Genomic DNA, 277,445 nt, shown 5'->3' with positions numbered 1-277,445 from the left:
ACATTTATATACACTGTCAAAACAGCAGAAGTCATAGTCTCACAGTTTAATAGATTACTGCCATAACTATGGCTTTTCTCCATTTTGCAAAGGCCAAAAACATGCCCCTGTAGCTGGCTTAGCCACTGTTATTGTTACAAATGCGACGCAGTTCTGGAGATTCATTCAACGGGAACATAGACATGGTAGGTATCAATAAACTTAAACAAGAGTAGTTTCAACGTTTCATATGCAAGTAGCTTTTTGTTTATATGTTCTTTTTTGGTTCGCAATAACTCAAGTCCATCATGTCAAAACTTATTAGATCACATCAAAGATCCAAGCAGCAATTTACTATCTTCAAAAAAAAGAAGAAGAATCAACTGATGATTGATGTTGACCTAGAAAGAACAGGCTCACTAGAGAAGAAAACCATTTAAACTTTTGTAAACGTAAATAATAACTCTCCGAATATATTGAATGTTGACAATTACTAAGGTGGCTATTGAGATTTTAAAATGTTTAGGGGAATACTTTTAATTTTGATAAAACTCGTTGAGCTATCATTACTTTTCCCTACAATGGTCTTGCATGAATTCAGTTTTCGCTCCATGCCCGAAAGGAATCTTTTTTTTTCTCAACAATGTATTTGTCATTTAATCAAATGGCAAAATTCAGACAAGGGAAAATAATTCAAAACGTCCCGCACATTTTGTAAAATGACTTTTTTCATCCTTTACTTTTAAAAGTATAATTTTATGTCCCTTACAAATTTACATTGGTCAAATTTGGTCCCTACCTAGGTTTTCGACTAGTTTTTAGCCAGAATCCACCACGTGCCTTGCACATGATCATTTTTTAAAGGTAAATTTGTCAAATCAAATTTCACATAATTTGATTTTTTCGTCCCCCACATTTTAAAAAATGAATTTTTTCGTCCCTCACATTTCAAAAAATGATTTTTTTCCATCCCTCATATTTCACAAAATGAATTTTTTCATCTCTCATTGATCATGTGTACAAATAATTTCATTTTTTTTAAATCCATGTATATATCTATTTAATTTCACCTGAACAATATGAATATCATGTAATATATCTGTATTTGATTTAATCTACAATTACAATTAGCTTATTCAGGTGAAATCAAATAGAGACATATTATATGCTATTTGTATTGTTCAGGTGAAATCAAATAGACATATATATGAGTTTTCAAAAATAAGAAAAGACTATCGCACACATGATTAATGAGGGATGAAAATTTTTATTTTGCAAAATGTAAAGGATAAAAAAATTTGTTTTGTGAAATGTGAGGGACTGTGGATCAGATTATGTGAAATGTGTTTGACAATTTTACCCCTAAAAAATGGTCATGTGCAAGACATGTGGTAGATTCCAGTCAAAATCTAATAAAAAATCTAGATAGGGACAAAAATTGATCAATGTGAATTTGTAAAGAACGTAAAATTATACCTTTAAAAGAAAGGGACGAAAAAAGTTATTTTACAAAATGTGAGAGACATTTTGAACCATTTTCCCTTCAGACAATCTAGTTCCAACTTTTGTGTACAATTTCGATGATTACTGGAATACATTGTGCTTGATTTTGATATATGAAATATATATGGAAAATATTAATGGTAGGGGTGGCAATTTCCGACATGACCCGAAAACACGACACGAACCTAACACGAAATTAATGGGTTTGGGTTGAGGTTTCGAGAGTTCGGATCAGAATCGGGTCGAACCCGATGAACCCGAAAAGAAAACATGTCGCTTTCGGGTCAATCCGTGGTGACCTGATATGACCCGTTTACGAATTAAAAATAATTTAATAAACATAAAAATTATTTTATCTAACTAAACTAAGTTATTCTTTTTTTTCAAAGGCATTAATTACTTAATCCTAAATGAATTTATTTAACTTGTGTGAAGTTGAAATTATTATATTTGGACAAATAATATATTATATTATTTTTTACTTATATACTGTTTTAATTTATTTTATATTTGGTTTGGGATAAAACACTTTTATGGTGTTTAATTTATTTTAGATATTATGTAATTAATTTTGTGAAAAATTGATTTTATTAGAAATTACAGTGATAAATTAATAAATTAAAATTAAGACCCGCCAACCCGAAATTTTCGGGTTAGTGTCAGGTATCCTGACCCGTTTCGGGTTGGCAGGTCAAGTTCGAATCAGCGGGTTTTCTGTTATATCCGGGTCTCAACCCGACCCGCCAACCCGAACTCGACCCAATTGCCACCCTTTAATGGCACTCCTGATGCTTTGATCATATAAATCATACCCCTATCTTCCGTTGAATTTACAACCATTCGTTTTATGAAATTGTAATTTGTGTGAACAATCGAGGCATTTGTTAAAATCTATATTTGTTAAAATTAAGATGTAGTGGAGAGAGAATAATAATGTAATGGTGAGAAGTTCTCTCTGATTCTCCGGTTTCAATGGAGAGGAGCAGAAGCCTACTCCGTTCTTTTGGCTGTTGCCATAATGCGATTAGCTTTGACCATCTCATTTTTCCCTTTCCTGAATTCCACACCATCCCACCATTAGCTTGGCAACCATGGAAAATTGATCCTCAAGTCTGCAGACTGCAAAAAGATCAGCACAACCATGGGGACAACCTTTTGGAACTTGGGAGTGCTGATCATTGTCATTGTTGCATCAATCCTAATGAAACCAGTAATTTCGGACCCACAAATCAATTTGCTAAACAGAGGATGCAGTCAGTACAATGCAACAAATTTTAGGGACTTCCACAACAATCGAAATGCCACCTTTAATGATCTCAGGAACCAGTTATCCCTGCAAAACAAGCACTTTGCTACGGCACAGCAGTCCAGGTCACCTGACCCCGTTTATGCAATGGTTCAGTGCAGAAACTACCTCTCCACAGCTGATTGTGTTTCCTGTTTTGATGCTGCAGTGGCCAAGGCTGTGAAATGCAAAGATGCAAATGGTGGTCGTGTTGTGTATGATGGCTGCTTCCTCAGGTAGTCCTGTTTAATCTTTTTAAAAGGGCAGAAGATGGAAGAAAAGAACTAGAGAGATTGTATTTGTACATGAGGATAGGACAAACAGAAACAGACTCAATTTGGTTGGTGATTTTGTTATATGTTTTTTGGAGGCAATGGAGGCTTTCACTGTCAGATCACAATGTGCATCAGCTGAATATTTGGAAACTTTCTTGTTTTGCAAGGTACGAGAGCAACACCTTCTATGATCAGAGTACACTTCCAGGAAATGTGGAGATATGCAGCACTCAGACTGGATCTCGAGAAAATGAATTTGGAGCACAGGCACAAGCCCTGTTGAAGGATCTTCAACTTGCAACGCCTAGGATTACTGGTTACTTTGCAGCATCTAAGAGGGAAGTGAGTCCAGGTGGTAGCACGGTTTATGGGGTGGCACAATGTGCTGAAACAATCAGCCAAAGTGGTTGTGAAGATTGCTTGACTGTGGCCTTTAACAATATACAGGGCTGTTTACCCAATGCAGATGGAAGGGCTGTTGATGTCGCCTGCTTTCTTCGGTATTCAGAGACTTCATTTTTCCCTGATAACCAGACAATCGATATCACGCCCTTTCTACGAGGACGTAAGATATCTTATCTCCCTAACATACGTCCTTGAGGATACATTGATACAGCTAATTACCTTTGCATTGTATTATCTTTTGGTGTACTGAAGAATATGCCATTTACTTGCAAATTCTTGATCGAACTTTCTCTGCTCTTAGCGTCTTCACAAACAACCTTTTGATGAAAACAGAGACTTGTATGTCCTCTTCTTACTAGTTATTGAAATGCTAATTCCATTGTTTAATCATACTCATCTGCTTACTTCAGACAGTGAAACATTCTGACATAAATAGGCTTTCGGTTCATTCCTTACACGTATTCCTCCCGGAGATGCTTTAGTACAGCTTTTATCTCACCTTAAAAAACTCCCTGTAATTGGTGACATGTAAATTTGCATTCTTGCAGGAGGTTTAAGCAAGAAGAAAGTTATTATCATTGGAGTGGCTGCCGCAGGTGGTGGCCTTCTTATTATTATTGCACTTGCTTTGATTCTATGGTGTCGGTTGCACAGAAAGCCAGAGGCACCTCAAAAAGGTATTTTGGTTCTATTTGCAAGATAGCCAATGTAGGCGTGATCTTTATGTCGTAGATTTCGTTTGAACTGACTGAACCACCAGGTCTAGAACAGCATTCTTCCCTCTGTTCCTTAATGAATTACTCGTTTTCAAATCAGTCCTTGCACTGCTTTAGATAAGAAGTTGCTAACAAGATTTTTGGCATTTCAACATCATTTTTTTCCCTTATTCTTGTGTTAACCGTAAGGTAATAATTTGATATATTACCTTATCCACCAGGTAACATATTCGGTGCAACTGAACTGCAGGGTCCTGTAACTTATGATTTTAAAGTTCTGAAAACTGCAACAAGAGATTTTAGCAAGGAATGCAAGCTTGGAGGAGGAGGTTTTGGAGAGGTTTTCAAGGTATAGTAATATATGCAGCTTCTTTTTAACTGGTAATAAAGAATTCAATAGACCATTATCAATTATGATGATCTTCTTCAGAAGAGATTGTTTTTACCACCATGGTCGCTTCCCTTGACTTGTTCCATATTTCAAGCTTCATTACTTCATCTTCTTAGCAATTTTTATAAAATTTAATTGCTTGCTTCACTGCCAGTGGTTTAATGTAGATATTTTCCTATTTTTGTCTTCATTACACTTCAGGGTACTCTGAATAATGGAAATATAGTTGCTGTCAAGAAGCTAAAAGCAACTGCTAGTAGACCAAAGGAAGAGGTTGAAAGTGAAATCAGAGTTATTGGTAATGTTCATCACCGAAATCTCATTCGCTTACTTGGATGCTCTACCAAAGGAGCAGAGCTACTCCTTGTGTACGAATACATGGCAAATGGAAGCCTGGATAAATTCTTATATGGTAAATCTTAACTCTGCATTTTTAAAGATGATAACACGATTGATTGATATGAGCTCGAACAAATACTTTTCTGTGACACTATCAGAAGATTCGGAAGGAGCTAGTAGATATCAGTACAGAGAGCTTGATCGAAAGCAAGCTCAGTTCAAAGAATGATGAGCAGAAGTTATCACATAAAGTTCATATATCTACCTTAAGAACCCAGTTTTGCCCTGCTAAATCAGAATGCGATCTTAGAAAACAGAGAGACAAATAAAGCAACTAGCAAGGAAGTTTTAATAATCAAGAGAATCGCTTCATCATACTTCCTATCAGGGTTTTAATCTACCATTACAATTCCTTTAGCATTTTGCTTCTTTATCTAAATCTTGTTTGGGTTTCATCATTTGCATACGTGCTTGAGTGAAGTATAATGCAATATAAGGGTTAGTTTTCCTGATATATCTCTGAATGTGACAATGAATACGTGTATTGAACTTTCTTCTTCTTCTTCTTTCTTTTTTTCACTGTTCACAGGTGATAAAAGAGGGTATCTTAATTGGAAGCAACGGTCCGACATTGTATTTGGAACAGCTAGGTGTCTTGCCTATCTGCATGAACAATACCATTTTTCTCTCATTCATCGAGATGTTAAGTCCAGCAACATTCTACTGGATAATTATTTTCAGCCAAAAATTTCTGATTTTGGATTGGCAGCACTTATGCCCGAAGATCGGAGCCATCTGAGTAGTTTTTCTGGTAACTTGTATGTCAAACTTCACTCCTGCTTTTCATTTCATAAAAATAACAGCTCACCAGAGACATGGTTGATTAAGATGAAGCCTTTTTATGTATCTTTTGCAGTGGTTGTTTATACATCCTACAATTTATATCGCTAAACCAAATGAAACCGATAGTGATGTCCAGGAACTCTGCATTTCTTGGCCTCGAATTTGTCTCTCAGTTTCATTTATTTTAGATGTCCAGTCTTCTAATCGAAACATGATCTGGTACCAACTGAAATCGCGTAGATAGTCATTTGCGTAGATACTGTTCCATTAAGAGTATAAATGCGGGTTTGAAAAATAAACGAATTATGTCGTTGTCTTTCTGAGATGAGGAATTTAATGCAACAGGGGCTACATAGCACCAGAATATGCAATTCATGGACATCTTTCTGAGAAAGTTGATGTTTACAGCTTTGGTGTTGTCGTTCTTGAAACAATCAGTGGCAGAAGTAGCAACTACAAAACAGTTGAGCCAGGCCGTGACAATCTTCTTGAACAGGTAACTTTCATTTGGCAACGTTAAACAGCTAACTGTCAGTTCACTTTGTTTCTTCAACCAGATACACATCTCATTCAGAAATTCTTTTGCGTGGACCTTTCCATGGGTTACTTTTGTTGCAGGCATGGAAGCAGTATGAGAATGACATGCATTTGGCATTCGTGGATGAGACTTTGGACCCTAACGATTGCAAGACAGACGATGTAAAGAAACTCCTGGAAATTGCTTTGCTATGCACTCAATCACAACCTTCTCGAAGGCCCACCATGTCTGAGGTAGTTGTCATGCTTTCAAGCGATCGTTCATGGGCGCAGCAACGCCCCTTAAGGACTACAGTTATCTGATCAGATGGGAGATTTTCGGTGAATCTACAGAAATTGCATCATCAAACTCCACTGCCACAGCCTCTATTACATGGTTGCCAGGCCATTTTGCTCGTATTCAAAATGCAGCATTTTCACTTATTTTCTTGTATTTCACGCATATAAACATCTGAAATCCAAGAAATCTCATGAAATGCTAGAATTATGTGTACAGAAGAGCTAGAACAAGGAATCTAATAATAGCTTCAGACGACGTACCTATATCTGAACTGGTTTAAGACCATCAAGATCTATGGATTTCTTTACTGCATTCTGCACCAGCTGAGATTGTTCTACTAGTTTCCAGCCATTTGGAAATGTTTTTGTTCTTTGGTAATCTCACCAATTCTTGAACTATCAATTACTCATGGAAATGAAGGAGCCACTTGAGCTTCCTGAGGTTTCACCTTCCATCCAACTTGGAGAGCCTGAAACTTGACACCGGATGCGAAGCTAAGTGCAGCAGTATTCTCTTCAAAAGGGATTACGAAGTCTTTGACATGAAGAGTTGCTTGGTTGCAGTACAGATAAACCCACTTTTTTCTCCGAAAGCAAGGAACGGTGAAATGTACCCGCAATATAATATCCAGCTGAATTTAAGGCAATTGCAAAGTAGAGAACTTAAATTCTTTTGGCAGTTTTAGTCAACAATATACCACCGTCAATGCAGTCCCAACCTGTATCTCCCAATGCACCAAGTCCATTTAAGTTGCTTTTTCCTCCTACTGACATCTTCAAGAAATCCTAGAGCTTGTATAATGAGCTATGGACATTGAAACCTAAGAAATGCAAATGAAGAATGCTAAAGGGAATAGAAATCAACTTTGAGAAATAGCAACAACAAAATTCAGTGTTATTAATTGCTATTTACTCATGATAACTTTATCTGCAATTAAAAGAAAAACAGAAAGCTTGTACTATGAACTGCAAAGTTTAATAAATCATGTTCTTAAGTCTATCCAACTGCCAGTTTATTAGACACAACCACTTAAAAAGCAGAGAAATATTAGTGCTCTTGCAAAGAGGGAATGATCACTAGGCAGACAGAAATTCACTGTGCCTGCAAGTAAGCTGAAATGAAAAGCAACTAGGGAACTTAAACCAGCACCAGGTAGTATCATAGTTCTTTCCTCCCATTCAAATTTCAAGGCGAGGCTGTCAATATGCATTAGTGTTAGCAAAGGAAGAAAGAGCAATTACAAAAATCTTCTACCTATAGACAATAGCAATTGACGAGCTCTAGACAAATTCACATTCAAAGGCAAGTCCCTTCTATATATTCAGGCTGAAATATAATTCCAATACTCAGGATTGAGAAACAACAGAAAGCAAATAAAAGGAATTTCTTATGCAATACTAGTAACTGGGAAATTTTCTGCTAACAAGATAAAAAGCACCCAAACTTGGAGAAAGGAAAGATCAGATCAACATATTACAAGATTCTATTCTACACGCAAGTAATAACTCCTCACTCAGGGAGACAATTCACTCCATCATGCCATCATCATCAACTTCCACGTCACTTAATTCAAGATCAGCAAGCAACTCTTCTAATGGAACAGATGGGACTTCCTCCCCATCAGTCACTGATGCCATTTCTGATGGCTGGTATTCCTTATTCCGGTACAATGATACGTTAAACCTCAACTCAGGGTTTTCCTCCAGGTCCCTCAGGAACTGCTCATACTCTGAGTTCACCTTCTCTTCATGATCTCTGCCTTTAGCTGTGTTATCAACTTCCATATCAAGAGATTTAAGTTTCCATGCACGAGGCTTCCCACGCTTCTTCTGGCGCTTCTCCTCATAGCTCTTTTTAATCAATACAACTTCAGGGAGGACAAGGCCTTTGTATTTGTCTAGTTCAATATCATTGCTATTGGCCGCATACAAGTCATAGCCAAGAGCATTGTCCCCAGGGCTCAAAAGGTGGCCTAGATGAGTTCTTACTGAGAAAATTGTGTCATTTTTCCCAAAATCTGATACTCGAGCTACTTGTGCATCAGCTAAAACATACCTTGAGCCACCAACCACAACTTCAGAAGAAACAGGCTCCACATCTAATACTATATACTCTACAAGCTGCCTGCTGGAAAGCAGAGACTTGAAAGATGCCCTCCAATACTGATCAGCGTCCAAGAAACAGTGCCTCAGAGTGAAGGGGTCCATTAAAGCAATGCTGTTACTAATTTTAGTGCAAATGACGAGTGGACCAAGATTACCCAAACTAACAGCAACCTTTGGAGGGAGACAGATCAGATCTTCACGGCAAATCGGGCATATTTCAACAGAGAAGGTATACTTGTAATTGTAATTATTGCTTTTGGGATCATGGGAAACCAGTTGTTTATCATTACGATACCTAACTGGTGCAACTTTACCCAAAAATTCCACAAACTTCACAGCATGACTCCGGTTGGAAAAGAAGAAATCTATCCCCTGATCCATCTGCTTAATTCTTATGCAACGTGCAGCAGCATCATGCTTAAGAATTAGCTGCTCCAGGTAGAAAAAAGTCCTTCTGTGAGAAACATGCTGGCGTAGCTGCACTGCAGCCACCCACTGATCAGGGTTGGCCTGAACCCTCGTACAAGATTCACACATTTGTTCATGTACAACATACTCCACAACGTAAGACTGCTCAAGTATCGCTCGGTTTAGAACCTCTTTCTGAACCGTCAGCTTAACTTTGATCCTTTTGGAATGAGGCTCGGTCCAGATGAACTCAGCATGTACTAACCGGACCTTGTTCAGATTCTTCAACCTCTTTACACAAAACGTAAGCAGCTCTTTTGATTCCAACTGAGCCTTGATCCAAGTTCTAGGAGGCTGCAGGTAGTTATCACATTCGGGGCAATGAACAATAACCACATGCTTCTGTAGACCTTCAGTGATATCCACCTCAGAGCGCAAGCATTTCGTACACATATTAGCTGGATTGGGCTGCATCAAGATTCCACATTTGCAGCACAAAACGCTACCAATAGTTTGATTTACAGTAAACATACCGGCTTCTTGCGCCATATCTACAAACAACAACCACTGTATAAGCAACAGAACTGCTGAAACCCAACAAACTATTGACATTACCAACGTTTAACCCCTTTTAGACCAACAACTGAGTATTCAAAATTTAGCTATCAATTCCCATAGCCAATAAAAACAATTTGTTCAAACACCAGCTAGAAAGATGAAAATTATTACAAAAAACCAACCACATAATTCCACAAAAGCTGGAATTTTTAATTTTTTTTTTTTTAAACTGGCTGGAATTTTTATGACCAATCAATTAAATTCGTCTCCTTCTCTTCTTAAAGTAAACCGAGTTAATACAAACCTAAGCATACAAATTTGCAACCACTAATAGCTAAATGCCACCATTGGTTTTGTAAGTACACAACAAAATATCAGAAATTATCCAAAAAAAATGTAGGAAATAACATATAAGCGTCAAAGAAACAAGGGCCGAATCAGTATCTAGCAAACCTGATGTTCGAAGGCTCGGATTTAGAAGAATCTTAGCGGCAGAGCAAGACTGAAATGGAGAAGAGGGCCAGGGATTGATATTTATGCAGACGCAGAACTGACAGAAGGATGATGAAATAGTTGGAGGCCCTCTTGTTTCTTCCTGAGGCGGCTTCTTCAGCGTTCGAGGTATAACTCTATGATACAAGGGGTGAGGTCACGCACAAAAAGCGTTCCAGCCGCAGCGTTTTGCCGACCTAAAACGTGACTGTGAGCGGAATAATGACTTTCTCCTTTTCTCTTTTCTTTTTTTTTCTTTTTTTTTTTGGATATTTAGAATAGGCAAATGGCCGTCAATAACCTACTTAATTTTTTTTCTTTTGGTCATTTACATAGTCAAAATAGTCATTTAACTAATTAAAATACATATTTTGTGATTAAAAAATTTATGTTTTCATTAGTTGAATAATAATCAAAGCATAAGTTCTATTAGTTGAGTGACAAAAATATAGTATTTTCTTAATTAAATGATCATTTTAACTAAATAAAAGTTTAGTGCCCAAAATAGGAAATTCTAGTAATAGTTTAAACTATTTTTGCCATTTGTTGTAATATTATGTGCTATAATCTTGTATTTTGTTTCTCATTCAGTTACCAATTTCCTAAATTGTCAGTCACATAATCATGTGATTGACTAACTGACCTAAAAAAAAATCATGTGATAAACCAAAAGAAAATAGAAATTGTCCTCCATGAGGTAGTATTGACATTAGTCAAATAGTATTAAAATCTACATTGAATCCAAGAAATCCTATACATAATTAATTGATTGTTCAAAAAGTTTGTAGAAAATATTTTTCTTCTTTTGAAGAGACACTTTCTAGCTATTTCCTTAAGAAATTAGATTGGCTTGCCTTTTAAAGAAATCAGAATGGTTCTTTTTTTTTTCAAAAAAAAAAATAGTTTGGTTCCGTTCAATCCAACCTCACACTAGGCTGGTTAGATATTATCACTCATAACAAGTTGCAATTTCTGACTGAGTGTACCCTCCAAAAAAATTTTTTTTTTGTGACCAACTATCGGGCCTATTGGCCAATCTGTTATAAGAATACGGCCTGTTACATTGGATGTATGATCAATTACTGAACAACAATGGCCCAATAGGCCTCGACTAAATAGTTGTTCACACGTCTTACTAAAGTGTCTTAACCCAATCACTCCAAACGGTGGAAGCTTATTAGGCCTTTGCTTAGAACGAAAAGTCCTTTGCTTAGAACGAAAAGTCTGTTGCAGCTTCACTATTTGACGGACTCGATTGTAAGTAAAAGGATTTGAATTCAAAATCTCTCACTAATTAAAAAATTATAAAATTAAGAGTAACTGCAAAACGTATACTTTTTAAGAAATACATAAATTGGGAAATCCGTGTATATAAATCTGCATGCAAATGCTAAAAGTAAATAGAATCTATGGAACTAGCCATGATTTTCAAAATTAAGATAAATAAATTGTGTTCTAAATTTTCATTCTAGTATATGGAATATACTCATTGTCTTGCAATGGCTTACTTGATAAGAAATTTTTGGAGATGATAGTGTATAATTAATTTTGATAGGTTGTACTAATTTATGATTCAATACATTACTAATTTGCAAAATAAAAGCACTATCTGAAAACTATAAGATAAAAAAAAGAAGTCATTACGTGTAATATGCATCAAAGTACAATATAGTTTATAAATTTGAGTACTTGTCATTAGGTCTATATACTATATGTGACATTTCAGTTTTTACTAGCTAGGGAAAATGTAAGGCCTTTTTTGAGAATGCAGTTCAACACTTAAATTTAATAAAATCAGATCTTAACATATTCAGACCGTTTGATAACCAAAAATTGAACATCTGAATTAATTAAATGGCACTAAATTTTTTAGATAAAACTTATTTCCAAAATTAAGTGATAAGCTATTCACTTATCACTGAAATGTGATATGCACTCAAATGTATTAAATTTAATACTTAACAATTCAATAAATTAATGGATTCAGACTTCAAACTTTAGTTTTATCAAACGCACTCTAAATGTCAACCATTTGTTATAGTTAAATCATATCAAGGAAAAAGCGCAATGGCAAAAAAAAAGAAAAAGAAAAAGAAAAAGGATATCCCACTCAAGAAAATGTAAACAACACCTTCACTAATTTATTGGGTTTCTCGAATGGAAAATTGTTGGCCGGCCGCCAGCCCATTGTTGTCCAACAACCATTTGGGCTCTACAGAAGGCAGCAAAGTAGCATTCATTGGGCTCCCTGTCTGTAAACCATAAAATCTTTGACGTATTAAATCAGGATGGAACTAAAAAGAGCTAAAAAGAAGCTGGATTATCACTTGTTGCTAGAAAATTGCTGAAGCTAGCTGATGCTCTTTTCATTAATGAAGCAAATAAAAAAAAGAAATGAAATGAAAAAATAATAATAATAAAAGAAGAAAAAGCTAATGCTCCTTTGAGGAATAAAATAAATAAGTAGAAGGGGTCATTTCACCTCAAATATGATATCCAATGCCAAAGGATGTTGTAGTATTCCATATTTTTGCAAACATCCCCCTACAAAGTGACATGAAGAACGAGGTGACAGAGACCCCACAGCGGATGTTATATCAAAACCCCAATTTGATTAAAAAAAAAAAAATTGGGTCCACTTTTAATAAGAACCCTACAAAAGAAAAAGGAATGAAAATGAGTAAAATTGCAGGTACAACCGTGACAATGCATGGCCAATTTGACATCAACATTTAGTTTTTTTTTTCTTTTTTTTTTTTTTGGGAAAAATCAAGATTTAGTTATTTACTTGAGTACCACAACACCACAAAGGCGCGCTTTAAATGCGGGTAGACAAATAGGGTCAGCGACTTTGTGTGTAGGACAATGTCAGCCCCCTACCTTTCTGTATCTCTCTCTCTCACCCAAACAAAGATGTGAAAGCTCATGCATATACCCCATACATCCACAGTCCCCTCTCTGTCTAATCTCCATCTCTATATCCGTAAGCCATATATGAGGTCATTTATGTTGCCAAATAGCAAACTTTTATTTTGCATATGAACGAATTTTGAATCTGTAAAAAGTTTGATATTTTCTTAACTAATATTGTACGGATTAATCTTAATTTAATGCACTGTTGGCGTGGAGATTTTTTTTTAAAAAACATCTGCAGATGTAAATGCATGTCACGTGTCCAAAAAATGAATTTTAAATTTGAATAAAAATTATGTACCATGCATCTAATACGATTAATAATAAAGTTTTATACTACATAGTGAATTAAAGAAATTATTCTTTTGTCGCGTTACACTCAATATTTTACTCACCGGCGAAAGTAAAGAGGAGAGGGAAAGGAATAGAAGGCGGGGATGGACAGCCCTACCTCAAGATTTTACAATTTCTTATATGTTTTCTTCAAAAATTACATATTTTCGCTTAGAACCTCGTAGAAATTGGACTTTGCCCCCTTAAGATTTTAGAACTGATTTTACATCATCTTACAATATTAATTGTTTTCATTGAAAGATTAGCCTTAACCTCCCAAGCTTTTGATAAAAATGCAAGATTACGCCTCTTAAGTATACAACTTTACCAGTTTTGTTCCCCCAAATCTCAATTCTTGTTTCCACCAGTAATTTTATTCTTATATTGGTCATTTAAATTTGCTTCCACAACCAAAAATTCTTTTAGCATGATCCCACCAAAAATCACTAAAGAATATCGGGCAAAAAGTTCTAAAGACAGTTACTGGTAACGATTTACAATGCTCTCCGGCAAAGAAGTCAAGAAATGAAAACGAAAAAGGAAATTCCTTTCCAATCTATGCATGCATGCATGGAATTAATAATGCAATGCATGGTATAGCTCCCTCTCATGCCTGTCTGTATCACCTAGGGCAGTGCATTGTCAATAAATACAGCTGCAGAGAAACCACAATTCTATTCTCTCATCATAGTGCCATCATAACCTTGTGATAGAACCCCCTCTCTTGGCTTTTGTGTATCCAGAAAAAAGGTAAAGGTGGTAGAGAAAGCCTTTAGAAAAGGACTTTATTTCTTTCTTCATTGTGTGTTGTGTGTTGTGTGTGTGTCTGTTTTTTCTTTCTTTTTTTTTTGGGGGGAGAGGAGGGAGGGGGGTTTGTAAGAACGAGAGAGAGAGAGAGAGACAGAGAACTTTTTTATTAGTGATATTTCACACACACACACATCTCTCTCATCCTTCAATCATAAAGCAATCGATTACAAAATGATTTACTCTCTTCTCTCACGTCCATCTTTTCTGTTCTGCCAAAAAAGTCCTGAATCCTTCTGCCCCCTTTCATTTATTACTCTCTTTTCGAGGAATGGGCCATCTAGGGTTAGACACCTTCTTTCTTTTTCTACTAACCCTTTCTCTCACTCTCTCTCTCTCTCTTTCTCTTGTCAACTTCTTCGTTGGTACAACTTTGTTCCAAGTGTCAACGTATTATATGTGAATGTCGCAATAGACTTTTCTTTACCATTTGCCATTTGGTTGATTTGTTCACCGTTTTACCAGCCTGGGAAAGCTACATTTCTTGCATTCAAAATGCATACAGTTTCAGCAAAGCACAAAATCAGTGGTAAGTAGCAATACAGTAGCAGTACTCAAAGGAAAGCCCCCCCCTCCATCGGCTCTGCTGCTACAGAATTTGTAGCCTTATAGGATCATGCCATTGCATGATCTTCAAACGCTAGTCTTAGTAGTCTAGCTATAATAAACTAATAAAGTACTACAATGTAAGTAAGTATTTGACTAGCTCAAACCCTCTAGCTAGTTGAGTTCACTACAATGGGATTGGGAAAGGGAAAGTGTGTTGGACTAGACCAAATTTTTTTGCCTCTGTCATTTCCTGTAAATTGTCTCTCTTTTTGTGGTCCATCCGTGAATCACTACGTGAATGTAAGTTCATATTCCTTTGTTTTTCTGATCATGGATTATGTTCCGAAAGTATGTTGTCTACCACTTTAATTTTGTTTTTTTTTTTTTTTGCAGCTTTGCAGGAAAAAGAAAAGAATTGGTCATCTTAGTCCCTATATATTATTGTACAGCTCCTACCAACGAATTCAGCGTCTTTTGTGTTTCTTCTAAATTGACTTTTTGATATATAGTAGCTTTATTAAGTTGTTCATCCTCCTGGTCAAAGGGGTGTGGTAAAAAGGTGGATTCTAGTCAACAATTTCTTTTGTACCACAGGCAAAAGAATGTATAGGTTGTTGGCCATTAATTATATATGCTTTTACCTGCACATGTATAGCTCTACTCTTTTTGTCAAGAAGTGGTGGTCTTCTACTCCAACTTAATTTACACTTAGATTTGAAAGCATTAATCATGTTAGATTATCTCGTAAAAAAAAAAGAAACACATGCGAGTGAGGAGGCATTAGCAAAGCAAATACTACTACTAATTTTCATGAGTTGGTATAAAATATTTCACACAATTCCATTTGCCAATTAATGTATATATCCCAATAATTAATTTGAATTTCTTCTTCAACTGATCGAGCTATATATGAATGTTGCCCAAATTTGGCATTAATGTGGACTAAAAATAAATGAACAACAGCCTTCTAGAAAGGTGAATCCAGATGTACTGCGTGACAGATCGATTATATATATCGATCCCTGATGCATGCTTAAATAGTAAAAGGTTTGCATGGACAAATCTTCCATAGATTAGGTGGTAGACCACTAAAACCATTAGAAGGGGTTAATTACTGCGCGCATTCTTGTCTCTTTTGCAGTCAAACGAGAGCATTAATTAATTAGAAAGAACCACTGTCCCCATTCTGAAGAAATTTGTAAGCACTGCCCACAACTTTAATTACCTTGTTTAATTCCATCTCCTTCACTGTTCATTATACCCTAATTAAAAGGAATAGACAAAACCCTAAAGCTAAATTCATCTGATGATGGATAGATCCTTGAGAAATCATAATTAATGTGGTGATTCATTCATCAATTACAAACAGTATATTAAAAAAATCAATCTTTGACTGACATTTTTTGTTAGAAGCTTATTATGCATGCACAACAGCTTAATTTATATATGATATGATGATTGTATTCATCAAAACGTCACCCACAGAATAAGGCAAAAACAAAGCTGCCCACAAGAAGAAGCCATTACATAGTATAAAGTCAAATTGAAATGATATAACGACTCAAAGTTTCTATAGTGGCTTCCAAACAAAGGACATTCTGTGCTGCACAGGTCATACCCCTTCGTCTTATGTAGTCATATTGTAACTTCACATGATGTATATTCTTTCTAATTTGTGTGGGACTTCTTCAAGTAGAGTTGTACTGCCAACTAGTTTCGATACGCCGGGATGTTGACTTATAACCACCACAAATTCCTTCTTTTGGAGCAGAAGCCACAATCCTAAGCAACAAAAGACTTATCTTTTATATACATATATATAACCTTAGTTTATAAGTTCTAACAGATAACGGTAGTTTATACTAAGAAGGGGTTCGCTTAAAAAAATTAACACTTTAATTAACTCATTAGACAAACCTTTATACAGCATTCCATGTTTGTTTTCAATGTTTCTTTTTTTTCAAAGTTAATCTATCACAATAAGGAAGCACTATCTATTTGACATCCTTAACACTGCCTCTCTAAGGGTGCTTTTGACAAATTTAAAACCCGAATCTATTAAACTGTTGAATTATTAAGTATTAAAATCTTAACAACTACTAAAATTTATTAAATTTAAGTGCTAAATTGACTTATCAAACAGAACTTAAGTTCCAATTCTATTAATGATAGTTGATAAATCAACCTTAAAATTATTCTCGATCTCTCCCTCTAGTGTTTGTATAAATGCTTTACTAGGAATAAGCGAGATTAATTTTTGAACGATTTTATCAATCAACCTATTAATTTGTTAGTTCTAGATTTATATAACCTTTCTTTAAACTTTTGTAGTATCAATTTACTTCTTGAATCTCTCCAAATATCCAATTTGTACCAATTACATTGTAAATGACATCCATCTTTACTATTACTTCATTACACGAGAAAAAGACAGATATATATATAAAAAAATATATATATATTCCTCCATGAAAAGAAAGAAAGAGAGGGGAACATATAAGGAGATGAATATAACTTTGCAGAAAGTGATTACCTTTGCTTTTACAAGCAATTGTGGCCACCTTTGATGAAAATGAAAGCATACACGTAATGTGTCATGAGCAAGGCAGCATATAACAGGGACCTTCCAAAAAGTCCCCCTCGTATTTCGGGTATCACGAAAGCTGATTTGCTCATTACAAATTGTACAAGGCTAAGGAAGAAAGAATTACCACCACCACCAATATTCATATCGTACTTCACTTCGTCTATGTCACTGCACATGCGACACAATCTTTTTTCGAATGAAATCAAACAACTCATTGATCAAAGGACAAGCAAAAGCAGTAATTCTACAGGAATTTGTTCTCACAATATATAAGTTACCTGAAGATAATTACATCTTTACGTCCCTTCGAATTGGAAAGAACACACACATATAGATTTATTATTCAAGGAAAAATCCAAAGAACCTAAATAAGAGTCATCGAGGGGACAACGAAGTATAGTTATAAGCTGTTAAGACGTGTGTCATTAAGGAAATAAATGAAAATTACTTTTTTTGGATGATAAGTACATAATTAGATGGATGAAAGATTTCCTTCCCAAAAAGAAAAAAAAAATGAAAATATGGGAATATAGAACTGCAAGTGTACATACGTTTCCCTGTGGAACTAGGGAAGGGGATACGAGGTGGGGTCAAAGCAATGAAGCATAAAGATAAATCTATTGAGGATTAATGGATTGAGGGGAACAGCTGGTTGTGACCGTAAATGTTGGGGCTGGCCCCATTGAGAATGTTGCAGATATATATATATATAGAGAGAGAGAGAGTGTGTGTGTGTGTGTGAATAGTGAATACTTGATACTCAAGAGAGATGAGATGGGCAGAATCATCGGAGACTTTCAATCTCCAATATATTCTCTGAGTTTGTATACACTAAAACCCCATCAAGCCAAAGGTATAAAAACATCTTCCTTTCCAAATTGTCCATGCAACATATATCAAAATGTACCCACAACACAGCACATACGAAGTCTACGCCCCTTTTGGTTGTTTAGTTTATATGCTGTCTTAATTAAGAAAGATCATAGTCCCAAAAGAGTTAAATAGGTCATGTGATGACATCTTTCTCTCACATGACTTCCCGGGAATCTAGCTATCTATTTTTCCTATTCTTTTCTTACCAATCTTGACATCAGATCAGATCAGCCTCTCGGCATCTGTCTGTCTTTGGGAGCCATTCCATTTCAACCATCATATATTTATCCTCACATTCCTTTTTCTCCATCAAATCCTCCATCAACTCATCACAACCCACTTTTCCCCTCAATATGTGTGAAATCATGAGCTCAAATAATTGCGTGTAAAGTTCAAATCGATTAAGTAATCTCAAGTAATCAACAAATTATGTTTTCAACTTTTTTGACATTGGCCACCATCATTACTTCAATAATTGAACTAAAGCTTTCAGACATGTGGGAATAGAGGGCTGCCTAGTCCGTACTATGATGTTTTGACTGTCACATAACATTCAACCGCCCTTTTGCTGGCTTTTATATACTACTATTCCCCCCTTTTTTTTTTAGACTACTTTATAGTAATTAGGTAGTGAAATTCTTGGTAAACATATATTTTCCTTTTTCGTTTTCTTTTATGGAAGTTGCTTTTCGGCCAATTTCTTGTTCCTACATCTAGCATGTATCTCGCATCAGGGAAATAGAGAAGTATTAGGGTATAGCATATTCTTAGCCGTTGAAAATGGTGCCATCAACATGTACTGACTGATGTTGAAAGTAAATGAATATTCAAAGATGTAAAAATTAATGAAATCTATATACTTTTAAAAGTGACGAGTGATGATTAGTTTTCTGCATTATAGAAATTTACACTAAGTAAAACTCGTACCATACATACATAGTTTTGGAGGTCATGCAACACAAAAAGAGATGAATGCTTTGTCTCGACTCCCAACAATGGTTTTCACATTCACAAACATCAAATCCCAGCTCCTATTCCCAATCCAGTCATCTGATCTGACGTACGTTGGATGATTATCATGCATGCTAAAAATTTGCTAATCTAGTATTGTAATTCCCTGCGGTACAACATATGGTCTACGACGCTAGATTAGCACATTCCAGCCTTAGGAAAAGTTCTCTGCTTGTCCTCTCTTTTTAAGTTAATAATTGTAGCTTATCTTTGCCATTCGAACATGATGTGACAAAATTGATACCTGATTAACCTCCGTGCTCATATTATCCTCCACCAAGGGCGACTATTCAGATCATTGATTTGTAAAGCTCAATGTACATAATGTATGTATATGCGCATGAATTTATACCAGATGTAGTTTTCAAGAAAACTGCATGATCCCAATTCGAGTTTGATGATCTATTCATGCTGCTGATTAACGTCGGCCCTGTCATACATATTTGTTCCATATAATTGGATTTTGTCCACGAGTCCTTTGACATCTCCATGATCTCTCTCCATCGGTAGACAGCACTGGGCATATTGATGGCATATTTGCATTGTAAACTGGAGAATTGAACAGTAAGAATGGGACCCTTGACACTCTTGGCCAACCAACACAGATCCAATATAATAATTCGACTAGACCTCGCTACCACAGAATGAAATTGATATATCCTCTCTAATTCTTGAGATTGATAAAAACATTTCCTTTGACGTAATCTGTACCAATAAATTTGGCGTAATTAAACGGGAACACGAAAGTTCTTTTAAGACAACCATGGTTCCCGAAAGCTAAAGGTCATGGTTGAACTAAACGTCCTACATGCCCTTGTTGATAGTGGCATATGAGGTATCTTGTGGTATTGGGAAATTTGGGATAGGTCACTCTCAATACAGTTTCGTGCATTCTCCATGATTATTGATGCTAAATAAAGATGGATTAACCAACATTATATATTACGTAATGAGGGAATACTGACAATATTATGCAACGAAATATCATCTCTCGTCTAAGATCTTGGATCCTCACCTATAATCTTATTCAATTTTATCTTCAGAATCAGCCAAAAAAAAAAGTTTTTTAGTATAATATTTTGATCTAAAATCCAAGCTAAGTGCGTTTACAAACATATTCTACAAACAAAAAGGAGCAAAAGAAAAGAAAATAGAATAGCTTAGAAGCCATACATGCAAGTTTCTACATTGTCTCGTGCTATTTTTTGAACTAAGAATTGCTGAGGTTCCAAATCCCCTATTTGTGTATACCTAGAGTTAGAACCCACTAGAGTACTACGAGCATTTCAAATAAATTTAAACTCTGATCACAAAGTTGGCAAAACAAGGGCAAAAAAAAAAAAAAATATATATATATATATATATTGCCATTCGACCTCCGATGGGCTGGAGAGAATTTAAGCCCAACAGAAATTTCCTAAAGACAATTCTTTACTGTCTGTGGCTGTCAGGTTGAAAAATGTCAAAACTTGTTGACCAGAAAAGATTAAAGTAACCCTACCGGAGTACTGAGAAAAACAAGTGGAGTTAGCCAACGATTACCATATGGCTGATAGCAACATTTCTCAATAAGAAGGTGAGTCATCCATCCAAAGGTTAGGTTATTTTAGATGATTCTAGTAGCAGTAGTACTATAATTGAATACTTCCAACTGATCCACATGATTGAGAAACCAAATGATTAGAAGTCGAATAATAAAGAATTTATCCTGTTTTTCTTTTAGGGGCCAAAAGAGTCAATTTGTCTTAGAGTACCCTAAATTTTTGAGTTATAGAACAAAATTTGTCTTGATCATTAAAGAAAAAGAAAAGTTTTGTTTTCTTTCCAACAATAGAATTAACCCATTCACAATCTCAACCTTTATCGTTACTGACATTCTGAGCTTAATATTTTTGCCGTATTGGCTAGGAAAAGTAACAAGAAAATGTTTCACAAATAGAGAAAATTTTTTCTACTTTGTGGTTCAATTCCAAGTCTCTCAAACTCTTCCAACTACTTCTTACAATCAGCTTTTTACACAGGCAATGTCTCATCACTTCACCAAAAGGAATGCTTTTCTAAGCAGAAATGCATAGATAGGTTGATCGAGAAAGTTGGAAGAAGTGATGAAAAGAGTGAAAGAACATTAAATACTCGAAAGAAAAGGGGGACATTTCACGGGATGAATTTTTCTTGAAAAAGGAATATTATTTCGTGGAAATCAAGTTGATTTGGTTCTATAGAATGAGCTTTAGAAAAGCATGGTTTTGTTAGAGGTTTGGTGGACTTTTTACATCACATAAATGAGAAACATAACGATCAGATGACCATGCAATGCTTCAAGAATCTTTACTCGTATTTATGTTTCGAGTAGGAAATAAATAGTAGAACAAGTCACTTGGAAAACGAGCCATTTCTTGTTTCTTTTCATTTTGAGTTGTCAACTTACAAGACATAAGAATTTATAGATCGAACATGACCTTATGCATTCGCCTTCAATATTTCTGCTGTACCTATGTACATCAAAATAATTTCAGCACTATCGTTTCATTGTCTTGGAGAGCTACAATAAATTAACTAACGAGATCTAATGGCTAAGATTGAAATTCCAAAATGTAGAAATTCTGGGTTCTAATCCCTGTACGTAACATAATATATTGATATTTGTTGAAAGTCATCATCTCTCCTTTGGACTGAACTCATAATTTCTCAACTTCAAAGGTGGTTAAATGGTCGACAGACTTGCTACTAATTTGGTGCATCTGATATGATTAGTCCCTCCTCTATCGGGCATCCAAGAATCAAACTTGTCTCTTCTGGAAAAGAATTTTTTTTTTTTTAAAAAAATATCTCTTAACAATAAAGTTTGGATCATTATCATATGGATTACAACTCTAAATTTCCATAAGATTTTTTTTAAGGCCAACTCGCGTTGATTTTTGAACTAATTAAATGTCAGTTTTTTCTTTTTCTGTAAGTTAATTCCATTGGCAAATAGATTTTGTACCGCTCTCTGTCTACCCTAATAGTATTTTTCAGTTAAATTATGATACTTTGGGGAGTTGCAGCTCTCGGAAGTCATAGGTGCTATTTTATCCAACTGAGTTTTTACGTGAGATTGCAGGAAAATACCAGACCAGAATGGGATATTCGAAGAAATTATGTGGTACGTACAATAACTTCGTGCCAACTAAAAACTGTAGACTCGGCTGGTTATTTAATATTTCGAACCAATTGAGTTTATATATGACATATCAGTAACTATAGGAGAATGCTAATTAAGCTTAACAAAAGCATAACAAATAATATAAATAACAAAGTAGTGATCTTAGCACTGACTTTTTATGTGTACATAATTATCTTTTCTCACCTCCTTCATTTATAGTACATGTTTCAGAAAAAGAGAGTGAAAATTAGAATTGCTGTTTATCGAGAGAAATATCAAATTAAATACTTTATCCCTTTTCTTCAGTTCTCCAAACAACGAGGAGCAAAAAATGCTTTCCTTTTTGATCAACACCTTAGTAAATTTAGAACATTATTATGTCCCCGGCCGTTATATAGACTTTTACTGTGTCGTTCCAACATGTTATTTTTTTATTTTATTATTATTATTTTTTTGTCGACACAGGGGTGTCCGGGTCAATTCTTAGGGAGCCAACTAATCCCCTGCGGCTCGAGCCCGGTGCCCCAACCCGGCCCGAACACGTTAAGTGCGCGGAGGAATCTAGCGGAGCTGCGGAGCTGGATTTGTTCCAACATGTTATTACTATTAACTATTTGTATATTGTCAAGTGAAGCTCTTGGAGAAAAATAGTTAGTTTTTTCACAGAGTGAATATATTCTAGAAGTTTAGTTACAAATTATAGCTACAAGTGAATTTTCAACAAACAATTATGAAAGTAATGATGTATTGAAAAAATAATAATAAGCCGATCCGGATCCAGACAGACATAGTTGGCAGAATAGTCCAAAAAGAGCAGTTTTATTCTCCCAAATGGTAGTTCCATAATTTAACTCAACTTCATAAATTGTGTCTGAAAATATGCTCCAAATCTATCGACCCCATGCAGAACAACCGCATCAATTTAGTCCATCAATCATCTAATTCGGTACAGCGGAAAACTTCCACCTCATTGTGCTCTTACGTTTTTAGTAGTTATTCTTTTTCTGATTTTAAGTAATTTTGCGTTCGGTTTGTAGTTGTTAATCTACCAAAATTTTTCTACCTAATTTGGCCGAAAAAGCTAAAAAAAAAAAAATAAACACCATTGCATGCCAGCTCCATAAAAGCTAATTTCTGACGCAATCAAGTCATTGCATGCAACACTTCTTGCCTTTGGCCTAGAAATGCATATAGCATTGTGGATTGGAAGGAAAATACTTCATAAAGTTTAGTTGTAGATCATACGGTATTGTATTAGTACATGATCATTATGTAATAAGAAAATAAGAATGTTAAAAACGATGTAATTAAAAGTTACATACCATTCTTAACCATTAAAATTTTCAAGCAGTGATGCAAATCAAATCAAATCAAATCGTGGTGAACGATTTTCAGCAATTTGTTGATGAAATTTGCTTTTGTCAAAATAAAATCTCAAATCCATCCTTATCTTATCTCCTTATCCTTATATTCTAAATATTTAAGTCACATACTACTCTTGATCACTAAAATTCTCAAGTCTATCCTCATTCTATCTCCTTGTTACTATATTTTAGGTATTTTCACTCTTAATTATTGGATACTTTTAACAAATATTTAACATCCTAATTGAGTGTTTTATACAAGTACCGAGAGAGAGAGAGGGGGAGAGTTTTAAACATGACTAAAGCTTTCAAAATTATAATTTTTGTGATACCAATTGAGAGAGAGTTTTATATGGCTGTAACTTTCAAACTTACTTTATTTGTATAATGCTACTAGATTCTTATGTAATATCCATCATCATTTTCTTACATCATTATATATTTCTACACCAACCTTTTTTTGGGTTTTCCTCGCACGCCTCCTTACTTACGTCCTATCCCTAAATGTCAAACGAAGAATTTAAATTCTAAATTTGACAGTTGAGATGACTCTATATTGACTACCGCTTCTTCACGCTCGTCTTACTTTCAATTATTAGATTTTTTTTTTCTTCATCTTTTCCACACTCTTCGTATCCCTAACTATTCTAGAGGATTCAAACATTGAATCTAACAGTGTAAAAGATTTTATACCCACCATTGGATATATCATATAATTGACAAATGGCCCTCTATACCGTATTACTGGAACGATTTTCCTTGGGGAAGGAAAGCTAAAATGCGGAACATTATGCATATTTCAGACAAACCGTCCAATTACTGGACCCCACACAGAATAAATATCACAGCAAAGTCCAGCCTTAGTATGATCTTAGTCATTAAATAGCTTTACTTTTTGGTTAAAATGCTCTCATGCTGTTCTTTCTGGTTGTCGGGAGAAATCATGCACATACATAAAACAATATTTTTATGAATCAAATTGCTCGTGCCGTTGCATTAATTAATAATATAGGGTAAATTACATTTTACCCCCCTATGGTGTAGTATTTTTGTACATAACCCTCATATGATTTTAAAAACAATACATAATTCCATCATATTTTGGATTAAAGTGTCAAAGTAACGAAAATGATCATTCATAACGGAACCTTTGAAAATGTCAAAATTACCCTTATTTAAAATTTAAAATGGCTGAAATGATCGAAATATATAAATATAATATACATGATGCACTAACCCAGTATTACTTTATATTTTACCATACAACCCCCTTATGGTTTAATATTTTACCATATAACCTCTTTATGGTTTTTAAAATATACACATAACTCTCCTGTGGTTAATAAATAATTTTCAACTTTACATAGGGGTATTTTTGATATTTTAACTGACTCCATTATGGATTGCAAATTCCGTTATTTTGACACTTTAATCTAAATCATGAGGAAATTATGTATAGTTTTTTAAACCATAGGGGCGTTATGTATAAAAACACTAAACCATAAGGGGATAAAGTGTAATTTGCCCAATAATATAATAAAATAAAAGACAGAAAAGTATCACGAATTTCTTTTTGTTTTTAATTGAAATGGACCACAATTACATGACAATTGGTTATGTATCTCGCAAATAATACATGAAATATGCACCTAAACTCGTGCTGTAGGTGTACACCTGGCATTGCTTTTATAGTGTACTTGAATGAATTAAGTACATATGTACTAAAAGTTAATTTTATATATACTACCAGTGTATATATTATTACGGTTGGATACGTGATATATATGTAAAATTTGATTGAATTTTAAATTTTATTAAGATTAATGTCATACATCTAATGGTGATAGTGTATACATTGATAATGTATAAAAGATTAATCCATCTACTAATACTCTTTACTCTTTATATTCAACATATAGCTAACATTAAAAAAGGTCTTAGGTAAAAAGTACCTGTATTGTGTGCACTAAACTTTTTAATTTATCTGACCATAAAAGGGTGCAAAGATTTAATTTTATAGTGTACGTAAATTATGATCTATCTTTAGTTTAGTAGCTAAAGTTTAGATCTCAAAATTAAAAATCTTGAATTCAAATCTCCATCTTCCTTTCCCACTCTTAATTCACACAGTTACCCTACAAAAAAACAAATATATATATATATATATACGAAAATTTCTGCAAGAACTATGTGATTGGACGCTTTTATGCTTTTCTATTCAAAGTTTATTGCTAGGGACCCACTGCAAAATGGTTCATTTGATGGGAATGGTATAGAATGGAGAACAGTACCAGTGTGGTTGGTAGTAAGCTATTCCACATCCTCTTTCGTATATTGATACATTCTTTTCAGACTGGCAAGAATTAATTGGGACCATGTGGCATGGGAAAATCTCAAGCTCACATGAAGTCAAGAAGATAACAACAGTTCATGAACTCAAGAGGATAACAATAGTAGATGCTAAGGTACGGTTATACAATGAATAAGAAAGATTAAAATCCAATAATTTTCTTTTTCAAAATTCACAGAAGTGGTGTATTAACTAAGATGCCAACCTCAATGCTATTATTCATGCACGGCCTTGTTTGGAAAGCTAGTTTTCATCAAAAAATTTCTACGTTTTTCGTGAACACATTTTTCAATCACTTTTTTACCTCACATGTATCAAATCGTTACAGTACATTTCTTTTATAAAAACTCTAGAAAATTGCAATCCAAACAAGAAGTCTTCATTTGAATGGACACTAATCAACATGAACCTCGAGTGTTTAATTTTTTTTTCAAAAAAGCAAAGTTAGATTTAGGAAGGAATATTTAAAAGTAAGAGTATGTGTGAATATGTGTGTCTGAATGGTAAAGTTCTTATAATTTTCATAGTATAACATCTATAATGCTACTAAAATTTTCATAAATAAATGTTAACGTTGCTTATGTTGTTACGCCTCGCAACAAAAAAGACAAAAAAAGCCAAAATTTTGTTGGTCTTTTATATAATCATCTTTACTTTATGGTAAGCCAAGACAAGTCGTTGGATAATATTAACAAAACAGGTCCAGTCTCCAATTGATTTTGCAATCTACAAATCTTTTTTGGCAAATTAGCCCTGGTGTATACATTCTCAAGCCTCAAGCCAATAAAGCTAACATGCTTCCATCTTTCACCCCTATGAATTCCATCCCTTTTCCCTTTTTTTTTTGGTCTATTATATTAAGGTTATTGCAACAGCGGGGAACCAGAGAGGGAAAAACGAGTTTGTAACTAAGTTCATTTGATATTATAGATCTCTAAATATATATTTATATAACATACATTTATTCCATTTCATGCTAAATCATGGGTCAAATCATCCAAAGCCTCAATGGGTAATTGCCAATTCCAACCAAAAAATTAGCATAACATGACTCCCAGCTACAAATGCATGTACTCACAAAGCATAGTCGAATTATCAATGTTTGCACATTTTAAATTTCATTTCACTGTGTTCATGTGAGTAGATTCTAATAATCACAATCACATCTAAATGTGCTAAGATCACACTATAATGAGAATGTGGTGCTAAGATCACACTGTAATAAGAATGTGGTGGTATTGTCCTACCCTCCCAATGTTGTGTCAACTCACAAATTGGGTCCAAAGGTTTGAAAAAGAAGTCGAAATTTTCATGCATGATTTATCCAGTGCCTTTTCCACGGTGGTAGTACAATCCATTTACGTGGGGTGGACAATGTCTTATTCACTAGGAGTCTAGGATAGCGATATACTAATTAAATTACAACATGAGAATTGGAGTTTTCTTCAAGAACTGTGATTTTCGTTGCTCTAATTCTTTGATTCTCTCAACGACCCCGTATAGTCCTTTTCCTTGTATATATTTTTTTTCCTTCTCTTTTTCTTTATGCACGGATCAATTTGGCATTGATCAATTTCTTCAATTATAGCTTCAAAAGTCTATTAAATTCACTGTTTCAAGAGTCAAAGACTTTTTCTTTTTATTTGTGTGCTAAGTAGATAGATGTAGCTTGTCATAAGACAGATTGCTCAAAGCTTTACTGCACTTGCAGCAGGAGTAACAACGTATGAGTCGACTTGAATGTACTCCATGGACTTAAAATTAAAATTATACCAAACTTCAAGTCCAAAATTTAATTATACAGGTTAATGTATGAGTCGACTTTTTAATCAGCGTTATACAAGTATAATTACTTATGAGTAAATCTAAGTACCATAGAAGTTTTTAATTTTTGATTTCCTTATTCAGGTTTATATATATATACTCCATGTTTTCTTTATCATCTAACTAAAGCCAATTTCTAGAGATTCAAATTTCATATTTCAGTAGATCATGATAAAGGCTTTAGAAATGAGAATATGTCAACTTTTATTCCTTTTAACATTATGCGATTATTAGTCCATCAAACTAATTAACCACATTACTTTTAATAATTCAGCAATACCTTCGAGCAAAATGTTCAACATTCAATTGTCTATGCAAAAAGGCCGTCACATTGAGTGAACATTATAATTCTTTTATACAACAAATATTTTATCGAAATTATACAGATCGGTTTTGCAAGATCAAACATCGGTTACCAAGCATATGATAGAAGTTCAGATAGGACTGAGTACCATCACATGTTGGTCTGATGAGGCCTTAAATGGAAAGAGATGCCAGATTATTCGTTCGAAATTGGAAACAAATACGATATTGGATTTTTTGTCGGATGTGTTTGAATACGTTATTATTATTTGAAAACTTTTTTACTCGCATCACAGACACATTTTTCAATTTCTTTTTTATCTTTTCGACCACATCTTGATCTCACACACATCGCATCACGAAAAAAATGTTACAATAATTATTCTAATTTTAAAAAAAAATAATCTTCTTTCAAAAAATAAAAAATTTATTTTTGCAAACAAATGTAAATCCATAAGCAACATGTGCACAATTACATGTAGTATGAGGTTTGAAGCCAGAGACTTTAGTTAGCCTTCTTGTGGAGTGTTACGCTACAGCAGAAAAGGTACTTGCGTGGACATGCATCAAGCTTGACACGGTAAATTACGTATGTTATAAGCATCAAGAACAATTGATGGAAGGAATTTTCCAAGTCTTTTGATTTTTCGGATGTTGTACACACATTTACATTACAGAGGGTGTCTTTTCCACAGTTCCGAACAAATTGAGAGTAATGAAGCAATGTTTTTTTTTAAAAAAAAAAAAGAAAAAAAGACCGTACTTCGCTTTTTTTTAAAAAAATAATAATAATTTTTTTTTTCTGTGTCTAAATGAACAGTATAGGATAAGTTACTCTCTTCCAGAATTGGTGCTTCCAACACTTTTGTGATATAGAGTAACATCGAAGCAAGTGGGAGTAAAGACATATTCCGGTTTAAAAATTCAATGAAGCAAAGATGTTTGCAATGTCTAGTGAAGTTGCAGAGAAATAATTGCTTCCCAATATGTGGAGTTACAGAATGCCGACAATAAAGAAATCCGGTTTCACCCATTGATTCAGCCTAGGGTTTTGGAAACCTTAACAAAATTAGGGGGAGAGGGCAGAGGGGATGGTGGTGGAGTCAATGAGGGGTTTAAATGCACGGTCATGTGAGGAAGACTTAATAAAAACCCCCATGATGCCAGACAAAGTTGTTGAAAGATTAGGAGGGAATATTTGGGAGTATGAAAGGGAATTAGAAGGTGTATTTGTGGGTTTTTCTATGGATTTATGCACATGTTAATCCTATCAATACAAATACAATCTTTTTGTTATGTGGGCTCTCATCACTGAAGTCAATGGGACGACGGTCTATCCTATATACTACAAATGTACTTTATCTCCACATATATATATATATATATACACCATGAGATTAAAATATAATTACATATATATATATATCTGAACTAGAACTAATGTACAAAAAATTGGAAAAAAAAAAAAAAGTTGCATGATCTAATGAGTCAAAAAGATAAAATTGATAAAAAAAAAAAAAAATAGAGATCGAAGATCTCATGATCGAGTTCTCAGGACTAGTCGATCGTTTATATATATATTACTAACATAATATATAGTATGTATTTAGGCTGCAACTCTGACCTGCCTTTTATAGCACAAAAGTAGAGTTCTTAATGTACTTTACCCACTGAAACGAACAATAGTAAAATGCAACATGTGTCCGTGTGTGAGAAATGAGAGAGAAGGAAGCGAAGACGGTGGGGGAAAAGGAATCAGCCTCTTTCCCTTTCACAAAAATTTAACCCGTCGACTACGGGGAAGGAAAGGAATAGTAGCTTGGGAAATCAACAAAAAGTGACAATGTAACTTTTTTTATTTTTTTAAAAACTAATTTTCTAATTTTTTATATTAGCAGTATTTTGTTTTCTTGTTCTGTTTGTGATTGTGTTTTTTGTTTTCTTGTTTGCTATGCCTTGCTTTTCTGCTTGGTTTGACTAGAGAATAGAGATAGAGAGGAGACCTCCTTGTTCTTCTAGTGTCATTTTCCGAGATATACTCTCGAGGGAAGGAACCACCAATAGGTCCAATACCCCCCAGCCCCCCTTCTTTCTCTCCCTTTACATTCATGCCTTTCTGGAATTCCTTCTTTCTCTTGTGTCTTTCCTTCATTCCATTCCCTCAAACCACAGCTTAGTTAAGACTTCAGACAAGACACGCCCAAAGATAAACTCCCCATCTCTCTCTCTATCTCTCCCAAAGAGGATACAAAAAACTTGTTAAAACTCAGAAAGAGTCGCTAGCTTCCACTTTTTTGTAGTAGTTGTAGTTCTCTTCTCTTTTCTTCTTGTAGCTTTGAAAGCAAATAGAGCAAGATCTTCTTTTATGGCTTTACAATCTCCAAGGGAATTTGCTGCCTGCCTGGTATAAATCCCCCAAGAAGCAAAGTTAACAAGTGGTTCTTGTTTAACTTTCTTTTCTTTCTTTTATGTCTTTATGAACTTTTTCTTGTGTGTGCTATAGCACTAATGCTCTACTACTCTTGTTTCCTCGTATAAATTTTGGGTTTTGGATTCTCCAATAAAGAAAAGAAAAGCAACCATTTCTTGGCAGAGGAGTAAGAGGTACTATAGCCAGGAGAAATTAGAACCAAGAAAAAAAAAAAAAACAAGTATGCCTTTTGAACAATCTTCAAAACCAGGACCTGATCTTTCTCTCCACATTAGTCCTCCTTGTAGTTCCTCTTCACAAATTTGCAACAGTATCGATGAAATAAATCCCCTCAGCAGCTGTTTCGATCTCGATAGTACCAGAAGAGAAGTACAAGTACAAAAATCCAACACCACGGTTCAAGCATACACCGAGCTTTCCTTGGCGCATCCAGCAGCAAATTCACTCACTGATGAGAGCCACCAAAACCACCACCACCGGCATAGAAGCTTTGCAGGTGGAGGAACTCATCATCTTCACCATGAAGACCAACCTCAAAACCCTTACAACCAAACGGCACCAAACATAAGTATTTATCAGCAACCAAATAGCCAGCAGCAGATGAATCACATCAATCATGGGGTTTCATTGCTAGATGTTTCAGATGGATTAAGGCCAATAAAGGGTATCCCGGTTTATAACCACAACCGTTCATTTCCTTTCTTGCCTTTAGACCATCATACAAGAGAGGTTAAGGATCCAAAGATGGGCTTCTATTCAATGGCCAATTATCCCTCTTGGTCATCCTCACTGTCACAATCATCATCAGCTTCTGTGGTTAATCAGTCGTCTTCACCTTATTTCAATGGTGGTTTGGATCATTTATCGATCTTGAACGCTGCCGGGGGACCTAATGCAGCAGCTTCCTCGGCTTATCATCGACTACATCAACCTAGTGGGGCTTCTTCAAGGTTTAATGGGCTCGGGCTCTCATCATCCTATCAGCTGCACCATCATCATAATCAGTATGGATTAGGGGCTTCAGATGCTTCCCATGGGATGATGAGATCAAGATTTCTACCCAAACTTCCGGCAAAAAGGAGCATGAGAGCACCAAGAATGAGATGGACAAGTACACTTCATGCCCGGTTTGTTCATGCTGTTGAGCTTCTTGGTGGCCATGAAAGTATATTTTCGTCCAATTTCCAAACTTTTACATTATCAACTCTTTCCTTTCTTCTTAAAATAGTTTAGCTTTCTCCTATCAATTTTTTCAGCCCAGAAGTCTTGATTATTTTTAAGGATGCATAAAAATTTGATCTTTGATTGATTCTGATAATATTCAGGGGCTACTCCAAAGTCAGTTCTCGAGCTAATGGATGTGAAAGATCTTACTCTAGCTCATGTCAAGAGCCATTTGCAGGTACAACAAAATGAAAATTATTTTTAGATAAACAAAAAGGATAAAAAAAAAAATCTCAGGCTCACTTCAAAATCACTCTTTTTCTTTGTGTCTCTCTTTCTCTCTCGTGGATGTTTCTCTCTCTGGGGTTTATGATGTCTGTTTTGGTCTCCGTCTGTCCCTCCGGCACAATAGCCGATGAATGCAGTAATGAATGACTAAATGAATGAATTAAAGCAGGAAAAGGAGAGAGAAGTTTTAGTCTTCTGAGTTCTGACCTTCTTTCTGAGGACCAGACACAACCACAAAACAACCACGAAAGAAAGAGAGAGAAGTATTATAGTAGTTCTGCATAGAATAGAATGATAACAGACAAAAGTAAGTCATCATTTTTCAATTATACACAGCTCATTACTACCTTATCAAACATCAACCTCGTGATTAATGATGAAACCAAGACATGACCAGAAAGAATTCCCAGAACAACCGGAAACCAACCCCCCCCCCCCACCCACCCACCCAAAACAAAAAAAAAAAGTAGCACCTGTTGAATGAGCGTAGTTAGAGCATTCAAGAAAAAAACAAAAAAGAAGAGAGATTGTAAAAAAGAAAAGTTTAATTGTTTTTATACTTGGTCTTAAATTTGTCTTAATCCATCACTGTTTTCCAATGCAGATGTATCGAACTGTTAAAACCACTGACAAACCTGCAGCTTCCTCAGGTAATTCGTATTGCTTGGCTTAGCATTTCTCTTTTTTTTATCATAGCAGCATTTATTCTTCTGATTATTTATGGTACTGGATAGATTTACGCCATCTGCTGTACAAGTTGTACATTAAGGCTAGACAATATTGATTTCAAAGATGCATGTATCTATGTCCATCCAATATTTAAAATCCGCCCATGTATGCAAATTTTTGTCCTTGTTTTCGTTATCTGCATGCACTGTATAAAGCATTAATATTCATTGACGTTTTCAACATTTTCTTGCAGGTCAGTCAGACGGATCAGGTGATGAAGATCTCTCTACAATCGGCAGTGGCGCCGGTGGTGATCGTTCCAGTTTACGCCGTTTCATTGATCAAAGAGGACCATCTGATGGATCAATATTACAACAAGAATCCGAATATCCTTCTACTACAACTACTTTATGGAGTAACTCCTCAAGGTATTTATATAGCATCACCAATAAATTAAATTATTTTGATGATTTGGTGAAGTTTTGGGATTATATGGAAATGTTTATACTTTTTTATGAGAAAATCTCTGTTAAATGCCAAAGTAGAGCTTTAAAATAATGAATGGCAGTATATATGAACTGATGGCATTTGTTTCCTTTTTCTTTTGCATGGTACCTGAAACTTAGAAATGCAAACCCACGTCCGCCATTTTTGAAGAATAAAAGGATTCCTGTGGCAGCTTTTGCTTTTTTGTTCTGTTTTGTTTTTTCTTTCCCTTCTTTTATTTTTTAATTATATACTGATGGGGTTAAGTCTGTCTGTGTTTCCGTTCTTTATGATCTCGGTGTTTGAGAGATTTTCACCTGAGATTACATATGTAGCTTTTTCATAGAGGCATTTGGAAAAGGTAGAAAGATAATCAAAGGTGTTAAACAAGATAAGGAAAGCAACTACTGCTTCCCTATCTCTTCTTTTTCTCCTTGGAATTATTTGTTCACACTGTTATGACTATTTTAATTTTTTAAACCCTTTTCTTTAATTCTCTTCACGAGGACATTGCATATAGGAACAAGAAAGGACCAGTGTCTTGACTTAAGTGCTCTCCTTTTCTCAAAGTATTATTTAACTAATCTTGGAGGGTGTCTGGTGCATTTCTTCTGAATCTTTGTACTACATAACAGGCATTGCCATGTATATAGCAGCTTCTACTGAGAGAGCTGCTACTGATGAAGTCCTTGGCCTTACTTTGACTCCATTTTCTCTTCTGCCAAAACTTTTTTTTTTTTTTTTTTTTTGGTGTTATCATGATTAGTCAGTTCATTGTACTCGTTTGCTTGCACTCAGATGGTTTATTTCATCATATGACCCTCCACATTACGTGCTAATTGATTTGGAAATTTCGATGTTCAATATGCCTTCAACAATTACTTTTTAAAGACACTTTTTTATTTTTTGGGTAGAAAACCACCAGAAGTTGTTTGTGATGTGCATGGACTTTTACTTTTTATATCATGTTGTCTTATTGCCATTATGATTAGTATGACGACTATTAGTATGATTGTTGTTACTATAAAATTGTCATTGATATCTTACTTAAACCAAGCTTTTCGTGGAATTTTTGTTGGAATTGAAGAACTGATGATCTCTCAATCTCGCTGCTGTATGCATTTGTCAAGTGCCCTTCTTCTTTGTTTTTACTTGAATTCATAATGTGAATACCTTCTTAGGTTCACCAATTTCTGTCCCTTATTGTCAAGGAGTTCACTTTTTCTTTCCGTAAAACTTTGTAGACTTAGCTTATTTTTGGTAGAGGTTGATAAAAGTTAATGCTAAAGAATGTTCAAAAAGATGAGACAATTAGTTGGTTGATTAAACATGTGGTCTTGACTGTACGAAGAGTTTGGATCCACCTTCTTTTGGGAGCTTAGAAGTTAGAACACAAGTGCCTCAAATTAACTTCAGGTCTCAATAAGGTTTCTTCCAAGCACAAGTACAATACAATAAAGCAGTTCATGTAAATTCACGTCTGCCAAAGACTAGGGTTGCTTTAAAACCCAAAGATAAATAAAAGGCACGTTTATGGCCTTCATTTCAGACCTGTGGATGGATGGTTTAGCCTGGGTATAGCTATTCTTTTTATTATTCTCTTTGTCTTGTTTGTGGATGGTTTCTTGTATCATGCTCACAAAAAATGAAATAGATTAAAAAAATTTCGAATAGAGTTTCCATCTGAATATATAAATAGTTATGAAGTTTACAACTATTGGAGCCCTAAGTAAGAGTCAAGAATAAGACGAAGAAAATGACTTCTGCTGTACTGATTTTGTGATTGCTGCTTTGATATGGCCTATGGAGGACTCCCTTGATTTCGATGTTTCATCAAGAGCCAACTAATTGTATATTTTCAAAAAAAAAAAAAAAAAATGAAATTCGAAGGAATATAATAGCAAAATTTCTTTCTCCACAGGTCATTTCTCTCTTAATAGACTTCACTTAAATCCGAATAAAACCTCTTGCTTATCAAAAAGGAAAAATGAATACCACTTCTTGTAGTTTGTTATTGGATTCTAATCTAATTTGTCCATCCATGTAACATGAAAAGTCCTGCATGCCTGCGTGGTTCCTGCATTATGTTTTCCTCAAGACAAATAGTTCCTGCATTTATTTTTAACTCATTGAACGAATATGAAGTCTTAAAATTTGCAAGTCTTTCACTCATGAAATGGCTGAATTATTTATTGGCAGACAGTCCAAACTGTACGATCCTTTATTTGCTTTATAGTCCAAACTGCCCAGAGCACTGTCTCTTCTACTTATGAAATAAAAGGCCTCAAAATGGCCTAAACTATTGTGCCAAGATATAGATCCTTATCGATTTTATGTACTTGTAGAACACATTATTACCTTTGAATGACTTTAACATCTTCATATGTGTGAACTCCAAAATAAAGCAGTAACTATTGGTGTCTTTTCATGCAAACTCACATTTGAATGTTGACTAGGTTCTATATAGCTTTTTCAGGTGGTTCAGGATCACCAAAGTATAGAAATTGTTGCATAGAAAAAAAAAATTCATCAAACAAGTATATATGTATATCTTAGTTATGTAATCTTGTATTAGGATCATGGGAATTCTCAGTTGCTAGCCTCTCGATTGAATTCCTAAACAGTAGGTCCAATAAAGCTGCCTAGCTGGGGTCGATTGCTTGAGCTTCTATTCTAAAGAGCTGGAAAATTTATGATGATCTCAAACATCAAAACCTATCTTTTTAAAGCTTTTCCATTGTTAATTTCCTTTTCGGCTTAGAAGAGCGGGGTGAAAGGTTGAACTATAGTAACTCAAACTTTAAGCACTTCCAGTTTCTTGTCGGTCAATGACAACAAGATTATAGGTTTTCCTGCCAACTGACATAGAAATTTAAGTATCATTCTACATTTGTTAGTACTTTTCTGAATACGATAGAATTTAAGTGGCTAATTCACTTGTCTAAGCATTCTATTTTTTTTGTTGTAATTTAGCATGTACGTCTAAGCTACCAAATTCAAACACAAATAAGGGTTCGGCAGCCCTTATCCCGAGTATACATGCCTACTTGTTCTGCAATTTGACTCGATACATATTCTTTTGAAATTTCAGCAGCAGAGAGGGGTGGATGCAAAGTACCACTGGTGATCTAAATGGGGTCAGACATTCCTCATCCATGCCATTGGAACAAAGATCAGGGCACCATATAGAGGTATGTGACTCTTCCTAAATTTAATTCATAAAGAATGATCGGTTACAAAATAAACGTCTCAAAACTCATGCAGAATCTTGATAGTATTATGGAAAATGATGCAGGAATGTGATTCTTCTCGGCCGAATAGCTATCTTGAACGTAAAAATCCGAGCTTGGAGTTCACTTTAGGCAGACCAGATTGGGTTGAAAAAGAGCTCGCATGATCGTATAATTAGGATATCCCCATGATGATTCTGCTATCTTTTTTGCTGGATTTTCTTTTTGTGAATCAAATGAAGGCGTAATATATAAAGACATACTCCTGAGAGAAAGAATTAAATTAGCCCTTCTCCTTTTTTCTTTTTTCTTTTTTCTTTTTTCTTTTTTGTGCTTTTGGGTAATGTGTAAATTGGCCCTTCCTACTTCTGCATGCATGCTATCTTTTTCAAAATTGACGTGGCCATCATTTTTTTCCCTTTTTCCTGTCTTAATTATGACTAGTTCCTTTTTTTCCTTTCTCCTTCACCCCAGTTGATTATTAAGCCAGTCATGGCTCTTTTTTTTTTTTTTTTTTTTTCAATGTTCAGACGATACTGATTATCCTGAAGTATAAGCATTTCCCTACTTATAATGCATTGAACGTCAAAGATTCAAAAAAAAATGAGTGTCATATTTCACACGAGCAAAAGTGCTGAATTGTAGAGGAAGATAAGGGGGGAAAGTTGACGGTTAGAGTGTAAATTCTTATTTTGTTATCTAAAACTCGCCAATTCTCCAAAAAAAAAAAAAAAATGCTGAATTTGTTGAGTGCAACCAAGGTCTAAATTCCACTCAAGAAATGCAAAAAAATGAATTAGTTGACCAAGATTGAAAATTCATTTCTTCTGAAATTTTCAGCTGGTCCTAATTGATTTTCATTCATTAAGGATTAATTGCATCAGCTTATGCAAACCAAAAACTATAAATTCTTAATTACGTGAACCACAAGAAAATGAGTGTTTGTTTGTGTGGTAAAAGGGAACGAAAGAGAGATATTTCCTTCAGTAAGAGTTATGAATGAATATCTAATGTAATCAATATGAGAAATTATTGCCTATCAACAGGGAGTAGTGATTGTATATGGTAAACTTTTCCTTTGAATAAGAGAGATGGAAGATTTGTGACAATTATCTTGTTCAGTAATGTTACTCTATAGAAAACAAAATAAGTGCATCACTAAGAACAGCCAAGAGTCATTTTCAGGCAAACTATCTATCTAAGATCCTGCCCAAGTCCTGATTAAACCAAATTATTATGCCTATGCATTGTTAGGTATTTGCCGTAATAAAAGATGTAAGCAACTATACCTAAAGAAAATGACACCTTGTGAATACAATAATGTAAACATGAATTTTTCAAGTAAAAAGTCCAAGGTAACGACTTGCAATTTTGGGTTTCAATTTTTTTTTTTGTTCAATATATTCGTTTTATTTGCTTTCTTGGAACTTGATGATGCTTCTTGAAACAAATTTAACTTGGTTCTAAGCTTACTTTCTCTTCTAATCTTTTTATTTTACATGTAAGTAAACATGTAGCAGATTGTGATCTTGCTTATAGAACTAGTTACTTATAAATTATTTTAAATTTTTGAAAAAAAAAATCTTGTTACACATCCAAACGTAACTAGTTTTTTTAATTTCCCAAGAGCTGTTCGTTATATAATCAAAATTTCATACAATTAATTATGAGAAAAATTAGAATCAAATTCAATTATTAGAAAACGGTGTGGGGATGGGGATGGGTAGTGGAGGGAAGCTTAGAATGAATGAGGTTTAGCCTATGAAAAAAAAAAATCAAAACCCTAAACCTCAGTTTCAAAAAAATTAGGTTTAGCCTATGGAAAAAAAAAATCGAATTTAATACTTCAATTTCAAATTCCTGTCAAAGACTCAAAGCCAAGCTACTTATGCATGGTCAAAAACCGTTCCCAGATGAGTGGCTAAAGGTCAGTGGAGAAGGGGCAAACAAAGGAAACCCAATAGCTCAAGAGACCATTGCGGAGTTTGGTCCAACGTTAGAGCAGAGCTCGTTTTCTTTTACTAAGCACTTATTATTTCTGGGATCTAATAGGTACTTCGTGGGCTGGCCCAATCAACAATGACTATGGATTTTGGATTGTTTCGCATCCTCTTCTTGCTTCGTCCAGTAACCATACTGATGAGAGTCGGAGACTGGACTCGACAAAGTACAGCCTCCATGGGCCTTAATCACCCCAATCAGAAACAAAACCCAACAGTTTTCGTCCTTTAAACTCCACAATGAAAGCTCTGATGAAAAGAACTCCTTTCACGTCCGTCTCAGACCGACAGCACTCTTCGTCAAGAAATAAGAATACCAGACAAGAAGAAATTTTACAAGCAAAAAAAACCATTTCTACCGCATCATTCTCCAGCATACTATCAAAATATGCACAAAAGAGAGTGTACTCGTACAAAGTACCACGCAGAGATGCGAGATATTTTTCCCATTTCTTCCTTTTTACACAAAAAGCAAAAATCCTCCAAGCAACAATCTCATACTTTCCACAAACCTACATGATCAAACATGTATTATCTACTACAGCATGCAACAGTGTAGACAACACGAGCTAATATCTCGACCCCAGCCCATCAATCTGCTAACTTGTTGGATTGTGAGTCATGCTGGCGTGCAACTCTAGCAGAAGAATATGCTGAGACCACGGACCCTGTCACATTCAAGGATTGCTTTGCTAGACCTACTCCCTTCTGTGTTGCCACCCATATGGTCCAAAAGAATCCGATCCAACCTGATGAGAAAAGAAAAAATGAAAGCTCAAAGAACCATAAATAAATATTAAGTTTCACTTAGGCGAACTGCAGAATCCCTAGTTGCCTATTTCATTCATGGATCTCCGAGCCAAACCAGATGAGTGGTTATTTTAAGTACAAAACCAGTTTACGTAAATGACACGAGCAGAAAACCATACTGTCAAGCTGTTAGTCATTGGACAATAGAACAGGAAGAGCCTTTGAGGACTTAAAGAAGATATCAGAGCGGATGTGACGCATGGTCTTTCCTGATAATGTTAATAGATCAGCCAACCCGGTCAAAAACTACCATGCAACTTAACAGAAGACCTTGTCATGGAAGGACATCTGGGCACTTGTATGTACGCATATAACCACAATGCAGTAGGACACTTAAGTACAGGCAAAGAGATTAATGCCAATAAGAAGTACTATTAAACGAGGATAAGCACAAGCAGCTCAAACTGAGAGAAGCTCTAAAAACTGAAATGAATACATGAGCACCAAAAACATAAGTTAAGCACCAGTTACCCTGTTGGATCTAAGCTTATAAAAGAAAAAAAGTAAGCTCAGTGAATGTCTCCATTTGAGAGCCAAAGTGGGAGGAGAAAGAAGGGAGAATGAGACTTGAATTAAAAGGTCTACCTGCGGTAATAAGAACAGCAATAATTGCAGATATAGTTGTAGCAGAAATAGCAAACACGGCAACGGACAATGCACCAATGTAGATGGCTGTAAGAGAAGCAAAGAAGATAGCCAAGAATCCTCCAGCTGCTGCTAATGACATGAGAAGAGATATCACAACTGCATTTAGAGTTGCAGCAACAAAGAACAACATGAAAACTAGAAGTCCTGTCAGAGCCAGAAGAGCAATTGTTCCAACCTGGAGCAATCACAAGCAGCAAAAGAGATATCAATAATGGCGTGCTGGAATTTCCAACTCAATAATATACTGCTTCAAGCGTCAAGTCAACAGCTATGAAGATCAACTCTTTTTCCATAAATAAGGTGCAGACACAATTTTAGGTGTTTACAAATTGACCAACCATGACTTCAAGTCTCCATCACCCCATCAGTTCAATAAAAAGCACAGTTTTACAAATCATTGTTCTTCCTGAACAGAACACATCCCCAAAGGTGAAACAGTAAAGCAAACTCAGAGTATTAATCTCATCCTGTAACTTCAAGCATCCGAAATTGGTATTGTGATGCAAACCAAATGCTTTTTGTCTTACTTCGATCACGCTTTGTAAACTAGCAATATACTGCGGGAAAAAAGGGGAAAAAGAACTGGCTATGTATTCAGTATGTTCATATAAGTACAAAATCATCTTAGTTGGATACACTAGAACTTGGTTGGTCAAATTAGTACCGCAACTCTGTAAGATCCCCAATAATTACACCTTTAAAGTAGTTTAAGTTGATACGAAAAATCATGACCCACTCAAGCATACGACTTTGCCTTACGTGGGCTTTGACAGACAGAAATTAAGAACAAAGATCAACTTCTGGAAGATTCTAATCAAGCATGCAAAATTTCTACTTTGAAATAAGTAATGGTTAAAAACTATCCTTAATTTTTGGATAATAGGAAAACTTCACCCAAAAAAGTACAAAAGAAAAACGAGAATAAAAGTAAATTTATTCAGTATATTCATGTTTGAAATCATTTCTCGTGCCAAATTTATATTCCTCAGCTACACTAGAAGCAAAGAATCAAGCAAAAAAGAGAAAAATTAAAACCAAGTAAAATTAATACTATAATACCCAGAAAACAAAAGAGACAAAGAAGAAGAAGAAGAAAAGTCGATCTGGGGTGGAGTAATTTCTTACGGAAACAACGAGAAGGGCTCGGAGAGGGGAGCCACGGCGAGTCCAGAGGAGGACATGACGAGCTGTATTCTTAGTAGCAAGGCGAAGCAGAGGAACATTTTCGGAGAGAGCAGCTTTGGACCGGCGAAGCAGAGGAGCAGATGCTGAGCTTGGAAAGAACATCGCAGCAATCAAACGGTTGAAAACTATGTAAAGAGGGATCTCTTCTTCTTGTTGAGAAGTCCGCTTGGCATAGAAATCTTTCTTGTCTTCACTGTCTCCAACAACCTCGACATTGACGCCGTTAGAATTCTCCGCCGCTCCCTCCATCTCTGGTCACACGATTCACAATTTTGTTTTCTAGTGTTTTCTAGTGTGTGTGTGTGTGTGTGTGTTGAGCGTGCAAATTTGAGTGTTAAGGAGGAGTGTAGTACTGGCCAGAGTTATTAAACCGAGCCGGGGAGGAACTCGCCCAAAGGATGGGTCAACGGATTATCTTCTTATTCAATCAATAGATGGCTGGTTGAATCAGTAGATCATTCAATATATTTAAAAATATTATTATATTTCATAATTTTGAATGTAAGATGTGTTGTATAAACATTAATAAACTCTGTCCCAGCACATGCTCATTTAAGTTAATTCGTTATAGAATAATTAATTCTTCTGAGAATCAGTAAAATCTAAATTTAATTAGTAATCCACATACCTTAAAACGTAAAATTTTATCTATATTTGATATAATTATCTAGTTTGTTTAGAAGTTTTAAATGCAAAAGGTTATTAGGAACAATATTTGTATTCGAAATGAATTAAGTAATATGTTATTTTTAAAATCTATTTCGTTATCTATTGAGTCTGGGAAGTAATTAGTTTTATTAAAATATTCCAAATACATTTGTTTTATAGAAGTTTTAAAAAATAAAGAAAGGGTTGACAGAAAAGTTCATATAAAGTGAAAATGATCATCAACTGACATGAGCTGATGGCCTTGTAGTAAGTGTACTCTATATACAAGCACAAGGTCCCAAGTTCGAACCATTTACAAAACCGATTGGGCTCTTGGTTCAATTTGATTGAATTATTAGTTCTCTGATAAGCCAATACATCTTCTTTGATAAAATTAAAGGCCCAACTAATTGATCGGTTTATCGGGTTAATTGGTTGACCGTCAAAATCAGGCCGGTTTAATAACTATGGTACTAGTTAGTATCAACTCTGGGTGGCCAGGTGGGCTTTTTTCTTCTGCTATCCCTAATCCCTACATCCAGTGTGTGGGTGTGTGTGGATATGCGGGTGTTGGCAAAGCCAGGTTGAATTGAGGTCAAAAAATAAGATGATATTAGCGGTTGTGGAACTCAAAGAGTGGTGCGGTGTTTGGATGATAAAGATCGCAGCTATTTTGGCAGCTATTTTGGAATCCTCTGTGCCATTACTCCCACTTATCACGTGAGAATAGAAAAAACTTTAACAAACAGCACATAACAAGTTAGATAAGTAGGACATTTGACATACATATATAAATGACACTGAGTTGTCACTGAAAAAATGATATTGAAGATGTCATGTAAAATATCAGTTCTTTAATACTTTGAGACGTAATCTATTCTGCTCTTTCTTTCTTTTATTTTTTTTTTCTTTGGATGGAATCGACATTGTAATTTAATGTGACTTACCTATTAATTTGGTTGATAAATCACATTATTTGAGCAATATTCGCAATTAATCTAGCACTAGTACCAGCTGGTAGGAGCGGTAGTTTCTCGTTCAAAGATTCAAGGCTTTCATTTTCTGGTGAAATGGCCGAGTTTCAGGTAGTCTTGCCGGCAAGTCCAGGAGGAGGTTGTTGGGAGTTGGATGGTATTGACACAAGGGCTATTTCTCTGCACTTCCACGGTTACGCAGGCGTTTCTGATTTTCATTTGTTCAATTCTGGGCAGTAGTACCAACCCGAAGATTACATACATCAAAGCTTTCTTCTTCAAAGAGATAAAGGCAAGCCAGACAGTGACTATTCTGCCGACATTGTTGACATACACTCACAAGATAACTGGGGAATACCTTCGGGAATGCAGCAGTTATAGATTACATTTTTTCGTGCGACAATTCATGTCCTCCTGGATTATTTTTTTTCCTAGAGAAGAGTTTGGGAGGGCATGTCCTGGATAATCGTCATTGATCTCGTCTAACTATGGCAAGTTAGCTCCTGCCAAGACGCTCGCACCAAACCTTCTAGCCAGTCAGGAAACTGCATAATCACGGAGCAACCTGTCAGTCATCAGAAAGAATCAGGGGTGATTATAACACCGTTTACCTTAGCATATTGCCCTCGATTTAGTTCCTAGAAATCTAATTAACTACTACTTTTCATGACTAGATGTGGTCTAGCAGGTTCAGAAAATCCCACTAGAACAAAGAGTGGCAAGTTAGCACCCAGAACACAATATGACCTGTACAAGAAAAGTGACCAGTTCGCCCGCACCATCACAAGGATGTGCCTAAACTGATAATGATACCCCCACCATGCATTAGAAAGTGATCCATAATATGTTTTAACACAGCGAACAATGGCCAAAGGAAAAGCCATTCAATCAACTCACTACCATAGTCAGCATAGATCACATCCTATCTTATATACCAAATAGCTGCTTGTGTAGGAAAATTTTCTCTGTTTGACATTATAATAGCATGGTAACAAACTTTTTAAGTTTTCAATCAAACTAATGAATTCAATTCACCAATAACAAATCACTCCACACGGTCAGTCATGCCCTTAAATCATCACTTCTTAAAAGCAAAGATTATGTGGTTTGGCCAAACTGACATGGGTCAATAAAACATAGAACTATAACACCATAATTATGAAAAAAAATTAAGCACAAAATCACAAAAAGAAGTACATAAATGAATCGAAATCCAAAGCTGGTTAAACAAGCTTATCCAATTAAATAAGCGTACATGACTGTACACCAGATGCTTTGGATCATCTTTAAAATTTATATAGCATGAATTAAGGCATTAAATTGCAGCACGATTCCATGAGTTTATTGGAGTCTTAAAATGCAATTAATATGTCGATTAATATGCACTTACAGTACAAGTATTTTGGTTCAAAGCGAAAATTATCGACTAATTTTTGTTATGAAACTGTTAAGCTGTTAGTCATTGGACAATAGAACAGGAAGAGCCTTTGAGGACTTGAAGAAAATATCAGAGCGGATGTGATGCATGGTCTTTCCTGATAATGTTAATAGCTCAGCCAACCTGGTCAAAAACTACCATGCAACTTAACAGAAGACCTTGTTAAGGAAAGACATCTGGGCACTTGTACATACGCACATAACCACAATGCAGTAGGACACTTAAGTACAGGCAAAGAGATTAATGCCAATAAAAAGTACTATTAAACGAGGATAAGCACAAGCAGCTCAAACTGAGAGAAGCTCTAAAAACTGAAATGAATACATGAGCACCAAAAACACAAGTTAAGCACCAGTTACCCTGTTGGATCTGAGCTTATAAAAGAAAAAAAGTAAGCTCAGTGAATGTGTCCATTTAAGAGCCAAAGTGGGAGAAGAAAGAACGGAGGATGAGACTTGAATTAAAAGGTCTACCTGCGGTAATAAGAGGAGCAATAATTGCAGAAATAGTTGTAGCAGAAATAACAAACACAGCAACGGACAATGCACCAATATAGATGGCTGTAACAAAAGCAAAGAAGATAGCCAACAATCCACCAGCTGCTGCTAATGACATGAGAGAAGATATCACAATTGCATTTACATTTGCAGCAAGATAGAAGAACATAAAAACTAGAAGTCCTGTCAGAGCCATAAGAGCAATTGTTCCAACCTGCAACAATCACCAGCAGCAAAAGAGATATCAATAATGGCGTGCTGGAATTTCCAACTCAATAACATACAGCTTGAAGCATCAATTCAACAGTGATGAAGATCAACTCTTTTTTCATAAAAATGCTGCAGACACAATTTTTCGTGTTTACAAATTGACCAACCATGACTTCAAGTCTCCACTGCCCCTTCAGTTCAATCAAAAGGACAGTTTTACAAATGATTGTTCTTCCTGAACAGAACACATCCCCAAAGATGAAACAGTAAGGTAAACTCAGAGTATTAATCTCATCCTGTAACTTCAAGCATCTGAAATTGGTATTGTGATGAAAACCAAATGCTTTTTGTCTTACTTCGATCACGCTTTGTAAACTAGCAATATGCTACGGAAAAAAAGGGGGAAAAGAACTGGCTATGTATTCAGCATTTTAATATACGCACAAAATCATCTTAGTTGGATACACTAGAACTTGGTTGGTCAAATTAGTACCGCAACTCTGTAAGATCCCCGATAATTACACCTTTAAAGTAGTTTAAGTTGATACGAAAAATCATGACCCACTCAAGCATACGACATTGCCTTACGTGGGCTTTGACAGACAGAAATTAAGAACAAGGATCAACTTCTGGAAGATTCTAATCAAGCATGCAAAACTTCTACTTTAAAATAAGTAATGGTTAAAAACTATCCTTAAGCTTTGGATAATAGGAAAACTTCGCCAAAAAAAGTACAAAAGAAAAACAAGAATAAAAGTAAATTTATTCAGTATATTCATGTTTGAAATCATTTCTCGTGCCAAATTTATATTCCTCAGCTACACTAGAAGCAAAGAATCAAGCAAAAGAGAAAAATTAAAACCAAGTAAAATTAATACTATAATACCCAGAAAACAAAAGAGACAAAGAAGAAGAAGAAGAAAAGTCGATCTGGGGTGGAGTAATTTCTTACGGAAACAACGAGAAGGGCTCGGAGAGGGGAGCCACGGCGAGTCCAGAGGAGGACATGACGAGCTGTATTCTTAGTAGCAAGGCGAAGCAGAGGAACATTTTCGGCGAGAGCAGCTTTGGACCGGCGAAGCAGAGGAGCAGATGCTGAGCTTGGAAAGAACATCGCAGCAATCAAACGGTTGAAAACTGTGTAAAGAGTGGTCTCTTCTTCTTGTCGAGAAGTCCGCTTGGTAAAGAAATCTTTCTTGTCTTCACCGTCTCCGGAAACCTCCGCATGGACACCGTTAGAACTCTCCGCCGCTCCCTCCATCTCTAATCACAATTCACAATCTCTGTTTTCTGGTGTTTCTGCGGGTGCTTTCTAGTGCGTGTGTTGAGCGTGCAAATTTGAGTGTTAAGGAGGAGTGGAGTGCTGGCCAGAGTTATTAAACCGGGCACAGGGAGGAACTCGACTAAAGGGGTGGATCAACATATTACTGATGGGTGGTTGAACCGGTAGGTTATTAAATATATTTCATAATTTTTTATATAGGATGTATGGTATAAATATTAATAAATTATGCCATAGCAAAGGCTCATTTAAGTTAATTTGTTATAGAATAATTAATTCTTCTACGAGTCAATAAAATCTAAATTTAATCAGTAATCCACCTACCTTCAAATGTAAAATTTTGTCTATTTGGTATAATTATCTAGTTTATTTACAAACTTTAAATGTAAAAGGTTATTAAGAACAATGTTTGTATTTAAAATGAATTTTGTAGTATGTTATTTTTATAATTCATTTCGTAATCTACTGAGTCCAAGAAGTAATAAGTTTTATTAAAAGATTTCAAATAAATTTATTTTACAGAAATTTTAAAAATAAAGAAAGGATTGGCTAAAAAGTTCATATAAAGTGAAAATGACCATCAATTGACATGGGTTGGTGGCCTTATGGTAAGTGTACTCTCTATACATGCATAAGGGATCCAAGTTCAAACCATAACAACACTTTACTAAAATTTTTATGACCTACCCGATTCTTAATAAAATTGGGCGGATTCTCAATTCAATTCAGGAAACTAATGCTACCCAATTCTTTACAAAATTGATAGGGTTCTTGGTTCAATTCGATTGAACTATCGGTTGTTAATAAGTCAATAGGTCTTATTCAATAAGATTAGAGACCCAACTAATTGACCGATTCACTGAGTTAATTGGTTGACTGTCAAACTGGACCGGTTTAAATAACTATGGCAGTAGTTAGTAGCAACTCTGGGTGCCCAGGTGGGCTTTTTTTATTCGGCTTGGGAATAGGGAAGTCGAAGAGTTGGATTGTTCAACTCTACCGTTGATTGATGGGAAGACCAAGAATTGCGTGGGTGTGTGTGTGAGTTGGGATTTGGGAAATGGGGGTAAAAAGATGAAATGATGGTACCGGTTGCGGAGCTAAGACTAAGACTGGTGGGATGTTTGCCATGTTTGGATGATAAAGACCGCAGTAACTTTGAATAAAGTAGTGAAAATGTCAGTCGTCTCAGTGCTTAGTGTCAATTTCAATGTAAATCCCACTATCACGTAAGAATAGAAGAAATTTCAATAAATAATACATGATAAATTAAATAAATGGGATATTTAATATAAATATATCAAATTTAATGTAAATCTCACTTATCACGCAAGGATAGAAGAAATTTAAATAAATAACATATGACAAATTAAATAAACAGGAAATTTAGTATAAATATAAAAATAGCATAAAAAAAGTGACACTAAAAATTTCATGTAAAATATAATTTTTTTAATACTTTCAAACGCAATCTATTCTTCTCTTTCTTTCTTTTATTTTTTTTCCTTTGGATGGAACGAATATTGTAATTTAATGTGACTTACCTATTAATTTGGTTGATAAATAGTAGCATTATTTGATCAATATTCACAATTTATCCAACACTTGTACTGGTTGGTAGGGGTGTAGTTTCTTAGTCAAAGACACTACTTGTTGTGTTTGGATTGCATTTTCCGTCATTTTTCATGGAAAAATTACTGTAGCGATTTGATATATGTGAGGGAAAAAGGTGATACAGAAATGTGATCACGGAAAATGACAATATTTTTCGACGGAAACAAGCAATCCAAACAAGGCAGGCTTTCCTTTTCTGCTCAAATGGCTGAGTTTAAGGTAGTCTTGCCAACAAACAAGTCCAGGAGAGGCAGGCTTTCCTTTTCTGCTCAAATGGCTGAGCTTAAGGTAGTCTTGCCAACAAACAAGTCCAGGAGCTTGTTGGGCTTTGGATGGTATTGACACAAGGGTTATTTCTCTGCACCTCACAGTTAGGCAGGCGTTTCTATTTTCATTTGTTCAATTTTGGGTAGTACCAACTCTAAGATTACATTTTTTTTCTTATTCGATACAATAGTTTCTATTTTATATCTACTCCTCCTTTATACCATACTTTATACCAAGATAAGGGGTGAATCCAAATGACCCAATAGAAAATTTAAAAGAGACTTAATCATTATTAGATCAAACGAGTGTCTCTGCACCCACGTAAAACTTTCAAAAAATTCTGAAAAAAAATGTAAGTCAAGGGAAGGGATGGATCAAATCCCTGGACTCGCAAGGCTCTCCCAACTACTCAAGATTACATACATCAAAGCTTTCTTCTTCAAGGAGAAAAAGGAGAGATATTTTAGTTTCAATTAAATCTGTCTTATCACTTCCCACGCACCTCGAAGTAGTCTATGTCGGAGCAAAGAGACAGCTTAATGAGTTTCATCTTGCACAGATGAAATCATGAAAGGGCCAAAACAAGAGAGAACCTGGAACTCTGGCAGGATTGCACAAATCAGAAATATTTAATATCAATCTGGGCATTTGAACAGTAGACGTTGCCCATGTCGATGTTACAGATAAAGGGAAGCCAGACAGTGACTATTCTGCCGACATTGTTGACATACACTCACAAGATAACTGGGGAATGCCTTCGGAAATGCAGCAGTTATAGATTACATTTTTTCGTGCGACAATTCATGTCCTCCTGGATTATTTTTTTTCCTAGAGAAAAGTTTGGGAGGACATGTCCTGGATAATCGTCATTGATCTTGTCTAACTATGGCAAGTTAGCTCCAGCCAAGACGCTCGCACCAAACCTTCTAGCCAGTCAGGAAACTGCATAATCACGGAATAACACGAAGCAACCTGTCAGTCATCAGAGAGAATCAGGGGTGATTATAACACCGTTTACCTTAGCATATTGCCCTCGATTTAGTTCCCAGAAAACTAATTAACTACTACTTTTCAGGACTAGATGTGGTCTAGAAGGTTCAGAAAATCCCACTAGCACGAAGTTTAGCACAAAGGGTGACAATTTATCACCCAGAACACAATATGACTTGTACAAGAAAAGTGACCAGTTCGCCCGCACCATCGCAACAACGTGCCTAAACTGATAATGATACCCCCACCATGCATTAGAAGGCGATCCATAATATGTTTTAACACAGCGAACAATGGCCAAAGGAAAAGCCATTCAATCAACTCACTACCATAGTCTGCATAGATCACATCCTATCTTATACCAAATAGCTGCTTGTGCAGGAAAAATTTCTCTGTTTGACACTATAATAGCATGGTAACAAACTTTTTAAGTTTTCAATCAAACTAATGAATTCAATTCACCAATAACAATTCACTCCACATGGTCGGTCATGCCCTTAAATCATCACTTTCATGCCCTTAAATCTTCACTTTCATGCCCTTTAATCTTCACTTTGGTACTACAGTATAGGATGTTTTACACTAATTAAACTGGGAATAATTAGCAAAAATGCGAGTTAAGAAAGTTTCAGAGAATACAAACCAACAGTATGCTTGTGTTGTAGAAATTTATCTGCACTTTCTTCTAAATAAGATTTGATCCAGCTGAAATTAACAGCATACCAATAACACTTGCAGGCTTGAATATGCTTTCAATGACCATATACAGCATAAAGCAAGCATTACACCCTTAACCATAAATACGTAAAAGATAGCTCCAGAAAGGATATATATATATATATATATATATATATATATATATGGCCATGACCAAAATATACCTAATGCCAACACACTTTTCCAGAAGCAATCTTGTGAATTTAAAGGTTCCATCGACATTTGCAGATCAAAATGCTGAAGAAAATTCGGGATGTAGCAAGTGTAATTTATTCAACAGAAAATACAAGGGATGTCTTTATTCTGTATAGTTCCAGGTTCTTCTGATGATCCCACATTATATCAAATGGATTGCCAATTGTTCTTTTGTTGAAAGAAACAAAGTCAATACATTACAAGAATAATGAAGGACATGAAGTCAAAAGAATTCATAAGAACCCACAAAATGTTTTTTAAAAAAATTCATGACACAAGCATGAACATTTTGATATGTGGCATCCAATTGACAACATGCATTCATCCTCTAAATTTACATCACATGCTTTCAACGTATCAGGCAAACAAAGAAACATGAACAAAAGGGATAAAAGCAGACGACATTAAAAATAAGCAATCACCAGAAATGCCAGAGCATCACTTCAGTCACATTTGGAAGTACTGCAGAATTCCTCGATCTGTTACTTTTTGAGGATTTATTCCTCAATTTCCACTAAATTCTATCCAGTTTCCTGAAGTCATAGATCACAGCATTTCATTTGTTCCAGGATGATTTTGCCATGATTTCCAAAGCCACTAGAGACTCTATTTAGCTGAAAAGGCTTCTACTTCTTAAATTTTCCTTCTGATTACCTACATCTGAATCGTCTATCTTAACCAAGAGCTTATGAGGACAAAACCATGTCAAGTGCTAACAACAAAAATTCCATTATTAGTGCTTATCTATAAATTCTACCAGATGGAACTGCGGGCATAAAACTACACCTCAGATTTGGTTCAATCTGGATAGGAGTAATACATCGCATTTTTATTCAGTTCAGACATTTTTTCAGGCCTCCAACTTGTAACAGTCTACAAAGCGCTCGCCAGATAAAAAAGGTCAAAACTTTCCCACAGAATTATGAAGCCAAAGAAATAACATTATGCCACACAACTAACATTACTACCACACAACAAAATCCTGAAGCATCAATGAAACTACTTTCCAGTATTGAACCACTCCGCTTCTTAAACTTTAGTCTTATACTTAGTTGATACTACTTCAGACAAGAAGAAAAAAACCAAACCTTTTGTTCTCTTATAAGTTCTTCATTCTTTTTGTCCTGTGCATGTACACAAAAACAGAATTAGCAATGTTGTTTCTCTAAACCTCCACAAGTACTACAAGGTGCATAGAGAGCTACATTCATCACACAAAACTCAGCCCACACCGCGATGCTACGAATTCAGTGACAATAAGCTAATAGCAAATGCAATTATGCGATTGAACATTAACGAACCAAACTTTCTTCTTGATTCAATGTGGAGAAATCAGGACAACTCAGCGGACAACAAACAACAACCACTAACTTCAAATTTTCAACATCACAAAATCCTAATAATCAAACCAACAGCGGTTCTGTTCTATATCTACATATCACAGCTACCCCATAATTTGCCCACCTTTCTATCATGGTCAATGCTCGGCCTCAAAACTACAAAGCAAAACCCTTCAAATACTCAGGGTCCCGCTTCGCCCGCTCCTGAAACTTCTTAAACCACCGGTCCAAAATATCCATGGGCACTACCAGCTTACTCCCATCAACCCCACAAAAAGACTGCATAAAATTGAACAAATTCTCTCCAACTTTCATGGCCAACCGTTCGATTTTCTTTTCAGCAGCAACATCAAGGGAGGGGAGGGACGAAATGTCCTCCACCGAAACCCCAATTTTCGCAGATAATGGAGCTGAATCCGGCGCTGTGAGTTGTAACTGTCCACCGGGCTCCGGCCACGGCAGAGATAGAACTGCAGAAGGGCGCGTGATAGTCACCGCGCCGCAGTACAGAAAAGGGGAACCGGGGGATTGAATGTAGACGGCCAGGGCTTTTTCTGGAGGGAGTGTGAAGTTGTTGAGAAGGAATATGCAGATTTCTCGAATTGAATCGTAAGCTTCACCTGCGAATCATTGAACAGTAGTCGAATACTAGTTAAAATTTGGACACTAGCTAAATAAAACAACATAAATTACTACAAAAGATCGGATTTTGAGACAAACCCACGAAAGTATTCATGTCGAGGATCCAATGGAAGGTGTCGATTTGAGTGAACGTGGAGATGTCCATAGGGAAGCTGCGGTTTGGGAACACTACTCCGAACATTGTCTTCTTCTTCTTTTTTGTATTTTTTTTCTTTCGAGGGATTAAAAAAATTGGGTGAACAAAGAAATGGGAGAAGTAGTTTTTGAGTACTGGGGTTGAAAGAATGAAGGAAGGATCTTTGATCTTTCTTTTCGAGTCTAGAGAAGAGATGAAGAAGAAGGTTCTGAGGACTGAAGAGGTTTAGCAGAAGAAGTGGTGGGCAGCTGAGAAAAGAAGAGTCCAGAAAGATCCGGGACAGATTCAGTGTCTAGAGCCAGTTTTGGAAATGAATAAAACACCAAAAAGCTTAATCCTTGCAAAAAAAATACTAGGGAAATTTGCCAAATTGGTCCCTAACATTTACCAAAAACACTTTTTTAGTCCTTTACATATAAAATCAGCCAAAATGGTCCTTCACATTTAAATTGTGAGCCAATGTGGTCATATTGCTCGTTTTTGCTCATTTCTCCGGCTAAAAATAGCACGCCTCTCTCACGTGGTCATATTTTTAGGGGCAAAACCGGAAACACATTTCATTACCTGTTAAAAGTAAAAGGTGTGGACAACCACCAAAATACACATTTCACCTTTGGCCTCAAAGTTTCAAGAAACCTGAATTGCATCCCCGAATGGTGGCGAAAATTATTTTGTAATTCTCCTGTATAAGTGATGTGCTTGATGAATCCATAGATCTGGTTCTTGTTTACTTATATCCGAAAGTCCTAACCTTTCCATTCTAAGTGAGAGTCTAACAAGTCCAGGACATTTGTGCAACATCGATCCCACGAATCCAATTTGGGCCTTAGCTGGAACCCTAAGCCTCAGCTCCTCCGCCGCCCGCCAAAGCCGCTTACTCGTGTCCCTCCATCCTTTGCAAACCCTGGCCGCCGACAACAGTGTTGGAGGCGGGAGCCTCCTCAACACCTCCCACAGACAACTCATCGGCAGCTTCCCGGACCCGGCAAGATCCGATTCGGGGCTCCAGCTCGAGAAGCTCCTCCTCGTCCTCCTGGTGCTCTTCCTCATCCTCTCCCTCGTCTTGCGAGTCCCTCGCATCAATATCATCGTCGAAGGAGAGAGCTTGCCGGAGGTTGGAGAAATGCTGGCGATGAGGAGGGGGAGGGGGAGGACGGACAGTGGAGAGAGGAGAAGGGATAGCGAGGGAGGAGGCGGCTGAGTCAGTTGAGGGCGTGGCGGTGGGATGCAATTTAGGGTTTCTTGAAACTTTGAGGGCCAAAGGTGAAATGTGTATTTTGGTGGTTGTCCACACCTTTTACTTTTAACAGGTAATGAAATGTGTTTCCGGTTTTGCCCCTAAAAATATGACCACGTGAGAGAGGCGTGCTATTTTTAGCCGGAGAAATGAGCAAAAACGAGCAATAGGACCACATTGGCTCACAATTTAAATGTGAAGGACCATTTTGGCTGATTTTATATGTAAAGGACTAAAAAAGTGTTTTTGGTAAATGTTAGGGACCAATTTGACAAATTTCCCAAAATACTAATAATAAAAATATTTTTGGTAAAATATTTAAAAAAGAAACAACAAATTTATTCCTGAAAAATGGTTTTTTGGACACTTCAAAAGTTCAAAGAATATACTAATAGAGTCGATTTCCAGAAAAGAAAAGGCAAAAAGTGTTGAGACAGTACTAGAAAAATAAATGATATAAGTTTCAACTCTACCTATAATTGTAGAAAAAAATTGACAATTATAAATTGTAATTGACTTAAAAGAGTTCATTTTGAGAAAAGAAAAAATGAAAAATAATTTTAGATGATAGGATACTTTTTAAAACAAAAAGAAGTTTCAAAAGCAAAAAATGACAGAATCTAGGAGTGTTTGGATAGCACAAATATCTCAAATAATATTTCACTTGCATCATATATATATTTTTCAATTTACTTTTTTATATTCTCAATTATCTTTTTATCTCATATATATCATATCACAAAAAATGTTACAGTAATTATTTTAAATAATACTCTATCCAAACAAAATATATGACAAAACAAAAGTCAAACATAAGACGTTAACATTTCTCTTCCTAGTTGTTTCTAGGATAATTTGCCATTGAAATTGATAAATTGAAGAACAATGATAGAGTGTGATTTGATTAGAGTAAAAATTATAATCAACGAACGTGTTTAGATAGGGAATTATTTGAAATAATATCAGATGGGAGATTATTTTGAATATTTTGAAAAAAAATCATAACACTTCTTATGATATGATATATGTGAAATAAAAAATAATTAAAATTTTAAAAAAAATTATTTATGATATAATTAATTTTTTTAACAAATAAAACACTATTCAAACATTTTTGCTGAGATATAACCTAATCAAATAAAAGTTTCTGACTTTCTGGTAACATAAAAGAGAAAGAAAAGAAATAATTACAATTTCCCTCTCATGTTTTCCTAAAATACGAAATTAAACCCTCCAATTGTCTAAATTGACCTTCATTTCGTTTCATATGGATAATCGCTAAAACCTCCCCACCCAGCAAAGCTATTCTTGGCTTCTGGATCGCAGCCACGCCCCCCAACCGGCAACCCCTGCCTTGCTTTCCTCTTTTACGGTTGTAGCTCCTCTTATTCTCTTCCCCTTCCGCCCCTCCTTTACTTCTTGTCCTTCAGTAAATTCTTCTTCATTGATCAATTTTTAGACATAAATACGAAAAACCCACAATTCAAATTCCCGGAGAAGACAACTACTTCACACATCTCATCTGATTAAACACGACTCCCAAGGTTAAAGGTTCTACATTTTTTCCATTTTCAGGTTGGTTTTTTTCTCTAACATTAAACTTCTTCTTCTTTTTTTTCCAGAAGTTATAGCTTATAAAGTGTGTGATTGATTATTTATGTGAATCTCTTGTTGTTTCAGATGCGAACTACTTGTTGACAAGTAGCACTTTAATCTAGTGGAACATGTCTCTATCAAGACTTTCTGGAAGAACCATTTTCTTCCCTGTCCTTGCATCTTTTTCCAGGTAGCTTATCTACTAGTTCTATGTTTCTTTTCCAACTGTCCTTTACCAAATTGTGCTCAATTCTTGCAGTCATGATGTTTCTTTTTCGTTTTTTTTTTTGTCTTCATTTGCGTGTATTTGTTGGAAATATTTTTTCCCCCTGAGAGTATGGTTGTGTTTTTTACTGTCCAGGAATTGCACAGGAGCTATTGGGGAAAGTTATAATTTTGTAGGTATTAGTCATGCTAGTTATAGGCAGAGTTTTGGAATTAATAATGTTAGTTGTAGGCTGAGTTTGAATTGTTTGCTGCCAAGATATGAAGTTAGAAGGTTGTTGTTTAGCAAGTGTGGTGGCGTGTCTCCCTTTGGGAATCAGAATATTGGGAGGCCTTACTCTGTACTTAATTCTCGGCCCTATGCAACTCATGCTACGACTGAGCGGAAATCACAGAAGACGCTCATGTACTTGACAGGATTGGTTTTTGCCATGGTTGGACTGAGTTATGCTGCTGTTCCTCTTTATAGGAGATTTTGTCAAGCCACAGGATATGGGGGTACAGTTCAACGCCGTGAGGTTAGTTAGCATCTGGTGATTATAGGTCATGAAATAAGCTGCAAAAATAGCCTTTTAAAGTGTGGCATTTTGTGAACTTGCAGACAGTTGAAGAGAAAATTGCCCGCCATGCTAAAGATGGAACGGTCACTACCAGGTTTAGTTTTATCTTAAAATTATCCAGCATTTTGTTCTCTGATTATTAGTTGCATCATGGTTGAGACAAGTTTAACTCTTGACCTTATGCCTTTTGAGTGTCAAGTGCAAGTTAGTGTTAGCAGTTTTTGCTGTGTTTGTAATTCAGTGAACACACAAACAAAGATCTCAATCACAAATTGTAAAGTGGCAATAGTGGAAGACTCACAGGAGTACGGCAAGATTTTTGCTTGACTAGCTCCCATTTCAACATGATAGCACTTTGTTCATTTCGTCAGTCCATTGCTCATTGTGTCAGGCTTAGGAGTGATGATCTGTTCCATGACAATGGCCAAGTCCAGTCCCTTGTTTGTGTGCTATATAATGTCTATTCAGTTTAATAAAATTTGGGAAGATCAGTAGATTTGTCCTTGTTCACAAGGTTACTGGTGGAAATTCAATTGAACATCTGAATGAATTATTTGGTTATGCAAGCAGAGAGATCGTTGTCCAATTCAATGCTGATGTGGCTGATGGAATGCCTTGGAAATTTGTTCCAACACAAAGAGAGGTGCCCTGTACCTTTTTGTCTAGCATGGCTTGTTGATGCCCATTTGACTCAAAGATTATTCTGAAATAAATGGTATGCAGTTGGCTGTACTGTTAACGTCTTCAGTATATTTACAGGTAAGAGTCAAGCCAGGGGAGAGTGCCCTTGCTTTTTACACTGCTGAAAATCGAAGTTCGACTCCAATAACTGGTGTATCTACCTATAATGTGACTCCCATGAAGGTGCATTTCGTTGCTTCTGTTATAAGCTGCCAAAATCGTGCCTTAACTTTGTCTGCTAGTGGTGGTGTATGAACCACTTTAATTGACTCTTAAATCCATTTGGGGTCATTGCTGTGATCTGCTGATTACTTTGGGCTTGATCGTAGAAGTTTTGGATCCATATGAACTCTTCTTTTCCTCTCATCTGCATTTGAAAACCACCCCTCGCTCAATATCATATTTCTTATATGTGTTGTGTAATGTCTGCATAACTCGTCATAAGCATTGAGCTTTTGGTTATTATACGACAGCCTGTCCATTATTTTTGTCCTAGTTGTATAAAGTGTAACAAAAATAACAACAGAATTACTAAATTTGTTGTTGAAAATATGTTAATCTTGAGATTTGCATATATAGAAGTAATGGTCTGCTGGCATGATGCCTGTTCAGTTGTCGGTCTGATTAACTATCCATTGGTGCTTCAATAACAACAGTTAAATGTGAGAACTGATCTTTTTTTTTTTGGCCTTCTTTTCTGTTTGGGACCGTAAATGCAGGGTACTGTTCTTACTCTCTGTTTGTTTATTTTCTAAAAATGTGACTGGATTTTAACCCATGGCTTAGTAGGGTGATAAGTTTGATTTTCTGAAACTTTACTTAGACCTGAATAAAAGAATGCAATAATGACAGTACTTGTAAGGACATCCTTTTGTTTTTGGCTGCAATTTTTTTGTTTCAATTGATATTCTACTACAGTATTGTGGGAGCAGTGTATTTTTTATTTTTTTAACATTGAGGTCAATTCCTTGTGTGATTGCCTTTTATTATCGTCTGTTTGTTCCATTTGAGCTATATAAATCAAATGCAAGGCAAACTTTGTCAAAAATGCTTCTTGTAGTGTGATTACCAATATATATGCGATAGTTTCTTTCTTCTCCCATCTTTTTTGGTTTGTTTGATGGGTGCTCAGTAACCCTGGTACCATATAATCATGCATAAGATAAATTGCAGATCAGCTAACTTTTTATCTAACCATCATGTGCTTACATGAAGCATCCCCTTCTTTTCCTCTTTTTTTTTTTTGGAAGAAGGAAGGGAGGGGGGGGAGGGGACGATATTAATTTCATTTTGAACCCCTTTCACAAATTAGAAATGTTATTCAGGTTCATTGAATTTGTTGTGCCTCTTTGGTGATGTTAGTACGAAACTTAAAATTTCTTTCGAGTTTTATTCTCAGCCAGACTAATTGTATGGTATATCTGGTGTGAACATCTTCACTTGGGAGCGTGAGTCTATAAAGATATTTTTGGTCCAACCAAACCTTGTCTCATTTATTCAGAGTGATGATTGATGATTTCCTTGCAATATAAATTATTTATTCGTGGTTGTTGCCACCTGTTGCTGCTTCCAGGCTGCAGTTTATTTCAACAAAATACAGTGTTTTTGCTTTGAGGAACAGCGGCTCCTTCCTGGGGAACAGATTGACATGCCAGTAAGTAATGTTGTATTTTCGAGCACCAGAACTGGCTGCCTTCAGTTACTCTTTCTTTCCATTTAATTTTCATTGTTATGACCTGTATGTGTAGGTGTTCTTTTACATTGACCCTGAGTTTGAAACAGATCCTAGAATGGATGGCATCAACAACTTGATACTTTCATACACATTTTTTAAGGTTCCGGACGAGTAACTGTGGATTACTTACCCCGAGTTTCTTGGTCAGCATGACTTCCTTTTTCTTCGTTAACGTGGTGATTTTAGCTGCAGTTTTCGTTCCAACCGTGCAAGTTCTGACATTGAAAGTGCTTCAATCTTTTAATTAGTTGGAACTGACATGTTGATGGGCACCTTTGATCTCTTCCCCTAAAAAGTGTGGCCATTTTCTTCTCTTCTTTTGTTGAGTAGAAAATTCAAATTTTGAATGAATAAGCAAACCATTGCACCCAGTAGCTACAATGTACCATTTCTGTTTGAGCCAAAGTTGCAGGGTCATGATTTCTTCCTGTAAGACTTGGGTTAAATTGATCTGCAGAACTTGAGCTTGTTGGTTGCAGTGGGTTGCTTTGCTCCTTCTTGCATGCTGTGCAAGGAAGGATAAGGGTTGTTTGAAGGTCTATTTGAACCATAAATGACCGACTTGTACCCCTTGAATTTAAGGTCACTACAGCTGTGAGGATCGCTATCTTCTGAAATATCATTGTGAAATGTAATGCTGCCATTATGGTATGGGAAATGGCAACACCTCTTGCTGGTCCATTACAAGTTAATTAATACTTCATTTTATGATATGTATTGATAAATAAACTACTCCCCAAGCTGCTCGGCCAGACTCATTACATAAAGAAAAAGGAAAAAAAAACGCGGATCAGAGGTTTGGGGGTCCTCAAGGGATGCCCCCATTGATATCTTGTGCTCTGAACGATACTATTCAAAATGGGTCTTCGCCACGAATCCTTTGTACCAGCGTGTACTTAAGTCTAATATGTTAAATGAGTCATGGGCACAAATTTCTGCTTCTGCTTCTGTTTTTTGAGGAAAGTCTACACAAGTTATATCATATGCGTCCACATTTTACAATGTGAAACACTACTGTATAAACTTAATTTGGTTTTAACAAAAAAATTTGTGATGTATGATATAGAGGCAATTTTAGAACAATTAGCTTAGATATTCATCAGGGAGGGGCTTTTGAATGTAGGTAAGAGGTTCAAAATCCTTTTGCATGTGATTTCTTACGATTTCTCAATAGTTTAGTTGGTTCATCTCCATTTCCCTCCCATCTCCCGCTAATATAGGATCAATTGTAAAAATGTTGTACTGGAAAAGAAATGAAAAGAAATTCAGGACAATTGTGAACGGTAATGATGAACCTGACAATGAACCTAACGCTATCCTCAGAGTTTTGGAATGCAGAAAAACAGCTGGATTCGCGACTTTATATGCAGCTTTAGCCCCCGGGGCTGAATGTCATGTTGACCATCATTTTCCCACACATTGCCTAGTGATTTTTAGATCCATACACTTCCTATAAGAAGAATGCTACTAGTTTCTTCGGTTTGTACCCTTTGTTTTATCCTCGACATTTGTTACCATTATCATCAGCTAGTTCACCATGCACCAAACTGCTGTGCAGTCGGATGAACTATAAGCACACCCAAGTAACGCATATGATACGTTTTGCTACACCTATATGACCCTACTTTGAAGAGAACATATTAATATTCACAAATTTGAGGGTATAGTGCAGCCTTTTTACATAAGGGTTTAATCAAACCCTTTCCCGCCTTACTCTAAATTCTTCGTCCGCAAGTACAAAAAATTATCTTTTTGAAGTTAATCATATTTGAAGTTACCTTTTTGCTCTATTACTCAGTATCAAATTTGGCACTGCTGAAAACCCTTCAGCACTTATCACATAGGCGATGACAACTTTGTCCCTGTGAATACTTTTTTTTTTTTTTTTGTCGGACACAATAGACTTTAATTTACAACTATTTCGACTCTATACCATACTAGGAAAGGAGAATTTAAGGAAAGAATCAGAAAGGTACTGAACCATCACCGGCCCAAACTGCACTCGAAATTTTTCCAGACGGTCCTTGTGAACACTTATTTCTTGACTTTTGATGATGCTACTAAGCCAAGACTGAAAACATACTTTGGCCACAGACGTGTATTGATCGAGCGAATTAACAGAGAGTCAAATTGCGACAGAACCAAAAATGTACTCTTACTGTCTACTTCTGCTGAATTCGTGGTTATAGGGTGACAGGCTCGCTCCACTGGTTTTGTCAGTCAATTATAGTGTGTTGGCCAATTTAGGTATAAATGTTGGGTCTGTTTTTCGTAACATTGTCTTCAATAGTAGTGATTAAAATCGCAGCAGACTGCCGAAGCATTTTTTTTTTAAATATTTTGACATGTTGTTGCCATATTTATGATTGATCAAGGAATCGCTTTACAGCGTGGACGGTGTCGTATTAATGAATACCACTTTTTGCAGTCAAAAGTTACTTCCAGAAATTTAAGTGTGGTACGATTGCATGGTTGTGCGTGTAAAGATACTACCGTGTGTTGGCTCTGTTCCGCGTTTCAGTCATTCGGATTTCGACCCGGATCCGATCCTTATGGATTACCCCCGTAAGTAAATGGGTTTGGTTACATTTGATTTTTAACACATAGTACTTGATATATTTGTTTTGCAACCGGGTTTTCACTGATCAATTTGGTCTAATTGGCGTAGGAACAGAGCCAGGATTTGGTTAGGGTAGGAGGTGAAAAGGACTTCTGTAAGGATAAAAGGTGGTATGGTAAAAAACGAAAAAGATCAAGGGAAGCCACCGCAAAAGCCTAGAATAAGGATTAGATATGAAGGGTAGAAGAATTTGTGGTCGTAATTCAAATGACTGAGACTGATACAGTTGGACCCGGTCAACTATGACCCAAGCTAATGCATGGAATGGAACTGAAGTGAACAAATGAAAATAGAGTGGGAGGGAGGGAATTACTGGTCGGCAAAAGACATTCATTCTCTTGAAGATATCATGCTGCTGCATGGCATCATGACTCATGGGAAGTAGAGAGAAGAGAATCTACCTCGGCTATCCTTGCCCGTCCTTTCAACACAAGAAACAAACTTGAATCTGCTCCCCTTTTCTTTGTTATCATTATTTATTAAATTTCACAAGCAAACAAATTTCTCCTCCCCATGTTTTCCTGATTCAAGACACCAGCAATAATTATTGGTATCGAGTACTGTTCATCACTGTGGGGTGTAAGGCCTTGTATTATTCAAATTTGCTTTCGAGTATTGTTTTTGGCTGTTTATGGCTTGGATCCAGCTTCAATCATTACATAATTTAGATGCAAATTAACCAAATGACACTCTACTACTACTACTACTGCTTCTATTTTGACACTCTCCCTGAGCTTATATATTCACGGATTCACCTAATCTATATAGCAATTCTCTTGTGCTGTTCTATTATCATGTGCCCTGTTCTATAATCGATATCGTCCTAGATATTTGGAGGGTGAATAATTTCCAGTTTGGGGAGTTTAACCGTTCCAGAAATCTTGAAACCATATATCAACAGCACCTTATATCAAGTGGACCCTGCACTTGAAATGGCGAGCAGTTAAAACTTTCATGTTTGGTTCTCCAGTACTAGTGGTAGATTATTAGTTTTTCACTGTTCACTGGTGTGTGAATTGCAAATGCAGCGGGCTTGAGAGTTAAGTACTACTACATTCAGAACAAGAAGAAAATCAAGCTAATCACCCGGATTTGGAAGCAAATAAAGGGGGATGGGTCCATGTATATTTACGCCAAGCAGCTACGGTACAAAACCTATACTTATAGTCCGTTCTACTCTATAAATTCTTTGATATTTCATATTTCATGATACAATGGTGTAGAAGGAATATCACAGTAGTGTACTGCTAAAAGTCTACTGCCCTTTCCTCTTTCCTCCCCGAGTCCCCACCCCTTTCTTTGTGCTGTATCATCTCCAGTACCCTAGCTAGCCAGTAGCCATGAACAAGCCAGAAATATATGCAGTACAACCACAGAAAGATTAAAACAACCTTTGATCGAGTGTCCCTTCGCTTGTGTTTACATATTACTGTTGATTTAGATAACATCAAAAAGCTTAATAGTATTCATATTTCTCATGCTGGCGTGCCAGTCATTTTCTCTTCCTTCTTCTGAGATTTTTGCTTGCCCAAATGATGGGCTCCTCACGAAAAAGAAGAGAAGGCCTGCAGGAACACCAGGTTAGTCGGACAGTTTAATTTGACGCATAAATTCATACTCTTGGTCTTGGTCTAGCTGATTTATATTATAATACTCAATTTTCATGATGGGGTTTCGTAGATCCTGATGCAGAAGTTGTTTATCTTTCACCTGAGATGTTAATGGAATCGGATCGCTACGTTTGCGAAATCTGTAACCAATGCTTCCAGAGAGAGCAAAATCTCCAGATGCATCGGAGACGCCATAAGGTTCCTTGGAAGCTACTAAAGAAAGATAAACAAGAAGTGAAAAAACGAGTATATGTGTGTCCCGAGCCAACTTGCCTTCACCATGACCCGTGCCACGCACTAGGTGACCTTGTGGGCATAAAGAAGCATTTCAGAAGGAAACATAGCAATAATAAACAGTGGGTTTGTGAGAAATGCTCAAAAGGTTATGCTGTTCAGTCTGATTACAAGGCTCATGTCAAGATATGTGGTACTAGAGGTCACTCTTGTGACTGCGGCCGTGTTTTCTCCAGGTTCTACAATTTGATTCTTATTTACCTTAATTAGTAGTACAGGAAGAAAGCTAGTATTGTTCGTATATGGCTAGGCTGGTTTTTGCCTTTATCTAGCGTATCCTTTCAGCATGATCTCGAATCTAAGAAAGTTCTTTAGATTGATCATCAAAAAGCCAATATTTTGATCATTAAACTACTGGTACATAATGTATTCCCTGGTCTAAAATAGTGTAGCTTTTCGTCAGTGATCACAGGTATCTGATCTAGGGATTATACTATTTTCAAAAAGACACTGACGGAAAGGGAAAGCCTGTTACTTTTTTCTACGTTGAAATCTCAGCAGAAGAAATCCGGCAAGATATTATAGTAATGATTATTCGATAAACAGGAGCTACTGTCAAATGTATATCAATACCTCCCAAACTTCCTACTGTTTTAATCAGTGTCAAAGTTTTACCTAATGAACCTTAACCATATTGATCTTCTTTCAAGGCTATGTTCCAAGCAATCTTGTTTTACCTTTCTCGTTTCTTTCCAGAGTTGAAGCTTTTATCGAGCATCAAGATACATGCAAAGCTCGCATGACAGACTATATGTGTCAGGGAATACCAGCTGCTGATCCATTTCACCATTCTACTTTGAGCCCAGATTTTTTAGGAGACAGAAGTTTCCATAACAACCTTTCTGAAATGCCAAGGCAGAAAGTCTTGGATTCAGCTTTTGATGGGCAAAACAACAATGGTACTGTCACTGGTTTTTGCCACAATCTTGAGCTTGAACTGTTTTCTTCCAGTAATTCTTCCCTAAGTGGGGTGAACTTCTCCAATACTGGTAGTGTTGCCTCTGAACAAAATCATCATACCAGTCAATCAAATATTGGTAGTTTTATTCCAGAACCGGAAACTGAAGGAGACTACTCAAATTCAGTATGGTACAACTATGATGCATGGAACCACAGTTATTACAGAGAAAGTATGGATGCCAAAGTGATGCCGCCAGAAGCCGTTAGATTGAGAGATGAGGCCCGTGAACTATCACGGGTAGCCAAGGAAGAGAAGGCATTGGCCGAAGAGAAGAGACATCAAGCGAAATGTTTGATTGAAATGGCTAAACAAGAGATGACAAGAGCAAGAACAATCAGAGAACAAGCCTTCTACGAGTTTAATGCAGCTGAGTTGATGAAAGATTGTGCAACAAGGCATATAAGCTCTAATTTTGTGCAGATAACTTGTAATGCTTGTAGGAGAGATTTTATACAGGAGAAGCCTTCTCAGCTGAGAGTTCCATCTCATCTTCCATTCTAGAATGTCAAAAAATGGGTAAAGATCCTCGTGCTTTAGTCTAGTGAAATTGATGCCCTCAGTATTTGCCTAGCTGAATGTGTCATGCATTGTTTTCAAATGCGTGCTGCTGATTATGTAATCAAATTTTATTGAGTTGTGAATCTGTTTTTACTATTTCGTGAGTTCTACTGTATACTTATACTGAACAAACTTGATTAAATTACTAATTAAAAGATAACAAGCATGGGTTGGATAATACAAATTTTATATTAATTAGACTGCACAAGAGAACGGAGAATCTATGTCTAGCATGTCATCTTGTAAGAAAATTTTGTCTTGTTTGTTTATGGTGAAGTGAGCATACTATTTCTATACAGTAACTACATCGGCACTAATAGGGAAACTAGTTTATAGTTGTCAACAATTACTTTTTACAGTCATTATGGTAAAGCAGCTACTTGACTGCTAAAGCTGGTATGCTGCTTTTGGATGATATTTATGTCATTCATTGAAATCCAAATGCATGTACCTTTAAAACTGTTTTTGTGGTTGAAACGAGTAAGATGAGCTAAAGTGAAGCCACTGAATACCCTTCCTAGCAAGTTTGTACCTAATTTCTTCTTTCCCCTCTTGCTGAAGGAGTTGGGAGACTTGAAGCACAAAAAATTAAAATTTTCTTTCTCTTGAATGCAAAGAACTTAGAAAATACAAGAAATATAGGTAAAGAGAGAGAGAGAATTATAACATTCGTAATTCTACTCTTCTTCCTTAATTGCTTTTGTTTTAAGTAGGAGAAGGATGACGAAGAGAAGGATGAATAGCAGGAAAATGGAGGATGAAATAATAAAAACGAGTACTGGTCAGTAGTCCAGAGTTTGCATTATTACATTACTTTAGAAAAAATAAGTTAATGCCAAAATCATAAGTATCCCAGAATTAAAAGGCATGACTAGAATAATATATTGTTCAGTAGTCTAGAGCAGGTTTCTCCCGTTAGTATGAGTTGAGCATGGACATATTTGGGGAGCTCTGAAGTTTCATAACCACAAAAGTGTCCAAGTTTTACGGGTACATTTTGTTTCAGAATCATTTGCCCTTCAATTTAAACAGTACTTTTGTCCTCTAAACGCCTCTTTTGTTGTCCCTCCTCTCAGAAGATGAATATGTCAGATGAATAAATTTAAGCTGGACAAAGGATTCCCGCCCTTCCCTAGGGTAAAAAGTACTAGTATGTTTTTTAGTTATCTTTTGTTCTTCTTGACTTCCTTGTTGTATTGGCCAAAATTAGATCCTTAGATCTTTCGAAAACATCAAAGAGGAAGAAAGCAAAACAAAGACCCCATTTGATCTATCAATATATTTATTTGAAAATAAATTTTTTTTTTTATAATCAATCTCTTATGTACATGGAGCTAGCTCTAGCTGGGGAGATGGTGGAGATGGTAGAGAAGTCCAGTTGATCTTCATGTGAAGAATAGGCATGCAGGCAGGTGCTCCTCCACAGACTGATGAGTGCTGAGCCTAGGAGGAGGAGGAGGAGGAGGAGTGGTCCACAGAAAAAGCCAAAAAGAAAAAGCTGAAATGGGATTAAGGCTATGTTTTTCCATGTTGCTCTAGTGTCTCTTTCACAAGTACTGTTCGAATTTTAAATGCCCAATAAAAAACGCCATGTTTTTCAGTGCCACAATTTGAAAGTTTCTGCAGCTTCTCTTGTCCCTCTCAAACCCCAGACAAGACACACAGTCCTCTGCCCCACTCTTTTTTATCACCTCTGCAAACCCTTATCGCAACTGAGACAGAGGAAAAAGAGCAACCATTGAAGAAGATCCATTCATCTGTGTGAGTCGTCATTACACAGGAGAAGAGAAAGTTTTACTAGTATACATACAAATTGTGGTCTTTGACAACAATGTCTTGTGACTACGTACCCACTATTATTCTTTCACAATTCAAGGGATGCGCTCAATGGCCTTCCTTCCTCCCTCCAGTGGCAGTGCTCAGTGGAAGAGAATGGACCATTTTTCCTAATGATGTCTCTCCTTCTCTGACTTCATCTGAACCTTTCATCTCATGGTGTCTGGAAAAAAAAAAATTTTCTTTCGTTTTTTTTGCTGGTTGTGTTTTTGTTTGTGTTTGCTTTTCTTTTCTTGGTACGCAATTGATATACTATAATCTATTTGATTTGACCATGGCCTTGACGTGTTCGAGCCAATTATTGTACGTAGCATATTTGATTACGGGTAATTTTTTTAGGGACAAAAAAGGTTTAGGTGATTTTAACTTCAATAACCGCCGTAGTAGGGCAAGTTTTCAAAATCATAAATCAATAATTTAAAATTAAAAAGATAGGTGCTTGAGATCAAAGACTACATGTAGGCATGGCCATGGTTCCATTTGGAACCGGAACCGGACCAGAACCGGAATCAAAACCATGGAACCAGAACCGTGGTAGAACCTTGGATAAAGGTTCCGGTTCTGGTTCTCTAAAAAATAGAACCAGAATCAGAACCGTCAGTTCCAGAACCGTTAAAAATAATTAAAAATAATTAATATAAGTAGTGAGATAATTCAAAAAAAATTAGTTGTGTTTAATAGGTTTTAAGAAAGTTTAAATTTTATGGACTTTCCATATATTTTATTAATTATTTAATTCTTCTATTAATCTAATATCTATCATTATAATTTGTAAGTATTAAATTATTACTTACAATTTTTTTTTTGGCTTATTTGCTATCAAATGACAAGTTTTGACGGTAGTAGCTCATCTTCAAAATCAAGCAAGCAAAAAAATATTTTTTGCAATATTTCTTCGAATGGAATCTTCAACATTGATGATTGTCCAACTCAAGAAAGTCAACACATGGCAACCATTTGATAGTGTAATGTATTTTTTAATTTGATAATGTAATGTACTTTTCATAAAATTTATATTATCTATTTATTACTTCTTACTTTGTAGAATAATAATAAAATTAAAATATGATCTTTATTTTGTATTTATTTTTTTACATTTTATTTGAAATTTTAAATATTTGTTATATTCGTATTAAAATTGGTAAGGATAAGGAATTAAATAAAATTGTAGACAATCATACGAAACCGAAAACTAGAACCAGAACCAAAACCATAAGAAACCAAAATCAGAACTATGTGGTTCTGAACCGTTGGTTCTGGAACCGTGGCCATGCCTAACTACATGTAATGTAACTTCCTACGTATTATCAATCAACGTAGCTCTCAAATCGATTATGAAATTTGAATATACAATATTTTAGATGTTAATCCGAATTAAGAATTATTGGTATTTATAAATAATTTGATAAGTTACATTTTTACAATCCCTTCTCTCTTTTCCTTCCGCTAACTCGTATCTAAACTCCAACAAAACATACACTTCTTGTGATGGTTGATGTTTACCAACAAAAATCTTGATTATTAGAATAAAATTTGCTCATATGCTTCTTAATCTACAATAAATTCCAATCCACGACCTCCATGTGAGAAATTCTATGGAGCATGCTTGCTATCTCTAACAATTCCAATAAGTACCGGGATGTAAGGAAGCCATGTTCATTTGGTAAATCTTCCAGTTTAGGACCATCCACTCAGCCTTATCCTTTGGAGATTGCATAATTTTGCCAGAGAACAAGCAACATGTGGTCTGTTTGAACAGTAATAATTGCTGAAAATGGAAGCAGCGAAAGCTTTTTTTGCTTGTTGAGAAAGCAGAGCCTAATTAGTTATGAAGTCAAGTACGAATACTTGCACAGATTTGGGCTTGATCTAAAGCCATTTAAAGATTGAGAATTATCTAAGAAAAATTTCAGCCTTTATTCGACTAATTTTAGCTTGGACACGGAGAAAAAATATATGTTGATTGGCCTAATTTGCTTCACCCGATTTATTCATACATCTCTTAAGTCAACATCTTGCAGATTCGTTTATTATGCCAGTATTTATCGCACCCAGGATGGCTTGATTGTAACCTCGAGGAGTTGTTACGTTAATCTTATTTGTCATTTTTAACAAATTAGCTGTTGTGTTAATTTCACAATTCCTTATTTTTCTCCAAAAAAAAAAAAAACCCATAAAGACAGCAGAATTTGAACATTCGAATAAACTAGTCGTGCCTGAATTTGCTCGGATCGATTTAGTTTATTCATGCTGAATAACTTGAAATATAAGCAAATTGAACTACAGTTTGATTTTGAGATATTGACCTAACTGGTATATGACAGGCCTATGGTTTATTATCACGACTGATAAGAAGCCAATAACCGACCAGAAACCAAAGTGTTACCTTCCACCTTGGTTACACAACATAACAGATTAAACAACGAATACTTGATAATGAACTGTTCCCCCTGCTTATTAACAGGTCGTTAAAAATCTTAATCCCTCAATTTGCTATTGAAGGAAAGCGATGTTAAAAGACCAATTTCTGGAGCATCTTTCCATAATCTTCTTCTGATTTACGTAATTGAACTGTGTTGTGTGTGGTCTTACAATTTTTAATGACCTCTAGATTTACTCCCTCCGGCTGTAATGGCGGTTCGGCATCGGCTAACAAAGCTTGATTCTCACATTCCTTGGTGGTTAAATTGAGCTTAGTTGCTTAATTGTCATAATCCTTGTCATCATTCCCCATTCCTTGATGCATTATCAAATCAATTGAGTGCACTTAAGGGGTGTATCCATGTAATTATTCAATGCTAGTGACCAGGAAGCTAGTATATGGACTCGAGGGATGATGATGATATCAGTCGAATTCAGGAACAAGGAAGCTGATTTTGCCTAGTTTAATTAAGAGAATTTTCGTACTTAAATAGTAATAGCCAGGATTAACCAAGATGCTGCAGGCAGGCCTATGGGAGAATCATTTTGAGGATGCTTCACAAAGGGTATTATAAGTTTGTGAGAATGTGAAGAGACCCTCTAGGTGTTTACAATCTATGACAAAACAATACTACTAATTAACGTGCATTACTTCTATCTATGTCATAATTTAACATTCTTGTACGTGTTTATTTGATTTTGGTGCTCTAATTAATCAAGGAAGATGTTTGATCCTTATTATCAAACATATATAGAGCTCGTTCAGCTCTTGCATTAAAGATTTCTAAGGATCAAACAATTTCCTTTGAGTTAAATTACCGATGAAGGATAAACAAAATCCTTGATCATTGTAGAAGGACTATATATCTCCATCTATTCCATGTCGACAGATAAAATCAAGCAACGAAAGCTAAATTTTGAAATGGAAATATCTATGTTAAAATCTTCGTACTTCATTAAGCTACAAATCCAAGCTGTTATCCTGGGGACCTTGTCTGCATTCTTTCGTTCCCACACAGTTGGATTTTGGAGCTAATTCATTTTAGTTGAATTTATACGCTTAATAAGCACACATGCCAAATCCCAATTAATTAAGAAGCTCATTTGGATTCCAATTAGCTGGAAAATGCATTAAGCCCAGAACTGCACTAGCTTCAGCAAAATGAAGCTCGAAGAAACATGCAAGCAATTGAGTGACTTGTCACCCAATCTGAAAGGCCTTTGATTTTATTTGTCCCTGACTAACTTAAATCTTAAGCCTATGCATGGAGCGCTGAAAAGAGTTGAAGCCAATGGTTCTTCAAGCTTTACGTGGTAGTTATGATCATCCTATTATAAAATGAATCCAAAATGTGGAGGTTGAAGACACAATTACAAACAAAAAAGTGTGTGATGTCAAATTTGAGAGGGAGGTTTAATCAGAAAGTTTGGTACAATAGATCATGCATTTTACTGATGGATCAACAGCAAGCAATTGTTGCAGAAAGATACAAATCTCCAAACTCCACTCCTGATGATCATCATGGTTGTGCTTTATATAAACCGAGTTTGCTGATTCAGTCGATCATAGCAACTCAAAATGGATAGCCCCAACAGCAAAAATGCGCAAAAGGTAGATTCTTTAATTATGACTACTACTTTTTGCTGTTCTCTTTTGGTAGAACGTTTTTCTAACTAGCTATTTTGTTTTGTCATGTGTCTAATTCCTTTTTTTTTCCCCTCAAATTGTTTAAGTTCGTGAAAAGCAGATCACAGTCTCCTGTTTCATCTACTGGCAAAGGAGTGGTGAGACACATATCACCCTTGCAGGCCCTGAGGAACAATTCTGGGGTGGGACTTCAAGGATTTTGCAAGCTGCTATTGCCTGTTCTCTAGTCGAATTTATTTGCACAGTAAATAGTCACTTTTGCTAACGAAAACTTTGCTCAACCCACAAAGAAAATAAAAAAAAAAAGTTTAACTTTGGCTTTTTAGTGGTTTTTGTTCAATTTATGAAACAACTTTTCTAGGAGTAGCATTCATTTGCTGATGAGTACCTTTTATACCTGGAATAAAAAAAATCAAGAATCCTAACTTCTATTTAATTTTCTCCACTTTATAGTTACCGGATGGCAAAAGAGAGTAGCTCCTGCATGTCCTAGCGGCAAAATAGCTTAAACAATAGTAGTAGAATAAATTGTCAATTTCTACCCAAAAAAGAAAAAGGAAGGAAGAAATTGTCAATAGAGCTATTTTAAACACTGCAAAGCAAATGTTCTTCAAGAAAAAGACTACAATACATTAGTAAAATTGGACAGAAGTGAAGTTATCGACAAAAATTGAGCATTCACAAAATGGAGATAGATGGATGGCGAAGCAATCATTGTTGACATCATTCCACCTAATTCACCAACTTTTGTTGGTAATATTTCAATGACCCCACTTGATTTCTATCATTGCCTAATTAGACACAATCTTCATGTCAATGATTTCAGCCAAGAGATGAGCTCAAAGAGCGCCAAGTTGACAAGAATAAGGTACACATATACATGTTTACATTTCTTAAGATACAAATGTACATCTCATTCTTGGAAATTATTGTTTGGAAGGAAGGAAGGAAGGAAGGAATAGAACATGAACGATTGATTCAAGAACTAACATGTGGTCTCTGCAGGTTACAAAAGAAAACACTACGCCACAGGATTTCAAACTCCACACCAAGGAAAGAGCTGTGAAACGTGCATTATTCAACTACTCGGTGAGATGCAAGATAATTATATTTTTCAATTTCTCTTGCTTTTTTCCGTTTTTAGGGTGACATATCTTTCCATTTGAATCCCTCTTCATGAATGGAAATAAATGCAGGTTGCGACCAAGATATACATAGAAGAGCGACAGAAGAGACAACTAGAGAAGTTGCAGAAGGTAATTAATCATCTCCTCGGATAACCAATGGTGATTTGGGTTTTGTTAAATTGAATGATTATGGAGAACTAATACAAACGGTGAGTATTGAGACAGATGATCGAGGAGGAAGAGGTGAAGTTGCTTAGAAAAGAGATGATTCCTAGAGCTCAGTTGATGCCTTACTTTGATAGGCCTTTCTTCCCACAAAGGTGTGTGTGTGTGTATCTATATATATGTGTATATAGTACTTGTTACAGGAAGATTGTTCTCCTTTTCTTTCAATTTAATGTCTTATCTGGAACTATAAATACTCACCACTGAGATTAACTGAACATTTGACTATGATTGTAAGGATGGATACCTTAAAACTATTCTTCCAGACAATGCATGAAGATAACCTCACAGCCTTTTTTTTTTTGACATTTCTGCACTATTGGAAAATGTTCAGATCAACAAGGCCATTGACAATTCCAAAGGAGCCAAGGCTGAAGCTAGTGAGTGGCTAGTGTTCCGCTACGAGCTGCATCTCTTGCAGAATGAACTTCCCAATTTTTAACACAATAAGTAACTGAGATCAGCTCCTGCAACAACTTAAGCTACTGAATTTGGGTGGTTTTGATTCGCTTCAGTAACTTTTTGTAGGCTGTTTATATAGACTCTTATTTCGCGGATTGATGTACAAAACATAGTTCACAGAAATTGTGGGATTTGCAGAGTTTGTTGAATAATGGAACAACATTGCACTAGAGCCAGAGGACTTTATTTACATCAATTAGAAATTTAAACACTTTCTTTCACACAATTCTATCTATCTTTACGTTGTGAAAATGATCAGAAGTGGTCGTGTAATTGGTGTTTGAAACCAAGAAATAAAACAAAAATGTAAAATTAAGAAAAAAAAAATCTTGTATGATTACTACCCAAACAACCAGATCATGAAATTAAAGAATTTTGAAAGTTGGACTGATTTCCATGGTTGGCAATTTCTTGCTTCCAAAGCAGAATGACAGAAATATGATGAATGTAATTTATCAAACTCATAAAAAAAAAAAAAACTCGAATGTTGCAATTCAAAGAACATGGGGACAAAGTGGGACACATAGGGAGTTTAGTCGTGTATTGTAGATCATACCATCTTTCCTTTTGGGGCTAAATGTAAAAAAAATCTCGACTCCAGGCCAAACACGCTTTCGAGAAAGCACGTGGACGGGCACGCTTTTAGTGCAACTTACAAATAAAAGTAAAAGGCCCTGAATTAAACGCCATCAAGGCTATGCCCTAAAAAGGGTAAGCAATTATCGCTCGGAGTCGGAGCCCCAAAATCTCACTCCCACCGCCACCACCACCGCCACCGCCGCTCCTTCAGCCTCCTCCCACCGTGCCGTGGTAGGCTATTAGCAACTTTTCATTTAATATCGTTGAATAATGCGTAATAAAACCCTTGATTTCTTGAGCAATTTCATTCTTCGTCTCCCTATCTTTTAGGAGGTATGCGTTTTTCACCTATAATTTTAGGGTTTCTTTATTTAGCTGTTTGAGGAATTTTAGGACGAATTTTTGGGTTATGAATTGGATCTTTAATGAAAAGGATTGATTTTTAAGTCTGGGTCTTCGGGGGAACCGTGTTATATGCTTGAATTTGCTTTTCAATTAAATTTATCATATCTTCTGTAAATTTTTTTTCTCGAGCTTCCATATTGTTTGAAGTAGCTGGAAATTGTGCTGTCGGGGTTGGAATTTGAGCTGTGCAGATGGAAGTTTTCGGATTAGCTCGACTTCTGGGATCAATCTTCAGCTTTTTGTTTTCGTCATTTGAAGTTTAGTCTGTTTTAGTCCCTTTGCCAAACGTAATATTACAGGGCGTCTATGGGAGGGGATATTTGTTTTTCTTCTGTGGTATTTTGAACAACTTTGGAAAATTTTCTTGTCTTTGAATCTAAATTTGAGAGCTCTGGCAGAGGTGTGATTTTGGAGCTGTTCTTTAGTTGCATTTATGGGTTCTTTTGGACTTGAGTCGATAGTCTAGGTCCAAATTGGATCTTGGAGTTGGTGAAGGACAGAAGAAGAGGAAAAGAGAATATGAAAGAAATCATCTTCATATATTTCTCCTATTAATGTGATGTTTAAAACTAAAAGGTTCTGCGTAATAGTCTAATTTGTGATACTTTGTGTGTAATAAATCCTCACTCACTTCTTATTTTGAATTATTTTAATTAAACTTCTTGTCTTCTCCTTTGCTATCTCAAAGTTCATGAAGTAGCTTAATGGTTTCACTATTTCATTAGTGTTTTGTTTCTTTTGCTTTAGCAATGAGCCTTTCTTTGCTCATTATGCGGACATTTATGTATGATTGCCTGCTGAGTAACAAATTTTCAATTAATTTATTCATAGGCTGGAATTGATAAAATTATATATATATGGCGGAGATACAGACCTCTGGCAGGCCAATTGATCAATTGTTGGAGAAAGTCCTTTGCATGAATATTCTTTCTTCTGATTACTTCAGAGACCTTTTGAGATTAAAAACTTACCATGAAGTGATAGATGAGATCTACAATCAAGTTGATCATGTGGAGCCATGGATGACTGGCAATTGTCGTGGTCCTTCTACAGCATTCTGCCTTCTATATAAATTTTTTACTATGAAGCTCACTGTCAAGCAAATGCACGGTCTCTTGAAGCACCCAGACTCTCCTTATATCAGAGCTGTAAGTATTGGTTCTCAACCTGTATTGATTGCTCTTGTTGCTGTGCATTACTTTGGTTGAGAAGATGTTGTTTTTAAGTGAACTAATTTTTTGCCACTACCTTAGGGGAACTGTATGTGTTGAACATGGAAGTTTTGGAGTTGGTTAACATCTATCCTATTGACAAGTATATTTTCATAGTATATCATGTGGTGCTAATGGTGGATTTGCTAGCTCTCATAGTAACTAATATTGCCTAGGTCATTTAAGGAATAGCTTGGGGGAAATTGTTGGCTAAGTAAGTATACTTCTTTCATAATGATGGAATCTTTTTGTTGAAAAGTTGTCTGTTCAATGTTTTCTCTTTCTTTGTAATTTTCCATGATATTTTGGCATTTTGTGAATGATGTTGAAATACAGAAGCATGGAAGCAGCATCTTGTCTTTTTCTGTTTCCCTCTGTAATACTCAGCTCAATTAGATGGCATCACAGAATTGATCAATTGGAAATTGACCTAATTTTCATGTAATGTTGGTGTTTTTGCTACATCAGTGTGAGACAGCCAGGTTCTTTTTGGGTCTCTCCAATGCTTGATGATGCTTGGCAGCAAATATGAGAATAGAAAGTGGTAATAGTTCCAGCATGAAATAGCTTGAAGACATGATTGCTTTTGGCTCTTTGCTACCAAATCCACCTTCACATTTTTTATTTTTTCTGATTTTTTTCTCCTATCTCTTCAGTTGTTTCTTATTTCAGTAGATATACAGAGTATTATACTCAGAAAATTTGTTTCGCTTTCAATGGTAACAAATATTTTGTGATGAAGTACAAATTAGCTAAGGGCTGGAGGGTAGCAATTTATTTTGCTGCATTAACTGGAGGGTGCAGATTAGATCACAAAATGGTTTTCCTAGCTTTCTTACATTATGAAAATCGCATATCATGTTGACATGTATTTTAATTTTGTTTTGAGTTATCACTGATATTTGAGATATATTTGCATTCCTATCTATGATATTAGTCAGGTAAACTAATGCAAGTTATTGCTTTTGCAGGTTGGGTTCCTTTACCTAAGATATTATGCTGATCCAAAGACTCTATGGAACTGGTATGAACCATTTATCAAGGATGATGAGGTATGCACCAGGTGCATTTCTGACTTCTGACACTTTGGCTTGACTTTGGTTACATGATTTGAAGTCCCAATTGACTTGTTTCCCTCTTGGGGGAATTTAACATCTCTAATTTTTGCAGTAGATGCAATTTTTGAACTTCTGTAGCTTATGATTTGTGAACGTTAGTTAGAAATGTTCTGAAATTTTTTTTTGGAAGAAGAAAACCAATGATAGCTAGTCATCAAGGGCCTTGCTTATTTGTTTTGGAGTGAGGTTCATCTTTCACCACCCCTTTCGCCATTCTTCTTTCCCCTCTTCTCTCTTGAAGACACATAATGGAATCAAAGGGACTAATCCTTTAAATTCAGTCAAATACCTTTTTCATGTGTTTTTGACTTGTGAATATTTTGAACTTGTAATTGGTTAATGCATCTTGCACTCTCCCTATGGTGTCCCCTCATTTTCGTGCTCAATGTGATGTGCAAGGTCTTCTTGCAGAGCGCGCGCATGTTTCTTGTTCATGTGTTGGTTGTTGTCCACATCTTCAATGTGCTATTACAGATTTTGCTGGGTGCAAGTGTAACTCTTTCTTTGCTGCTTAGGTGGTCTTCTTTTATTAGGTGGTCATGCAGCTGTTGATTTTTATCTTTTGGGCTTCTTTTTTGGGATAAGTTGATTTTACCTTTTGCAACTTGAATAAATATGTGGTTTAATAATTTAAGATTCTTCTAAAACTTACAGTAGATATCTTGTGAAACGAATCTCAAATGTCTTATACAAGCTTTTAATGCTGTATGATGTAATTGTTCTTTTGGTAGATATCTAGTGCTTATATGTCTACTACCTCCTTTCGTGTTGAGGTTTTTTGGGTGTTTTATGTTCGTGTTGTTTTATAGTTTGTTTCCTTTTTCAGGAATTTGCTCCTGGATCCAATGGTCGCATGACTACAATGGGTGTTTATATTAGGGACTTGCTTCTTGGACAGGTCAGGTGCCATACCATTCTTTTCTGATGTCCTTGGATTGCAACTGTGATTATCTTACCGTCTAAATGCTTTTATGCTTAGCCTCTTCAGGTAGATTGGGAGAGTTGTCTAAAGTTCATTTTTTCTGAGCTAGAGGCCATGAATGTTAGTGTGACGCATTGCTATTACCCTACTTTCTTCTTTAATTTGTTGCAATGTTTGTAACATTCAAAATTCTGAAAGAAGATTTAACTATGATTAATGTAAATACTGTAGTTAGGCAGGTCTGGAGGACTTGAAAATGAGGCTGATGAGCATACTCATGTACTTGATTTTGGAGGTTCAAGCAATATACTTCTGTTTATTTGAGCTTGATTCTGACCAGAGGAATTCTTAACCCTTTCACTTCCTAGATAATTATGCTACAGGTTGCTTGCACAAATCCCTTCTTGGACTAAATGTTTGTGAGAATCACTGCTACAGTAGTGCTGAATTGTTTGAGTTGAAAGCATAATATAGTGTTGCATTTGTTGAATTTGACTTTAAATGCAAGTACTTAATCGGACAACTTTTAATTGCAGTACTATTTTGATACTCTTTTTCCTCGCATCCCTGTTCCTGTGCTGCGCTCTGTTGTATCCAATCTCGAAAAACTGAAGCTTCCAACCAAGCATTGTGGTACCACTGGGGAATCAACACGTGGATCTGATGAAACTGCCCGTCGGCCACCATCTGTTAAGGCTGCTCTCTCCGTCTCTTTTGGTCAGCGTGCTCCACATCGTGCATCAACTAGAGATTCATCTCCTGTCCGACGCACCATACCAACACCATCATATGATAGAGACGATGATTCAAGACGTTCCCCCAGTGGTCGCCAAAGCCAAAGCCGTGAGTTGTCTGACCGGGATTATATAGATAGGGATCGTGGCAGGGACAGGGACAGGAACCGAGACAGAGAGAGGGACCGGGACAGGGAACAATATCGGGATAGGGAGCGGGACAGAGACAGAGATAGAGAACGAAGGTATGACTATGATCGACGGTCCCGGGAAAGTGGAAGGGATTATGAGAGGAGGAGCCATGATGGCAGCCGACATTATAGTGAAGGTAGTTCCCGTAGGAGCAGGAGCAGGAGCAGAAGCAGAAGTCAAAGCATGTACGAGCATAGTATGCATGGTGATCATCGTAGTTCACCTCGAGATGGGAACAGGGAGAAGACTACTGCATCCAGCAATCTGGCGAAACTTAAAGATATATATGGCGATTTGGGCAGTCAAAAGGAGGACACGGGCAAGGACAGGGGGCCTAATAGGGATAGTGGCACTGAGGAGGTTATTAGACTTGGTGGTTCTACTTGGAGGTAGTGCGAGCACTGTTTTCTTTGCCAGCGTATTAGCTTCATGGATCGACTTGTACCAGATTGGCTCTCTTCCTTTGATGAAGCTTCTATCTCTTTCCTCTAGTTTTTCTCACCCTTCTTGATGACATTCAATCTGATATTTCCAGACTAGACTACACAATATCAGTTATGCCATTGCCTTTCATGAATATGCAGTGGGGAAGGACTGCATGTATATTAGAATTGTTGAATGGTTTATTCTGTTCCAGCGAAGTTTCATTGCTCAATTTATTTCAAAGAACTGAAGACTGATCAGAGTGATCAATCGTCAAGCCCTTTGACGACTATATTTTTTTTTTCGTTTTTCTTCGTGTGTGGTTTGCATGTTTATCGGTCTTGTGATGAGAAGAAACAACCAAATGGTTGATTCACCTTTGTTAGGTGATTTATAATCTCAGGTTAGTTGCCTGCTACAATCTGGAATTAACTGACTAGGACTTGCTGTCATGCTTCTTTGCAAGGGTAGAAAGTCTATTGGGCCTAAATGCAAGTTGAAAATTGAGGATACTGAAATCTGAAGTAAGAGAACTGAAGTTTAATGGGTAAATGAAAAGGCCCTAAAAGTAATAGCAAAAATCTGAAGTTTCCCCTGATTTATGGTAGTAGCCAGGATGCGGCTTTGATGCGTCCATTACAGTTTTGGTCAATGGAGCAAAAGCACTTGCGAATGCTAATTGCTAAATGCTCCTTAACTTTGGTAAGAGACAACTTTCGCCTCTATGTTAACACTTTCCAACAAAAACTATTATAACTTTAATAGATAAAAGATTATGCAGATTTAGGGGCTCTTTCCAAGTTTGAATCGCACACAACTTATCAAATTATCTTTTCCCTAAATTTTCCTAAGCATTTTTACTTTGAACCTCAGGTATTCTTTATCTTTCTTTTCTTTAACAAGACAAAAAAAAATGAGAAAAAGATTTCATGTTCTTTCATCTGAAATTATTGAAGTATAAAACCCCGAAATTCACATGACAAGTGTTCTCTCATATACTAATTCAGAAAGGGACTTATATGAATCGTTAAAGAGCAAGTGAAAAGATGAACAAGATCGTACATCTCATTAAATAAAAAAAAAAAAAGGTATCCATGATTGAAACATTTTAATTTTGAACCTTAGGAACTCTTTTTCATCCTGCCCTTTGACAAAAGAAAAAAGAAAGTTTCATATTCTCTCGTCTAAAATAATTTAAGTACGACATCCTTAACCTAACAGACAAAGTTTTTCTGGTATAATAAAGCAGAAAGGGACTTTATAAATCATTGAAAAGCAAGTCATAAGATGAACAATATTGTACACCTCATAAAAAATTATCCATCTAGCATATAGAGTAAATACTACTTTTCTTTTCTTTAATTTTCTCCAGTCACTTTGCTCCTTCGAGTGCTAGTGATTAAATTGAGTTTCTAATTTTGATGAACACGATATACCTCTACGCTTATGCTAAATGTATTGTCAAGCACAAAAGTAATTGAGAACATTTTTGGTGCAGTTAAATGGTGAATTAAATTTAATTGAAGTCTATCTTACATGCACTACTGGTTAACATGTTAATATGGAAACCATTTAAGATTTTATGACATCTACTAACAAATGCGGCATAAATCTAAGAATTAATGTTATGTACAATGTATATAATATCATGATTGGATGTATGACACATATGTAAAATTTAGATTTCAAATTCAAATTAGTTGTCATGTATTCAACGGTGAATTTACACACCGTCAGTGTGTAAAAGAATTATTATTGCTACAGTGTACACAGTTGCTAAGATTTGCAAAAATATATAATAAAAATTTAAAATAAAATCACCATGCCAATATGATTTATTTGATAAATTTTCAAGATCAAACTAAATCACATTTTCTCTTAATTTGCACCATATGTACAAAAAAAAAAAAAAAAAACATAGCTAGTGTTCAAGCAATCTTTTTTTTTTTTTTGTGTCAATTATTGACTACTCTTTAGAGTAACTAAATCTTCAGCCGGTATTATATTAATGCTTAAAATTGGATTATCATGTGCACTGCACAAGATTTTCATGTTAAATCTTGATTTCCAAATACGAATTGTATCCATTGAATATTTTTTTCCTTTTTTGGGTTCACGTCATATGTTCCTTTTATCAGTTTATGAATCAGAACATACTTTTGTATCCAGCGGTCTATCTTTGGATTTATTGAAATTCTAGAAAAAAAAAAAACAATTTGAAGTTTTAAAGGGTATCAATGAAAAAGATTGAAACAAACAATAGCATTATGGCCATGTGTATTTAGAATATAAAGCCAAATAACCGCCGCCAAACTAAAGAACTGCGCAACATCAGAATTTCATGGGACGGGACATCAGAAGTTGGAGTCAATACGAGGATTGTGTTCATCAGATATTAGAGGTTTCAATCGCACTGCCGATCTGATGCAAGGACTGCGTTCATCGGATTGCACGAGTGATTGCACGGTGGATTGATGGACGATTCCTTGTAAGTTATTTGTGAACGTAGTCCTATCCGCCGTGATAATTGATAATCGGGGTTAAACCCACTCCCACACACACTTTTTTGTATTTGGGAAAAAAAAAAAAAAAAAAAAAAAGGAGGTCACAGGGCATTTGCCTTTGACTACAGCCCAACAAAGTTGAATATAGATATCCATATCTAATAACGGTTAGGCAAATATCGGATACTGTTACAGCACACTCACTTGATATTATAACGTACTACTCCCTTCTATCTATTATCATTGACAACAACTAAAAATGGATTTGATCTTTCAACCCACAAGAGGCAGGTCATTCTCCATTGAAATAGGTTATTTTGATACCGTGCTTGAGATCAAAGAGAAGATCCAAAAGCACCAAGGAATCCCCATTTCTAAACAATCCTTAATCTTCAATGGCGACGTTCTCAATGATGAACTCAATGTCCACTCCTCAGAAATCCTTGATCGCTCTTGCATTCAACTTGTCGTGGCTTCTGATCCCGAAAAACTTAATACTAATAATACTTGTGCTACTAACAATGTTGTTAAATTGGAACACGAGTTTTCATTGTCGCCCTCCTCCAAGAAAATCCAGCTTCTCGTCAAGATGCCAGCGTCCAAACTTGGTGTTGCGGTGGAGATGGACGTCAATGACAGTATCAGAAGGCTGAAAGAGAAGATTCATGAGATGGAAGGCATTCCGGTTGGCAGGTTAATCATTCATGCAGGAGCAGGCGGTGTTGAATTGCAAGATCATCGAAGTCTAGTTGAATGTGAGCTTTTTGATCACTCAGAAATTGATGTTAGTATTAGGCCATCATCGTCTACGACTTCATCAGGATCGTCGGTGGGGAATTCCAGTGGATCGAAGAAGATGAAGATTATGGTCTTGACAAAGTGCGGAACGAGGAAGATCCCTGTGGAAGTGAGCCCTTCTGATAATGTTGGACAACTCAGAAACGAGCTTCAAAAGTTAAACCACAACCTGGATTTGAATCTTCCACAAGAAGGATATTTCTTCATTTACAAACAAAATGTGATGGATGATGATCGATCATTTAGATGGCACCATGTCGTTCAAGGAGATACCATTGAGATCTTCAATGGGAGCATTTCAGGTGGATTGTGAGTTCTCTTTTTCCATTCATTCTGTTTGTTCTTTTTGAGCTGCATATAAAATTACAGGGGTCTAGTTTTTGATACTTTTTGTAATTATGTTTTTCGATATTTGCTTATTACTTCGGATCATATATTCATTTCCCCGCTACTACATTGAATTTAAGCTTGGGACGTTATTTGTCTTCAAACAATTAAAATAATTATTCATAACAAAGACTTTGTCTCTTAAAAATCAAATGTTAGTTGACTTCAGAATAGCAAAAAATTCCAATGTGACCCAAAAAAATAAAACGAACAATAATAAGGACTTCATCACTTTTATCAGCTTCTTTCCTTGATGCAAGTTCAAGTTATCAATGGCGCGTACGTTTATTTGAGGATAATTGTATGCTTTTCAGACAACTTGCTTGCGCCATTAACCAGAGTCTCGTCTCGTCAAACAAATGGTTCTTCCATTCATTAGCTAAATAACAAGACCCCCAAGACCGAATTCCTAATTAACTTTCCGGCTTCAGTAAAACCGGGTCACCAACCCCACCATATATATATATCTATATAGTGTGTGTGTGTGGCATAAACAAGGTGTCTTTAATTTGAGGGCCGCTTAGAACTCCTGATTTGCTTTGTTACTAAAGTTAGAAGAGTTGATAATCACAGAAGAAGCAGGAAACATGAATCCGGAGATTTTGTGTCAAAAGGCAGTAAGAGTGAAAACGAAGGTAAGAAAGTAGCGAGCTATGTATGGACGCACGACGTACAGAATCAGCGAAAGCAATGCCCTTTTCTGGTGGGGGTTCAAAAGAATTGAACAACTCTTAGATGCAAAATTGAGGCGGCATGCAATTTTCATTGTTTCACACACTACAGTTTCTATTGGTACATAAAATTCAATAAAAAAAGAAAAGGAGACCCAAAAAAAAAACCTAATTTATACTTTAGACACCAATTATTTAGTTGTCAACAAAATAACCTGAGTCTGCTTCCGCATAACCCTGGCTGCTGCCTCTCGACTCAGTCTGGCTTTCTCCTAAAATATTTCTCCTATTTCAATGGTAAACCAAATTGTATCTAATCCAGCTGGAAAATCATGCAATGTGTGACCACTCAGCTGCACTCAACAGTTTGCCTTTGACAAAGACCTGAGAGGACATGGCATCGCATTCCCGCTTCTACTCGTCAGAGTCTTCCAACAACATATTCTCACATTTTACAGAAACCCAACAAATTTTCTACAGAGGAAAACATACCTAGTGAATATGGACGATTGATCACCCAACATCTTATTCACACTTGATCGAGCGATATATGTGGCGGACAAAGAACAATGCCGCACGGAAACCAACGGTCCCCAGCATGAGAAAGAAGGCATAGCAAACGCAAGCCATGTAACCAAAGAAAAATGACGTTTGCATGAAGCCAGACATGTCTGATCGCGCATAATAGTAATAGAGGCAGTATCCATAGATGAACAACCCAGTTGATCCACCGCAAAGAAAAGATCTGAAGGCAACAGAATCCAAATAGCTTGGGATGAGAACACGAAACCACGAAAGTAAAAGTTACTCATTACTTAGCCTTAATTGATGTTAGACAGAACCTTCACAGATATGCTTCCACAAGCCAATAAGCAAAAGTCTAACTGCAATTTCACATATCTTTTACCAATTCACCGAACATTACTATAATATGATGGTATTAAAGTTTGTCGTTCTCTCTCTCTTTTTCTCTAGGACCAGACACCTTAATCATAGTCATCACTCATTGTCAATACCAATTAAAATGATTAAACTGTGTCTTTATGCACACTAAAATTTTCTATCCCTTCTACAGCACAAAACAACTTCATATATAGAGAAATCAATTGATTACTTTGGTCCGCTTTGATCAATCTATGAATCATTTTTCTAGCAAGCCTCGAAGCTTTATAACTTACTTTAATAATCTAATAGATCATCATGAAATGCATTACCAATTTCAAAATGAACTTAATTAGATATTATATTATAAGTCAAATTCAAATTTGAGATATCCAAAAAAGTGAAATCAAGAAAAATTGGCATCCTCCTGGCTAGGCTACCATATGTTGGACTTGCCGGAAACTATTATTCATATCAAATAGAACTATCAGAAAACATCATGCGGTACTTCACACATGATTTAGACAATCAACCATATACTTTAAACTATCTGGTGTGACAAGGAGCCCTTGATTTAGACATCCATTGCCAGAAAACATCATGAGAAACAAACTTTAATCAACTAAAAACAAGTATTGCAAATTTAGTCAATAAAGATTTAAGTCGGAAAACATACCTCCACCACCATTCATGGTCTTCAGCAGCAAGTTGAAAATATGTAAGAGCCACAGTGATGAATGCAGTGACAATCAGGAGAATAATGAAGACTATGAATAAGATGCTGTAGATGGTGTAAATCCTGTGACCCCAAACACTAGCAAATATGTAGTAGAGCTCAATGTATATGGCACTGAAAGGCAAGAAACCTGCCATTGCCATCTGAGGTAGAGTTCCACGGTACCAAGGCAATGGTGGGATCTCTCTTGGGTATTTTGTCGTACGACATGGAGCTTGAAACTCTGCCTTGCTATTCTTTCCCGCAATCCCACCTAAGACTAGCAAAGGTGATGTGACAAGGGCCCATATGAGAAATATGACCACAATAGTACCAAATGGAAGTGCTGCAGTGGCACTGTAAGCAATAGCAACAGTGTTGAGGAAGCAAAATGTTAAAAACAGCGGTCCACAAAACAGGCCTCCAGTCAACAACAAGTTTCTAACCTGTAGAAGGGGGAAAAGAAAATGAGAATAATTAGTCATAGCTTCTATGAGTGATGCAAATTCTTACCACCACATTGATTGTGTGCAACAGCTTGGAAGAATAAGGAGAAATAACTGATGGAGATGTTTTGTCCGTTATATCATGCGATCCAGTTATTTAGTGTGAAAATAATGACACTTTCAAAAACACAAAGATGCAATTGCAGCATAGTTCTCATCTTCTTCAAAAGTCAGAAATTTATGGATCCAAGCACAAAAACAGAGGAAACACTTCCATATGTACCCTAACATTTTAAAGCTCCATCCCCGAGAGAATTCTTATGGACCATTTACTGAAAAGTAATAAGTTTCCAAATTGAAGGACTGCAAAATTGGATGTGCAAAAATGTTCGCAAGTTCCAAACCAGGGAAGAGCTACATCATGCTTCCAAGACATACAACACACAAGTCTCCCCAAATAGACATGCACACCCAAAAACCCAAAAAAAGAGGAACAAGAAGAAGAAGAAGATGATGATGATGAAATTACAGTGATACAATTCTAAACTAAAAAGATCACAAAACAATTCTTATACTAGCCAAAAGTATGAGTTACATACCCAATTGGTTCCCTCAAGCTGGCAATAGAAAGAGGCTGCAGTATAGCCAGCAATTCCAGAAGTAAGTGCATATATGACCACCAATGCAGTGAAGAGAGCTCCTCGGTTATAAGGGTAAAATACACCAACAAGAGCAAGAATAAATATAAAGATTGTTCTGAAATGGAAAAGTGCACAATTAACTTCACCACCTTCTGGCACCACGGAGTTAAAAGAAACTTGCTTGAGTTGCATAATACTATGAGACAAAACTCCAAAGACTAACTTACAGGGTAAATAGCTGAGAACCAGATCCAAGGGAAGCAGCAAGCAAGGATTTGTATTTAGGGAATCTGAAGACATCACCATGAATATACTTCCACCCAGTTTCTTCTTGGTCATCAGCCGTCTCCTCATCGTGCTCGTATCTTTCAATAAACACCAAATATTATTACAGAGCATTTATCAATCAGGACAAACAGTAAAAGACAGTCAAGCAGCACGAATGAATTTGTATAACATGAATGGGTCACAAATAATAAGATGTACTTACTTAACAAAATCATTCTTAAGGACTCGCATCAAAATTGTGGCCAGAAAACCAGTTAAGAGGAGAACTGTGACACATGAATTGATAATTGAGAACCAATGAATTTCCAAGTGATGTGGTAAGGAAGATGAATGAGAATATTTCTCCATCCTCTTTTCAAAAGGGGTAGTGGTTTCCTTCCATTTGACGGAGTACATGAATTCCACATCCACTTCCTTATCATCAGTTATATCCACTATAGAACCAGGGTCAGTTCGTGCATTGATCTCAATAACACGATCCTTTTTGTATAAGATTTCAAAATGGATATTCTTAAATAAGTAATACTTGTACTCGCTTGGATCAGTTTTGCCAGTCTTTTCAACCTTCCCCAAGAAACCCCACAAAGGCAAGTCATCATAGTACATCTCGAAGTAGTAGTCTTTTGAGACAGCATTTCGAAATTGAGCAACTTCTTCCTTTGACAACTTCTTTTTGCAAACAACTTCAGAATCTTTATCGTGCAAAAATTCCAGATTATATGGAGCAACAACTAAACGATCACCATTCAAAACTTCACCAAGTGCTTCCCTTTTCTCTTTCACCTGAGCTGCAAGCATTATACATCAAGAATCAAGCCTTGACTAAGGAAAAAAGATAAACAACTAATGGAAGAAGAATAAAAGCGATCATCTTGATACCTGGTAAACAGAATGGAAGATCGAAATACCGGTAGGTTTCACTACAACATACAGGGGGGGAAAGAGTTTAAAGTCAGTAATGAAACTTAAGTAAAATAAACAGAATATATACACATAATTTCATACTGAATTTTGCAAGCTCATAAATTGAGAGAAGGGTGTCACTAGAGAAGTCTTTTATAGATGGAAGATGTTGACTGAAAGTCTTCTCAAAGTCGCAACTTAGCTATTCAACAGGGATTCTCATAGATAATATTATCAAGAACTACTTTACTTTCAATTGACTACTTACTTTCAATTGACAAGAACAGGTTGCAAATAGGCCCTTTACTTAGCAGCTCCACAATATCAATTACCAACATAACCCTCCATTCCAAAATCATTCGCTATATAGGACTTGTAGCTAACAGAAGCCTTGCAAGCACAATGGAAGTTTTGGGCTATCCACAAGTCCAAAAGGTGGCATCAAATACATCTTAAACAATTATTAAAAGAGCCATTTTATGTCAACACATTGCCAGCTTGCAATTTTAAAACCAAAAAAGATTACTTGGATACCCCACTAACAACCAATTTTATTAACAGAAACCAACTCCATCTCTTGCAAGTATACGATCATTGATCAAGACAGAGACCAAAAGAGCATCTTCTTCTTGTTAACTGACCAAATCCCCAAGGAGCAATATGCAAATCACTATTCTTTTTGACAGTCCTATACACTCAGTTGCAAGTGTTATAATGCGTCTGTCACATTTAAGTATCAGGATAATTGCATTGGACAAAGTTTCTTTTCATGATCTAGTAAGTTAATTCCTCTCAACTTATTTCTTGGGGAAGCATACGTTCTGCTTCCATGGCTGACAAACATATTTACCAACTGCAAAGAAACACTGATACAGATGCAATAAATTCTCACATAATTCCTGATAACTAGCTAAAGTGCAGGGAATACTCGTATCAAGTGCCAGATCATACGTGTATTGTACTTCTCACCATATTTCTTTTAGCCACAACTTGATACTTTTCGTACTCTTCACAACTTAAGATGATTCATTTATTATTATATCGAATACTTGTCACTTTTCCCTCATTCTTGCAGAGCTTCCAATCAACGTTTAAAAACAGAAACAAAAAGGAGCTAATTTTCTTCCCGAATCTCCCCTTTCACACCATCAAAATGCAAACTTTTCTTTAGTTCAGCAGTATAGGCAACAAAACTAATTCAAACACCAGCAACAATTAACATTCTCACAATCTCCAAGCTATTACTTCAGCTTAAAAAAAAATAGCGCAATTAGCAAACAAAAATCTCCCACACAACTGCCAATACTGTAATTAGACAAACAAGATGCAGCTTTTAACTCTAGATCCAACCAACTGGAATCCCACTGACATAAAACTTGAAACACGCGATCCACCGACACATCCATGCAGCATTTCTAAGCATCAAAAACTCCAAAATCTCAGAAAGGACGGAGAATACTCAATCCAAACAAAATTTAAACTCTAAAATACTATAGTTGGAACAATTAGCCATAATTTTACGGCAGCCATTCAACAAATAACATCAAACGTTTAACTTACAAGAGCAGAAAAAATCACTAAAAGTGGAAAAGACCTGAAGAAGATTACCTAGGATTATGGAAAGGTCCGACCTTGTTAGCGTAAAGAGGAACCTGATCTGAGACTTTGTATTTGTGATCTGACGCATCTGACCTCACTTCCGTAGCGCTAAGAAGTATAACCGCTAAAATTAGAACGGAGTAAAGATTCCGGCAACTCCTCCCCATCGTCGGCGTCAATTCGGTCGTTGGAATAAGAGGGGAGAGAGAGAGAGAGAGAAAAGCAGATCTCAATAAGCCCCGAGAGGAGGAGAGAGAGAGAGAGTTTAGAGAGCAGATTTCCAGACTGCTCTTCTTAATACTGGTCTGCTGGAGTGGTGTAGGAAGGTACGAAACAATTGAAAATTTTTCACCCACGCGCAAATCTACGAATTTGACAAACCAACAGACGATGAATGAGTGAAAACGACATCGTGTCTTCTTATGTTTATGGTTATTTCTATTTTTTCCTTTTTCTTTTTTACGTTTGGTCAATTCTTCCTTTTTTTTTTTAAAAAAAAAAAAAATCATCACAAGGGACTAAGACAGAAGATCTAACACGTGCAGCTAATGGTTTGGTTATCGCAATCTAGTGAAGAAATTCAAAGTTCAGAACATCTACCTTTTCTTTTAGAACTTCTACTTTTGGTTGTTAAAGAAAAAGGAAATAGAAATGAAAAAGGAAATAGTTTCAAAGATATTTTAGACCAAAACAAAATAAAATTTTAAAAGCAAAAAGTCTAAATTAAAAAAATTTGCTAGCTAATAATGGTGGATAGCAAAGGATGTAGATAAATTAAATCTAATTAAGATCAACCACTTCGGAGGATTTTAAAGAGTAATTAACACCTTAAAAAATTTCGTGCACAATTAAAATTAAGGAAGTCAAGATATTTTTTAGAGAAATATGTTTTAATTCATGGTGTAATTTAAGTTGTATTGAAAACTAAAATAATCTCTTCATATGTGTTAAATTTTCAAGGTGTAAATTTTGCTTTTGTTCCAATACAACTAAAATAAATAGTTTACGTTAAAAACTTTATACCTTATAAAAATTTAACTTTATGTTATTTTTTATTGTTGTTATAAATTCCATAAGTAGGATAATATAAGGGTAGTATTGGAACAAAAGTTTTATCTTTCTTGCATTTCCTTCAAAGGAGTTAAAATGTTACAAGAAATGTTATTCCAAGGGAGGTAGTGAGATTTTAAAAATCTCAAAGGAGCTGAGTAATATTGTGAAAAATTTCGGGGGAGGTTTCTAAAATTATCCCTGTAATATAAGATAACAATTATTAGCGTGTGAATTTATATGATAGTTTATGTGTGATCTAGCCTTTTCAATTGTTACGAATGATTATTTTGAGGATGCACTTGTGAATGATTTTATGTTACTTTCTCACGAGATCCCAAATCCAAGTATGGTCGATCAACCTTCAGGTAAATCGAATTCTTCTTGGCATTTCGAAACAACAAAGAAAGGAAACAAATGGGAGTTGCAACTTACAACATCTCAATTCTTAGAAGAACAAAGGAAATCGGTACCAAAGACCAATGGACCGCGTCTCGAAACTGTCGCACAACAATGGGAGTTCAACATCTCAAAGTTAAAGAGAGTACGAAAGACTGCAAAACTTGCGAATAAAGAAAAAATTTGGGCTGTCAAAATGTTACGATCAGATCATATCTAGGATTCTCTTTTAAACATTCTTTGCACGAGACAAGATTGCGAGGTCCAAAAGGAGATCGATAATTGCAAAACAGGCATAGATTTACAAAGGAAATGGCAAACAAGGAATGAGTTTTCAGAAGAAACTTTTCATGGCTAAGCCCAGCAGAGGGAGTCTGAATTTTATTACTAGAAACTTTAGCACTTGGTAGTACATCAAATGGGAAGGAGATAGTTGTGTTCCCACAGTTATTTTTACCTGTCTAGAGCCTATAGTGTGGGTGTGTTAAATAAAAGCGTCATTGTCACATAATGACTATGCTAAACAACCTGATATAGGTGAGTTAGCAGTTAGATCGTTCATATGAAAAGGTGTGGGAGAAGTCAAGTCAGGTAGAAGCATTTGCAAGTTGACATGACCGGTTGATCCAACGTTATTGCTTTGCATATGTTTATACTCGAACAAACAACCGCTAAATGCCACGCAGTCATCGCAATTGTAAGAGGAAGATGGTCATTTCCTATTTCCTAACAGACTAATGTCACCCAGTACCCAGCAACACGGCTTCGGTCGCACGCTTGGCGTAGGTTATAAGACTTCGTAGTTAGTTCAGTACTTGAGTTCTTGTCAAACGGATGGGATTCCCTATTCTTTTGTGGTTGCTTTCGAACACTTAGAACAAGAGTGGCTCTGATTCTGTTGATGTTGTGCCACCCCCCCCCCCCCCCCCAAAAAAAACAACAAAAAACAAAAACAGTATCAGGAACCAACACTGAAAAAATGCCGTACTTTTACCACAAAGAACATGAACAAAAGCATAGCTTTGATATCTTCAAAGATGGAAGGAATGACATGAACTGCAAAACTAGCACATTGATATTACTTGTTGAACCGTAAATGCAAAATGTGACCATGGTTTCTACATCACTTCTGTAAGATAATACAGGCTCTGCTTCACTACTCTTGTCCTACACATTCTTTTCTCGATCCATGACTGCTGATATTAATCAAGAATTAGAGCAAAGAAGCCACCTTTGTCCAGTCACTTGCTACTCGCACTTGATTGAGCGGTATATATGACGGACAAAGAACAGTGCTGCACGGAAGCCTACGGTCCCGAGCATAAGAAAGAAACCATAGCATACGCAAGCCATGTAACCGAAGAAGAATGAAGTCTGCATGAAGCCTGACATATCAGAACGAGCATAATAGTAATACAAGCAGTACCCATAGATGAATAATCCAGTTGATCCACCACAGAGGAAAGACCTAGAGGAAGCAAGCAAACAAGCATATATTAGTGCTTTAGAACTAGGCCATCACTTTTCCTTATACTAGCCCTAAAAAAAACCTACTTGTTTTCGTCGTCATTTATGTGTAACAAGCATAACTTGTACATTGTGTTCCAAAAATTCCAAGAAAGAGTCAAAAAAGTTTTAAAATTTCTTTATAAGGCAGCCAGTTAATAAGAGCAACATGGAATCCAGAATAATGATTACATACCTCCACCACCATTCATGGTCTTCAGCGGCAAGCTGAAAGTATGTCAATGCCACAGTGATGAAAGCAGTGACAATTAGAAGAATAATGAAGACAATAAATAGGATGCTGTAGATAGTATAAATCCTGTGACCCCACACACTTGCAAATATATAGTAAAGCTCAATGTAAATTGCACTGAAAGGCAAAAACCCTGCCATTGCCATCTGAGGTAGTGTACTGCGGTACCATGGCAATGGGGGAATCTCTCTGGGGTACTTTGTGGTACGACAAGGAGCTTGGAATTCTGCCTTGCTATTCTTTCCGGCAATCCCACCCAAGACTAACAAAGGTGATGTCACAAGGGCCCAGATAAGAAAGATGACAACAATTGTACCAAATGGCAATGCAGCAGTAGCCCTGTATGCAATAGCAACAGTGTTAAGAAAGCAGAAATTCAGGAACAATGGTCCGCAAAACAGGGCCCCTGTCAATAGTAGATTTCTCACCTGTCAAAAGAAGAAATAGAACATCAGAACAGCCAGAAGTAGATTACATTAGCACATTTACAGTGTAAAACAATAAAAATTACAGAGATCAAGAAAATAAGAGACAACTCCAAAGTAGGATTTTTTCTTCTCCATAAATTTTCTTCACCAAATGATTATCCAAGAGTAAAACTTTTAAAGAAACATATAAGTTTGGAGAACTTAGAAAGCCACGTTTGAAATAGAAGGGAAGAGGGAATTTCACTTCTGAGTTTTATTTCAGTTCAACAACCAGGAGGAGTACCAGTAAACCAAAAAGGATTGCCAAAGAAATTCATGCCAGTAGATCCATGAAATAAAACAAATAAGTTTTCTGCAAAGCATACCCAATTTTTCCCTTCTAGTTGGCCATAGAAAGAAGCTGCTGTGTAGCCAGCAATTCCAGAAGTAAGAGCATATATGACAACAAGTGCAGTGAAGAGTGCTCCACGGTTGTATGGATAAAATACACCAACAATAGCAAGAATAAAGATAAAGACCACCCTGTTTAAAAGGAAGAATGACCAAAGCTGTATTAACAATCTGGAGAAAAATGAAAGATACCAATCCTGCTAGTTCAAGACAAAGTACAATAAGCCCAGGTCAGGAGCACACTCACAGGATGAATAACTGGCTGCCACAACCAAGGGCTGCAGCAAACAAAGATTTGTACTTTGGATACCTAAAAACATCACCATGGATATATTTCCACCCAGTCTCTTCTTGGTCGTCAGCTGTGTCCTCATCATTAGCATACCTTTAAAACATAGAACCACACATTGAACGTTACAAGGAGGACCAAATCACCAAAAAAGAAGGGAGACAGGGTGCAAATACAGAGAATGGCTAATAAGAGATGTGACTCACTTGACAAAGTCATTCTTAAGCACTCGCATTAAAATAGTGGCAAGAAAACCCGTAAGAAGGAGTACTGTCACACAGGAGTTAATAATGGAGAACCAATGAATTTCCAAATGATGTGGTAATGATGAAGAATGTGAATATTTATCCATCCTCTTTTCAAAAGGAATATCTGTGTCTCTCCATTTCACTGAATATGTGAAGTCTACATCAACTCCTTTATCTTCAGTGATATCTACTTGAGCATTTGGATCATTTCGCTCAGTTCGTGCACCGATCTCAATCACGTGGTCCTTATTGTAGGAAATATCAAAATGCAGGTGCTTAAAAAGGTAATACTTGTGCTCGCCGGGATCAGATTTTCCATCTTTCTCAACTCTTCCCAAGAAGCCCCAGACAGGCAAGTCATCATAGTACATTTCAAAGTAGTAATCTTTTGCAACTGCCTTTCGAAATTGTGCAACTTCATCCATAGTCAACTGCTTTTTACAAACCAATTCTGAGTCTTTGTCAACTAAAAATTCGAGTTTATAAGGAGCACTGACTAAACGATCTCCATTCAACACTTCACCAAGAGCTTCCTTTTTCTCTTTTACATGAGCTGCCAGCCACATTTCACCAGTAACTTCAAATTAAAATCTGACCAGACAAATAATTTGGAATGGAAGAATAAAGCAGTAAAATCTCAACCTGGTAAACAGAATGGGAGATCAAAAAAGCGGTATGTTTCACTGGAATCAGGAACAAAAAAAAAACGTCAATGTTAGCAGCATTATTGTGCATGCACAGACAATAAAATTGTAACCCAATTTGACCAAAACTCAAAATAGCACCACAAAGCCAAAACAAACAGAATTCTTAAATCCATTTATCCAGCTAGAAACTCAAGCATTCTTTAAAAACTCTCTCTCTTTAAAACTTGACCACATTCAAATTGCTTAAACCGTTGACTCTTCCAATTTAACAAGCACCGAGGTCAACGAGTACTCCAAGAAAATACTCAGCGAAGCTAATCTGCATTATTTTCTAATTTCCTAACAGCTATCAGGCATATCTAGCTACAGCATATTGTGTTTGTAATGCTCCCGTAATGGAAATCCTTAATTTTATCTTAAAATCCTTACTTTCCCGTTCACTGGTCTCCTTATCACATAAATCTCAATCACCCACACTACCTTACCCTCCCCGTAACCCCACCCTCAAAGATTGAATACGAAGGAAAAGGGCTCAACTGAATTGACCAAAACTACTCAAAATTGTATAACGATTCAATCAAAGAAGCACAATTCACACCAGCTCCAGTGAGAACACATAAACGAAAATTATCAACCAAAAGAAATAAATACCAAAAAAATCAACCTTTTTACGGCGAATGTTGCTAAATTTACAGAAAACAAAGCAATGGGCTATCAATTGTCCAACAATCCAAGTGATAGATAATGAATTGAAGTGTTTGATGAAACGTCAACCTGGGGTTTTGAAAAGGGCCAACTTTATTGGCGTAAAGAGGGACTTGATCTTTAGGTTTGTATGTGTGATCCGATGCATCCGATTTCACCACTGTTGCCACCGTTGACAGCAGCAACCCCAAAACGACGAGGTCCCATCTCCTCAACACCATTCCTCCAATTCTTTCCACCTCACCGGACTCGGACTTAGCCAGAAAAAAGCTTTTGTGTGTGGATTTGGTGTGTGTTTTGTGAATAAATATGGAGGGCGGAGACGGGGAAAGAGGGGAAAGGGGAAGAGCACAGATCTCGATTAAGGTGGAGGGTAATTTTGGGAACGAGGAGAAAAAAAGGACTACAAAATTTCCCAACAAATTAATTATTCTTAATCCTAGTTTTAATACATTATTTGACGTTTTAATTGAGGGTTAAGTAGTCGGTGATCCACGCTCTTTCATTGAAAGTTGGACAAATTGGGGTCTGATGTGACATGGACTTCTTAGCGAACTAGTTGAAGTCTTTTCTTAGCAATAAAAAGAAGTTCGGATGGATTCGAATTAAATAGTTTGGATGGATTCGAACTAAATATGCAACAATATTCGATAATATCTAGAATCATAACTTGATTACAAATTATACTGATCACATCGACAGTAAATTTGAATACACATTACTAAAAGTTAGAGTCGGAAATGGAATCTACATGCTAGGTGATTCTCGCCATTCTCAATTTCTTTTTTCCCCCCTTTTTTTACAATTTAACTTTCTTAATTCTCATGTTTTGTGTGATTTTATATTTGGATTTTTCTAATATGTACCCTTAAAGCACTCGTTAACACATTTAATATTCACCTAATCTATCATATATACACACATACTAATAACTATTATTCTCCGTTGTATTTATATATTTTCCTTATTTAATCTTGTCTACTTTTCCTTGTATTTATTTACTTTTCATAAATAATCTTATATTTTCAAAAATATAACACCTGAAATATATTTTAATGAGTGACCCGTGAACACCTACTAGACAAACCATTGTGAATATTGTGATTGTTTTACTATCTTGACATTGAAAATTAGAAACATTAATAACATTCAAAAACGGATCTTGGATTCCCTTTCCAATAGCTAACATGAAAGAAATTATTTTCAAATTATGAGTCCCAAGAATCATGATTTGGAAATTTTTGTTGGTAAAGAAGGTTTCTTGATCTTTTCCTTCCTTTTATGCACTTAAAATTTTAGAAAATTGATTTTCACACTTTTACATTTAGCATCTTGCACCCTAATTTACTCATTAAAAATATAGGCTACAAGAAGTGCTAGAGGCTAGCCGAGAAGCGTAAATATTTCCCAAATTAATATCATCGTTTTTGTACTCGTTACAAGTAGCATATCGCAGCGACTTTCTATGGCCCAAAACTAGGATGCTAGGCATTGGAGAATTGGTTAAGCCTAGCTAGCGATGCACCTGCTGAGCAAGAGAAAAAAGAAATTTTCTTGTGGTCACTCTGAGAGTCCAGCTTATTAATTACTTACCAAACTTGATCGAGCAATTTCTTCTGACTCTTTTTTAAATTCAATAAATGTTGGTTAATCGTATATTTCATTGTTTTGATCATATTAACATGAGACTTTGTCCCTACTTGGGATTGCATTTACAAAAAAAACAAAAAAAAAAATTTTAAGTACTAAAAATACTTCTAAAGTATTTGGTAACTAATTTCCCGTAAATTAAGGAGCCTGACTATTTTGTAACTTAATAGCACTTTTGTTAAACGTAAGTGTGTCAGAAATACATTTTTATGAGTCACCGTAATCTCAAATGAGGCCCTTACACGCACTTGATACACTTATTCCTTACTAGTTCAAATAAAAGGTGGGGGGCACAAAAAAAAAAAAAGGAAGAGCTGATTCAAAATTTCAAACAATGCATTATATCAATTACTACGATGTCAAAGGTAGCTACTTATCAAGAGAACATATAATAATTGCGCAGACCTTTTGAGAGCCTCCAAAAACAGATCTTGATGACAATTTCTTCTCTACTATGCGTAAAAAAATTATGTGGCACATAATAAATAGTCATCGGCTTTTCTTTTCGTTATTCAGTATTATTCCCCTTAACTCACGCCATGAATTAGCATCATCCTCATTGATTCCTTGGGCCAAGTTGACCACAAAACGGTAAGTGAAATTGACAAAATATTTACTTTGAAAAGTATAGTCCATGTTACTGATTGAATCCCGCGTTTTCGAACACAATCTTTAAAATCACACAATAATGGTTTGACTGAATAAAATTACTGCATGATGAATAAAAAGAAGTAGAGCTTTTAAATAGTTTTTTTTAACATATGAAAAGGGTTCAAGTCAAGTGAATGCATTATGTGTTTTTAGTTGGAATGGATAAACAACCTACAAGAACAATCATGCCCTATTAAGGTATTGCTTCAAAGCTAATATATTTGAGTAGCTCAACTTTGCTAGCAAACGTAATTAATTCTAAAAAATTTTCGTGTGACAAATGTATCATGACAAGTAACAAAACACGGTGTATATAATGCAAGGAAATTTGTTCTTACAGTTTTACTATCTTTCTTCCTCAAAAGGCAACATACTTTCGTATGATAATCATAATTGAGCCCCTTACAGAAAACAAATTGAAGTTGAAGAAACAAATTTGCCATAATAAGAAGATCATCATTTACGTGATTTGCACGATTTCATATCTAATGCACCTCCTCAATTGTTTTGCTCGTTTTGATGCATTCTACGAAAGCGTGATATTTGAATGCTGTCTTTAGCGTAGTCCAAGGGCACTCTCAAGGCCCATGAAATATTAGCCCAAACTTACTTATGATAAGATCAGTAAAGAAAGGCCGTTTCGGAGCCCAATTTTTTAAAATCGAGTTTGATAGAAATAGGTACTTTGGAGTTTTTTTTTTTTTTTTTTTTATTAATCCCTCTCCGCCTCCCCAATTCCCTCCCACCCCAACTGCTTGGCCAAGGGATCGATCCCCTGACCAAGCAATGGGGAAGGGTTGGCCACCTGCCCAACGTTCGAGGGAGATTATAAAATTAGAAAATGTTATTTGCATTTTATTTTTTATGATTTGTACTTGCATTATTTGTTTTATTATATAGTTTAATAAATGAAAATTATATGATTAAAATAATAATAAAAGTGTGAATAACATAAACAGGAATGTAAATACCATTTCCCATAAAACCTTACAAGGAGAAAGGGGGAGGGGCTGGGAAAGCTGGCCCGCTTGTGTTTGGATTGCATTTTTCGTCATTTTTCATGGAAAAATTACTGTAGCGATTTGATATATGTGAGGGAAAAAGGTGATAGGGAAATGTGATAACGGAAAACGATAATATTTTCCGACGGAAACAAGCAATCCAAACAAGGCCTTTTAAATAAAATGTTCCTTCCAATCACCTTAGGTGTTAGGGAGCTTTAAATCTGCATTTTAAATAACTCAAATTCGACATCTAGCCACTAATGTTTTGTTTCACATTTTTAATGGGCAATATAAGTCTATAACGTAACCAGCAACTCGTTGATTACAGGCTTGTTATAGTTGATTAACTAGCTTTGAATGTGGAAATTTTCAAATTTAGCTGCAAAACTCATCATCATTCTGGAATGGGAAGCAAACCATTCTGTGAATTTGTATAGAACAATTTAATGATTTACGTCTGTTGCCGCGTGTAAACGTCTTTTTCACACTTTTGTCTCTATATTTCATGTTTGTATCGTTGCGAGGACCCAATATACTCAGGAAAAAACGGATATTTTTGTACGATTTTAAAATATTTTAGTGCGTTATCCTCTACAACGTTATTTTGGTATTTCATTAGTCTTGATGCTATGATTAGTCTTAATTACCACTAGCCCATGCTTACTTTTTTTCATTAACGTTTCTGGTACAGCTGGACCAACGCTGAACCGTCCCCGGTATATTTAGCTTTATGCTAAGTCCCGGATGCAATGGAGTTGTATTGCTTTACTACTGCAAAGAATGAATAGGAACATGGGATAGTCTCCTCCTTTAATAAAGTAGGAATAATAAAGTGAGAAAAGCCAATTATGCATCTGGTGATCGATAAAATTGCCAACATAAATTTGACTCCTAGTAAGCGTGAATCTTTTTTTTTTTAACAAAATATCGTGCGTTCGAATTTCTTTTTCATTGTAAGAATTATATGTCAGTGAACGATACGTAAATACTCTTATAAATGATTTATGGTTTTGAAGGTTTGCCTGATTCATGGTAGTAACCGGAGCAAGAACCCTCCAAACCACATTTTTGTACCAAAAAAGTAAAAAAGGATCTAGTGATAAGTTTGTTTCACTTAAACCCCTCAAAATACAAGAATATGTCAATTGATCTATGGAGGAATTAAGATTATTATGTTTCTGGCCTTCCAAATTTTGATAGGAAGTCAATTGAGCACATCAGGAGACAGCATGTTCACATTCTCTTTTTCAATGTTAAGTCCCTTACCAATTATGTAATTATCTATGAGAGATACTAATACCTTGCCGTGTAGTCAGTCAATTGAAAATACTATTTAAACTTAACGTCAACAGTACGTTTATCCATATCTTACCAATAGATTCTCCAGTGGCTCATGTCATGTGGCAAAAGGTCCAAACTTTGAAGGACCAAAAGTGAAAAACAATGGCGGATTAGAGGGGCTTGATTGAAATGACACCTTTATATATACTCCAACACCTACCGCCAAGTTCTCTCAAGAACATTCTCCTTCCTTTAAATTCAACACAATTCCAACAGCCCCTTTTGAAATGTACAGTTGTACTGCCCACCGTATTTGATATTTCACCATTCCACCATTACGTCTGATAAGTACCCCGCTTACCATATTAAACCTCCTTGCTTCATACTTCTGTTTCAGATAGAAAAGAGAGCAAACTAAGGAATTGAAAGATGGGAAAGGCACGCACAGTGGGAGTTGGGATGGACTACTCTCAGACCAGCAAATTAGCTCTCAAATGGGCTGCTGATAATTTGGTCGAAGGAGGGGATAGTCTCATCATCATCCAAGTGGTTTCACCCAAAGTCGAGACTACCAATAAGCAGCTCTTTCAAGACACCGGATCACGTAGAAGAATCAATCAATAACTTTCTTTACGCATGTTTATATTTGTTGTTAGCTTGATTCTGAGTTACTTTTGTTGCTAATTGGCTTTCTCAGCATTGATACCTCTTGCGGAATTTAGAGAAATCAACGTGTCTAAGCATTATGGACTTAATCCTGATCCTGAGGTTCTTGACTTGCTTGACATGGTAGCCAAGACCAAAGGGGTATAGTACACACACACTCTCTCTCTCTCTCTGATAACGCGTACAAAGTTGTACTGTACTGAGATTTATGTGGATGGTTGTTTGGTTTGTGAAAATTTGCAGGTGAAGGTGGTGGCCAAGGTGTATTGGGGGGATCCAAGGGAGAAGCTGTGCGAGGGTGTGGATCATCTTAAACTTGATTCCCTGGTTGTTGGAAGTCGAGGTTTAGGAGCCATCAAGAGGTAATTAATCAACCAGTGATGATCATGATTCTCACTTGTTTGGTGAGATTATGAATTTTACTTGCTCTGATTATAGATATCCGAACATCATCATCATTTTTTAAACGCTGCAATTAGATATCCAAACTGGCTCTCCTCCGTTTTTATGATCTTCTCTTACCTACCTTTCTTTTTTCTTTTGTGTTTGTGATCTTACGTAAAACCTTGGACTACTTCTTAGGAATCCTGAAGAGGTTATCAATTCAGCAGCGATGATCATGGCTTTCACTTGTTTTATGAGATTATGAATTTTTTTGTAAACTCTTTAGCCGACCATAATCATCATTTCCCAAATGCTTCAAATTAGACTAAGTACAGCCGCCGTGTAATTATTTGAGAAGGTACCCCTTTTTCTAATATTTTTCTTAACATCATATCTAACCCTTAAGCTGATAGTATTTGGCAAACTGTTATAAATCCCAGTCCAAGTAACGCCATTCAAGGCCTCCTCTTTTGTTTTAGTAGTGTTCATTAATATGCTTACCTGATTTGTAATCTTCTAATTAATGAAAGAATTGATACGTGCAGGGTGTTGCTTGGAAGTGTTAGCAACTACGTGGTGCAAAATGCACTGTGTCCAGTCACTGTCGTGAAGGGGCCACCCAAGTAAGGAGGTTTTTGTCTTCTCACTTGCTGGTAATTTTTGTGTCTGTGAGATACAAAAGCCGAAAGAAGGCAAAATTTAAGAAATTAAGGAAGCGGTGTGATGTGGTACTTATTAGGTTGTTGGATAATATTCAATGAGACACTTGTACTGTCTTTTGGGCTGTTTATCACCTTATCGTAGTATGTATGTTTTGGTTGTTGATGGATTCCACTGGACGCGACATGATAAGATGTGTTCTCATATGACTTTTTGTCTCTGTATTGTTTTCGGCCTAACCCCTTGTCATGTATCTGCTCATGGCACCAAGAACTTATAGCAGATTAGCAGTACTTGGGTAGATATTTCCTCGAATTATGTCAGTACGCGTAAAGCGATTCAATTAGAACGAAAACTGCCAAGACTCACACTTGTTTGTCTACGTCCGATTTTTTAAAATTCAATGGCCGGAATTGTGATTTTTTAAAATTCAATGGCCGGAATTGTGCCACATCATCATATCAAGTAATGTGACTCAATTTGGATTATTATTGGGTCTTTCAAGATCCAATGGGGGCGGGGGCCCGCGGGGGGCTTTCGGGGCGGGGGTGGGGCGGGGGCGGGGGGAATTTTTTCCCCCCGCTTAGAAACGGGGCGGGGGCGGGGGAGTATACCCCCGCCCCATCCCCCGCCCCGCCCCCCGCAAAAAAAAAAAAATATATATATATATATATATAATTATATATAACATGTAAGTTAATTAGTTATAAACTTATGATAATGATATTATTAGTTAGATGTATTATATAATGTATATTAGTTTATGTAATATAATTGATATTATCAATTATATGAATAATTCTACATGTCTACTAATAGAATTTATTAATTAGTTATACTAAATTTACTAATACATTTATACTAAATTTCTAATTACACTTAATAGAATAACACTTTTTTCTCAAAAAAAAGCACAAACACAATAATGAATTAGTGATTGCATTTGTACTAAAAGTGAAAACTTGACTATTTTAGTTATATTTATTTCATCATATTGGATTGTATTCAAATAACTTATGTTTGATTGTTTTTATGAGTTTCAATTGTAAAATTACAATGAATAATAATTTGGTGATGTGTTGATATTTTAGTACTTGATTATTTATTAAAATTTAATTATAATAAAATTATATAATAAAATTTTATTAACACCCGCGGGGGAAGCGGGGCAAGGCGGGGCGGGGCGGGGGGGAGGAGCGGGAGGCGGGGGACGGGGCGGGGACGGGGGGAACTAATAGGCAACGGGGCGGGGGACGGGGGAGGGGTCCCCCGCCCCAACCCCGCCCCGTTGCCATCCCTAATCGCATCTATCCAAGTTTTGGACAACTTTATGTTCCTCGAGGATTGCAGCTGCGGGTTAGGTAACGGGCGAGTTAAAGGGTTTGCCCCGTCCCGTTGTCAAAAAACCGCCCCCGCCTTATCCGTCGTGGTCGTTTTCTCTGTCCCCGCCCTGCCATGCTCCGCTCTTGCGTGCCCACAGGGGAAAGAAAGTAGCAGCAACCTCTCCGCAATGACAATTGATCGTCACTTTCAATAATTCACAAATGTTCAATCAGAGCTTTGTACTTGAAACGTTTAATGAAAGCAGCTCATCAGAGCTCTTTTTGGCAAGAGAACATCTTAATCCTTTGGAAGAAAGTAGAAGAAATGCCAAATCTGCCTTAACTACTATGACAGGTATGACTAACCCAGACATGGAGGGCTAATAGTTTCATTCATATAAATTTGCTAGCAACTTGTGTATTGGCGAGCTTGTTAAATGATAAGACTATCATGCGCAAACATATTAAAATAAGATAAGACTGGCTCACTTCTCTGTTGAGAATCCAGATTACAGAAACACAATATACCGTAATCCTTCCAATACAACTCTGATGGGGAAAAAAAAAAAAGAGGTAATCTTCCCAATACAGCGGGGATGACAACTCATAGATGCAGTCCTAAACGATCAAACTCTACCACGCTCAAGTCCAAAATTACTCACAAAGTTTACTTTTACCAGCATAAGTTCCAAGGTTTCGGTAACAATCGATCAGCAAACGCCATTGGTCCTCTTCCTGTCCGCGACCAACTTTTTCCAGGCTGCAGTGATTTCCAACTGCACCTCGCGAGTAGTTTTCTTGACAAGGGCCACATTATGAGCATTCTCGTCGTTGCCTGTCAACTTGGCTGTGACTTTGGCAGGGAGAGTATCAAGTTCGTGCAAGACCTTGTCGATGTCCAAGACAAGGCGCTCGGCCAACGTCCTTGAAAAGTCTTCTCGTATCACGACGCGCAGAACTGTTACATGCTGAGCATCAGGCGGCATGGTGTAAGCCGGCACAATCCATCCAAAGCGGCGCAGCATCTCTGAAACCTCGAACTCATTGTGACGGCTGTTGTCTCTGAGAGAGAATGCTACCAATGGAACTCCTGTATCTTTTGATATGATGTTGAATTTTCCTGTCTTCTCCAATCCCTCTTTCAGTACCATTGCATTTTCTTGACAATTCTCCATTACGTTCTTGTAACCCTGAGATAAATAGAGATCCCATATTAAATTATTATGATTCTAACTGCATATCATCCTAAATATCAACAAAGCCAGCAATGCTGATGATGCCTTCTAGGCTTTAATACCTACCTCCTGACCTAGCCGAATGAGCTGATAATATTGGGCAATGACTTGACTAGAACCTGAAGACCAACAAAAAGTTGTGTGAACTTTGAATGTTTGTTCAACTAGATCAGGATGAGGCTAATTTACATTATAGACTTTGAGAAAAAAAGATTACCTTTAGAGAAATTGAGAGTGAAAGTGGGCTGATCAGCACCAAGATAGTTAATATGGAAGACAAGCTCATCAGGCAGGTCCTGCTTGTTCCTCCAGATGATCCAACCAATTCCAGCATATACAAGTCCATACTTGTGGCCACTAACATTGATGCTCTTCACTAGCGGCAGCCTGAAATCCCACTCAAGTTCTGGGTAAAGGAATGGTGCGATAAAGCCACCGCTTGCTGCATCCACATGAATTGGTGTATCCCATCTGCCAAGCACAGATATAATAAGACGCCAAAGGTCTTAGAGGAGTTGTGCGATTTCAAAAAAAAAGAAAGGGGCATTACCCTGTTTGTTTATTCTTCTCTAGCAAGAGTTCATTCAAACGTTTGACATCCTCGAACTCTCCATTAAGGGTGGAACCTAAGATAGCAGCAACACAGATGGTGTTCTCATCCACCATCTCCACTGCTTTCTCGGGGTCCATCACATAGTATCCATCTCTCAATTTCACCTCTTTTAGCTCAACTTCAAAGTATCTTGCAAATTTCTCCCAGCATACCTGTAAAATTTGATGGCATTACTGAAAAATGAAGCTCATTATGGACTTAGTTCCCAAACAGAACATACCAAGAACGCATATTCTTCCCATATCATGATAAACCACGGCTCGCCATGCATCGCTAAATCTTTTTGGCAGACTCTAATAGTTTAAGCTGTGGATTTACCACAATAACTCTGGTAGAGAAGCAAAATGTACCTGGACATTGGCACCAGTGACAATGTTAGGCTTGTCATAAGGTTTGCCTAGTTCTTTCATCTTGTTCTGCCACTTTCTCTTGAATGCTAAGCCTGCAAGCATGATGGCTTCTGATGACCCTACTGTTCCCACTCCAACAGCAGCCTCTCCATCTCCAAGAGGTGCATTGAAAAGATGGGCTATCATGTTCACACATCGGTTCTGCATCAGAAATTAGATCAAAGGCCATCAAAGTTTTATACAATCACTTAATTTGTTAGCATTGGATCCAATATGTGAATGAGAGTGCTAGCAGTAACATGTCAACAATATTTTTTTCCGGCCATAGAACGCCTTCTTTCAATGTCCAGAATTGCAGGTCCTCTATCAGTCCTAAACAAGGTTAAGCAAATTTGATTTCATGTTTCCAACTTCGGATCACCTAATAATTTCAAAAAAAAAAAAAGAACTGTTTTCTGCATGTAGAAAGTTCAATTCTCAGGCGGAATTCAGTAAAAGGAGGATAAAATGCATCCTCCTAGGCAGCATACTTGTGTCTTCTCTTATAGAAAGCAGGAAGTTACAATTGGAATTGAGGTATACATTTGTATTACTATTTTCGTTTTTCACAAGACAGCATAAAACAAACAACGATGCAAAGTAAAAGTTAGATACTAAAGCATATTCAATTTTTTTTTTCTCAAGTATCTTACTTTTGTGACGTTAATTCATTCAATTAATGCACAAAAGAAGAAGTAGATGCCTCTGACCCTTGGTGTAAGAGGGAGAACAGGATGCCATGATTGGACAAACCACGAAGCTTCTCCAAAGCAACTTTCGAGCTATTCAATTGCAATCTTTGCCAAACACTACTACTATCACTTTGTACAGATATATTATTGCATATCCTAATGTTGATTAGCGAGACATATTCGGTCCTCAATTGTGAATTAAAGGGCGAATACGACGTACATAGATCCGAAAAGAAATTTTAGGTTGTATGTTTTTCAAGAACATATTTTTCAATCACAAAAACTCCCAAAAAAAAAAATAGCAATAATTTAATCAGACCAAATGAATTCTTTGAATTGGTCCCTTCACCAAATGGACACCGAGCAAGATATGCTAGATATTTTTTGGTCCGTAGCGTCGGCAAAAAAAGTCAAGAAAGGGATGTAATTATGAAATCATAAAGCTAGTAGTGACTGAGTAGTGATATCGCACCAATCGGGTGAGGGCCACTGCAAATAGAAGGTAAAGTTGTGGGGCAGCATTGGTCCGTTTTTCTATTGTTCCTGAGACCCAATATGGTAGTTTTGACTAATTGATACTAATAGCCAGAAATGATATATTTTACCTAAAACCCATCTTTGATGTGAAGTCGACAAATGATAGTGCCATGTTCCGGCCTTCCATGTACTTTACTTTGGGTCCAAACCTAGGATCCTTTTTCTTTTTTTATTTTTTTTTCGTCATCTTGTCTGAACATTGTAGGAAGGAAGCTCAACGAATTCTCCAAATCTGAACGTGCAAATAATTCTTGAAGAAAAAACACAGCAACTGGCCCACTCCACTGCATATACGTTCTCATCGACTAACGAATATATCTTAGAAATTCAAGCTTCAAATGTGAAAGTGGAAAACTTTTGAACATTCCCAAAGTAATAAATTAACTGACGGAGGCAATGACCTAAAAGCTAACGCAGCATCTTACCTTTCTTTCAACAAAGAAACTATAGAGGGCTTAATATGTCAATCACAATGAAATAAAGATTTGATTTTTCAGCATCCCGACAAAGAAAAATGTACGTCTAAGAATTTGGCACGAGTCGAAGACAGACGACACAAGAATCAAGAATCTAGTGTACTACTATTCTAACTAGTCTTCCAGTTATGGAATGGTGCAAAATTATTGGAGCGGTCCCAAATTGTCCACTTTCCATACCGATTATTGTTTATGGGATGTGGTACCACCCTTGTCCTTTCGGTTGGCTGTTCAATTAAGAGCCCGTTTGAATTATTACTATTTTTTTTTTGAAAATTTTTGTGAAAAAATATATTGTAGAGATTTGATGCATATAAAATAGTAAGATGATTGAAAAATGTGTTTGCAAAAAATATAATTTTTTTTTGAAAAAAATGTTGGAAAAAAATGATGATCGAGACGGGGCCTAATTTTTCTTCCAATAGACAAAGAGGTAAGGAAAACAGGTGGAGTTGGTTAAAGAAAGAAAATGATAGCCCAGGAGTTACGACTCAATCCGCCCTTGATTTCTTTAAATAATAATGAACCAGTTATAGTAGTAATTAGTACTGTAACTAGGCTATAGCTAAGAGGAGCAAAGTGAAGTCTAGGGATACAATATTCAAAAAAAAAAAATGTCTAGTGATACCACCAAGTCCACTTTTTTTTTTTTTTTTTTTCCTTTTTTTAAAACCAAGTCCACATTCTTGATCAAATGTGGACTTCCACGTGTTGGAGGGCATCTTCAAGACTTCTTCTGCCATCAAACCGCGGCACTTACCCTATGTAAATGGAGGGACCACGCTCCCGGAACTCCACAGAACATGCAACTAGCTAAAATTTATTATGACACTATTTATTTAATTGTAGAAACTATTTGAGTTGAATGCACTTTGCAGCCTTGAAATGTTCGGATTTAGCACTTAAACCCCTCCAAAGTCAACTATCAATTGTGGCATTTATGATAGCCCGGATACAGATCAATTTTATTGTCCATTCACATGTGAAAAAAACCTAATAAAAACCCTTTATCTTTTAAAAAATTAGGCCTTGTTTTGACACAAAATTTTTTATATTTTCGAAGAATACATATTTTTCAATCACTTTTTTTTAATTTTATATATATGAAATTGCTATAATATATTTTTTTCTATAAAAACTCGTAAGAAATAGCAATCTAAACGGACTCACACCCTTTCAAAGTAGCAATTTGACATAAACTTTTTTGCGTGAAAAGATCATGCTCCATCAATTCGCGTTTTATGTTGGGAAAGAAAATTGCAAATCAAGATTAAAAAGAAATGCCAGTAGTTGAGCTACCATTCCATATTAATCAAGGAGCTGATTGTCTTATTAATTGTGAACGGCTAGTTTAATTCCAACGCGATTTAGGTTATTGAAATATTTTGCAATAAACTAAAAAGTTTGCGGCACTATATTCCCATAATTGATAGTTTAGGGGATAAAATGCAAATCTCAAATAGTTGAGGGGTGTAAATTACAATTGACACCCTTACCACTTTTATACGATTATTGACGGGAGAGATTCAATGTCCCTTTCAATAAAGAAAGGATACAAATACTTGATTGGCCGCAAAGTTCGGTAACTTGGCGCTGAAGTGAGATGCAACACTATACTAATATTATTATCATTAATATTGTCGCAAATTAAAGCAGAAAAAAAAATAAAAAAAAAGGAAGAAGAAGAAGGAGACTTGCCTGGAGCTCAGTGGTGACTGGGTATTCATCCATGTCGACGTAGTTCTTGTTAATGGCAGCCATGATGAGCTTATCGCATTCTGGCTCCATCCATGTGGTCACGAAGGATGCCAGATTCAACCTCGGGTTTCCATCCAACATTAGCTCGTCGTTGATGATCTGATAAGCTGCTTCTTTTGGAATCGAATTCTCCGGCATCTTAAACCTTCAGAAAGAACAAAAATACGTAAGAGTATAATTAACTTACTAAGGCATAATCATCACCAGATAACGCCTCATCATCATCATCATCGAGATTTTTTTATGTACATACCGGGGAAGAGAAGCTCGAACATAGCGAGAAGCGAAGGTGGAGTGGACGGAGACATCCGATTGGGATGCAGTCTTGGAGATAACCATGGTGGTTTTGAGTGATTATTTTTTAAAAAAAGAAAAAGAAAAAAACGATTAGAGACTTTCTTTCAAGAGTAAAGGAAAAAGGCAGTAGTGGCTTCTTTCCGTGTATGACGAAAGTTTGCAGAGGAAGTAATATGATATTTATAGTGCAAGCGAAGGGCCGCGGAAAGGTAAAACCGTAAACAAATTAATTATGGAAAAAATGGAGATTAGGAAGCGATTAGACGGTGGGCACCCTTGTTAGAATAATCACGGATGGTCCATCCTTTTTGGTCAATAGATGCGACAAGATAGGATTATTGCATGTCCATGGTGTTTATGATGGCATGCGTGGGAACATGGGTGCTGCTGCCTTGGCACCAAGCAGGTTCCATTCTTTCTTTTGGATTTCTTGGAGCTCTTTGCTACAATTAGAGTTGAAATTTCCCCTTAAAAGGATGAATAGTATAATTATGGGTTAGAGCCGTCCCCGGTAGCAGCTAACGAGCGAAACAGTGGACTAGGACTAGGTCCGTGTTATTTTCCAGACGAGTGGTGGAGAAGTTGGAGGCGTCGCCGGCAGCAAGACAACCAATGGGCTGGGGTCATGTTTCCAGGAGATTGGGGGAATAAATTTCTTTTGTTGGCAACTGGCAGTTGACTAACGATGAGGAGGACCGAGTAATGAAACGCGCATGATTTTGCTACAATTTTTTATAGAATGGCATTTTTTTTTTGGAGTATTTTTTGAGTAAAAAGTGCGGTGCACCACTTAAAATCAATTTGAACGCTTGATGAGCAAGAGATCATTTGGTAAAAAATCTTAAAGTACATGATTTAAAATCAGTAAAATAGAACGAGCGAGCAGCTACTTTCACTTTTCCAACTCCAATAATGCCTCTCTTCCCAACTCTAATTTCCATTCAAATTGATTAATTTCTCATTTAAGTATGAAATTGATAGTTCGAATACTAAATGTATTATACTAAAAAGTTTGAGGACCAAATGTGTCAATAACCCAAAGTTTAGGGATCAAAATTAATTGAACCCGGTGGGTGGGGCCGGCTGGGCTACATCTGGATCGCGATTGGTCGAATTTCTTCCACACAAAAATCAACAAACATCGCGGATTAATTTTCGCCGCCTCATGCGATGAAAATACAAAGTGGGCATCCTTCCAGTCCCCCAGACAAAAGCGAATTTCTACTATACCACGGTTTGGCATCTGTCTCTATATCAGGATTGTTTGCCCAAGAAGATTGGACCTCAGGGTCGGAATTTAGCAAGGAACAAGTAACCTTTTTTTTTCCCCCTTTTGCTTTGCCGGGAAAAAAATAAATAGAAAAGGAGAAACGATAAAAGATTTTTCTAATCACTATCTTTACCTACTTTTTTAATATAATATGGGATCCGTTTGGCTTTTATAAGTTTTTTTAATAACTTTAGCCCCAGTAATCTTAAGAAACTCTTCAAAAATTTTAAACTATATATTTCAAAATATCCAAAAATTATACACTTCAAAATTTTTTTTTACAACTTCTGCAGTATAAACATCCAAAAAACCCATGATATACACATATATATTTAAGATCGCACTTATCAGTGGCTCAGAAATGCAAAGTTATACAAATATATAGAAAAAAAATTTAGGTGGACTCGATACAGGCCATGCGCATTTGCCGACATAATTATAGGGTGGTTTGATCCTCCAATTTGATTACGATCGAAATCAATTACATGAGATTGGACGTTCGTCGACCCCGTTCTGTACCCACACGCTTGTGTACAGTAACACGTAAGTATGTCTGGAGAAGGGGCAGGGTCCTGCCAATTAATGGCCAAGATTTGGCCAATAAAACTTGTAAGGTCCAGATTTTAACATGTGTGGGATCCACAAAATGTTGTTCTAGTGTTACTCGCTGTTGTTTTAGTATTATATCGTGTACAAATGATGTTCCACAATGTATAAAATGCATACAAGCTTCCGGAACGGTTGTCAATCCCGCGGCTCCAGTATGTCTCTATTCTGCATGGTCAAAAGAATTCTGGGTGATTGTCTGTGTATTTGTCAATACTCGTCGTGAGATTCCAACGGTTGAAAAGAAGAAAATCAGGATGGGGAAGGCAGAATACCAACGTTAGAAATGGGGTGCAGACACTGGTTTTTTTTTTTGGGAGGTTAACGTATTATTCTAGAATCCGGCTTTTCTAGTTTGTCCATCTTGCCTTCGAATCTTCAAACTGAGTTCCATATACTCCACATTTTTTAAGTCAACTGCTTCACAATGCCGCAAAAGGAGAAGTCGAGCAACTTCATTAAAGACTTGAACAGGTCTAACAGTTCCAACAAAATTTTTCTACGCAAATCAAGTTGCAGATGATAATAACACATTTATTATTTGGCTTCAAATATTCCACTCTTTCCGATGTGTGCAAAATGAAGTCACAAAAGCTTTGACGGATTCCTTGTGACACGTATCGCACACGACCGCGCTCACCAGCCTTGGACCAACCGGCCAGACAGGGAGGCTTCGCCGTGCTTATAGAAAATTAAGCAACCCGTGACACTCGAAAGGTCTTGCACCATATGGTCTTTTTCCTACTACCATTCATAAACGCTAGTATGGACCATTTGGTAAATAAAAGCGGCATAAGCCTAAAATATCTAGTAACTTCTTTTTTGTTCTTGGACTCTCTCTAGAGGTTCAACTTGTCAAGTTCTCACGTCCAAATCATGCTCGAACAATTGCTTGAGTGAAACACTCGCAATATAGATTTGGGTTGGGTTAATGAACGCTAAACCAAAGCAACCATACTTTTTTTAACGTTCATAATTTTTTTTAAAATTTTTTCTAGGTTTCATTCATGTACGTGTAATAAAATGAAGACGATTTTTTTAAAAAAAGATTTATTCTAGGTTATTGAGATGGATGCGAGAATGGATATGTTGAGTTATGGGAGATAGTGTTTATTTTCTTGTCAAGCTAGCAATAATTAGAATGTTTTCTCGGTAATCCTTAGTTTCTAACTACTCCACATTTTTGGTATGGGGATGTAATTCTATACATACGTACCCCTACACTTTCTTTATCATGCAGAATTGACCAAATTAGGAAATAGGAATCAATCCCTCTATTCTGATATATCCCACACGAAGACAAATATTTTACCTCATTTCCTAAACAGAATGTGAACTTATCCAGGTAAAGAAAATCATCCAATGGTACAAATGATGCTTTTACATAATTCAGCAGTAGCCCGAGTGAAAAGCACATAATTAATGATTTCTTGAAAGCAGAAATCAGAAATGAAGAAAGCACGGTGTTACAGAAATGATGGGCTGTGCCAATACTGTGCTTGGAAGTTGGAAGGTTGGGTGTAATTGTCAATTATCATCAATTTGGTGTTAAAGCTGGGCTGTCCTCTTCAGATTTCAGAAACTTACCTGCAGATCACATCAGTTTTGGAGAATAATGCTTACGCTAACACACATCAAGAGAAACTTAAAATTTGATTGAAGAATGGTAAATTAATTCACAAAATTAAAACATGCAAAACCTGTAAATTAGGATGAGATAATTTACTTGCGAGTTCAAAGGGTTGGTTAAGCATTCAGTAGCATTTCTCATTCTTCTTCTAAAATTTATAACTGGGCATCCTAGCAATCAGTGAAGAGTATACAACTGAATATTTGATCAGTACAGATTACAATTAAAAGCAACAAGGGAAATTAAATAGCGACTATAAGATTAACTCTAAAATTTTAACTAACAAAGCATAAAGTATACTGGAAAGAAATACTCACAATGGAAATTCACCACAGGTCTCTTTCCTTTCTTGATGATCTCAAACTTGTACCTGTCCCCAACTTTAAGGCCATTTGCTCTGGAGATATTACTCCATCCCCTTGAAAGCACAACTCTATCTCCCCTGTCCTTCAATTTTATTTTCCACAGCCTTTGTCTGTCATCTTTGACGATCATTTCTCCCTTCAGCTTGGTTAAACCATTCGGTTTAGCAAACTTCACTGGTAGATGCTGCAGGACAAATCATATCAGAGATCCCAAAAGGTCCCAAAGCTCGTTATATAAATGGACTTTGACAGTTTAAGAAGTTCCAATGCTTACCAGTACACAACTTTTGATGTTATAAGGCTTGATTGTGGAGATGAAGTAAGAATGATCATCAGTGGCGGGCTGTGGTGGAGGCTGATCATCTTTTGTCAAGCGTGTAAGAAAGTTAATAACAGGTGTTTCTCCATTTTCCACAAGCTCAAAACTGCAAGTGTCTCCTTCCTTTAGGTCATTTGCAGTAAAGAACTCGTCCAAGCCAAAAGAGATGCAAACTCGGCTGCCTCTTGAGTTGAGTTCTGCATGCCATGACCTTTTCTTTGGATCTTTGAGGATCAATTTGCAGCTTCTGTTGCTTAAATCATTTGATCTCGCGAACTTCATTGGGAGATACTGCATTGGATTGCCAGGTATGTTGCAACTGTAGTGTATAGCGTGCCATAGAAATGGATTGTGGCAAGAGACAAAAAGGCTCACCAATATACAACGTCTGATGCAATGAGGTTCTATTGTTGACGTAAAGTGAGGATTAACAGGTTCTTCATCACGCCAAGAGACTTCCTTTCCTGATTTTCGAGTTGATGCCTTGTCTTTTCCTAAATGAATGAAAAGAGTTCAAGAAAGAAGTCATCTACAAATTACAACCTGATTTTCCACCAGGTAGCCAAATTTTATTATATAGAACTCTGGAACCTTCAAACCTTCTACTTAGCATCTACCATACATTAGTGCATGCATTAAAATCGTGAAAGTTTCCTGCTTTATAATGACTGGACTTTGACTGTAGAGGCAGGCAGAGGCTCTGGAGTGAAAAAATTACCCTAAGGTACTTTAGTAGTGATCATTATCCAATTATAAAGGAAAGCAGCCCTTTTGGTGCAATGTTGTACTTCGTGCTTCCAGGAAAAGATTAATTAGTAATACTAAGTAGTAACTAATCTCCAAAACTGTGAAGTCTCCATTTTCTGTTCCTTTCCTCGTACATGATGAACTACCATTTAGGTTTAGCCTCAGTTTAAAAAGTATGCATTTTTCACTAGTACGTCTGAAACCTATCTGATTCATCAATTATTCTAAAGCCTAGCAATTAACTCTACCAACCATATGGTATGTATCAAATTCTTAGGGATGAACTTAGAACATCACTTTTCCACTTATATTGCCTGAATTTCTTCAAGCTTATGTATGTTTTATACATATCAGGAAACATAATAATAACAGAAAAGCTTGCCATAGAAATTGAAGACAGGCGCCTCTCCATTTTCAGTGAGCTCTAACACGAATTCATCTCCCTCCTTCAGCCCTTGTGCTTTTGCGAAACTTTTCCATCCACATTGAATGGAAGCGCAGTCGCTACTGGATTTTATCTTTAAACTCCATGACCTTTGGCTTTGATCTCTTAGCTTTATATTGCATTCTCTGCCGAATAGACCGTTCTCCATCGCAAAATCCCTGGGAATGTTCTGACAACAAAATCAAGCGAGGCCGTTAATCGTAACTTCTACAAATATGCGTATCAGTTGATACTACTCGTGGACACTTAAATGGTATAAAGATGAAGGCGAGAGCACTGAACATACGTTTTCGTTTCCCCTGTAGCAGCGCTCTTTTTTTTTGGGTGAAAACTCAAAGAAATTTTTTTTTCCGGGGAGCATATCCCTAGAGTATGGAGCTATAAATGCTTATTAACCATTTTAACTTGATCATAAGATTTCAGTATATAGCTAGTTTCTCTGCTTAAAAGCATGCTTATCAATGTATAAATACTAATGAGTTATGAGGACATTTCATATACATTTTCTAGAGTATCGCTAGTATGTTATCATTCATGCACCAAAAGTAAAATATATAGGTCTACAGATGTAGAGTTCATATATATCAAAAGGAAAACCATGAAAAGTCACATTTACCAATCGGTGATACAGAAGGTTAATTGGCTTGACAGTAAAGATAAAATAGGGATGGCAAATTTGATCAGTAGAATCAGGTTCCTCTTGATCATCAGACAGTTCCAACTTAACTTTCTTGCTTCTTGGAATCTCTTCAGTTGCTTCAAAAGAACATTAATCACACTTCATTTGGATCCATCAAATAACAAATGCAAGCAGAAAACGAAAAACACATTCACTTTAAAAGAAAAGAAAAGAAAACCTAACCTGCAGCTTTAAATTTCTTGGAGCACTTTGTCTCATCATCAATGGATGCATATTCTCTCTCACAATGACTAGGGTCAAAAACCAAAACCTCGAACACCATATTTCCTTCATGTTCGAACACTGCAAAATCTCCCACCTGCAAGTTGTTCTCCACAGCAAATGCTCTCCAGCCTTCTCTCAGCCACTGGTCACTAATTTCTACCCTCCATTCCTTAACACCACCCCTTCGCAATACTGCCTGATTTTCAGATATCTTTCCACCTAAATACTTCAAGAAAGATGCTGGAATTTTCTGCAAATTAAAAAAAATGCTTAACAATGAGAAAAGTAACTGGGCTTAGTTATCCTAACTTCACTAGTACTAGTACATTTTGTAGATGTAATCATGTAAAGCTTGTCCCACAAACACATAAGACAAGCATAAACCGATAAACCTGGACTTGGAAGACAGAAGAGCAAAGCTTACCACTCCATCTATGAAGCCTGGAAGGATAGGCTTGAAGAAGTGAGGCTTCTCTGGTTGGATTCTGGTTCTCATGGACATGTCCAGACTCCACAGTGGTAAGACCTTGTGAAGATGGAATGAGAGTCTGAAACGTCATTCTAGACCACTTAATCTTCCTTGGTTTTGTAATAAGTGTGCATAAATTGGCATTTATTATCACAAGTTGGGCAGAAGCATGTCATATCATGGCCTGAGCATCACAGTGGCAGCATTGGTCAATAACCATCTGTATGCCGGTTTTCCATGTTTTGACACATTTTTGAGGCACAATGTAATACAGTTGATATAAAAATCATGAAAGGAATTACACGGGAAATAGCATTAAAGGGAGTCGGGTGATTAAATATGCTAATTGGATAATGGTATGAGCTTTAATTACACCCCTCCTGAAATCAATTTCTGCTACTTTCTGAGACTTTCAGGGCAGGAACAGCCTTCAAAGTCTTATTGACACACCTAAAAGTCCTTGTGCATTTCCGCAAGTTAATATAAAGGGACGCAAGTGTAGTCATTCATATTTATTGAATTGACAGACTGAAACAGTTCCCTGTCCTGAATTGAAATGCATTCTACTCTTTCAAACAGTTCCCTATCCTGAATTGCAATGCATTCTACTCAACTATAACATGAACCAAACTTTTTCCATTGGCTTTCAACACTTGAAAGAGCCTGCTATGATCTATCTATATCTGTGTATCCATACTTATATTTTCTCTTTAAATGTCCCTCGAGCTTTAGTGGAGTTGAGTGTATCTATACTTAATATCTGTGTATCTATATTTCAGAAATGATCCTGAATCTGCAATTCTGCATTTAGGTACATAAATGTATATTATATAGTAATACTCCTTTACCATAAGCTCTTTCCTAATTGGTTTGATTTACAAGAAATCATTCCAGATTTTCTTCAAGAAGAAGAATATTCTTAAAATGGGATCTATTATCTATGTATAATTCACACGATTTATTTCAAGCGCCTATAAAATGTCAAATGCAAAGCATTTAATGTACTTACTTTGTCCTAATAATGAAATGCTCTCTCCTTCAATATCATCCTTCTTTGGTAAAGGCAACTTTGTCAGTCTTCCAACAGAAAAAAGAAAGGCAACTTTGTCACCAACTACAAATGAAGCATCCTCCTTTCAAAAACAACAAACAAAATTTTTTTGGTGGCTTTTTTGTGTTTATCGTGGGGTGTGGGGGGAGGGGCGGGGGGGTTGGAGTAGGAGTCTTCCTTTACTCATTCGACTCATTTTTTTGGGGAAAAAAAAATTGTTCCCCAATTCACATCATGCTCTGTTCATCAAAAGAAATGCACAAAGTCGTGTGACTATTACAACCCAAAAAAAAAAAACGTTTCCACTTGAGGGGAGTAGCGACACGATTTTTCCCTCAAAAGCGGGACCATAACTTTTTCACCCGAATTAACCCGAGTATTCCGATCGACTCGAGAGTCTCCTGCAAATAAAGCAAGAATCTTTGGTCTTCTTTCTCTCTTTCTCTCCGTCCTTCTCCGATTGATCTTTTGCAAGATGAGGACCCGATTTTTGTTTAATTTATTTCCCGCCAGAACCAAGGCCGCGGTTAAGACGTCGGTGTTTTTCATCTCCGCCGCCGGTGTCGCAGCTCTTGTAGACAACCCTGACTCTCTCCGCTTACCTTCACCTCCTCACGCTACTGACTTCCCCTTGCTTTATGGCGCCGTTCGATCCTCTCGCGCTCTTTTCACAGTACCTCTTCATTTCATTCAAATATTTGAACAGGAATTTTTAATCACGAGTTCTCGTTTGAATCTCGACTAGTACTTATGATTTTTATTCCGGGTAAATGCTGGTTCTTGCAGATAGCTTCCACTGTAGTTGACTATAAGTACTCTCTACATAACTTGCCGGAGAAGTCCGACAAGTACCGGAATGTTCTCTCCGAGGTTTGGTATTTCAGAAATTTGATTACATTGCTAAACTTTTATTAATTTTAGGTGCTTATGTCCATTATTGTTGCCTATTACTGTTTTATGAAACAGTTATCTGGCAGGAAATGCGTTTAAAATATTGATTCTTTGTTCAATAATAGGTCCATTTGCGGTCAGCGAAGAGAATTTTGAAATTATGCGAGTTCAATAGAGGTTTTTATGTGAAAGCTGGTCAATTTGTTGCGGCTCTGCGGCAAGTTCCGAAGGAGTACTCATCAACTCTTTCCTCATTACAGGATCAGGTTTTGAAATTAGAATAAATTTTTATGTGCTTTTAATCTTTTCCCCCTTCTAAATTTGACCTTCATTTGGTTTCTGATGAGAATTTTTCAATTCTGACAAGTTTATTGATTTTGGTTGTATGCTATACTAGACAGCTCCTTGCCAATTCAAAGCTATCAAAGAATTACTAGTCAGCAATTTTGGTCGTGATTTATCAGAGATGTAAGTTTTGAAGTTGTCTAATTTTTTAGACTGGCTTAGTTGTTGTTTGAAGTATATTGAACTTCCTAAATTGAGGTTGAATTTGGCATATACATCTTGAGTGATGGACGAATATTAACCTAAGTGCTTCAAGCTTACCCCCTTCCAAAGAAAAGGAGAAACTCCAAGTTCGGAATTCATTTGTTCAATGCAATTTGATGTTTTAACCTTCAGTGACTGAAAAACATACTCTTCATATGATAGGCTTAAATCTGTTGAGCATTTATCTAGACCAAAACTGCTACTGAATTTTAATGTGTTTGTTACTAGAAGATCATTGGGTACAACCGCTTACCAGTTTTTTTGGGTTATTCCTATTAGATTCATTTCATTTGATGAGCAGCCAGTTGCAGCTGCTTCTATTGCTCAAGTACATCATGCTGTACTGAATGATAACCAGGATGTGGCAGTAAAGGTTGGTTTATTGTTTCTATCTGTTAATTGTTCATTGTGGAGTTCCTTCCCCCCACCCCCTTCTTCTTTCACAATATATGTGTTCTTATGTTTAGAATTATGTTAGTTTATTCATCTTCTAAAAAAGTCATTGTGCACATTTGTGGGACTTTGCTGTCAGCATATTTGTTCCCCACCCTTCCTCAAGATGAAAAGTCAACCTTCGGCTATTCATATCTTTGTCAACAGAACCACTTCTTCTATTTCATGTTCTCTGTAAGATTCCTGTTGCATGGGAATGTAGTGGTTTTTTTAGTAATTCTATCACATAACATTGGAAGAAGTTAACATTTGTGGCTTATTGCCATTTAGTTCAAGTTGTAGCATTTGGTTGAAGCAGCCATCCTTAGTCACCATCAGTACTCATTTAAAAACTAAGTGGATGTGGTGCTTGGTGATGTATAATTATATTTACAATTTTTCATTGGCATTCAATTGATTTGCACATCTATAATTGCAGGTGCAGTATCCTGGGTTAGAGAAGCAGATGAAGTATGACCTTGCAACGATGTCTGTCCTCTCAAGACTAGTCACCTGGGTATGAACTAATTACATCATCAAGCAATGCTCTTAGCTCTTAATTGTTGATTCTGTCTTTTTGTTTCTCCTTGTTCATTATTCAGCTTCACCAAATATTAACTTTTTCCACACTGAAATATATGTAGCTCAATTCCTTTCTTCAATGAGAATTGATTTCCTAAAGTGTTATCTAGTGCGGCATTTACTAGAGATATACATCTGGGAAATCTGAGATATCCTTGGATCCACCAAAAGCTACCTGCTATAATTTGTTGGCAAGTATTGCAGGAAATAGTGTTGTGGGACTGGGTTTCTGGGCGATGTTAGTTCTTAGAGAATGGTTCTTCGGAGGGCTTAGGGGAACAAATAACTAGAAAAGGTCACACTAGCAATGAAGTAAACCTAAACTATCCGGACCAAACCCTTTGGGACCCTGCTTGAATTGGGAGTTTGTTTATTTTTCAGCTTTGCCCCATTAGACCAACTCAAATACAGTTGCACCCGTTTTGATAACTTAAATTCTAATGGTACATACAACATCTCATTTGAACAGTTATTGAAGTCATAGAGGTATCCATTATAAAATTTGCTTAATTAAATAAAATGGACTTTCGAGAGTGTTAGAAAGGAAAAATGGACTTTTGAGAGTGTTAGAAAGGAAAAATTAAACAAACTCAGCGAGTTTTTGGGCTGGTAAATGTCTTTGGACAGAGGTTGACACTGTGTAAGAACTAAGAACCAACAATGACTTTCAGTGAACTTCTTTTTCTGGGAAATGCTTTTTTTTCACAATGACCTTTTGACTCGGAGTGGCATTTGACCTTGAGGCTGTATTTTAATACCAGTGTCTCTTGGCTTTTTTCTTGTGGTGTCTATGAATGAAGTTGAAATGAAAGAGGTATTCTACTTGAAAATGTTTGCGGATACTGCATAACCTCACAAGTTATGGACTTGGGTGGTGTGCTTGTTCATCTTTCTACATTTTTGACTTTTCAATTCCATGTATGTGGTTAATTATTTATGTTATTTTCTTCTTCTGCTCACATGGCTCCACACGCTTTACAATTCTCTTCTTGTCCCTCTTTCGACAGTTTTTTCCTGACTACAGATTTGGGTGGATAGTGTCAGAATTTGAAAAATCTATATCTTCTGAACTTGGTAAGTGATTTTAGACTGGCACAAATTGATTGAACACCAAGTAGAAAATTTCTTTCCGTGCAGGTTTTATGCATTCTACCCCGTGCTGCACATCATTTTCTTTCTTCTCTTAGGCTTCATTGCAAGGAAATAGAAGACCAATAATATTAGAGTTAAGAGTTACATAAACTGGTCGTTCATAAGAGTGATCATTATATGTTCCTTGACAAATTTTCCTTGAACTTTCTTTTCTTGTAGCTGTAAATCTTGGCAAATTCTAAATGATATATTGACAAAAGTTTTTCTGGACATTTATGATCTTTGTTGCTTTATAGATTTTATTCAAGAAGCTATGAACTCAGAACGAGCAGCCAAAAATTTCAGAAGCAACAGTTTTGTCAGGGTTCCCCGTGTTTTTTGGGTATGGTATTCAAGTCCATTACATTCTCAGATTTGTGCATTGCCCCTGGTACTTTATTGTACTATGCATGTATCAGCTTGGCTCACTCTTTAAGAAATCTATCCAGGATTTGACAACCACCCAGGTTTTGACAATGCAATATTGTAAAGGACAGAAGGTACAATTTCCATCTTGCTTCCTAGGCATAAAATGTTGATGGACTACCAGAATTCAGAATCCCAAAACTAAAGTTCTGAATCTGTTTATCTGTCGTCTCCATGTTGGTCTGGATGAAACAACTATATGAGTTGCTTCTCTTGGTACATGTAGTTGCTCACATATGGTTACCAGCATTAACCGATTTGTAGTCTGCAAAAAAGCATACAAGTTTTTTATTTTATTCTTTCTATTACCGTTATCAATCAATGTGGGAAGATTTTGCAAAGTAATTCTGAAACTGTTATGTCTTGTCTTTTTTAATTCCCATTTAGCTGAGTTCTTGCTGTGTATGCATGTACTCTTCTTGTTATCAACAAAGTTCTTTTTCTTCTTCTCCTTCAGTAGGAAAAATGCTTGGTTTCCTTAATTTCTTCTTAGTCATTGTTGGTATAAAATGCTAGTACATCAATTTCAATTTTCTTGGCCACCATTTGTATTGACATATCGATATGTGCCATTAACAGGAAATTCCTTAGCTTTCAGGTTGATGACGTGGAATCTATGAAGCGAATGGGAATTAATCCAACTAAGGTTGGTTTTTCAAGTTGGCAGGCTAAAATTTTTCTGGTTTCTTTTTCTGGAAAGTAGGCTGTGTTTTGATGCGGATCATATTTCCACCAGAAGCATATTTACTTGTAGTATGAATATCTCTTCGGACTTTTTAATCAGGAAGTAGTTGGATTATGCAAGCTTTCTAACTTACGATGCAGTGCAGTATTTTTACTGTTTGACACTCTTTATTCGCCACTGTCACTGACTTGTATTCACAGGTTGCAAAGGCCCTATCGGAGGTTGTGGCAGAAATGATATTTATCCATGGTTTCTTGCATGGGGATTTACATCCTGGAAATATATTGGTTTCTCAAGGACAGAGTGGATTTTCTTTGGGTATGCAGTTACTCATAAATTAAAGTGATAAATAAGAAACGAGCTAATTTAACTCGAAAATATAACGTGTACTTTTGACATTTAGTGATGCCATAACTTTGATTTGATGTGGTCATGCAGTTCTTCTGGATCATGGGATCTGTAAAGAATTGGATGAAGCTTTCAGGCTGAACTACTGCCAACTTTGGAAGGCTTTGATTTTCATGGACTCAAACAAAATTGAGCAGATTGGTGAACAGATGGGTGTCGGGAAGTACTCCAGATACTTTCCCGTCATTTTCACAGGAAGAACATTGAACAGGTGATTATTTATTTTTAAAGGGATAGGTTGTGAAGATGCGGCTCATATTTCCCCTGCTTATGGTCTGGCACTAATGCTCTAAGTTGAATATATGCATGTTGATTTGGTAATGACCAAGTAGTGCGGATGTACTGATAATTTAATGGGAAAGTATAGGAAATAAGCTTGATATGCTCAAGAAATGCAAGTCCTTGCACTTAAGTTCACCACATGACACATTAAAGCTAAAGCTGGTCTCTTTATCTATAGAATACAGTTACCTGCATCATTCGGAGAAATTCAAAACAATCGGTCACAATTCATAACGTATTAGTTAACAAGTTACGTGAAAGTTCGTTGCTCGTTTCTCTCCCTTATCTTGTTGTGAGAACTTTGGTTTCATAGTTTAGCTCATACTAATGCATGTCCAGTGAAACAGGAAAAATTGTACATTATTCTTTGATTTTGAATGGAAATTACTATCAATTGGTTGGCATGAAAAGTCAACTTATGAAGCATTGATTCATGTGTTTGTTTAATGCCTGTAGTTTCGAGTTTCTACTAGCATAGTACTGTTAATATAATTGTACAACACTTTCTAAATCTGCAACCTCGCAGCAAATCTCCACTTGGAAGAGGAATGTCAGATGAAGAGAAGAGGACTCTAAAAAGAGAACTGAAGTCCCTTAAGATGGAGGACATATCCTCCTTCATGGAATCTTTACCAGCTGATTTTTTGACAGTTTTGCGTGCTGAGTAAGAATGCTTACCTTCATTTCCAGCCATGCTCCTCCCATTCTAATCACAATTTGTTTTATACTTTGATGTCTAATATGATTCACAAGTCTAAGGATGTATTTTTTCTTTGATGATCACCTTATTTCCCCTTTTTGTCTTCTGTAGTGGTCTGCTTAGGTCTTTGATCAGCAAGTTGGGTGCTCCTCAACGGGTCCGTTTGAGGGCTTATGCTAAAAATGCATTCCATGGTCTCTACCCCAAAGAAAAATCTGAATCTGGTGAGATTCTATTTAAGTTTACAGAATAGAGCTATTTTTAGTTCTTTCTTTGCTTATGTGCTAGGAAAATGCATGTTTTGTTTTGTTTTAATGTAGTAGAAGTCAGATGGGCTTGTAGGATTCCGTGGATTTATAGAACTGTGAAGTACATGGGGATTTTCTAGAATGAGTATCTTTCTTATGGGAATACTAAATAGATGATGCTCTTCTTCCTGCATGAATGGTTAAATCTGGGTGATAAAACAGTAAGCATTTTATCTTTGAACTCTGTATTTAATCACCATATAACATGATTTTTTTTTTGTTAGTTACTCAGTCTATATATATATATATATATATATATATATAATCTATGGTTTGCCATTTTATCAGAGGTAGGGTAACGAATTATATATCAGAAAGTCAAAGTGTCATACATTTGCGGCAGCATTTGAACCACTGTTAAGATTTTGTCTAGACTGACCATTGCCATTCTTTCAGATATCAGCATGAGAGCAGCAATTTCAAAATTGGAGATGGGCATCAAAGACGTTCAACTGATTCTGCTACTTGGTAATCACGCTTAGTTGTCAATTAACCCCATGTTGCTTGCTTGTGAGCGTAGATTAAACGGAGAAATTTTCACATTTCATGTGGCAGATACACTGGAGTTGCTTTCTTTTATGGCAGCTTTCACTCATTCGTTGGCTAAAAGATCCAAGGATATACTAGTCTCTGCCGGCCGTGCAATTAGAAAATTTTTCGCTCAACTCATGAGCATCTCCTTGATTTAGTCGTATTACCTGTTGCTTGGGTCATTTTTATGTGACCCCCAACTAAATGTGGAGCATGTCCTTTGTGTTTTTTATGAAGTAACTGAAGATACATGTTGTAAACAGACAACACGATAAGGATTTCAAGAAACAAAGAGATGCCGCAGGTTATACTACTGTAATTTAGAAGAGAAAACAGGTTATTTTGCATGCAGCATACTAAAGCTCAATGTTTGAGGATGTTGATGCACTTTATGTTAGAGCATGTATCAAGGTTTGTTGCGTGTGAGAGCCATGTGTATTAGAGTTGTATTGCTTGTGGGAGGGAGGTATAATATATCTATAATCAGTTCAGAAAATTCAGCAAAAAAAATTTCATTTAAAGTTATGAACAAAAATTAAGCAGTTCTTAAGGCATTTCTTTCTGCTGTGAAATAAATATATTAAATTCAAAAAACTCTTAATGAATTAATTTTCAACATCAGGGTTTGGAGTTATCAAAGTGAAATGCCGACCATCAGGTCTGTCTTTAGTTATTACTGCATTCTACTTCAGCAATGGAACCATACAGCAAAACAAAACAAAACAAAAGCATTCGACTACGGAGTTGCCTCCTTGATGCAAACATGGCATGGCGGACGAGGATTTAATCACATATCATTGAATAGTTGGCCCCCTGCGAAACGAGATCTACTTGCAAAGACTTGTATGTCAGCACTCACACTTGTTAGGGTCTAAAGGCATTTTTCACATACATAACTTGGAAAGAAGGCAATTAGAGAGATTCAAGAACATTGACAAGGGCTTGCGGTCAAGATTTGTGAAATTCAAGATTTGTTTCAGGAAAAATTCTCTCTGTTCCTTTCCTTTTCTTAAAATTTTGTGGTCCCCGAAAAAGTTATTTTGGGAAGCAAAATTCCTAAATTAATACCAGTCCCGAGTTCGATTAACATTTGGAGATTAGTATTTCGCATAACAAATTGATCCGAAGACACAAAAAGGGCTGTTACATAAGATACTCAAAAGAGTCAATTCTCTCAATGGATGTGAAAATAATTTCTGTGGGCAGTGAAGGAGGAATAACGCATCAGATTTTCAAACATTTTTCGGGCAACATCTCAAAAATCTCATGGAACATGCATGCATGCGGCATCGAAATTTTAGCACTGTGCCCCCGTCCTCAGGAGTGCCCCTTCCCATAAACGAGTTTAGCCATTCAAAGCCAAAAACAGGGCAGAAAGATCCGATTCTGTCAGGATTACTTATGCTAGATGACAAAGCTTATTTACTTCAAACATATTCCTACACCAATTTTTTTTCCCCCGCATTCACAATCTTCATAAATGATGAAATGGCTAAAGAGTAAAAGAAAGACATGGCATAAATTAAGGTTATTATAGATGCGTAATGAGAAATCGAGCTCCAAGAAACATTTGAAATGTCCAAAGCATTTAGCTTAGGGAAATAATGTTAAACTGACAACCAGAATACATCTCACTGAGTGAGCAAATTCAGGCGACCACCATCCCAACAGCCTCCTCTCATTCCCTTTTTTTATTTGTTCTTAGCAAAATCCAGAACAGAGAGAAGCAGATCCATCAACCTGCCTACAGAGACCTGGTAAGAATGCAACAGCAAAAAGAACAAGAGCTCCTGTTACATGTTCAATCACTAAATTTTGTACGAAGAAACAAGCAAAGAACTAAACTAAGAATAAAAAATTCTGGGAACAAATAAGAACAGCAACTAGATCTTGATGAAAAGGTCACAAAGGAAACAAGAGGCTTGGCCTCTGAATTGTACACAAACTTCATTATCTAAAAAAATAATTTTCCAGGTTTATGAGAAAAAGAAAACACTAGCACAAATGACAAACAGAACACTCACCAAATAAATATTAGAAAAAAAGGGGAAAGGGGGAGGGGGGGGGGATCTCAGGATTAAATTTGTAGGAGACATACACTTACGCTTTGCAGGAGAGTCTTGCTCTCAGATCATCAGCCACAGCATCAATAAACTCTTCAGTATTCAAATACCGTTCTCTGCTTAACCTACACCATAAAGGAAAACATGTTACAGCAGTAGCAGTACTAAACAGATGGTCTTCTCTAATCCTCCCTATTGACAAGTCTGAAGAAAAGTACATAAATAAACAGTACTAGGTAAGCTGCTCACTTAGGTCCATGGATGATAAGTGCAAGATCCTTGGTCATTTTTCCTGACTCAACAGTACCAATGCATGCTGCCTCCAGTTTCTCAGTGAAGTCCAACAGTTTAGGGTTGTCATCCAACTTTGCCCTGTAAAAAAGTAAGAAAAGAAATACGTTCATCATCATTCTCATTTGTGAGTAAACTAAAACAATTGTCTGCCATGAGATGGTCATGATGAGATAAAGAGCCAAAAAAAGTAAATTAACACTACCATACCTGTGTGCGAGTCCTCGTGTCCAAGCAAAGATCGAGGCAATGCTGTTTGTGCTTGTTTCACCTCCTTTCTGGTGAACCCTGTAATGCCGTGTAACAGTTCCATGGGCTGCTTCAGCTTCTATGGTCTTTCCATCAGGACATACCTAAATCACACCAAACCCATTGACACAGGCACGCAGATGAATGTAAAGACAAAACTAAGTAAATAGTCATATCAAAATTCATCCAATAATACAAGCCTTCAGTTGAGCAAATAAAGGAAGCAAAAATATAAAAGATATCATGATGGAAGTAAACACTGAAAAGAAATATACCAGGACAGATGTCATCAACCCAAGAGATCCAAACCCTGAAAAGAAGCCGAAAACTTAAGTTTGTGCAAAAATTGAACATTTACATGACACAGGACTTTTATTTCTCCATAAGCAAAAGAGGCTTTAATAAGCAACTCCTGTTCCAAGAACACAATCAGAATGTGTAGACATCAGTAATACAACTTGCATACCTTGTGCTAGGAAATCACTCTGAACATCCCCGTCATAATTCTTGCAAGCCCACACATAACCTCCTTCACTCTTTAGAGCATATGCAACCATATCATCAATAAGACGGTGTTCATACCTGTTACATGTATTATGCAGTTAAGTGGGAAAATTCACAAGACATGGAAGGAAGCAGCATCCCCCCCCCCAACACAAAAAAAAAGGCAGATAAGTAGCCCACCATATTCCAGCAGCCTCGAACTTTGATTTCCAGTTGGCTTCATATACTTCTTGGAATATGTCTTTGAACCTTTTAAGGAGCAACAAATGATAAAGAAGATAAGATTACATAACAAAACAAAATTGACAGACACAAAAAGAAGGCAGGAATTAAATGACAGGAGAAAAGCAAAAAGGAAAGCACAAATACAGGCTGAAAAACGAAATTGGAGAAGACAAAGAGAAGGCAGAAATTAAATGACGGGAGAAAACAACAAGAGAAGGCTCAGATAAACACGTGAAAAGCATAAAATTGGAAACAGACAAATTATAGGAATTAAACATAAAATATTTGACAAGAGTACTCAAGCAATTGTTTAGATCAATAAACAAGTTCCTAACATGGAAGTGCAGCATACCTTCCATCATATTTTTTGAGAATGGTATTTTTTGTGCTAAGATAAAGTGGCCATTTTTTCTGGTGTGCAATGTTCATTGAGGCATCAGCAAAAGCATGGATAGACTGCAATTCCAACAAACAACAAAAAAGGGCTATAAATGAGCCACAAAGAGAATCATCAAAAATTAACCATAAGACCCCAATTTTGAAAGCCATACCTCATCTGTGTTGTACATGGATAGAGCTACTCCACCTGCACCAGTAAAGTTGAATACTTCTAGCTCAGTCTTTTCATCGGCTCCTTCTGGTACTGCATATTGATATTAGGCATTAAGAAGCCAGAAAAAGAATAGGGGAAAAGTATGTTATAAGTAAAATAGATACCAAAATGAACTTCTTTGTTGATAACCAAATCAGAATTCACAAGTCAAAGAGGTTTGGTTAAGGTGCTTAATAGGTAATGAAAGATGGATAGTGAGGAATTACCAAACACCAATTTAAGCTTTCCAGCTCCTTTGATCACAGTATCGGTTGCTCTGTATTGATCTCCAAATGCATGCCTTCCAATGCATATTGGCTTGTTCCATCCTGATAGCAAGTAACCAAAATTACTCCATTTCATGATTTATGTTTCGAGTATAATTGTTTTAACTGCATGAAGTTCATTACCTGGAACAAGCCGGGGAATATTTTTGCAGAGAATTGGCTCTCTAAAGACCGTGCCTGCAGTGAGAGTAAATTGATGGGCATTGAAGATTAATGCATTCGCATGAAGAAACTATAAAAAAATAATAACAAATAAAACTAAAAGCATGAGGGAGGATTCATGTTCACTGACCATTCAAAATATTCCTGATTGTGCCATTTGGGCTCTTCCACATAGCCTTCAAACCAAACTCCTTCACACGAGCTTCATCTGTGTTTGTGATTGTTAGATACAGAATGTGAATATTATTAAGCATGTAAAGCAATCATACTGCACTCTGAAGAATAAATGTTCGTGAACCTCATATATAACAAAATGCATAATTAAGGGTTTCAGGTCTCATGTGACTATTCATACCAGGTGTGATGGTTGCGCACTTGATTGCCACATTGTACCTACAATTAAATCACATCAACAAAATGTAAGGCCAAAGAACGCAAGCAACAGGAGATATTTCAAGCAAATATAACCAAGAAAAGGAAAATGACATGTAAATAAGAACCACATAAAAACATTGTGGCATGCAAACTGAAATTACTGGGTCCCGAACATAGAGACATAACGGTCCGACAATTTGAAACTAAAGCATAAGTAACATGAAGTCATACTTCAGAGTAGCTTCTGCACTTTCAACTGTAACTTTATCATCAGTGGCATCACGGTGAGGAAGTCCAAGGTCAAAATACTTAATATCCAACTCCAGGAAAGGGAGAATGAGCTGCAGCACAAGCATACTTCCTTGTTACTAACATTCTTGGCAATTAAACATACATATAACAACATAAACTAGGAAGTCCAACAAGATAAGCACTGGAAATGCAAACTTGTTACCTTATCCTTGATTGCTTTCCAAATGACTCTGGTCATTTCATCTCCTGCATTACGTAAAGAAGAAGATAATACAGTGAAAGGCACATTCTCATTAATGACAAAGAAAACCTGCAGAACATTGACTAAAACATCATAATTAAATTTTAAGTTTGGCTTATTTAGATTCAATCTAGTATTGTATGTATAGCAGCTCATTTGATGTATTAACCAGTGTAAGTCATATGCCATTTCCGATCAGCCAGCAACAAGACTGAACCTCAGTGTAACAGTTCCACAATTTTTTCTCCAATGTCTGGGCAGATTATATCTCTTTCCTAAATGCTTATCTAGTAAACCACTACTATACACCTTAAAACTCCATTGGAACCTTTTTTTCTGGTTAGTTTACTGCATCACAAGCCAGAACAAGAATGCCCAGACTATCTGCTTGTATCTGTTGTTGACAAACATTTAGCTACAATTTTGACATACTAACATCTGAATCGAGACGCTGACATACACTGATCAATAAAAAAAATTTCAAATATTTTGAACAGATAAAGTTTAATGAATACCAACACCAGCAAACAAAATTGCCAAAACAAAACCAAAAAACAAAAAATGGAAGCTGGATCAAGATTTTTCAATGCAGGTACAACAGTTAAAAATATCATCTTTCAAAATGCTAACAAACATCTCCAATAAAAGCCAAAAAAGGGCCCACCAACTTTCATTAAAATCAATACTAGGATTTTGTACTAATCACTTAAACCTCGTAAACATCAGAGTTTTTTGTTAATTTTTCGCTTCATATGCACGACCCATTGGCACTCTAGGATCCAAAAGTCAACCCATATAGCAAGAATCAACAGCAACTCAGATCTGCATGACAATCATTTAACTATATAGAAAAGGAAACAGATCAAAAGAAAGGGGTGGGAAAATATCTAACCGTCCATCTCGACGATGGGGTTGGCAACCTTGATCTTCTCGAACGCCATTTTCTTTGTTTTGTTCTTGCGAGCTTATCTGATGAAAGAGCTAGATATATAAGATGGGTTTGAGTCGCAAGGAACGGGGGAAGCGGAGATTAGCGAGAAAATCTCCGCCGGCGAGAAATCCGGGACCCTGAGTTGGAGAAATGAATATGAGCCGAAGAGGGGTGGGAAAAGGAAAGGAAAATCAGCTCCAATTTAAGTGCTGTCTTAAAATTTTATTGGTGGGCGAGCGAGGGGAGCGGTTGGTCACGTCACGACACTACCATCGACCATCACAGTTGACAGTACCCAGCATTGAATTGAATGAACCAAACAGTCCAATCTATAGCTTTTTTTCTTTTTTTTTTTAAACTTTTTTTACTTTGATCCTTGCCAATTATAAGTTTCACGATTTAATGGTAACTATTAGGTTCAAAATTCGAACATATAGTCTAAGAGTTTCTCTAAAAATCTTCTGCTGGTCATTGAGCCAACTCTAATAGTTCAATCCAATCTATAATTACAAAGTAAAAAATAACCCAAAAAATGAAAAAAGAAACCTTTTTCCTCTTAACATTCAAGAAATCCCCAATGGAAAACTTTAAAACATGCATGTTACTTGGAGGTGAAGATCAGTGGATTACTCTACTTGGTATTTGTGACTTTTTAAAATTTTTATTAAGATTGTGCCACTACTCTTCTAGATTGTTTTTGAAAATTTTTAGAGTTTTTATTGAAAAAAAAAAAGACATTGTATTGGTTAAGGATATAATGCATGTAACTTAAAAATGCGTTAAGACCTTATTTCAAAAAGATTCTTAAAAATTTATTTCACAAAACTAACAATCCTGACATGGCACAGGATACAAAAAACATAAAAATAAAAATAAAAAAAATGACATATTCTTTGGTGGACAGTGAACTTTTTACTTGGGAACTTCTGTCTCAAAATTAAAGGATGGTGATTTTATTGTTAACACTTTCCTTCTCTTATGGAATAACGACACTTTTTTCCCCTGAAAATGGCCTTGAGCCCTCCATTTATATGAATTTTCCGGGAGGAGGATTTGCAAGGATAGGACCTGTGACTGTAAATTGATCACAAGAAACAAATGTCGGATTCAAAGCCTCTAAAAATGCACTTTGCAAATCCTCCTCTAAAAATGCACGAATCTAAAGTGAACATAAATTTTGATTAAACTACTCTCACCAACCCCACACTTTCTTTCAAGGTCCCTACACTCAATTATGCTCCCCCACATCACTGTCACCGGCAGATGATTATTCCATTGATGTCCAATGTGGAGTGGCCACTGGGGAAGGTTATGTGTCCAATGATTATTCCAAACTTCTAAAGAGCATAGCATTTAGCATATGGGGTCCGTCCCTCTTTACTCTTCAGGACTGCAACCAATGTGCGCATCCTTATTTGACAATGAACACACAGGAATGAGAAAAGATCGGACGGGTTCCATCCCATCCATTTGATGCATCTAATCATTCCAAACAATTGAAACTACTCTCTCTCCTGCTTTGGATATCCACTACCTCAATTATGAACAGACTCAAGTACACAGTTTCTGACCATTATTAGCGTAGGGAACTTAAGATGATGGACCACATTGTATACATTGGAAGAAAGTCGTAGGCTTTTGATCTTGAAGTACTACTACTGATTCTGAAGTTGAAAAAAAAAAAAACCACAAGAGAAACACGGTAAAAACAATTTTATGCATATAGATAGGGATGTTTTAAGTCGCAAAAGAAATTAGAATAGAAGATGAACACATGATAAATACAATTTCTACATGCCACAGTCTCATTGGGCTTCCTAATCCTATGCTTGGTTCAGCTCAGAGACATGCTTATCGAGAAAAGCCTGGGCTATGTTACTAAAGCTCACACTAACTGCACCAGCTGAAGCATATCTTTTGATGATATCCACTACTTCTGGCTTCAAAATCTCTTCCTTGTTTGATGCACTGCAGAGATAATACAGAGCCCCAAGAGCATAGTTCACCTGCCATATTGAGGTTTGTTTGCAGTAACTAGTAAGTATCCGGACACTTGCACAAAATTATACTGCTGGTAAACACAATACCCACAACTATACCAAGATGATAACCAAGTTTCCGTTTTTCAAAGGACACTTGAGAGATTCATTTCTCTTTCTGGCAGAAGTGACTTTCAGGATAACTACAAATAACAAATTCTTCTAAATAAATGGTTGGCAATAAAGTATAGCAGGGTCAATGTGCCATGACTAACAGTAATCCATGGAGTATCCATGAGGCCTTGCATTCCAAATTCAGCTCAAATAGCATATTAACGAAATACAAGTCAACAAAAATCAACCAAGTACACTAGTTTGTCAATCTAGTAATTACGATGAAGATAGCATTAGGTGGCTTCCATGAAATACAAGCATAAACTACAATGCCAATGTTAAAAGATGCTCCAGAACTGGAATATTTAGCATGTGACTGCCACAGGATTCATCTCTATTCCACTGCTGTCTCTGTAATATTTAGCAATAAATAGAGTGAATGATAGTCAATGAACTTTGAGTGAAGTAAGCGATGTAAACCTTTTCTAGTTTCAAAAAATTATGCAGTATGGATATGCAACTTGAGCCCTGATTGAAGTCAACTTCCAATAGTCAAAGGGTAAGGGCATCCAAACAACGATCTGAACAAGCCAGAAAACAAATACTACTAATTACCGTGTTTCGGACAGGACTAGAGAGACATTGAATGACAAGAGGGATTCCACCACACTGAATTACAACTGCAGCATTTGACGGATCTAGATTACAAGTGAAAAGCAAATTACATTATACACCATAAGTGACTGTTTGGCAATAAAAACCAGTTGAGAAAATCTTAGAAGATATAAAAATAATAGACATCTTCTTTTCTTAAATGACTAATAAAATAGGGCCAGAGGTCCAATTTACCAACACAGGCATTGCAGATTCCTCCAATACCAAACTCCACAAGCCTCTCATTGGGCTCTGTCATGCAGTCGAGGAAAAGTTCCAAAACATTAAGCTGCTTATATCAGGGCAAGCACATTCATTGTCATGGCAGAAAGAAAAATGTATATAACTCAAAAGTTCAAGAACTACCTGGCGCAAGAATGTGTAGTTGTAAGGGTCATATGCAAAGTTTGCTAGATTAGCAGCAATTCTCTCCTTTATCTCTGAATAACAAGATTTCATAGGTTAACTTAAAACGGAATGACCAAAATTAGGTACAGATGTTCATAGATACATAACACAAAATTTTGAGACCACAAATGCTATATTTGGAATTAGGATGAGTAGGATTATTAGTTGGACACGTTATTCCATGATAGAGAATACCAATTGCTGATAGATATCATACGTCATAAGTGCAGATACTCCCACAGAAACCATGTCCCTAGTTAACAGTATGAGAAGGCATGAGGACTAAAACATGAAATTAACCAATCCTTTCATCCCACTTATCTTGGAGTAAGTTAATATAAACCCTATCCATAAGACAAGCTCCCCATATTCCTCATCAACATGAATCAGTTCATACTCCCTGATAGCATTATCACCATCAGGGTTGTGGCAAAGTCAAGAATTCTTCATTCTGAGTTTTCAACCTAGGAGGTCATTGGCTCAAAACTGATCGTCCACCTTTAACCTGTTTGCTAAGGCTGCTTCATCCAAACCAATCCAGGGCAATATGGCATTCATACAACAACTTCGCCTCTAGACCCTTTTCATCTATGCATGTCTCCCCTCCAAAGAAAAGGTTCTAGTCTACGGTCACATGACCATTACCGCAAGAAATTGATTCTGTATAGATTCCATGGATGAAACAATGTTTTTAGCAGTCACAGAAATTCTATGGCAGAAGCAATCTAGGGATCCCAGTACCAGCTCCATGTCAGCAAATAAAAAAACTTGAATTTTATTTGATCAGCAATCTACAACAAAAACTGCAGAATAATCTTTTGTTCCATTGGTTTCATTACTTCGTAACCCTGTTAGTACTAAATGATGTCAAAATCAATTATTAATTAGCAATCTACAACAAAAACTGCAGAATAATCTTTTGTTCCATTAGTTTCATTACTTCATAAACCTTGTCAGTAATGTCAAGGCTAATTATTAATCAAATGCCTTAACCTCATAAATGCTATCCGAAAGAAGCAAGTAAATATGCTTAAACAAGAATTGGACAAAACATACCTTCATCAGTAGCATTCTGAAACTGACTCACCAATTCCTAAATCAAACAAAGAAAACAATGGATGCTAACTATCAACTGCCACTAATGAAAGTTCCCAAACAATCAATATTAAGGCAGATAAAAGAAATACAACTCTCAACTACATTTTCGCATTCACAACCATTTTGAACAGGGAAAAGTTGAATATTTCTGATAGCAATAATTTACAGCAGAGATATACCTGAAGGTAATTTACCCGGGGAGTTCCATATTTTCCAGTCCGCTCTTCTTGCCTCCGATTATTCGTAAACATGTCAACTGCAAAATATTTCAAGAAATCATTCAATTCGCAATATATTGAAAACTCTTTCAGTTTTGACAATCAACAATTTTAACAAGAAATCGATACACTAGGAAGGATATGGCTGGCCTAACGTGGCAGTAGTTAAAATCCAAATAAGCCGACATATACCCCATCTCCCTCCATTTCAGAGCTCCCTAACTCCTTCCTCCTTCTCATGAAAAAACTCCCCATGAATACACAAACCCGAATGAGCCTGAGCCATCACTTCCTATAACCCCAACCCAGCTAGTTTCAACAAAGATTTATAAAGCCATAAAGCCCAGAACCATCAAATATATTTCTTGAATAGTATTTTACAAGGCAAAATTCACCTGTAGAAGATTGAACTTTAATTGTTCAGGGGAAAGAAAAGGTATATTCCACTTTGTTCCCCTCAAACTATCTGCAGAATCCCACTTCATTCCCTAAACTTCAAAATGGGACCGTTCAACTGGTTTGCAGCTGACAGTCTGACACGAAGAGATTGCTTATTCAGAGTTTCTGTCGTTTTCCTTTATTTCATCCGATATCATTTTTGTTGTTGTAGATGGGCTGGGTCTAGGACTTAAATTTGGCCCATTTATATTCAGTTGTATCTTAAATTTACACCATTTGAACTTTGGGCTTTTGGAATTACGAATGCAATGCCAATCAGATCTTGGAGCATTTTGGGCTTTTTTTTTGGTTTGTTTGGCCTTTAACTGCCAAAAAGGTCCAGAGAGAATGGAGACCGTGTATTTGAATTGATTTTCTTTTCGACTGTGTATTTAGAACTAAGGATGTTCATTGGCCGGTAATTGATAATTCAGTAAAAAAAAAAAAAAAAAATCTTGAGAATTGGAAAATTGATTTTTTAAGACCAATAACCAATTAACCAACAGTTCGTTGGGCTGTTGGTCAAGACGCCATGCTCTCGCCTATCAGTCAGGTTAGGAGTTTTTAAGACCAATAACTGATTAACCAGTAACTCGCTGGACTGTTGGCCAGGAGCTATGCTCTCACCTGTCAAGTTGAGAGTTCGACTCCTAGTCTGCAGGTTTGGGGTAAGGTTTAGGAAGGGAGTAGGGAAGTGGGAAGAATATGAAAAAGAAAAAAAAAAAAACCAATATCCAATTATTGTCCAAACTTTAATTTGGTAAATTGGACATTGGTGATCGGATAATATCCGAAATGTAAAATGTCAATTGTAAGTTAAAATATTTTAATTTCTATAAAAAATTATTGTGCGAAAATAATATCCCATATATGTTTTCAACAAAATTCAATCCATTTAGCTAGTAATACTACACTGGACCACTAGTTAGTAGTCAATAGTTAATTAATTACTCATTACCAATATTTTGTAATGTGTTTGTGTGTTTATATATATATATATATATATATATATATATTAGTTTCAAAGATTCGATCAATAACTGATAATTTGATAATATATTTTTAATATCCGTTCCCAAACTGTTTTACCAAACATTATAATTGAATATATTTTGATTTTACTAAATTCTTGTTTTGCCAGAATCTAAATCCAATCTAGATTGGATTGGTCGGTTCTTTGGTTTTTTATGAAATTTGAACACCTCTATTTAAAAGTATGGGGTTGGGGAACTTTTGAATAAAAGACCCTCCTCAAAATCCATAAATCTTTTAGCTAACCAATTGCAAATTATACAGTATTTTAAAACAAAATTGATGCATAAAATTGATTGCATTCAATTTCTAGCTATAACTAGGGCTGCACGAACGAGTCGAGTTTTGGCCTAATCGAGCGAGTCTCGATTAAATTCATTAAACTCAACTCGAGCTCGAGTCGACGAGCTCACAATTTTCAAGCTCGAGCTCGACTCGACTTGATTCGAGCCCGAGCTCGAAAAAAATAAAAAATAATTATTTTATTTTTTAAAAAATAAATAAAATAATATTTTTTTAATAAATAATAAAATATTAAGGATATATATGTAATTTTACTATTAAAATAAAAAATAAAAAATATATATATACTTAAAACAAAAAATATATATATATATACTTGAGCTCGCGAGCTAACGAGCTTAATATTTTGAGCTCGATTTCGACTTGAGCCAGCTTGAACTCGACTCGCGAGCAGCTCGATTCGTTTGCAGCCCTAGCTATAACATTTCTGACAAGCATCCATTCGCCAGTCCTAGTATTCAAACATTTCATGAACAAATTTAACACTAAAGAATAAAAAAATGCATTGGTGATTAGGAAGTACAGGTTTCTTACCCATCAAATTTGCAATATTAATCATTTTTCCATACTGCTTGATGCTTTAGTGAATTATTACTTTGACGTTTTTGGTGTGTATGTCTTGGATTTCATGAGAGAAATGATTATTTAAGAATATTCACGGAATCTTAAATTTTGGGGAAATTGCATGTATTCTTCTTACAATTTACAGCTTTTTTGATAGTTGAGGATAGACATTTTAATAGTGGAGTAGGGGAAAATCTCAAATTCATGACTTGTTGGTTAATTTGTAACATGTCAAGCTTGATTAGAAATGCAAGTTCCAAGAAGGGTTTATCTATATTAATGTATAAATATCAAAGAATAGCTAATGACAAGTCTAATTGTACCTGCTTGAAAATTTTGGGAATAATGACGTACTACAGAATGGAGATTCTTAAAAGTTGGTAGCATTTATTTGTCTTCATTGATATGTGCATGCATACTATTATGAAAGTGGTTAATTATATATCTCTATGTTCGCAGTTTGAAGGCAAAAATACTCGAGGGTTATATCTAACTTTGGAACGTAATGGACCTTTAGCGATGCAAACATATTTCCAAAGCAAGTTTTTTTTTTTTTTTTAATTTCCAAAGCAAGTTGATTGTAATGTACATGTAAAAAAGTAAAAGTATGTAAACATTACTGTAGTCTTCCAAAACTAGCTGTGCTTATAATTGTTTAATTTAATAGCAAAAATTAAGTGTTTGTACGTTGTTAACATGGTTTCTCACAATGAAATTCGATTTTCCCCCTTAGTTTTTGAACACAGATTTGCAATTTTGGCGGTATATTCTTATAAAGCTAGATGGCACTATTAATCACGTAGTTAATGTTTTTTTATTTAATATCGTTTTACAAAAAAAAATTTGAACTATATAAGTAATTAATAACAATTTGATGAATCGTAATTTCATCTTACCATTAATTCTTATAGGGTTTGTTTTGATTAGATCTTATAATCTCAAAGTTGTATCCTATAGGATTTAATCCTTTGATAATACAAGTATCATAACTATAATACATATTGCATTCAAGATAACATAAATCAAATCAACTACAAAGTAATTAATCTCTCCTACTGCAACATTTAGGTCATAGACTAACAATATTTATTGGTTGTATTTAAAAGAGATTGATGGAGATAATATGTCAATAATAACCATGCATGTACACTATGTACATTAGTAGATGAAGATAAACAATCTAGAAACAATAGTACTTCTCTTTCGCAATAGGAAGTATCACTTTAGAAAGCCCTATTATCATGCCATATCATGGTTACATTGACTTTGTAATTTTCTTCTAGCAAACATTTATATCAACCACAACAGCAATGATTACTTGTATATGAGAATTAGTTAAATTACGATATATAATTATCTTGGATTGATAATTCTGCTAGACAAAGTGATTAACTATGTTCTAACAAAGAGAACGTGATTTACTAGGAAAAAGCAATGATGATATCCACGATTAAGTATATGTAAAAAGTATTTTAGCACAGTAATTGTTTATTGAGATTTATTTAAAAACACATCTTTGCTACATGCCTCGCATAGAAAAAATATTTTCCTATCCTATAGTCAGAAATTTGAGATTATTTTTAAAAAGTGGAACCTGATAACATGGCATTAGGATTTCTAAGGACCTAGCATAGAAATAATAGTATAATTGTTGTTATCTCTTAACAAGATAGAGATTAAATGTATGAAAAATAATAGATTTAGCTTGATCCCTTGAATCTTGCAAGATTTTAATATAAGTTTGGCCTTCAATTCTTAATTGGAATGATTATATGTCGTTTGGATAAGTGTTTTAGACAAATTATATATGACAAGTTAGTGTAATGCAAAAATAAATTAACCGTTAATAAAAGAAAAGAAAATAATGAGCTAATCAAGTTCTCAAAACAAAAACAAAACAATTATTTGGAAGTTCTCCGCAATACTTCTTAATTAGAAAAATTTTCAATTCCACAACACGCTAATTAAAAGTTTAATTAAATTTTTAAGCAATAATTAGGTGATTTTCTTGATTAAGCATTCGTTATTGAATAATATTTAATGAAAATTACATGATCGATCACCTTAAATTCATTGTTTAATGAAAATTACTTGATCGATCGCCTTAAATTAAGTATCCTGAGTTGGCTCATAGACATCGAAAATGGTAACTCGCTGCGTTAAACAAAAATGATTAACATGATAATGTGCAAATAAGGCTAAGGTCAATGTATTTTGATACTTTTCCATGCTTGGTCTAGTCATACATGTTAAAGTTTTTATTTCCTTTAAGACAAATATCTTGATTCCTACTATTTTAGGTCATTTTAGATTCTGGATTATGTAGGAAATTGCCTACCTGACTTTCTTTATATGGAGTAGCACATGCTATTATATGAGCATAGACAAGCAAACCCCATGGCCATGCTATTCACAGCTAGCATTAAGGATAAGAAAAGCTCTGCATCTCCATCCAAAATTTGTTGGTGCATAGAGAACGAGGAAACATAACTCCAATTTGAAGCAAAAGTATACTAGGTAGAAGGAACTTCTTTCTTCTTTCGAATGCCTCTTTCTTTTGTATATGGTATTTATTTTGTGAAAATTTCATAGGTGATGTCATTCAAGATTAGTGGTGAATATGATGCTTTTACTATATCGATATAAGTACTAAAAAGTAGACTAGTTAGGCGTAAGTCGTGTTGTCCCAGTCAATATTGTTTACTACAATACCTTCACTCTTTTTTTTTTTTTTGTTACTGTGAAGGCAGAAATGGATTTTGCACCTGAGGGCAGTGGATCAGCTGATGAACATGACGATTCTTCAAACTCAAGAAGGGAGAGGGAGAGAAAACAGTATCATCGACACTCCGCTGAACAAATCCAACGACTTGAAGAGTAAGAATAGAAATTTCTCTTACTCACCCTCGTAGTATTTGTGCATATGAAGTTCCTAAGGATTATCTTGATGATCATGAAATACTAATAATTATTTGCAAAAACGTTGTTTAAAGCTACTTAAATACACTAAAACACATCTTAATCTTCTTTGAAATATCAATATTACTTGATTTTAGTAAATCATCATAAATAAAAAAGTTTGTGTTAATTATTTTGATTTATGATGCAAAACATAACTATTTTCTCTCTTTTCTTCTATTGAAATGTTGGAATTTATATGTAAACCCAATTTAGTGGTAAATCCTTTTTACAAGATAATTATTATTTCTATTGTTAGTTTATGTAGAGATAACAGTATTATTTACCATCTTATACGTTTCAATGAAACTTTCAAAAGTTTTAGTTTACATTTTACATGCTAGATCCTTTCTAAACATTTGTGTATTTACTCTTTTCTGTTCATTTTATTTCTCCATGTTTTCTTGCAAGCATGATAGATTTTTATTAAATTTAAAATTTATGATGACCCATGTAATTTTTTTTTTGCACACATCTTCGACAGATATAGTTCATTTTGTTTTTGAAAAAATAAAAGAAAGTAGCACTTATATTATTCTTCTAATCCTACGTCTTTACAAGATGTTTTGGTTGGTAGGTTTTTCAAAGACTGTCCTCATCCAGATGAAAATCAACGGAGACAATTAAGTAGAGAACTAGGGCTTGAACCTAGACAAATCAAGTTCTGGTTCCAAAATAAAAGAACCCAAACAAAGGTATATTATTTCTTTATTTTTTTATATTTTTAGTTCTTTTAAAATGCTACTTTTTTTTTGTGTCATTCTTCATGTGCAACTCATGTGATAACCATTCAAGAGCACTATCATCAATGAGAAAACCACGTATTTCCAATATCTTTCATTCTCTCGTAAAGGGTCTATGCATAACGTAGGCAACAACTCATAGGTAGTGTCTTTTTTTTTTTTTTGGAAATCAAATCTATAAAGAATCAAAGTGTAGTTTCATACGGAAGAAAAAAACTATTTTGTTTTTTTGTTTGTACCATTGAATCTTTGCTCTTATCCAATATTGGGAGTTTACGGAAGATATCAACTGCTCTTTGGTCGCACTACTTCTCTTTCTATAAAATGGGACGAATGCATGAGATTCATTGGATGATTATTGGAAGGTCCTTGTGCTTAAATATGTTTCTTCAAGTTCTGTACTTTTCTTTCATAATTGAATTAATGAGTAAAATTGATGTTTTTGGTTAAAAATATCTAAGAGCTCCCTCACATTTCTAATTAATATTGCATGTTCAAATGTTAGGACTCATTATTCGAGTTCCTGTCCCATTTCACATTCAAAAGAAATTGAGAATACTAATGATATATATTTACTTGGTGAATATATTATCTTGATGTTGGTGAGTTGGGCTCGACAATTTTAGACAGAGAAATAAGAATCTATTGGAAAATGGAAACGGTGAGAACTGTTTTTTTTTTTTTTTTGGGATAATGTTGCCTTTGGCAACAATAATAATATCTTTGATGGTTGTCACATGAGTTGCACGCGCGGTCAAACTATAGGAACTAAAAACGATTTCAAATAAAAATTTAGGGACATTGAAAATCATCTACTATGATTTGATCTTCTTTTTTTTTTTTTTTTCCAGAGCCACAATGAACGAGCTGACAACGATGCCCTTAGAGTTGAAAATGACAGATTCTATTATGAGAATCTTGTTATGAGAGAAGCATTAAGGAATCTTGTATGCCCAAAATGTGAGGATGCATCTTCTGGAGAAGAAGCAAGGCAAAGAAATCTAGAAAGATTACGAGTTGAAAATGCTGGGTTGAAACAAGAGGTACTCTAATCTATCTTCATCTATTTGAAATTCTCAAATATAACTTAAACAAAATCTAATTTACCTTTTACAATTCCTAATTAACTACTACTGATTTATTTGTTTTGCTATGTATATTTGCAGCTTGAAAGGGCATCCCGTGTGGTATCCACTTTTTCCAGAAGATCTGGAGTACTCGAATCTTATTTGCCACCATCTTTTAGTCCCCTATCATATTTAGGTGAAAATATTCCAGGGACTTCAATGACCACATTGTTACCTCAAAGGCTCTCTGAAATACAAGAGATGGAAAAATCTGTGATGGTTGAAACTGCTGTTAATGCCATGGATGAATTGTTAGAGCTTTTCCGAGGAAATGAGCCCTTATGGGTTAAGTCTCCAACTAATGAGAGATATCTGATTCATCGGGAAACTTATGACAAGCTATATCCCAAAATATCCCATATCAACAGCTCTAGTTCTTGGATAGAATCATCAAGAGATTCAGGACTTGTGCCAATTACTGCCAGGCACTTGATTGATATATTTCAAGATCCGGTTTACTCTAATATCTCTTGCTCCTTTTTTCTTTTTTTCCCTTAATCCATCAAATATGAGATATGACTTATGATTTAGTTTTATTAGATTCAATAGCACGTAAGTATTCCATTTATCTTTTAATGTCTTATTCATGTTACAGGAAAAATGGATGGACTTTTTTCCTACAATTGTCACCAAAGTTAGGACAATTGAAGCGCTTGACACGGGAAAAAGGGGTGGTTCTCTATTTGTGGTATAATTCTTTTGTAATTTTGCTTAATGAAAATTTGATCACGTAGTAGTAGCCATTGGAATACAAAACTGATTAATTTTTATGGATGTGTTATTGCAGATGCATGAAAAGTTGCACGTTCTTTCACCTCTTGTTGCACCCAGAGAGTTGGCGTTCCTTCGTTATATCCGACAACTTGATTCAACAACGTGGGTGATCGTAAATGTTTCCTATGATTCCCTTAAGGAGCTAGAAGATGCTTCTTCTTCACAAACATGGATGTTTCCTTCCGGTTGCCTTATTCAAGACATGCCCAATGGAAAAGCAAATGTAAGTTCCAGTGCTCATTTCATCATCTGTTTCAGTTGAGACTTCAGATTGATCGAAACAAGTATAAACAAATATCAGTTTACATGACAATTCATATATTTGTTTATTATTTTTCTAACAATATCTAATTCGTGCATATTGTGTGCTGTATTTTTACTGTGTGCTAAAAATGATAGAGTCAGTACCTAAAAAAAATATAAATCAGTACCTAATCAAGTTTTAGATAGCATCAACCAAGAAATTGCTAGTAGACATACGTATTCAACCTAGCTGATATTTATATCCTTGTCCGTAGGTGGCATGGGTTGAACATGTTCAAGTGGATGATAGATCTCTTACTCACCCTCTTTATAAGGATATGGTTTGTGATTCTCAAGCATATGGAGCCAAGAGATGGATTGTTACTTTGCAAAGGATGTGTGAGAGATTTGCATTTTCAATGGGACCAAGACCTTCTCCTGGACATGAACTTGAAGGAGGTACTCACAAATCAAGTTTCTATTTAAAATTTTTTAGAAAGACTGATTTTTGAGATTTTATTCCAACTTTCTTGAGCTTTTCTGCTTTGCTGTTAATTTCATCCAGTTATTGATGCACCTGAAGGTCGGAAAAGCCTGACAAAACTTTCTCACAAGATGGTCAAAAACTTCTGTCACATATTAAGCATGCCAGAGAAATTAGATCTCCCTCAGCTGTCAGAATTGAACAGAAATGGGTTTCGAGTCTCTGTTCATAGAAGTGATACTTCCGGCCAACCCAATAACATGATCGCTTGTGTTGCTGCGTCCCTGCGGCTTCCAACTTCCTTTGAGAATCTGTTTGATTTCTTCAAAGATGAGCATGCAAGAGACCAGGTTTTATTCCCTATTCACCAATTTTCTTGTTAGTCATAGCATCTATTAATCAAACGTTTTTTAAATTTAGTTGGAAATCATGAAGTTTTTTTTTTTTGTTAGATCAAATGCAACCTTCACATAAACTTGCACGATGAATGCACTATAGCATTTTGTCTACATAGAGAATTATAGTACAAGTTTTGAGATTCTAGTCTTTAATAAAAAATAAATAAAATTAACCTATATATTGATAATTTTCCCTCCATATAATTTGTAGTGGAATGTTCTGTCCGAAGGAAATCCTGTTCATGAAATTGCACACATCTCCACGGGCACTCACCCTGGAAACTCCATCTCCCTCATGCAGGTAAACATTTTGATGTTTTTTTATTTTTCAAATTTCTTGTATCATATGGCAATAAGCATTTTGAGTATCTGATTAGTTTTCCATATATTAAAACCTATGAACACTTTTAATATTGACTCATATATAATGGTTGCAGGCCGCTAATCCCAAGGAAAACATGTTGATACTTCAAGAAAGCAGCATCGACTTGTTAGGGGCTAATCTGATTTATGCTCCAGTGCCAGTTTCAACCATTACTTCTGCAATAAGTGGTCAAGACACCACAGATACAAATGTTTTACCATCGGGCTTTATCATCTCAAGTGACGGAGTTGATGGTGGAGCTAGAGCCGGAGCTTCTTCTAGTTCTAGCATGATCGGATCGAACAGTTCACTGCTCACTGTGGCTTTCCAAATAATGGTGCGCCCCGACACATTTTCTGACCAACTAATCACAGATTCGGTGGCCACAATTCATGCTCTTATAAGCTCCACTGTGCAAAAGATTAGATTAGCAGTAGGATCTAGGTTTGGGTGAATTTGATTGCTTCTGTAATGGGATTTTCTTGTTGGGATTTGAATATAAATGTTTCTTAATTTGTTAGTAAATCCCTACAAGGATGTTTGAGATGTTTTAGTTTTCACTTTTTTCCATTTGCTATAACAAATATACATTAGAAGTACAAGGCCTATTCTTAATGCAAAATTGCTTGCATGCATGCATGAATGTGTACTCTTCCCATATCTTTTCATCGAAAATTACTTGAAAGGGCTTTGTATTTTTAAAAGTTTACAGTGAATCTCTAACTATGTAGAAGTTCTTATAAGTCCAAACTTTGTTAGATTTAATCAACATGGTCACTTAAACATATTATATAATAAGATTGGTAGTTAGTTATCAATTCTTATCATATCCACTTCTTTCACAAATACTTTTGCTTGTCCCAATAATCAAATTGCATGTATAAGAAATCTGTCGGTCAAACATATCTGCAACCCTATGATTAATTCCTCTTGTTCCATGAGAACCAATATTCCATTTCACATTACATGCACAAAATGTTTTAATGGAAATCGTACCCATTCATGATAGAATATGACAGTGAATAGCGTTATTTCTCTCATGCATTCTTGGAACTACTACTAAGGATGGTTTCACCAGCTAATTTTCCTGCACTTGGAAACAAAATAATTTAAAAGTTGAGTCACCACAGGCCTTGAATTTAAGTGAATAGCCTTGCTCATGTAAATCAATTTTCTTGCTAATTACGACTACAGAATTGACACTAAATCGTCTAAAACTTTCTTTTTCCTTTCTTTTTTTTTTTGGTTGGCTGGATATTCTATTGCTGCTACTTCAATGTGCATAAGAATAGGCATCAGTGGCGGTCAGGCGGGTTAACACCAGAGGCACAGCCCCCACTTCTTTTGGTAGAGTTCTATCAACAACTATATGTTCTATGATTACTATCTTCTTTATTGTGAAAGTTACAACATAATATCTACCAAAATAATTCATATCAACGGCTCTAGCTCCTCGATAGAATCGTCAATAGATTCGGGAATTATGCAATTACTATCAGTACTTGATTGATGTATTTCAGGACCTAGTTTCATATCTCTTTCTCCTTCATGTTTTTTTTTTCCTCTTTTGTCCTCTCTACTCATCAACTACGAAATAAGCTTTAGTTTTAATAGAATCCCATAGAAAAAATATGAATCGCATTTAATAGGCTAGAAGTTCTCAAACATCAAAATTGATGTATGTATGTGCAAAATATGTGCATCTTTTTCTATTTTCTCGTACAACATGATAATCAAGTATTTGAGGTATCTTACCAGTTTTCCAAAGATAAAACAAAACCTATCAACACTTTTTGATATATTCGTGTTTTACTGTTGGAGCCCATGACTACTACACGTTGATACTTCGGGGAGTATTAGGTTTCACTCTTTTTCGCTGGAACCAATAAAAATAGAAGTGTAAGACATATTTGTATTTTGTAATGCAAAATTGCATCAGTGTGTACTACTGTACCAGTACCAATATATTTCCATCAGAAATTACTTAAATAGGCTTTGAATTTTTAAAATTTATACGCAATCTCGAATTATGAAGAAAATTCCATCAACAAGCATGTACTTTAGGAAATGTTTGGTCTTTGCCCAATAAATCATGAAAGAGTCTGAATCTAAATTTATGACTAATTTGTGATTTACGGAATTAAGCACTAAAGAATTATAAATCAACTCTCTTCGGTGCTTCCGTCGTTTATGTTGAGAATTGTATCATATTCTTACTTAAAGCCAGATAGCATTGACACTTCTAGAGGAACTTGTGACCACTATCACCGCCTTGAAAACGAAAGCAATGATGAGTTGCAAGACGTTTTTTTTGCCGGTGTTAATACCATTTGGGTTACTTAAAAAGGCAGCAAAACTAGAGCAACCGCCCCCATGTTTTGCCAGACAAGCTTTTCTGGAAAAGCACTGGCACCGGGACGAAGGTAAAATTGCAGTCCCCTCATCGGTGACAATGCATTTGCTTACCCGGAATAACTGTCAACCAAGAACTTTGTCCATTTTGCAACTTGGGTTGAGTAGGTAAAAACCAAAAAAAAAAATGTAATTGTTGACGGAAGCTCAAGTGCACCACCTTCAAGAATAAACGGAGATACATCTAGAGTTCAAGGTGCAGGTGCAACAATCTCCGGCAAATAAAAACCCTTAGGAAAATTTGACTTGCGGATGCAATTTTTACGGCCTCAAAAGTCGAAACTTCTCTACTGACGATCACAATTTGATAACATGTATTAAAAAAATAAAAAACAAAACACATATAACAACTCAGCATTGCGGAACAAAACCGTCCATTTATTTTTTACCGTCAACTATATATGTGCTAATCAGGCAACCAAGAAAGCAAGCCCCATAAGTGACTACATAACCCATAGAAAGTTAAACAAGTGTCATCACAACCAAAAAGTCCCCATCGCTTCTGCAAAACTATGCATCACTTCCAGAGAATTAGACCTCTTAAATATCCTCAGGGCCATTTATAACCTGGCAACAGAGAGAGAATGTAAAGCCAAATTGCTATGCACCATGAACCAATTTTTTAAATAGATGAACCGAATTTTTAAGGCAGTCAGCTGCATATATTACCTTATCAGCAATTACAGCTCTGTCAGGAATTTCTAACTTGGTTCCAGGTTTTGCAGCTATTGTCACTTTCCCCTTAATACAAGAAGAAAAAAGAAGAAAATAAGAAGTTAGTGCATATGCCATATGGACACTAAATAAGAAATAACAAACCACACTATACACCACAAATTGCCACATTTCACAAGCAAATCTTCAAGGACCGATACATCCATAAAGCTTCAGAAACAGAGTAACAGGAACACAAGTAGTTAGTTTGTATTACCTTCAGGGTGATGCCAGATCCAAACCACACATCGCCGCTCACCTTCAGGCTATCTAGTTCAACAATACTGGGAATAGACTTGAAACGACTTAAGAAGTTGCCGACCTAAAAAATTGGAATACACAATTAGCAATATAAACAATTCAACCTGTAGAGAAAGATGGGGGGAATTAAAATCTCAACCTTCTTAAATTCAGGTCCCAATTCAATAGTTGGGTTAGTTGGATTTTTCCTAGCCTCGTTGCGGACCACATAGCCGTCATCAGACAAAGTGTACAGGTCGGACTGTAAAAATTAAATGAATGAATAAACAGCAATTTATATAGTATTCAAAACAGAATGCCATATATGAACTAAAAATTCACCTGGACCAGAAGCAGATCAGAAGTTGCCTTTACTGGGAGGAATCGAGATCGAGGAACGTTGATGCCAATAGCACGATCAAAGAACTGATTGAGGGTTGGGGGGGGGGGTGTGAAAGTAAATGATTATACTTCTTACTTTTGGTTGTTGGTAATGTGAAATGCCATATTGATAAACCTAAACGGAAAGAAACGGAAAATAAAGATGTTTAAAATGAATATCAAGAGATAAGGTTAATATACCCTTATTGCAGCGCCAGCAGCAGTTTCAAGTTGAAGAACTTTCACCCCATCTACTTCCTGTTAATCAGACAAAATTTAATAGAAGAACAGATACATTGACAGAATGAAGAACAGATAGTTAAGAAGTAGAACCTTTGGATTTGGAATAATCTCCATCTTCAGTGCACTTTCTTGTACAAGTCTTTTGATTGCTTTCAAGTTCACCCATCTGCATGATAGCAGAAAATATATCATTCCATTGCATTTTCCATAAAGGAAGCATTGCCCACAGTGCATGGAGCAAATAACATTTCAGCTTAAAATGAGAAGCATAACACTTACAAGTTGTTGGTATTGAAAATTTTGAACTTCTCTATCGACTTGAATTCATTCACCTGTAAAAAAAGAGGAGCAGCATAATCCTTTAATATCAAAATGATGTCTATGAAATTGTGTAACCCAAGGAAAAGATGTTACATCAAGAATGGGGCTAATTCTGGGTACCCTTTGTTTAGTCTAACTTCACATTAAGTAAACAATCTTAGCTGGTTATATGTAACATGCTTATACCCCTACATACATCAATCCTGGGAACTTCTTATGAAGAAATAGTTATTTAAAGAGAGAATGTTTAAATTGCACAAGATTGCATGTAGTATGCCAACAATTAAAAGCATTTCACTAAAAGGTAAAGAAACCAGAAGAAATTGAATCTCACATGTTCATCAGGAACTTGAGCTATTTCCAGGAGCTGCAACAGAAGACAGAAAATGAATTAATAGCAACTATTAAGCATGAAAATAGAAAACATTCCAGTGCATCAATGAATACATCTATCTATGTCATGGCATTGTTTAAAGCATTTAGCAAAAGACAAGTAAGAAAAATACCATGTAAACAATACACCATGTTTATCAATCTTGTCAAAATTTTACAAATAGACCAAGTTTCAGTAGCTATTCCAATTTTCTCTTAAGTACAATTGACAACTTAAGTCATTGTTACATATGAAAAGCAATGCTTTACCAGCAACAGCTGGCCTTGTAACTTTTACAGTGCCAACTTGATTAAATTTGTGTTTTTTCTGCCACCAGTTAATTTTGTCAGAGTAGGTTTTACACCAAGCGATACAAAGTGATAAACAGAAGCAGATGGACGTATCAAGCTACCTACAACTTACAACCAAAATATAGTTGCAAGAGAAAAAGGTATAGTGAACAACAAAATTCAAGTTTACTGTTGCAACATACTGCAGCAGAGAAATGGTCTTTCTATGTAAGTCAGAAGCTATCACCTTTGTGGATTATGAGGAATTGCTAAAAGTCAAGGACTTGTTAAACAAGTTTTCTTTTCCTTTTCTCTTTTTCTATGCCCAGAAATGAAAAAAGAGAGATGCAGCTATAGAGAGGAATACATACCTGCACTCTTCCTTCATAAGAAATGAGTGTACCACCTTTAACATCAGCCAATGTTTTTGGAGTGACCTGCCAAACACAAGGGACAAGACTGTAGGAGAAGTATTTAGATACATAGAAGCAAAATTTTAAAGTCTCTTTTGTTACCTCCATGCAGTATTCGTTCTTGTTACTGATCAAGTGGTTTAAGATTTCTGCAAGATTGAATTAAGGAAATAGAAGTACCACATATTGCCAAAAACTTTGTTACGAGATCCACCATCACAAAGCAAGTGATTATGCATTATATATTGGGAAGTAGATGTCAGGTCATCAGACTAATCAAGGATACTTAAATCAACAACTGCACCCAAGTTATCTGAATTTGCAACAAATACATATTCCTTCCCCTGTAATGAAGCAAAAGGCAGAAGAAAAGGATCAAAGGCATATTAATTTGCTAAATTGAACATTCTCTACATCAGAAAAATCAAGGCATGATGAGCAAAACCTGTGATAATAAAGCATCAAGTTTGCCACTATTCATCAAGGATGGGAACACATCACCATGGCCAGGAGGATACCTGAAAAGGCAAACTATATTAATGAGTAACATAACGGATAATCAAAAGTTTTCGAGAAACATGGACTAAACTCCTAATGCACAGGGATTGCTGATTCAAAAAGTTAATCCAATCGTTCAAGGAACATACCTTACGCAAAGAAATAGGGACATTAAGAAAATGCATTAAAGGCGCATTACATCCATACACCATTGAGACTTAAGCTCCCTCACTTCCTACTGACTTCCCTTCACAGGAGAAATACCCATATGTATTTGGACATTACTTTGTAGCTATTTTCTTAATATTGAATAAATTGTCTTCTTCGTCCTCTTTAACCTGACCTCAATTTATTTCTCCATTCACAAACTATTTAACTTTTCGAAAACAGCTCACAAGCCTTCTTCCAAGTTACAGAAATGGAAGTTCAAGTGCTCTCTGGTTTTCATCACATTACCCTCTCTATAGTACATAATCTGTTTTCATGCTCAATTTGTGGCAAGTCATACCTCCTTTTTACCACATTTCCACTCATCAAGAGACCATAGCTCTCTATCTTGCCTTGTAAGTAACTTTCTTTTTTTCAGTTCAAAAGGTGCCTATTAGCGCGACGATTATTCTACAAACACAAACTCTAGGATTTCTTCCCAACTTATTTTACCCAATACTGGATATTCAGGATTTGACATTCACCTTTCTTCCATATTTACTGCTTGGTGTATCTACATGCATATGGGAGTACATATTGGCTAGTTTTAGTACAGGTATAGCTAGCTTAACTCATTGGAAAAGGTTGCAAGTTCATCAGAAAATAAATTTTCTGCAATTGAAGAGAAGTTATAATGATACCAAACCCAATAATAGATTTGAAAAGAATCATAGTTTCATCCTGTGTTAGTAGAGATTCTACAGATTTTACAGCTTCTGCTTTCCCACCGTCAAACCATACATGTGTATTTGTCAGAAACAAGGAACTCAAATTTTGTTCATACCATGCATCCTTTCCAGTATTTCCTTTAGATGGAAGTGGCATGAAATCTTCAACCACCAATCGAGGGTATTGAGACTGAAAATGAAGGGATGTGAGATGAGTTAACCCTATGGGTATCTTAGACAAGGAAAAAGAATGAAACATTGAATGTGGTCAAACTATATCGACCTGGTTGAATGTGTGAATTTCGATGTTTGACTTGGCATATTTTTCTACAATCTGCTCAGTGTAAAAGCAATAGGTAAGTCTCCTTTGATCTGAGTTAGCGGAAAGTACTTCAAATAATACATATACATTGGTGTCATTTACCTTCAGCGTGTCATCATGTGTGTTGAAGGAGTTCATTAGAAGCAAGGGTACATTGCATCCGTACTTCTTGTTGAGTGTCTACACAGGGCTTCTAACTATCAACTGACTTTGCAAAGATAAAAAGACCATAACACTAAAAGGAGAATGTGTCTAGATATATTACCTCGATTTGGATAACTATCAAGTCAAGGAACGTCAAACCATTGCGAACCTCAATGACCGACCTACATCATGAAGATATACAATGTCAAATCCCAGGGAAAGCAACATCAATGTGCAAAAACTTTGTCTTGTGGGAAGAAAAAAAAATGAGCTTATTCTATGAAGATCCAAAAAGTCAATTGCAACTTATTCCGTGGTCCAATGTCTAATTTAGCTAAAGCTAGGGAAGATGATACAACTGTTTATCAAAAACTTAATAATTCTACTTTTACATTTGATAGAGACATCATCCAAGTCTTCCCAAGGTCCAATGCAGCGACAAGGAGAAAGTGTAATTCTACGAACAGCTATTCTATTCTGTTATACTTGTCAAGCCAAATGCAAAGTAAGGCTTAAGAAATGACCATCTTTTTCTTATGGATGCACTATTACAAGATATTCCCAAAAAAAAAAAAGGCATTGAAAAGGCACTTCATGTTCTGATGGCAGAAACTAAAAGACATCATTCTTTTGTCCTTTCTTTATTCTTCTTACAACAAAAATCCAACGAGATAGTAAAAGCACTATATGAACACAGATCTAATATTTTATACCAGTCATTTTGTTGGCATTACAAATATTCTCAGAAGTTCCATCATGAATTTTCACAAACAAAAAGTCTCTTAGTCTATGAGTCTCTACAAGTGGCGAAGATGTACTATCTGGTTGAAAGAATTTGTAAACCCATAAATTTCCTTAGCTAATTATGAGATGATTCTTTTGCAAATTATGTATCTTTTTATGCCAAAAGAAAAAGTGCTACCAGACATAAATGTAACAGCACAATGAAGAGACGCTTTGTATTGTAGAAAAGCAATCAAAAGCTGTTAAAAGTACCTTCATGTTAACAAAAAGGAACAAGTAAGCAACGCACAAGAAACAAAATTTGGCTGGTTCATAAGAATCCTATAATCACAATCTGCAAACTTTATCACACGTTATCCAAAAAGAAAAAGGCATACTTTGGACCAGTGCAACCCATTGTCGTGCCCAAGCCGCCATTGAGCTTTAACACGACCAGTTTGTCCAAAAGCTTCTTTGTTTCTGCAGGATCTGCGCTCATCCACATATGCAATTTTCTTAGCATAAAGAACAACCATGCAAATCCTATTATTTTGACATTTACATAAAACAGTAAACTATTTTGATAGATACATGAACAAGCAACGTTCAATAAAACAAAATTACCTTCAGACACGGGTGCTAAGGTGTCATAAGGCACCACAACCTCATCTGTGGGTGTCTGGATCTTGCTCCAGTCAACATACTGCGCTTCGCCGCTTCAATCCAAAAGCAGAGCAGATAAGAATGGAAAGAATGATCCTCAATAAACAACATTATTCTATTCCACTCACAAGAATAACTGATACTAATCCAGCAGTAAAGCAGTCAACATTACATCAAATCATCAAAAATATTTCGAATTTGGATTCGAAACATTTGAAATAAGGATCTTTTGCAGCGAACTCAAAACATAAAATCTGTACAACATCCAGCGCAAAGTTTTCTTCTTACACACTGTTCTCCGAACTCATGAATTTTGGCATGTCAAATTTGAGAAATCTCGGAAAGCGGAAAGAAGAAGCAAAAGACATGGAAATTTGGAAAAGTTGCTGCATGATAAACAAAAAAATGGAATCGGACGACAAACCAAGCATAATAAAAGCTAAAATTTACAATACCTAAGATAGCGAGTGATGAGGTTGATGAATCCAGATTTCTCGTTTTCACTGCAAACATTGAACCGAACAGATTAATATCCCGCCAAATCAGCTCTCAGTTATTGCTCAGATCCATTAACTCGTCCTTATACATCATATTATCCATTAAAGATTAGCATAATCTTTCAAAAAACTAAACAAAAAGGAAAAGCGAAAGGAGAAGGAACCTGATTTGATTGAGCGCCGCTGTAGCAGCTTTAAGCTTCTCGAGCTTCTCAGCCTCAGCTGGATTTAGAGTCGCGGCAGTTGCCATTGATGATTTTCAACAATTTCTTTCGCAAATCTCCGATCTAGAAAACGACAGAGAATAATAGGGAATGGAAGTGTTCTAGAAGGGATCAGGAGGAGGATGATGAGTGATTTTCGAAACTGATGAACTGATGATGATGTGTGTATGGGTATATATATGACCGGTTGTGAGATTGGAATTTGGAAGGAATGAAAAGAAAGGAAAAATGAAATGACAGTACACGTGGCAGGTAATTAGAAATAACGGGAATTCTGGCGGAAGGTTGATTAATGTAGTAGTAATTGGTTAACAACCCAAGCCCCCAGCATTTGGTGTAATTTGCACTTTCGCCTATAATATAAGTTTTTGTTGCGCTTTTGGGTCACATTAATTTTTACCATTAAAAAATATCTAAATGTTCTATTTGCCTTTTTTTTTTTCAGTCCTTCCTCAACTGCCCAAACTTCTCTTATCACCAAATTTTAGAACTGCAAGTTTTCCTATCTTTAATGGGACATTTAAGAATTAAGTTCTCAAAATATTCCACTTCCATTAGAAAAAAAAATATCTAAAAACTCATCAAATTCAACACCTTACTATTAGTCCAAGTATTCGTCTTCAAACTAGGAGATGAGATGGATACGTGGTAATATCTCCTAAATTCACGTTGTACCTTGAGAGGAAATTATTCTCTTTTCAAAATTACACGGCATACTTTTTTTTATATATTTTGTGAGTCCTTTTTTACACGAAGTGATTTTGTTACACACTTTCCAGCAAAGAATCAAAATTAGCATGGCTCGGATAAAAAGCACAACGGTGGCGAATATGACTGTGGCCTGTGGGCCATGTGGCTGGGATTCTTTTGCGACTGCTTCTACTGGGACATTTCAAGGTGCGTCTCGCGGGATTATGGCAGTAAAGTTGCGAACCAGTCGAATCTTAATATAATCGAATTGATTACCGACTTAAATTTACTAATCTTGAGTTTGAGTTTGAACTTGATGAACTTTCAATGTAAAGCTCGATTTCGAATTCGACCCGAGTCAAAGTCGAGTTCAAGTTTAAAAAAATAAAAAATAATTATTTTATTTTAAAAATTAAATAAATTAATAAATTTTCTTAATAAATAATAAAATGTTAGAAATATATATGTAATTTTACTATTAAAATAAAAAAATAAAAAATATAAATATCATCGAATCGACTCTTGATTTAACGAGTTGAGTATTTTTTAGCTTAAACTCGAGTTGATCACCTCGAATTCGGTTAACATCGAATTTGAGTGGAAGTTCGACTCAAGAAACTCGCAATCGATTCGGCTCGTATGTAGCCCTAACGGCCAGCTTTGGTCATTGACTCGTTTTTCAAAATTAATTGCTTTATGTTTTAGGACCGATTCGATGGGTGTTTGATTGTCCAAACTAACCAATCGTCGTAAGAAAACCAGAAGGGTTATTTGCAGGAAAACAAGGTTCTGGAGCTAAGAAGAGCCCACGGGGACGACTTGCTAGAAAATTTGTTAATAGATTTTGTGCCTTTATTTCTAGAAGGTCAAAGATTTGCTGATTCATTTTAGAACATGGTATTATACATTTAAGGTTCTTCTAGTGAGATGAAAACAAGGGTCTTAGTAGTTGGTATAGTAGTATCCATCCTAACGTTGCTTTCTTCACTAGACTTTTTGTCCATTAGACTTTTCACTGTAAAAATCAATGTAAGAATAAGTGGATTTGAAAATTATGAAGGCTATCAGATGAATTCTCTCTTTGATTGATAGCATCCCGTGCAAAAGCAAATGGACAATTTAGGGACATTAACTGAACTCGTTTAGATTACTATATTTTGGAATTTTTATTAAAAAAAAATTACTATAACGATTTGATATATATGAGTTAAAAAGGTAATCGACAAAATGGGTTCATTGAAAACATAAAATTTTTTAAGAAAAAATGACAATACAAACAAGGCCTAAACAATCGAGCCAACCTGCAATCATCTTGGAATATTCCATTCCCAAGTTCCAAGTTATCCAGGTATCTATCTAATCAGGTTAGGAATCACATACGAGAAAAGCCCCCTTGTCTGACTTGGATAAGGATTTTAGTGACCGGTATTCCACTTCTTATCTTGATTCTCTTGGACACGTTTGCTTTGGCGAATGCAAACCAGTCTATAGGGATTGATGTGAACTTGAAAAAAGGCAACATTTGCTAATTTTTAAAACGGTGCCTGAAAAATCTACAAGCTTGTTAGTAATTAACATCTTGCACAGAAATGGCTAACACAAGCAATAGCTGATCAATGACCACCTTGAACTATGGAACAAAGCTGGATTCAATGGCCACCTTAAACAAGAATTCCAGAAACCTGGATAGATAACGCAGAACTTCAATTGGATAATTCAGTAGTGGATATAGCTCATTGTAGAAATCAGACTAACATAAATTTGCATACGATATTCTAATGTATGTGAAATTGAGTGTTCGTGTTCAATTGGATATTCTGTTGGCACATCTGGTAACCTAAAACCACGCCTTCTTTTATTTCAATAACATTGGCATATTGCGCCCTCCAAGCTAAGAACATATAGACACGTCCCAAAATGCGCCTTCTGACAACTTTCAAGAAAAGGCCTTGCATGATCCATCTCCAGATGGACCAGATGTCCTGCCTTCACATCCCTTAATGTGCTCGTTGCTCCTCGAGGAATTTCGCTGCCTTAGAGACACTTTTCTGCCCTGAGAGTCAAACCTACAAGGCTGTTAGGTTCATGAATAGCAAATTGTATCCTACATTTAGATATGTTTGATAAAATAAAAAAGTGCTGAAACTGAACCTTTGCAGACATTCAGATGTTTTGAGTGTTTGATAAATGAAAATCTATCTACTGAACTTGTTAAACAATGCTGAACTTGTGTGTATTTTTTTCAGCACAAGAATCTTAACTGAATGCTTAATTCTGATAAGAATCAATAGAATTATTTCAACTACCTTATCTTATCTACCAAATCTATCATTGTTTGTTAATTATATTCAAAATTCTTATCTAATTAATGGTTTTCAGTTTCTCTTTTCTCCATTTTAATGATTTTCACATCTTCTCCGTACTCCTTATATAATATATTTCATCTTTTATATTAATTTGATTTAAAAATAAATATTATCATTTTCATAGCTAACTATTTTAACCTAATTAAATCATAGGTTCTATTTCTTTTTTGAATGAAAAGATATAAAGACAAAATTGTCAAATTAAACTTATTAAACATTCAGTTATAAAAATTTATCAAACGGTATAAATTAGTTTAACATTAAAATTCAGACATTCATATATTTTTTTTCAGTGCTTAAAATTCAGCAAATTAATTGTTTCAGTATTCAGATTTCAGAATTCAGATTCAGTTTTATCAAACGGAACCTTATTCAGAGAGACGGAGAAGAACACTCAATATTTAAATAGAGTTTGAAACATAATAATTTAAACTTTTGAATCAACGTTGAATTATTAACTTACTTATTAGACATTAAACTCTAAATAAAAGTTCGAAACATAATAGTTTAGAGTTTTGAATCATTGTTAAATTCCTAATTTAAATTTAAATCAACGTTGAATCTCTAACTTACATGTTAGACACCATATTCACAACGCCAATCTAAATTAATATGATCAAGCCAGCCCCTTGAACCCATCTTTTCCAATTGAGCTCCTAAATACAAGATTTTAGAGACAGCATATGCAGTTAAGAATGGCAATTGACCATTGAAGAGATTTATGGTGAAAAATTTCACATCTCATCATCCGTATTAAAACAAGAAAGATTTTTAATCCATATTTCTTCAGTATTAATTTGTATTGGAGAAAAGTAGTATCAGAATGTAACAGAATTTTAGAGACAGCAAAATTTGAAGATCAGACATTAACATTTGCAGCTGAAGAACTTACACAGCAAAGGCTACATGGACAGAGTGCAAGGGATGAAAGGAAATATTACAAAAGAAGAGTATGTATCAGAAGTTGGAGGAGAAAAAGAAAAGCAAAGTTGAAAAAGACTCTCTACACAGCCACAGGAGCAGCCTCTTTGGCACCATGTTGCTTCATCGATTCATCCTCACCAATCATCCAAGATTTTTGGTATTACCAGAGATTCACATCTTCAATAGCCCCAATCCAACCAAAGGGGGAAAAATATTTTCTACAAGATGAAACTGCACAAGCAAAAAGCCTGAAGAAGAACGACTACAAGCAAAGACGAATTCGCTGCTCTTCCCTTTCTTCACTGTTAACTACTGATCTGGCATCCCTTTCTGCTAAACATCGCTTGTATGGTACAAATCCTTTTGTACACTTACTAGAGCCTGCTTTTAGCTCCAAAAATGATGTTTCACATGGTGTAGACGAGGCTTGAGCTCTTTCCTCTTTTGCAAATAAAAACTGACAGCTTTGAGCCTCCAGATTTCTGCTGCTCTCAGCCTCCGCACACTCGCATTCAGCATTTGAATCAGAAGAAGAACCATCCTTCTGGATTTCCATGTCTTGCACATCTCTCTGGTCTCCAAAGCATGATGCTTTAATGGGTATTGGGCTATGGATCCGTACAAATGGAAAGGATGCACCTCCTTGGTATGTCCACCATTGCAAAGACGAGGGAGGTGTTGTTTCACTAGGCTTTGATCTTTCACCACCTAGCGGTAAGCAAAACAAAGTAGCATGTGTTCCAAAGGGAAGAGCACCCCAGGAACGCTCTAAATCACCTTGTGAATATTTTATGGGAACAAAATTCCAAGGCAATGCCTGTGCCAATTTTCCATCGCTGTGACTAGGTGGCTGCATTTTGCAGGTTAGAGGAGTTGGAGAAGATGGCCTACACGAATCGGTAACCATTACAGTCTTCCCAAATAGTTTCAAGCACTGGGTAGATGATACTTCTTCTGAACCTTCTTTGACAAAGCAATTGTCTTCAGGAAACAATTCCAGCTTCTGAAATAAAAATCAAACAGAAACAATTGGTTATCAAGTCTTACTGTCTCCTATATGTTCAGATGCTAAAGAAATAAAATTAAACAAATGAATTAAAGAACAGCACAAAACAATTACCAAAGGAAGCTTTTCATCCTGATTTGAACAATTATTCACTTGGCTGCTTGACGGAGATGCATTTGCTTTTGGTGGTGATAAATTAGGTGGCTCAGACAGGACAAAACCAGAGGAACCACCTATAACTGATGAAACAGGCGATAAGCTACCTTCTGGTGTACTTGAGTCTGTTAGGCCTGGTGCATCTGAACCAAATGCAGACAATACAGAAGTAGGAGATTGGTTTGCTTCGGTAGGGGAACATATATTTGCAGCTGCAGATTGTTTTTCAAGAGCCAAAGCTCCAGATTTTACTGAAGCAGACAATTTGCGAGGATATGGATGCAAGGGTTTTCTTTTTGGGCGAGGTGGAGGAATTTCAATTGGTTTCACCGAGCCTGAATCACCATTGTTGGACTCACGCACAACCTAATCAAGATAACCAAACATGCATCAACATGACAAGAATCCTCACAACAATGAATTCTGAAGATGCACGCCTTGAGTCATAAATGATATGACTTACTTTAAAAGGCGGCATATAGACACAATAGGAGATAATGGATACTGATTTAAGAGCAGTAAACCTTAGAGAAAAACTTTTGAGCATGACTTCTAATCTGAACTGCAGTTTTGGTACCTACATGCTCTGCGCACAGTAACATTCTTTCAGTATGCAGCTTAGTTGAAAGAAGATAGCAAGGATAGCAACTAAATCTGTACCTTCTATACGCCTCCAGGCTCGGCCGTACAGCTTTAAAGCTTCAAGAAACTTTTTATGCTCATCCTCTGTCCACCTTTCTCTTTGTTTAGTGATTGTGTAGGGTTTTCTAACCTACTTGGAAGGAAGCAGAAAAATTAGAACACATACCAAAAAAACATGTTCTAATCAACAAGGAAGTGTGGAAAACTTAGACAAATTCATAAATGCCATATACACCTTTTGAGCATAGTCATCACCCCCAGGCTGAAATTGCCCAGTCAACTGGATACTCCTTACAGAAGAGACTTCCATATCCAAAGGCATTTTGTTGCCTATGACCATGGGGAGTGTGGTCTCTGAATCTGTGCTTCCACTGTCATCCTATATAATCATGTTGAGAAGAGAACGTTACAAGAGAGTAAAACGGTCTCCTCCAGGCATAACCAACTAAATCATCATGAACAAGTTTGATAACTTTAAATACATAATTTACAGTGTGTACAAAAACAGATAGGATTTCTGCAGGGAAACTCTGTCTGAATTTTAACGACTCTGTCATAAGCCTAGTGGCTAAACTAGAATCAAGTATGGTCAACTTTAACCTTTGGACAAAGGTCTTTTGACTGCTTTTACCGTATGTAAAACAAGTTGATTTCACAATTTCACAAAATCACTAGAACTTTTGAAGCTAAGGCTCTTGTCTCCTGTGATACGAAGAGATACAACCGTTTCAACTTTCAAGAGCAAGTGATGCCAAGTAGAATAAGCTAGCTTCAATCTAAGAAAACCCTCAAATGCCAAATAAGGTAACAAGCAACCATTCAAAATCTTTGATTTAGCAATATGGAATTCAGTCAGTCACCACAAATTCTTGATCCCATAATTAACACTTAATATGCAGATAGATGGCCCTTCTAAGTTATAGATGAAATTATGCAACAAAAACTTGAGCTTTTTAGTCGCTTAGATTGAATATTTCATTCTGCATTTCCACTTTTTTTTAATAGGTGATCTACTCCAAGCAGAACAGTGAACTCTGGAAATCAATCATTTACTCTCAGCGGCTGGGATCAGTGGCTTCGCACAAACCTGTCGTCATTCTTCTAATCTCAATAATTAATGCACTTTCAAATGACAAAACTGTAACGGGGTCATTTAAGTAAGTCTGCCATAAGATGAAGTTTTAACCCACCCCCCCCCCCCCCCCCCCCAAAATTTATTATTATTATTTTTTCAAATTTCTCCTATTTAGTTGTAGAACTAAAAGTGAGCTTACCCCAAAAAAGAAAAAAGCTGGACAATTAAATTGAACACCCAAGTAGTTCGTCTAAGAGTAAAATTTCACTTTCCATTAAAGCAAGCATTATTACAACTCTTCAACAGCTAAGAATCAGTGATCAGCCCCACGATTCTCAAGCTAATCTTCTCCCTTTTTGTTGAATAAATTTTAACCCACTACTTGCTAAAGTAAAAAATCTTTACCAGAAGATCATGAAGAAAAAAAGAAAAATAGAAACAGATATCCAGTAAAAAAGTAGGCACATAACCATAAAAGCTAATATATAACCATAAAAGCTAGAAGTACTTTTCCCAACTTTCTTTTAAGTCAGTTATAGACAAGTAAGCTCGTGTCAGAATACCTGTAAAGCCATAGATGCTGCAACCATAATTCTTCAACACTCCAAACCTCTTTCAAACTTCTGGTTTTTTCAGCAAAAGGTAACTGTTTTCACCGGTCTTCAGGATCAGAAAAATCTTATTAAACTAAATAAAGAACTAGAGCTTCCTTTAACCTCAGACGCTCCGCAAATCAATTATCTACAATAACAAAGGCTCACATCTGGATCCAAAAACTGAAGCTTTTCCTTCATTCTCGCACTCAATTTCCATGTTCCACATCTTGAAATTAGGTAATGGAAAAAACCCAGAACGAATTCCACAACTACTTGAATTCTGCTCTCACCAGTCAAAGTCTCCAAATCAACAGAACTCAATCAAGATCCAAACTTTATCTCCTTTCCAAAAAAACCCCCACCAAAGAACTGCTTGACTTAATTATATAGGAAAAGAAGACAGATACAAGAAACAATGAAGAATAGCTGGGGATAAAGTACAATGACTCCGTTGCTTGCGCGCACAGAACAAACTCTGAAGAAGGATTCAAGGAAAACCTGGAAATTTTCAAAAAGAGGGGTTTCATATAAACAAACGATTAGCTGAAAAATGGAAGTTTCAAGACCAGAAACACCTGAAAGCTTCAACCTTTACAGAGCAAGAACAGAGGTACAAAAGTTTGCCAAGGAAGGAAAGACAGAAGAAAGGGTATTAGCTGACGATTGGTTATTTTAGAGAAGAGTTAAGGACAAAGACGAAATAAAGCTAATGGAAGCTGTTTCTCGGGTCTTGAGAAGATGAGAATGGAGAACAAGGGGAATAGCAAAATGGATTTGTGCCGATTACAGAGGAGTTAACTGGCTAAGTGTCTCGTTGGGAAGAGGGAGAAAAAGCAGAAAGCAAGGGGTTGCCACGTCAGAGAGGGGAAATGGAAAGGGCCAATTGCTGAAATGGTCCTTGGAATTTCAGAGATATTTTTCTTAACCATTCAATTTTGAGATATAGTAATTTAGTCCCTATTAATTTAATTTATAGTTGTCACTTTTGTTCCAGTGAATACTTTCTTCAACCATGTATTCACTTTCATATGAATTGATAAGAAAAGTTTATTTTGATAAGGAGATGCCATGTTGCAAAACTCAAAAGATTAAAATACATACAAATCCGCCTTACAAATAAATATAAGAAATAGAATCAACTTTCTAGCGTAAAAATCAGCGCTAATTCTCTGTATTGCAAGGTTGAACATGTACAAGAAAGTCATGAAATTCTTAACTTGTTCATTTTTGCCAAGAGGATGGATGACCCCAAGACGGAATGTCGGGGGTAGAATGGTACTCCAATTTATACCTTTGATGCTTTAAATTACTCAAATTAAAAAAATGAGGGAATGAAAAGTGATTCTTGAAAGAATAAGGGACCATCTTGACCATTTGCTCAATCGGAAAATATTTATATTTCTATTTTTGTTGAATAGAACGATCGAGAAATCCATGGAATCTTGTGGCTCACATTGAAAGAGAGCCCCCGACACGTGGCTGTTCATGTCAGCCAACGACACCACCGCTTTTTCTTTTCTTTAATTTTGATGTTTGGTTTTTTTTTTTTTTTGCCCCTTTTTTCCTTTTTTCCTTCTAAAATCTTCTAATTGCAATTATTCTCACGGGAGAAGTAATAAAAGGAATGTGTACTCCAGATTTTGTGGCTGGTACGTAGGGGTGCAAACGAGCCGAGTTCGAGTTAATTTTGTGAAGCTCAAACTTGAGTTCGAGCTCGACGAGCTCAAAATATCAAGCTCGAGCTCTCGAGCTTAAAAAATAAAAAAATTATTATTATTATTTTATTTTAAAAAAATAAAAAATAATTATTTATTTTTAAAAATGAATAAAATAATAATTTTTTAACAAATAATAAAATATTAAGGATATATATGTAAATTTACTATTAAAATAAAAAATAAAAAATAAAAATATATATATATAATTGAGCTCGCGAACCAACGAGTTTAATGTTTTTGAACTCGAGATCGACTTAATTAACTTGAGCTCGATATTGACAAGCTCGAGTCGAGCTCGTATTCGAACCGCTCGCGATCTGCTCGCGAGCGAAACACCCTTACTGGTACGTGTCCTGCTTCTAGATTTAGGTGAATGTTTGAAAGCATATGGCACTAGTTGGCAGTTGGAGCTTGAAACCTCGAGCCTTCGACTCTATTTGGCAAGTGAGTTTTTTAAATGTTTGTTTAAAATTTTATTATAATTTATTGTAGAAGTTTTTAAAAAAAATTTTGAAGTGTATAATTTAAAAACTTGAAAAAATTTCTTGAGGTTACTGTAATTAAAATTTTTAAAAAATTTGTAGTAGACAAACTTGAAAAAAAAACTCAAGTGCCAAACAGGGCCTTCATTTACTCTTTGTTTGTCATTTTCTCTTTACTTTTCCCTTTTTTCCCCTTCAATTAATTCTGAGGTGGAGTATGTTTTTCGTAATCAAATTGAGTATTTTCCCTTTCAATGAATAGTCAAAATGTGAAAATTCACTCTCCTTTAAGGTCAGGTCGTATTTTATCCATCTCGTTTGGATTATTATTTTTAAAATTTTTTATAGAAAAAATTAATATATATAAAATAAAAAGTTGATTAAAAATATATTTACAGAAAATATAAAAACTCTTCTATAGAGAATCACAATTCAAATAAGGCCGACTCACATAATAAATACGTATCATTCATTTGTAAATGCGACACTATAGTAGTACTTAAATATTATATTCTTGCTCAAATTAGGTTGACCAATCATATTAAGTTTTTATAATTGAAACCATTTTTCAAAGGCGCCTAAGTAGTCAATTCTAACGAATCAATTACAAATGTAACGCGTCATATGATTGGAAAGTAAAACTTATTTTAATTGACATGAAAAGCCCTTTAAGTAAATAACTTAATTTGACAGCATCTTAACCAAAAAAAGCTACTTTCTTTACCACCGACTATCGCTTCCTTTGGTATAATTTATTTCTTCCGCATATAAACCTAGATTAGATATATAAGCATGAAAAATACCACAAAACCTGATGTACTTTAACTTTATACTATTAGATTGCAACTTGATGCATAATTGGACAGATGCTGATAGGGAGAGAGAGAGAGAGAGAGAGAGGAAAAAAAAAAAAGGTAATACTAGTACTGTAGACATACTCTGTTTGAAAAATGAAAAGTGAACGTCGAGAGGAGGAGGAAAGCAGAAGAAAATAAAATAAAATAAAAATTCCCACGTCCCATCCCATTTGACAAAGTGCAAGCCCCAAACAATCAAAACGTTGTACAGTGTGAAGTGTGAACCCCACCTGTCCACAAGCCAAGAGCAGGAGGACACAAAAAAAATCCCACACAAAATATTTGCTGCAATAATCAAGAACATGGATATTTTTTTTGTGACTAGGAAAAATTCCCAAAATATCTGCATCCTCTAAAATATAGAATCACAAAAATAAATAAATAAATAATAAAATAATCCAGAAAAAGAAGGAGAGAAATTTGGGAAGCCAAGAGTTGTGGATTACAATAAAGAAAAAAAGTGTGGGTGTAGTCTGTTTTGTGGGATGAGGATGAGATAATGATGAGATGTCATCTAGTAAGTTGGAGAGTAGTACATTTCTTGTTGGCCATTAGTATTTAGTCCACTCCACCTCTCCCTTTCCCTTTCTCCTCTTCTCTCTCTTTCCTTCTCAGGTGTGACTTTCAACTTTCTTTTTGCACTTTTCGCCACGTCAACACCACTCGCCGCCCCTCATTTCTCGAGCCCTCCACGTGTACTTGATTAATGCTATTTAGAGAGAGAGGGGGAAAGGCAAAGGGCTAATTTGAAGAGTTTTTTTTAGACGTGGATGAGGGCTTTCTGGACCACAAACATATGGCAGGGACTGTTGGGGAGATGATTAAAGAATGTGAAATTTTTGTGGCCAAAAGTTTTTATTTCTGCTTGCCTGGATTTTGAATGGAAGGGAAAGTTGAGGTTGTTTCTTTTATTCTGGTAAAAAAAAGCGGATATATTGAAGGCTTTCATGAACTGACAGGTGGCATTGTGGTGAGAACCTTTTTGTCGAAACAGCACATTTAATCTAGTCTAACTTCCTCCTACTCTTAAGGAAGGAACCTACTCTATGGAACTGAATCGGAGGAACCTGACGGGGACCGGACCACCATCAGACCAGACTGATGCATCACACACCTGTATAAATTTAGAACAATCTCATATTGAGGCACATTGATGGAAGGTAAGGTTTTAATCATTGACCTCCTACCCTACAATTAATATGGTGGCCAACTCCCTCTAGAGGAGTTGGTTAGAAGGTTCGAGTTCTCAAATACTAAGAAATTGTTTATGGCATACCCCTAGTTTGGTCCAATTGTAAGAGTTCCCTCTTTCAGTTTCAAGATTGTAGTCCGGTTGAATCTGATTTTTGATTAAAATTGGCCGAATTTTTTATATTCGATTTTTAGAGGAGATTCGAACCGGATGCTTGGCCGATTTCTAGTAGTTCAATCGATCCAATCTAAATTTGAAAACATTAGTAACAAGTTAATAGGTTGCTTGTTGTTTGTATACCTGGCAATTGGGCGGGTTGGGCGGATTTTGTGCGGGTTAATATTGAGTTTTCATTTAAATGGGTTACACCCAACCCGCCCAACTTTAGATTGGATTAATTTTGGGTTGGGTCATCTCAACCCCATGACCCAAATATGACCCAATATATTAATTTAATAGATTTTAATACATAAATTCTCTCAAATATATTTTCACGTAAAAAAAAAAAAATTTAAGTGGATGCCCAACACAAATATCCAAATCGCCCAAAAAAAGATTTTATGCTAATATTTTCACAAAGAAAGTATGGTAATTTTGGATTTATGTAGTTTTTACATATTGAAAATACGGTTTATAAAAACAAAAATCTTTTAGCATGAATGAGTTATGTGGTAGTTATTAAGCACCAAGGGCACGAGTAGTTGTAAGTTGACATTAACGTTTCAAAATTAATTTCGAATTTAATAATGTTCAAATTCTTCATACTGCACATTTTGATGACGATAATATAAATGAAAAAAAGTCACATTCGAACTCACATTGTCACGATGAATCTGGCAATTATTCTAACACATCTGCCCTTTTCCATATCTAAAGTAATACCCTATTAAGTATGTAACCAAGGAATTAAAAATAGGCCAAGTAAAAAAATTTTAACTTGCTTGGCGAATTATGTTATAATCACAAAAGATGTTTATAGCAAAAATAATAAAAAAAAAGTCTACAGTTGATACTTTTGAATAACTATTCACTCTTTTAAGATTGTGTTGATTATTCACTTGATTCAATTAACATAAGTTGGGTAATTGGTGCCCAACACAAATACCCAAACCATTCAAAATATATGTGAATTTTTATTACCCAACCCAAAATTGACCCAATACCCAACTTACCCAACCCAACCTCTCAAATTAGTGGATGGGTTGGGTGGGTTATTGGGTTTTGGGCATAATTGCCGGATCTAGTTGTTTGTAATAGTATTTCATATCTGTCTTGATGTTGATAAGCTCTTTTCTTTTCAAAAGAAAATCTCGTGTTACTCGTACATCTATTGCAGGTTTTGTCTATACATATTCATTTGGTTTTTGTACCAAATTCAAATCATTAATCAGTCATCCTTACTCTCATTTTAAAATTACGTTGTGGTTTGTTGAGAATCTCTTAGCCCATTTTACTCTTTTTTTCTTAGGAAAAAATTGAAAGGTGTGTTGAAAAAACATGTGAGGAAATTATTTTAACATTACGAATTAGGAAACATAAATCATAATTGTGTGATAAATTGCTGGGGACGCAAGTGCAATTTATCCGAACAAAACCCTAAAGGAAAGGAACCATGAAAGGGAAACTAAACGGCCACAATAAATTCCTCCATAAAATGAGAGGCCAAAGATCTTTTGGTGGATACGTACAAGCACGAACCTCGGATAATTTTCCTCATCAAAACTACCTAATCTGTCTCCCAGGCTTTGGAATTTTCGGTGGGTTGAGGGGGAGTCCTCAGTGGTTTCCTAAGCACTATCAATTTTTGGTGCAGGCTTTTGACACAACATGAATCTCGATTTGGCATAGGATGGAAAGCAAAAATCAGATTAGACAACATAATGAAATTGAACGGACGCCATGAGTTAAAAGAGGTACATCGGATCATTAGGTTGCCGAAGGCGAAATTTGGACCTTGTATTTCGTATCAACAAAAGTGGATTAGGCACCACCTCCACAGCAAATCACAACAAATAGGACAGGAATCTAGTTTAGCAGCAACACTTGGGACTCCTTTTATTATTAGTTATAAATAGTATTTAATATTTGGATCCCTCGTGCAAAGTTTGGACTGGCTGAATTTTTTATTCTTAATTAGCAAGGAGAGGGAGAAAAAAAAAGACCTCAACTTAATTAGTATTTCCACAAACACATGTTTGATTAGCCCCTTTTCCCCCCTCTTATTTCGCTTAATTTGAGGTTGAAAAGGTGCATGGGTGGGTGTACCAGCCAAAAAGAACTGCTCCTTCCGTATAGAATTCTTGATGGAAAGAAGACTGCTATAGCTCTGACTATTCTTGCAGCTCACTTGGACTTTTTCATTAATCCTCTCATTTTCCTTCTGCCCATCGCACGGGTAATGACAACCACTAAGCTTTAGCACAATGACTACCAAAAAAAAAAAAAAAGGATTAAATTTCTTTTTAAATTATAAATTGAGGATTTGAATCTCATATGCAATAAACAAAAGAGATGTCAGATTACCCTTTTAATCTAATCAGATCTATATACCTGCTATTTACAATCCTGTTTTTTTATTAGTGTCGAAAAAAATCATATAGGTAATGACAATGTTGTTTCTTTTTAATTTTTTTTTTTTTTTGAGACCATGTGTTCGTTTTCCTTTCATTTCATAATCAATGCCATGGCGGTGGATTTGTCAATTGAAACTGGGGTTTATGGGAAAGAACTGTCCGGAACACTATCCAAAATAGCTTTTGACGTGTCTAATGTCGTTCACATGTTAGTGTATAACTTCACAAATTGCTAGGCAGCGAATAAGTACACGCAGGCCATGATTTCGCAAATCCCTTTCATTTCCCAATAATGGACATTTTCGGAACCCACGTCTTCAGGTTTAATCCAGTTTAGAACTCGTAAAGAATGAAAATTTAAGGGCCCATTTCATCAATATTTTTAGCCACGTTGAAAAGTGAAAACTTTCTTCTTTATATTTTTACCCTTTTTTTTTTTTTAAGTGCAAGTGGAGAATTTGAATCTAAAATCTTTTTCTTATACTCTTTCTCCTGTCGCATTCAACTCATCTCTTTAATCATTATTTAAACTAAACTAGAGATACAATAGAGTCCAATCAAACGGTGCACTTTGGTGTATAAAACTTATTTATTTATTATGCTAAACTTAAACAAGTTTTAGTCAAACTAAGTTCACATCAAACTCGGGTAGCTTTGAAATTTTTGTATGAAGATATCAAATTTTGGCTTATCAAGCTAAATTCAAGTTGAGTTCGAAAGTTCACCAAACCCAGAAGAATGTTTTATATTTGATTTAATTAATTAGTGAACCAATTTGAATCTAGTTCTTATGGCGCGTCAAACTCAACTCAAATACTATATCAAATATAGTTTAGTTCACTTTTCCGTCATACATTCAATTTCTGTTGGGCGCATAAATCTATTCATTTTCTTTTAAAGTCTAGGCACAAATGTTAAATGAGTGAAAATATTCGACCTCCTTTATATTTGCGTATATTTAACAAATGTTAAAAATGTTGGGCTCTTGAAGAGGAAAAGCTAAAACAGTTCCATATTTGCGTATTCCATTGCTTAAAAAATCGAGCTTACAACACAAGTTGTACCTTCTACCACTAGCATCATTCAAAAGATATTGGAATCTTTCTCCACTTCTTGAGCTCTTCCATATATCCATTGTCAATTCTACAGCAACGATAATACAAATGTTTTCTCCAATTTTTCTTCAGCAGGTGGATTTCCACTCACCATGCTACTCAAATTAGGTTCCTAGTGGAGATCAAGAAAGCACCCAAAAAAAAAAAAAAATCGTCCGCGATCATTTGAGCACATTAGGTACATTGCGATTTGCTACACTTACACGTTAAAACAAACTACCGTCTGTTTACAGACTTCTGAGAAAACGGAACTAATTATTTTTGTCAAATTTTGTTAGGAGCTTGTTTAATCAATGGAAATACCATCTCTACTAAAGATAACAGCTTTAGAAGCTAGCACAGGTCACCGCGTCTGCCTAATCCATGCAAAGATTACACATTTTACATGTGACTGTTCATGTGGGCTATTAAGATAAGCCCCCAAGCAGTCTTACATAAGTATTGATGCGAATGTTTTAGATTAAAGTGCAGCCCATTTAAGACACTTTGGGGCTCAAATTAATCAACCTATCAAGTGTTTGGTGCAGTCACGTGCAAAAGATCAAACTCGTTTGAATTGTTATTTTTAAAAATTTTATAAAAAAAAGTATTATAATGATTTAATGTATGTGAGATAAAAAAATATATTCACAAAACATGTAAAATTCTTTTGCAAAAAATCACAATCCAATTCATGGTCCAACCCGATGGAAATAAACAGCGGTCTAAATTTCCCCCTGTTTGGGGTTTGCATAATCTTATCTTATTACATTAAAAAGAGTAAAAGATTCCATTTATTCTATTCTATAATACAATCAGAGTGTTTGGATAGCAAATTATCTCAAATAATATTTCGCTTGCATCATAAATATATTTTTCAATTCATCTTTTTATATTTTTAACTACCTTTTTATCTCACATAAATTATATCATAAAAAGTACTACAGTAATTATTTTAAATAATACTCTATCCAAACAAACAGTACCCATCGATTTAACTATAATCATGTGCATAGAGGACAATAGTGAAGCAATCTAATGAAAGAAAACCTTCATATATCTAATCACGTGCGTCTGATTTTCTTTATTTTCCCTACTTTTACACCTTTTGCAGATAAGAGCATCCATAAATGAATCATTATTAATTGGATCTGCGGCAAATAAAAAGTCAAGCTCATTGCGGTGGGAGCTACACCTGCCGAACTTTGGGGTCCCATGTACAGTATGCCCGTTTTTGTGAAGTGATTGGTGAAATTGACCTAAGTGGATCATGTTCATATGACGCAGTTTCTTAATCACGTAAATTCATGTGTTCATTCTTTATACGCATGCACTTGTGCAATTACCTGTCGTATTTGTTTGGTCTTAACAGCAATATGAAAGAGATTAACAGCAATATTCACGAGGTTCAGTATATCTTAGGGATCAATGCAATTATTACGCTCACAAACAAATATGTTTGAATACACATATGTTGTTCCACCAGAATAAAAATACAAATGTTAAATAACAAAATCATACCGTTTTGGAAAAATTAACAATAATAATATAATAATACATAAATGTGAAGGGTTGAGGTATGTATATCTTGCTTTCCTTAAGGTGATTCAAGTCTTTGTGAAAAAATCAATTCCTGTACAGCAGAATTTTCAGTTTGTCACCCCCATGCTACAACACTCCAATCACACTAGCTGACACTCTCTCTAGACTGCATAACTAGAAGAGTATAGCTCTACGAACACCTTTTTTCTTGCCTAACTATGAGATAGAAAATAGTGAATTTAAACTCACAAGATATAAGTTGCAGTAGTAGTATTTTTCCATCTCAATTATGCATATTTATAGGTGAAGAAAAGTTAGACAAACATTGAAATTTGTCTTGTAGGTTACAAAAACTTATTGTAATTGAAAATTCATAATTTCACATAATAATTCTTTAGTCAACACCCATTCAATTCAAATTTGAATTGTAAAATAAAAAATCTCAATGAAATTGAAAAGCCATAATTTCATATAATAAGTCTTTATTCAAAACCATTCAAACACCTATAAGTTGCAGAAAATTTTACTAGGTTATTTTCTTTGTAACATGCACATTTAATTGAGAATTTAATTATTTTATTAAAATACTCCAACAACATAATTATTTGCAAGTAATTTTTTTGATTGTATTACAAACACGCTTTTCATCTTTCTAACTATCTTTTTATTTTACATACATTTATTATATCATAAAAAGTTCTATGATAATTCTTCAAAATAAGAACATACATATTTATGTATAGGCTCTGGTTCTCAACAAAACAAGAAGTGCTGCAGCATTTTCACACATGCTCTCCAGATAGTCTGGCAGCTGCTCGTTGCTACGCGATTTCTATTATTGCATGGGTCCAAATATTCATGGGCCTAGTAGGAAGGAGCTTCTGTCTACATATTCATGGACCTAGTCAATTTGAGAATTCCCATGATTAGTCTAAAGATCCCCCAGTTTCAACAAGCGGCAGGAAATGGGGAGTTATTGGACCTTTGGACTTTTCGGAAACCTTTCCTTCCATCAACAAGCACAACTGAAGTCTGTGGTTGAGGTTTAGTAGTTTCAAGTGATGCCCCACCTACAGACCAGGGGCGTTCACGAATCGAGTCACTCGTAGCCGATCACGAGCGACTCGAATACGAGCTTGACTCAAACTCGATCAATATCGAGTTTAAGTCGAGTTCGAACTCAAAAACATTAAATTCGTTGGAACTCGATTATATATATATATATATTTTATTTTAATAGTAAAATTACATATATATATCTAATATTTTATTATTTATTAAAAAAATTATTATTTTATTCATTTTTAAAAATACAATAATTATTTTTTTATTTTTTAAACTCGAGCTCGACTCGAATTTAAGTTGAACTCGAGTTCGAGCTTCATAAAATTAACTGGAGATTCGATTTGATTAGATCAAAACTCGACTCGACTCGAATCATTTGCACCCCTGATTACGTACCACCGTGATGGATTCTATTTGAGCATAACGGGTTATCTCCAAATGCTGCAATAAAAGAGATCAACCAGAAACCGCTAGACTAATCAAATCGTTTGACTTGCACTATTAGACGATCAAGAAATGGGCACTCGTGCAAGAAGGATTGGAGAACATCCCTAGTTACGTACAAACTTGTCAAGCCCAATGTTCTTTACTTTTGGGACTTAAAAGTCGATCAATTCACTAACTGGATGACTGTCAGGCCAAGGGATTCAGTTGAAAATGTACAAGCTTTGGGGCCTGTTTGATTGGGCTGAAAATATTTTCCATCATTTTCAGGTGTTTGGTACTAGTAAAATGGTTCTCATGGCATAATTAACCAGTTTTGCAACTGAACAAATTGGACAAAAATGAAAAGAAACCTTGAGAAACCTTGTCAAATTTTTTTAAATTGCCTATTTTGTCCTTAAAAAGATCTCGAACAAATATTTAATGACTTCATATCTAAAATCATTCCCCTGATTCTCAAAAACACTCAAACAACATAACAATCCCTTCTCTCCTTCTCTTCTCTCATAACTTAAGTTTTTCCTTCTTTTCTTTTATATCCTAAACTCCCAAACTAAGCATTAAACAACATCATTTTCCATCTTTTTAAAAAAAATTAAATAAATAATAAGAAAGTAATACAAAATACACCAAATTCATCACTAACCTAATAATAATAACAAATATAATATGTAAAGATCTCATAATTATTTTAGTTTAAGATTTCAAGAAAAGAGGAGAACATAAAAGCAGAAAAATACAGCTCCCAAGAACAATCTGCGACTAGGTATAGGAACTTGAAAGAGCAAATCAAATATTATTGTCTTCGATAGCTTCGCTCCTTCACTCAACCCCAGCAAGATCAAGACAGAGATGCCACCAACTTTACTCTTTCAAACTCTAGTCACAGTCACAGTAGCATTCACGCTACTCTCCTCACTACCCCAGCTAGTCCGCTCCCATTACCACTACTCCCCTTCTTCCTCCACCCCCTCCTCCTACACAGAGTGGAGATCCGCCAGAGCCACCTACTACGCCGCCGCGGAACCGGGAGACCCGGTTGGTGGGGCTTGTGGTTATGGGGACCTGGAGAAAATGGGATACGGGAAAGCCACAGCTGCACTCAGTACAGTCCTGTTTGAAAAGGGTCAGATCTGTGGAGCTTGCTTTCAAGTTAGGTGTGTTGAGGACCTGAGATGGTGTATTCCTGGGACTTCCATTATTGTTACTGCGACTAACTTTTGTGCTCCGAATTATGGGTTTGAAGCTGATGGTGGAGGACATTGTAATTTCCCTAATGCACATTTTGTGCTTCCCATTGAAGCTTTTGAGAAAATTGCCATTTGGAAAGCTTCCAATATGCCCATTCAGTATCGCAGGTATTGAGTTTGTGTACTTAATTCTTTAGCTGAATTCTCCTTTTCTTTCCTGCTGTTTTTTTTTGGTCTGAGCTAGAGTTACTCGTGTAATGGTATATTTGCAGCTGCATCTATTTTTTCAGGCCTATTCTGTAAACAATTTTTTTTAATTTTATAAATAGTTGGTAAAGTGTTGGTTTGTTTTTATTTCATATTGCTTTTTTTTTTTAGGGTCTTCAGGAGCATAAAATTAGAAATATATGTGACTTATATTCTTAATCTAGAAAACTTAACACGGCACAAACAAATGAATAACCTATTTTGTCTACGTTTGTTGTTTTGGGATGTGACATGTAGATTCCATCCCGGTCCAATGTTAATGTGAAACCACAATCATCTTTACAATGGAGAATGGATGTGGGACCGGTGACTGACTAGTGTAGCTATCTGATGTATGCAGCAGAAAGCCTTAGAAAGTTTGCTTCAACAAGGTGAAATAGAATGATTTTTGTGATTAGAGTTGTAATTTGACAGGATGCCAAAGGAACTAAAGATGTAAAGATCTTATTTAGCATGTAATAAGGTGATTGAACTACAGAAAGTATGAAATTTGGAGTCAAATTTTATTCAGTGCAAACTCTAAACATCCTTTAATGCTGAAAGACTAAAAATTTCTGGGTAATCATTATAAACTCAGGATATCAGAAAAGATTATTGTAGCTATTGCCTGTTGAATTAGTACATGGAGTATGTTGAAACAATTGGACTGATTTTTTGAAATTATGGGTGTTAAAAATTGTAGGCTAATAACTCACGAGAAAGACTTGAGAAACTTGAAAGTCAACGGAAGATGATATATCATCTGAAACTTCTGAGATTTTTCAATATGTCCATGGCATAAAATTTTTGATATGAATACGGTAAGTGAAATATGATTACTTAGAGGGCTTCAAGTTGCTTCTTGTAGAATCTCTTTAATCTTGAATATAGAAGCCTTTGTAGTCTCTGGTGAGTCTGAGAGATACAGGACTTATTAGAAAACTACTTTGGGCTTAATGAATTCTTTGTAGTCTCTGTTCTGAAACGTCTGGAGAAATTAGTTGAGATTTTTTTTCACTAGTTCGAATTATTCTTTTGAATATGCAGAAATTTAGCTCTTAAAAAAACTTAAATAAGTTCTTGAAAGTAGGTAATCTGGACACGATACCTGAAAAGTGTGCCCAGATATGATTTGGGAGTGTTGGGAGGTTAACTAAGGTAGCAGAGGAGAATTGAGACTTGGAAGGTATAAGTGTGCTGTAGTATTGGTAAAAGTTGTATTATAGAAGAAGTATGGTCCAGATATGATTGAAGCTTCATTTCAACACCTTGCTGTTTCTTGAAGTTGTCAGCTGTGAAAATCTTTTTTAGGCCCTCTTATCAACATACTTTTTGCACCAAGAAGCAATTTGTCACATGGTGTGGTGTTGATTAATTTGCCAAGTTTTTTATGCTTGTTGTAATATAAATGCAAAGGTAAAAGTACAAACATGACTGGCTGCAAAGGATTCCTCTTTTTTTTTTTTTCTTTTCTTTTTTTGGGGGTTTTGTTTATCCTGTTGACCATGGCACATCTTGTATCTGGTAGTTATGGTACCATACTTCTACTTATAAGAGGTGCTTGGCAAAAAGAAACGGGAGAGAGTGTGTTAGTTAAAAAATGTAAAAACATCCTCTATGACTATAAATCCTTTATATAAAACTATAACGAGATAGAGGTTTCTTGATAAGATTTTTTTAGTCATATGCTTATTTTTTCTTCTTACTTGAACAGGGTCAAATGTAGAAAGGAAGGAGGGGTTCGTTTTGCAGTTAATGGTGCTGGAATATTTCTATCAGTGTTAATCAGCAATGTTGCAGGTGCTGGAGACATAGTTGCTGTGAAAATCAAAGGCTCAAGAACCGGATGGCTTCCAATGGGCAGGAACTGGGGGCAGAATTGGCACATAAATGCTGATTTGAAGAATCAACCTCTCTCATTTGAGCTTACCAATGGTGATGGAGTGACCCTTGCATCTTACAGTGTCGCTCCAAAGGACTGGAATTATGGGCAGACGTTTGAAGGAAAGCAGTTTGATTATTGAAAGTAGAACCTGTCTGAAATGAAAAGATAATATTGTTATTGCTGACCCTCTCCTGAATCAAAGGTAGGGAGTACGAGGTGTATTGGTGGCTCTTTCTTTTTGCTGTATCATTTCCGAAATGAGGTTTAATTTGAGGAAGGGGCAAGGCTAGGGGTTTGGAAATGGTGTTGGATCATCATTGAGGGCAAAATATGTTGTACAACAGAATTTGTATTCACTTTTATTGGAGGGCACCTTTCGAGCACCGCATGGAGCTTGAAAATGAGAAGAGAGCAAGCAAGCTGTCTATGTAGCAGTCTATTTTCACTTCCACAACAGACTTGCAAAAAAAAAAAAAAAAACTGTTGTCACCAAGTGGAAGTTATAAATTTGTTTGCCTTCACTTTGTGATAGCTATATGCCAGTATCGAGATCAACGATGAACCTCAAAAGACTTCTCTTAACATGCCATGCAAAAAGTGCAAGAGAATTTTGTCTATCAGTTGCTGCTAAGTGCAAGGCCCAATGAATATAAACAGTATAAACTGATAAAAGTAATGAAGACACGCTGCAGATCAAGGCAAAGTTGCTCTATGCTAATTCATTCAACTGTTCAAAAATTAACAAGTTAAAATGATAAAAGAAGAATAGGTTACAATTGAGTTTGTGAAATTGCCATCCTTCTGAAACTCGACGAATGCCAACTAAACAGGCTCCATGTTGAAGTCCAGAATTTGATGCTTGTTCATGAAAAAAAAGTGACCTTTTCCTTCAGATGGTGGTTGTCCCTGATAACAAAATCTCTACCGATCAATACTCCATCGGTCCCTTAATTAGGACCTTCTGGCATTGACGCATTATTGGAGTAACTAGACCTCAGTCTTCTCCTAACAGAAGTTTAATGGTTCTCACCTCACTGAGAATCTGGAAAATTTTAAACTCATTTGCCAAACAAGGCCAAGATTTAGAGGCATGACTTTTAACATGGTATTGCCTTGTAGTCCTACATATTATCCTCCTCCTATCCTTCTTTCTTCTTGCGTATCTAAGAACTTCCTATTGCTGCTTTAATCCAATGTTCTAAAGTCCAAGGACAGAATCAATACGTCCACAAACAATCCATTTACAACTTCATCAAATAATCAGTTCTCTACTGCTGATGAGAAACAAATAATAGGTTCATAATTTAACTATTCCATCAATCGTATTTGCACCTAATGCTTGATACCATTATAGTTTCTTGCCAATTCTAAAATTCCATAGAAAAAGGTTTCGACTTGCCAATCTGCTTCAGCTAAATATTCAGTTCTCCTGACCACTGAATCCTAAAACCTAACCAAATACAACAGAGTGATTATACATCAGTTCTATTACACTGAATCTGGTCCATTATTCAATAGATCAACTGGATGATCATGAATTACCATAAGAAATTAAGGACCATTCCTATCCTAGCAAATGATATGCTTTTTTATTTTTATTTTAAAAATTTTTCTCTCTTTGTTGATAGACACAATTATCTTTTACTTATTCTGTTAACACCATACATAAGCAGCTATCTTCAAAATCACCCTTCAATCCATGGTCCAAGGTAATAGGGAGATAAAACTCCTGGGGATTTGCAAATGGTTATTCTTAGAATGTCACTTCTCTGCCAAATTACAGAATATCACTGGACAAGTGAGTGATGCATTGACATAAAAAGGTGGGTTCAAGCTCAGCACTTGTGTTTTTTGAAAATCCAAGATAGATGCTCTACCTAACATAATTCAGTGGCAGCCATTGACTACAGAATTGACAGCAAAACCTGTCACAATAGGTTTCAATATAGAACCAACCACAAGCAAGCAAGAGGCACCAAAGATAATCCCAGCAACAGCTTAGGTAAAGTGGTAAACTGAAGATGCTTGCCAACAATGGTTTCCTAATATCTGTTAATTAGAGAATTTGAATGATGAAAATACAACTCAGGTGTATGCAGGATTAATTCCATACACATTATGCAGAAGAGTTAACTGTTTGATTAATTCTTTATTTACTACAGGAGAGATAAAAGACAGCATGTAGCCTTAAGTTCAGATGCAGATGAAGAACAAGCTTGTGGCAGGAAGGATATGCTCTACAATATCATTATGAACTGAACTACAATCATGCGGCGTACCCTATAGTCCTAGATCATTGCTTGGTCAATCACATAAATATGCAGGGATGAAACAAAACGTGGCGTATATTTGCTTAAAAAGAAGTATCATCATTGTTGACAACGAAGCATGGCCTAGTTAAGATGTTTCACCCGTAACTGATAGGTCACAGGTTCGAATCATCACGGGGGTAAGTAGGGAACCAATATTGATCCTCTAAGTAAGAAAAAAAAGAAGTATCATCATTGTCAACTTACCAACTATAGAGAATGAGAAAGTTAGATACCCTAACTACGTGGCAGAAAGCATAAGTGTAGCTTTCTTCTCAACAGAGGACGTTACACCATCCCAAAATTCATATTCAGAACTACCACTCAAGAATCAAATGAAGTAATTTAACAAAGCATCTACATCAAATTCTTAAAATTGACAAGTATGTATCAGAAACATTCATAACTAATGTGGAAAAACATCAATTCAGATCATTGTATCTCTTCACATCAAAATTGAATGAGATACAGGAGTGGCTTCCTTGACTATGAAATACAAGTTTTGTAAGTGTCTGTATGGATACAAATTATCAAGGGGGGCAAAAATGAACCTATAAACCAACAACTAATACAAAACTTCCCATATCAAGGGAAGTGGGCTTGAAAGAATCATACATGCAACATTGAAGCAACTAGAGCTGAAACTCATGGAAGAATGATTTTGCTCCTCCATGCTTCTGGTTTCCTTAATTAACTAACTAAACCAAAATTGCATCACGACAACCTCTGTTGGGACTCAATGAGCAACGCGTTCAACATGATATGTACAGCAGCTTCATAAACAATTCCATCATAATGCATCCCATCTACTGTACATGTCCTTCCACATCTGCTACTCAAATAGTGAATATCCAATAAGAAAAGAGGTCCTCCAAAATTCCGCACTAGCTTACTTTTGTAAATCTGCTCATCATAAGCATACCACATTGCATCAGTCATCTTCGCTCTTTTCTCCTCTGTATTCAAAATCGAGTTTATCAATGTTGGCATCCCGAGCCAAAACATAAGAGGTGAGCGAACTACTACCGGCCTATCCTCAAATTCAAATTCTGGAGTAACAGGTAAAAGTGGCATCAACGAATCCTTCAACCTGCTCACTGAAACACCATAATCAGTTGCATTATTCACGTGTAACATGTCCCACAACCCTGACCCAATCACAAAAACATCTGGATGGTACCTTTTCTCCCTAAATTCAACCATCAAATCCGTCAAGTTACTAACATATGGCGCCCAGATAAAATCCAACTTCATCCCGATCACGTCCACAGTCGTGTGGTAATCACTATGCCTCTTGAACAAATCCCCTCTAACCCTTTCTATCTCGTCCAATCCCATTAATAATTCTAACAAAGAAACCACCATCAACCTCGCCTGTGAATCACCAGCAACAACGACCCACGACCCGTTTAACAAATCAGAAGCATCAGATTTACTCAACTTCTGAAACTCACAATCCACTACACCCTTATTAGAATCTACCCATTTCCAAGACTTCTTTTCACTAGTACTGTCATTATTTCTAGAATCTTGATTATGAAATTCAATTTCGTGTAAAGAGGAAATGCAAGAATCACGATTTACAGAAGAAGCTACAACAGTTGGTGATGAAGGCAAAGACGATGATGATGGAATAAAAGCGGAAAAAGAAGGAAAATAAGGGGTTAGATGAACGCCTACCGCAAGAGTAATGAAAAGGGCACCGCTAAAAAACAGCATTTTGTTGCGACTCAAGTGCCAACCCGCCATTCCCATGGGTACAAAGAGTACTATACAGGCCGCCAATACTCCAAATTGGACGGCCCCTAACATCATTTCCGTGATTTCTGATGTGGGTTCTTGATAATTTTCACATTTGAAGCGGCAAAAAAAGAATCAAACTTCTGGGTTCCAATCCTTGTGCTTATTTGTCTGGGGCACTCTAGGGTTGGGATGGGTGGGGAAGGGGCAGAGGGCTGTGGATTGTGAGCTAAGGGAGCTTTCTGGGGGTGATGGAAATGCTACAACTACAGAGAGAGAGAGGGAGAGAGCGATAGATAGAGTCAGTGTGTGTTGTGCGTGTAAATTTGGTGCTTGAAGAGGCTTTCCTTCTGGTAGCTGACAAAGATGGCCGAGGAAGGACGGACTGAGGAGGATGATGGAGACTTGCTACTTGCGACCTTTGCTTCCGATTTTTGCTTTCATTAGCTAATGGATTTTGGGCTTTTTGCCATTTTAGGAGCGATTTTTTTTTTTTTGGGTCTAAAATTTTTGTTGTTTTCTCTTTTATATTGAAGTTTTTATTGTTATTTTTTAATCCTAATCAAATTACGGACAGAATCTGCAGACCGCACTCTGCTAGACGAACTACTAAATATGCCAAATTCGAGTAATGTTAAATTTTAGAAACATTTTTTTTTTTGAAAATACCCCCAAGATGACGAGAGAACCAAGGGTGATGAAAAATGTTAGAATCAAATAATTAGTTGCACTATTTGTAAAAGAAAAGTGTTATTAAGACCTCACATAGTTAGAATCAAATAATTTGTTGCATTATGTATAATGAAATCTCCAGCAGTGAAGTTTGTTTCTACATGTTTTCCGCTTATATTCAAAGTACAAGAGGTGTAAGTAAATATTTTTAAACTACAAGGGGTGCATTTAAGAAAACACTTCATCACAAGAAGTGGATGAAGAATTTGCACTACATTACATGACACACACACCACTCAATAAGTAATAGTAGTATTAGTTTGTACATTCCCTTTTTCCCTAAGATTTTAAATATACCTCGAGGCTTATCCTAGTTAATTGATTTTTTATTGCAAGATTGTGTTCAAAATATGGTAATATTTGTAAGGTTACGAAAACGTTGTCGATCACAAATCAATTGCCGTGGTATTTAATTTGATATGAGAAGGGTAATTGTGATGATGTTATTGAAAATTGATGTAGCATTAAAATATGAGGAACTTTGAGTCTGTAAGTAGTGATTGATTGAGAGGGCAAATTTGAAAATGGAGAAAAGAAATTGTGGAGAATAAAATTTAGGTCTCCTAATGCTCAATAAGCTAGTCGAGATACCATTAAAGTGGAAGCAAAAAAACTAGTCGAGATAGTTATTCAAAATAACAATATAGTAAGTACTAGGGAAAAAGGATGTTTATGGAAAATAAAGATCTATATCAATACAAGTTGATTTAATGGATAAGAACGGATTATATTTTCGAAAATGGGGTCACGTGTTTGAATTAGCTGTTGATATCAGAACTATATTGATGGGTGATTTATAAGAAATCTTATAAGCACCTGTAGTTTTGGAGCACACCCTCGCATGCTCGTGTGTTTGAATTCTATTGTCGAATGGTAATTTGTAAGAATTTTTGTAAGCGGTCTAAGCGATCGATAGTCTCAAGAGACGTGTCCTCATGTGTTTGAATATTACTACCATATGCTCATGTGTTTGAATCCCATTATCGTGTGCGAGTACAGTGTTGGAATGCTGTACCGTATTAATGAGCAATATATGAGAGCCGCTATATGCTCCCAAGGGTCAGCTCGAATGGTCCGCTCCCCCTCTTTAGGGTATGGTGGACCTTCCTGGGCAACCAGGGTTCGAGCCCCCTTGTCACCGTGCTCGAGTGGAGTGGGGCCTCCTCTCCGGGCCGAAGTGGAATTAGTCGGAACTCCGTAAAGATTGACCCGAATACTCACTCTGTCAAAAAAAAAAAAAAAGAGAGCCGCTATACACCTAAAATACGGGGGCATGCCCTTACCGGTGGTCCTAAAAAATAAGGATCCACTGTGCGAACTTAGAAACGTGGGATGAGACTCGACTCCTTGACTAGTCCGAGTCTTTGATTATTTGTGTTTGACAACTTTGGGGTTTAACCCGGGCATCACGAAACTGATGAAAGAGCAGCTGGTTTAAACCCCCCCTGAGACTCGACAGAAAAAAGAGAGAGAGGTCAGAGGAGTAATTGTGGAAGGAAAAGAAGAAGGAAGAAGAAGAATTGTGCAGTGAATCAGTCAATGGGAAGTAAAACGGCAACAGAAGCCCAGAAATACGTATGGGAAGGAGCCATCCCTCTTCAAATCCATCTTCATGAATCTGAAGTCACCACTCTTCCTCCCCCTTCCCCTGCCCTGGTACCTTTCCCCATTTATTGCAATTTTTATATTTTCCCTTCTTTTTTGATCTTTTCTTTATTTTGTTGAGCGTTTTTTCTTTCCTTGCTTTTTCGGGGTTATGATTGTCTCCTAGACTTTTCTTTTTTATAGACTGTAATACTACAAGAGTATTCATGATTGATCTCTTAATTAGTATTGATCGTTGTATTGAGCTTAATGGCAACCTGGTATTGATGGGTTTTCATTGCGCTAAAGCGTGCCATTGATGACTAGCATGTAGAATAGCTACAGTGTATTTTCCAGCAACAAGAATGTATAGAGTTTGAGAATATTCTTATCTGATAAATGCGTCGATCTGCGTTTATGCCCAACTGGATTTCTTAGGGATGCTTTTCTAAAGGAAGAATTTTTAGATACTAAAATGAAGGGATGATATTTTTATCAGTGCTAGGAACAAGTTTTAAGCTTTCATTGGACCGTAACGGATGTGAGATAGTATCTACTAAGCTTGTAGCTTGCGTGAGTGGCTAATACTCTTAGTGTGAGTGTAAATGTGACGATATACTCAGACATTCTCCGTAGTATGAACTCTTAGCTGGGCGGCAGCTACAGTAAATTGACGCACTGGGAACAAGCTGCAGTAGTTTGATAGGAGACTCTTACCTCGGACCATGTTTTTAGACTTTTCCCTTGTCTCTTCCTTGAGATTTGTCAAGACAATGTCTTTTGTGCTGAACTCTTAAGGGAGTGATGTTTATGTATTCACAGTTTGTGTATGAAGGACCCCTGATGAAATTTTATTCATTGCTAATCGTAAATATAGTTGGCTGCCAAACTCCTTGCAACCCCACTTCTTCTTTAAAAGAATAATACTTCCTGTTATTAGTCTTTGACTTTAAAATTCTGCATGGCTTGCCGAAGATGAGAACTATGATGGCTCTAATTTTGATGTTTCTGTGCCAATTCAAGAGTTTGTACTGGGTAACACCAATTACTTGAACAGTGGAGTATTTCGCTTGGAGATGATAATGAGATTTGGTTAGATGTAGCCAATCTTATAAGACTTCTGCTTAATTTCTTTTACTGCATCCCAGTAGCATTTGCTGTTTTGGTTTGAGAATCCTGCTCAGGCGTAGCACCTATTAGTAAACCTTTGGCTTTGTAAGATGATTTGGTTTTCCTGATGAAGTAACAGATCCAGTTTCTCTGTTTCAGATTTTGGCTCCTCGCATAGGATATCTGCCTCTCTTGGTGCCACAAATTAAACCTTTCTTCAGCAGTACGCTTCCTCCTGGTTCTGACACTGTCTGGTTTGAGTACCAAGGATTGCCTCTCAAATGGTATAATGTGCTTTACGTGAACAAGTTTTAGTAGATGGCTTCATTTCTAGTAGCATGGATAATATTATCATAATTGTATTCTTTTGAAACATCAGTCAATGTAAATATGCTGATTTGCAAGTAACATGTACCATACCACGAGTAAGTCACTTGATAAAAAATTATACTTATTGGCCTTGAAGGATATATATAAAAGCGTGCTTCTTTCATTGCTTTATTTGGCACTTTGTGTCACCTCTCAATAGCATACCTAATATTACCGTTCATTACCATTTTCTCTTTCCATAAATTATACTTGCATGCTACTTAACCTATTGGGCTATGGTCTACACTACCTGTTAGACCATGGTGATGAGCAGGAGACTCCGGAATTGATGCCTACCCATGGTGATGCATTCTGTTTCCTGCAGTATGTTGCACAATCGGGGTGGTGCGTAAGAAATTCAGAATGAAGAAGAATAAAAAAATCTAGTAAATGAGGAATATTTTACAATTTGAACTCAATTACTGTCACTTTCTCTTGATTAAAACTTCTACCAAAGCTCTTTCACACTTGAGTGCATGGTTATGGAAAAAGAAAAAGAGTAATTTTGTTATTTGCTACTGTTTTTTCTCAATTGGAAATGTTGTTTTGTATGACATAGACTATTTTTATTGTTTTATTTAAAGTTTTCTGTCCAGCACTGGACTTCTCATGTCACCATAGCGTAACTTTTGCTTATCAACATTATATTGACTAAAGAATGCATATTCTTGGTAGCTGTTATTTGGGACGATCACTGTTTCATGCACATTGGCACAAAAACTTTTTGCTTAATTGTATAAGTTTTCTTGAAGGTATCTGCTTATCTTTCATTTCTCTTAACTGAAATTTTCATGCTTTTTTCAGGTATATTCCCACAGGAGTACTTTATGACCTTCTTTGTGCAGAACCGGAAAGGCCCTGGAATCTCACGGTATATGTTTGCCATTTGTATTTCTCTGAAATCTTATAGACGTTTATACCATTGGTTATACTTTATTTTCATACTTTGGAGTTTATTAATTTGCTTACATCAGACAGATAACTTACATATTCAATTTTATTGCCAAATAAATTTTGTGGTCAGAAGGGTTTTCTGCTCTTTTAGACTCTTCTGAAATGTCAAAGGAGAAGATTTGACTACTTTTTGCTATGAATTAGTTTGTTGCTTTATTATTGTTGCATTAAAAATACTTGTGTAAAGTTTTCAATCTTGTGCTATTATGCTATCCTTTTAAAGCATATAGCGTATGTCGTTTTTTATATGAAGAAAAGCAAGATAGTTGCATTAAAATGATAAAAATGCTGCTAGATACATCTCCTTGTTTAGCCACATAAGTTGTCGAAGTGGCTTAATATCTAATACTGCAGAATGCGTGAACGTATTCTTACCACCCATTTGGTTTGGGGGAATCGCCACTATGGAATGGGTTTTGATGTCTCAAATCCCTTACATGATGGTCGGTTGACACCTATAGGTATGACTCTATCACTATGGAAGAGCCAAAAGTGGTCAATGGCCATTACCGACCAAATTGGACACTTTCATTTGGATTCCATAATTTTAAGCACTTTATTTTTAATAAAAAAAGTAAAGGCAAAAGCACAAAAGACCGCAAGCCTTCATCATTCTCTGTCTTCTCCATCTACATTTTCTTCTTTCCTGTTTGCTCTCTTCCCTTCTTGCTCCACCCTTTATGGAGCTCTCTCTTCTCTCAATTCAACATCCTGACTATAGAATATGGGTGCTGCCATGGTGGGACTTTTTTTCTTTGTGATTTAAACTCGAATTTTGGTAGATTCAGAGAATTTGGTAACCAGGTAGTGTTGCCATGCATGGATTCTGTTCTTGATTTATTTGGAAAAGCCGCGAATCTGCCATGAGTTGGAGGTGGTTTTGAACCATTTTTGTTGGGTATTTGTTGATTTTGTTGAAACATCAAATCAAAGGGGAAAATTGGATGGAGATCTGGAGGTTATGGAGATTTGAGGTAGAGCAATTGATGTTGTGGAAATTAGTCCATCACAAGCATTTGATGAAGGGCTGATGACTAGCGGGACTATAACAGAAGGTTTCAACAGAGAACAGAGCCATTGAGGCGATAACACCCCCCCCCCCCCCCCCCCAACAAAACAACAAAAAAAAAACCCAAAAAAAAGAAAAACCTTAAATATGCTGATTCCTATACCGATACAAATACTCCCAAACATCAGTTTTCAGCAAAAGGAATCCCACGTAAATCCATTATTATTGAGGGGTCATAGTTGTTGCCATTGCCTAATGTGAACCAAATGGGTAAGTAATTTTGTTGGGTTGTCATATAACAACTTGGGGTCAGCTTGGCATGTTGCAATTGCAGAAAGATTTAAGCTACTTACTTATTCTGTAGAATTTGGTTTTGCAATAATTTTCCTTATGCTGTTGCAGGTACATTTTAGAGGATATCCAGGAAATATTCTAACTCCATGTGAAGGTGAAGATAGTGTAAAATGGAGCTTTATTAATTCATTGAAAGAGGTTAGGTATAGTATCTCTTTAGCTGTTTCTATGATGTTCATATTTTTCCTAGAGAATTTAATAGAAAATTTGTCATTCTAGCTTTCAGTTGGTTTACATATTATTCATCCTTTTTTCTTTCATTTTATCATGGATTGTTTATTGTCTTTGTTTTGTTATTGTGGAGCCACACAATTTTCCTCTTCATATAGGTTGAACCACATTTCCTTCCATGGCTATATTTGCAGTTACATACCTTCTTTGTTGAGTTTCATTAAATGTACTTTAGTAATTCTGGTGGATTGAACATGATTTCAACTTTCATAACATTGTCGCATTTAATGTAGTAGAAAAATTGGAAATTTGATGAATAGAATGGAAAATGTGGTCCTCTATCCATAAAAATAGGAAATGAATGGGCATGACAGCAAAAAATTATATTTGTGCCTTACATCCAAGTAATAGTAGAACAAAATAATTTCAATTAGATTCCCTCTAATATTTAATTAATGATTGTCTGGCACTTCTGGAATGATCTTGGAGATATCCTCCAAAACACACAAGAATGTCAGAAAAAAGGGAAGATATCTGCATTGGATAAAAAATGTATTCTGGAACCTAAGTTAGTCTGGTTAGTATACTTCTTAATTTCTTATTGCTTTCCAAATGATTTTTTATTTTCATAACAACTCTTTAAGTTTCAAGCATTTTGTGCCAACCTAAATCTAGAGGGTTCCTGAATCTTCTGCAGGCAGCGTACATAGTCAATGGTAACTGCAAAAATGTGATGAATATGTCGCAATCTGATCAGTCAGAACTTTGGCGCTCTGTCCTTAATGGTATTGTACCACACCATTAGCTTTCTTGCTTCCTGAGTTCTTGTTTCACACCTTTGCATTCTGTTTTAACATGATTACACTATACTTGATAACAATGTGGAGCAAAAGCACAGGTCAGGATGAGGATCGTGATTTTAATAATTTTTTTCCTTTTTCTTGGGTGCCCCCAAAGGTGGGTGGGAGGTGGCACATATCTAATCTGGTTGCATACCTGAATCACGTGAAATTACCCAGTGCTTTTTTGCTTTTCCCTTCCCTTTGAGGTTGACTGAGACTTCTATCACGAGATATATGTTAGGAATGTTAGGCCTTGAAATTTACAAATTGATCTTCATGAAAGCCAATGGGACGGAAAAGATTCAAAGCTTAAATTGGCGCAAGATAACATGTAATATTGAAATTCGGATCTGTTGGTTACTTTCAGATGATAATTATAGATTCTGAGTGTCCTCTTTTGAATTGTCCATTGTACGGTTGATTATTCACTATTGATGTTGGAGAGGAAGTTGATTATTTCCATTCCTTTTCATTGCTTTGTTTTCAAATGTTTTGTTGTAGGGTTGCATGATAGTTGTATTGTGTATAAGATTTAAACTGTTATATCTGTCTTTTCTTTCTGGAGTTTTAGATGCTAGTGTTATGGCATCGTGACACGAAAGTGGCCCGATTATCTTAAAATTATAAGTTTCTTGTAGTTATCCTATTTGTTTCGCTTTATATACTAAATCAGTTGGATTTCCTTTATGTTAGGCATAAATATCAGTAGATAGATAGATATCATTTCTTTTACAGCTTTTAATTGAAAAGGAACTAATACTTTGGCTGTTGTAGAAGAAGTGCAAGAGCTTTATTCTGATATTTTTGCGTGTCTTATTTAGATCGTAGGATAATGAAAAATCACTAGCTACTTGATGAAGTGGGAACTACTCTACTTCTGAACTTGTTAATTTGTTAAATTACATTTTCTTCTGAAAGCAATCTGATTCCATCAATAAATCATGGTCAGGTAACTTGGAAGCCTATATCCGGGTTTCATCAAAGCTGAAACTTGGCTTAGGTGGAGATGACTTTTCAATAAAGTTGAACACATCCTCTTTAAAATATCGGCAAAGTGCTGCTGATGCAGAAGCTAGTGCAACAATTAAAGCAGGTGAGAAGATTTGAGCATGTTCAGGTTGGGTATACATGACATGTATGTAATCAAAATAGTGCATGGCATTTCCCTGCCTCCCTTAGTTTTTCAGATATTTCATTTCACATGCTTTAGCTTGTATTTATAGATCACCATACTATGCTTTTCTTCAGAACTTGCTGGTAATCTAGATGGACATATGCTAATTTTTCAATTTCAGGTTTCACCATTAGGTTTGGTTAGTTGATGTTTGCTATGTCTAAGTGCTAGCTTCTCCTGTGATGCCATTTATCTGAAATCAGGCTGGTATGGGGTCCATATTGCAACTGATAAAATAGAGGAACAAAAACATGCTTCATTCTGGTTTGAGATATGGTCCTTTACTTGATTTGCAGGGAGGAGGATAGAAAGTAACTCATATCTGTTTTTACACATTTTTTGGTCATTTGCATCCTTCACCTTCAATTCTGTGCTCTGGCAGGTAGAATTCCTGTTAGGTTGTATGTTCGACGTGTCAATGAAGATTTTGATGATGTGGAAGACGCGCCTCTGGTTGATAATTGGGATAAAGTGTCTTATATAAACCGCCCGGTTGAGATTCATGACAATGGTAATAAGAATTCTTGCTTTAACATCAAAGATATTCATTCCTAGGTCTACTCAAAGCTGGCAAGTGAGCTCTTAACTTCATCTTGCGAATCATTACCCATGGATACCTTTAAACCTTCTAACACTGCCCATGGATGGTATGGTTTTAGAGAGAACTCTAGAAGGTTATAACTTGGGTAATTGGAGGTTAGTTTGTTCAATCTGTCATGATTCCTTTGTCTTGATTTTGGGGCTGAACATGCGTGCAAGTTTTCCATAAGAAACTTTTGCTTTTGATGTCTTTCATCTTGTGATTTTGATTCCTGAAAATTGTGATGTGGTATTAAGTCTTAAGATTAAGCATAAACTAGTTTTCCATGCCTGATTTTCCCTGTTAACAGCTTAGTTTTGGCTGTTGCTACTTGCTCAACATCCTTCAGGCAAATAACTTAAAAGAATTGGTTAATAAGCCGGTATGCTGTTCTGGCAATGCTATGGAGTAGCCATATTATATTGCTCAAAACACCATTGATGGCTATTGCTAATACAAGGATAGTGGTCGCCTATATTTTTTTAGGTGGCGGAGGTGGACAGTCTTAGTTGCAGCGCTCCAGAATATGTTCACTATAGTCTATAAGGACCACACTAACAAAATTATGCCTAGCCACATCATGTTCAAACATCCCTGTATTCAACATCCCTTCCATTTTGAGTCATATGTAACAATGAGAAACTTAGCGCACACACTATAATATATTAGTAATTAATTACCCGTTAAACTAGGAGGACATGTTGTCTATTCAAAATTGTTCCTTCTTGTTCATTATTATGATAACAACTTTGGTCATGGCAAATAAGCACTTGCTATGCACATCTGTGACTGCAGGGAAATGCTTCACATTGGGCGATGCTGTCAAAGCCCTTCTTCCAGAGCTTTTTCCTGACAAATCTTTGCCTAATGATAGCATGTCTTTGCCTCAAGTGGAGGATGGAGAGGGATCAGCATTAGAAGAGGCAAGCGACACAGGCAGTGCAAGAAGTCCAGAAGATACAGGAGAATCAGTGCGTGAATGTCAGGATTCCTGCTCTCTATCAGAGACGGCTGATGTAAAGCTCATTCGCATTCAAGGAATTGAACCAAAGTTGGAGATTCCCTTTGCATGGGTGGTAAACAACTTGATGAATCCTGAGCACTTCCTTCATATTAGTGTATATGTCAGAGTTCAAGAACCAATTACCGTATGATATGGCATGTCTCTCTTCATACCCTACCCAAGTCTCCCCGTTGTATTTTTTCTCTCACATTTTTGGAAGCGTAATTCTTTTTTTTGGCTGTACAGTGTACAGAACAGTTAAAAATGTGAATGGATTGGTTCTTTGCCGATTATTGGTCATATACAACCTCATCAGTTGCATTATCGCTTGTGAAATTTCAGCAGTGCTTTGATGGTTTAAGCTCTTCCCCTAAGTTGATTGCCTCTTCTAATTGTCAGTATATCTTTTGCGGTATAATTTGATGTTAACAGCTGCTGTCCCTATCTTCTTGGGGACATGCGTCACATGAACTGCTCTCATTTAGGACCTAAACAGCAGCTGTCTTGCTAACCTTGCGGTTAACTTCTACTGCACACAGCTAGATGCTGAAAGCTCCTACTTGGCTACACTTTTCATCTGAGATATCTATGACCAAGCAAAGCAGAACCACATAGAAACTGCGAATGTTCTCATTGGTTTGCTCTCATAAAATTTTCCAATGTTGTATGGCTTTTTCCACATTGCAAAGCTATGATGGGATACTTTCTATGTTTCAAGGTAGAGAAGAGTTACGTCCAAGATGGGGAGAAAATGGCTGAGAAATTGAGGGCAGTGTTGTGGGGTTCTAACTGAGAAAGAAATTATTGACAGAAAGCAAATGGCCTTGTAATATCTGTTGTCATCTCAACGGGATGAAGCTCGTAATGGCAGCCAGTGTTTGTTCTCTTTTGGGATGATCATCTTCTGTATATTGTACCCCAAACGGCTCCCCTCCCCGCCAAATAAAAAAGGGAAAACCCGGAAAATGAAGGTTGCACCATGAACAGAAATCCAAAAAATTTCAACCTAATAACCATAATCTCATGACGTAAATCACCAGTTCATTCAGCAAGAGGATCACAAAGTAAATTTATTGCTTAATTATTTTCTTTCATGAGTTTGCCGGCAGCACATAAAACCATCTTTCTAAGTTGTATATATTAAAGCACCCCAAGACAAATTAACCCTGGATGGACGAGCCGAACAAGGCTCTTTTGGATGTGCTTAGCAACAATATTTGCATAGAATTCAACATCTATATTAGATAATTTTTCTATATAAAGAGAGATTCATGGCAGTGGAAATCATCATTACAGCTAGAAATCAAAGCAGAGCAAGTTTTTGAGGAGAAAAAAAAGATGGCAAAGGAAGACGTTCTTCTTCTTGATTTCTGGGTGAGTCCCTTTTGCAGTAGGGTGAAGATTGCATTGGCTGAGAAAGGTGTTGCTTATCAACAGAGAGGAGAAGACATATTTGGAGGCAAAAGCGAATTGCTCCTAAAATCAAACCCAATTTATCAGAAAGTTCCTGTGCTATTGCACGATGGGAAACCAATGTGTGAGTCCACCAATATTGTGCAGTACATTGACGAGACTTGGCCTTCCCCTCCACTGTTGCCTTCTTCTGCTTATGACCGAGCCAGGGCTCGATTCTGGGCTGACTTTATTGACAAGAAGGTGGGATTTGGCAGCAATCTTCTTTCCCTCTTTTTGCTATATATAAACTACTATGATTGATATGAAGTTTCAAGTTTTCGTTTTCTCTGGTATTATCAATTATGTTGCAGTTTAAAACACTGAAAGGGTAATTTGAAGTAAAATTTCGTTAAACAAGCAGCAATGCAGTCCAAATTAAGTACTTTTAGCTTAAGAAGAAATAAAATCAACTCATTTAGAATATCCGGTTGCTAATTCTTAACTAAAGATTCATTAGCGTAAACAATGAGGTTTATTAACTTAGAAACTCAATGGTTAATTGACGATTTACAACTTAAGATGGATTATATATGTTGCATTTCCCATATTCTAAGCCAACTTTTCACGGGGGTATCCAGGCTTCGGGTAAGCCGGACCCGACTAATCCCCCTGTGGTTCAAGAAGAGAGGCCCCTTCCCGTTGAACACGTTAATCCTGGGACTCGAACCCTGGTGGGGGATGGACAACGTACCCTGAGGAGGGGCCGTGACCAACCGAGCTACCCAAGTGGGGCAGTCGACAACACATTCATTGATACAAATGTTCTAGTATTACAACTGAGTCTTTTTAATATTTGGTTTTATTTCTAAATATTTAAAAAAAAAAAACCAATTTTGGCTTATATTGCAATTGAAATCGTGTTATAGTATATATATATCAATTGTTGCTAACAAATTTTGTGGTGCAGCTCTTTGATGCTGGTGGCAACATTTGGAAGACAAAAGGTGAAGATCAGGCGGCTGCAAAGAAAGAACTCATTCAAATTCTGAAGTACTTGGAGGGAGGTTTAGGGGACAAAGACTATTTCGGTGGTGATAGCTTTGGATTTGTTGACATTATAGCGATCCCCCTGACCAATTGGTTCTTTGCTTATGAGAAATTTGGGAATTTTAAGGTCGAAGAAGAATGTCCCAAATTTGCAGCATGGACGAAGAGGTGTTTGGGAAGAGAAAGCGTTGCCAAAACCCTTCCTGATCCTCAACAGGTTGTTGAATTCGTCAGTATGATGAGGAAGATGCATGGCATTGAATAGAGAACTTGCATGGCATTGTTGGGATCGATCACTTTCTCCTTTTTTATCTTTTTGTGCTTTGGATTGATCGCTAATAAAAGAAAAAGAAATAAAGGAATGGAAAATAGTCGTTCTCCATATCCTTTTCTTTCATGTATTTGGTTGTTTGTGGGCAGAAAGTACGGGAGAATGAGTCCAATTAGGCCTTGGGCCCTTCCAATTCAACTTCAGGCAGCTGTACTTTGTAAACTCGGTGATTAGCTATTTCATCATCTTTTTATTTCCAAAGAAATCGGCTTTCTGATGATGCACTTTCTTTACATTGGTGGCACACAACTTTCAAATTTCAATTCATATAAAAAGTGGAAATTCTTGTATCTTTTTAAGGTTTGAAGTCTATCCTCAAACAGGTTACGCAAAAGAGAGAGAGAGAGAAAAAGAGAGAAAGGGTACAACTTCATCTAATATATAATTACATAAAATATAACTTCATTAATTAGTGTTCAATGTTCAGCCTAATTCTGCAGCATTGTAAGCTATTTCAAATGTATATGTGTGTTGATTTGCAAGTTTGCATGTAAACCAAGGCGTTTAAATGGTCTTGAAAATTGAAATGTCTCTGTCATTTTTATGAGATAAAGCTTTTTGTTATTTCGTAATGGCAATTAGTGTCTGTTCATCAACCGTGTAATGTCTGCAAAAATCCACCCCAATCCATCCGCACCTGTGGATTGGGGCTCACAATTTTCATATCAAATAAATTTGTCCTCGAGTGTATGTATATAAGTTGGAATAGAGTGTAAATAAATTACAAGTAAAGTGTAGATGATTTATAGTATGGTGTAAAAAAAGAAAAAGAAAATGACCATTTTATCTTGAATAGGGTAAGACGGAACTTGTGATGCCCCGATGCTCCTCCCTTCTGATCACCCAAAAAAAAAAAGAAAAATCTAATAGATTTATGTATACAACTTTGGATTCTTATTAAAAAGTATATTAGTACATGAATAATAATCAAATATGACATCTTTGTTATATAAGTAGTTTGTCATGAATTATATTATGCTGAATTGATGAATTGATGTCACACAATTCACTGGTTTTGTATTTAACAGACGACTTTTTTTTTTTTTTTTTGGTTCTAGAAGTTATTTCTTGTAGTGATTATCCATCATGCATAAAACGACAGTACCCTTTTTTTTTTTGGGCTGTGAGACGGCTGGCTGTGCATAAGCACCATCTTTGTAAATTCCATTTGCGTGGTGCCAACTATCCAAGTTACCCCATAGAAAAAATAATCCTGCATGGACGAACCTACCGAGGCTCGCTTGTTCGTGCTTAGCAACACTAGTCTATCTGCATAGAATTTCACACTTACTGCAGATAACCCTTTTATATAAACAGAAACTCATGGCACTGGAAATCCTAAATTAAAGCTCATGTCGATTTTCTTGGTTTCTGGACGAGTCCCTACTGCAATAGGTCAAATTTGTATTGGCTGAGAAAGGTGTTGCCTATGAATACGAAGAAGAAGAGATATTTGGAGGCAAAATAGTATTACTTCAAAATCAAACCCAGTTGTGCAGTACATTGCTGAGACTTGGCTTTCCCCTCCATTGATGCCTTGTTCTGCTTATGAACGAGCCGGGCTCGATTCTGGGCTGATTATTATTGACAAGGTGTTGGGATTTCGCCGGCATCTTAGTTCTTTCCATCCTATTTCTTTAACAGATATTACTACTATGATTTTTGTGAAATTTCAAGGTATTATTGTTTCCTTCGTGAAATATCGATCCTATGCATTTCCGATATTGCAATCCGTCGTCGATGCCCAACTTGTACGTATATAATATGAAAACTTCTTAAATTAGGTGAGGTAATCTCAAACATGAGGAGAAATATTATTGATGGTAAGAAAAAAACTAGGCAAGAAATTTCATACTTATCAAGAGGGCGAAAAGTCCATGAACAAAGAAAATCAAGGCCCCTATCCTAAGATTTGACAAAGCTTTTAACATATGTTCTTGGATGAGATAAACGCAGGGCCATAGGGATGGAATGACTCCTGAGTCTAACTTTCTAGCTTGTCCCCTTCCCTTTGTCAATAAGGGGAACCTATGTTTTGGACATTTTCCAAAATCAAATCATGTGGACGTAAAGTCTAGCTGATAGACAACACACTTCAATTAATTAAGCAGGAATGGACTTCATTTTCTGATGGCCATGAAAAAAGATGACATGGGTTTGGGACAACCCTCATGTGAACTGCCCTACATTGCTAAGATGTTAGGTGGTTGTGAGGTAATAATCTTTGATCTCTGTTCTCTAACCACAGGTCCTTGCACATGCTCCCAAATAATTTTTCTTGTCCAGCTGAATATTCATGCATGTATGTTATAGACTTAGCAATTACTAGCTAGAATCTGCTATCAAATTCAGCCACGTCTTTGAATGAGTTGAAGCTTGAAAGGACTCGTATGGATAAATATATATATATTCCATGATGAACTTTTTTTTTTTAAAAAAAAAAATAGATGTGCTTTTACAAACAGAAAATCTAGACAGCTAATGACGAAATGTGACATTAATTTGACAGGTTAATGGATACTCCATTCATACAAATTCAGTGGTTCATTGACATCATCATCAGATTAATTCCGAGCGACTTTGATAGGTGGGATTAATTACATGAAGTTTCAGAGGATATAGTCGATGTTTGAGATCACATATTGGCGACAGAATTGAAGAATTACAGTCAAGTATTCCAGTAATTATCAATTGATTGATAGAACTAAGATAAGTTCAACTCAAGAACTTCACTTGCCACTCATCAATTTAATTTTTTCTATTTGTAATGTTCTCAATCTGCATTGATTCCAGCTGGAAATGTGTAGCTCAACCGTTAAATAGATTAAGATAAGATAATTCCGCCTGGCTCTTTCTGTTTAGATAATTCAAATTTATTTTGCATGCTATAAAACTTTAGGGTAAGCTGTATGGTTTAGCATTTTTTCATATGATTCTCTCAAAGTTATATATAATTTTTCATGATTTAGATTTGGTTTTAAGTATTTAAGTGACAGTCCTCCATATAATAAACCTAGTTGAAATGTCAAGATTATCTTTATTTAAAAATAAAAATAACTAAATTAGTGAAGATATGTAAATGGGATTAACTTTTTATATACTAACAGTGTAATGATTTTTTTTTATACTAATAGTCATGAATTTATGCCACATATGCATAATTTAAATTTTAAATTTGGATTCATGTTATGTGGCATGATTTAAACCTGTTAGTGTATAAAAAATTATACACTGACAGTGTACTCATATAAATTTACATATTATGGACTATGGATGAGACTTTAGCACCCATGTCATAGTATTTTTCTATATAACCCTTTTATGGTTTTCAAATATCTATTTAATCATTGGTTAACAAATAATTTCCATCTTGACATTGGGGCACCTTTAGTCAGCTTTTTTTATGGAGGATAAGTTCCGTCATTTTGACACTCTAGTTTAAACTATAAAAGGGTCATGGATAACCTTTTGTAATTGCAGTAGGGTTGGGTGAATACTGCTAAGCTATAGAAGGATAAACAGAATGGCGAAAACAATGAAAAACACAAACGCATATAAATTTTTTTATCATCCCAATGGCCCTATGAATGCCATTGAGGATTGTTGCTATTCTGCATCCTTTCTTTTGCCCTGTGGCTTGACATGAAAACCAGCATGTTTTGTTCATTTATGTACAGTTCGCATTTAGTACAAAAGAAGTATTTGTAACCGAGCCATCAATAGGTCCAGAAAACTGGACATGGGGTGGGCATTAGACCCAGCAATTACTGATATGTCTACCTACAAACTTCATCTCAGTTTGCATGCTATTTATTCATGTCCATCTCAGGAGACAATGCACAACTGCATAGGACCTTCTTGTTGGTTGTATACTTCTTCTTGAATATTCACCGATCATTGTAGCAGGTGGTCGATGTTCTGAAGTGATATAGATGCACAAGATCCCACTATCTTCCTTCTCAATTTTACTGCCCCAAATTGAATATTGGCTACAGTTCATGTATTGGGAAATTTAACTGGAAAAATCCAAATTGTAGATGATGTAACGCCTTCAAAGTCTTCAAACTTGTGCAATTGATTATTCACCAATCATTCGCTGCCAATATCAAGTGTTTGATAGTAGCTTTTTTTTTTTTTTTTTTTTTTTGAAAAATCATTCTAGGATACCATTTGTGTGAAAAACAAGGTAAACATGACTAAGATCTAATAATAAATTAAACAAGGTCATTTTAGAGTTTAAAAATAATAATAATTAGAGTTGAAACCGACTCTATCAAGGATTGGTCGAACGTATGATGGGTTAACACTAACTTGAAGGAGTCCATATGTTAGTTTTTTAAAAAATAACATTAAATTGAGAAAGTATCTAATTGATGCAAACAAATTTAGTTGTATGCATTTAAATAGTACCGGTGTTAATTGGGTCCTCGATATGTAAATCTTTTTTATTAAGAGCTGTAGGTATTAGTAACATTTAATAAGTTCTTAGACAAATTTCCTATTAATGATTTCTTGATCTCTCTTCCTACTATTCCAACATACAAACGAGGTAGAAGTAACTGGTCTGAATGCACAAACCAGAGTTTGGATCGAATATTCCCTATTTAGTACTCGTATAACTATCGGTTTCCATTACTTAAACACAGCAGTACGTTCTAATTAAACAAAGAAAACAAATTGCTTCTGGGGTTTGAGAATTCTCTGTCATAGAAAATGATCCCTGTACTAAAAAACTTAATGATGCGGTATCATTTTCCCCTCTATATCATTCGTACAAAGAACTGTACTACTACCAATAATCCATTGCATTGTCAAAGCTAGCTTGCACATGCAAAATGAAAACAACTACACCGGCAATAAATTTGAAGCCTAGACCTAAGTTATGATGGCATTCATCAATATTGTCTTTACATGCATCCTAGCCATCCATACGAATAGCCCACAACTTTTTGCATCAGCTTTTTAATCGAGTTCCCTCAAGTTTTATGCATGTTTTGTACCCTATATGGCTGGCTGGCTGGCTGGCTATATATATAAGGGCACTCTATGGACTTGCAAGTGAATAAAATATACTCCTCCTACAGCTACTAGTAGTACTATGCATGGCGCCCTCTTGTACAATCAAGAATGTTGAGTTCAATCAGCGGCTGGTAAATTTGGAAGATGACTAACGGTGGCCATGTGAGAAGGACAAAGCTGGCCACAACCACCAAACTTGATGCTTAAACCAAAGACTGATCATGCCATAAAAGCATCAAAATTAGCAGTTGATTTTTGTCCTTGTGGAAAACCCCCAACCAACAAATGGTTAAATTAATGAACGGTCCAAGGCTCGAAGTAGAGGAGGGAGTACATGGATACTCGCATTCTGGAAGTTTAATCTTCATCTTTCCATTATTAATGTAATAAACATATAATACATTTGTCCTGTGTATTTCCTTTATGTTAGCCATGAAAATATATCATATTAAGGCCATTTCACCTTTCACTGTACAGCAAGCACATCTTTTTCCTTTTTTTTTTTTTTCGGTTTTGTTTTGTTGCCTAATTTGTGTTCTCGAGGAAAACTGAAAACCAATGTCTGAAAAGTGAAACCTTCTCAACTATAGGAACTATTAGAAGAAAGGCGACATAAAAGGCTCAGATGGGTCAAAATGAGAATCTATTAATTGCTTGCATGAGGTGATTATCCTAGTGATTAGAAGATTGTAATCAATAGGTTTGAACTTTAAGTCAAGCGACCGATGAGAAAGTTGGGTTGAATTGCATGGTCCTACTACGTTTTCACCTTTGCCAGAATGAAGGGTCCTACTACGTTTTTGGCTGACTTTTTGCGAACCTAACTTTGGAAGCATTTGATTTCTACTGGTACTGGTGCATACAAACAAAGCGAAAGATAATGAGGGGTTTTCGGTCATGATTCAGACTGACAACAAATTGACACTAAAGAAAGGAAGCAAGCAAAAAAGCCTGGATATTGCTAGATATTCAAGAACAAGATGTCAACAATGTTGGCAGTTTCAATGATCTTCTTAGTTATTCTCACTTTTTCACATTGCAGGGCATGATTTGCACAAAATGTACATCAATTCAATGTTAGTGCCTTATGAAGTCTAATCTAATTTGAGAAAAAAGTTTAAGATGCATAATATTTTGAAGAAAAAAATGAATAAAAGTGATTTTCGCGCTTCTAAATTAGTTCCTAGCACTTCAATTTACTCGCTGAACAGTGCCACTAAAGAATACAAGCAACTAAGTTGAAGAGTGCGTGGGAGGCTAAAAAGAGTTGTAGTGTTTTAGCTCGCAACTTACTTCGAGAAAGTACTGAAAATTACTGCAATAAATGTGGCCAATGACTATCCTTATTTCAAGGGAGATGAAGGGCAAGATGTACAAAATCTTGAAATCTTGTATCTTAAAAGATCCTTGGGGAACAGTTTCAAACAACCTTTCAATTAGGGAGAAATAACAGTGAAAGGTCATAATCTTGGGTGATTACTGATTAGATTGGATAGCCTAAAATAATATGTACTCTATAAGCATGTTCTAATGCTGAACACGTGCGGTATAGTTGAGTAACTTCCATAATAAAACAAACAAAAGACTCGGCTCCATCCTCTTTCTTCTGCACAACACCCAAAGTATGGGAGTTGTCATGATGCAAGAAGAAGAATAGGATCACTACTACTGCTACTATCATTCTCTACACTACCCAAGAAAAAAAAAGCAAAAGAAAGATTGAAAGTCGAGAAGTAGTGAAGTGAAGTGAAATGGAGGGATCCCATCACACTTTTTCGCTTCATTTCCGTCTTTCTCTTCTTTTTTTTTACCCTTTTTAACTTCCAAACCAAGAATTTCCAGGAGTGCTACTACTAGTTGAGTCATCCAGTTCTACTGCCATAGTGATAGTGCCACTTGAAAGTTGAAAGTTTGAAACCAAGAAAAGTAGCTCTTCTCTCGCTTCTCTTGCTCTCTTTAACTGCACTGAAATGCTCTTCTTCTGACTACAAGCTTTCACACATTCTCTTGTGTTTTAAGGTTCCCCTGAAAGGAAACCAAATCCTTTGTTCTCTGTTCCTCTTGTCCCTCTCACTCCCTCCTTCCCGTATTCTTATTGCTTCTTTCTATATTAAACATTCTTCAACTTTACATGAGTTCTCTGGGAAAATATGGGTGAAGAACATGTAGCATTGTGCCCTTCTGATAGAGCAGTTGAACAGGTTTTGCACCCCTCCTTTTCTTTCTTTGAATTCTTTGGAGTTTAATGGATTTGAAAGTTGAATAATGTCTGTATACCAGTTTTTTCTCTTGTTATCTGCCTCAGAATGCCTAGCCTATGACCATAGTTTATTACTACTGGAAAGAAACTTAAAAATCCAACTTGGGATCAGTGCTGTTTCAATTTTAGGAGCTGCTATCAATGTTTCTGGAAATTCTGCTTGTATTTGTGTTCTAAATCAGTAAAAATATTTGCTTTTCATTTTTCTGTTTTGTTCCTAGTGCTATTGAAGGTGTGATATTGAGTTTAATTGCCACCATTTGTTCTTTTCCCAGAAGATTTCTGCAAAATATTTAGTGAAATAACCCATCATTTACATGCCAAATTGCTATTTTTCTTCGACTGCATGTTTAGTATTCTTTAATCTTATTCAACGAAGTTGGAGGTCTTCAAATTGCTGAAATGACATCTATAAGAAATTTAGAAATTAAAGTTAAGACATAAAAACTTGGTTTGTGCCTTACCCAACTTTCTGCTAGTTGTTGAATGTTATTGATTTGCACCATATTGCGCTTTAAGATTTTTCTGCTCATTTGACCCCTGGTAATGAATGTCCAACTGACCTTGCTTTTCTCTACCCTTTTTCCTTCCTTTCTGTTCATGTTATGATTACAGCTAAATTATCGTCTCAGTTTGTGGAAATTTGCTAGAGCAATTGTTTGATCTCAACTTCCTCTGTATTTGATCCATCCAAGAATTGTGCATTTGTGTGCAGAAGACAAATTCTTTTTCTAAGCTACTTTCTTTGGGATGTATAGTTTGAACTTCATAAACTTAGCATTATTGCTTAGCTTAGGGCTTTAGGCTTCATAATTGTTGCACTAATCCTAAGCCAAATGCAGGCAATTGTCGCGTTGAAGAAGGGTGCACACCTTCTGAAGTATGGCAGAAGAGGGAAGCCCAAATTCTGCCCCTTTAGGCTTTCCATGGTAAGCTTAAAAAGACCTAACATGATATTGTGTTGTGAGACTCCACTGTGCAAAAGCTTGTAGTTCATCTTGTGGGTTGTAATAGAAAGTCTCATTCAGGGATGAGTGGATGAATTCAGCTTATCAGAATATTGTCTGTTGTGTTCCTTGAAAGTTCCTACTTTGGGTAGGGGATGAAGCTCCAAAAGGCATAGTGAAATTGCAGTAATCTTAAATTTATACCAGCTAGCTGGCATCTACTGGTCTTCCTAAGGTTTTTGTGTCTGTCAATAAACAACATTCCACTTAATAATTTTTGAGAAAAACAGAAAACAGAATGATGTTATCTTTTGATTTTAGGCCTTCAAGTTTGATATCGAGTAAATAAAAATGGCTGGAACATGTTACTATGGAAAGCAACTGTAAGTGTCCACTGAAACTTGAAATGAACATTATTTAACCATTTAAATTATTTGTTATGCAGATTACCTTTTGCGACTTTTATTAGATAAACTGGGAGAAATCTCAGGCATGTTGCTATCTAAGAAGAAGTTCCCATATTTTTGTGTACCCTTATTTATTCACTTCCAATTTGCCCAAAAGTTTTGTTGCACCCTACCTCTTAGCCTAATTGAATTGACTTGATAACAGCTCAATCAAGTTGACCAGTCTTTCAGGTGTTTTTCTTTTTTTAATTGTTGCTCCCTGTTTAATTTTTCTTGACCTGAAAATCAATATTTTTGTAAGCCTGAAGGATGGTTTTGATTTCAGGATGAGAAATCTTTGATTTGGTATTCTGGTGAGATGGAAAAACAATTGAAATTAAGCTCGGTTACAAACATCATTCGCGGTCAAAATACTGTGAGTAGAATGAACTGTCTCTTTTGGGATTTCTTTTCCATTTTGTGATATAGACGCCCTGTTAATCTATAATGCTGAATTTCAGAAACAAATGAAACCAGAAAGAGAAAGTCAAAGTTTTTCACTTATCTATGCGAATGGTGAACGCTCTCTTGATCTGGTAGTGGATTTATTTGTATAAATTTTGCATTCCTCGATCATATTGTCCTTACTAATGTGTATGCTTATTCTCTCTCTTTCATGCAGATCTGCAAGGACAAAGCACAGGCTGATTCTTGGTTTTTAGGCTTGAAATCTATAATATCCAGGAGTCACCATCGTAGATTGTTTGGCACATTGAAAAACCAAAGATGGGCTCAAAGTTGTGTCAATAGTCCAGCTAGTTACATGCGAAGGAAGCAAATTCTTGGAATCACGGAAGAGACAGCTAAATCATCTCAGGTTCTTATTACCTTTCTTTACCTGGTTATTAAAACAAGAAGCTGATCCGAAGAAGAGACCTTCTTTTTAGGATTTTCTCAGAACGTCTTCATTTCTTGTTTTGGTGTATCTGTTTTGTTTGCCATTCCTTAAGCAGAATAAGGTTGCAACATGCTGGAATAAAATTAAAGGGTGTACTAATTATGAAGTTGTACTTGGCTCAAAAAGAGGAGAAGTTTTACTTGGATTAATTTCAAATAGCAACATTGAATAATTGGATTTAAGACCTTGAAGACAGTAAGAATAGAAAATGATTAACGTCTGAAAGATAATTTCATACTAATATGAAGTGTGAGTGATACTTCAATTGGAAACAAACAGCATCTTGATGGTAAGTGTAGTCAAGTGATAGTCCCAGTTGATTGTCCACTATTGCTGCTGTTTATAACTGATGTTACAGATAACTTGGCTTAGATGCATATCTGTAAAAACATCATATATGTTTCATTTCAAATAACCAAACAACTTTGACCTAGTAGTATGTGCACTCAACTCAAAGAATCCTATCAAGCTAATAGCGGACATTATGATAAATTTTAGTTCGTTTTTGTTGAAAGGTTCACGGGCATTTGTGTTTCCCAGAGAAAAGTCATTCCCAATTTTTTGGTTTTCTTACTTGTCTTCCTAGGAATCTAGTTGATGCCTGGTTCTTTTCGGATTCTAGTTTACTCCTTGTCTTCCTATGCTCATCAGATTCTAAGTCATTGAGAACTTATTTAGCTTTACTGATGTGAAGGTTCAAAGCATAGATGGGAGTCCTGCACAATCATTTTCAGAGAGGTGTTTTTCGGATGGGTTATCATGTTCTTCTGATAGCTTTTATTCGGAGTCAAGTCTATCAAGTACCCAAAATTCCGTGGATAACTTTAACACAAGTTCTCCATATCTTGGCCCTGATGATCTAAATAAGAAAGAAGCAGTTTGTGCCAATACAAGAACCCACGTTCACAGCCTTAGTCAGCTTGGGAGACCCCCTCGTAATTTTACCCAATTAGGAATGGATGTCTTAAGAGATCTTCTGATTTGGGGAGGAGGAGTAGAAGGAGGATGTTTTGCTGGCGGTGAAGAGCAATGCGATGCATTAATACCCAAAGTGCTGGATTCTACCATGATGCTTGATGTGCAATCAGTGTCTTTAGGGGGGAAACATGCTGCCTTAGTCACCAAACAAGGAGAAGTCTTCTGTTGGGGTGAAGGAAAGAGGGGAAGGCTTGGTCACAAACTCGATATGGATTCTGAATGTCCAAAAATTGTTGACTCCCTTAACAGGGTTTTTGTAAAATCTGTTACATGTGGTGAATATCAGACCTGTGCTCTTGCAGATTCTGGTGAGCTGTACACGTGGGGTGATGGTGGTTGTAGTGCCGATTCAGCAGGTGGAGATATAAAGCAAAGCCATTGGCTGCCAAACAGACTTTGTGGGTTGCAGGATGGTGTTTCGATAGCCAATGTTGCTTGTGGAGCATGGCATACAGCTATTGTATCTGCAAATGGGCAATTATTTACTTTTGGTGATGGAACATTTGGAGTACTTGGTCATGGAAATGTCCAAAGCATTTCACGCCCTAAAGAAGTCGAGTCACTTGTTGGGCTATGGGTAAAATCTGTTGCATGTGGTCCATGGCACACAGCTGCAATAGTGGAAGTTGTGACAGATTGTTTTAAAATCAAGCGTAAAGGAGGGAAGTTATTTACTTGGGGAGATGGGGATAAAGGAAAGCTTGGTCATTCGGATCAAGAGAGGAAGCTTTTACCAACATGTGTCACAGAGCTTGTTGATCACGATTTTGTTCAAGTTGCATGTGGAAGAGTGTTGACTGCTGGACTGACTAATATGGGTAAGATATATGCAATGGGAAGTGCAGAGCATGGGCAACTGGGAAATCCTCATGCCAGGGATAAATCAATAACAATTGTACAGGGGAAGCTAAAAGATGAGTATGTTAAAGAGATCTCTGTAGGTTCTAGTCACATTGCTGCCTTAACCTCAAGGGGCAACGTTTTCACATGGGGAAAAGGTGCAAATGGACAATTGGGACTGGGTGATAGAAGGGATAGAAACTCTCCAACTTTAGTAGAAGCCCTCAGGGACATGCAGGTAGAACATATTACCTGTGGATCAAGCTCTACAGCTGCTATTTGTTTGCACAAATCTGTTGCTACAACTGATCAATCAGCTTGCAAAGGATGTGGGACAGCTTTTGGATTTACAAGGAAGAAGCAAAACTGCTACAATTGCGGGCTTTTGTTCTGCCGTGCATGCTGCAGCAAGAAAGCTAGTAATGCATCTTTGGCACCTAGCAAAGTTAAGTCATTTCGCGTATGTGATCCATGCTTTAAAAAGTTGCAAAAAATAGCTGATTCTGATGGACAGTATAAGCTTGATTCTCAGAGCCCAAGATTATTATTAACATCACTGAAGGCTATGTCTGATGAAAAAGAATACAGAGGAGATGGAAGTGGTGCATGGAGTAGAATGAAATTGACAACAAATTACTCTGAAGAGAAAGTTCAAGGGGACAAACAGCAGCCCTTGGACTCCACTTCATCTTCATTGGGTGGATTGCACAGGTGGGGGCAGGTTCCTTGCCCTCGAGCTTTTAGAATAAACTCTGGAGACCAAAGAATTCCCCATCTGTCTTCCCTTTCACCTTTGAGGACTCAATTAGCTTCCTCTTCTCCAGCTAACTTCCAAGCACTTCCTTTGGTTGTGAAATCTGCATCTTTTGCTGCTATGAATCAAGAGAAGGACACTTTGCTATCAGATGAATTCCTTCTTGAAGAAATACGGAAGCTAAGGATTCAAGTATATTCTTGCCCCTTCTCTTTGAGATCAAATTTCTGCAGCTTATACTTGCCTTTAACAGTATTTCGTGGAGGTATTAACTGTCTGTCTGTGTCCCTCTCTCTCACTCTCACAAATTCACACACAACACAAACTAAACAGTCCAACAATAATTGATCAGTACCATAGCTTAGAAGGAAATTTGTTGCCTGGAGGGAAGGGTTGTGAGGACGGGGGAGGCATGTGTGGTGAAAATGGACAAGTCTCCCTATTATGTGGCTTAGAAACAGTATTACCTTTTTGATGATCACCTTGTCCTAGCTTCCTCTTAAATAGAAGATTTTGGCTTAATTAGCTATATGCAAGTGTATTAAACATGGAAGTGGAAACCCTGAGGTTTGGTAATTGTGGAGGATTTGTAAGACTTTGTTTGGGTCAAGCTAAGGACTTGTGAAAGGATGTAGCTAGGGAACTTAATGACCAAGAGAGCCTTTCTGCATAGCTTGTTTGACATAATGAGGAACTCACGAATTTGAACGTGAAGGTGTGTCATAAAAAAATCTAGCTATGCGATGCATATTTCTTTCATCTACTTTGAAACTGATGAAAGATGTTCAAAGCATATACCTCATGCTTTTTGTACTAAAGTATTGCTGAAGTGGTAAGAGTTTTGTAGTCTCCCAAGTTTGCTGCTTTGATGAACTAGTAAACCATTGAAATGAAATTTGTGATGTCGTTATATTCAAATTGTCTCTTCTACACTAGGTTTTGGGAAGTGTGATCTAGTCTCTTACTTCACTAGTGAACCATTGAAACAAATTTCGTCACGTCGTCATATTCTGTTGTGTCTCTTCTACACTAGGTTAGTAATTCAGTGGAGTTTTGTTTCACTGACAATTTTGTGTGTGAATTATTTTGAAAATTAATTTTTCAATGCTTAGCCTTTCATGCAAACAAAAAGGTTCTCACTTGTACTTCCACTGTCTTCATTTTTTGAAAGTCTGAGAGTCTTAAAAAGCTATGCCAAACAAGAGATGAGGAAATTCAAGAATGTCGACGAAAACTGGAGGAAGCGTGGGCACTTGCAAAGGAGGAAGCTGCCAAGAGTAAAGCAGCAAAGGAAGTTATAAAAGCTCTTACATCAAGGGTAATTTTATCTGAATTCATCTTGAAGTAGACTCTCCCTGCATCGCATCCATTATTTTGAACATCATTTGCTAGTGGTGAAAATTTTTTTACCAGCTTAATGCTGAATTTAAAATATTAATTTTGACTTCAATGTTACATAACACTGGATTTATTTCTTACTTGAGAAGAGTTTCACAGGATATCTTGTGTTCTTTATTGCAGCTTAAAACAATGTCAGAGAAACTCTCTGCTGAAAGGGATCTTAAAGATCAAGCTAGTGTGGAGAAATTCACATCCATATCGTCCTCTCAAGTTGTTACTACATGTGAGCCTCCTGAAGTATGTCGAATGGAAGACAGAAGAGTGGATAGTGTATGCAATTCTCCAATGCTTTTTTCCAACACATTGAAGTATCTCCGAGATAAACACCGTAATGGAGATGCTGCATCAGTAGAGAAATCCTGTGCAGAAAAAGTAGATACTGAACAACTTGGAATAAAGTCCTTGAAGCTCGAATGGGTAGAACAGTATCAACCTGGCATCTACATCACACTCACAGCACTGCCAAATGGACAGAAGGCCCTCAGGCGAGTTAGATTCAGGTAACCATTTCTTCTTGGCGGTAAAACTTTATGGTTATGCATGCAAGATTTGCTGTCAAAACAGCTTTGGAGCATAGAGATAGTTTGCATATTATAGGAGCATAAATTAAAAAAAATATATTAAATTGCATCACCACTACCATTCAGGTCAGCTTCTCATCATGAATTCTGGGTAGCATTCTGCGTTCACTCCGATAACCTTGATCCAGAACAAGAGAGGAGTGAACTTTGAGCAGCTAATATAAGATTATGAATACCTTAATTTGTTTAGTTTGTCTTGATTACGATAGGTATAATATGTGCCAGCTCTTATTTTTATTGGCATGGGATTTTGCAGTCGGAAAAAGTTCACCGAGAGAGAGGCAGAAAGATGGTGGGATGAGAATCAACTGTTAGTGTATCAAAAATTTGAGATTGAGGAATATACAAGTTCAAATCAAGGTATGATGGTGTTATGAGGTTTCCTTTGGCTTCGCAGCATCTTCTACTCTTAGTGATGCATCGTTCAAATAGCTTTTTCATGTTACCAAATGCGAAAGGCTATTAGTAATTACATTTGCCTGAAAATTTTGTCTTCTGGCTTTTGCTGCCACAAAAGTTTTTCATCCATGTTGTCATCTTTTGTATCAATTTGATTCTCACAGTTTACTCTTGATGGTGGGTTTTGAAACTTACTTTTGTTTCTGGAGGGATTCTTTGCCACCCGAGTCTGACAATTGTGTATCCTTTCAATGTCCTGCTGCCCAATCTATTAATCTGTGACTGTGTTTGATAGGCAGGTCTTTCTGAAACATGTACGAAAAGTGTGGGATAGGATAATGAACATTAATGCTATTTTAAATTTGTATACATTAAGATAACTTTTCTTACCCCAGGCAATTTTATTCAGTTGATTTTCGCCAATTTTACGTATTCGTGTTACTCTATGAATTTTGTTTACCATCTGGGTTCGTAGCCAAAAAAAAAAAAAAAAGATCTTGTGCCATGCTTGATCCTGACCAGAAGAATGCTTTTGGAAAGTAATAAAGATTCTTTTTGTAATTTGCCCATCTCAGTATACTTTTCATTTCAAAATCATTCTAAAAAATTATTAGAAGAAAACCAGTTGAATTTTTACATTGTTCATTCGACATTAATGAGGGATTTATCTAAAAGGAAATGTAAATCAGGATTCTTCCATTCTAAATGATCGCCCATCCAATCTAACATGTTGTAGTGGTAATGAAGGTGTATTTGGACATTCTTGAATGTATTAAAGTATTGCGTCCGCAAGCAAATGCAAATTGGGAGTTCTGAAATCTTTTCACTAAAAAATAGTTTTAAAAATAACCGTAGAGTAGTAGTACACGCTTACAAGGTACTGAAAGAGTCAAGATTGGTAGTTTTTTATAGGTGATAATCTAGAATGCATACTATAATTCACTTTTTAGATTAATCCTTTCTATACTACTATTTGTCAGTGTATATATTTACGGATCTTAAATACATGCTACACATATAAAATTTGATGTTTAAATACTTAAACAACAAAATTTGCACGTCCAACGTACATCTAGACCTGTAAATGTATATACCATCATCCATGCATAAAAGATTTATTCTAACTTCTTTTTTTTTTTTTTTACTACACAAACAAATTAATGTTATTTAGTTGTTTTAAAGACAAGCTCGTGGAATTACGGCCAATAAAGTTAGTGTCTTTGTCCAACATTGGACCACGACCTACTTTTACCATCTCAGCACTGATTGAGAATTAAGAAAGTGAAATAGGAGCAGAACAAGGTTCAAAGTTCATGACGGCTTGAATACTTTTGAGTAAAACTTGATGGAGCTTTACTTCACTTGTACCTTGAATTGACGTGTAAAAGATACCCACAGATCAGTGAATCAAACCTTTCTACTCATGTAAGAGTAGACGCAAACTAAGCCAAATCCTCAAAATCTGTCTGTGGGCAGTGGGCCTCTGTGTCTTTCTTGTGATAGTTCAACCTACGATAGACAATAATGTTTAAAACTCGTACAGTTAATTGAACTGATGACTGGTGAGATGTTCGGGTCAAGGTTCAACTGGTCGGATCGGTTCAATCCTGATTTAATAAATTTTTTTAAAAATAACTTATATATATGCACAACATAAGGCATACAATGGACTAATTTAAAACTTTATATGATGAAAAGTTTAATATTTTCAAAGAACTTGGATTTTTAAAAAATAAAAAATTTAAATTATAAGTTAAAACAAATAAATTTTATCTCAATTTCAATTATATCTACCAAAAAAATAATCTTAAATCCAACCCAAAAATATCACAATATCTTGAAATTATACAAAATTCACATCTATGGGAATTAGACATTGTGAGTTTAAATTTTAATTCGCGTTTTTTGGATTTAGAAATTGCAACTTAAAAAAATGAAGTTTGGAGTTTGGAAAAAGTCGGGAGAATCGAAAATAGAGATGCAAACTTGATAAGAAACAAAAAATGAGATGAAGTGAGTGGTTGTGTCATTTAATAATTAGTCTTTAGAATTAAAGAAAAACAATTCTTTTTTTAATTTAATAGACAAAATCAAAATTAAAAGATAGAAGAAAACAAAAGATGGAAGAAAACATCAATAAATTAAAACAAAAGAGGTTGGATTAAAAAGGGGTTAACAAAAGAAAAGAGAAGAGAGAGAGTTGAAAACTAGAAAAAAAGAATCATGAGAAGATGATATTTTGTAGGGAAAATTGAGAAATGAAAGATAAATGTTTGTTTCATATAAATGTGTTATCAAAAGAGACTAATTGAATGTGATAGTGCAGTGGTTATTGCATCGGACTTCAATAGCAAAGGTTTCAAGTTCAATTCATGGATTTATCAGTTTTGACGAGTTTGACTAGTTATTTGATACTTTCAACTTTAGTATAGAATCGGACCGATGTCATGGTGGATTCACAGTTCAACCTATCAAACCGACCGGTCTGATCCGATTTTCAAAACATTGACGATGGATGGAACTTCTGATGCGGAAAGTATGAAATACTACGAGTTTTACTTGTAGAAATGTTGTCGTAGAAGTTAGCTTACAACTTCTCTTGTCGAGGAACTTCTGATTAAATTTTGACTTTCTTTTCTGTTTTTTCTTGCATTAGATATCATTTATGTTGGTGATGCCAGCTAAAACTGGCTACAAAAAAAAAATTGGCATCTCTGCCTATCTTTTGTCTTAAATAGTGAGGACAAAAGATATTAAAGGACATAATGGAAAACTTACTTAGTATTATAATACTAATAAATTAGTATCAAGCCCAAAAAGAAAAAATAAATTAGTATCAAATAATAATGGTGGATCATTCATTGTCCATTTACGTGATCAGTGATTTGTATTAATACATCATGTAGCATGTCACGTATAGAGTATGTAATACCTTCTGAGCTTGATGTACTATTTGACTTTTCATTGTGCTCAACATTCCAAGAAATGGTCCAGAAAATACTAAGAAATAAAAAGGATACAATTGCCTAATAGGGACTACGATTGTGTGAATTATTGCTCGTTTTAGAGTTTATTTTTCCTCATAATTGCTTAATTTGGCACTAACTTTTTTTTTCTTCTTTTGTTCTTTTTCATGTGTAGGGCCTTCTCTAACATTTGCATTAAATCCTTTGACAGTAATTTGGATAACTGGAGTATGGTAATATTTTCTAGTATGATGAAATAAATAATTTAAAAACAATAAACAAATCTAAAAATACTCAATTTTTTTCCTGTACATGTATGTCCAGATGATTTTAAGAAATGAAAAATGTACACAATTGTAACACATTATAATGTCTCTTGTAGCCTTGTTGATCACAACAACTTAATAAGCTAAAATATATGAAGAAATAAACTAAAATCAAGCGACCTAATTGACCAACTTCCACAAACAGATTGAGCTCCGATATTTTGGAATTGTCCCTAGGCCTCCTATCCTATTCCTGCCATCCATTTGAATGGAGCTTTTACCCAAAAGAAATCCAAAGAAAAAAAAAAAAGCTAAAAAACAGAACAACGAGAAAACGAGCGAAGTACAGGCACGATTACAAAGAAACAAGGACCTCTCATCAAAAGGCGTGAAATAGAGGCACAGAAGACCACGCCATCCATACAATTTGTTTCTTTATCCGCTATAAGTAAACAAAACAAATAAAAATTGCTGAATCCATTCTTTCAAGTAGAAGAAATTGACGTTTAACATCCTCAAACAGTCAATAAAGACCTCCTAATGATTGCTCGATAAGTAAGAAATTATGTCACCCAATGATCGGTTAGTTTATGCCGTCTATCTTGACACACAAGAAACATTGAACGTTTGATTGTAGTATTGTAGTCACAGATGATGACATGCAACTAATCTGAGTATTATACAAAAGAGTATTCTAGTAGCATTATGATGAACATCCTGCAATTTTAAAAGTTACACACACACACACACACACACACCGATATATATATATATATATATATATATATATATATATATACACACACATACTCACACACTAACTAGCTATCAGCCTATCAGTGTGGACATAACAGTTCAAAAGAAGATACTGCTACCTTTGATACTGTATTCAACCGAGGAAAAGAGACCGTATATATCGATGATTACTGTTGTCGGGTGAAACAAGAAGTCACTTTATTGTGCTTTTCCTTTTCCTCTTTTGGGTTGTAGAATCATGTAGCAAACGTTTGCGCACATTCAGACCAAAGAAGAAGTAAGAGATGCCCTCTTTCGGCAAGTGCTTCTGCTTAGAAAATAAATCATTAATTTAATTCATGTTATAACGATGCCATGATTGTACTACTTGTATCTTTCTTTATATGCGTTCAAACAACCTTTTCCTAAATTCAAGTGAAAGCCCTCAATTTTTTTTTTCAAAAAAACTTTTTCTGCTTTTCTGGGCATCTCAAAGTGAGAATCCTTTCAAATGGTATAATATTGTCCAGAAATTAAATTAATGCTAGAGTTACACTAATAATTAAATGCAAGAGGAAGGTACAATCATGGATGTCGAACATTATTAGTTTAGCTAGCGAGCGAAACAAACAATCCACTCCGTTTTTCTAACCACATTCGTAGAATTTGGTTCAATTACTAATACCTATATTTAATTCATCTACTTTTAATTAGATGTCATAAGTCGTAAACTTGTAATTATCCCCTGATTACTAGAATTGAGGCATTTCAAAATTTAAAAGTAATAAAAACAGCATGCATGGTTTTTTATATAGAAGTTAAGTCGAATACTAACTGGTTAGGTTGTCCAAGTTAATTCTACTATATATATATATATATATATATATAAATGTGCGCGCGCGAGCGCATATGCAGCTTTACATCCAATTGCTATCATTGAAATGATGAAGAGCCTACTATATATAAATTAATGCCATCCTACGTACATAGCAGAAGAAGCTTGTACTATAGCAACGAACATTATACTATAGGCTATAGCAACGAACATTATACTTGAAGCTATAAAATGTAGTATTGTTTAATGCGCTGTATGAATTGAGAAGAAAACATTAACCCATAAAAGGGGAAAAGCACCAAAAGATAGATTGATGAAAAGGAAAAGTATGCGAGAGAGGCAGCAGAATAACCCAGGAATAGGATATGATATATACGAGAGCACCGAGCAGGAGAAGAAGCGAATAGAAGACTGCATCAAGGGATCCTGGCCTACCGCCACACAAGAACTTTTTCAATCACGTGGAAAAAAGTAGGCCCCATCAGAATTAGTGATTGAGCCTTCATCTCTACGAGGAATTTGTGATTGTTCTTCTTTGCACTTTTGAATATGCAAATTGCAAAGAACGAAGAGCTGCACATGATGATCCGATCCATCCACCCACCCAATGCCCTCTAATTGATCTGCTTATCATAAGCACGATCGAGCTGCCTCCAAGGAACAGGAAACAAACCTATTTTACGTACTACTGGACAGGAGGCTCAAGCACACTGTAATGTATGTGTTTTTCATGAGGAAGAAGAGTTTAATTAGAAGGTTATCTTCTTCCCAGAGATTGTTAGCATATCTTTCAGCAACGTATATTAGTTCTTACAAATTGATGACCAATAAAAGATTATTAGCAGCGAGACTCATACTACTATCATTAAACAAGATGAATAAGGGACACAGGCAGGTGCTGTAAAGGTGTGATTATTGTTGTACAGTTTATAATATTTGGCTAAATAGAACTATTAAAAACCCGTTTCCTAGTATTTTGAGAGAACACGAATAAAAGAAAAATAGATCAAGTTCTAGGTGCAGTCTCCAGATTAAATTAAGGGGAATTCACATAACGTCAACTTCAATCTTCAAGGGATGGTTCTCTATGCAATTTCTTTGTTTTTTTGAAGCACAATTTCTTTGTTTATTAATGAACATTACTTGTACATTTTTACAACATACTTGCCATTCCAATTTCCTTATTTTAAAAATCGTTCATGGGATTTGATCAAGTAGTGGTTCCTAGCTAATCCCCAGAAAGCAACTACCAGTAAATAATAATTAGCATGGAGATTGGCGGATTATATAATTATTGACAGATGATCAGCGAGGGAGGACAAGGAGCAAATGATTAGAAGTCCATGTGAAAGGAACATTCTTTGGAGATTGCAGTTAAGAAAGCCGCTCAGTTTGTATAGTTGGTTAACGTAAGATCCTTCCCCAACCAACGAACATAGGACGTAGACACGGGTCGGAAATGCATCAAATAGCCTATTACCACGTGGACGAGGCAAGCTCAGATTCCAAGAAAGCACAACTTTGAAGCATGGGATAATTTCCACAGACACAGAGATATATAGAAGGACGTGTATATAACTACGACATATATCTGCAGGTATGAAGGAGAGATTTGCATGTACTGCTGGTATATGGGCTTTGGAGGAGCTTGAGAAGAAAGATTATTAAAGCATCATTTGATGTGAAAAAACAATTTTAAAGGCAAAAGTGAGTTCCTAGGAGTGGCAGCCTCCCCCTCTCATTTTGCTTTTTGAGTTCCTTCTCTTTTTGTCCTCTTGTCAAAAACCCCCTCAGGTCCCAACTTCACAACCCCTTCTTCCCTCTTTTTTTCCTGTCTCCATCGTTTGCTCTTTCTTCTGTGCCCCTTCTCTCTTCTTGGGATCTTCTTAATTCTCAGGTCTCTCTCCCTTTCCCTCTTTCTTTCTTTTTCTCGAAGCATGCTGATCTTCTAATGTTTTGCTTTTGTCTTGTATCACAATTGTCTTTGCTTCAATTTGTGATCACTGATTTTTCCAAGTGTTTTTCTGTAGGTGATCAAAAGCTGGTATAGTTGGTTATTGTTTTTCTGGGAGTTTCCGAATTTAGAAATTACAAGAAGTTAAATTTAGAGCAGATGGCACCTGTTTCATTGCCACCGGGCTTTCGGTTTCATCCCACTGATGAGGAACTTGTGGCTTACTATCTCAAAAGAAAAATCAATGGCAGAAAAATTGAGCTTGAGATCATCCCTGAAGTCGATCTCTACAAGTGTGAACCTTGGGAACTGCCAGGTACCATGCTAACAATCATCTTGATCTTCAAGGTTAAATAAAATAAATGTTTTGACCTCAAAATTGTAGTAATTAGAAAAGTTTAAATTCGATGATTAGCAATGTTTCAATCTACTTTATGCAATGCATTTTGGTAATCTCAAGTCATTGCGTTGCTAAAGTTTACTTGGACGTTGGAAAGTGAGTACCAAGAAAGGTATAGAAAATATTTTGGCTACCTTCACGCTCAAGTATACGGGAAATTCCATGAAACTACAGTCCACACCAATCAAAAAAAATTTTCTTCGATCGAATGGTTATGCGAGCACTACATTTCTCCAATGCTTTCTACTCATACCAAAGTTTTCAGAACTAAAATTTGAGAATTATAAAGACAAAATTCTACAAAAAAAACAACGTATGCAATATCATAATTTTAACCCTAAAAATTTTAATTCAAAAAAAAAAACTGTTGCCAGTTTTGTTAGTCATATAGTTGATCAAATTCTGAAGTTTCTTGAACATAATTTAACTACTTGTAGGTTCCACAAAGGGGTGTGAAAATATAGTTTATCTTTAATTTTGCTGTTTTTCTTACACGAGTCCTTGGTCTGTTTTTGGCCGAATTGATGAATTTTATTTTCGGTTGAGGGTCATCTATGATATTCTCTAAAGTTTGAACAAGCACTTTAATCTTCAACAGTAAAAAAAAAAATCTTTATTTTATGGTACAATAATCTCATATGATCTTCTGCTCATAGCCGAAAAGAAAATTTGCTTAAGACCCCGACTGGTCCCTACGTCTTTTAATCTGCCATTGAAGCCTAAAGATGTGTACTTATGGAGTCAAAAAGGAAGATCGAACATGATTGCATTGTCCACTAGAGATTTATTTTCCAGCCTTTTTTTCTTTCCGCCCCGCATTTCAGTTTTCCATAGAAGCTTCACCAGACATCCACTTTTTTTCATGTTTCTCTTGGACAAAAAGGATGTCCTTCGATTCAAAATATGAGGGGCCTTAGAATCTTTATAGAAACCATGCAAGATGCAACTTAATTTTGATTTTCTTTCTATCAATACCTTTTTGTTCAAATATATCTTAATATGATAATGATTTGATTGCCTAATTAATCAGGGAAATCACTATTACCAAGCAAAGATCTTGAGTGGTACTTCTTTAGTCCCAGAGACCGTAAGTATCCCAATGGATCAAGGACTAATCGGGCAACGAAAGCCGGGTACTGGAAGGCCACCGGAAAAGACAGAAAAGTAAATTCCCAGGCGAGGGCTGTGGGCATGAAGAAAACCCTAGTTTACTACAGAGGGAGGGCACCCCATGGAGCTCGAACTGATTGGGTCATGCATGAATACCGCTTAGATGAACGAGAATGTGAAACCAACTCAGGCTTGCAGGTGCAACATAGTAAATTTCACTAGTAGTTTTTTTTTTTTTTTTTGTTGGCCTTTTTGGGAATGCTAAAGTAAGAAATATGGCAACATTTCTTTTGATGGTTAAAACTTGTCATTTGTTTAATGGATATCTATTGGATTTTAACTTGTTCTTGTTTAAATTTTCCAGGATGCATATGCACTTTGTCGAGTATTCAAGAAGAGTTTAAACATTCCAAAAATTGGAGACCATTATGGAACTGCTACAGCTAGTGATCGCTCTTCTAGCATTGATCCATATTCAGAAGGAAGATGTGATGATCTAGAGAGCTTTGATTATTCAATGCCATCGGCTACAACTATTAACAACTTTAACTATCCAATGCAATCAGCTAGTTGCTCATCCAACATCATCCATGGTTCTCCATTGAATAACATCAATGAGGGACCTAGTGATAGTAGGTGGATGCAATACTTGTCAGATGAAGCATTTGGTTTTAGCAATCCATCATTTCCAAATCATGCAGCCATGTCATATCCCCCATCAAGGGTAATGTTCGAAATTGCTGATGTTGTACATTTTTCACGAAGATTTTTATTATTTCCAAATAGATCATTAGGAAAATTAGAGCCCATGTATAATTCTCTCTATGATACACGTTAATTCTTCAAGTCCTATGCATGTCTTTTTCCAACCCTCATTCCTTAATTATTGTAAAACTGTGACTCAGGTGGATATAGCATTGGAATGTGCAAGATTGCAGCACAGGTTCCCATTGTCACCTTTGGAGGTGCAAGATTTTCCCCAAGTTGGCTTTGCCGATGCTAGGATGCCACAACTGGGTTATATTCATGAAAACCCGAATCAGCAAGATATTGTAGAGGAGATCCTATCTGTTGCACAAGCTTCTCAGGATTTCATGAACGAAGACGCCTGGGGTGGAAATTATGCTCCTGCTGATGATTTCTCGTTTCTACCTCCTACCAACCAAATACATGATTCTAGTTCCTTCAAATTTATAGACAAATTAAGAGAAGATTGCAGTTTTAGGTCCATTGACATTGGAGGCATGGATGAGGGGTTGAAATCTGAGAGAATGGTTGAGAACCTGAGATGGGTGGGAATGTCAGACAAGGATCTTGAGAAGGTACTATACATTGTCGTCCCCCCTCCGCTCCACGACAAATATGCTAGAATTAAATACTAATTATATTTTGTCGCTGAATTTTTGTCAACAAGAATTTATTTTTTTGTATTAATTGACAGTCTTTCTTGGAAGAATTCAAGACAGTCCCAATAGAAAGCATATCAACCTTCCAAAGAGAAGAGAATCAGGTTCCAGGTTGGCTTTTTCTTCCACGTTTCAATCCCCAATTATTTTGGTTCTATTTCTATTCATTAAATATTTAATTAGATGCCCTCTGGAATCTTGACTACTAAATGATTGCAGGAGAAACCGTCCACCAAAATGACCAGAATGAAGCAGAAAAGACTGATTATTCCCTTGGATTCAACAACGACAAGGGAAGTGACAACTTCTTAACTGATGGAGATGTGGAAGACTTCTCAAGTACTTCCAACTTTGAGGTTTATGAAAAGATAGAAGTCAGTCATGGGATGCTTATTTCGACTCGCCAAACAGCCAACACATTCTATCATCAATTGATGCCTTCAAAGACCGTTAGAGTCCATTTGCACCCCATGATCATGCATGATTTTCCAGTTGCGAAATCAGATTCCAGAACTGTACCAAAAACTGGACATTTTCCAGCCAAATTTTCGACCTTTTCGAGTGCAATATCCAAATCCCTCAAGCCATGGAGGAAAACGGTGAGGACTTTTATAAGCATGATTGCCATTCTCAATGCTTACTGGATTTTTTATGGAGAATATTTGGAAGATAAAGAGCCAATGGATGATCCTGTAATGCTGAGCAACAAAGCTTCCGAGCTAATAGAGGGTGACTGTACAAGCAAGACCATGATCAAGACAATAAAAGTTCAAGATTATGAATTAAATTGCGAGAAATCCAGGGTTTCAATGGTGGGAAAAGGAGGCAGCATTAGTGCGGTTCACAACAAGATTTGGACTTATCTAACACTGACTTTGGCTCTCTGTACATTTTGGATGCACCAGATAGTGCCTAGCCCTTGACTTGGTTCTGAATATTGATTACTAACCACAATTGTGATTAGAAATTAAGGCATTAGTTGTCTTGACAGATATGCACTTTTTTCTTTGGTTTTTTATTTTTTGTTAAACAGTGGACCACACTTCATACTACTTTTTAAAGATGTAAGCTGACACATAAATTATGTGTAAGTTGATTCATAGTGATATAGTATTCTTATTTTTGTATTCAACTAAGGAATTAATGTTTCTATTCTTCTGAGTTTGCTGGAGTGAGAAGATAAGCTGTTTGAACCCAAGAACAAACACATACTACACCTTTGCATAGCATATTCGAAAGCTCATATGCTATTTTTACTTTGATAAACCATTCACTAACTTCTGATCAAAGTAGACATGACATGGCCACTAAAGTTTAAAGTTTCAGGAAACTCCAATCCGGAATTAGTCCAAGCACTGAAAGTTGATCCTATCAAGTCTAACTATGCTAAATTCTCTTCTTACACGTACGCAGTAAAGTTGCTATGGTAAATTCTTGAAATGAGAAAAACGGTGCAATACTGGAATGATGGAAGAGACTGCACAATTTTTAGTCAATACTGGAAGAGACTGCGCAATTTTTAGTCTTACTAGCGGCTGGCAACCTTCCAGATCCGGCAAGCCAAAGCCCAGTATAAGGAATGCGTGTGTTACTAAAAGATTTTTTTTATTAGAAGAATAATAATCCACTATGTGACTCCTGACAATATTTTTTTTCTCTTTTTTTTTTTTTTTTGCGTACCATAAAAGGCCTGCAGCAAGAATTGTTAATAGGGTTGGGCCAATTTGATCTGACCCTTCCGGCCTTATAATTAGGGGGCGGGGCTAACATTGTTTATGGGCTCAAAACATGAGTCTAATAGTAAAATGGGATGAGTTTGAATAACACTAAGCTTAGCTCATTATCAGACCAAGCCATGTATCTATATATGTTTAATATAAAAGATTATATAAAAGTGTTTATCAAATAAAATTGATATTCTTAAATAATTGCTCATTATGTAAAATTTTACTATTAGTTAAGAAATTAATAATAGTAATTATGATTAATCTCATTCTTAAAATTTTAACCGTTGATTCTATTTAATTAATATCTTTTATTTTTAGAAGAATACAATTTTTTAAATAAAAATTATTGAATTTGGGCAAGCCCGTTTTGGAGCCCAAAATCGAATGAGACAAAAGAGTTTGACTTGGGCAACAATATCGAAACCTTAATGGGCCAATGTTGAACCCGATTGTTATGATTCTAACTGGGCCTAAGTTTGGACATTTCAGAATGCAGCGCATTTAACCCAATTGTCAAGGCAAATTATAGCCTGCTAAATCAAAACTAACCTAAGAATGGAAAGTCCCATTACATCCGCAGCAGCAACAAGGACCTCAAACCCACTGTCAGGCTCCGAGCTAGCACTGCCACAATGGCTTCAATAGTCACCGGAAAAGATAACAGAAAGGGAGGAAAGAGTGAAAGGTAGGTATAGGAAGAGAGAGAGGGAATTAACAGAAAGAGGGAAATGTTGGAGTTTGTTGATTTCAGACAAATAAAATCCTAACTGCCTATTACAATCATTCGGTAGGTTATTTATGCAATTAAGCTGTAACCGCCTTTATTAACTACTAACTGTCACTTAGCTGAATGACACCGTTTCTGGTGTCTGTGTCCTGCGCCTACCAAACGCTAAACAATGTGAATAAAACGACAATAGCTAACTTCTGAGTTCCTGACAATTCCTCCCCCTTAGGCAAAGCTTGTCCTCAAGCTTGGAATGCTGGAAACTGTTTGTCGATGAAGTCCTTGTCTTCCCAAGAAGCCTCGGATTCTGGTAGCTGATCCCACTTCACTAAGTACTGGATGACCACTTGAGAGTTACGCCTGATAGCTCTTCGTCTCAAGATTGCCTCAGGTTGAAATAAGCATTGGTCAGAGGAGTCCCATGCAGGCAACATAGGGTTAGTGCCCTGAGCATCTCCAATCCTTTTCTTGAACAGCGAAACATGAAACACTGGATGAACCTTAGCTCCATCAGGTAACCGCAACCTATAGGCCACCGTCCCTACCTTGGCAATGATCTGGAAAGGTCCGTAGTATTTTGCTGTGAGTTTCAAACTCCTTCGAATAGCCACCGTTTGTTGTCTATAAGGTTGTAGTTTAAGAAACACCCAATCCCCCACTTGAAGTGTACGTTCAGACCTATGTCTGTCAGCAAAGAGTTTCATGCGATTCTGTGCCTTTGCCAAATTCTCCTTGATGAGTGAGATGACCTGGAGCCTATCCTGCACCAGGTCAGTTGCAGCTGGAATAACACTGTCGTGGAAGGGTCCCAAAGGAATGTGGTTGGGCTTGTATCCATACAATGCCTCAAATGGAGTAATTTGTAAGCTGGTGTGGAAGTTGGTGTTGTACCATAGCTCAGCTGTGGGTAGCCATCTACTCCATTGAGAGGGGTGTTCACTGCACATACACCTAAGATAGTTTTCCAAGCATTGGTTCACTCGCTCATTCTGACCATCAGACTGGGGATGGTAGGATGAGCTATAATGCAGGCCAACTCCCAACAGATGGAACAATTCTTGCCAAAACCTGCTAACAAAAATTCTATCCCTATCTGAAATCACAGATTCTGGTAGTCCATGAAGCCTATAAATCTGGTCAAGGAAGACCTGAGCTACCTGTTGCGCAGTGAAAGGATGTGTGAGACGTATGAAGTGACTGAATTTTGTCAGTCGATCCACCACTACCAAGATAGTGTCAAAACCATGAGATAGGGGCAGCTGCTCAATGAAATCCATGGCTATGTGGGACCATGCCTGTTGTGGAACTGGAATAGGTTGCAAAAGTCCAGGATAGGGAACATTCTCATGCTTGTTCCTTTGACATACATCACAAGACCTGACAAAAGTGACAACATCCTGCTTGAGCCCCGGCCAATAAAATAAAGTTTGTATCCTGTGTAGACATCCCCTTTGGCCAAAATGCCCTCCTACTGCTGAGTCATGTAGAGCATTGATCACCTTGCCACGAATACCATTAGCAGATCCCACGTTTAGTCGATCTTTAAACTTGAGCATTCCCCTATCCAAGTGATAGTCTGAGACTGCATTGGGGTCTAACAGGAGCTGAGCTATTTTCTGCTGAGCCTCATTATCCCCCTCATAGCTTGCAACCAATTCCTGCATCCATGTTGGTTGGACTGAGGAAATTGCACACATGGTACAATTTACTGCTATGTCCCCATGAGGGTCTTCAGTCCTCCTCCTGGATAGCGCATCTGCCACCCCATTGTCAGCTCCTTTTTTGTACTGGATTTCGTAGTCCAGCCCAAGTAATTTGGTGAGCCATTTATGTTGCAGGGGGTGCGTGAGCTTCTGCTCCAGCAAGTGTTCGAGAGCTTGGTGATTTGATGACAAAATGATGGCCCACCAAGTAGTGGTTCCATTTGGTCACGGCTAGCACCAGAGCAAATAGCTCCTTCTCATAAACAGATAACCCCAAGTTCTGGCTGGATAGAGCTTTGCTGAGGAATGCTATAGGATGTCCATGTTGCATTAACACTGCTTCAATCCCTACTCCGCAAGCATCAGTCTCTATAACAAAAGGAATTTCAAAATCAGGCATACTGAGTACTGGGGCTGTGGTCATGGCTCTTTTGAGGTCTTCAAAAGCCATCTGAGCATGATGGTTCCACCCAAAACTCTCCTTCTTCAATAGCTGAGTTAAAGGCTTGCAAATTACACCATACCCCTTTATAAATCTTCTGTAATATCCAGTCAACCCCAAGAATCCCCTTAATTCTTTAACTGAGTTAGGAGTGGGCCAAGACAGAATACACCCCACCTTATCTGGGTCCATGTTGACCCCAACCTCAGAAATCACATGCCCCAAATATTCCATGGATGTCTGAGCAAAAGAGCATTTTGACTTCTTACAGTATAACTGGTTATCCGCTAAGACCTGGAGTACAATTTTTAGGTGTTGTGCATGTGACTCTAGAGTGAGACTGTAGACCAGGATGTCATCAAAAAATACCAATACGAATTTTCTCAGGAATGGCTGAAAAATCCTATTCATCAAAGCCTGAAATGTGGCTGGTGCGTTTGTTAGGCCAAAAGGCATTACTAGAAATTCAAAGTGCCCATGGTGTGTTTGGAAAGCAGTCTTGGGAGTGTCTGCTACCTTGACCCTCAACTGATGGTACCCAGCCCTGAGGTCCAACTTAGACATATACTTGGTGCCATGTAACTCATCTAGCAATTCATCAATATTGGGGATGGAAAATCTATCCTTGACAGTTACCTCATTTAGCTTCCTGTAATCTATACATAGTCTCCAAGTACTATCTTTCTTTTTAACCAACAAGACAGGGGAAGCAAAAGGACTAGTACTGTGTTTAACAATCCCATTCGTAAGCATTTCTGCAACCTGCTTCTCAATTTCTGCTTTATGGGAGTGGGGGTACCTGTAAGGCTTGAGTTTAAATGGTTCTGCCCCTGGTTTGAGAGGGATTTGGTGATCCAGCTCCCTTTCTGGAGGCAGTCCCGTTGGAGTAGCAAATATCTGTGGAAACTGCTGTAAAACTTGTTCCACCAGCTCTGGGATGTCTTTCTGAAGGTCTTTGGTGGAGTTCGCCTGCAGGTGTGCACAGCTCCTCTTTTTTTCTTGGATGAAGGATCTGAGATCATTTCCCCTCACAAGCTCCATCGTAGGTTGATTTATGAACCCTTGGAGGTGAAGTAATTGCCCTCGATCACTGAGTGCGATACTGAGAGTGTGGAAGTCAAAGGTGATTGGACTGAACTGACACATCCAATCAACTCCCAGGATGATATCCCAATTTCCTAGTTCCATTATCTTCATGTCAAACTGAAATTGGTAGTCTTGTATCCTCCAAGCTACTTTAGGACAGGCTGTCCCACTGGTGATGTCTGTCCCATTCGCTAAAGTCACAGTAAAAGGATTCACAGATTGATAAGGTAAGTGCAGTAAGGTAACAAGTCTATGGTTGATGAAACTGTCAGAACTCCCGGTGTCCACTAGTATTTTGATTGGTAAGCCACCAATACTGCCAATCAGCATGATGGACTTCCTCTGAATAGCACCAAACAAGGCATTCAATGATACTTCAGCCATCTCTCCAACTCTACCAGTAAACTCATCATGTTCCCCCACTGCATCCTCAAAATCAGTCTCCTCTTCTTTTTCCACACTAAGGCAGTTCAGACCTTTTGTCCTACACTGATGCCCCAACCCAAACTTCTCTCCACACCTGTAGCACAGGTTGTTTTTGCGCCTGTACTGCAGCTCTTCTGCTGAAAGTCTTCCTACCTCCTTGTGTGCACTTTCAGTCCTCCTAGTGTTAGGAGTTATCGCAGGCAGCCTGTAAGAACTAGGTAAGTTCTGCCCACCAAATTGGCCCTCGTACATCCCATACTTAGGCTCCATGGCAATCCTGCCAGAATTTTTGGTCTGCTTACATTGCACCGCCAGTGCATACTCTTGCAACTCTGCTACCTCAAATGCTTTGGTCAATGTCTGTGGTCTAAACATCTTTACCATGGGCTTGATCTCCTCTTTCAACCCACTGATAAAGCTGGAAACAAAATAGGACTCATCTAATCTGGGGTTCTTGGTCAACATCAGAGTTTTTAATTCCTCAAATTTTTCCTCATACTCCTCCACTGTCCCCACTTGTTGCAGTTTGTTAAATACTTCTACTATGTCAAGTGACCCCTTTCCAGAGAAACGCTCACATAGCAACTCACTAAACTCTTCCCAATTTAGCCCAGGTTTAGCTAATTTCACCCCTTGGAACCAATTATCGGCTTTGCCTTCTAATAACATCTCCACTAAATCTACTTTCTGGCAAGCAGGTATTTGGTAGTTCAAAAAATATTTATGACATTTCCTAAGCCATTCCCTTGGATTCCCTGCCGTAAACATCGGCAAATCTAATCTAGGCACATTGGGAGTAAACATCCTACCTCTGGATTCCTGCTGATGGCCTGCCATTTTAGCCTGAGCCGCCAGTCGGAAATGCGAGGGTGGTGTAGGTAGAAGAGGTTCGGAGGATCCTCCTTCGTTCTCCTGAACTCCCTTGTCCTTCATCATCACTTTCATTAACACGCTGAACTTCTGCTCCAACTTGCAGAATTTCTGGTCCAGATTTCCCACCACCGTCTCCAGTCTCGAGTTGCTCTTCTCCATTTCCTCCTGGAGTCTCTGCCGTAACTCATTCTGCCCGGACGTATGCAGAGCGGCCATGGATTCGGCCAATTCCTGGAGCTTACTCTCTTGTTTCTTCAGCTGATCTTCCAAGGATCGGTATCTCGTGCCTTCCGCCATGGCAGTCCTTCTTCCTCAGCAGCCAAGGATCGGCTGCTCTGATACCAACTGTCAGGCTCCGAGCTAGCACTGCCACAATGGCTTCAATAGTCACCGGAAAAGATAACAGAAAGGGAGGAAAGAGAGAAAGGTAGGTATAGGAAGAGAGAGAGGGAATTAACAGAAAGAGGGAAATGTTGGAGTTTGTTGATTTCAGACAAATAAAATCCTAACTGCCTATTACAATCATTCGGTGGGTTATTTATGCAATTAAGCTGTAACCGCCTTTATTAACTACTAACTGTCACTTAGCTGAACGACACCTTTTCTGGTGTCTGTGTCCTGCGCCTACCAAACGCTAAACAATGTGAATAAAACGACAATAGCTAACTTCTGAGTTCCTGACACCCACTCGCCATCCTAGGTGAGTTGGGCGTAGGGTAAAAAGATAAGGTACTGGTTTGATTGCAGGTTAGGATTTCAAATCTCTGCGGTTCCAAAAATTATATACGTAGTGCACTCTTTTGATTTAGAAGTGAAAACCGTTCCTTTAACTCCCCTAGTCCAGTTAGACTTCCCTTACTTAGATTAAGGTTAGAGAAGTTTAGAACTTAAAAAAAAAGGAAGGGCTTCAAAGCTTGTAGTGGTTCTTCAGAGTTTCAGGATGGCTTCTAGATTCAACCTTTTCATGGGTATTGATTTCCACTGTTACTTTGCGTGGCTGTCAAAATTTACACCTTGTCTGTGATTTCCAGTTGGAACTTTAGTTTACAAAATTTTAGAAGTGCACCTAGGCTCAATATAATAGTTGAGTTAAACTTTGATCCAAAGGCTAAACATAGCACTTAATATATACTACGGGTTCTTTTATCTCTGAAATAAATATAGGTCAAATATCCCTCAAAATATATAAACACAATCACCAAGTTTTGGATACAAAGTACAAGAATTCACGAGGCAAAAAACTTTGGGTATGAAGTGCAAGCAGTACTAGCTCCAGCTCTGCACGCATTCATGCTGCCACAACTATTCAGCATATGAACTGAAAGCAATAGACATTCTCTTTCAACTTTTGAATGTGGTATAAACGTGCCTGTAGCCCAAATTAAATCATCATTTAAAATGTTTTCTTGCCTTTCTGGCATTTACTTAGAAAGCAAAAAGAAAAGTACAATAACTGCACACAGAAACAAACTTCCATTCCATCAACTGTAATAGACAAACAGTATTGGTGATGGGCAAAATTTTGAGATATAGGAGAAAAAGAAAAAGGTTAGTGCGTACAAACTTTTTCTAGCTAGGCTGCTATTGGGATGAGGAGGAATGGTTACTGGTTTTTACTGCTGAAGTGGTTAGGGCATGGGCCATGGTGGGGGTGCGTGCAAAGTGCATACTGCTCAGATAGGAATTTTATGTGCAACCAACAGCAAATGCTGCAAGCAAACAGATGAAGAGAAGATGACAAACAGCACCAAGCAAAAATTCGTTCACGGGCCAGTATAGACTTTTAAGTTTTAACCACTACAACCGGCAGTAGTAATTGACACTACTATTCCTCCATTACACATGCATGCCAATAACCCCCAGTCCTTTTTAAGAAGTCAAATCATTCACGCCCAGCTTCAACTGTTTTCTGTCCCACCTTATGTATGTAGAGTGTATGGACAAGTTGCTAATGGAGTCCCTCGTATTTTCAAAGAATCTCAATTTAGTCTAGAACATCTAAAATGATGCAGTTCGACATATATAATTGGTTGTGGTTCTAATTCCAGTCGCATCTCAGTTTACAAAGTCACACTTAAGCCTTGCAGCACATTTTTTTTGATCATGTTGTGATTCTTTTTTAACCTTCTTATAAGCTTGTAATATAAGCAAAATTTGGATTCGATCTTTTTAAGCGACCTTCAATCGCAGATCATGTGCTACTGCGAACCATTACACTGAAATCTGTGTGAATCTGACAGAAGATGCCCGTAGCTATCAGTAATCACTATTCACCCTCTAGCACAAGTCGTACAAGAATTTTCATCTCTTTAAACCGAAAACACATCTATAATGTAGACCAACTTGGTACGGCTTATTAATTGCAGACTTTGTAATGCTTCATTTTATTTACAAGGGACTAAATACAGATTTTTCAAAATATGGGGGGGGGGACTACTTTTGCAATTTGCCTTGTACAAGTAAACAAGTATCTGTGCTCATACCAAAACTTGCAAATATCTCTTACTCTGTATTCTTTAAGATGCCGAGCTGAGAGCAAAGAAACTTGCTTTATTATAACCTTTTTCTCCTTTATAAGTAGTGCATGATTCATGAAGGGACTATGATTCTACAAGCTTTTTGTTAGCTAGCTCAGGGGTTCACTTGTGTCATACAACAATGTCTTCACTGTCACACTCTTCTTCAACTTGTTCTTTCTGGAGTACTTTACTGCATTCCTTGTTGCTCTTGGCTTGGTTCTGTTCTTCTGCATTTCTTCAAGTTTCGAATGCTGCAAGTCCTAGTGTCAATGTCGCCAATGTCTCCCAGGTGGAGGATGCTGCATACTTTCATCTATATTATGGCAACAGTTTCAAAGTCATCAAGAACGGATTAGATGGCCAGAGTTATCTTCTCATTCAGGTAATTATAGTCCTCCTCGTTGCAATGTATCATTTGCTTTTTTATGATGCCAAATTATATTCACTAAAACCATGAAAGATATACCATTTCTTGCTGATTGGTATAATGGAAAATAAATAGGTACTCATTACTTGCTGATTGAACATTAATTTTTTTTTCCTGAAAAAGAAAATTTCCATATTGATGTATGGAATAGAGGTGTCTTGCATCTTGATTGTTAGCTGAAAGGATTGGTACACCAGCAATCGGCCGTAACCTTTATCGCTTCTACAAGTTGTGGACCTCTAGTTGTAGATGATATGGCTTGCGATATCACGGTTCAATGGCTGTCTCTTTCAAATAATAAAACACCATGTCAAAATTGTCAACCTTCTTTTTTTGGCTTTTTTTTCCCCTTTTTCTCTTATTTTGCACATTTTCACATATCAATCTTTCTTTAAATTTGATAATTAAATTGCGTATGACACCACTTCTGAATTCTACTAAAAAATCGTAATATGCATCTTTAAAAAAAATGGATGGTGGTACTTCATTTTTTCCCTAGCAAATAAAATAACTTATTTGAACAATAAAACTACATTTTATTTTTATTACTTGGTTTGGAGTTTACTGAAAGAAAAAATAAAGGTGCCCAAAAGAAAAGGAAAAAAAAAAAGAACTAAGCTTTTGTTCTCTATGTGTGAAACCATTGCAATTTGTTCCATTAACAAGGAGTTATTAGTAATTTGCCCTTGAATTATTTGCTTGCTATTGGGGTTTTTCTGCTTCGAATTTATCGTACGTTGTCTCCTGCATAATTTTTATATGATTGCCTGCAGAAAAATACAAGGATGGCAGCTAGAACAAAATATTGCACGCCCAGAATAAGATCATTCATCATCCCATTGTCAAACTATTCAGTCGATACTGTACTTTTTCCAGGTATAATCGACACTGACAATGCTTTTTTTTTTATTCTTTCTTTTTGTAAGTTTATTACTTGCTTGTCATTTGTTTCTGAAAGTCTCATTTCTTGTTTTCCTAATTTACAGTTTCTTTCTTTGAGGTGAGGCCCGCATGCTTTCGTAAGTCATTTTTGAAGTACATGTTCCCATTTGGTTGATTTGCCCTTTCCATCTTTTTAGACAAACTTGATCAATTTTGATTTCAGTAAATATAAAAAATAACTGTTTCTTTTTCTTTTTTTTTTTTGATAACTTATCAAAATTCTCCAGTTGCTTAACAATGAGTATAAGGTTTGCATTGCATAATTTTAGACCTCAATGTATAATTTTTTTGAGCTTGCTAATGACTAACAGCTATCTATGCCCACAGCTTCTTGGTTTACTAGGTAATTTGAAGGGTATAACATCAGACTTGGTAGCTTCACCGTGTGTACTGAAATTACATAGTGAGGGACAAGTTGGGGTGGTTAACAAGACTGAGCCAGGGCAGCTTTCTCAATTTGCAGCTTATTTCATTAGTGATACTGATCAAGCACAATCCTGCAACTATGCAACATTTGTCCCACTTGTTGAAGATGCACCTCTACAGGTAAGTTTCAAAATTTTTATTTTTCATTTTTTGAGTTCTAAGATATGCTAGTAGGAGTACTTTTAGCATTGGTCATGATCCCAGTTTAAATTTCACATCTTTAGATGCCGGGCACAAGCAAAAGAATGGAGATTGCATAAACATGTCTGTGATCACAAAGTTAATCTAGTCACATTGCTATTAAGCACCATATCTAAAACTCTGTCCGATGGACTGTAGATTGTATGCTTTCAACCTGCCTGTTGTGGCATTTAAATTAACTTTTCATTTCAGTGCTTTATCACAATCTCATCCTGTTATTGCAAACTTGAAACATTATTTGTCTCAGAGGGCAGAATGGATCAAGTACTTGGGAGTTTTTTCAAATCTTGAAACAAGAGCAAATCGGGTCTACGATATGGTCAGTGAGAAAGTGTCAGTTTCCTGCGTTAGTCCTGTTTTATGCAAGCAACACCTCACAGAAAGAGCTTTCATATTGCAGATTAAAGAGAACTACATATGTTTGAGTAGAGCAGCAGCTAATAAGACTGCATCCTTCAAACCTACAGTTGCTTGGATGGAGTTCAATGATGTGTGTATCGTTGAGATTAAATTCAGCACTTTAATTTTTCAAGCATCCCTGCCCTCCGATTGATTGGATTTGAATATTTTCATAGCCATTTCTCTTGTGAAACTCTTTTCTTCAAATTGTTAACGCATCTCTGGCCTATTTTCCAGGGTGTTTGGTCATTCACAAAAGAGACATACAAGTTAAAGGTATTCACCATTCCAACAAACTTCAAATATTTGCTCAAGTATGTTCTATTGGCACTCCGCTTTTACTCTTCAATGGTCAGCGTCTGCTAAAATCTTTGGTTGTTATGGGTATCATTCTTCGAACTCTTGCACTTATTTTGGTAGTAAAGTTCCAAACTGCAGTTGCTTGAAACATTAGAAGTTATAATTCAAGTATGCGCTCCCATGAGAAACAACATTTTAGGAATATGACAGAATACTGTTGTTTTAAAATATTGAGAACCGTCTGATGGAAAATTTCATTTGGATACCATAATGAAGTAATTGTTGTCCACAGACGTAACTGATGTACAATTTAATTGTATTCTAATTGGCATAATCATTCCTCTTCTCATTAATGGTCTGAGGGAGGCTTCCTGATCTCCCTCTTAGATGATTTTTTTTTCCATTCTTTTTCCTGTAAAGGCCTAACTGTTCATATTCGAATCCCCGATGCAGTATGTTCAGGATGCTGGAGGAGCAAATATTGATGATTCCATTAACAAAGTGACATATAACATTTCCATACCAGATGACTTGGAGGAGTTTTACGCCATTTTGTGTGTAAGTCTGGCTAAAATCTAGTCAGATTGGAACTTGAATGCACCTTATTGATTTTGATTATATGTTTAGTAAGCCATATAATCTGAGTCAATCTATGTTAAATTGTATCATTTTTCCTGATAATATCATCATCCATGATGAGGATATATTTCACAGACAAAGAAATGAGAGGAAAAATATATATATGTGGTCTACTCGTGCTTATGTTTTTTGATTCTACATCATATGCAGACTGTCGATGTGGTGATTGATGAAACCTATGTTCCTGATCCGGATGCTTATATGCTCTCGACCTTCCTCCAAAACACAAATTTGGAAGATAAGTCTTGCTTTGCATTTCTTGCAAATCAAAGCTTGTGGAGGTTCGACAAAAGAATTCAAAAATCAAGTGTTCTTGGTGAGCAGGGCTTCTCATTGCTTTTCCTTAATTCTGACTCCAAAATAAAAAATAAAAACTGCCTGGCATAGATTTTTTAACTGGAATGTGCTTGGATATTTCTACTTTGATGTTATTTCAAAAAACTGGATCACACATCTAATTTGCAGTACATGACATTCGTAGATAAATGTTCCAGAGAATTGTTACAGGAGATGAATCATGCTGTGTGCCATGGCCTGATAATTCTCTCTCTCTCTTTTTTTTTTTTTTTGGTTCTTGGGTCTATTTTTTATTTCTTCAGTGCAGGACTGGTATGATGGAGCCGTCTCTCAACCTCAATTGGTCCTAGCAGATTTAATTGAAGCTTTATCTCCATCCGGGAATTACACGACAACTTATATCAGAAATGTTGCTAAGGTAGGGTATTTTGTGGTGTACAAGATGGTAGAGTGCAAATCTAGGAGAATCTTACTAGTTCATATAATTTTAACACGACAACTTACTAGTTCATATAATTTTAATTTAAATGTCATTACATGATGCAGGGTGAAGGAGTTATTAACATCAGTCCTGACATGTGCCAGAGGGAAAGTTCAACTGCTATGGATCCTGTAGTTATACCTTGCTAGAATAGTTAATTTGACAAATTCTATCCGTCCCTCTTGAATGATTTACATCAAGAATCAGTTAAAATCGCTAAACAGAAGCATGCATGCAAGTTAAAATGGCTGAATGATTACAGAAGCATGCAATTAACTTTTGGGATATGATTTCTGTTCACCTGCTAATTCGAATTCAGTTGAAGGCATCAAAAGTGAACCTGCTAAACAGCAATGATCAGTTTGACAGCCATCTTCAAGTATCCCAATTCCCAATTGTCCCACTGGGCTTGGGGGTAGCTACTAGCTACTGTTAATGTGCATCATCTATTCACATTTCTCCTACTCTGAGTTCAGTAACTGCGAGCAAGGAAAGCATGATTGAGAACAGTTTCTCATTTTGATCCCACAATCAACGCATGATAGCTTTATTTTCAGGTGGCTTTTTAATAATGGTATTAGTACTTCGAAAAACTATTAGAAACATGAGAGCTGGCATGAAAATTACCCCATGTTAGTCATCTCTTTCTTCTACCTTGCACAAGTCTTGTTGGATTACAATCTTTGAGTACATGAGGAAGAAAAAATTGATTCTTGTTGCATTCCCTTCTCTTGCCGTAGTCCTCTTCATCTTCATCATCTTCTTCAGTATCCGCTTAAAGTCCCCTTCTTCAACTGCAACAAAAAGTATCATTATACTGCAGGACACATCCCATCTAGAGTCGCAGTTCAGCCTTTTGATAGGAATTCTTACTCGTCCAGACAATTATGAACGTCGCCATTTCCTCCGCCTCATCTACGGGATTCAATCCTCTCCCATAGCCAAGATTGATGTGAAGTTCGTATTCTGCAAACTCACCAAGCCCGAACAAAGAACTTACGTTGCTCTTGAGATCATGCGCTTTCGCGACATTATCATCCTTAATTGTACCGAGAACATGAACAGTGGAAAAACTTATGCTTATTTCTCTAGCCTACCAAGAATCTTGCCACAGCATTATGACTATGTCATGAAAGCCGATGATGATGTTTTCTTGAGGCTTGTGCCGTTGGCATTGTCTCTCCAGCCATTACCAAGATCGGATATGTATTATGGATTCGTCATTCCTTGTCCAAGCATGAACCCGTTTGTGCATTACATGTCAGGAATGGGATTTATTCTGTCTTGGGACCTTGTCCAGTGGATCGCAGTTTCCGACATTCCTGCAAATGATACCTTTGGTCCTGAAGATAAGCTTGTTGGAAAATGGCTGGATATGGGGAAAAAGGCAATGAACAGGTTTTCTAATAAGCCAGCAATGTATGACTATCCAGGAACTAATAGCAGGTGCTCACATGATCTCATTCCTGACACCATTGCAGTTCACCGGCTAAAAAAGTGGGAACAATGGTTTCACGTGCTCAGTTTCTTTAATGTAACTGAAGAGCTTGAAAAATCCAATCTTTACAGTGTATGATTTGATTGTTTTGCTATAAATCTAAATAATACCAGTTTCAGAATCTGGCATATTTTTAAGGCTTTATTCGAAAGTGAAAGGTAGTCATAATCACAGTTTCCATGCTACTGTTTCAGATTCTGATGCTTAAGCACATTGATAGATAAAAAGCAGAGATGCAATTATCAATTCCGGAGGACAGTGCCAAAATTATGTAGTTATACAGAGCTAAGCAGTAATACGTTCCTAAGATCAAAATAAGATCTGGTTAGCACCAAATTAAGATAAAAGCCTATGCCCCATGACCTTGGCCAGCGTGAAAAGAGCTGACCTAAGTCACAAGCTAGGCAAATGCGGAAGGAAAAGGATTTATGGCATTGTCGTTCCTGAACTGACGTCTTATTAGACGCAAAAACAAGCAGCAAACAAGCACAATGACTGAATTTGCATCAAACATATCAATACATGATTTTATCTGAATCAATAGAATAATTTGTCAGCAATTGCTTTACACAGGATTCATCTCACCCTTTACATCTGTCATCCTTCTTTATACTTTGCATAAAAAAATAATAAATAAAATAAGTAATGATAACAATTGACAAATTTAGCAGACTGTGGGGACTAGAGTAGTAGGAGTCCAATCCCGGCCAAGTTGCTATTCTTCAAGCTCCAAACAACCTGGAAGTTGAGTCAAATCCATAAGGTGTTTACCTCCGAGAAAATATCGACAACAAGATATAGCCAGATTGATGGTCCTACCTTTGCAGCCTGGATTGTGAGCGCCTGCTGCCAAATTGAGAATTACGTTAGTCTCTATTTGTCAGCAAATTTGTACTCTTATCTCGCAAAAAATATGAAATCTGTTCTGTTCAAACTAAGCACTGGTGGCACTACTGAAGTTTTTCTTGTACCACACTTAGTAATTTTTTTTTTCTCTTTTCTTCTGTTTTAGGCTTGCTTCTAATTTCTACCACCTATGTTCCTGATTTTTCCATGCGACAGAAGTACATATATCCATTCAACAAGCAGATGTTCAATTTCTATTTGTTTTTCAACTATCCAAAATTTCTACTCTTGCCAGCTTAGTATGTCCATAACTCATTTCACAGCCTGACATTTTCATTTTCATCTTTTCATGCCACCCTTTGTTGGAGAAACTAGTGGATGGGATGCTATTAAATAAAACATGCAAATGAAAAACCTTTTGAAGATCCTAGCAGCTATTATTTTGTTCAAGACTCTCACAGGAAATGAAAGAGTTGGCGACAGCATTCATGCCTTTTCAAGGGCTGGGGCTTAGGTTTCTCCTTTGTCTCTTGCTTTGGAGTTTCATCCCTTCTTGCAGCAACATTTTTTGCCTGTGACATTGTCATTGAAAAATTAATTAACAATTCACTTCAAGAAAGTATAGCTAGTTATAATTTAGTATGGTACTACCAAGTTCCTGAATTGAAGATTGTAGAAAGTCTGGATATATCTTTGTTTTGCTATTTTCTGATCAATGTTCAGCTGCCTCCAGAAGTTATATACACACCCCATATTCAGGACCTTGTTTGCATAGATCTTCCATGTGTAGCTGCAACAAAAACCAGCAAAAGTGATCATTCTTAATTTTACTGAGGTAATCAGAATGAAAATCTCTAAAATGGGTCAAATGAGGATTGTCATTTTGCATCATCATCATCAGCACAAATTCTGTAATGGCTATGGGAAAGTGAGATAAGCAAGAACTCGTAATGCAGTTTATTTTAGCTTTGTTCTGGTACCATTCGTATATACGCTGTAGACCTTGGGCTGAAATCCTGTTCCAGTATTCAGGATCCTCCTTGCATTTCTGAAAGAAGTCAGCGATCTTGTTGCTTGACTCGTCTCCATGGTTGGGATCAATGTGAAAACCAGAGACCCAATCAACTATGATTTCAGCAGGACCTCCTTGGTTGGTTGCAAACGTGGGCAGTCCACAATTCATAGCCTCAATCACGGTAAGTCCAAATGCTTCATATAAAGCAGGCTGGACAAAAGCCCCTCTTGTATCAGCAATAGTGCGGTAAAGCTCACTGTTCCTGTTCCTGTCAGTCTGAGCTGCTATCCACCTTATCTGACTCCTCAGTTGGTACTTTTCTATCAACGTGTGCATCTTTTGTATTTCAGCTGCTTCTTCTCTATCTTTGGATTTTGAAGGATCAAAAAATGCACCAACAATGACAAGATTAACCAAGTTTCTCAGCCTCCTGTTCTTTCCATACCACTCCGTTAATCCAGTAAGATTCTTGACTGTGTCGAGCCTTGCCATGGAGAAAATGATAGGTTTCTTTTTGTCTTCTAGGTATCCACTGCTTATGGAACAAGTCAGAGAAAACAAATATGTTAGAACTTCAGGCAGCTTTTCACTTTCGCAAACTTACGGACATCTGGAAGTTTATACTTACATATGCTCATCATTTTCAGCTTTACTAAACAAAAGTTCTTCAATGGCTTGACGGAATTGTGTTAGTCTCTTGTGCTTCTCAGTATGGGGGAAATAGACCGACTGGTCAGCTCCAGGAGAAGCAATGTTATATTTAGGATCAAAGACATTGGTGCCTGAAACAACCCTGTACAGCCCTGGAAGTGTAAAAGCAGCATGGCTCTCATACTGGCCTGGTCTATCTTTGCTGCAAATCATGGAAAACTTAAAATATTAATAGCAATTCACTGCGTTTAGTTGATTATTTGCTGTTATGTACTTCCCAATGGCATTTTTTTCACCAACAGTTTTTGAGGACTTTATTTTACAACGTTGGAAAAGCCTAGTCACATGAAAGCACGAAATGCACCAGGAGTAAATAACCAGGTACGCAGGCAAACATGCATAAGCTTCAATAACATTGTGTATTAAAGAGCTTCAATTTCTTACCTTCCTGCTATTTCTTGGTATGTGCTTGTGATGACAAAATCAGCCGTATTCATTGCAATTAAATCAGCTGTAAATTGGCATGAGAAATGATACTTGGGGTCTAATTCCTTCCATTTGACGTCGGAATCTTCATACTTCGTTTTCTCCAAGGCATGTGCAATTGTTCCCTAGACCAAAATTCACTACATTATTAAACTCATCTTTTCAATCTGAGTTCTTGGTGCTTTGAACCCTTTTAAACAGGTAAAGTCCAAAGAAATAAAAACATACCAGTGTTACCCCAAGCTTACTAGCCATGAGTGATGCCACCAAATTTCCATCAGTATAGTTGCCAATAATAAGATCTGGTTTTCCTTCCATTAGTTCAATGATTTTGTCACTGGCGTCCTATTAGAAAGTGAAAATGTGTCCATAAACCAATAAGTTGCTCAAGAGAGTAGCAACAAATACCAGAATTCATTCCCAGGACATACCTGAGCATATCTCTCAAGGTAAGGATAAACATCAAATCTAGAAATCCACTGGGGAAGGACTCCATTTTCTGTCCTAAATGGCACTCTGAGGATGTGTGAGTGCTTTGTTTTGTTTATTGGTTCTAATTCCTGGTTGCACTTAGTTCCCTTGGCATCAGGGATCAATCTTGTAACCTGCATCACAAGGATATACTTGATGATTGCCTGCCATTCATAGCCATTACAACTTTTACTCATGCAGGGAACTTACCACAAGAATTTGAGGCTTCAAATTGAGACCTTGCTGCTTAATTCTTAGGAGCAATTCTTCTTCAAAAGACACCACTTGATCCAAAACATAGACCACCTGTTATTGGATAACAGCAAATTTTAGCTCAATTTGTATCGAATTACCTTTTTGTTCAGTCACTAGATTACAGAATGTGTACCTGTCCGCCAGTGTCTGGCAAGCCAAGGACATCTGATTGGCCAAAGTATCCATGGACAGAAAACAGTACAACATTGAACACTGTTGGAAGCCTGCCTAAGAATTTCTCCGTATTGAAGGGATCCGGAGCCTGTAGTACCTCAGACGCTGATCGCATTGTCTCCTTAACTCTTTCAGCAGTATCGCCCCAGCCCCTCTCAAACCCCCATTCCTTGAACCTGTAAAAGATGATATTGTGTCTTATTCCACTTTCTAATTTGTGTTAGCAAATGAAGGAAATGGAGAAAAAACTATCTGATTGACCTTAGCTCAAAGCTCTGATATGGCGTATCCTTTGGTAGTGAAGCAAGGGCAGCATCAGCAACTATCAATGCTGACTGAAGCTTTGAAGCTGTATTGATGGTCTCGTTTAACATAAGTTTCTGAAAATTCAATGAGAAAAACGCTAATTAATATAAATTCATGATTTGACTGATCAATTTACGTTCTTTATCATTATTTATTTATTTATTATTCAGATTCCTGTTTCCATACTTCTCCTTGGTAGTTTAAGGAGAGCAAATAATCCACAAGAGGTTGTGCACTGCATGGGCTACCATTCAGCTTGGAAGCCAAAAACTTTGAAACATAGGCGATTCCATTTCCAATCGAAGAAGATAGAGTCAGGTGAGGTATAGAGAAGTCCATTGCTCCAAAATCAAGTTCTAAGGCGTTTTCATCATTTGCCCTGCATTTCAGAGAAAATTAACCAGATCTGATTGGATTCTGTGCGTAAACACATCATATTGCAATATACTACAAAATAGATATCTTTCGCTTGATCTTCAAAGGATATAGCATACCATAGTTTTCGACATGTGACAAAACATAAATACGAAAAGGTATAACATAGCTTGGAGGTAAAAAATTACTGAAATAGACTAAACTGGTATATTAATTCTTGATCGTCTTGGGGAAGGACAATATTACATTTATAAATAGCTGGAAAAGAAATGCAGTTTTACCAATTTTCATCTACCACTGTTTCTTTGAATTTCAAGTACTCTGTTGCGGTGATGCCATCCACCGAAAGATCATTTGCATTCACTTTAACGAACTCCCAAAATCCTGGATTTGGCCTTATCGCAAAGGCAACATATGGAGGAATAACTGCAGCCTCCTGGAAAGTGCACAGAGAATAGAAGTATGATTAAATTGTGTCCCATGCAGTAATATGCAGCCCTGCATGTTCAAAACACTAAGGCAAAACAATGCAGTTCAAATTGCAATCAAACTGATACCTTTGTGGTGCACAAGATATATCCAAGTAAGCCTTCCAACACTTGGCTTCTTTCAGTATGATCATCAATGATTTGCTCCAATTCATCCATCAATTGGTTAGCCTTCAATAATCGCCTCCCTTTCTCTACATACTTCGAGAAGCACCTCTTCATATGGTACCTACTTTGCCTCAAGGCCTCAGGCATGGTGTCTACTACAGAATCAGACCTCTTTAGAGCAGGTACAGAAGCCATTTTACCGGTTTGAATGAGTGATATACAGATTGTTCAAGAAAAGAACTTTTTTCGTGGGTCATGCTGAGATTTTTCTGGGCATTTTATAGAAGAATGGTGTCAACTATGTACGTGGTTGAGAAGTAGAGTCGATTAGGATGTCAGTCTGGCAAGCAAAGTGGGGTGTGGAGAGAAAGAGGAGAAAGAACATTCTTTCTAGCAGAAAATAGATAAAGAAAAGAATGTTCGTGGCATTAGTTTTTCAAGGGAGATTCCTAATTGGAGGCAAAGGAAATCTTTTGTCTAACCTTTAGGGACTGGTTTTAGCATCTTTCTTCCTTCCAATATGAACATAGCCTTTCGTATTGGAATCATGCGCGCCAAAAAGGAACTGAACCGAAATGGGATATGTCATATGTTGCTCCCAGACAAAGCAATATGGTTCTTGTTTCCCTGTGAAATTGTTACTTAAAAGGGCCATGGCACTTTGCCTGTGTTTTACACCTTTTTTTTTTCCCCTTCCCATCTCATAGATTTCTTGTTACTTTCGGAGAACCACCCTCTAAAAAACAAGTTACTGGCACCGTAACCTACTAAGCCAGAATTTAGCTCAATAGTAAGCTTTCTTTGAATGGTTAATGCTAACAATTAGCTGAAAAGAAATCATAATTCCAAAATGACCACCTGTACTGGACAATATCTTCAAGTTCCAAACTCAAATAAACCACACCTCATTGCCGAGCTAACCCATATAACTCAAGTCAGAAGTCATCATTCCATTGAATCAAATGATCTACATTCTTTTCTTGTGCATATTATTATGCAATTCCAGTACAATTACGGGATCCAAACCATCGTGGATTGTCGATCTTTATATTCATTATCTTCCTAAAAGAAAAAATCGATTCTCTAATAAACGAGCCATAAGCATGCAAAATGGATACAATATCACTTTTACTAATCATGCAGTTGCATTTTCACGGACGACAATTGGATTTTCGTAAATCACCTTGATTTAGAATTAATAAAGAACAGAACTAATTAGTTTTATATTTTGTAGATGTGGCAAGATTCTAAACCATGGTTCAAATTATCAATGGAGATGTGAATCTCACATTTCATCCTCTCTCTCTCTATATATATAACTTGTGAATATAGTCTAGAACAAATTATCTGTATGGCCACTGAACTTTCGGAATCGTTAAGTTTTGGCCAATGAATTATTAAAAGTTTGATTTTGACCATTAAACTGTCTAAAGTTTAGATTTCGGATCATTCTATAAGATTTAGTCGTTAACTATGTTGCTTTCTTTTGTCTTGTGAATCGCGCGAGTATTTATATCTGTCATATTTAACGATTAAATCTAATGAGATGACTTGAAATCTAAACTTTAAATAGTTTAATAGTCAAAACTAGACTTTTGATAGTTTAATGGTCAAAATTTGACCATTCCAAAAGTTTGTGACCATTCAAATAATTTGCTCTATAGTCTGTACTTATTTCCATAACAAAATATGTGAGAATGTGGAGTTCTTTTTTTTTTTTTTTTTTTTTGTCGTAGAGAATGTGGAGTCCTCTCAATTGCTAAATTTAGCGATCGAATTCTGAATCGAAGGTGAGAGGAAAAAAATTCTACAGTGTAATTAGCGTAACCCAGGGTTAAAAAAAAAAAAATCCTGCCTCGAGAGAAGCATGCCGAACTCACGGGAGAGAAGACGGTCTTGGGCACGTGACACCGCATGCCATCACCAACATAAATTCACTCTAAATCCGGGATTAGGGTTTTCCAAAGCCCTACCACCGCTCGCCTCCTATGCAGCAGCCTTTCCTCGCTTACCAGCCCTCCCTGCTTTCTGTATATAAGATGACCACCAAGTCTGATTCTTCTCCTCAATCTGCACGCGCACTCTCCCTCTCTCTCTCTCACACCCACAGTCTGTCTCTCTCTCTTTAAAACACCCTCTCCTCACACACATAGATGACCGCACACACACTTTTTGGCACAGTAGTACTTATGCTAATGGTGTGCGTCGAATACTGATTACCAGCGCTGGTTTATGAAACATGGGCGTTGCGTATGAGCCGACGCCATATTCATAGGTTACACTTCTCCAATTCTGCTTTCGATTTTTCAAAGCTCTTTCGGAGAGCTTGTTCTCATCAGATCCGGAGAAATATTCTATTTTTTTAAAGTTTTTTTTTTTTTTTGGTTTCAAACAATATAGTGAAGGAGATGGAAGTGATGATTTTTTCCCCAGATGATCGAAACTGAAATTACCGAGCGCTTTATTTGTGTTTTCTCCAGTTTTCTGGAGATAATCCAAGCCAGATTTGTCTGATCCATCTCCTCCTATCAAATTTCACATCCACTTTTTTTTTACATGCTTTTCATTGAAAAGCCTATAGCTTTTTTCCTTGTTTTTCGCAAAAGAAAGTTTAGAGGATTCAGAATGGAATTCCAGTACATTTGTTTCTTTTCGGATATCTATGTAACAGATGAATGTACTATGGAAAAAAATTGAAAAAATGGATGTGATGATTATTTCCCCAGATGATCGAAGCTGATTATACTGTGCTACCATTAAATTTCTCTTTTTCGAGAAATCAAGCCAGAAATCTGATCCATTTTTTAGTTTCTTTGTCCTCTTTTTCTGTTTTAAATTGTTAGTTCCAATTGTGATTTTCATCCATTTAAGCATGACAATCAATAAATTTTGCAAAATGTCATTCTAATAATGATGGTAAATTTTGCAAATTGAGATCATCGTCTTTTTGCCACTTGTTTCTTAATGCGCTAACCCTCCCTGTCTCATAAGCAATTCTATTAGAATTGAACCATTGGGAAGGAGGGATATGCAAGAATTGTTACCTAGTAACTGAATACTACTTTCTAGTAATTATGTTAATTCTGGTAATTAAATGATCCTTGGCATTTTCCTTCCTCAAAGGTTAAGCCCGAAAACAACTAAAACAAGGAGTTCTTGGGCCGCGACAAAATGTTGGCTGAATTTGCAGTTGAAATTTCTCCAGGGCATGGTACATTTGTACTCGTTAGATATTGCAGAAGACATCCAAGGGGATCTGGTGATTACGTTTAGGCTAAGTTCTGAATCAAGTTCATACTAACAAGGAAATCTTGCTTTCCACTCTTCAAAACGAATGCAGTTGGTAAAGCGCGCCCAGTAGCAGGTGACAAAAGTATCACTAGGGAAATAGAAAAGGATGCACGAGCAGCTGCTACAACACCGATGGAAAGCTTCATGGCAATCAATTAATAGATATAGCCTCTTCCAAAAATTTATCAATTTGTTACCCCCATCATATCCCTTATAATAGACCACTGGTTGACGTTCTTGTCAGGGTATGGATATCGAAACAAAGTGCTGTTGTTATGTTTTTTGTAGATATGTTTTTCAATCGCTTTTTTACTTTATATATGTTAAATTGTTGCAGTATTTTTTTTTATATAAAAAGTTTAGAAAAAATGTAATCCAAACAAAGCTTCCCAACTAGAAGAGGAAATCAATGGGCTGTACCATTACTCCCAGAAGTATAAGGGAGTATATATAATGCAGGAATTATCCAGACGACTAGACAATTACAAAAGAAATTGTGAACCGAGTTGACAGCATACCTCCAACTCAGCCCGTATTTACACCACCACTTTCTTGTGCTTTGAGCAAATGCTAGCAAAAAATCACGGCAGTAATTCTGGAAAATGCCAGCCATTGGTACTTTATGTAAGGTACTTGCACCGGTAGTGTTTGAGTTTGACACAATGCAGAGAGGGGGCTTTTCCTGTTGAGAACGGACATTCTCTTATGGTGCTCGTGTCTGAAGTGATGAGGCTCTACCCAATAGTGAACTAAACTTCTGGAGTGGCTGTTGGCTATTAATGGCGGGAAAAGCCTGATTCAAAGGTTCATCACCAGCCCGAGAAGAGAAGCAAGAATCTGTGCATTATTCTGAAGCATCAGAGGAATAGCTTGTAAAAATTTCTGAGACCTTGTGTTTGCAATATCAGCCCAGTCTTCCGGAAGAAGAAAGAGAAAATATAACACTTCCTGAACCAATCATCTACTGCTCGTTCATTTCTTCCCCAATTAAGCTAGAGGCGCGGAGTGCCATCAGCATTTATTTGGTGTAGAAGTGGAATACAAAGATTAAGATCCCTCGCTTTATCTGGTAACAATCCCCTTAAATCTAGCGGAGGAGCAATCCCATGAGTCCTCAATGTTCTGCAATTGACTCTAAATTTCTCTGCTTGGATGTTTTGAACATTTTCACAGAAAAGAAGTTTAAATCATCTTCAGCTCATTCTGCAATGCAGCATAGTAATTTTCTCTTGTAGCTGAGTCTCCACTGGACAGCTAATATCCACCTAGAGATAGACCTTCTTGCTTTTCGAGGTATATGCAAGTTGTTGAAAGCTTCCTCATTAGTTGGTTCATGGCTTTCAAGGAAGGCACGAAGCTCAGTGCTACATATTGATGGCAATTTCTCGAGCTCCACTGGAAGAAAAATATCCTCAATTTTGCCAATGCTGCTCAGCAACAACTTATCCTGTTCAATTGATGTCCTCAGATTCTGTAACATATCTTGGCATTTCTTTGCTATCCACCCCATGACAGTTATCTCATTCTCTACTGAAATTTGCTTTCCCGAATAAGCAAGGTGTCCAACAGATCGCCGTTTGTTTGGAGGAGTTGCCCACAACCGCATAGCAGAGAGTAGGGCAAAGGATGGCTTCCCGTCTTGGTCAATATATAGCAATTCTTTGGGCCATGAACACAATGTATACATGTCAGGTTCCAAAGGGATAAAAGCCATGTCATTTGGGTTATCATCTAGAAGAAACCCATAGTGCTCAAGCAGCTCCAGATTTGTGTACATTCCATAACTTAGTAGAACCTGTTTGGGACACAAAGAAAGTAAAACTAAATTGCCAATAAGCCACAAAAGAGTGTTTATTGAGTTTAAACATGAATGCAAAAGATACAAGGACATGGTAAGTGTTAATGAAGAGATATGTCGACTCACTAGAAGCTCTAAACTATCCCATACGGCAACAGCAAATTTGTTTTGGGTTCTCTCAAGATCACTCAAAACTACAGTAATAGTAGCCATCTCCACTTTCCAGACCATAGATATTGTTTATAAACCTAATCTTTTGGTATGCACCGGTAAGACTTAAAGCAACCATTCCCAGATCCATTCCTTGCACCACAGTACACGCTGCTATAGAAAAAAATTTATTTCAATCTCAGGATGGCTACTGTACTATCTTTAGGTTAATCTATTCGCAAATGTCTCCAAAAATGCAATAACATTCTGACAAGATAATATCTAGACATAATGCAAGCTTTTGGAATATCAATGAAGAAATTTTCACATAAATGAATAAAACCAGAAACAAGAGAGAGCTTATTAGAAAGACTCTGAGCGCATGTAAACAAACTGAAACTGAAGACAAGTGTGGATGACATTCATCTAATCCTAAGTTTCAGCAATTATGAACTCTAAATCAGTTTAATTTTTGAAGAAGAATTAAGAGTCTCATGCTCATGTTCCTCTGCATGTTCACTAGTTTTTTTGTACATGGAAGAATAAGTTATAACAGACAAAAGAAGAAGAAGAAAGAAAGAAAAGAAAGTTATGCTCAATCAGTTAACTTAAGAAGAAAGAAGACAAGGGGGCACAATTATGTGACTGATATCATACTTGAAGAAAGTAATAGAAGCCTATTCAGAAGACATCAATATCAAGTTCTAAAAATGAATATTCAGACCACACAATGGGATGAAAATCATTAAATAATATAATAACAAACACATGTACATGTCAGATGGAAAGACGTCATGGTAAACAAGAACTTGTAGCCATACCTGCTCCTTCTCTCTGTAGTTTCTCTTAGCATAGAAACAATAAGCACCAACATCATCCTCAAATCCAGCATCTGTTAATCTCTGTGCATTGGCTTCAGACAATCCTTCAGTCTGCATACTGAAACCATTTCCACAAGACCCCAAAGTCTTATTACCACATGGTTCCTCTGCAGGAGCGGCATAATTGAAGAAGTCTCCGACAGGACACAAGCACCCAGCATCATCCCATGGTACGTGCATTGTGCGGGATGATATCTTCAAGTAGAACCAACTTAAAGATTATAAACTAAAAAGCAAAATATTTGTGTATCGCTCAGATATAATTACATGCTGTTGAAGTGCATTATCTACTTATTTGTCAGTAGAAAACCACTTAATGCTCTCCATATTTTTGCAAAGACCAACCTCAGTTATCTAACAGTAATAAAAGATGAAGTGATTTTCAAATTCAGACGGATCAGATGAGACAAGATAATTACAGTTGCAGAAGCCCATAGCCATGCCTTAAAGGTTTGTAAAGCAGGCTTGAGCTTAAGTTCGGCCATAACTACACTAGCTTCTTGCCACTCCAACTTGGCCTTTCCTGCAGCCTTTTCCGCAGCCCAGATGGCATCATCCACCTGTAAGTTATTCAAAGGCTTCAGATAGAACTTTTTACATCTGATACAAAATGCACAACTGGTATAAGTCGGGAGTCATTCCCATCTTAATGCAACAGTCTAATTAGCATGTCATAGATTAGAAATCATAGATTAGAAACTAACTTGCAAAGCTTGTATCTCAAATTGACCAAAACCTGCAAGCGTGTCATAACTGCGTGGCAACTGCTTTAAGTAAGGGTACCACCAAGAACTTTTCCCCTTATTGACTTCGTTCAAAAGTGCAATGGTTAATATCTGCACCAGATCAAACTTTGACAGCATTACTACATGTACATCCACCAAAAATCCGTCCTTTCACCACAACAACTCAAGAAATTAACAAGACTGAAAAGGTTTCCACAACAAAAGGGATTCGTGTACCAAGCCCAAATATCCAAGATAACACACTCCTACTTCACTATTTTGGTAATATTTCTGACTAATTTCGGAGGTATTATACTGAATTAACTACTCTAATAGCAGTATAGCAACCCATCTAGCTCAAAATCCATTTGCTGAACCGAGAAAAGGAAAGGGAAAATCAAATGCTAACATCAAATAAGGAGTACTACCTGAGTGGAAGAAAGAAAAGTGTGTGATTTTATACAGGCAGAGAGCACTTGATCTTTGACCATCAAACTCTCGCTTGTCATCAAGGCTGCCTTAGGAACTCTTAGTATCAACTCCCCTTTTCTAAGATCACGAGCTGCTGCTAAACCCCTTCTGCTTATTCACATTAGAACGGAAACAAGAAAACCTTAGAATTCTTGATCATATGAACATTATATCTACAAGTCAGAAGAGTAAAAAAGAGTACCCGCCGGCATCAGGAAAATGGGAGACAACTAGCGAGTGACCCAAGCAAGAAGGTAGAAAGGTGGAGTCTTTATGAGGGAGAGTAGAAGAAGAAGAGTCTGATATTCCCAACTCTGATGCCCAGTGCAGGAAGAATTCGAGGTTTGCTGCATCGTCTTCTTCTTCAGCCATTGCCTACTTTCCTTTCTTCCTATGTGCTCGAGTAGTAAGAGGAAGGGGCCGGAGGGGTGGCCTTATGTCCAAGTTTGTATTTGTTTGTGGGCCGAAAAACAAATGGGCAATTGTCCTTTTACTTACTTCGAGGTTGAAGCAATGACAGTCGAAAGCAGAGTTCGACTAGTACTGGGCCACAGCCCTAAGAAATTCTTAAACAACAATTGGTTTTGTGATGGACATCAGACAGGGAAACTTTTCTCTTGCACTTGTCTGTGCCTTTGTCTTCGGTCCGTTTGACAAATAAATTTTTTAGGTGTTTGTCTAAAATTTTATTATAATTTACTGTAAAAGTTATAAAAAAAATTTTTGAAGTATGTAAATTTTTTGAATATTTTGAAGTGTATAGTTTAAAATTTTCGAGAAGTCTTTTAAGGTTACTGCAGCTAAAGTTGTTAAAAAATTTACAGCAAACAAATTTAGCCAAAAACTTGCTTGCAAACAAGGCCTTTGTCTTTTGTTAGAAAACAAAAATGTTATAGCAATCCTATTTGTTTTCAATTGCTTAACATACCCTTTTTTGTGGTTGTTTAAAAGCTTCATTTATATACTCAAGAAGGATTTGACAAAAAACATATATATACTTAAGAAGGATATATTAACTCTAATCTTTTTCTTCTTTTTTTCTTGAAAGGAATAGTAAATCTTTGTAATTACGTTTATCCTCTTAACTAAAAGACACTAACATACTCATGAAGATGAAATTATTGGGACTTTTACTTATTGATGATTGTCTAGATTAACTAAATGGATAAGCTAAGTGTACAGAAAAAGTTCACAGAAAGGAGTCCAGTTTGTTCACTTCACTCAAATTCAGACAGCAGGTTTTCTGTATGGCCGCCCAAATCTATCTAAACTTTGACGCTGCGTTGGACATACTTATTTGAAAATGACTTCAGTTTTTACCATTCCAAAACTTCTCTTTTCTACAAAGTCAAGAAGAGAAGAAAACAACATTATGATAATTTGTGCAAGCTTACCAAAGAAAAGTTAGGCTCTGTATGCTTATTCCAATCTTATCAACTGCTTAAAGTAAAGCTGGTTTGAGGAAAATAGTTTATTCAAACAGCCAAAGCTGCTCCTCCTACTTTTAATCAGTTTGACCTTCCGTGTTGATATTGCACCATCCTAAATCCTAATGCCAACAAATATATGGGCTCCATTTCAATTGTGTCTTTTAAAAGTAAATTGAAAAGAAAACACTGTAGTGCTTTTTGAAAGGTGATGTCCATGCATTAAAAAAGAGTTGTAAAAATAAAAATATAAATAAACAGCGTATGTAGAAAATATTACAGGTGATTGAAAGATAACATGTGCTGGCTTTCCTTTTGCTTTAGGAAGGAGGATCACATCCGACTATAGAAGTGTTGGAGGAACAGTAATCATCTAGATGAGATGAGTGCACTGCACTCAGTGCACTACCCTCCTTTCATTTTTTTTTTTTTTCGTTCAGACCTTATAAATAGGCCTATCAATTGGGTCAGACTAACTCAAACTCGATCAAAAAAAAGTGTGTTACACCTAAGCGTCAATTGAATCGGGCAGAGTTTTTAAGTCCAAACTAAACCTAAACGTGAGTCGATGTTGAATCATGCTAGGCTTAGTCTTGATTAGGACCCAACCCGTGTATGAGTGTGTGTATATATATATTATGACATAAAATATTAATAATATATATTAATTTACAGTAATTCATAATTATAAAATATATGTTATATATAATTACGTATTTAATTGTAAGATTGGATCGAATCCGATTTAAACCCGAAACTCGTATGAAAATATAAGTTGAACTTGAGCCCTTTAATTTGAGCTAAAAATTCGAAAACACGTACAATTTGTGAATCGAATTTGAGCTTGCCAAAGCTCCACTCAAAAAACTCAATGGACACCCCTTACTCACAAAGGAAGGAAAGAAGGATAGAGGAGAGGAGTTTAATCAACAATCCAAGGATCTCACAGTCACTTCGCATGTGGACAAAGAGGCACCAAACGCTAAGGCCGGCAGCAAAAAGAAAGGAATCCGAAGGAGTCAATTCTAGGCAGAGTCATTCCGTGCAATGAAAATGAGGGTGTTCCCGGCAGGACAATTCTTTTAGAATCTTATCGCAGCAAAATATTACAGGCCTCAGGTCCCATCAAAGAGCAAATGAACGGACGCAATTGGGCGGAGGATTTCATTTCAACTTCCAAATCCAAGCCACTGTGGCCTTCAGTTGTTTTCGTTCTCGTTCTTTCTCCTCGGTTCGAAGTGCTTCCCAAACCAACGCAAAACGGAAACATAGGACAAGACTGGTTATTCTCAACTCTCAAGTTCTTCTTCGTTACGTAGTTAGATCATTAAATTGGACGTTGATTGATCTGCACTCTTTCGTCTCGTAATTCTTTTCCGTGTAAAAGTGATCAATATTTTCACGAGCAAAGTATGTCCGGTTTTGTAGTGCTCGTTTCTTATCCACGTAGCAATGGTAAATGCTGCTCATCGTGGAATTTCAATTCTTGTGCAAGTGGTTAAAGCACAACCAAGGGCGGAATTTAGGGCTTGAAAATTTTCAAACTTTTCTATATATATATATTTATTTATTATTTGCACCCTCAAGTTCTTGAAGATCACGCCCTCTCTTAAAAAGTTTAAGAATTTTCAAAATTTCTTATATATATATATATATATTAGAGGCTACTTGTCTCTCAGAACTTTTCAAAAGAAAAATTTACATGTATACGTTTTCGCCTCCTCAAATTTAAATTTTTTAGTGTTGCCATTTTGCACAACACAATCAAATTGCATTATATCAAGATATAAGATAATAAGCAAGGTGCATTTTTTGGTGTGTAGTACTAGTAGATTAGAAAGACAAAAAAGTAACTGCTTATGGTGCACCACACATTAATACCACTCAACTTACTTTTGGTGTTACCAAACAAACCTTCGATTTATTCTAGGTCTGCATTCTATGCAAAATCGCATTTTATCGTATAATAAAAGTTTTGAAACAAACCGTTGAGACTCCTTACTTGCACGCAAAAAGCAAATCTCTTCCATTTAGACTCAGCGGGTGCCGATGGAAATTGATATATTTGATAATGACGAATACCTGCTGGAGGGAGAGGAGTCAAACACGGTACTTGTGGGCTTCTTCTACTATTGTTCGACGAATAATGGGACAACCGTTTGCCTCCTTATCCCTTCATTTGGTCATCAAATCTTCTTCTTCTTCTTCTTTTTCTTCAGTATACTCGCCTCGTATTGTTATTTGTCAATAACTCCCGTTTGCGTGGTTACTAACAACAACGTAAGTAATACTAAGTTGTTTTCTTAAGAATATAATTAAGTAAAAATTCTATCATCCTTTTAAGGACTTATTTCTTTAATTTGTAGCTCTGGATGATGCTTGTGATCTATAATTTAAATAATTACAATTATTACAACTTAAATGCTTAAAACGCTTATTTCATTATCTCACGGAGAATTTAATGTGAGAGTATGAAACTCAAAAGACATAGAATTTCCTATTAACTAATTGATGAATTAGGTACAGGCGTGTAAACGAATTTAATCAAATCCAACACCGGAGTATTCTAACTTGTTTATTTATTTTAACGAGTTTGAAATTTGGATTGTTCATTTACTGAATCGAGTTTGAACGAATATTTTTATCGAATATAAAACACTGTTCAAACTTGATTTGATTTGTTGGCAACCCAAGTTCGACCGATCTCTTATTAAATCAAACTCAATTCGAGTATCGAGTAGTTCGATTCATCTTTTAACCCTAATTAGGCGGACAGTTCAGAGCAAACTTTTCATCCTTTAGAAAGGGTAGAATTTTATTTATTGGATCAGGATACGGGATCATTGTTTAGTTCAATTTAAATTAAAGACTAATTAAGTGTAGAATTCTAAGAAGCGTGTAGAATCATATCTACTTATTCTTTGTAAAATGACTATGTACGAAGAACTCAAACAACTGGTCAATTATTGTAGCAAGTAAAGGTCTCTGTATCAATTTCGAATATACTAATCATATTTTTTGTACACAAAATACTTCAAAGTGAGACCATCCTTTTTTTAGTAGCAAATGATGACATAGCTACGTCTCCATTATTTCTCCAAGAATTCACCAATTATGATCAATGTTTGCCAACGTCACCAATAAATGAACATGAAATTCTCCAAACTTAGGTTGATAACCAAATGGAAATCTTCAACCACAGACCTCCTATTTAATTGAATGCGATGCATACCATGAGCTAATAGAGCAACATGCATGGTGCATTAAATTAAATCCCAGAAAAACAAGAAAAAGACACTTCCCACACCCAAAATCAGATCCCATAACTCTTGATGTTAAGCATTGATTTTGCTCCCCTGTGGGCTGCAGCATTTTTTTGTTTTTGTTTTCGTAATTGCTTTCAAAAACCAAAATGGTGAAAACATACCACTTGTAAATTGTCTGCACTCAATCGACAGTAGATAGTAACGCATTGTTCGTGGACCATATCTTGTTCAGAAAGGCACCCAAAAAGTGAGAGAAAGTGCAAACTTCTACGTGTCCAATTGGGAGTCCTCAATGCCTTGTATACCAACGTGTGGACACCATGCTTAATGCTTGAGGGTCATTTATGTCTTTTCATTAAACACTCACTATTTTTTAAGAGTTTTTTTTTTTTTTTTTTTTGCGTCAAAACTCACTATTTTCAGAGTGTTTCGTATGAGCTTTCTCATCCAGCTCATTTAGGGTAAAAGATAGAGATAGATCAGCCTTAAATGCTAATTCAAGTTGGTTCAGTTGGTATTAATAGGTCATTTTATCTATAAAGGTCATGAATTTGAATGAATTTTATTATTAACGTGAGAATTATGTAGAGCTTTTTTTGTTTTTATTTTTGGCAAAACTCACTATTTTTTAGATATGGGATTTTTCAACCAGCTCATTCAGGGTAAGGGATAGAGACAAATCAAAGTGCTAATTCAAATTAGTTCAATTGGTATTAATGGATCATTTTATCTATCAGGGTCATGAATTTGAACAATTTTCGTTATTAATGTGAGAATTATGTAAGCGACTTTTGATCTCTCTAAAATATACGTAATCATAATTGTGATGAGAAGCTGAATTTACTAATTTTTTCAAAGGCGTAGGTAACCGTGGTGACTACGAAAGCCGAATACAAAAATTTTTTTTTTTTTTTTAATTTAATGTAAGTGAATAATTTCAAATCCAAAACCTTTATTTTATACTCTTTTTTTCATACCGTCCAATCCATTCATTCTTTAAAAAATATTTGCAAAAATATATTATTTACATAAATTTTTTAACATATTTTTAAATATTTTTATAATCACATTTTGACTTCACATATATAAGTTAGAATAAGTGCTCCAGTATTTGGATTTTGGAATAATTTGTGTCCAAACTCCCCGCGAGAAAATTGAACTTTTCCTGCCACTTAGACCTGAACTGGCACTTCCTGCTGTGGGGCCCACTATCACTACCGCCTGGTTTGGACACAAAAGAAGGCTAACGATTCCATTCACGAGTTGACACGTGTGCAGTTAACCATTTCCCGCACTCAATTTTGATAACGTTATCTTCCACTGATTGGTCAACGAGTACACGTGGCCGCCACTGGCTAAGATTCTTAAGGACTTATTAATTAAGCTGCTAATGCTAATCTATATGCAGGCAATTCCCATTGGGCGGGAGAATGCACCCTCTATCTCCTGTATGTAACATGTTGGACTTGGCAAGATTCTCTCTCTCACTCTTTTTTTTTTTTTTTTTTTTTGATCTCTTGATAAAGGGCAGAAATATTTTAAATAAAAGGTCAAACTACAAGTCAGAAGAAAAATTCGCAGGAGTGAAAAAAAAAAATGATTGCAGAACTAAGAACAAAGTGAGCTATCTTTTCATTAATTTGGCAATCTCAAACGAACGAACATTTTAAAATCAAAATAAAATCGGTGTGCCAAAATATACATCACTGTTAGCCAAATGTTAAATTGGAATTAGTTTCCAACGGGAAATGATGCATCTGAAAATTTGTAACCTTTTCTTTTCTTTAGTTTTGTACTAAGATAGTTTGTATCTGCAATCATAATTTTCTTTTCCATTTCTGTTGTGTCCCATTATTCCCACATATATTAAAATATTTGCGCCTGTCTGAATTGCATTATCAAAAATTTCAATGCTATATCATGTAATTCTATATTTAACAATTGATGTATATTCTTTGAATCTCAATTTTGGGCATTTCGCGTTGGATTCTAATGAAAAATTGTAAATCGATGTTAATTTTTAGTTTTTGATCGATATGATATAATCCAGCCACGATGTATTGCTCAAAGTTAGCTACGAAATTTGATTTCACTCATTGTTGGTAAATCCTAAAGATAAAATTATTTGATTCACATGCTAGATATAGAGTGTATACATTCTTGATTTACGCTCTTAGAAGACAAATGAGCATAAAATAATAGAAAAATGTTCAATTGACCCATGGACTAATTTTGCTAAAGACTAGTAGTATATCATTTGACCCATGTTCAATCAAATGCTACCCACGCCAGGATCCTTGCAAGAATCAGACCAAACGACTTTGAAGATGCAGGAGGTGGTGGTGGGCCCATATCTTAGCCACTAAAAGACTAAGGTAGTGTTTGATTGCAATTTTCTAGTGCGTTCGATTGTAATTTTTTGGGGTTCCTGTAAAAAAAAATAAATTGTACCAATTTGATACATATAAAATAAAATAATAAGTGCCACACTTTTAAGTTTTAACAGCTATAAATTTATTTGGCATTGAAGAGGAAGAGAAATTAAAGAAAAAAGGGAAAAAAATGGTAAACGAAGTATGAATGTGGATCACTCAAATTCCACGCTGCACAAGTGGACAAGGAAAATGTGTGTGGCATTAATTGCCACAGAAAATCAAATAAAATAAACACAAATCAAAGAGAAGAAGAAACAGGAGTTTTCATTGCTTTATCTTGTTAAGAATTCTGGAAAGTTATAGAGCAAGTTAAGTGGTGTCAGGTTGTGAGAGGACGGCTTGCTAGTTATCCATTTGAATTCTTTTTTACAGTGATGTTGATGCCTTAAAAACCAGGCATTCAACTAATTAGAGGCTTCTCTGAGCTTTTTCAGACCAATAATCAGGTGGGTTTTCTTCCTTGTATGGATGTTCAATTGCATTTTACTTGTTTTTTTTTTTTTTTTGGTTTTTGTCACTGTTGCTTTCATATCTCCGTTTCTGTTTTAATAATAAAAGGTCGAGTCTTTGCCTTTTCTAGTTAGGTTTACGTGTATGGACGGTAGAAAGTGAGATTATTCTAATCAAATTGACTAAAAATAGAACAGCCCATTGCTCTGCTGAGTGAAATAGGATACATAGCAATCCTCTGTTTAATTTATTGTCTGTGTCTCCATTAGAAATCTAATAGTACTATTTCTTGAAGATCCTTGCTCTTTGCTGCTAGTAGGTTGTTTTACTGATTTTATATTGTTGTTATTGTTATACACTTGAGTTTGAGTTTTATGCTTTAGTTAATGTTAACTGTTATATCAATTTATTTATTTTTTTTGGTTCACTATGCAGAGAGCCCTGGAGCTGGTTCTTTTATTGTTTGAGTTGCTTAAGAACTTTGGAAGGAAGATTGGAGGTTGGCGATAAATTGGTTTGTGCAAGTTTTATAATGTTATCTGTGACAGAGTGAAGTGGGGAATTGTTTAAGGCTTGATAAACTTAAGTGGGGTGTAGTATACTAGTAATTTATTTAGCCAGGCAAAGAAACGTACAGAAGGAAAGACAAAATTTTTGAATTGTTTAGACTTTCGACCTCCCAGGATAACAAGTTCAGCATGTCTGTTGCTTTGCTATGGGTTGTTTTACCTATCTCAGAGGTCACGAACAGCATTGCATTCCTGGAACCGGTACGGGAAGGAAGCCGGCTTCTTGATTCGTCCAGGTTCGTGGGTCGGGGTAAAAACTGCTTGTGCAATGGCAGACTTGAGAAAGGCAAGCAACAAAGGTGGAATTCTGGCTATCTTAATGGAGATTCAAGAAACTGTTGCTTGGGAGGGTCTAGGTTGAAGAACCGAGGCAAATTTTCTGTGATTCCCAATGTAGTGGTTAGCCCAGCTGGAGAAATTGCCATGTCTTCAGAGCAAAAGGTTTATGATGTGGTTTTGAAGCAGGCGGCCTTGGTTAATAGACAATTGAGATCTCGAGAAGATTGGGACGTGAAGCCCGATATTGTTCTCCCAGGAAATTTAAACATATTAAGTGAAGCTTATGATCGCTGCGGTGAAGTATGTGCTGAATATGCCCAGACTTTTTACTTGGGTTAGCTCTCTTTTATCCATTTTTTTAGTTAAAAGGAAGTGAATTAAGGTACTGATTCTAATCTTAGTTGTATCCTGTGCAGGAACAATGCTAATGACACCTGAGAGAAGAAGAGCTATTTGGGCGATATATGGTAAAGTGCTGATACATGACATTCTTTTGTTGGTAGATTAATAGACCTGATAAAAGTCAGATTATCTAATAGGATTTTAATTCAGGTGTAGTTTATGTTTGAATGGTTTGGGAAGCCTTCTTGATTCGTTTACATACTAGATTGTCCAAGTGATCTCATGAAAGCTAGTTTGAGTACAGAGTGTGGTTCCTGAATTAGAAATTTTGCCAGGTTCTCATGGAAAAGGATGTACCTAGTTCTTGAGCTTGACAAGTTAATCCTTGGTGATTAGTATAGGTTCTCTTTTCTCCCAAACATTTTGAAACAAACAGTAACTTGTAATCCCCACAGTGAAGATTTGCTTACTTTTTATATCCTCAATCAGAGAATAATGTACCGTATTTTGCAATTGAAATTTGGAACAGATCTAGTTATCCTTCACATTCTTATCATATCATTGTGGAGAATGGAGTGCAGCTATTCTTCTGAACTAAATTTGCAGAAAAATAGATGGCAATTGGACCAAATTTTCATCACCCTTGTTTCCACATCAGATTTGGAACCATGTCGATCTGAAAATCTTGTATCAAGTTTTAAGGCTGAGTTGTCATGTGGTATATTGAGACTTTTTTAGTTGTCATGTGGTATATTGAGAATTTTTTAAATAAACATAGAAAGCTTTCTTTCTGATTGAAGAGCTTCAACTGTGAAAAGAAACTGCATATGAACCTAAAAATGGATGGTGGTTATTTGACAATGCATATGACCATTAGTTAACTATTTTCACATAATTTTTTGCGTATTATTGATTTAATTGCTTTGTCAGATAGAATTTAATTTGCAATGCTAAGTGAGGAGGATCTCTTCTAGGTTGATAGATGCTTGAAAGTATTAGAACAATTTAAAAACTTTTCATTTAGCTATTATCCTCTGCCAAAAGAGTTTCCTTCTATCATCTGTGTCCATTTTTTGACATGGATACCTTTAATAGATTAAACATAAAAGTTTCTGGTTTAAACACTTTCGCAAAACCCAATTATTCTTAAGGTTTCGAATGCTCGGGAATAACTCCTCTGACACATATGCTTTTCCATCTTTATCAGTTTGGTGCAGGAGAACAGATGAGCTCGTTGATGGGCCTAATGCATCACATATAACTCCAACTGCATTGGATAGGTGGGAAGCGCGATTGGAAGATGTCTTTAGAGGTCGTCCTTTTGATATGCTTGATGCTGCTCTTTCAGATACTGTTTCCAAGTTTCCAGTTGACATCCAGGTCAGAACTCATATTTCGTTTAACTTTTGGTTGTATATTCTAATGGTCATCTCTTTGGTTCCCAAACACACCTTACACTCTGAAGAGAAATGCCGTTGTCAAGATTCCTAAACCATTATTGATTTTGATTCGTTTTTCTGCTGTCAGTACTCTGTTAAGCCTTGTGAGCTGATGAAAACAACAAACTTTAATCTGAGTGCTGCTTTCGCATAACTACTTAACATTAGCCTTTCTGAGTAAATCATGTCTCAATTATGTCAACAAAAGCACTTGGCTGTCTATACTGGGTAACAGGACTTTTGTCCTCAAAAAATTGGGTCTAGGACTTTAAACACCTGTTTTGTCAGTATAAGTGATCCATTTAGTACACCGAGTTATCTTAAAAGTTCAGATTGTGGTATTTATCTACCAATTATTTTGGATAAAGGACATAAACACCTGTTTGTTAATATTGTTGATTTCCCAGTCTCTCTCCTTTGACATGAAAATTAAATTAAAAGGCCCTGTAACGATGCTTTGTCATGTATTACCAGTAACATCTCATTAGCACAAATTACATGTTGACTATTTGCTCTCTGCACTTTTTGTTGATTTCTTTTGTTTTACTGGAAGTACCTTCTTGCTGTAGAATAAGTGCTTTATATACTAAGCATTCCTTCTGCCATTTTGAACACCATCATTTGCAGCCATTCAGAGACATGATTGAAGGAATGAGGATGGACCTAAAGAAGTCAAGATACAAAAACTTTGATGAGCTATACCTCTACTGTTACTATGTGGCCGGTACCGTTGGATTGATGAGTGTCCCAGTTATGGGCATTGCACCAGAATCAAAAGCAACAGTAGAAAGTGTCTATAATGCAGCCCTGGCATTAGGGATTGCTAACCAGCTGACTAACATCCTAAGGGATGTTGGAGAAGAGTAAGTCTAAACCATATGATTCTTTTGATGCATCACTAGCAAATTGCTGTTGCCTAAAACCAAAAGGATGTCAGTTGCTATTTTTCAAGCTTACTGGTTGCCTTCCATCATGGTGAAAAGTATCAAAATCTTGAAATGATTTATCTATTGGTTCTAGTATTCAGCAATATATGCAGCTTCTAGGTAATGTTAATTGCTTTTGAAATAGATTAAACCCCTTGTTTTACTGAGTGGTGTCCACTCTCAGATTGAAGTGTCATAAGGTGGTAAAAAGTGAAAAAGTAATGAAGGGCCAAAACCTTTTTCAATGATAGGGTGAATGCATGTGCTCCCAAGGGAGCATAGAGGCTAAGGAAAAGAATCTTGGTAAAGTTTATATAAGTGACCTTAAGTGTTGAGTGAATATTGAGCTGGAAAAATGCTTAACTAGAATCATAATGTCAGTCAATATATACTGCAAACTAATCAGAGTTTTGCAAGCAAAAGTAACTTGTACAGAGTGGTGATTCAGAGTTCTGACATCTTCTGTATATGTGCGCTCAATTTGCTCAGTGCTACAAGAGGAAGGATCTACCTACCCCAAGATGAATTAGCACAGGCAGGGCTTTCAGATGAGGATATATTTGCTGGAAAGGTCACTGACCAATGGAGGAATTTCATGAAGCAGCAAATGAAAAGAGCAAGGAAGTTCTTTGATGAGGCAGAGAAAGGAGTGACCGAGCTCAACTCTGCTAGCAGATGGCCTGTAAGCACTTGTGAATATTCATTAAACTGATCCTGGTTAAGTTCAAAGTCTCTATCTCCTTGGCTTAATGACTTGATTGAATGGTATGCACAAAGAGTGAATTAATGACCATAAATGGGTTGAATGTACTTGGAAAATTCTATGATCCATCTTACCCAATGCTAATTGAAAAGAATGGCCTCCACTTAGATTAACTTTACGTTGCATCCAGAACAGTTATGATATATTAACATTTCACTGTGCCTTTTTATACATTGTTTCTTGTTACTTTTAAGAATTCCTCTTAACAGTCCTGATGCAGATTCACTTGTGTAGTAATTTCTTGAAACCAATGAGATACAATTTTCAGTTTGTATCCTGCTTCAGTTTGCAGATATTATACGTCTAAACAACCACCACCACCCCCCTTTCTCTTCTCCCAACGGGCAACCTGACATATGCATTGTAACTTGAACTTATATCCTTTGCCTTTGAGTTTCTAGCAGGCCATTAAATCCAGATTTATCTTGGCAATTGCAGGTATGGGCATCGCTATTGTTGTATCGTCAAATACTCGACGAGATTGAAGCCAATGACTACAACAATTTTGACAGGAGAGCTTATGTTAGCAAACCGAAGAAGTTACTTGCTCTGCCAATGGCATATGCAAAGTCTCTTGTACCTCCAAGAACATCATCTACGCTAGCAAAAGGCATGAGCTGAACCATATACAAGTTCACATGCCTTTGAAGCTCGTAAACTATATAGTTCAGAGAAGAAGATTTGTACATTAGAAATTAAAATGCAGCTGCAAGCAAGGTAGATAGTGAATTAATTGTGCCTGCAACTCTTATGTTCCTTGATATAGAAAGCCCCTTCGACGAAAAAAATTTCTGGCCCGGTGAAATGTCACTTGTTGAAGTAGCCCTCTAAATCATCTTGTCGGGAGATTATCTGAGGAAGTTGATTCATTCATTTGATGCATAGATGACATGCTAATTTCCTTGACCAAAAAAGAAAAAAGAAACTGAATAATCTAACCGAGAGTTCCGATAGTAGCTTGGTGATACAACTGTCCATCTGTCATCATAAGCAGTCTTGTGGTGCTGATAGCACTTCCAAATTCAAACCTAGGATAGCGGGGTAAAAAATTGATTCCAACCACCAAATAGCTTCAAAAATCAAGTTCTATTCATCTCTTTGAAACGATTGTGTGATGGCCATTCAATTAAACTCTTTCATCTACCATTTAATTAAGGGTAAATCACATTTTATCTCTCTGTGATTTGGTACTTTATCACATAACTTCACATGTTTTAAAAACATGTATCTAATCCCCCGATGGTTTGGATTAAAGTGTTACTATTAGTTTTTCTATTAAAATTAACAGTTAATAGTAAAAAGTCATAATCAATTTAATAAATTGACAAATTCATGCTTTCACTTAGGGGTGCAAACGAGCCGAGTCGAGCCGAGCCTCCAGTTAATTTTGTGAAGCTCGAACTTGAGCTCGAGCTCGACGAGCTCAAAATGTCAAGCTCGAGCTCGAGTTCGACTCAAATTCGAGTCGAGCTCAAGCTTAAAAAATAAAAAAATAAAAAAAATAAATTTATATTTTTAAAAAAATAAAAAATAATTATTTATTTTTAAAAATGAATAAAATAATAATTTTTAATAAATAATAAAATATTAGGGATATATGTGTAATTTTATAATTAAAATAAAAAATAAAAAAATATATATAATTGAGCTCCCGAGCCGCTCCCGAGCCAACGAGCTTAATGTTTTTGAGCTCGAGTTCCAGCTTGAGTTCGACTTAATTAGCTCGAGCTCGACTCGAGCTCGTACTCGAGCCGCTCGATTCGTGAACACCCCTACAGTTTCACTACTCTTTTTTTCTTTCCTTTCCTTTTTGCCTTTTTCTCTATTTTTTTTTTGGGAAGAGAAGAAATGATTTTCAAAACCTATATTTTGGCCTACAAAATCTTGATTTTCTCCAAATACAAAATAGATCGTAGGGAAATTAAAAAATATATATAAAACAAAAAAGATGGAAGGGAATATAAAACAAATAAATAAGAAACAAAAAATACCAGATCTTTTTTTATTACAAATATCATTATAGGTTTTTAAACCAAATCTTTAATGATATTTTCTAGTTCTTATTGATCTATTTTTTTTATCTCAATTTCTTCTTTTTTATGTTTGGAGTCAAAAAAAAAAAAGAAGTAAATGAGAAAAGTAAATTTATTAATTTAATTTTGACTTTTTACTACATCATTATTAGTTTTAAGGAAAAAGCTAACCGTAAGGGTACCCTTTGGGAGTAGTTGAGAGCTGCAGCAGCCCCTCTGCCCGTGCCGCTAACCGGTTACTGTTGGCTTTCACGTGCCAACCCCCAAAGAGCTTTTTTTTGGAGTCAACCCCCAAAGAATCCAAAGCAAGTTGTCCAATACTGTTCCAAATCAAAGTATCAGACAATGCAAATTGGACAACTTGTAATGCAAAGTCACACAAAACCGTAAAAAGAAAATTCAAGATGTCAAAATTGTACAAAGTCTCACGTGATCACAACCCCCAGTTTTGACAATATTTCAGAGGGTGAAAATTGTGATGCAACAGCATTGGCTATAAAAAGAATGGGACTGAACCCTCCTCAATTACAAGTTCAGAAACACAAAAGTTGCAACTTTCTTCACCATAACCTCATAGCCATATTGTTCAATTCTTTGCGAGGATGGCAGTTAAAGTTTATGGGCCTGTAACTGCTGGTTGCCCCCAAAGAGTACTAGTTTGCCTAGTAGAAATGGGAGTGGACTTTGAAGTTGTGCATGTAGACCTTGAGACTGGTGACCATAAAAAACCTGAATTTCTTCCCCTTCAGGTGATCTTTTACCCTTTTTTGTTGTCCTGCATCAAGTCAAGGTCGTTCTTTTTTGCTCATGTCAATTGTCAAATCGTTTTTTCTACGCAAATGTGACATATAGTCAAATGCTAACATCGCGTCTGTATTGAATTTTCATTATTTAGATGTAATAAACCGAAAGAAAAATGGAAAGGAAAGATAAATTGAGGGATAAAAAATCATAAAATTTCATTATATAACGCTGCATATGCATATATTAACCAGCTCTACTGCAATTTTCATGGCAAGGACTGAAAAAACAGGCAGAAAGTTTACTACAACTATATAAAGTTTCCAGGTAATGTCAGGTTTTTTCTTCTTATCTAATTCTATCTAATCCGCTTTGCCTCTGCTTTTTCAGCCCTTTGGCCAAGTTCCAGTCATTGAGGACGGTGATTTCAGGCTCTTTGGTAGTAATCTCATCCTTCATCCTTCATGCAAAGTTATTTTTGCCAGAAACCTGTTTGTGTTTTGTAGTTGTGGGATCATTTTTGGGGTCACAGTTAATTTGGTCATTTATATATCACCATTTGCTAATCGAGTTATAATCTCCATGCAGGACTTCTATCAAAAAATTAGAAAAGCCTAGTAGAATCCGTTTCTTACGCGGTGTGTACAACAAATAACTACTTTGCTCCTATCTTTGAAGTCGTGACCAATTCAATCACTCATTAATATATCATCATATCGATCCACTTAAATATATTCTATGCAGGACTTCTAACCAAAAAAAAAGTAGATAATCCTTTGATACGCACACAACATGTGTACCATTTTAGGGGAAAAAAAAAAGGTGAATACTATAAAAAATAAATAAATAAATAAAATCACAAGTCCCTATCCCTAATTTTGTCGATTTCCTTACCCTAATTTTTGACATGAATCCAAATACAAGAGGCCAAAATGGTCTGTGCAATTCATGTGGGTGTGCAGTGCACCGGTGATCAGCTTATTAGGGTTCTCCAAACTTTTAGTTAAAAGTCTTACATTAGCTTTATTTTATAAAGAATTAGTGAGGGACTAAATATAGATAGATAGTCATGCATAAGACATCAAATTTGGTAAGACTGCAGAAATAAAGGACGGACATCTTCGTTTTCCGAGTGGAAAATGGAAGCATGGAACAACAAGAAAAATATCCTCCTCCAAAATCAAGAATTTTAAGTATCTTTTTAATTGACAACTAATACATATTTTTTAATGTAATTTTTTTTTTTATAGCTTTGGGTCTAGGAATATGTTGTGCATGTAAAAGCAAAAAATACAAAAAAAAAAAAAAAAAGTGTTACATTAATAATAATGTCTTTGTTTTTGAACAGAATCAAGGGCGATTGTTAGGTACTATGCATCAAAGAATGCCGACCATGGTCCAAACCTTTTGGGAACCACTTTGGAAGAGAAAGCACTGGTGGATCAATGGCTGGAAGTGGAGTCGCACAACTTCAATGACATGATATATGGTCTTGTTCTTCAGCTGGAGGTCCTGCCAAGGATGGGAGAGCCCTCAGATTTCAAACTAGTCCAGAAATTTGCGGACAACCTCGATAAGGTGCTTGATGTGTACGAGGAAAGGCTGTCGAAGAGCAAGTACCTTGCTGGGGATTATTATACCATTGCAGATATGTGTCACCTTCCAGGCATCACATTTTTATTGACCGATAATGGATTGGGGCATTTGATTAGGGAGAGGAAGAATGTGAATTCATGGTGGAATGACATCTCCAGCCGCCCTGCTTGGAAGAGAGTCCTGGAGCTGATGAAATGATCATTTACTGTTGGTTTTCTTTTTTTCTTTTTTAATAATCATTTGATCATTCAGTTATGTGTCATGCATTCAATTCAATGTTGGTTGTGGTTTGTCTTCTATTTTATGTTGGTTGTGGGTTCATATTATTGTTTGGATTTACTTATCAATTTAATGTGATTGCAAACAAGTCGTGTACTCGTAAAGACAAGAAATTTATTCGACTAAATAAAAAATGGATTTTGTTTCATTTTTTTTTAAAAAAAAAAAAGAGAATCAACAATAATGATCCATCGACTATAAATAATGTGTTTTATTAACTAAGCTGCGCTTCATTGTCAGATAAGAGCTGATTGACGCGAATTTTATTTTATTACCAATATACAAATGTTGCTCTGATTGATTAGCCAGAAATTTCTTGATAAACAATAAAGATCCGAGTGTTGCATGAAGCATGCACGTCTGGTAGCCCAAACGTTAACGGGGCAAGTTGTGGACCATCGGCGCAGGTTTTTTCGTCAGGTCAATTCCTATCCTACGTTGTTGAGGCTAGGCCTTGTTTGGAAGCCAAGGTTTTTTTGTCAAGTTTGTCTGTTACAAGTTTTTTAAAAACTTTAATTACAGTAGTCTCAAAAAGCTTTTCAAAATTTTTAAATTTTGCACTTCAAAATATTTAAAAAAAAAACACACTTCAAAAATTTTAAAAAAACTTCTACAATAAAGTACAGTAAAGTTTTAGACAAACACCCATAAAACTCACTTGTCAAACGGATCTTAGCTCTCAAATCTGGATTAGATATTATACTATACTACGTAATATTAATAGTACTAATTTTAGTATAGGGCAAAAAACCTGGGCGGCCATTAAACTTTTCTCAAGATCATGTTTTGGCCATCGAATTATTTTTTGTTAATAATTGACCACTAAACTACTTAATCAGTGAATCCGTGCCCATTTCGTCGGTAATGACTCTTAATTTCTGAAATTAGCATTCCACGTGTCAAACTACAGGGGTAATTTTGTCCGTCAATCCACTAACCGTTTACTTACAATCTCTGAAAATTATAAAAGAGGACGCAGAGATAACAGGGAAAGAGGGATGGAAAACCTTTCTGCAGATTCCGTCAGCCACTTTTATTCTGACAAAATCAGTGGAAACAATTGTTCCGCTCGACAAACAGAGTTCATAGAGATGTATGGGCCTTCAGGGACTAGGTCCAAGAACCAGAATTAGCCGCTCAACTTGTGGAATCTGAGGGATCAAGAGCTGAAGAGCAGTCTTGAAATTAGAGACAGAGTTGATTAGTTTTTCCAGTCTTCTCATACCCTGTTTCACCTCTCTCTTTCTGGAAACGTGCTTTCTCCTTAAGGCTGCCTTCATCTCAACTTGCGAAGCTAGTACTATTTCCTAGTATTCCATAATTAAATTTAAAAAAAAAAAAACATCGTTGGGTTTTCAGAGGAAAATCAATAATGACAAGCACAAAAGTAGGGCTCTACTCACCAAATCCTTGTACTCCTTCTGCAATTCGTCAAATTCGAGGCTAATATCTTGCAAAACACTATGGAGAGAAAGTACAAACGAATGCAGTAGTTGGGGATTGTATAATTTGAAAAAAAAATTTTGGCAGAATCTTCAATTGTAAACGGGAAAGGGGGAAAAAGGAAAAAGAAAAAAAGAGCAGATAAGGCTAGTGTGCAAACGAAGGGATTTGATGGTGCATATAGAGGACGAAGGCGAGAATGTCGGTGACGACATGGAAAATGACGGAGCTGTTGAGGGAGTCTAATGCTGTGTCGAAGTCGGTAAACTCTGAAGTGTTATCTCTGCGTCCTCTTTTAGCTCCTAAAGTGCAGACCACAAATCTTCTTGCTGGGTTCCAATTTGTCCATGAGGTCTTCACCGTTGCTGTTAATCCGCAAGAGCATCTAGGTATGGGTTTAGGAGAGCGTCTCGACATTCTTTGGCTTCTTCGATTTCTCACACAGAATTTAGGGCTGGAAATTGAGTCCCTATTTTTTCCTCCACAAGACCAGATACTTCAGTTGGCTTCCATCGCTTTTTTTCTTTCCAGTTGATGCCATTAATGTAAGTAAACGGTCAGTGGATTGACGGACAAAATTGCCCCTGTGGTTTGCCACGTGGAATGCTAATTTCAGAAATTAAGAGCCATTACCGACGAAATGGGCACAGGTTCACTGATTAAATAGTTTAGTGGTCAATTATTGACAAAAAATAATTTGATGGCCAAAACATGATCTTGAGAAAAGTTTAATGGCCGCCTAGGTTTTTTGCCCTTTAGTATATATGTTGCATGACCAGAAAAGTATGATCTGCCTGGAAAATAGGCTAGCGGGTTTGTTTGAATTGTAAATTATTTGAGATATTTTTACTGTAATACTTTTTGTGATGTGATGTATGTAAGATAAAAAGGTAATTAGGAAAATAAAAATGTGTATTGAAAATTATAATAATGATATAAGTAAATATATTTGACCAAATAATTTGCTGTCCAAACAAAGCTAAGGCCTTGTTTGGATTGCTTGTTTCCGTCAGAAAATATTGTCGTTTTCCGTGATCACATTTCCCTATCACATTTTTTCCTCACACATATCAAATCATTACAATAATTTTTTCATGAAAAATGACGGAAAATATAATCCAAACACAACCTAAGACTTCTACGGTGGAAAGTGGGATGAACTTCCCACCGTGGGAGAGCCACGACTACAATCACAACAACTCAATGTGGAACTATTATCCAAGCCTTGTGGGTCCAACTAAGTTAAGGCAGCCAGCTGTAGAAAGTGACTTGTGTAGCAGAAAAATAAAAAATGTGGGGCTTTCTAAAGGACAACAATAAATGTCATAAATTAATAGTTGAACCTTGCAAATTAAATTAACTTTTTGTGATCATTATTATGAGAAGTTGTTCAAGGCATCTCTTACATTTTGTAAAATAACTATTTTCGTCCCTTTCTTTTAAAAGTGTAATTTTACGTCCCTTACAAATTCACGAGATATACAAATGTTGCTCTTATTGATTGGCCAGAAATTTCTTGATAAAACAATAATGAAGATCCGAGTGCTGCATGAAGCATGCACGTCTGGTAGCCCAAACGTTAACGTGGCGAGTTGTGGACCATCAGATTGATCACTGACACGGAGGTAGGTGATGGGCGCAGGTTCTTTCGTCGGGTCAATTCCTATCCTACGTTGTTGAAGCCTACAATTCACGAAAAGTTAGGTCAGGTCTTTTCCGTCAGCTCAGGTCAAGAAAAGTTAATGAATGGTTGGTGCTTAATAGTGTGTTTGAACAGCCAATTATTTGGCCAAATATATTTGCTGACATCACCATTACAATTTTCAATACACCTTTTTATCTTCTCAATTACTTTTTTATCTCACATACATCACATCACAAAAAATGCTACAGTAAAAATATTTCAAATAACTTACAATCCAAACACACTATTAAGTATCTGTTACAAAAGTTGAGCCCACAAATCATTCTTGTATTTTCCTTGATCAAATAAAACTACGTATTTTCACTCTCACACTACCACAGTTGAGCCCACAAATCATTCTTGTATTTTCACTCTCACACTACCACAGTGCTCACTTTTGTGCATGAGTCTTTCTATGACCAAAATTCTATTTGATTTTAATAACTCCATTCTTTCCTTGATCAGCAAGAGAGTCGTACCATTATTAACTCAAAACCGAATTGAACTCAAAATTTATATCATGTTCTTTTTGTTCTTTCCGTCAGAGCACAAAAATGAAGTCAGATGCCTATTTTGACTTTTAACATTGATTCATATTCTCATTGCCAAGGTAAGAATGCAACTGCAATACGGGTCCGTCATGTTACTTGAGGTTTGAATTATATGAGCTCTGAGAATCTCAATCAGACAGAATGAATGTACCATATTAGAATTCTGGGGCAGCAAATGCAAAATACCACTAGCAATTTGTTATGCCAGCATTGCTATATTAGCCAAACATCAAAACCAGATTCCAAAACAAATAGTATCGACTAGGACCCTAGGATTAACCTTATCCGTGGAAGAGAGGAAAAATAGGGAATGATTTTAAATAAGCATGTCAATGAATAGTGCATAAGACATGCATGTTCTAGGTGTGTGCAAGCAATCAAAATAACATTATGCCTTCTAGGCTGTCTCCCCCTACTAAGCACTATTGGCCTTCCTTCTTCTTGTATTGGTTCTGCCGACAGTAAGCAGAACTGTTCCCTTTCCACAGTTGCCAAAACCGCAGTACGTACGTGCTTCCCCGACATCTTCATCTCTCTCTCTCTCTCTCTCTCTCTCTCTCTCTCTCTCTCTCTCTACTGTGTGTCTGTGTGCTCCAAGACTTGAAAATTGGACCTAAACTTGGTTTGTTTTATTACTTACCTCAAACACGAGTAAAATGGAGCTAATGGAGCTGTTCTGATAGATAATATCATCGATACTTCATGGAGTGTATTGGGTTTCGATTTTGACAACTTTTATAATTTTTTTTTTTTTTATTTTTTGGTTCTCAATTATTTTTCAAAACTTGCTTTTTATGTTTTTCGGAGGCCAAAAAATGAAAAGTAGAAGCAACCAATTAAGTTTATATGTTCGGTTAAGTTTCATTTCATTAAATCAAAGAAAAAATTTAATCCGTTGTTGGAAAATATACAGTGCACGAGGAACAACAAAAAAAACAATTTGTCCCTTTCCAATTCTTAGATCCTACCCGAAAAGGAACTATAGTGAAATTCTAAATAAAGTGTTGGGAGCGGGCGTACGTTGTTGTAAGATTGATTGAAGCCCGTTCTTGAGTCCATGAATTGCAATGGGCTTTGACAATCAATGCTGCAGGAAGAGCATAGTACATGAAAGACAAACAAGTTGATGCAAGCCCATTCTCCATCCCATACGTTCAATGGGTTTTGACACAAATATCATAAAGGCCTAATGGCACCAGTATACTCTCCCAATAAATTTAAATAGTAAACAAAAATCGAGAAAGAATGCACAAGATGGCTATGGCTATGCCTATGCGAGGAATAACTAATATATGGAAGCGAGCCTTTTTTATATCAGATACAAGATAGCATTTTTCCAAGGTTTCATACTCAAAATTCAGAAAGGTAGACATCCAACCAAAATACTAAAAGGTTGTAGTTGTAGACGAGCAAACAAATATTTTACTGTATAAATTGTACTACGTGGAGTACATGTCACGTCACGTTCACATATTGTGAGCAGAAAACAAAGATGTAAAGGCTGCTAACCAATGGTCTGATTTGGGTCAGCAGTCCTTCAATATTCAATTGTGAGGTTCCAAAATGAAGTAGCTAGGAAATAAGTCTCCTCATGTACCATTTTGGAGGAAGACCGGTGTGGAAATGGCATCCCACATTTTGTAAACACTAGTTCGTGTGTTTGCACCGGAAATTATTTGAAATAACTATTATAACACTTTTTGAAGTAATTATTGTAACACTTTATTTGCGAGATAAAAAGGGAGTTAAGAACGTAAAAAGGTATATTGAAAAATGTATTTATAATACAAGCGAATAATTTTTTTGGCAAAATATTCCTATCCAAGCAAATAATCCTCTACTCGTAGTTTTGATGCACTTTAGTTTACAAAAAAAAAGAAAGGAAGGGATAATAGGTCTGAAATCGAGCGATCTCGTGCTCCTCACATTTCTTGACCCCAAAAAGGTAGACAATGCAATGCATTCACATCATCTTTTTTCTGAGATATAGAAATCATGTGGGCAACATTCCTGATGACGAAGTTTTGAATATCATCCGTCTTTACAATATGAGGAAGAGTAAATCCACAGTAAAAAGCAGTACATACAGCCTAGATTTGTTAAAAATCCTATTAATGTTAGGTGGTAATTCTTTCGCGTGCACTAAATTTTGGTAGTTTAAAAAAAGTTGCATGCTTTGATATTATGATTTATCATAAAATTTCACCATATAGGATCAATTTGTCACTATTAACAAATCACAATCTAGTGGTGAATTTCTTGAAAGCGAAATTAAGCAACAAAGAGTTGGTTGGTGGTGTCAGTTTGCTGGACTGATCATACGTGCAGTTATGGTGGCTAAGTTGATTCTTGGCCGAAAAACATTTTTCACCATTCCTGACCAATTTTTTTCCCATATTAAAATAAAGTCGATGGGCTAAATGTATATATATATATACTTTTACAACTCTTGTAATCTAAGATATCCTATTTTAACCACCAGAAGTTTCGGAATAGCTTTGCAAGTTTCACGCCTTAAGAGTCCAAGTAACGCTGTCAAAAGTGTTCGTAGTTTGATCCACAATTTTTAGCTTTTGATTGCCTTTGCTCCGGAGTCCGGACATCTGTCAAAAGTCGTCAGTCAGGAATTCAAATAATTGTATGCCTTTTTTGTGGTTGCCCTTTGCAGATGATCCCACGTTATCCACCATTATTGTCGCTTTCTCTGTTTCTTGAAGGGTTTCTTCCAATAGAATCTTATCGGGCAAATTTTCTATGTCTGGTGCCATCGAATATTCCAACGAGACCAGCCAAAATTATTGAAGAAAGATAAAAGAATTATTTTTTTTTCTAATACCCAGAATTTGGCAAAAAAAAAAAAAATTGCAAAAACATATAATTTCAGGTAGTTTCAGAATCCAATTTATAAACAGCAAAAGAATTAAGAAACTAATAGTATATAGTTCGTTACATGGCTTCTTTAATTTAGTGCTGATTTGACAACAAAATGTATTGAGACGGTCTCATTTTTCTTCACGTGGGTAACAGTAACTACAATAAGAATTAAGAAAGTAGATGTATGCATAGATGTCAAGGAGAATTTTCTAAATTCCTTTCCTTATTGATGTATTTTCTTGATAATTAGACAATTGGATACGAAACTAACGAATTCTGGCCTAATTTTGCCATCCGTTGTGGAATGTAAGCAAATTAAGAACTGGAAATGCATGCAGAAGCTAAGATAAGATCAGTCAAGACAAGCAAGCAAAGAAATTCAAAATGTTGAAATATCCAAAACAAGACACACACACACACACACATATATATATATATACTGTGTTGAAACATTCCCATTTTGGTTTTGGTTATTGATTGCAGCAGATATAGACATATCCCAAACGCAAGACCCAAAAAGAACAAATTTCACATGTCTTAAATGTGTTTGGTGTATAAATGTGGTTATAATTCGTAGAAAAGTTTGAGTGAAAGTTGGACCAGTATCATACACAGGCCATATTAACAATGAAGAATCTGCATTCATTGTTGTTAAATATAACAATTTTTTTCCATTTACCTTATGAATTTGGCTCTCAGATAATCTCGTCTCAGTATTTGGAAAATAGCATTTTCTCATGCATGTGGTGATGCACAATGATGATGCAATATAGGGCTTATTTTTATCAGTTTCCATGAGAAAAGTCCATGGCAAATCATGGTCCAAAAGAAAATGGAAGAGGAAAGAAGAAAGGAATTGAATGTTGGGTTTCAGAAATCCGCTTGGTTAACCAAAAAAAGAGAATTGAAAAGGAAAATGCGACCCGACATTATCGAGACACCTAAGTTGCAAGGTAGAAAATTATACCTGATATATATATATACATAAAAAAAAAAAAAAGAATAAGCAAGGACAACATTTTAAATGTTTGTTGTAAATATAGTCTTCAACCTCGTTAGATATACATCATCATGTCTTCCAATTTGTGCAAGAAAAGTATACATATAGTAATTGATTATATATATAGGGAGAAGAGCAATTAAATCAACTCAAAGATCCCATTCCTGGATGAAATGAAATGTATTCGTGCACATATTAAGGCCGCGGCCGCAACATTGCATGCATCTATTTTCTTGTTAGGATTACTTATATAAGATATCGTGCATTAAGCTTGTATATATGTATATATAGATACATACAGAATGGACTACATGCATATGTATGTAAATAAATGTGACCATATAAGTACAAAAAAAAAAAAAAGAGGAAGTGTCTTTATATATATATATGTATGTATATATGCTTGTTTAGAATATGAAGCGTCCGTGACAATAACATTGCGCAACTATCTAGTCTAGAATCTAGATGAGATGAAGTTGGAGGGAAACTTCTGAGCTGCAATTTATTTATTCAAGACTAAAATTTAGTGAATGTAATTATCTAGCTAGTTTGGAGATGAGGTTCTCTCGCTGCAAGAGCCAATAGTTGGATTCTCTTCCACTATTAATAGGGTTTCGGAGAAGTTAGAATTAGTATTGCCAAAAAGTGGAATAAAAGAACAACGAATAAAAAAAAACATTAATAGGGTTCTCTTGTCGGGTCAGTGAAACAGCAAAGAGTCTTCTAATCGACTGGAATGGCTGCTTGGCTATTTGCTTGGAAGGTTCGATTCGGAATTCACTTAGGTTTTAGATTAAATAATTCATACCTTTTCCTCTATATATATATATATTCTTGTGTGTGACTTTATTGGTGTGGACGATCCATCCATTACAGAAGACAATATGGCCCTACGACGCACTTAATTATATGTGTAGCTGCTTTCGTACTCTTTTTCGTAGCAATGTTCCATTTGTGATTTTCCTTTTTTTTTTTTTGGTATGTCTTTGCTTCGCACTTGCCATGCACGTTCTAATATTCACTTTTAATTTGTGACTTTCTTTCTCTTATTATATATATATATATATATATATAGGCAAACAGAAAGGAAAAACAGAAAAGAAAAGAAAAGAATCTTAGTAATTTTACATATGCCTGCCAAAGTTGGAATTTCCGAAGAAAGCTTTGAGTTGTATTTTGGAAATTAAGGCTTGAAGTTTGAAGCACCGTCCTTCTTTTGCTGTCTAGCTATCATTTTGTACAATATTAATTCCAGTCAACGCATGAGATAGTTTTCTACATCAATTGGACTAACAAGCATGACTATGAGAAATTACGAAGAAAATTTCATCAGATAAGGAAAAAGTTGGATCTGAGAATCATGCTTGGAATATCTCTAGTTCATGAGACTGCCATTTTTCTCCCCAAAAAATTTTTTTACATTTTTTGTGAATAAATTTTTCAATCACCTTTTTACTTCACATACATCAAATTGCTACAGTATATTTTTTAAGAAAACTCCAAAAAATAGCAATCTAAAGACTTCTATTTTCTTTATATCCAAGGAATCGTGAGAGGATCGAAAATTTCACAAATAATTTTCTGATCGCTTCGTGGACCAATGACACGGTACCAATTGCAGAAATTTTGAAGAAATTCAGTCACAAGAATTCAAGTGTTTCAATCGACAAGGGCCATTTGGTAGACCTGTTGAATAATTTTTCATATTGTTGGAAGATACACGCCATTGTAGACGTAGCTAGCACTACTTTCATTTATGGAGTTGGATGATTGATAAAGACTTGGAAATTTCTGCATGTATTTTCTATGCAATGTAGTCATTGTTCTTCCTCCTGGTGTGCTGAGATGAATTGAATTTTCTATGATTCCATCCGGAACTGATTTTTTTTTTTTTAATGATTTTAGAAAAGCGTGTCAAAATCAAAAAGTTAATTTATAGCAAATGAAAGCCTTTGTGGTATGAAATATGACAATAATTTATTTGAGAATTGCTATGATATGTGACCAGTTAAGGATGTATAATTTGGAGAAGGGTAGTCAGACTTAGGAATGATTTACTGATAAGGATAATTAACTAACTTCGAGGCAAGATCCTGCCTCTCTTTTTTTCTCGTACGTGTTTTTGATTTTCTTGAAAGTTCTTCCTTTTCTCCCTTTTTCTGCATCAAAATTGATAACAATCCAACCCGGATACTTCTTCATTTCTATGGCTTCAACTGACTTGAAGGTCCTGCCTAACCATTACAACTGGCAAGTCTATCGTACGTTCTAAACATTCATTGCGAAAGTTCAATTGCTTCAGGTAAATCGTAGCGAAGAGTACCAAGTAATCTTGGAATACTATTCCATTCGAACAGCAGACGGATTACTACACTAAAATTTCCATCGTTGGAGTTGCTTTTGCCCAATGTGACTAAATTTTGGCAAGCCTAGACGGTCAAAGATGGAGCAATTTTAGAGTGCCTAAAATTTTAACGTATGTAGGTTTGGGGAGTAATATTAGGTCTGTCTCTTGTCCATATTAGCTAGTTTGAATTCTTCGTGTCAAAGAATCTCAAATCAAGGTACGTAGCAAGATTTCGGCAAGAATCTGTTTTCTTGCTCATGCCATGCAACTAGCTAGTAGTGTTTTGAGCATCTTGAAAATTTTGAAGTTCAAAGTTGAGAGATGATATGTTTATGTATCTGTGTCACGTTTATTTGATATACTTTCTGCCATTAGTGTAGATTTAATGAACGAAATAATATTATATTTTCTTAGTGAAGGAATTTTCCGCATAGTCAGATTATTCAAAATTCCTTAAGCCTTTTCAATATGCAATAGTTCATTTCTATAACATTTTGGACGTGTAAGTAGTTAAAACATTTCTGGGACGGAAGACCCTTACAATTTATTCCACCAAAGAGGCCTGCGTGTAGCTGGGGCTCCAAAATCTTGAACCAGTAGATGTTGGACCTGTATCTATACATCAATGTATTCTTTCTTCCTCTCTCAAACTCATGTGTGACAAGTATCTTATCCATAAACCTAACAAGCTATGGTTTGCCCCCAAAAATAACAAGAAATAATAACTTTTCAATTATTTTTGAAAAAAATCAATTAGTTTCGTAAAATAACAAGCAATAATAACTTTTCAGTTGCATGGGGTCATGCATTATAGTAATGGACAAACCATTCCGAGAAACCATCCATCAATTTCTGAGTGTACAAACGTGGAGTCTTGATGGTTGCTTCCTTGTGCTTTCAGGATCGATCACCTACTGTTAATATAATATGTCAGCCCCTTTCTCATTGCCTTCCTTCTGTTTTGTGCCTTCCTACTTAATTTCTCGTGTAATTTCTCAGGGCATTTTTCCCATTTGACTATGATGAAATGAAACAGATATTTCTTGAATTGAAATCATTCCTTCCTTCTACCTTTAGAATATATAGGAAATTCTCGGGAAGAAAGGAAGGGAATGCTAGTTTCCTTTTAGTTACAGACAAATTGCTTCGAAGAATCTCACGACACTAAAATTTGCTTTCCATGTATGACTCCAATTTGTGTGGCAAATGGGCAATTGCATCAGAGTGATCGAAGGCACTTCATCATGCTGCTGCTTGCTTTGAATGTTTCTCCATTTTCAGGTGTCGAGCAAATATGTGGATGCCCATTCATTCTTGATTGATCAATAGTACAATATAATCGGAAACTCTCTGCTCATTGGTTTGTGGTTGAAGATCTTTTTTGGCAAAATCATATAGTACTTGCTAGATTTTAGACCCCATTCTTTATACTCTTTTTTTTTTTTTTTAGACCCCATTCTCAAATCTCATTGACAATTGTTTGAATGCGAATCATTAGTCAACTAAGAAATATACATGTGTTTCACTTTTGTCTTTCAGTCCTTTGACATTTAGGGACGACGCAAATTCAATAGTTGTTCTAAAATAGTTTGGTCTTACTATTATTTTGGCAAAGGATACAAAAATTTTCCTAGTCTAGCTACTCGCTCGTGCATGTACAATAATTATATGACTCTTAAATCAAAGCATATATATCGTGTGTACTTTGCTACGATTCTTATGTCAAAGCATATCATTCAAATCAGGGAAGTTATGCTCTTGAATTTTTTATCTTTAATTGCCAAACTTACTAATGATGACAGATGGGGTGAGTGGCTGCATCCAGCAGCCCCCATTCCAATAGTAGCCTAGCCACACTTTCGTAAGCTTATTTGATTTCATTTCTTGGGGTCTCCAAATTAAGCCGGAAATTTTATTGGCTCTATCTGCTAAAGGAATTAGTAGAAGAGCACTTACTGCTTTTGTATTGCGTCCCGTCCCTCAGTTTCTATTTAGATTGTATTGTTGGAAATAACTTAAGCAATCAACAGATTAATTAACTCCTAAATTCTGGGAATAACAACTCACTAATAGGACAAAAGTACAAATTAGTCCAGAAATAGTGGGAGAATGAAGCTTACTTGAAGTTTGATTTTGGAACATCAACCTACGTGAGATTTGAATTCAAATCCTTTGCAGTCTTGATTTCTAAGATTACAATCTTAACTATTAGTACAACAAAGTTTCATGGACAACAACCATTGAATCTTTGACTAAGTGTGTATCTAAAAGAAAATTTTGCGTGGGAAGCATTGCATCCATTCTGTCCTCGTTCACCGTGTAATAGTTCAACAGCACATGAATGGTAACGTATAGCAATGTTGAGATAGGTCAAGCCGGCAAAAGTTTGGAATTCGACCTAATGACTTGCTTCAAAGGTTTTTTTATTTTTTTTTGTTTTTTAAGGAAAAAAAAAACTTTTTTTGGCCCCTCAATTCGTAATTTTTAAGAAATACTCGACAGACTCTTGTGTTACAAGGTTGACCATCTTGAATTTAGAGGGTATACTCCAACGTGCACCATCTACAGTTTGCAGACTTAGACAAAGGATGTGTTTAGAACAACAACGACCTAACCCCACAATAATTAATTAAACATGAAGAGTCATTCACAAATTTCTCCAATTTGGTCCACAGAAAATAAAATTCGAAGGAACAGTTGTAAGAGCTTACAATCTTTTTTTTTTTTTTTTAAAATAAATTTGGTTCTAGCTAGGAAGTTCTGGAATTTAAAAGACGAGGAGGGGACAGGAGATTAAAATCCAAAACCTCTTCGACTTGAAGGAATAATTGTAAGAGCTTACTTGAATTAGCTTAGTAAAAATAATAGTTTAATTACTTGAATTAGCTTAATAATTGTAATAATAGTTTTCCTTTTTTTTTTTTGGAGGGGTTAAAGTAGGGCTGAAAGAGCCCGCCTTTCTTAATTAGTACGTTGTTTATAAGTCCGGAAGCATATGAGGTTAGATTTGGGAATTCCGTAGTTGTTACTGGGGAACTGCAGAACAAGATTAATGGCTCAAATTAACTTATGTCAGTTGACCGGTTTGATTTGAACCTTTCATTTTAATTAAAAAAAAATTTCTTAAATAAAAGGCCAACATCCCTTGTAAGTTTTAGAGTCTCCCATTGAACAAGAAAAAGGGAAAAAAAAAAAAGAAAAAAAAAGCCAAGATTGACGCCATATCAAGTCTGCTCTGCAATTGGAGTGAAACTACTTCCCCCGTCCTCAATTGGGAGGACCCATCACATTTTTCAGCTCTTCCCTGTCATCTCTCGATCCCCTTCGGAAGAAAGACAACGAAAAATTTTATTGCTAATCTTTTGTTATTACTTACTTGTGAAAGCAAGAATTTGCTGGAATAATTAAATAAACCTCACCCTCTCATGCCGTCCTTTACTGTTGAAACTACAATTTTTTTTTTTTGACCCTCCTCAAATAGAGTACAATATTGATTCACGGTTGGTAGGTTCGAGTCCCTGGTTTCAGACCTGCAGGGCTCTAACCACTTTGCTTTTGTTTTAGAATTTGCCAAAAGGGCCCACTGTACATAAATCTGTTCCTGTACTTAATCAAGGGGCAAATGGCAGATATGTACGTTTCTTAGTTATAACAACCCACCCTTTGGCTTTAGCAATTCAAGTATTTTCCATAAAGATGTAGTTGCAGATAAATTGCTACATTTAATACCACCATTGCAATAAAGAATCAAGACAAGTGACTTGCTAAGAAGGATTTCTAAGCTATGAGCGAAAGTGGCCCAACACTAATAATAATTATGATAATGTGAATACTGTTCTCTCAGTCATACATATTTTCTAGTCCAGTCAAAAGTAGTTATTCAAACCATAATGCTAATTCAATGCAACTTCCCTGTGTGTCTTGCCCCCTGCACTTGAGCTGCAATTTCTCTTCATCTCTCCCTATATAAATTCCCCCCCAAGTTCCCCGTCTTTTACACTCAACATTGCACCCCTCCCCCTTCCCTCCCTCTCTCGCCACCCCAACTTCATTCACTAGCAAAAAGGTGTTGTTATACAGAATCAAGAATCCGACAACATGGACAGATTGCCAAAATGCCAAGCAAATTACTCAGCCCTTACTCCTCTTACATTCCTTAAGAGGGCTGCTATGGCTTATGCCAATCGTACTTCCATTATATATGGTCAAGTTCGTTTCACGTGGCATCAAACCTATGACCGGTGTCGCCGCCTCGCTTCCTCCCTCAAATCTCTTAACATTGTCAAAAACAATGTTGTGAGTATTTTCTTCATCGCTTAACATTAATGATCTTACGTTCACATCGTTTTTTTTATTAATTATTATTGTTGTTTTTCATGGCTCGGCCTTTCTGGAGTACTAACGTATCGTCCGTCTCCTTGCAGGTATCAGTTTTGGCACCAAATGTTCCAGCAACATATGAAATGCATTTCGCGGTGCCTATGGCCGGGGCTGTGCTGAACACTATCAACACAAGACTTGATGCTAACACCGTTGCAACAATTCTCAAGCATTCTGAAGCTAAGGTTTTCTTTGTTGACTATCAATACGTGCCGCTGGCAAGCGAGGCCCTCCGGCTACTAGTGGCAGAATTTGGCAAGTCTGATTCAAAAGACATGTCAATGCCACTAGTTATTGTCATTGATGATCTTGACTCCCCCACAGGTGTGCGTCTTGGTGAGCTTGAGTACGAGCAATTGATTTACCAAGGAAATCCAGGGTACGTCCCAGAAGAAATCCAAGATGAATGGGATCCAATTGCGCTGAACTATACATCAGGCACCACCTCAGCACCTAAAGGTGTTGTCTACAGTCATAGGGGTGCTTATTTGAGCACCCTTAGCCTGATTTTAGGCTGGGAAATGGGCAGTGCACCTGTATACTTATGGTCGCTCCCCATGTTTCATTGCAACGGTTGGACTTTTACGTGGGGCACCGCGGCCCGAGGCGGGACAAATGTGTGCATTCGAAACACCACAGCCCAAGAAATGTACTCAAATATTGCACTGCACAAGGTGACGCATATGTGCTGCGCACCTATAGTCTTTAACATCCTTCTTGAAGCCAGGCCACATGAACGCCGAAAATTCGCCACCCGGGTTGAGATACTGACCGGTGGAGCCCCACCACCTGCGGCCCTACTCGAGAAAATTGAAGGGCTTGGCTTCCATGTCACACACGCATATGGCCTAACCGAAGCCACCGGTCCAGCACTCGTGTGTGAGTGGCAGGCCAAGTGGAACAGGTTATCGATGAACGAGCAAGCCAAGCTTAAAGCACGCCAGGGTGTAAGCGTACTTACACTGGCGGATGTGGGCGTCAAGGATTTGGCTACTATGCAAAGTGTCCCCCGTGATGGGAAAACCATGGGAGAAATCGTGCTGCGGGGGAGCAGTATCATGAAGGGATACCTCAAGGATGAAGAAGCGACCGCCAAAGCGTTTCATAAGGGTTGGTTTGTAACGGGGGATGTAGGGGTAATCCATCCTGATGGGTACTTGGAAATCAAGGACAGGTCCAAAGATGTGATCATATCCGGTGGGGAGAATATTAGCAGCGTAGAATTGGAGAGCGTACTGTACAAACATCCTTGTGTGGTCGAGGCTTCTGTGGTGGCCATGCCTCATCCAAAATGGGGAGAGAGCCCTTGTGCCTTTGTGACCTTGAAAAAGAACTTGACTGGAGATCATGAAGAAATAAACGAGGCAGATATCATTGCACATTGCAGGAAGAATCTCCCGGCTTTCATGGTGCCTAAGAAGGTGCAATTCATGGAAGACTTGCCCAAGACTGCCACGGGCAAAATTCAAAAATTCCAATTGAGGGCTATGGCCATGACTTTCGTTGTCTCGGACAATGACAACCCATCAAGTCAGAAATCTGAACAAGTCAATTGGGTTCGTGGAGGATACGATGATGAACCTCAGCAACAGCAGGTTTTAGCAATATCTCGTCTTTGAAAATTTAAAAAAAAAAAAAAATTGTGGGTCGTATATCATAGTATACTAGACAAGTTGTACTTGTCCAGCTTGTACAAAATACTAAACGAGCAATAAGTTGCAGTACTATGGAATTTAGTCACAGCTGTTTAATTTAATGGCACAGTCAACAAGCTCCAATTTTGGACTATGTTTTTGTAATAAGGAACGTTAGATATTGTTTTTTCTGCTGGTGCAGTATATTAATTTGTTAACGCTACAAAGCATAATTTTTACAAAATACAAGAGTGATAAAAAGATGATTGGAAGATGTGTTCACGGAAAACGTAGTAATTTTTCTTTGGAAAATTGCTGTCCAAACAAGACCTTAATATCTGGTTAACAAATATGATGAGAGAACTCCAAAGTTGGTTAACTAATATGTTTTTTTTTTTTTTTGAGTCTATTGGTTAACTAATATGTTTAAAAGATGTTTTTTTTTTTGTCCCTTCTTGGGTAAAAAGTTTCATAATTCAAGGACGTCATAATAGCATCTCATTTTAGTTATATCTACATGGGAAAATGACCAAAATGATCTCTCAGATTTCCTAAATTTTTTCCCATTTTTCACATTCAAAATGGAGCAAAATGCTCCCTCATATGTATGAAGCTTATTATTTCGGTCCTACATCTCATCTCTAGCCAATTTTCCAATTGATAAGTGCACGGGATACTCACGTGCCAATAATTTTAGGGGCAAATTAAGAACATGAACTAGAGTTTTCTCAGAAAAAATTAGATTATCCTCACATTACATTTTTCCACAAATTTAAACCCTAACCATAATAAAAATTTAACGAAAAAAAAAAAAGAAGAGCCATCACTGAACCACCATCAGACTAAATCAGACGGAGGCACTACGCACTCATATGAATTTTTTGAAAAAAACACATATTGTGACGATTGATGAAAGGTAAGATTTAAACTCTTGACCTACCATCCTACCAAACCATGAAGTGCCCAAAGGCTGTTGGTTTCCATGTCTCTGGGTAATCGGAAGATTATTCATGACTTGTCTCAGGCTGACCAGTTGATGCTTATGAATTAAGTGACTGTTTCTCCATACTGCCCATGCATTGGTATGGCAAAACTTTGGAAGTTGTCCTCTTGACTTTGTAAAAAAATGCACTACAAGATTTACCTTGTGAAGCTAGCTTTGTATCGATCAAGCAGTTCTGGACACCCCCCCCCCCCCCCCCCAAATTGAAAATAAAATACAACATGAAACTTATAGTAGTAGATTTCTACTTTTCCTACAAAAGTTTGCCATAAATTGTCTCAAGCAATTACGCCCAATAATTGTTAAGGTGCTTTTTATCTATTCAATGAGATTGAGAGAAATGCACCGTTTAAGATATTCTTTGTCAAAGTTCATTAGTCAAACATTTTAGCAAAAACAAGAAATTTGGAAGTGTTGAGGCCTTTTTTGGATAACACTGAAGCAAATGCATCATTCCAGCTCCATCATCAGATTGCGTCATGCGCTGGAAGCTTCCCAGCTAGAGCACTGTCCCATGTAGTTTCCGTTGAATTGATCAAGGATGGTAAACGTCCATCACATTTTCAACGTGTATCATACACGGGTGTGAACTTACTACAATATTCTACTATTATATGAACCAATATCATAAGTCAACCAATTCTCTTGGCAATCTGTGGAGGGAAGGCAAAAACTCGGATAGACCTGATTTACTAGACGTAGTGAATCAAATCTTGCCACATTTTTTTGTGCATTTAATGTTTGATCGGGCGAAATGGTGTGAAAAATTTTGAACCACTCAATCTACTGATAGAGCTAGTAGATCTTTTTTTTTTTTTTGACGAAAGTTAGATATATAAACCTAATCCCAGAAGAAACCTCAAAAGCCGGCAACTTTTGAGGTCCTCCCAAGGACTTATAAACCTAACCCCAAACCCCCTCAAGAACTGATGTGGGATGGCAACCCCACAAGGGCAAACCAGTAGGCCCACTGCTACTAAGAAGTGACGACCCCCCACGGAACCCAGTATAACTACCCGATGTGGGATAGAGCTAGTAGATCAAGTCTACCTAAAATTTTGTCTAACCAAAATTGCCTTCGCATTCTTCAATTTGTACAGGTCAAGGTTTTGGCCCTTTTGGGTTGACATTATTGTTTTACAAATTACATCACTATACGTCAATTAAGATAGAATCAGAAAAAGGGAAATGTTATTTACACTCCCTTTTTATTAATCACACTTTCATTATTATTTTAATAATATAATTTTCATTCTTAGACTATGTGACAAAATAAATAGTAGAAGCGTAAATAATAAAAAATGGAGTGTAAATAACATTTTTCCAAAAAAATTTGTAACAAAAGATTGGAACTGTAGTGTGTTTGGATAGTTGATTATTTGGGATAATTTTTTAAAAATTTTAATGTAGATCTGTAAATTGGCTCTTTTTTTTTATGTGATATATGTAAATTGGCTCTTTTTTTTTTTGAAATATAATAAACTATATAATATTAAGGGATCATTTCAGAAACCTTCCTCAATTGAGGTTTTACAATTTAGGGAATGATGATAGTAGTGGTTGTGGTAATAATGGTACTATTTTGAGATGTCAAAATATAAAAGGTTTAAAATAGTAAAGATGAGGATTAAATGTGGGTTTGAGATTTTGTGCATGTTTCATATTTTTTTTATAAGAATTTCATAAGAAGGTAAAATGAACTCCACAATTTTATGAGGGCATTTTAAATTATTCATTCAAAATTTTGACCATTGAATAGTTTCGGTTACCAAAATGGTAAACTCAAGAGAGATATGTGTAATTTTTGAAATTTTAAGAAAATCAGATTGGTGAAGCTGTAAAAAAATTTCAAGGGAGGTTTGTGAAATTATCCCTAATATTAATAAGAAGCAAGATTACAAACGTCTGGTACAAGTGGCTAGCTCATGCGCCACAGAGATCTCTGATCTACTTAATAGTACGTAGTTTTACAAAAGCGACATTTGCAAAGCCGGACGCTAATTAGAGCGTACAACATGAACATGAGCATATCGGAGAGGAGGATGGTCCCGAGTCTATACCGGGGTTTGAGAGGCAGACAAGGACACGAGATTGATAGATGGCGTTAGTTCGACCATTCATCATCAGTCATCACTCCCACTGCAGGGTCCATTTTGGATTTTACTAATGATTTAGCCTCAATAAACAACAAAAACAGTTTGTTACTTCTCCATGTCCTTTTACTTGCTCCATATGCTGAGCCAAATGAAATCATGCATTATTACATGGTTAGATAGACTAGAGAATGTGATCACTTGGAATCAAGTAAATTTGATGTGGACTAAATGATATGTGGAGTTTGCCATATCCTTCTGCTTGCTCCTGCGCTGGATCAAAATCCAATCGTGGATGCCATGCCATATCCCATCAAAAGAATAATAGAAATCATGATGAGCTTCTTCTAGAGTGCAAAGCTGTGGATACTGAAGGTGAAGAAGGGGCAGCAATATTGTTTTGCTCTGAGATGGAATTAGACGAATGAAATCTCTTGACTGCTCAAGGATCTAAGCGAGAAATTGGGCAGCAAGTAAATAGGAAAAACAAATTTGATTGCAAGGAAATGATTATTGTGTTCTACAAACAAATACACCATTAAGAGGTTATGAGAAATAAGATCAAAAACAGGTTTATGGAATTTTTAGCAACTTCTTACTTTTTTGCATGCGAAAATATTTATTTTGATTATTTGTGCGACCTACGGATCTACCACGCTTCAAATCATTTAAATCCAACTGTGTTCGTCTCTTGTACTTGGATTGCTTTCCACCTTTCCCATGGTGACAA

At 36.2% G+C, this 277,445-nt stretch overlaps 35 protein-coding genes, 1 long non-coding RNA gene and 2 other non-coding genes across 56 annotated transcripts; 22 read left to right on the top strand and 16 right to left on the bottom strand.

Moving 5' to 3' along the window:
- The first annotated feature begins 2,623 nt into the window (after positions 1-2,623).
- Positions 2,624-6,767, top strand: LOC113776710 (cold-responsive protein kinase 1-like). Its single transcript, XM_027321775.1, has 8 exons — positions 2,624-3,003; positions 3,210-3,607; positions 3,996-4,124; positions 4,385-4,512; positions 4,756-4,966; positions 5,483-5,711; positions 6,082-6,232; positions 6,355-6,767. The coding sequence occupies exons 1-8, from the start codon at positions 2,624-2,626 to the stop codon at positions 6,574-6,576; spliced, it is 1,848 nt and encodes a 615-aa protein (XP_027177576.1). The 3' UTR covers positions 6,577-6,767.
- A 1,023-nt stretch (positions 6,768-7,790) lies between these two features.
- LOC113777781 (60S ribosomal export protein NMD3) lies at positions 7,791-10,267 on the bottom strand. Its single transcript, XM_027322980.1, has 2 exons — positions 10,078-10,267; positions 7,791-9,617 (listed from the first exon to the last, which is right to left on the bottom strand). The coding sequence occupies exon 2, from the start codon at positions 9,613-9,615 to the stop codon at positions 8,080-8,082; it is 1,536 nt and encodes a 511-aa protein (XP_027178781.1). The 5' UTR covers positions 9,616-9,617; positions 10,078-10,267; the 3' UTR covers positions 7,791-8,079.
- Positions 10,268-30,323: 20,056 nt separating this feature from the next.
- On the top strand, positions 30,324-36,841 carry LOC113778426 (transcription repressor KAN1). Its single transcript, XM_027323834.1, has 6 exons — positions 30,324-31,771; positions 31,932-32,008; positions 32,663-32,708; positions 32,981-33,155; positions 36,305-36,404; positions 36,509-36,841. The coding sequence occupies exons 1-6, from the start codon at positions 30,829-30,831 to the stop codon at positions 36,608-36,610; spliced, it is 1,443 nt and encodes a 480-aa protein (XP_027179635.1). The 5' UTR covers positions 30,324-30,828; the 3' UTR covers positions 36,611-36,841.
- A 1,902-nt stretch (positions 36,842-38,743) lies between these two features.
- Positions 38,744-41,419, bottom strand: LOC113777702. The gene is made up of 3 exons (XM_027322872.1): positions 41,027-41,419; positions 39,839-40,076; positions 38,744-39,192 (listed from the first exon to the last, which is right to left on the bottom strand). The coding sequence occupies exons 1-3, from the start codon at positions 41,333-41,335 to the stop codon at positions 39,035-39,037; spliced, it is 705 nt and encodes a 234-aa protein (XP_027178673.1). The 5' UTR covers positions 41,336-41,419; the 3' UTR covers positions 38,744-39,034.
- A 1,449-nt stretch (positions 41,420-42,868) lies between these two features.
- Positions 42,869-46,220, bottom strand: LOC113778050. 2 transcript variants are annotated; one of them, XM_027323304.1, is made up of 3 exons: positions 45,806-46,219; positions 44,620-44,857; positions 42,869-43,253 (listed from the first exon to the last, which is right to left on the bottom strand). In XM_027323304.1, exons 1-3 carry the CDS (start codon positions 46,112-46,114, stop codon positions 43,246-43,248), a joined length of 555 nt encoding a protein of 184 aa, XP_027179105.1. In that variant the 5' UTR covers positions 46,115-46,219; the 3' UTR covers positions 42,869-43,245. The 2 variants fall into 2 exon arrangements, with proteins under 2 accessions (XP_027179105.1, XP_027179104.1); XM_027323303.1 differs by having other exon boundaries at positions 42,882-43,273; positions 45,806-46,220.
- A 2,286-nt stretch (positions 46,221-48,506) lies between these two features.
- LOC113778505 (protein OPI10 homolog) lies at positions 48,507-52,327 on the bottom strand. Of its 4 annotated transcripts, none has more exons than XM_027323941.1 (3): positions 51,979-52,327; positions 51,383-51,878; positions 48,507-48,988 (listed from the first exon to the last, which is right to left on the bottom strand). In XM_027323941.1, exons 1-2 carry the CDS (start codon positions 52,079-52,081, stop codon positions 51,415-51,417), a joined length of 567 nt encoding a protein of 188 aa, XP_027179742.1. In that variant the 5' UTR covers positions 52,082-52,327; the 3' UTR covers positions 48,507-48,988; positions 51,383-51,414. The 4 variants fall into 4 exon arrangements, with proteins under 4 accessions (XP_027179742.1, XP_027179743.1, XP_027179741.1 ...); XM_027323942.1 differs by having other exon boundaries at positions 48,513-48,958; XM_027323940.1 differs by lacking the exon at positions 48,507-48,988 and adding an exon at positions 50,242-51,042.
- Positions 52,328-54,558: 2,231 nt separating this feature from the next.
- On the top strand, positions 54,559-58,773 carry LOC113778551 (cytochrome c oxidase assembly protein COX11, mitochondrial). 2 transcript variants are annotated; one of them, XM_027323992.1, is made up of 8 exons: positions 54,559-54,817; positions 54,954-55,059; positions 55,231-55,612; positions 55,696-55,748; positions 56,225-56,297; positions 56,414-56,518; positions 57,909-57,989; positions 58,084-58,773. In XM_027323992.1, exons 2-8 carry the CDS (start codon positions 54,998-55,000, stop codon positions 58,183-58,185), a joined length of 858 nt encoding a protein of 285 aa, XP_027179793.1. In that variant the 5' UTR covers positions 54,559-54,817; positions 54,954-54,997; the 3' UTR covers positions 58,186-58,773. The 2 variants fall into 2 exon arrangements, with proteins under 2 accessions (XP_027179793.1, XP_027179792.1); XM_027323991.1 differs by having other exon boundaries at positions 54,559-54,848.
- Positions 58,774-61,919: 3,146 nt separating this feature from the next.
- LOC113778777 (protein indeterminate-domain 16-like) lies at positions 61,920-64,223 on the top strand. The gene is made up of 3 exons (XM_027324271.1): positions 61,920-62,270; positions 62,371-62,770; positions 63,291-64,223. Exons 1-3 carry the CDS (start codon positions 62,168-62,170, stop codon positions 64,054-64,056), a joined length of 1,269 nt encoding a protein of 422 aa, XP_027180072.1. The 5' UTR covers positions 61,920-62,167; the 3' UTR covers positions 64,057-64,223.
- Positions 64,224-69,949: 5,726 nt separating this feature from the next.
- LOC113776709 (protein TPX2-like) lies at positions 69,950-72,031 on the top strand. Its single transcript, XM_027321774.1, has 7 exons — positions 69,950-69,982; positions 70,105-70,200; positions 70,845-70,886; positions 71,024-71,107; positions 71,215-71,274; positions 71,371-71,465; positions 71,705-72,031. Exons 1-7 carry the CDS (start codon positions 69,950-69,952, stop codon positions 71,760-71,762), a joined length of 468 nt encoding a protein of 155 aa, XP_027177575.1. The 3' UTR covers positions 71,763-72,031.
- Positions 72,032-72,540: 509 nt separating this feature from the next.
- Positions 72,541-77,708, top strand: LOC113778131 (pre-mRNA splicing factor SR-like 1). 3 transcript variants are annotated; one of them, XM_027323413.1, is made up of 5 exons: positions 72,541-72,642; positions 73,648-73,964; positions 74,999-75,079; positions 75,972-76,043; positions 76,604-77,708. In XM_027323413.1, exons 2-5 carry the CDS (start codon positions 73,674-73,676, stop codon positions 77,384-77,386), a joined length of 1,227 nt encoding a protein of 408 aa, XP_027179214.1. In that variant the 5' UTR covers positions 72,541-72,642; positions 73,648-73,673; the 3' UTR covers positions 77,387-77,708. The 3 variants fall into 3 exon arrangements, with proteins under 3 accessions (XP_027179214.1, XP_027179217.1, XP_027179215.1); XM_027323416.1 differs by having other exon boundaries at positions 74,999-75,090; positions 76,604-76,689; XM_027323414.1 differs by lacking the exons at positions 72,541-72,642; positions 73,648-73,964 and having other exon boundaries at positions 75,004-75,090.
- Positions 77,709-80,179: 2,471 nt separating this feature from the next.
- LOC113777398 (ubiquitin domain-containing protein 7SL RNA1-like) lies at positions 80,180-81,031 on the top strand. Its single transcript, XM_027322443.1, has one exon. It carries the CDS (start codon positions 80,180-80,182, stop codon positions 81,029-81,031), a length of 852 nt encoding a protein of 283 aa, XP_027178244.1.
- A 752-nt stretch (positions 81,032-81,783) lies between these two features.
- Positions 81,784-87,549, bottom strand: LOC113778788 (transmembrane 9 superfamily member 3). 2 transcript variants are annotated; one of them, XM_027324283.1, is made up of 8 exons: positions 87,260-87,548; positions 85,628-85,668; positions 84,951-85,536; positions 84,688-84,825; positions 84,419-84,575; positions 83,335-83,819; positions 82,269-82,521; positions 81,784-82,160 (listed from the first exon to the last, which is right to left on the bottom strand). In XM_027324283.1, the coding sequence occupies exons 1-7, from the start codon at positions 87,415-87,417 to the stop codon at positions 82,302-82,304; spliced, it is 1,785 nt and encodes a 594-aa protein (XP_027180084.1). In that variant the 5' UTR covers positions 87,418-87,548; the 3' UTR covers positions 81,784-82,160; positions 82,269-82,301. The 2 variants fall into 2 exon arrangements, with proteins under 2 accessions (XP_027180084.1, XP_027180085.1); XM_027324284.1 differs by having other exon boundaries at positions 81,784-82,521; positions 87,260-87,549.
- Positions 87,550-89,671: 2,122 nt separating this feature from the next.
- Positions 89,672-93,532, bottom strand: LOC113778474 (transmembrane 9 superfamily member 3-like). The gene is made up of 7 exons (XM_027323894.1): positions 93,235-93,532; positions 92,456-92,496; positions 91,772-92,366; positions 91,524-91,661; positions 91,252-91,408; positions 90,402-90,886; positions 89,672-90,167 (listed from the first exon to the last, which is right to left on the bottom strand). The coding sequence occupies exons 1-7, from the start codon at positions 93,384-93,386 to the stop codon at positions 89,948-89,950; spliced, it is 1,788 nt and encodes a 595-aa protein (XP_027179695.1). The 5' UTR covers positions 93,387-93,532; the 3' UTR covers positions 89,672-89,947.
- Positions 93,533-97,931: 4,399 nt separating this feature from the next.
- LOC113778052 (universal stress protein PHOS34) lies at positions 97,932-99,681 on the top strand. The gene is made up of 4 exons (XM_027323306.1): positions 97,932-98,355; positions 98,449-98,558; positions 98,661-98,779; positions 99,347-99,681. Exons 1-4 carry the CDS (start codon positions 98,181-98,183, stop codon positions 99,426-99,428), a joined length of 486 nt encoding a protein of 161 aa, XP_027179107.1. The 5' UTR covers positions 97,932-98,180; the 3' UTR covers positions 99,429-99,681.
- Positions 99,682-101,235: 1,554 nt separating this feature from the next.
- On the bottom strand, positions 101,236-106,935 carry LOC113777621 (glutamate decarboxylase). The gene is made up of 7 exons (XM_027322770.1): positions 106,737-106,935; positions 106,424-106,628; positions 102,982-103,182; positions 102,569-102,783; positions 102,236-102,489; positions 102,085-102,137; positions 101,236-101,973 (listed from the first exon to the last, which is right to left on the bottom strand). Exons 1-7 carry the CDS (start codon positions 106,820-106,822, stop codon positions 101,494-101,496), a joined length of 1,494 nt encoding a protein of 497 aa, XP_027178571.1. The 5' UTR covers positions 106,823-106,935; the 3' UTR covers positions 101,236-101,493.
- A 3,027-nt stretch (positions 106,936-109,962) lies between these two features.
- LOC113778265 (B3 domain-containing protein REM14-like) lies at positions 109,963-114,699 on the bottom strand. Of its 5 annotated transcripts, none has more exons than XR_003469243.1 (9): positions 114,545-114,699; positions 113,491-113,614; positions 113,025-113,316; positions 112,779-112,918; positions 112,100-112,331; positions 110,926-111,464; positions 110,604-110,835; positions 110,383-110,481; positions 109,963-110,243 (listed from the first exon to the last, which is right to left on the bottom strand). XR_003469243.1 is itself a non-coding variant. In XM_027323605.1 (9 exons), exons 2-9 carry the CDS (start codon positions 113,566-113,568, stop codon positions 110,194-110,196), a joined length of 1,479 nt encoding a protein of 492 aa, XP_027179406.1. In that variant the 5' UTR covers positions 113,569-113,614; positions 114,545-114,699; the 3' UTR covers positions 109,963-110,193. The 5 variants fall into 5 exon arrangements, 4 of the variants coding, with proteins under 4 accessions (XP_027179406.1, XP_027179403.1, XP_027179405.1 ...); XM_027323605.1 differs by lacking the exon at positions 110,383-110,481 and having other exon boundaries at positions 110,926-111,261; positions 111,346-111,464; XM_027323602.1 differs by lacking the exon at positions 110,383-110,481.
- Positions 114,700-115,030: 331 nt separating this feature from the next.
- On the top strand, positions 115,031-121,937 carry LOC113778255 (uncharacterized aarF domain-containing protein kinase 1). Of its 2 annotated transcripts, none has more exons than XM_027323591.1 (16): positions 115,031-115,259; positions 115,373-115,456; positions 115,603-115,743; positions 115,875-115,945; positions 116,306-116,399; positions 116,898-116,975; positions 118,048-118,114; positions 118,429-118,514; positions 118,621-118,671; positions 119,196-119,243; positions 119,483-119,600; positions 119,721-119,901; positions 120,499-120,636; positions 120,784-120,896; positions 121,383-121,448; positions 121,536-121,937. In XM_027323591.1, exons 1-16 carry the CDS (start codon positions 115,062-115,064, stop codon positions 121,667-121,669), a joined length of 1,668 nt encoding a protein of 555 aa, XP_027179392.1. In that variant the 5' UTR covers positions 115,031-115,061; the 3' UTR covers positions 121,670-121,937. The 2 variants fall into 2 exon arrangements, with proteins under 2 accessions (XP_027179392.1, XP_027179391.1); XM_027323590.1 differs by having other exon boundaries at positions 121,377-121,448.
- Positions 121,938-123,011: 1,074 nt separating this feature from the next.
- Positions 123,012-127,894, bottom strand: LOC113777668 (isocitrate dehydrogenase [NADP]). 2 transcript variants are annotated; one of them, XM_027322827.1, is made up of 16 exons: positions 127,645-127,894; positions 126,714-126,757; positions 126,491-126,600; positions 126,240-126,277; positions 126,015-126,092; positions 125,846-125,899; positions 125,663-125,764; positions 125,395-125,486; positions 125,196-125,299; positions 124,799-124,867; positions 124,581-124,696; positions 124,390-124,424; positions 124,076-124,218; positions 123,824-123,946; positions 123,616-123,699; positions 123,012-123,265 (listed from the first exon to the last, which is right to left on the bottom strand). In XM_027322827.1, the coding sequence occupies exons 1-16, from the start codon at positions 127,691-127,693 to the stop codon at positions 123,256-123,258; spliced, it is 1,251 nt and encodes a 416-aa protein (XP_027178628.1). In that variant the 5' UTR covers positions 127,694-127,894; the 3' UTR covers positions 123,012-123,255. The 2 variants fall into 2 exon arrangements, with proteins under 2 accessions (XP_027178628.1, XP_027178629.1); XM_027322828.1 differs by having other exon boundaries at positions 123,610-123,699; positions 127,645-127,892.
- A 1,484-nt stretch (positions 127,895-129,378) lies between these two features.
- LOC113776704 (armadillo repeat-containing protein 7) lies at positions 129,379-132,673 on the bottom strand. 2 transcript variants are annotated; one of them, XM_027321766.1, is made up of 7 exons: positions 132,550-132,671; positions 132,116-132,192; positions 131,895-131,931; positions 130,797-130,870; positions 130,626-130,719; positions 130,392-130,474; positions 129,379-129,689 (listed from the first exon to the last, which is right to left on the bottom strand). In XM_027321766.1, the coding sequence occupies exons 2-7, from the start codon at positions 132,185-132,187 to the stop codon at positions 129,507-129,509; spliced, it is 543 nt and encodes a 180-aa protein (XP_027177567.1). In that variant the 5' UTR covers positions 132,188-132,192; positions 132,550-132,671; the 3' UTR covers positions 129,379-129,506. The 2 variants fall into 2 exon arrangements, with proteins under 2 accessions (XP_027177567.1, XP_027177568.1); XM_027321767.1 differs by lacking the exon at positions 129,379-129,689 and adding an exon at positions 129,863-130,187 and having other exon boundaries at positions 132,550-132,673.
- A 4,570-nt stretch (positions 132,674-137,243) lies between these two features.
- LOC113776708 (homeobox-leucine zipper protein HDG11-like) lies at positions 137,244-142,036 on the top strand. Its single transcript, XM_027321773.1, has 10 exons — positions 137,244-137,368; positions 138,027-138,144; positions 139,044-139,235; positions 139,359-139,772; positions 139,915-140,007; positions 140,107-140,316; positions 140,612-140,795; positions 140,902-141,170; positions 141,430-141,519; positions 141,656-142,036. The coding sequence occupies exons 1-10, from the start codon at positions 137,244-137,246 to the stop codon at positions 142,034-142,036; spliced, it is 2,076 nt and encodes a 691-aa protein (XP_027177574.1).
- Positions 142,037-144,252: 2,216 nt separating this feature from the next.
- Positions 144,253-151,078, bottom strand: LOC113777749 (UTP--glucose-1-phosphate uridylyltransferase). Its single transcript, XM_027322938.1, has 21 exons — positions 150,856-151,078; positions 150,650-150,697; positions 150,156-150,247; positions 149,930-150,020; positions 148,930-148,990; positions 148,767-148,844; positions 148,626-148,676; positions 148,459-148,532; positions 147,415-147,487; positions 147,256-147,313; positions 147,072-147,118; positions 146,928-146,993; positions 146,228-146,260; positions 145,852-145,904; positions 145,663-145,738; positions 145,531-145,587; positions 145,291-145,374; positions 145,109-145,210; positions 144,926-145,030; positions 144,664-144,735; positions 144,253-144,561 (listed from the first exon to the last, which is right to left on the bottom strand). The coding sequence occupies exons 1-21, from the start codon at positions 150,939-150,941 to the stop codon at positions 144,535-144,537; spliced, it is 1,434 nt and encodes a 477-aa protein (XP_027178739.1). The 5' UTR covers positions 150,942-151,078; the 3' UTR covers positions 144,253-144,534.
- Positions 151,079-154,792: 3,714 nt separating this feature from the next.
- Positions 154,793-159,143, bottom strand: LOC113778867 (protein REVEILLE 1). The gene is made up of 6 exons (XM_027324388.1): positions 158,338-159,143; positions 156,935-157,078; positions 156,718-156,829; positions 156,582-156,643; positions 156,016-156,423; positions 154,793-155,898 (listed from the first exon to the last, which is right to left on the bottom strand). The coding sequence occupies exons 1-6, from the start codon at positions 158,362-158,364 to the stop codon at positions 155,158-155,160; spliced, it is 1,494 nt and encodes a 497-aa protein (XP_027180189.1). The 5' UTR covers positions 158,365-159,143; the 3' UTR covers positions 154,793-155,157.
- A 10,919-nt stretch (positions 159,144-170,062) lies between these two features.
- On the top strand, positions 170,063-173,193 carry LOC113777767 (expansin-A13). The gene is made up of 2 exons (XM_027322962.1): positions 170,063-170,695; positions 172,488-173,193. The coding sequence occupies exons 1-2, from the start codon at positions 170,190-170,192 to the stop codon at positions 172,795-172,797; spliced, it is 816 nt and encodes a 271-aa protein (XP_027178763.1). The 5' UTR covers positions 170,063-170,189; the 3' UTR covers positions 172,798-173,193.
- A 2,158-nt stretch (positions 173,194-175,351) lies between these two features.
- Positions 175,352-177,149, bottom strand: LOC113778205. Its single transcript, XM_027323523.1, has one exon. It carries the CDS (start codon positions 176,780-176,782, stop codon positions 175,682-175,684), a length of 1,101 nt encoding a protein of 366 aa, XP_027179324.1. The 5' UTR covers positions 176,783-177,149; the 3' UTR covers positions 175,352-175,681.
- A 1,610-nt stretch (positions 177,150-178,759) lies between these two features.
- Positions 178,760-186,913, top strand: LOC113778123 (autophagy protein 5). Its single transcript, XM_027323403.1, has 8 exons — positions 178,760-179,095; positions 180,293-180,417; positions 181,307-181,373; positions 182,868-182,957; positions 183,688-183,775; positions 184,782-184,925; positions 185,389-185,517; positions 186,382-186,913. The coding sequence occupies exons 1-8, from the start codon at positions 178,979-178,981 to the stop codon at positions 186,738-186,740; spliced, it is 1,119 nt and encodes a 372-aa protein (XP_027179204.1). The 5' UTR covers positions 178,760-178,978; the 3' UTR covers positions 186,741-186,913.
- Positions 186,914-187,927: 1,014 nt separating this feature from the next.
- On the top strand, positions 187,928-189,296 carry LOC113776694 (probable glutathione S-transferase). Its single transcript, XM_027321754.1, has 2 exons — positions 187,928-188,245; positions 188,952-189,296. The coding sequence occupies exons 1-2, from the start codon at positions 187,928-187,930 to the stop codon at positions 189,294-189,296; spliced, it is 663 nt and encodes a 220-aa protein (XP_027177555.1).
- A 7,129-nt stretch (positions 189,297-196,425) lies between these two features.
- On the top strand, positions 196,426-204,242 carry LOC113778412 (PH, RCC1 and FYVE domains-containing protein 1). The gene is made up of 9 exons (XM_027323816.1): positions 196,426-196,582; positions 197,484-197,570; positions 198,321-198,410; positions 198,496-198,570; positions 198,657-198,851; positions 199,627-201,696; positions 202,676-202,822; positions 203,026-203,405; positions 203,743-204,242. The coding sequence occupies exons 1-9, from the start codon at positions 196,532-196,534 to the stop codon at positions 203,861-203,863; spliced, it is 3,216 nt and encodes a 1,071-aa protein (XP_027179617.1). The 5' UTR covers positions 196,426-196,531; the 3' UTR covers positions 203,864-204,242.
- Positions 204,243-210,496: 6,254 nt separating this feature from the next.
- LOC113778387 (NAC domain-containing protein 86) lies at positions 210,497-214,663 on the top strand. The gene is made up of 7 exons (XM_027323786.1): positions 210,497-210,584; positions 210,718-210,957; positions 212,072-212,349; positions 212,516-212,875; positions 213,057-213,473; positions 213,593-213,668; positions 213,777-214,663. Exons 2-7 carry the CDS (start codon positions 210,801-210,803, stop codon positions 214,478-214,480), a joined length of 1,992 nt encoding a protein of 663 aa, XP_027179587.1. The 5' UTR covers positions 210,497-210,584; positions 210,718-210,800; the 3' UTR covers positions 214,481-214,663.
- Positions 214,664-223,059: 8,396 nt separating this feature from the next.
- LOC113778464 lies at positions 223,060-227,417 on the top strand. The gene is made up of 11 exons (XM_027323881.1): positions 223,060-223,442; positions 224,261-224,363; positions 224,474-224,487; positions 224,757-224,975; positions 225,304-225,375; positions 225,457-225,546; positions 225,693-225,731; positions 226,209-226,313; positions 226,545-226,710; positions 226,994-227,109; positions 227,238-227,417. The coding sequence occupies exons 1-11, from the start codon at positions 223,200-223,202 to the stop codon at positions 227,319-227,321; spliced, it is 1,251 nt and encodes a 416-aa protein (XP_027179682.1). The 5' UTR covers positions 223,060-223,199; the 3' UTR covers positions 227,322-227,417.
- A 446-nt stretch (positions 227,418-227,863) lies between these two features.
- LOC113776707 (hydroxyproline O-galactosyltransferase GALT3-like) lies at positions 227,864-228,748 on the top strand. The gene has a single exon (XM_027321770.1). The coding sequence runs from the start codon at positions 227,864-227,866 to the stop codon at positions 228,746-228,748; it is 885 nt and encodes a 294-aa protein (XP_027177571.1).
- A 422-nt stretch (positions 228,749-229,170) lies between these two features.
- LOC113778462 (sucrose synthase 7-like) lies at positions 229,171-234,069 on the bottom strand. Of its 3 annotated transcripts, none has more exons than XM_027323878.1 (15): positions 233,807-234,069; positions 233,531-233,685; positions 233,061-233,253; positions 232,830-232,948; positions 232,528-232,744; positions 232,350-232,445; positions 232,100-232,273; positions 231,897-232,013; positions 231,627-231,793; positions 231,160-231,384; positions 230,497-231,063; positions 230,168-230,306; positions 229,976-230,088; positions 229,490-229,516; positions 229,171-229,408 (listed from the first exon to the last, which is right to left on the bottom strand). In XM_027323878.1, the coding sequence occupies exons 1-15, from the start codon at positions 234,038-234,040 to the stop codon at positions 229,393-229,395; spliced, it is 2,559 nt and encodes an 852-aa protein (XP_027179679.1). In that variant the 5' UTR covers positions 234,041-234,069; the 3' UTR covers positions 229,171-229,392. The 3 variants fall into 3 exon arrangements, with proteins under 3 accessions (XP_027179679.1, XP_027179680.1, XP_027179681.1); XM_027323879.1 differs by having other exon boundaries at positions 230,009-230,088; XM_027323880.1 differs by having other exon boundaries at positions 229,490-229,513; positions 230,009-230,088.
- Positions 234,070-236,202: 2,133 nt separating this feature from the next.
- Positions 236,203-241,546, bottom strand: LOC113777620 (protein SET DOMAIN GROUP 40). The gene is made up of 6 exons (XM_027322769.1): positions 241,364-241,546; positions 241,119-241,269; positions 240,670-240,801; positions 240,385-240,525; positions 239,906-240,160; positions 236,203-238,931 (listed from the first exon to the last, which is right to left on the bottom strand). The coding sequence occupies exons 1-6, from the start codon at positions 241,531-241,533 to the stop codon at positions 238,335-238,337; spliced, it is 1,446 nt and encodes a 481-aa protein (XP_027178570.1). The 5' UTR covers positions 241,534-241,546; the 3' UTR covers positions 236,203-238,334.
- On the top strand, positions 236,254-236,364 carry LOC113778886. The gene has a single exon (XR_003469352.1). It is a non-coding gene; the product is annotated as a small nucleolar RNA Z103 (small nucleolar RNA).
- LOC113778885 lies at positions 236,547-236,646 on the top strand. Its single transcript, XR_003469351.1, has one exon. It is a non-coding gene; the product is annotated as a small nucleolar RNA Z103 (small nucleolar RNA).
- A 6,967-nt stretch (positions 241,547-248,513) lies between the features above and the next one.
- Positions 248,514-253,908, top strand: LOC113778308 (phytoene synthase 2, chloroplastic). 2 transcript variants are annotated; one of them, XM_027323668.1, is made up of 7 exons: positions 248,514-248,735; positions 249,175-249,921; positions 250,004-250,054; positions 251,137-251,309; positions 251,996-252,231; positions 252,784-252,976; positions 253,496-253,908. In XM_027323668.1, the coding sequence occupies exons 2-7, from the start codon at positions 249,438-249,440 to the stop codon at positions 253,676-253,678; spliced, it is 1,320 nt and encodes a 439-aa protein (XP_027179469.1). In that variant the 5' UTR covers positions 248,514-248,735; positions 249,175-249,437; the 3' UTR covers positions 253,679-253,908. The 2 variants fall into 2 exon arrangements, with proteins under 2 accessions (XP_027179469.1, XP_027179470.1); XM_027323669.1 differs by lacking the exon at positions 248,514-248,735 and adding an exon at positions 248,934-249,058.
- A 1,684-nt stretch (positions 253,909-255,592) lies between these two features.
- LOC113778066 (glutathione S-transferase F12) lies at positions 255,593-257,746 on the top strand. The gene is made up of 3 exons (XM_027323326.1): positions 255,593-255,839; positions 256,222-256,270; positions 257,180-257,746. Exons 1-3 carry the CDS (start codon positions 255,693-255,695, stop codon positions 257,623-257,625), a joined length of 642 nt encoding a protein of 213 aa, XP_027179127.1. The 5' UTR covers positions 255,593-255,692; the 3' UTR covers positions 257,626-257,746.
- An 825-nt stretch (positions 257,747-258,571) lies between these two features.
- LOC113778067 lies at positions 258,572-259,934 on the bottom strand. The gene is made up of 2 exons (XR_003469233.1): positions 259,110-259,934; positions 258,572-259,013 (listed from the first exon to the last, which is right to left on the bottom strand). It is a non-coding gene; the product is annotated as an uncharacterized LOC113778067 (long non-coding RNA).
- Positions 259,935-271,624: 11,690 nt separating this feature from the next.
- On the top strand, positions 271,625-273,773 carry LOC113777750 (butyrate--CoA ligase AAE11, peroxisomal-like). The gene is made up of 2 exons (XM_027322939.1): positions 271,625-271,901; positions 272,030-273,773. Exons 1-2 carry the CDS (start codon positions 271,704-271,706, stop codon positions 273,602-273,604), a joined length of 1,773 nt encoding a protein of 590 aa, XP_027178740.1. The 5' UTR covers positions 271,625-271,703; the 3' UTR covers positions 273,605-273,773.
- Positions 273,774-277,445: the final 3,672 nt, after the last annotated feature.

The sequence above is a fragment of the Coffea eugenioides genome, chromosome 7 (assembly GCF_003713205.1).
Source record: "Coffea eugenioides isolate CCC68of chromosome 7, Ceug_1.0, whole genome shotgun sequence".
NCBI lineage: Eukaryota > Viridiplantae > Streptophyta > Magnoliopsida > Gentianales > Rubiaceae > Coffea > Coffea eugenioides.
This window is presented reverse-complemented; position numbering and strand designations above follow the sequence as displayed.

Bases quoted from the DNA above. Each gene is read 5' to 3' on its own strand.
- LOC113776710 (XM_027321775.1), top strand. From the start codon at position 2,624: ATGGGGACAACCTTTTGGAACTTGGGAGTGCTGATCATTGTCATTGTT. The intron at 3,608-3,995 runs GTAAGATATCTT...GCATTCTTGCAG, and splicing joins CACGCCCTTTCTACGAGGAC to GAGGTTTAAGCAAGAAGAAA. The intron at 6,233-6,354 runs GTAACTTTCATT...CTTTTGTTGCAG, and splicing joins GTGACAATCTTCTTGAACAG to GCATGGAAGCAGTATGAGAA.
- LOC113777781 (XM_027322980.1), bottom strand. From the start codon at position 9,615: ATGGCGCAAGAAGCCGGTATGTTTACTGTAAATCAAACTATTGGTAGC.
- LOC113778426 (XM_027323834.1), top strand. From the start codon at position 30,829: ATGCCTTTTGAACAATCTTCAAAACCAGGACCTGATCTTTCTCTCCAC. The intron at 32,009-32,662 runs GTACAACAAAAT...TTTCCAATGCAG, and splicing joins ATGTCAAGAGCCATTTGCAG to ATGTATCGAACTGTTAAAAC. The intron at 33,156-36,304 runs GTATTTATATAG...TTGAAATTTCAG, and splicing joins TTATGGAGTAACTCCTCAAG to CAGCAGAGAGGGGTGGATGC.
- LOC113777702 (XM_027322872.1), bottom strand. From the start codon at position 41,335: ATGGAGGGAGCGGCGGAGAATTCTAACGGCGTCAATGTCGAGGTTGTT. The intron at 40,077-41,026 runs GTAAGAAATTAC...TGATTGCTCCAG, and splicing joins GAGCCCTTCTCGTTGTTTCC to GTTGGAACAATTGCTCTTCT. The intron at 39,193-39,838 runs GTAGACCTTTTA...TTTTCTCATCAG, and splicing joins TGCTGTTCTTATTACCGCAG to GTTGGATCGGATTCTTTTGG.
- LOC113778050 (XM_027323303.1), bottom strand. From the start codon at position 46,114: ATGGAGGGAGCGGCGGAGAGTTCTAACGGTGTCCATGCGGAGGTTTCC. The intron at 44,858-45,805 runs GTAAGAAATTAC...TGATTGTTGCAG, and splicing joins GAGCCCTTCTCGTTGTTTCC to GTTGGAACAATTGCTCTTAT. The intron at 43,274-44,619 runs GTAGACCTTTTA...GATGACTGACAG, and splicing joins TGCTCCTCTTATTACCGCAG to GTTGCTCCGTGATTATGCAG.
- LOC113778505 (XM_027323941.1), bottom strand. From the start codon at position 52,081: ATGTTCGGAGTAGTGTTCCCAAACCGCAGCTTCCCTATGGACATCTCC. The intron at 51,879-51,978 runs GTTTGTCTCAAA...AATGATTCGCAG, and splicing joins CGACATGAATACTTTCGTGG to GTGAAGCTTACGATTCAATT.
- LOC113778551 (XM_027323992.1), top strand. From the start codon at position 54,998: ATGTCTCTATCAAGACTTTCTGGAAGAACCATTTTCTTCCCTGTCCTT. The intron at 56,298-56,413 runs GTGCCCTGTACC...GTATATTTACAG, and splicing joins TTGTTCCAACACAAAGAGAG to GTAAGAGTCAAGCCAGGGGA. The intron at 56,519-57,908 runs GTGCATTTCGTT...TGCTGCTTCCAG, and splicing joins ATAATGTGACTCCCATGAAG to GCTGCAGTTTATTTCAACAA.
- LOC113778777 (XM_027324271.1), top strand. From the start codon at position 62,168: ATGCTGGCGTGCCAGTCATTTTCTCTTCCTTCTTCTGAGATTTTTGCT. The intron at 62,271-62,370 runs GTTAGTCGGACA...GGGGTTTCGTAG, and splicing joins AAGGCCTGCAGGAACACCAG to ATCCTGATGCAGAAGTTGTT. The intron at 62,771-63,290 runs GTTCTACAATTT...GTTTCTTTCCAG, and splicing joins TGCGGCCGTGTTTTCTCCAG to AGTTGAAGCTTTTATCGAGC.
- LOC113776709 (XM_027321774.1), top strand. From the start codon at position 69,950: ATGGATAGCCCCAACAGCAAAAATGCGCAAAAG. The intron at 69,983-70,104 runs GTAGATTCTTTA...AAATTGTTTAAG, and splicing joins ACAGCAAAAATGCGCAAAAG to TTCGTGAAAAGCAGATCACA. The intron at 70,201-70,844 runs GTGGGACTTCAA...CAATGATTTCAG, and splicing joins CCCTGAGGAACAATTCTGGG to CCAAGAGATGAGCTCAAAGA.
- LOC113778131 (XM_027323413.1), top strand. From the start codon at position 73,674: ATGGCGGAGATACAGACCTCTGGCAGGCCAATTGATCAATTGTTGGAG. The intron at 75,080-75,971 runs GTATGCACCAGG...TTCCTTTTTCAG, and splicing joins CATTTATCAAGGATGATGAG to GAATTTGCTCCTGGATCCAA. The intron at 76,044-76,603 runs GTCAGGTGCCAT...TTTTAATTGCAG, and splicing joins GGGACTTGCTTCTTGGACAG to TACTATTTTGATACTCTTTT.
- LOC113777398 (XM_027322443.1), top strand. From the start codon at position 80,180: ATGGATTTGATCTTTCAACCCACAAGAGGCAGGTCATTCTCCATTGAA.
- LOC113778788 (XM_027324284.1), bottom strand. From the start codon at position 87,417: ATGGGGAGGAGTTGCCGGAATCTTTACTCCGTTCTAATTTTAGCGGTT. The intron at 85,669-87,259 runs GTAATCTTCTTC...TGTATGTTGTAG, and splicing joins GGACCTTTCCATAATCCTAG to TGAAACCTACCGGTATTTCG. The intron at 84,576-84,687 runs GTAAGTTAGTCT...TTTCCATTTCAG, and splicing joins GGTTCTCAGCTATTTACCCT to AACAATCTTTATATTTATTC.
- LOC113778474 (XM_027323894.1), bottom strand. From the start codon at position 93,386: ATGGTGTTGAGGAGATGGGACCTCGTCGTTTTGGGGTTGCTGCTGTCA. The intron at 92,367-92,455 runs GTTGAGATTTTA...TGTGGCTGGCAG, and splicing joins TCTCCCATTCTGTTTACCAG to CTCATGTAAAAGAGAAAAAG. The intron at 90,887-91,251 runs GTATGCTTTGCA...TTCTTTTGACAG, and splicing joins AACTAGAAGGGAAAAATTGG to GTGAGAAATCTACTATTGAC.
- LOC113778052 (XM_027323306.1), top strand. From the start codon at position 98,181: ATGGGAAAGGCACGCACAGTGGGAGTTGGGATGGACTACTCTCAGACC. The intron at 98,356-98,448 runs GTAGAAGAATCA...TGGCTTTCTCAG, and splicing joins CTTTCAAGACACCGGATCAC to CATTGATACCTCTTGCGGAA. The intron at 98,780-99,346 runs GTAATTAATCAA...TGATACGTGCAG, and splicing joins GGTTTAGGAGCCATCAAGAG to GGTGTTGCTTGGAAGTGTTA.
- LOC113777621 (XM_027322770.1), bottom strand. From the start codon at position 106,822: ATGGTTATCTCCAAGACTGCATCCCAATCGGATGTCTCCGTCCACTCC. The intron at 102,784-102,981 runs GTACATTTTGCT...CAAATTTTACAG, and splicing joins TCACTGGTGCCAATGTCCAG to GTATGCTGGGAGAAATTTGC. The intron at 102,138-102,235 runs GTAATCTTTTTT...GTTGGTCTTCAG, and splicing joins CACTCTCAATTTCTCTAAAG to GTTCTAGTCAAGTCATTGCC.
- LOC113778265 (XM_027323602.1), bottom strand. From the start codon at position 113,568: ATGTCCATGAGAACCAGAATCCAACCAGAGAAGCCTCACTTCTTCAAG. The intron at 112,919-113,024 runs GTTAGGTTTTCT...GTTCTTTTGAAG, and splicing joins CAAGAAATTTAAAGCTGCAG to CAACTGAAGAGATTCCAAGA. The intron at 110,244-110,603 runs GTGAGTATTTCT...TGTGATCTGCAG, and splicing joins ACCTGTGGTGAATTTCCATT to GTAAGTTTCTGAAATCTGAA.
- LOC113778255 (XM_027323590.1), top strand. From the start codon at position 115,062: ATGAGGACCCGATTTTTGTTTAATTTATTTCCCGCCAGAACCAAGGCC. The intron at 118,515-118,620 runs GTATGGTATTCA...AAATCTATCCAG, and splicing joins GGGTTCCCCGTGTTTTTTGG to GATTTGACAACCACCCAGGT. The intron at 120,637-120,783 runs GTAAGAATGCTT...TGTCTTCTGTAG, and splicing joins TTGACAGTTTTGCGTGCTGA to TGGTCTGCTTAGGTCTTTGA.
- LOC113777668 (XM_027322827.1), bottom strand. From the start codon at position 127,693: ATGGCGTTCGAGAAGATCAAGGTTGCCAACCCCATCGTCGAGATGGAC. The intron at 126,093-126,239 runs GTATGAATAGTC...TCACAAACACAG, and splicing joins GTGCGCAACCATCACACCTG to ATGAAGCTCGTGTGAAGGAG. The intron at 123,700-123,823 runs GTGAGCAGCTTA...TTTATGGTGTAG, and splicing joins CTTATCATCCATGGACCTAA to GTTAAGCAGAGAACGGTATT.
- LOC113776704 (XM_027321766.1), bottom strand. From the start codon at position 132,187: ATGTTTACGAATAATCGGAGGCAAGAAGAGCGGACTGGAAAATATGGA. The intron at 131,932-132,115 runs GTATATCTCTGC...TGTTTGATTTAG, and splicing joins CCCGGGTAAATTACCTTCAG to GAATTGGTGAGTCAGTTTCA. The intron at 130,871-131,894 runs GTATGTTTTGTC...CTTGTTATTCAG, and splicing joins TCAGAATGCTACTGATGAAG to AGATAAAGGAGAGAATTGCT.
- LOC113776708 (XM_027321773.1), top strand. From the start codon at position 137,244: ATGGATTTTGCACCTGAGGGCAGTGGATCAGCTGATGAACATGACGAT. The intron at 137,369-138,026 runs GTAAGAATAGAA...TTTGGTTGGTAG, and splicing joins CAAATCCAACGACTTGAAGA to GTTTTTCAAAGACTGTCCTC. The intron at 141,171-141,429 runs GTTTTATTCCCT...TATAATTTGTAG, and splicing joins ATGAGCATGCAAGAGACCAG to TGGAATGTTCTGTCCGAAGG.
- LOC113777749 (XM_027322938.1), bottom strand. From the start codon at position 150,941: ATGGCAACTGCCGCGACTCTAAATCCAGCTGAGGCTGAGAAGCTCGAG. The intron at 146,994-147,071 runs GTAACAAAAGAG...TGTGTTTGGCAG, and splicing joins AGAACGAATACTGCATGGAG to GTCACTCCAAAAACATTGGC. The intron at 145,739-145,851 runs GTAAGTGTTATG...GCTATCATGCAG, and splicing joins ATTTTCAATACCAACAACTT to ATGGGTGAACTTGAAAGCAA.
- LOC113778867 (XM_027324388.1), bottom strand. From the start codon at position 158,364: ATGGTTGCAGCATCTATGGCTTTACAG. The intron at 157,079-158,337 runs GTATTCTGACAC...ATGATTATATAG, and splicing joins CAGCATCTATGGCTTTACAG to GATGACAGTGGAAGCACAGA. The intron at 156,644-156,717 runs GTACAGATTTAG...TACTGTGCGCAG, and splicing joins AGCCTGGAGGCGTATAGAAG to AGCATGTAGGTACCAAAACT.
- LOC113777767 (XM_027322962.1), top strand. From the start codon at position 170,190: ATGCCACCAACTTTACTCTTTCAAACTCTAGTCACAGTCACAGTAGCA. The intron at 170,696-172,487 runs GTATTGAGTTTG...TTACTTGAACAG, and splicing joins ATGCCCATTCAGTATCGCAG to GGTCAAATGTAGAAAGGAAG.
- LOC113778205 (XM_027323523.1), bottom strand. From the start codon at position 176,782: ATGATGTTAGGGGCCGTCCAATTTGGAGTATTGGCGGCCTGTATAGTA.
- LOC113778123 (XM_027323403.1), top strand. From the start codon at position 178,979: ATGGGAAGTAAAACGGCAACAGAAGCCCAGAAATACGTATGGGAAGGA. The intron at 181,374-182,867 runs GTATATGTTTGC...ATGCTGTTGCAG, and splicing joins AAAGGCCCTGGAATCTCACG to GTACATTTTAGAGGATATCC. The intron at 182,958-183,687 runs GTTAGGTATAGT...AATCTTCTGCAG, and splicing joins TTATTAATTCATTGAAAGAG to GCAGCGTACATAGTCAATGG.
- LOC113776694 (XM_027321754.1), top strand. From the start codon at position 187,928: ATGGCAAAGGAAGACGTTCTTCTTCTTGATTTCTGGGTGAGTCCCTTT. The intron at 188,246-188,951 runs GTGGGATTTGGC...TTTGTGGTGCAG, and splicing joins CTGACTTTATTGACAAGAAG to CTCTTTGATGCTGGTGGCAA.
- LOC113778412 (XM_027323816.1), top strand. From the start codon at position 196,532: ATGGGTGAAGAACATGTAGCATTGTGCCCTTCTGATAGAGCAGTTGAA. The intron at 201,697-202,675 runs GTATATTCTTGC...ATTTTTTGAAAG, and splicing joins TACGGAAGCTAAGGATTCAA to TCTGAGAGTCTTAAAAAGCT. The intron at 203,406-203,742 runs GTAACCATTTCT...GGGATTTTGCAG, and splicing joins CTCAGGCGAGTTAGATTCAG to TCGGAAAAAGTTCACCGAGA.
- LOC113778387 (XM_027323786.1), top strand. From the start codon at position 210,801: ATGGCACCTGTTTCATTGCCACCGGGCTTTCGGTTTCATCCCACTGAT. The intron at 212,350-212,515 runs GTGCAACATAGT...TAAATTTTCCAG, and splicing joins AAACCAACTCAGGCTTGCAG to GATGCATATGCACTTTGTCG. The intron at 213,474-213,592 runs GTACTATACATT...ATTAATTGACAG, and splicing joins CAGACAAGGATCTTGAGAAG to TCTTTCTTGGAAGAATTCAA.
- LOC113778464 (XM_027323881.1), top strand. From the start codon at position 223,200: ATGTCTTCACTGTCACACTCTTCTTCAACTTGTTCTTTCTGGAGTACT. The intron at 225,376-225,456 runs GTCAGTGAGAAA...TTCATATTGCAG, and splicing joins CAAATCGGGTCTACGATATG to ATTAAAGAGAACTACATATG. The intron at 226,711-226,993 runs GTGAGCAGGGCT...TTATTTCTTCAG, and splicing joins TCAAAAATCAAGTGTTCTTG to TGCAGGACTGGTATGATGGA.
- LOC113776707 (XM_027321770.1), top strand. From the start codon at position 227,864: ATGAGGAAGAAAAAATTGATTCTTGTTGCATTCCCTTCTCTTGCCGTA.
- LOC113778462 (XM_027323878.1), bottom strand. From the start codon at position 234,040: ATGGCTTCTGTACCTGCTCTAAAGAGGTCTGATTCTGTAGTAGACACC. The intron at 232,949-233,060 runs GTATGGAAACAG...TTGAATTTTCAG, and splicing joins CCTTAAACTACCAAGGAGAA to AAACTTATGTTAAACGAGAC. The intron at 232,014-232,099 runs GTATGTCCTGGG...ACTTTCTAATAG, and splicing joins ACCTTGAGAGATATGCTCAG to GACGCCAGTGACAAAATCAT.
- LOC113777620 (XM_027322769.1), bottom strand. From the start codon at position 241,533: ATGGCTGAAGAAGAAGACGATGCAGCAAACCTCGAATTCTTCCTGCAC. The intron at 241,270-241,363 runs GTACTCTTTTTT...GTGAATAAGCAG, and splicing joins CATTTTCCTGATGCCGGCGG to AAGGGGTTTAGCAGCAGCTC. The intron at 240,526-240,669 runs GTTAGTTTCTAA...AATAACTTACAG, and splicing joins TTGAGATACAAGCTTTGCAA to GTGGATGATGCCATCTGGGC.
- LOC113778308 (XM_027323668.1), top strand. From the start codon at position 249,438: ATGTCTGTTGCTTTGCTATGGGTTGTTTTACCTATCTCAGAGGTCACG. The intron at 250,055-251,136 runs GTAAAGTGCTGA...CATCTTTATCAG, and splicing joins AGCTATTTGGGCGATATATG to TTTGGTGCAGGAGAACAGAT. The intron at 252,232-252,783 runs GTAAGTCTAAAC...CAATTTGCTCAG, and splicing joins CTAAGGGATGTTGGAGAAGA to TGCTACAAGAGGAAGGATCT.
- LOC113778066 (XM_027323326.1), top strand. From the start codon at position 255,693: ATGGCAGTTAAAGTTTATGGGCCTGTAACTGCTGGTTGCCCCCAAAGA. The intron at 255,840-256,221 runs GTGATCTTTTAC...CTGCTTTTTCAG, and splicing joins CTGAATTTCTTCCCCTTCAG to CCCTTTGGCCAAGTTCCAGT. The intron at 256,271-257,179 runs GTAGTAATCTCA...GTTTTTGAACAG, and splicing joins CGGTGATTTCAGGCTCTTTG to AATCAAGGGCGATTGTTAGG.
- LOC113777750 (XM_027322939.1), top strand. From the start codon at position 271,704: ATGGACAGATTGCCAAAATGCCAAGCAAATTACTCAGCCCTTACTCCT. The intron at 271,902-272,029 runs GTGAGTATTTTC...GTCTCCTTGCAG, and splicing joins ACATTGTCAAAAACAATGTT to GTATCAGTTTTGGCACCAAA.